The sequence below is a fragment of the Tamandua tetradactyla genome, chromosome 4 (genome assembly GCF_023851605.1).
Source record: "Tamandua tetradactyla isolate mTamTet1 chromosome 4, mTamTet1.pri, whole genome shotgun sequence".
Taxonomy (NCBI): Eukaryota; Metazoa; Chordata; class Mammalia; order Pilosa; family Myrmecophagidae; genus Tamandua; species Tamandua tetradactyla.
Genome location: NC_135330.1, coordinates 63,190,519 through 63,460,304, shown reverse-complemented (window position 1 = coordinate 63,460,304; position 269,786 = coordinate 63,190,519). Strand labels below are relative to the sequence as shown.

The 269,786-nt window shown below is 46.7% G+C and overlaps 4 protein-coding genes and 1 pseudogene across 17 annotated transcripts; 2 read left to right on the top strand and 3 right to left on the bottom strand.

Moving 5' to 3' along the window:
- Nucleotides 1-24,010: 24,010 nt before the first annotated feature.
- Nucleotides 24,011-26,636, bottom strand: LOC143679012 (pre-mRNA-processing factor 40 homolog A-like; annotated as a pseudogene).
- Nucleotides 26,637-40,769: 14,133 nt separating this feature from the next.
- SLC45A3 (solute carrier family 45 member 3) lies at nucleotides 40,770-62,004 on the top strand. 4 transcript variants are annotated; one of them, XM_077157572.1, is made up of 5 exons: nucleotides 40,770-41,092; nucleotides 54,256-54,657; nucleotides 55,515-56,300; nucleotides 57,852-58,117; nucleotides 60,255-62,004. In XM_077157572.1, the coding sequence occupies exons 2-5, from the start codon at nucleotides 54,486-54,488 to the stop codon at nucleotides 60,690-60,692; spliced, it is 1,662 nt and encodes a 553-aa protein (XP_077013687.1). In that variant the 5' UTR covers nucleotides 40,770-41,092; nucleotides 54,256-54,485; the 3' UTR covers nucleotides 60,693-62,004. The 4 variants fall into 4 exon arrangements, with proteins under 4 accessions (XP_077013687.1, XP_077013685.1, XP_077013686.1 ...); XM_077157570.1 differs by lacking the exon at nucleotides 40,770-41,092 and adding an exon at nucleotides 41,674-41,777; XM_077157571.1 differs by lacking the exon at nucleotides 40,770-41,092 and adding an exon at nucleotides 42,196-50,372.
- Nucleotides 62,005-71,978: 9,974 nt separating this feature from the next.
- ELK4 (ETS transcription factor ELK4) lies at nucleotides 71,979-98,335 on the top strand. Of its 3 annotated transcripts, none has more exons than XM_077157568.1 (5): nucleotides 71,979-72,311; nucleotides 88,248-88,463; nucleotides 89,557-90,432; nucleotides 91,311-91,427; nucleotides 92,765-98,335. In XM_077157568.1, exons 2-5 carry the CDS (start codon nucleotides 88,257-88,259, stop codon nucleotides 92,861-92,863), a joined length of 1,299 nt encoding a protein of 432 aa, XP_077013683.1. In that variant the 5' UTR covers nucleotides 71,979-72,311; nucleotides 88,248-88,256; the 3' UTR covers nucleotides 92,864-98,335. The 3 variants fall into 3 exon arrangements, with proteins under 3 accessions (XP_077013683.1, XP_077013684.1, XP_077013682.1); XM_077157569.1 differs by lacking the exon at nucleotides 71,979-72,311 and adding an exon at nucleotides 82,524-82,672; XM_077157567.1 differs by lacking the exon at nucleotides 71,979-72,311 and adding an exon at nucleotides 87,493-87,929.
- Nucleotides 98,336-106,684: 8,349 nt separating this feature from the next.
- On the bottom strand, nucleotides 106,685-167,822 carry SLC60A1 (solute carrier family 60 member 1). Of its 2 annotated transcripts, none has more exons than XM_077157566.1 (10): nucleotides 167,575-167,822; nucleotides 158,135-158,333; nucleotides 157,070-157,330; nucleotides 153,845-154,013; nucleotides 153,271-153,386; nucleotides 151,947-152,120; nucleotides 142,851-142,998; nucleotides 137,885-137,955; nucleotides 136,121-136,241; nucleotides 106,685-107,945 (listed from the first exon to the last, which is right to left on the bottom strand). In XM_077157566.1, the coding sequence occupies exons 1-10, from the start codon at nucleotides 167,802-167,804 to the stop codon at nucleotides 107,941-107,943; spliced, it is 1,494 nt and encodes a 497-aa protein (XP_077013681.1). In that variant the 5' UTR covers nucleotides 167,805-167,822; the 3' UTR covers nucleotides 106,685-107,940. The 2 variants fall into 2 exon arrangements, with proteins under 2 accessions (XP_077013681.1, XP_077013680.1); XM_077157565.1 differs by lacking the exon at nucleotides 106,685-107,945 and adding an exon at nucleotides 108,261-114,708.
- Nucleotides 167,823-203,872: 36,050 nt separating this feature from the next.
- CDK18 (cyclin dependent kinase 18) lies at nucleotides 203,873-225,655 on the bottom strand. Of its 8 annotated transcripts, none has more exons than XM_077157558.1 (17): nucleotides 220,642-221,654; nucleotides 219,293-219,383; nucleotides 212,828-212,978; nucleotides 212,482-212,621; nucleotides 211,826-211,951; nucleotides 210,993-211,049; nucleotides 210,051-210,165; nucleotides 209,765-209,859; nucleotides 209,528-209,590; nucleotides 208,806-208,929; nucleotides 208,578-208,698; nucleotides 207,732-207,829; nucleotides 207,398-207,503; nucleotides 207,229-207,271; nucleotides 206,292-206,382; nucleotides 205,898-205,952; nucleotides 203,873-205,283 (listed from the first exon to the last, which is right to left on the bottom strand). In XM_077157558.1, the coding sequence occupies exons 3-17, from the start codon at nucleotides 212,955-212,957 to the stop codon at nucleotides 204,980-204,982; spliced, it is 1,668 nt and encodes a 555-aa protein (XP_077013673.1). In that variant the 5' UTR covers nucleotides 212,958-212,978; nucleotides 219,293-219,383; nucleotides 220,642-221,654; the 3' UTR covers nucleotides 203,873-204,979. The 8 variants fall into 8 exon arrangements, with proteins under 8 accessions (XP_077013673.1, XP_077013674.1, XP_077013676.1 ...); XM_077157559.1 differs by lacking the exon at nucleotides 219,293-219,383 and adding an exon at nucleotides 216,218-216,393; XM_077157561.1 differs by lacking the exons at nucleotides 219,293-219,383; nucleotides 220,642-221,654 and adding an exon at nucleotides 224,617-225,655.
- Between the last annotated feature and the right edge of the window lie 44,131 nt (nucleotides 225,656-269,786).

Below are 269,786 nucleotides of genomic sequence, written 5' to 3'. Positions count from 1 at the left end.
CCGTCCCCACCCCCCCACCCCCCACTGCTTAGCACCTCTACTGTAGGACGTGATTTCTATTAGCTCTATGGATTTACTTCAGATCCTGTCCTTGAAGGGAGTGTTACTGCTGCCCCACATGACTCCATTTGTGCTTTTTACTTGGTCCCCATGCTTTCTGCTCATGTTGCTTAAAGCAGGTGTTGGGGCTCGGGAAGGCTGCAGAAATCATGCATTCAGGGGGCCTCCATGCACTTGAAAAGGAGCATTTCACCCACCTGATGAAAGTAGTCAGGAGATAGACCCATAGGTTTGAACCTCTACATCCTGATGACCATAAGCTAATGGGATCAGGGTTTAGGGGTCCTAGTAAGTTTAAAAAAACAGTGAAATTGAACCTCTGTCTTTGTCCTGCCTTTTTATCTGGATTCTCTTCATTGTCCTGCTTTTGTAGTTTTCTTTCTGTTTTTCAGGTTACAGCATTTTTTTTCTCTCAGACAATAAGGCTATTCCTAGGGCAAAAGGCTATTTAAGGAATATTTTCACTGATTTTTAAAAACACCCAATAGCTGAGAGTCATTTCACTATTACGCTATGTATTAAGAATGAGTTTGGAGTTTTAAGCTCAAGGCCAAAAAATGCAAGACTTGAACATAAGGAGCAGTGGACTATTCACTTTCATGTTGGTTAAATTTATTGTTGTAAACTTTGTAATGAGGGTAAAGATTATTTGCCTTAGTGGGTTTGTTCCAGTAACCATTTTTAACAAGAAGGTTTGTGTTCATATAGTAAAAGACCTATCAGTGTTTCCATCATGCACTTCTATTACTGGGGGTTTACTTGTATCAACCTTACATTCCTAATAACATTTGGGCTCTTTTCAGATTACGGTTCATGAAGATTGCAGCACGGGGAGTCTTAAAACTTCAGTTTTGATACTTCAAATATAAATTCTCTTTAATATATTAATCTGTACTAACATCTCTGATTATAATATATGTACATACTTTACAGGTAATCATGTCTTTTAGGTTACTTGGATATATTCACTTGGGCTTTTTGTTTGGAGTTCCTTTTTTAAAAAAAAAATCGCTCAGATGGAAAGATGTATTGCATATTTCTAATAGACTGGACAGAAGGATCTGTGTCCCCAAGTAAGAAAGTTTCTGAATGACCTTTGTTTTCACCACTTTTTATTGATTTAAAACACTCTAGTCTTCCCCTGATATCATGCATGCAAATAGGAGGACAGCTGTGGTGATTTAACTGGAAACAGGTGCTCAATAGGCTTGATAGTGATGTCAGTCCCCCTTATAAGCTGAAGTTGATAGTGACTGGCCATTGGCACCACCCTTGACTAAACGTTCTTTGTTTTCTAGTGTGCCTATGGCGAAATGGCGATTGCATTCGCTGTTATCCTCTGCAGTGCTCAGGAAGTGGGGCTTAAACTTTAAAGGTGCTTGTTTCTGTTAGTGAGTTCTCTATGTCAGCTCTACTAGGTTGACCTCTGTAACGTAGATTTCGGCAGCTATGCTGACACTACATTCTAGTTCTTAAGATAATGTTTTTCCAGACTCTCCTCCCCACCCCCACCCCCCACACCCCCAACCACAGATTCCCTCAGCCTGCTAGAAATGGGTAGCTCACATCTTATTAAGTGTATCTGTAACTTGCTGCTGCTTTTAGCCCTCTCTACCTTAGATTGGAATCAGTGGAATGGGCCCAAAGTATGAAATTTTATTTCAGTAATGGTAGGTTTGTCTTGCTTTCTAAAACATCTCCCCCTTTTTGTATCTCTATTCCATAAAGAAAATTAATGGTTGTTCCAACTCTTTTAGGGGAGGTAATGAGTGTACACTTTAATCTTGAAGAATAGCAGTTATTTTCCCAGAAAGGAGCATTGACATTGATTTTTTTTTTCCATAATAACTGGGTTGTCCCATGTTCAATCCTTAGTTCAATACTTATTTTTGGTATTCATTCAGACAGTATTTTCCTATAGATAACTAATCAAGAGTGGAATTTGTGGTTATAATCCAGTAGAGTTTTTCACACTTCTTGATATGGTCAGTTAAATTGAATTTGGCACTTTTCTTTTTTCCCCATGAACATTCAAATAAAGCTTTGTAAATGTTCATATGGTTGTCTTAGAGTTCAGGTTTCAGTAGTTCTGAGCCCTTATCACCAGTAGTTAGCTATACTGAGAAGGGAAAAAATGTCACCTTAGGAGTTTGGAGATAGAAGAGACGTGGGCTTTGTTTTTTATGGCAATCAGTTTTAATGCTTAAACACAGTAAGTAATATACATTTCTTTCTTGGGGGTAGGAAAAATAACAAGCTGAATGTTTTTGAGGTATAGAGAACTGTCCTTTTCACTGTGGATGAAGCTGGGTTTAATTTATTGTCTGAATATTATCTACACAAAGTTTCAGTCTGCAACCTATGTACCATTTATCTTGGGATAAACTTGATACAACACAATTTTTCTTGAATTCCCAAAATTACACATTTTTTTTCAAAGCCCACTCAAAATTCACAGTGGTGCTGACTGTATTAACCACTATTGGGAAAACTCCCATAAATCTGCCTGTTGCCATGCCAATGGAGAGACTGAACTGATGACATCTATTTGAGCATGCTGATGGGGTGCCACCATTGTGCATACACTTTGTACATCAGGATGAGGGAGGGTTTTCTAGTTTATGGGGGGAGGGAGAAGTTGGGATTTTTGTTCGTTTGTTTCTTTTTTGATGGGGTGGGGGTATAGTTCAGCTTATGCCCTAAATAAAATAATAACATGTACAACCCCCCCAAAGTATTGTGTGGGTGTGTGTGTGAGTGTGTGTTTGTACATGTCTGGCAATTAAACCTCTGTCTTCTGGAAATCAGTGAATTATTTCCTTTTTCCTCCAGAAGTATTTGTTACAAAATTTGTAAATAAGAGCTCTACTTAGTTTGTTTACCATGAACATGTTGCAGCAAACCTTATATACCTAATTCCTGCAAGATTTAAGTAAAGACTAAGACTTGTCAGGTTAAGCAGCAGCCAAGTTCTCAGTAATTGTTTGCCTTGAGAAGTCATCTTTCAGACTCTGTTTTGCTAACTCCAAAACTCCCAGTCTTCCTTCAGTTTATTCTAAAATTTTATGTTCTGAGCAGGAAGGGTAAAAGAGAGGAACCTGCTCAAATGTACTAATCAGTTCATGGGCTGCGATGGGGCGTCCCTGTATTCATACTGCACTGTTGCTAGATACGTGGTCAGATACCAGAGGATTGGGCATTCTTGCAATACCTTAATAATGCTGAAATCTGCAGCATGGTACTAAGGAAGTTAAAGTTTGAATGTAACCACTTTATTTAAAAGTTTGTTTTTTAATTTAAAATGGGGTTGAAGTGAACATGATTTTGTTGACCATGTTCGTGAATTATAGATGCAACATGCATTGGTAGAATTGTGTGATGGTCTTTTGTGATACTTAATTTTTACATATCCCAGTCTCTGTATGTATCTGCATAGACAAAAGAAAAAACAAACTCCTGCTTTGCTTTTCTTGAAGGGTTTCCAGGACTGCCTGTCTGCTCCTGAGCTCTGTTTTAAGTATGTGTATCCTTTGCTTGTATTTTGTATTAAAAATAAGAAAAAGAATCCTTTATTGTTGAGCATGTTGGCATTGTCCCCTTATTTTTTTCCTCTCTCTTTTTGGGACATATGAAGCAAGTTATTCTTTTTCTGTATCTTTTTCTTTTGTAAACTTTTGTTTTGTTTAAAAATGGCTTTATAAAAGGGCTTTTATAACCCAGATGTGTGATCTGTGTACTTCTTCTAATACTTTGAGGTAAATATACTGACTTATACAACTGATCAGTCAGTCACCTTGACCCCTTAGCTCCCATTCCAGCCTGGGGTGGGAGAAGGGTGATTTGTTACCTGAGCCTGTTCTTTAGAAACACTACCAGTGGCCATCACTGTTGGTAACAAGAAAAGCATGTCTTGTCTCAAAAGCCAAAGGAGTAATTAATACTTATTTCAGAGCGTGGAATCCAGAGGTAGTTAATCATTAATTTTTTGTATTCATTTATATTGTGTTAACCATCTTCGAAGTAATATTTAATCCTAAATTGCAGGGTAGTTTAGTGTGGTCCTCATGGATATTTAAAATTGATCACGAATTTCCATGTTTTTATAGTATAAACATTATCCTTTATTATATATGTGTGATTAATGAAATAGATTTTGCCCTTCACAATACTTTAAAAACCTTGGATATGAACGTGAGTGAAAATGCTAATTAGGAAGCTTTATTGACTCAGTCCAAATGAGCTCAACTGCGCTGTAGAGTTTTTAGGGTTTATGTTCAGCCTTTTCCCCTGTTGACATGCTTGCCTTGTCAGCCAAATACTGTAATGGACATGCGAATTTAGCATGGCTTTGAAATTGTTTTTTGCTACTTCTTATCCCTCAGTGACTAGCTAACTTTGCACTTATTTATTAATAGAGTTGTTTGTCCCAAGAAGTTGACTTTAGAAGAATGTTAACTATCTACTTTTCTTTATAATCTGGTGCTTTATGATTAACATACCAAATCTTCTGTTTCAGCACAGTGCTGAATACTAAAAAAAATTGTATTTTTTTATATAAATAAAATGGATGCGTAGAGGCTTGCTGGGGTAAAATGCATTTGGAATCAAACTGACTATCCATTAATGCTGTAATTGTATAGCACTTTGCGGTGCTTGGAGAGCTTTTATTTACATTTCACTTCATTCAACAATTGTGAGGTTGGACAGACCTGTTGCTTCAATTTTTAGAAAAGTAAACTGGTTTGACATGGGAGTATGTGGTACAGCAAGGATTTGAGTTGGGTCGCTAGTTCTGTGCTTTAAGCTAAATCAGAGGTGCTAGATCTAGAATCAACTACCAATTTCTATATAAATGGGCCCCTGGAGCTTCCTGATAGTGACCTTTTGAACATTTTAGCTGTTCTCTAGGCATCTCCAAGTACCAGTGATGCTTGAAATAGTCCAATGAGTTACATCAAAGAGTTAACAAGGAGGGGTGGGGGGAGATGGAAACTTTTCAACAAGACATGAAAATTTCTCATGAGATACTTCTAATTTACTTGAAATCCCATGGTCACTATGTATGAAACGTCAAATTATTTTAAAACTTTTTACTTTCTGATTATGTCTTGAGAGATGCTGATAGCATTGAGTCATTTGACTATATAGCAGTTACCCTCTGCCAGTAGAGGGCAGTGCTTGTCCTCCATATTCTTAACGAGACATTGTTCTCTGTGATCAGTTTGCCAGCTTAACATCCCAGTATAGGCAGCAGCAATCTTTTCTAGATTTTAAGTGGGAAACAGGATATCTTGATTCAGTGCACATGCACGTGTCCTCATAGTCCCATTTTCAAATTCCCAAAACTAATGTAGTTTACACCCCAAAATAAAAGTGTGTTGAGATTTCAAAGTGCTGCTGTGAACTCTTAATTCTGTTTTGAAACAGGTATTGCCTTTAGATATTGCCCTCAAAAGCCTGTCTCATGCAGAAGCAGCACTGGTATGTGTTCTCACACAATGAATACTGAGACTTGTTTTCAAGGCAATGTGGTAACTTCGTTTCCATTATCTTGATGACATGCTTCTCTTTCCCTCCATTGTCTTAATAGAATGAACAGATGCTCATTTTGACACAGCTTGGATGGGTTACCACAAGGAAAAATCGGTACTAATAGGTATACCCTGTTTCAATGAAGTCCTAGACATACATTGTGAAATAAATGCTTTGCTAATTCTGGAGGTGGGGAGCAAGAGGGTGCAGCCAGAGTTTTCTTCCTGCTAAAGCAAATAATTACTTAACAATATGATAACACAAGATGTTGGGAGTAACAGTTTGCCCAGCTTTAGCTCTAAGTTGACACGTAGACGTTATTTGTTTAGAAATCTAAGAAACAAGTAGGTCAAAGAGGAGAACACGTGTAAAAATGACAGTGCAAATCTTAGGATAACTGCCAACTTGGTAACCATAGCTGATTGGCTGTTTTGTGGTAAGAAGTGATTCTCATCAACTGAACATGTACAAAAAGTAGATTGTGAACATAGATCTTAACCAAAAGTGTTCAGAGACCATGGCGTACGATCATCACTTTGGGTCTGTGCATTGGTTTTCACATAATTCACTAACTCAGCCTAATGGAATAAAATACTAAGAATTTTTTTTAAGTATGGTTTTATTTTTAAAGTAGCTAACTAAGAATAATGACATAGTGAAACTCTTTTACAAAACAATGTCTAGGAGTCAAGGAAGACTCAATTGCCATCCTGTTTAGCTCTTGGAACATAATCTGGGGCTTCAGTAACCTAACTTCATGTCTAATGCATGCCACATCTCAGTTTCAGACTCCATGGTCCCCTGTTTTGTCTTTTTCTCCTGCCTCTGACCTAATTAACCAATATCTCTTCCTTTTCTTGTTTTTGTGAATGAACAGTTGTTTGCATTGGATTGGTATTTTTGAGGGAAATATATTGTTAATATATGAACCAGGTAGCCCTAAAGGTGGATAGGGAACCAGCTGTCCTGTAGAGAGCCACACAGTTGGCCCAAGTACAAGACAAATAGCATTTCCTGGTAAACCTGAAACAATGCAGAGCTTAGATTCCTAAACTCCATGGCAGGGAACTGCTGGTGTGACTTCAGATATACAGGATATACACAATATCTAGTTAGAGCAGGATTGTTGTCATAGGCTTTGCACAATGGACTAGTCTTGGGACAATAGGCAAAGCAGGTCGTTCCTTCTCTTGTCCTGCCTTCCTGCATTCTCTGCCCACACACTCAAGTGAAGCAACGAGAACAAATATTTAGTTCATAGGCCACTGACTTTTCTTAAGAAGTCAATACCATTCAACAGTCACTGAGAAGCAGGTACCTCTCTGGGAGATTTAAGTCTACCCGAGGACACACTAGAACCGCAGGCCCTAGAGATCAGAGTTCCTAGATACATGTCACTTCTAGAGTTCTGAATTAGCCAGCCGTATTTATTGACAATTGGAATTATAGTGACTATTATCCCAAGCTAAAAATTGGAGCCTGTGGTGTAATGGAGGGTTTTTACCCTACTTTTCAGTAAAAAAGGTAGTCGAAGGTACGGTTTGGCTCTCAGAATACTGGCGTTTCTGGAACATGTTTATGGTTTAAAGAAAGAAAGCGAGGCATGTGACTAGGTGAATGAAACTTGAGGACAGTATGCTGAATGAAATGTCAGAAATAAAAGGCAAATATTATCATTCCCCACTCATATGGACCAACTATAATATATAAACTCAGAGAATTGAAGTTGAGAGCATGGATTATCAGGTTAGGGCCTATTGTAAAGGTTCCTAGATTGTAAACTCTTACAGTAGTCACATCTATTCCAGAGTTGTAACTGTTATTTCTAAATTCTGAGATGCTGAGCTATTTGTCTATAACCTGGTCGTTCCCTGGAACTTTGGGTATTTGTATACCTGAGACTCAGAGTTAGCGCCCTAAAGCTATGAAAGTCAGCATTATCCTATAACAGCAACTGTTAAAAAAAATTGGAAAGTGGTAAGACTTTGACTAGAGATATGAATGAAGCTGATCTGGATAGGACTAAGATAAATCAGAATACAGGGTAAAGGATATTATGGTCTGTATTTTAAAACTTCAAATTTTGTGTGAGACCAAAGGAAGAGAAGTTTATTTGGTGCAAAATTTATATTTTGGGTAGCACATTATCTAATTTAACTTGTATGGTCAGTTAATTCAAACTGAAATCTTGAATAGGGAGTGAGATCTTATTGGTTTGTACAGGTTAGTGTGATGCCCCAATACATCACAGAGTTATTTGGGCAGAGAATAAAAAAGTATTTGCAAAGTCCCCTTGGAGGACTGGGAGAAAGGAGGAAATATTGAATTTCCCCATCTGAGGAATTCCTGATATTCTTGTAAGTAGTGGGAACAACCAATTCTATAGGCTGAGCCCTCGATCTTTTTTTTTTTTTAAGTTATATCTTTATACAATCATGTTCAAGAATCAAGGCTACTGGAACACAACTCAACAGTTTCAGGTACTTCCCCCCAGCCACTCCACTCCACCATAAACTAAAAAGGGATATCTATATAATACGTAAGAATTAACTTCCTTATGGATAAGGATAACCTCTCAACTCTGTTTGAAACTTTATTTTGTCTCATTTCTCTCTTCCCCATTTTGGTCAAGAAGTCTTTCTCAATCCCTTGATGCTGGGTCCCCGCTTATGCCGGGATTTCTGTCCATGTTGCCAGAGAGATTTACACCCCTGGGAGTCAGGACCGATGTAGTGGGGAGGGCAGTGGATTCACCTGCTGAATTGGCATAGAGAGAGAGGTCATATCTGAGTAACAAAAGAGGTTCTCTGGGGGTGACTCTTAGGCCTAATTTTAAGTAGGCTTAGCCTATCCTTTGAAGAAATAAGTTTTGTAGGGGCAACCCCCAAGATTGAGGGGTTGGCCTATTGATTTGGTTGTCCCCATTGCTTGTGAGCATATCAGAAATTCTCCAAACGGGGAAGTTGAATATTTCCTGCTTTCTCCCCAGTACCCTAAAGGGACCCTGCAGATAGTTCTTTATTCAGTGCCCAAATTACTCTGGTATTTATCGTGAGCCCTTGATCTTGGTGCTCACCCCTATGAAACTTATTCCAGCAAAGGAGATGTTGAGCCTACTTATAATTATGTCTAAGAGTCACTCCCCAGAGAACCTCTTGTTGCTCAGATGTGGCCTCTCTCCCTAAGCCAATTTAGCAGGTGAAATCACTGTCCCTCATCCACCACGTGGGACGTGACTCCCGGGGTAAATCTCCCTGGCAACCTGGGATCTGACTCCTGGTGATGAGCCCCGACCAGCATTATGGGATTGAGAAAGTCTTGACCAAAAGGGAGAAGAGAGAAATGAGACAAAATAAAGTTTCAGTGGCAAATGTTTTCAAACTGAATTGAGAGGTTATCCTGGAGGTTATTCTTATGCATTATATAGATATCCCCTTTTAGTTTATGGTGTATTGGAGTGGCTAGAGGAAAGTACCTGAAACTGTTGAACTGTATTCCAATAGCCTTGATTCTTCATTTATTTTTTATTTTAATTAATAAAACCAATCAACATACAACATCAATATTATTAATGTATAACATTCCATACTTGGTGTGCAATCAATGGCTCACAATATCATCACATAGTTGTATATCCATCATCATGATCATTTCTCAGAACATTTACATCACTCCAGAAAAAGAAACTAAAAGAAAAAACTCATACAAACCATACCCTTTACTCCTCTCTCATTGACCATCAGTATTTCCTTCTACCCAATTTATTTTAATATTTGTTACCCCATTATTTATTTTTAATCCATATTTTTTACTCATCTGTCCATATTGTAGATAAAAGGAGCATCAGACATAAGGTTTTCACAATCACGCAGTCACTTTGCGAAAGCTGTGTCATACAATCATCTCAATGAAACATGGTCCAGTAGCCTTGATTCTTGAAGATGATTGTATAACTATATAGCTTTTACAATGTGATCATGTGCTTGTGAAAACCTTGTGGCTGATGCTTCCTTTATCCAGGCTATAGATGGATGAGTAAAAAATTAAAGACAAAAATAAATAAATAATGGGGGGGCGTTTAAACAGTAAAAAATAATTGGGTAGATTGCAATACTGGCGATCAATGAGAGGGAGGGGTAAGGAGTATGGGATGTATGGTTTCTTTCTTTTTTCTTTTTATTTCTTTTTTCTGGGGTGATGCAAATGTTCTAAAAATGATCATGGTGATGAATACACAACTATGTGATGATATTGTGAGCCAGTGATTGTATACTTTGGATGGACTGTATGGTATGTGAAGATATCTCAAAAATATTAAAAAAAAAAAAAAAAAGAAAGCATGAAATATTTAAAATGAGATTATTCCAGGGAATTTATGTGAATAGTATAAAAAGGGCAACAAGTGCTTATGCAGCAGAGTTGAGAATTAATTCATTTAGCAGGAGCAGCTGTTTTACTGGAATTCTCAGTCACCTTTCCTTCTTGTGTCACCTGCTGTAGAGAAGCTTTGTAGCCGGTTGCGGACAAAGTGAGACCAATTTTCAGGGTGATCTTGGGCAAGTCTCCCAACCTCTCTTCTTCCCTCCTTCCACCCTTGCCCTGTTGGCGTGCCTGTTTCTCTTTTTTATACAATGGCTATACTAAGGGATTAATTCTCCTCTGTCTCAAAGGGACATTGTAAGAGTAAGAGAGGCTGCAGGCACCCACTGTTGGGAAAGCAGGTCCTCCGTGCACCCAAGCTATGGAAGGCATTGCAGACCAAGAGCCACAGACAAAAGCAGCAATGGACCTCTAGGTAGGCTCATGTGAGGAGTTCTCATCCTGCAGAATGGAAATCCTTCTAGCTTTGTTATCTCTAAAATACAACCACATTATTTATTAGTAAGACACTGTTGCAAAAGGGTAAACTTTAACCAGCAGGCAGTAGAGGGTGGTTACAGAGGGGTGGGGAGAGTGACAGTATTCCCAAGTCACCTGCACCATTCAAAGTTTTATTTTTCTAGTATAAATATGTGGAACTGGTGATTGGAGTTTGAATGTTCCTTCCGCTTCTCAGAAGGAAAACAATTTCATCAAATGGTTTCAAAGTCTATTCCTGGCTATGGCGCATCTATTTCAAACGAGTGAACACTCATCTGGACTGGAAAATTGATGAGAAATACTTATCAGCATATTTTTGGCATATGAAATCATCATATTTTCAAGTCCTCAGACTTTCATTTTTAAGCCACAAAACTATCTATTGGAGCTGTTATCAGGGACAGTACCCAGGGGCGCAGCTCAACTGTTCGACTCATGCAATGTGTTCTCACGACACTGGCGCCTCACTAAAAGGCCTTTTTATTTTTTTGGTGAAGGGCCACTTTCACAAGACCCTTTTAGAGAAGAATAGCATTTTGGGAACTGAACCCTACACCATGGAGTCTCCCCCCCACCCCACCTCTTTCTGCCAGCCCCCAACAAATTCTCGTCAATCTTCAGGGAAGAAATACCCAACTCAACAGATAGTGAAGAGGCCTTTTTATAAAAGTTTGATTTATGTAAGTTGAGTAATGTTCAGAGTGCATAAATACGGAAATTTTGGTCAGGAGCCTATTATCTTGAAAAACCCTCTTCCTTCAGATTCGTAACATCATTTGTGCCTCTTGGATAGATAAGATAAGTCCCAGAAGCAGAAAACGCCTCTTGTCATATAATCTTGCACAAGGAGATAGAGCTGTTCATTTTGTCCTTGGTAAAATTTTCACTTTTCTCAGCCCAGTTACCATTACTGAGTTCTGTTAATGTGCATGACTCATGCTTCTCCCTCATTAAGCATTTTAGGCAAGTATCGATATTTAAGGTCATGAGAACTGTTTTGTTGCAGTTCTTGTTTCCTCTTAAAAGGATGGTATTAAGAAAACTTAGCTTAATATTAGGATACATTCTTCCCTGGGCTGAGCACCCTGACTGTACAACTAGGGAAGTTGTTGGGTTACAGAACAATCCTGCAAAAAAATACAGAGTTCCCAAATACCACTGCCACACATAGTGTTCTCTATTTTTAACACCTTGTATTAGTGTAGTGCTTTTGTTACAGTTGATGAAATAATTTTATTACAATTATTGTATTAATGAATATTAACTGTAGCCCATATTTTATATTAGGATATATTTTTATACTAGTTATTTATATATAACTAAAATTTCCCCTTCTAACTATTTTGGATATATCATTCAGTGGTGTTAATTACATTCACAGTGTTTTGCTACAGATACCTCCATCCATTAGCAAAACTTTTCCATCACCCCAAACACTTACCAATTAAGCCCTCACCCTGGCCCCTGGTAATCTGTATTCTAGCTTTTAACTGGAATGAGAATTTGTTTGATATGCGCTCTCATATCAGTGAAATCATGCAATATTTGCCCTTTTGTGTACAGCTTATTTCACTCAACATGATGTCTTCAAAGTTCACCCATACTGTCACATGTATCAGAACTTCATTCCTTCTTACAGCTAAATAGCATCCCATTGCATGGATACACCACACTGTTCATCCATTCATGGGTTGCTTCCATCTTTTAGCAATTACGAATAATGCCACTATGAACAGGTATAAATACCTGTTTGAGCCCCTGCTTCCAGTTCTTTTGGGTATACACCTAGAAGTGAACATGTCAGACCATATAGTAAGTCTATACTTAACTTTAGGAGGAACTACCCTGGGCTGAGCTCTCACTACATTCTGGTTGGTTTTTTTTTTAAACATAACAACATACAAACACGAACATTCTGACCGTATGATCATTCCATTCTTGGTATATAGACAATAACTCACAATATTATCACATAATTGTATATTCATCACCACGATCACTTCTTAGAACATTTGCATCAATCCAGAAAAAGATATAAAAAGATAAAAATTCATACATACCATACCCCCTTCCCCTCCCCCTCACCAATCACCAGCATTTCAATCTACTAAATTTTATTTTAACATTTGTTCCCCCATTATTTATTTTTATTCCATATGTTTTACTCATCTGTTGATAAGGTAGATAAAAGGAGCATCAGACACAAGGTTTTCACAATCACACAGTCACATTGTGAAAGCTATATCATTATACAATCATCTTCAAGAAACATGGCTACTAGAACACAGCTCTATAGTTTCAAGTGGTTCCCTCCAGCCTCTCCTCTGTAACTTAACTAAAAAGGTGATATCTATATAATATGTAAGAATGACCTCCAGGATAACCTCTCGACTCTGGAATCTCTCAGCCATTGACACTTTATTTTGTCTCATTTCACTCTTCCCCCTTTAGGTCAAGAAGGTTTTCTCAATCCTTTGATGCTGAGTCTCAGCTCATTCTAGGATTTCTGTCCCACATTGCCAGTAAGGTCCACACCCCTGGGAGTCATGTCCCACGTAGACAGGGGGAGGACAGTGAATTTGGTTGTTGTGTTAGATGAGAAAGAGAGGTCACATCTGAGCAACAAAAGAGGTCCTCTGGGGGTGACTCTTCGGCCTAATTTTAAGTAGGTTTAGCCTATCCTTTGCGGGTATAAGTTTCATATGAACAAACCCACGATTGAGGGCTCGGCCTATTGCTTTGGTTGTCCCCATTGCTTGTGAGAATATCAGGAATTCTCCACTTGGGGAAGTTGAATTTTTCCCCTTTCTCGCCATTCACCCAAGGGGACTTTGCAAATACTTTTTTCTTCAGTATTCAAATCACTCTGGGATTTATCGGGGCATCACTCTGGACAAACCTACAAAATCTCATACCCTCCTCAAGGTTCCAAGTACTCAACGGTATTCAATTAAACTGTCCACATAAGTTATATTGGGAAATGTACTAGTCAAAATATAAATTTTGTACCAAATAAACATTTTTTGCTTTAGACTCACACATAAGTTATGGTTTTAAAACATGAATTACCATCTATTTTCAACACCCTGCAGTATTGACATTCCTTTGTTCTTCCTCATGCAAAAACATTTTTAAATTTGTACATTTAGTCACTATCATTATATACTCTAGGCATTCCTAGATTATACCATCTCAGTCTTTACCATTTATCTTTCCTTCTGATTTCATTTGTGCCCCCAGGCCTCCTCCTTCTATCATTCTCACATTCAGCTTCAGTCAGCGTTCTAACAGTATTATTAGTTAGGTAGTATTGTCTCACTACATTTTTGTAGACTCAGAACACTTGCTTGGTCAGAGATAGACACACAGGCAAATGCCAAAAATGGAAACATCCAGTGATGAAGAAATGGAGTGAGGAATAAGGAGCCCGCTTCTTGAGCTCCGTTTCTGTATTCACTTGACAGGCCACGTCAGTTTGATTTTACGTCAGTTGGATTTTCAAAAGAGATGTCTTTGTTTTTGTATTTTGGGTCTTTTTTTTACCCCTTGTTTTCAGCATAAAATTCTTAATTGTGAATCCACATCTTTGTGTTTTAATCAGCATAATGGAAGAGAGTAGAGAGGCTAATAGCAATGTAACTGCTATATGTACTAGAGAACAAGGGGACGTACAATTTGATATTCTTTGACTACCCATAGAAAGGTAGTGGTTCTCTGAGTTTGGCCCCCATCTCTCTCTAAGCCAACTCAGCAGCTGAACTCACTGCCCTCCCCTCCACGTGGGACATGACTCCCAGGGGTGTAAATCTCCCTGGCAATGTGGGACAGGACACCTGGGGATGAGTGGGACCTGGCATCATTGGAATGAGAAAGCCTTGACCAAAAGGGAGAAGAGAGAAATGAGACAAAACAAAGTTTCAGTGGCTTGAAAGATTTCAAATAAAGTCCAGAGGTCCTTCTGGAGTTTATTCTCATGCAATATATAGATATCTCCCTTTCAGTTTTTGATGTATCAGACTAGGTAGAGGGAAATACCTGAAATTGCTGAACTATACTCCAATAGCCTTGACTCTTAAAGACAACTGAATAACTATAGAGTTTTAAGGTCTGTCCATGAGATTGTGGAAACCTTGTGACTAATACTCCCGTTATCCAGTATAAGGAAAATGAATAAGAAAAAAAAAGACAAAAATAAACAAACAGACAATAGGGGGGTGGGGGATGGGATGTTTTGGGTGTTCTTTTTAACTCTCTCTTTTTTTTTTTTAGCACGGGCAGGCTCTGGGACTCGAACCTGGGCCTCCAGCATGGCTGCCTCTGCGCCACCATCTCACCACCCTGTACTATTTACTTATACTTTTATTTTCTTTAAAAAAATGGACAGAACTCCTATTTGGAATGATGGAAATGATTTGGTAATGAATGGTGGTGATGGTAGCATGATATTGTGAACATAATTAGCAACACTGAAATATATATCTGGATGTGGTTAAATGGGGAAATATTATACTGTATTTATGGTAATAGGGTAAAAATTTATTTAAAAATCCATGAGACTGCACTATACAAACAGCGAACTCCACGTTAAACCATGGACTAAAGTTAATAGTACAATGATAAAATTGTGCTTTCACGATTGTAACAAATGAACCACACCAAAGCAAGGTGTTAATAATAAGGTAGTAAATGGGAATCGTGTATTTTATACATGATTTTTCTGTCAATTCACAATTTCTCTAATAAAATTTTTTTCAAAGTGTGACCCCTGGTCCAGATGCCACAACATCAGCCGGGAACTGGTAAGAAATGCAAAATCTTGAGCCTCAGCCAAGACCTACAAAATCAGAAACACTGGGGGCAAGGTCCAGAGGTTTGGTTTTCACAAGCCCTCCAGGGGATTTTCTGATTAACGCCAAAATTTGAGAACTGCTGCTAATTTAAATCATGCCAAAGGGTCAACTTGGTCAAATCCTTATCCTTTTCCTCTTATTGGGAAAGGCGACTTGGCCTTGTTGATGTTTCTGACGCAGCCCACTTACCGCACCCACCAGGGCTGTTTGAAGCGCACCAAGTAAATCCTGTAATTTCATCCTCATGTGTCATTCCTGGAAATCATTTCTTTGCTCCTGGATGCATCATCATCCCTCTGTAGGCATCACCAGAGATAGGACTGACTGCCCTTTCTCTCTTCAGTGAAATCCCGCTGTCATAGGCCTCCTCTGCTCCTCTGCCCTTCAACTGAAGAATCCTACCTGCTATCGGACTTCCCATAGATTCAGGCTTTGGCCTGGTTTCTGTTGGCATGGTTGTTTTCAGTCTTTTTGCAGGACAAGCCTGGACGCTGAAAATATCTTTGACAAACCACAGATGCTCATGTTCAAGGTGGAGCAAAGAGAACATACACAGCAACACCCTAACAATCTACACCTCGCCCTGGAACACTCACTTTAGCCGTGACTTTTCTCTGCCACCCACCAGTCTTAGTAAGAACAGTATCTCCCTTTGTTGGGTACTTACTATGTTCGCGGTCTTAGCACTTGGCCCTGCCTTGAAGCCTCATAACAGTCCCATGGGGCCCAGGTAGCATTACATCCTCAAATTTTGGAGCAAGAAACTGACACCTAGCGATGGTTAAACTGTGCGTCGAGTCCTACAGCCTGCAAACGCCACACGCTGCGACCTTCCCATGCACCGAGGCCCAAACCCTTCTGTCGCACTTTGTTTGGTTCCCTTCCCTTGTTCCCAGCCCATTCTGCCTCTAGCAGATGCGGCAGGGAGCACGAGTTAACTAAAATTAGATGAAAAGAGAGAATAACGTGGAAGGACTCTAGGCAAAGAGTCTGCGCTTGATCTCTGACTCGCAGCTAACTGACTGTGATCTTGTGAAGACCACCTCCCTGAGTCTCGGGTTCTCAGACTGCTAAAGATGCTGGTGACGTCTCTTTCCCCGGGTGGCTGCACAGCTCACGGTGACATCTCTTTCCCCGGGTGGCTGCACGGCTCACAGAGAAGAGCCTCACAGTACCACTTCCTCCCGGAGGGATGAGCCGTGAATAATGCATCAACAGCACCAGCGAGGAGATGCCTAATTGCTGAACCACAGTGCCTTTCATTTTTGTTGCAAGGGGGTGTTACCTTTCCCCGGCAGTGTGTCCTCTAGAGGCTGGGCTGATTGCACAATCCCAGTAAATAAAGAGGAGGGAGGGAGGGCGGGAATCAGGCCTGGTTTGACCAACCTCTCCCAGCGCCCCTGGCTGCCTCCCTACGTGCGTGGCTTTACACACATCCTGTGAACTCGGTGGCTAACAGTGTGTCTCTTTATATTTTTTTTAAAAAGTATCTTTATGCTTTAAAAAGTTTCTGTTTTCTTTTTTGTTTGTTTGTTTGTGGGGGTGGTGGTTTGTTTATGTTTTCATTTTTTAAATTATTCTTATGCACAGTGTGATACCAGCGATGGAGCCCAGCAGGGGTCTGAGTGGAGATCCTCTAACATTCAGGAAGGAGCAGCCCCGGCCAGCCTCAGAAAGACGTCTTCCAGGCTGGTCGGGTCTCCCTGGTTCGGCAGTGGGGAGCAGCATATGAGGGAGACCATAAGGTAGCTAGCGCCCCTCATGAACTATTCAGCGTGGGAGACCTGCTCAGGAGCTAGGAGGCTAATGACGAGGGCATGTGGACTGGGGGAGGAGGACGGTTGGAAATGGTGGGAGCTTCCCTTTGTCCCTGCCTCTCTAGTGCTGCAGGGGATTCCCGTAAAGAAGACAGGGGGCAAGTGGTGGGCGCGTGCGATGCGGAGGCATCCCCAATCCTTCCTCGTTGCTCCTTCCTCACTACTCCATGCAGGGGACGCGGTCTGCCTGAGCCTTGGGGAGAGGAAGCCACAGAAGGCCACACTTAGGGTACTTGCCATCAGCTCAGCTTTTGGGGGGGCTTCCCCGCCCTGAAGAGGCTCAACTGAGTGTGGTCGGGAGGCCTGGGGTTTACACGGGGCCCAGGTGGACAGACCCCGAAACCAGCCTGGCGTGGATCTGTGGGGTCTTCATCTTGGGGGGAAGAGCTGACAGTGAGCAGAGAGTGAACATAAAACACGAAGCAGAGAGGAGGAGGGCAGGGTGGGACAGGCCTCTGGAGAGTCAGGTTGCCCAGGGCCCGGGGTGATTGCACTTGCCAGTTCTCAAAGGCTGGGGTGCTTCCCACGTGCCGGCCCGGGTGGCGGGTGGGGCCCAGAGCCTCGCCCCCCTGCCCACCTCCTGCAGCTCCAGCTCACTGCCTGCATAGCGCAAACTTTCAGGGTCAACAACACGGGACCTTTGTAGTGAACAGGTAAACAATGCTGCGCTCTCTACTTACAGGAAACAATCACTTTATTATTTGGCTTTATTTTTTCCTTTCTTTTTCAATGGAAAGCTGATGTACCTGCTAGTCAGAGTACTAATTTCTTGCTAGGAGGAGAGTTTTATTTATATATACAGGACAAAAAAATCTACCCAAAGCAATCAGGAAATATCTTTCTAAGTGGGGAGGTTTTTTTTTGTTTTGTGTATGTGTGTGTGTGTGTGATTTTTCCTTCTCATGGGCAAGGAGGGAGAAAAATTGATTCTAAACAGTTAAGAGAAATGTTGGCTCATCTGAATCAGGGATTCTTGACCTTGCCACTAACCAACAGTTTGGACCGCACCAGCCCTTGCTGTGGGATCTGTCCCGTGCCCCGTGCATCCCTGGCCTCTACCACTAGACAGCAGTACCACAACCAATCGCAACAATAAAAGATGTCACCAGACACTGCCAAATGTCCCCCTGGAATTGTCCCCAGTTCAGACAGAACCAGTAATGTAAATGTTTCCTGCTGATTTTATTTTCCCCTAGGGATTGGGTTTTAGCTTTTTTATTTATTTTTTGCTGTGGGTCTTATCTAATAGTCAGGGAGTAAAGCTGACTTCACCTGAGGGAGCCCAATCCCTGACCCCCACCTGCCCTGCCCAGCTCAGAGGAGCCCCAGGAAGGCATCCTGCTTTTTCATCTGGCCTGTAGCAGCCCCTTCAGCTCTCTCATGCTGGCCCAGAAGTGGGGGGAAAGGGATAGCAGGACAATTCAGCAATTCTAAGAACTGGACTTGCTCATGGCTTGGGCCACTCCTGCATCTGCCTGTCTCCCACCACTGTGGCTCCTAATTCCTTAAGATTTTACGGGTAGTCCATATATTTTCAGGCATCTAGTGCTTCTCTTTTGAGTGTGGAATATATGTGTGTCTGTGTGTGTACAAGAGAAATGGAGAGGCAGAGTATCAAGTGTTAGTGTGTTTTGGGGAGGTGGGAGGCCGGAAGGGGGGCTTCTCATCTCTCTGGAGCCCCACTCTTGCCAATGCAGCCAAAGGATGTGTTCACGCTCCTGGGGTCCACCCATTTCCCCAGGCTAATTACATGCCTGTTTAATGAAAGGAAATAGTTTCTCAGCTGAGCTGAGAATCCCAAGTCCCTGGTGCCCCCTCCCCGTGGGTATCATGGGAAAGACAAGAAAGGAAGCAGCTGCTCGTTCTCCTTGCCTACCCTGCCCTCTGCAGGAGTGCCCAGCCCTCACTGGAGACAGGGAGAGTGTCCTTCTTCCAGCAGAAGCTTCTGGATGGACTCCAGACCTGCCACCAGGCACAACCAGGACTGGGACGCGTTGAGAAAACCCAAGCGAAGATTGAGAGTCAGGTGGTGGGTACGGACTATGTATTAAAAGGCTTCCCGAGAAGTCATGTTTCAAATTCACAGCCCTTCAGCTGCTACCTGGGAGTGAGAGGGAGTGTGGCTGCCCACCCACCCCTGCTGTGTACAGCTGCCGGGGACAGAGCTTCAAGCTTGGCTGGGGGTGAGTGTGTGTGTGTGTGGGGGGCATACTGGGGAGGCGAGGGAGATTGGCTGAGGTCCCAGCACAGGGATTCAAGATTTTCCTCTCCCTCCAGGGCCTCCCTCAGTCAGCTCAGTCCTTGGGAGGTGGTTTTAGAAAATAATCCTATGTGGGACTATAGGTGAGGGGGGCGGGGCCAGGGGACAGTTATGGGAGTGGAAACAGCTGGGCTGCTGCTTCCTTAGAGAGGTTGCTCAGGAAGCTGATTCCAGGTGGTAAGGACTGGAGCACCTTTCCTCTTTCCGCTACTGGTGAGAGAGAGAGAATCCCACTGCGGTTCAGCAGTCTCTTCAATACAGCAAAAATGAAAGCGGCTCAGGTGCGGGCTGTAGGAGACAGGACGGGGGCAACCACACAGAAAACACCCAGCTGGCCTCCTCCCTTTCACCTTTCTCTGACTCCTGATTTCGGGGCTACCCAGAAGGTTCTTAATGTCTTCCTCCACCCCCATGAACTCTCCCTTAAAAAAAAAGAGAGGAAGCAAATTGAGAAGATTGGGTTTGGGAGACCAGGGAGAGGAGTAACGACTAACCTGGACTTATGGTCCTTCACCCACCGTTTGGCAACTGTTTGCCTAAGAAAAATGTGGTCACTATTATGTGTTAACTATACTCAGTCCCTCGAATGCAGAGGGGATTGTGAGCTCTCTGGGGGCAAGAGATCAAGTCTTTTCTCTTTTTTTAATTGAAGTATTTATTGAGATAATTGCAGATTCACAGGCAGTTATAGGATATAATACACATTGTGAATGTAATTAACCCCATGGACTGTATACTTAAAAGTGGTTAAAATAGAAGATATTATGTTTATATGTTACCAAAAAAAATTTTTTTTAAGTAAAAAAAAAATTAAAAGAAAAAGAACCAATAGCGATCCCTTGTACACTTTCCCGGTTTCCCCCAATAGTAACGTTTTGCCAAATTGATACAATCCACCCATCTTACCCAGAATTCCCAGCTGACGTGTACTCACATACGAATGTGGCTGTTTCATTCTATACACACTTTTACCCCGGGTGTAGGTTGGTGTCTGCAGCACCACATGGCCTGGGACCACCCCAGCTCCCTCAAGTTGCCCTTTTATATCCACACCCACCTCCCTTCTGCCCCTCTTAAATCCCTAACCTCTGGTGACCACTAATCTGGCCTCCATTTCTAACATTGTATTTCCTGAATGCCACAGATATAAATGGAATGGAATCATGTACGATGTGACTGTTGGGACTGGCTTTTTTCTTTCAGCCTAATTCTCTGAAGAGTCATCCGAGTCGTAGCTCGTGTTGGTGATCCATTCCTGTCGATTGCTGTGCAGTCTTCCACAGTAGGGGTGCTCCCTGGTTTGTTTAACCATTTCCACATTGAAGGACATTCGAGCTGATTCCAGTGTGGGGCAATTACAAATAAAGCTGCTGTTAACATTCATGTACAGGGCTTTAGGTAAACATTAGGTTTTCACTGCTCTGGGATAAGTGCCCAGGAGTGCATTTGCTCTCAAATCTGTGTGTATACAGCAACAGCCTTCGCTGGGCACGAAACCTCAGTCCACGTCCCTTACTAATGACCGAGGACAACCTGCTGTAGCACTTCAGTTCCAGTGGGGAGGAGGGACAAAGCAAGGATTGTGGCGGATGACAGTAAGAACTACAAGCAATGAACGAAAAATGAAGGCACAGTCTGAAGGGAGGATTGATCAAAAGACATACAGTCATCATTGGCATTAAACAGTTGACACTACAGGAGAGCAAGATAATATACAGGGAACAAAAGGTAGGATTCGATATACAGCTGAGGGAGGATGACAACAATTGGCAGGTAGAACATGACAGTGTGTGAAATGAAATGCAAAAAAAAAGCCCCAGGAATTCTGACTGATGATACAGCTCTGATTTTGAAGGGAATGTGGGCTTTGGAATCAGACCAGATTCAAACCCTGCCTGCATCACTTTTTAGCTATATGTCCTGGACAAGTCTTTGAGACTCCATTTCCTATTCTGTAAAAGGAAGATAATATCTTTCTCATGAGTCATAAGGAAGAAATAAAATAGCATATATAAAATTCTTGACACATGATAGTGCCTGAAAAAATGTCCGTTTCCTTCCTCTCTCCTTCTCTAAGGGGAAGTAAAGGAGTCATAGATCTCGGGGCAGGAATCGTCAGGAAAGACTTTCTGGAGAGGAGTTTCTTTTAAAGAAGCCCGTGGAGGGGCACAAGGGAGGAGCTGTGAAAATGGAGGGGGACTGGACTCAGCAGTAGGTGGGATGAGATGTGGGCTGCCTCTCTGGAAGGCCAGCATTCCCCAAAGCGGAGCCAAATGAGGGTCAGCCCCAAGGATTCACCAGCTCAGCTACCACTTGGCTGGGCACTCAGGTTTTTTTCCTCCTCCTTTCAAGGAGCACTTTTCCTTGTTTTCCTTTAAGTCCTGAGATGGACAGTGGGCCTCTCTCTTAGAACAGCTAGAGGACATGCTGGGAGGGAGGCTTCCCACAAGCACATGCAGTCTCTCCACCCACCCACCCATCCACCCACCCAGCCCTCCCTCCAGATTCCAAACCCCAAATTGGCAAAGTCCTTGATGCCTTAGTCGCCTTCCAGAAACTGCCTGGCCCCACCCAGCCCTCCTCCCAGCCAGCGCTGCCTCTGATCTCATGAGGATATTAACCTTTCGAAGGGACCAAGGAACTGCCCCCAGCCCCAGGCCACTGCAAAGGGAGAACTAGATCCCTCGTTTCCTTGCTCCCACTCTCACTTCTTTTGAGAAAGGATTTCCTCCCTTTTGGGGTCTCTCCTTCAGAAGAGAAGGGGTTCACAGGCTCTTTTTTTTTTTAATAGAAGTATTCATAAAGGCTTTATTCATTAACCATAGCAGGGACAACAAAAATTCTGGAAACAGGTCGAACGTCTGATAACAAGGGAATGGAAAAATGGTTGTGGCACCTCAGTAATTAAGTGGAACAGATTCTAATATATGTGACATTGTTGGACCGCAGCACTATAAAAACTGTGAGAAAGATGTCAACCACAAAAGTGTATGGTCTCTGTTATATTAAGTTCTAAGAAGGGAGAACTAATCTATAGTTGAAGAAAAGAGACTGTTTTTTTTCATGTTAGAAGAGAAATTTTAATAATTGATAAAATGTACAAAAATATTCAAATCAGAAATTCTTTAGGATGTGTACTACAACGAAAATGTTTTAGTCAGCACTGTTTTGTTTCTTTTAGACAGGGATAGTGCTGCTATTAAAATTTGGTGGCACATTCTTTAGTAGGTCCTTAAAGCAATACATTTAAACTAATTTACAATTTGATTTGATGGTAATTTTTTTTAAGCATCACCTCAAAATAGATGCTCAAAGGGGGTGCATGGGTAATTCAGTGGTAGAATGCCCACCTGCCATGCGGGAGACCCAGGTTTGATTCCCAGACCATGCACCCCACCCTCCAAAAACAGAAAAATAGATGCTGAAAATAAGTTCTTGCCTTCTATGCCGGAGATCCGGGTTTGGTTCTTTTTTTATTTTAAATAGTGCCCTCATAATAGCTTTTTTTTTTTTTTCTTTTTACAAGAGCAGGCACTGAGAATCGAACTCAGGTCCTCTGGCATGGCAATCAAGAACTGTGCCACCGAGCCACTGTAGCCCCTCGCAATAGCCTTTTAAAAATGTATTCAGGATTCTATGATGGTGGCTCAGTGGCAGAATTCTCACCTGCCATGCTGGAGACCTGGGTTAGAATCCCAGTACCTGCCTTTGTAAAAAAAAAAAAAAAAAGTATTCAGCTGTTTTGTAAAAAATAACAATGGCGGCTTTATCATAGTAGTGCTCATTAGCACGTCTATAGTTAAGGGTCTACCAGGTTTCCATTTAAAGAAAACACCTTTTTCTCAGGAGTTCACCATAAAAGATCACATCAGATTTATCCAGTTGGGTAGTACATGAAAAAGCATTTTTATCCAGTTGCTGGTACTTTTTTTTTTGTACTACTATACATCAGACAAATTTTCATTTTATCTTCAAAATCCAACTTCTAGAAGGTAAATCAAATCACCGCATAACTTAAGAACAAAGTAGAGACATCTGTAGTTATCAGTAAATCGCCACCTTTAACCCATCCTGAAGTGCCGTGTGAAAGGGCCACATAAAGATGGTTATGACCATATGAAAATATGATTCTTGATACAGAATCAAAGGTTATTTTCAATGGGTATTGCCCAGGGATCCCTGTAGATTGGGAGAGAGATCAGGATAGAAAGAGGAGATACAACAAAGAGAATAGGATTTAACAAACAAGTATGATTGCTAAATCACTATATTAATATTCCATCTAGCCTCCAGTGTTTAGAAACAGCTAGAAGGAAAAATCTGAGTTGGTGGAATAGTAGCCCATGAAAAGTTCTGGGATCTGTTCTGTAATTACTTATTGAAGTGTGCTTTGAAAATTACTGCTCTTCTCTTACTTTGCTTGGTATATATATTTTAAAATAAAAAATGTAAAAAAAAAAGTTATTTTCAATATCCTTTGCTTTTATAAAGTCCACAATAGCAATACTTAAATGTATTTTTTTCTATGATATAATTAAAACCCAGTGTTATTTCAGTTGAACTTGATTCAGTAAGAATCCCTGGTCTGAATTAGACTTTAAATCATCCAGTGAAGATATATTTGGCATAATTTATTGATCATCATCCAGTTGCTCCAAAAGGCTCCTACTGTGCTTCTCTAAATCTCTCTTTTTTTTTGCATGGGCAGGCACCGGGAATCGAACCGGGGTCTCTGGTATGGCAGGTGAGCACTCTGCCACTGAGCCACTGTGGCACCGCCCTCTAATTCGCTTTTCCTCAGTGCACTGCCGGAAACATCCCAATTACCAGAATTCTTCCCAGTCTTTTTCTTAGGTTACTTGTGTTTTAATTCTGATCTTTGTCTAGTTCTGTATTTTCCCAGTCTTTTTCTTTTCTTTCTTATCCTTCCCTGGCTCAGCATCTGGCGCTGGAGAACCAGATTTATATCTCCTCCTCTTGCTTTTCTTCTTATGATTTTTTGACGTCTTACATCTTCTTTCAGACTCCGCACCGGAAGACTGCTTGGAAGCAGAACAGGGTTCTGACCGCCATCTTTCTTTCTTTGAATGGCTGTTGTCATCATCTGAATCTGATCCCAACCGAGAGTGGGAATGTTTCCTATGATGCGTCTTAGACTCCTTACAGTGTTTCTTGTTCTTTGAATGATGATGATGACATTCATGCCCAGAAACATGCGCAAAATCTTTAAATATTCATTTTCTGCCAGACTCCAGAGTTATATTCTCAAATGCCGGCTTTTTTACAAATCTCTCCCAGATATCTTCCCAGACAGCATCCAATTTTATTGGAAGAGCAGCTGGCTTTAACACACTCTTAAATCTCTAGAGATCCCTTTTGTTTCATCTTCTCAGCCTCTTTTTCTCTTTCACGTTCAAGATCTTCTACCTTTTCTAGTAAACTATTGAAGGCCAACTTAATATTTCCAGCCTCTAACATTGCTAATCTTTTAGTTGAACTGATTATTGCCACAAAGTCTTCAAAAGTAGTATTTACTTCAACTACAAAGCCTTTTTCCTTTAGAATATCTTTTATCTTCTTATCATGATAATGTGCTTTAAGATCCTCAACATAAAACTTGAAAAGTTCAAGTGAAGTTGATCCAGCTTGACCAAGATATTAGTGAATCTAATGTCAGAACTAATTACTGGATACAATTACATCCAAGATAACATAGAATGCAGTTGTCCATGTTCATGCAATTCATCTAAAAATGTCTGAAAAGATTCCCTAATTTTACACCGCCATCTCCTTTTTCAGCAAACATTTCTGTTTTTCTTCTTCTCCTTCTTCCTTTTCTAATGCCTGCATATGTACTTCAAAGCAAATTAATGCATCTTCTTTGCCCATATTCTATAACTCCTCATCTGCAAAAGTTGGATTATCCATCAGACACTGCGGGGCTTCAGAACCTGTAGTAGAATATGTTACATTAGCCATGTGGTCAAGTATGTTTTTTAAGGTTTCCTAATTTCTCCTTCATAACTGTTTTGCATGTTCCTTTTCCATTTTTGAAGGAAAGAATAGAACATCTTCATAGACTTCAAGATGATCACATTCCACACTTCCATTTCTCCAAATAGCTGCTCTGGTTTTTTTTTTTTTTGTATCTGGTTGCGGAAGTCATTTCTTTCATGATTTTCAAGGAAACACTGAAAGGAGGACTCCATAGCTTCTTTGTATTTCAATCTTGCTTCTTCTTTTTCCAGTTTCTCTGTCTGGACCTTACAAGCATTAAAGACCCGCTTTTTTTTTTCACTCAACTTTGCCATCACACATCATTAATGATCATTTTCATAGTTTGCTCCCATGAGCACTGGATGGTACCTGCTTCTCTTTCAACAATTCTTTAAATGCTTGCTTTACTTCTTTTGTACTCCAAGTGTATGTTTTTTTGCTGGTGGATTTTCCTCCTCTTCTTTCTTGGGAGTAAAATCAGTTGCAGTTTCTTGCTTAGATGCATCCTCCCCTGTATTACTGGGTTCTTAAACATTTTGCTCCTGAACAGTAGGGGTCTTAGTTTGTTGTGCTTGATCCTCAGTTGAAATGGCTACTGTGTTTTCATTACCTACAGCAGTAGCAGCAATGGATGTGACTTCCAGCTTAGGCACAACTGCAACAGTCCCACTGATAGTATTAGAAGTAGAGGTGGAAGCACTGGGATTGGCTGCCGCAGCAACAACAGTAGTTGCTGCTTCTGCAGCCGCCATAGCGCTCATCGTATTTGGAATTTCTGTGGTAGGAAATGGGACTATAGATGTTGTGGCAGCCTCTTCCTGTTTACTGCTTTCTTCTTTGATCATTGCATGCAGGTTTGATTTTGTAATAAGACTTCCAACAACAGTGGTATTCTCGTATCCTTCAAGGTCCTCAAGTACTTTAGGTTTGGCCAGCGAGATTCTTTTGTTTGAGAATTATAATACTAAGGCTTTCCAGAGTCTGATTTGAACTCCTTTCAGAGGCGTTTAGGTAACAGTTGCTCAGTAGGTATCTTAAGATCATCTGGTTTCTCCCAGGTAGACCGTTTTGTTTCAGTATTTTAGTAATAAGTCCTTCCATCTGGTGATTTGTGTTCAGTCCACATTGATTTTGCACTGGATGCTGAACCTGCTGCTACATCCATATTATATATTCCTGGTGTTAAGGCAAGCTGCATGCAAGCCTGAGAAATATCAGATATCATCATTCCAGACATTATTAAGACATCAATCCAGGCATTTATTTGTCCCACTGGTGGCCCTCCTACAGAAGGCATCATTTGTGGCATCATTCCATGAGGCACAGGAGGAATATTGACTCTCTGACCCTTAGGGTGCACTCCTATTGGGGCATAATGCATACCAGAGTGTCCCATCAGGAGGCCTCCATGTTCAGCTCCTGTCCCTGGCCTCATCTTCGGGTATTAGACTCTTCCGCCAGTGGCCACTGCCACTACATATACCAACAAGAAGTGATCTGAGAAGAGAATGTTTTTTTGTCTGTTGATCTTGGTAAGAGTTGGACAGAGAGATGAGGAATGTGGACATGGTCCAAGTACTCCCTGAGCTATGGATCATAGGCTCTTAACATTCTGTTCCTGGTTCTCATCTACTCATCCGGTTCTCATCTACTCATCCGCCTCTGGCACCTCCCAGCTCTTGACTTCCTCTATGTCCAGGCTGGGCTGGAGACATGGTGGGTGAGAGCCCCTGAACTTTGAAGCCAGTGGTGGGGATAAAGGAGTAACAGACCCAGGCTGACGCCCCTCCCCACCCCACATGCCATGTCTTCTTGCTCTGCCAGTTCTCTCCCATATCCCTTTCCGCTTCCCCAGTCTTGTTTCCTAAAGTGTGGGGGAGGGGAGATGGAAGAATGAGGATGGAGGCAGAGCTCTCCTTGGATGCTACCAGTCAAAAGGAGCCTTCCCCATCCCATTTAGAGGCCTCCAAGAAAATTTCCTGTTCTGTTCCACACTTCACTGCCCCCATCATTTTTCAGTAGATTTATTGATGCTTCTCCCTGCCAAACTCCTACATTCCAAAGTGGTCTTTCAATAATGTGAATTAGAGTGCATCCCTTTTCTGCTTGACTCTTTCTAATGTCTTTCTGTTGCACTAGAATGAAATTTGCTCCATCTGGTTTCTGCCATCTCATCCAATCCCTTCTCTGTCTCTTTCTTACCCTGTCCTTTTGTAGTGCGAAACCAGGATCAAGGCTGCAAGAGCCTCCAGGAATGTTAACGCGGAAACAAAACGAACCACAGTGGAGGCTTCCAAGTTTAAGAAAGTAGGTTTTATTAGTTTATGGCCATAGGGCTCAGCCAGTAGCCTCTGAAAGTCTGAGCCCCAATTACGGGCTGATACAAGGTATTTATAGACAGAATGGCTGGTAGCATCTTCCTAATATGGCAATTGGTTACACTCCAGGGAGGTGATTGGCTGCTGGCAGCGGTTTCCTAATATGGTAACTGGCTACACTTGAGGAAAATGATTGGCTGCTCGGTGGTGGGAGGTGATTGGCCGCTCATCGGTGGTCAGGGCCAGGAAGCTTGTGAAAGTTGAGTTTACCGAAGGGGATGAGCGGTTATGGTGGGGAGGGTCCTGCTTGCTGCCGGGAGCTTGCTTGCTGCCAGGAGTTCGCTTGCTACACTTTCTCTTCCTGGCACTCGCCCACCTTGCAGGTTGGTCCTGCCTTAGGGCGTTTGCATTTGCTCATTCATCTTCCTAGTGCTTTCCTCTCGGGTCTCTCTTGGGCAGGCCTCTCCCTAATTTTAAGTATCCAGCTCAAATGTCACCTCCTCCAAGGCCTTTTCTTCCTTTACCTCTCTCCCCCACCCTCCCATAGGCCTTTTAGCTCATCATCTGAAACTATTTAGATTTGAGGCTGTGTGGTTTCCCTACTGGAATATATGTTCCAAGACAGTAGGGACCTTGACTGTCCTGTTCACCCATGTGTCCCCAGCATCCGAAGGTATTTAACAAATATTTTGTTGGATGCATAAACGAATCCCCATGAGGCTGACCTGAGGCTGGGAAAGGGTCATTCATATTCTAGGCAGAAGGCTGGCCTCGGAGACGAGGAAACCCAGCAGAGGTTCAAATCCCATTTTAGTCATTTATTAGCTGTGCAACCACAGCCAGCTTCCTTTATCTCTTTGAATTGAAGTTTCCTCACCTGTAAAATGAAAATGCTACCACTTGGCTTCATAAGATTGTGGTGAGGTTGAGAGAATTGTGTGAACGCACAGAATAGATATGGAATAAGTTTTGATTTAAAAATAAATCCACATGGTTATCCAAAGATGATGAAAAAGAGCCTAGGTGCTGTTACACACTAACCCCTACTCCATTCTTTAATCAGTTTTACAGCTGTGGCTGCCAAGAGTTAGGAAGAGAGGGTGATAAACAGGTGAAGTGCGGGGAGTTTTAAACTCATAGGACTGTACAACACAGAGTGAACCTTAATGTAAACTATGGACTTTAGTTAATAATAATGTATCAATAACGGTTAATCAATTGTACCAAAGGTACCACACTAATGCAATAAGCTAATAATAAGATATTATATACGTGTGTGGGGGGAGGTTATGGGAATTCTCTGTGCTGGCTGCTCATTTTTCTGTATCTATAAAGCTGTTGTGAAAAATAAAGACTATTAAAGTGAAATAAAATAAATTCATATAGTTACCCAAAGATAGCAAAAAAGAGACTGGTTGCTGTTACACACTAATTTCTTCTCCTTTAATCAACTCTGTAACCTTTTGGAAACAAAACAAAACAAAACAAAACGCTGAGACACAAAGCAACCCTGATGAAAGGATAGATTAAAAAACATCCCTTCCTTTATCCCACCCCATTCCACTCTGCTGCCAGCACTGCGGCTATTCCAGGGGTCAGCAAACCACGGGCTGCAGGCCAAATCCCAGCCCCCACCGTTTTTGTACAATCCAAGGATAAAGAATGATTTTAACATCTTTAAGTGGTTGAAAAAAATCGAAAGAAGAATATTTCATGACACATGAAAAGTTTATAGCATTCGAATTCAGTTTCCATAAATCAAGTATTATTAGAAAACAGCCACTCCCACTCATTTCTGTATTGTCTATGGGTGCTGGGGCTGGAAGAGTTAAACAGTTGTGACAGAGGCCATGCAGCCTCTAAAATATTTATTATCTGGCCCTTCACAGAAATAGTATAAGGACCCCTGGCTTGTTCTAAAAGGTAAAGGGGCTTGTCTAAGTCAGGACAGAGGCTCCCTGACGTTAAGGAGATGGCCGAGAGGACCTCTCGAGACTGTTCCTCTCCTGGAGGTTCCCACTGCTGGCTTTGGAAGACTCCATCTCACCTCTGGCTGCAGAAGCCGTGCCCATATCCCGGAGCCCAAAGGGAGCCTGGCATGGGAAACCACCTGAGGTTTGGGGGACAGGAACCCCACAGGAGACCCTCGCCCTGTTGCAGCTTCCATGACCTCCCTTTTCCCTGGGCTTAGTTTTCTTTCTGGATGGTAAGGGGCATCAGGAGGTTAGAGGGGATTTGACTTCCAGGGCCTTAGCTATCAAAGAATAAGACAACATACCCAAGGGAGAGCACGCGCCCTCCTCTCCCGTGAGCTGTTCTGAGGCAGGTTAGATAGGGGAGGATGGAGGGAAAGTGACCCTAAAAACTCATAGCAAAAAGTAACTTTTGGCGCGCACATACCTCCCTAGTCCCCTTGCACCTAGCCCTCACTCAGGCCGGCACCTGAAAAGAACCTATGAAAAGTGTGGCCCAGAAAAGAAGAAAAATTGATTGTGAGAATAAATGCACAGCTATATGATGATATTGTGAGTCACTGATTGTACACTTTGGATGATTACATGGTATGTTAATATATATATCAATTTTTTAAAAAGTGCAGCTCATCAATCCCTTATTAGCATAGCAAAGAGGGAAGAGCCTCTTCAAGTCCCTATAATGCAAGGACCTCTCTTTTGGAGAATTTCTGAGCTCCTCTACCTCTGAGCGTGTACTTTGGCTACACATTACAGTTTTGGGCTGTGCACACTGACTAGTCCTCGAGTTCTTCCCTGCGGCTGCGTTTCCTGCGGCTGAGTCAAGAACTCTGACGGGGTCAGCCCCTGGTCAGGGTCCAGACTTCTCTGAGAATTCCTGCGGCTCTCCAGCATCTGGCCGAGAACTCCTGGGGTTCTCCAGCATCGAGCTTATTAAACTATTTGGCTATACACCTGACTAGTCCTTGAATCCTTTCCTGTAACAGAGTCAAGACCCCTCGTGGCACCAGCCCTTGGTTGAGGGCTCGATTTCCCTGAGAACTCGCAAGGTTGTCTGGCTTCAGCCCCCAGTCTGCAGGATGGGAGCCTGTGAAAGCTCTAACAGATTCTTAGGAAAAACAGGAAAGCTGGCCACTTGGGGGAAGTGGAAAGCTTTGCTCTAATGACAGGCCTTTCTCTAGGGAGCTTATAAGCACTTTTGGAAGGCTCCACCTGTGGTAGAGACCCCAGGGCTGATGGAGCCCAGGAGATATTCAGAGGCTGCTGTGTGGCCTTGGGGTGGTGGTGGGGAGTGAGGGAGCGTGATGTCTGTGCACACTCACCAGGCTATGAAGGGAAGGGACAGGAATCAAATTGCAAATGCAAAGGCTCTGTCCTTGCAAAAGCCAGGAGTGCTGGGGATGAACAGGAAGCCCAGAGCAGTTGGGGCCACTGGCGGCCATCTTCCATGCAACTGGCAGAGGGCATGTTGGAGGTGTGTGGCTGTGCGACCATCTGTGCCATTGACTACCTCCTTCCTTCTAGTCCTTCCTCAACCATTTCCGTGAAGCCCGGAGGGCTTGGGCCAAGACCCACTACTGCCTGGCTCCCTCTAAGGGTTAGAAGGCCTGTTTTCCCACAAGCCTCTCTGGGAGCAGAGATGGAACACTGTCCTGTCTACCTGTCCTCGGTCCGAGCACGCAGCAGCCCCTATCTCCCTTGGATCACGTTCTTTAGAAGTGGACATGGTCAGAAGGCTAGAGGTCAAGACCAGGCTCCACCCCGTGGTGGCTGCGTGACTCTAGACAAGTAGCTTACTACCTCTGTAAGCTTAAATGCCCCTCCTATAATAACACCTGCCTCTCAAGGTCATCATGAGGTCCAGATGACACGCTACACATGGAACCACTCTAAAACCCATAAAGCCCCATAAGGAATCTTCATGGAGACAAGCTGAAATTGTGGCACCCACACCATCCAGGTGGAAAACGTGAACCTCCCCAATATCCTAATGGTGAAACAGGCCCAAAGCGGTGGTGATTTTTGAATAATCTAAGTCCAGCAGGCCCTGGGCAGAGTGGAAGGGGCCCTGCCTCTCATCACCGTGATACCTCATCTATGAGATGCGCGTGAGGGGAGGAAGGCCTCCCCCTGAGCTGGGAGACCTTGGAGATGCTATCACAGGCTCCTTGCGTCAGTTCACACCACAGTCAGCCCCCTTGCTTGTGGTCTGATCTCAGCATCTTCTGATAGGGGCCCAGCCTTCCTGTTCCAGTCCTGGCAGTTGGATCAAGATAGAGGTCTGCTTCCCGCCAACTTGAGCCCTATAGCTCTCCCGGTTCTCGGTTCCCCTCTGCTGCTCATCTGCAGGGCAGGTGGAGCAGAGGTTTTAAATGAGAGGATTTCAGATGGCAACTGCCTCTCCCATCTTTTATCCTTAGGAGGGGTTGGCAAAGTTATAGAAATCCCCATGTGACTCCTGGGGAAGCGTGGCACTAAGGGGATCAGGCCCCGGATTCTAGACCAGTGCTACCCCTCTGTAGCCATGTCACCCTTGGCAGATCACCCACTCCCCAGCGTGCACCATGCCCACATCCTATAAAATGCAGAATTGACCTCTTGCTCCTCCACCTCTCAGAACTGTGTGGAGCAAATTTGCAAAAATGCTTTAAAAATGGTGCCATTTGCATGCAAAGAATTGCTATTTTTATGGAACAGGTAAAGGAGAAGCAGGTATAAAGTGGTGGGATGATACAGCCAGCACCAGGCAGTGGTCCTAGGCCAGGCGTGGGGAAAAGGGTTTAGGGAAGCAATTATTTAGTCAGGCACCCAGTTAAGTACTCCCTAACCTCACACAACCTGTGGGGTTGAGTACTAAACTCCCCATTTTACAGAGGTAGCAGCCTAGGCTCAGCAACGATTTGACCAAAGTTTATCACTAGTAAGGGCCGAGGGCCGGCAAACCTGAGTCTGCCTGACTCCAGAGTCCATGATCCTGGTGCCCCACCAAGTCTCAGGAGAACCTGTTCTGAATGTGGGTATAAGATTAACATAGGAGTAGCAGAAGAAAAGCCAACTGGATTGGAGGGGTGAGAGACAGGGAGCATCCCTAAGCACCTGGCCAACAGAAGGTGCCAGGGCTACTGCCAGCCCACACAGTGCTTTAGTGCAATCTAGAAAAAGGTAGATGCCCATGAGAGTTGCCTAGTTGCCTAGTTGTCATTGTGAAGTGAATAATATACAATGGTACACAGCAGCCCTAAGAGGACCTCTGAAATTCCTTCCTTCCTTAATTAACTAGTTACTTAAAGAAGAAAAGAAAAACAAACAAAAAGTCTAGGGAAAGAGAGAAGTTTGGGGAACAATCCATAAATGAGAGGAGAGCCAAAGGGGTGTGCCATGTTAAGAGGGAAGGTAGCGGGAGAACTTCCCGTGATTCATCCAAACCCAGATGGGGTGCCTTTCTGTGTATCCTCTCATCTCTGTACCTCACTCTCGGTGCACCTGCTAAGTAACTACACCTGGATGCAACTGCCTGCTCACTTGCTGTTTTACTTGCTGGATCATTATCTCTGGACAGGCAGGGTATCAGATATTCTAGCATTCTCCTTATTTTCTTCTCTTCTCACCAAACAAAAGAGGCATCTTTTGGCCAAAATGACTGGATGGAGCTCAGTTCCTCCTTGTGGCTGTCCCCCTCCCTTTCCTGCCCTAGAGTCCAAAGTGGGGCTCCCCTGACCAACTCCTCCTGTTCCTCTGGAGCTCTAGGCTCTGGGAGCTCCTGTGTCTCCTGCCCAAACGCCTGGGCTCAGGTCTGTGCTTCCTCCCGCGGGCCTGGGGATGGATTGTGCAAAAGTAGTACCATGCCCTGAGGCAAGGGGTTAGTTCTCAATCTGCTTATTAATTACTCACTTGCTTATTATCTTGAGCATTGCATCAGGACCGTGAGAATGGCTTTATAAGCCACTTAAATTAGTATCAGCACCACAGACACACACACACACACACACACACACACACACACACACACACACCACATAGGTCCAGATCCTGTAGTAAATCTTGCCAAAGGTGACCCCAACCGGGACTGTCCCTACAATTCCTGGCACCTTCAGGGTGTCCTTGCAGAGTGGGAAAAGCTGCCTCGGCCAGCAGGATCCAACACCATCATCAGACCCTTGTGATGGGACCTGCCAAAAGCTCTCTTATCCATCCCTTCTCCTTGGACTCAGACTGGGACATTTAGGGGAGAAACGTTAGAGGTTTCTACACCTTCTCTTATGCCCAGGGAAGTCCCTTCTCTGACCCACTGCTCTTGCTGCAGTGTTAGTGCTTTCCCTCTTGTTTGGCCCTCTTTGCCACCGACTGAGTAAACACTGCGAGAGCACTTAATGGTGGGAGTAGCAGACTCCTCCTCCTTTTATCTCTGCCTTGCAGTCAGAGAGTCCATGCTACTGGGGAGAATGGGAGCAAGACCTCAGGGCCTTTCCCCTGGCGCCCTCCTGCCCCTCACTTGACCCCTCTATTTTCCCCACTCTGAAGACTGTGTGGAGTCACAGCCCAGTAGTCAAATCCCCTTTGAGCTCCTCAGCCTCCTGATCTGGGCTCTGCCCAGGCCTGCTCCCACTGCCGCTGCAGCAACCCTACACGGGGCGAGGTCTGGAACTGAATTTAGCTCAAGCCAAGTTTTCCTGTCTACCAACAGCTAGGGAAGGCAGGACTTCGTGCTTGCTCGAGTTGATGGGGCTTCAGGCTCTGACTCTCTTCTGCTCTGCCACCTTGGACAAGCTACTTGGCCTCAGTTTCCCCATTTGTAAAAGGAAGTGGCACTGCCCACCTTAAAGGTAGTTGTGAGAATCAAACCAGATGGTGTCTGCACAAGTGCTTTGTAATCCGTTAAGTATAGCCCCAAAACAAGTAATTATCATTCACTGCCAATGTACTAACCTTAAAACCCAGCTCAGAATTTGTCTGCTTTCCCCAGCTTCCCCAGATTTATCCCAAGAACCCTGGTCATTTTGACCACTGAGGTTGAGTTTTTGCACAGGGTAACGTGTTGCCAGATCATGTTTTTGAACTATTTTTTATTTCCCGGAGAAGACTGTTATTTCCATAAGGGCTGAGACAATCTTACATGTTCTTTTCCATCCTCCCACAGCACCACATTTAGGATCTTGTACAGAAGACAGGATGAATGAACATGCTTTGAGATCCTCCCCTAAGCACATAGCTTATGCAATAGTCTGTGTTCTTCCCAAGAAGATTTCTGCGTAAAAATCCAGGTTCACAGGCTAAATGACTTGCTTGCAGGCATAAAGCTACTAGATTCTAGCACCATGTCTGATAACTTAATTTTTACTTAATAAATGTTTGTTGAATGAGGAAATGAATGATTGGATGCATAATAAGAGGAGGTGGGCCTGATTCCAGAGGCCATACTTTTTCCACTATAGCAGATAACCACTCTGTGACTGTCGGAGAAAGATCTCTGTGGGAGTATGGAACTGGGGAGCTCTGTGGCTTCTGGCTGGCTGTCCCCATTCTCCAACCCCACTCTGGTAGTCAGCCTCTTAAGGAGCTTGAAACCCAGCGGAGAATTCTCGGCATTCACAGAGACATAATCACCTCCTTGCTCCAGGCATTTCAGCATCTAGCCCAAATAAGTTTTTTGGGAATAACTTTCCCATTTGGAGACTTAAAGGGTAGTTGGTTGTCTTATACACCCCTGAAGCCCTTAGGGGGAAGGAGACAGCATTCCCTTTTACACCTCTGCCTCATCACCCCGAACGAGTTCCATTAAGTGTGTAACCCTACTCCCAATCTGTCCTGTTGCTTCATTTTCTGAAAAGTGAGTCTTCGTGGTTCCAGTGCCTTCGTTCTCTAAGCAGTTTGCTGATGCCCCTAAAATGTGGAAGGCTAAAGGACTCAGTTCTGGTCTTTGAGAGGGAATTGGGATTGGTCATTGGACCCCAGAACTTGAAAGGACTGTCCTGATCATCTAGCCTCGCCCCGAACCTGGTGCCTGTATGTTACCAAACAAAGGTGGTGGATTCTTTTGCCTGATGCACTCAATGCCCAGTTCTGGAGACAACAGGGTTTCAAAGAGAGAAAGAGTTTACTGCTCAACGTGAAGCAGATCAGATGGCCTTTTGGCCCAAAAATCTGTCTCCCCAAACTTCTGATAGTTTTATAGCATCAAAAGAAGGGCAGGCTTTAGGATAATGAGCACGATGGTTCTAGATGATGTAATTAGAGGTGATCTAATTGTTGAGCATGCACTGATTGATTATATGCTTAGAGACCGTATGTTAAAAAATGGCAGCCTTAATATGATTATAGCATGATTTTTAGTATTATAATGAGGTATAGGTCGCCTATAAGACTAAGCTACTCTGAATGTCAGGGGGGCCCATTTTGGTGAGATCCATCTTGGGTTATCAAGATAACTTTGGACTTGGGGTCCGTTAGTTCTGGGCTGACCCTAATTAATAAACATTAGGGGCTGTCTTTAGTGATCACAAGACTTTAAAGTTAAAAAAAACTGGATAAATGGGTACATGTAAAGGTTAGTCACAAGGTTTTTACAAACAGAAGGGCAAAAGATAAACTATACAACCATTATCAGAGATCAAGGCAGTTGGATTACAGTTCAGGGAGCTCAGGTATTTCCCACTGTCTATTCTAATATACCAGAAAGATAAAAGGAATAGGTATATAATGATTCAGTAATCAAAATTATCCCTTAAATCCTAATTTCTCTCGCTTACACCGTAAACGTCCTCAGCTTCAACGTCCTTCTGCTTCAAACTGCTTGAAATTTCCTCTCATTGCAGCCCTTCCTTGTCTTGGACTCCACCTGCCTCCTGTGACCCCTCTGTTCTGGGTTTGTCCTCTGAAGCCACTTCCTTTCAAGGCCTGTAGAAGAGCCAATATTTTTCTACAACATTTTCCCATCCCTATTCTCTGTTCTCTGCCTGGTTGGATCCCTCTGCTTCGGAGGCAGTATTTATTGGTCAGAGACTCAGAAAAGAGAACTTTCCTTCTCTTTTTAGAATTTCTGCTTTTCACTGTCAGAAGGAATTCTGCTGAAGGAAGTGCCTTCAAGAGCTTCTTTGGTGCTGTGTTTTTGGGGGTGCATGGGCTGGGAATTGAATCCGGGTCTCCTGCACGGCAGGTGAGCATTCTACCACTGATTCACCTGCGCGCCCGGGTGCTGTTTCAAAATCCGCCCTGCATGGGGCGCCATTCGGTTGTGGTGCGACTCCCATCAGCTTCTCGTGCCTGGGTCCCCAACTGCACAGTGAGGGCGACTCCGCCGTCCATCCACGACACTCAGGGTGGAGCCCACGACCTCAAGGACGAGAGGCCATGATCATTCCTAAACTCCCAGTTTGAGGGGGAAGGGGCAGCGATTCAGTTTTTCTTTGGTGGTTTTAATCTCCTCCTCTTTTTCCCCCACCAAACATCCCAAAGCTGAGAGTGTTTGCTGAGAGCCAGAACACGGGCAAGCACATGGGGTGTGTGGGTTCTTCCTTGACCCTTTTCAGATTCTTCTTCACCCAAACTTTTCTAAGCCTTCCAGCTAAGGCGACCCTCAGGGATTGTTTCTCCTGCTGGGGTCCTTGATCTCCAACCCTCACTCTCTCCACCCCCTCACCCGACCCCCCACCTCCCCAGCCTCTTTGAACAGCAGTGGTGGGGGGGGGGGGTTCAGACTGGTGGTGATTTCTCTTCCTGCATCCTCCTTCCTTCTTTAATTTAAAAACAATTTTTTTAATTGTGAAAAATAGTATATATACAAAAGAGTAATACATTTCAAAGCACACCACGACAATTAGTTGTAGAACAGCTTTCAGAGTTTGGTATGGGTTACAGTTCCACAATTTTAGGTTTTTCCTTCTAGCTGGTCCAAAACCCTGGAGACTAAAAGAAACATCAGTATAATGATTCAGCAGTCACACTCATATGTTAAATCCTATCTTCTCTGTTATAACTCCACCTTCTCCTTTGATCTTTTTAAAAATTATTTATTTTAAATTGATATATATAATATATTCACATACCATGTAATCAAAGTATACAATCAATGGTTCACAATATCATTGTATAGCTGTGCATTTATCATCACAGTCGACTTTTTTTCTTTGTTGTGAAAAATAACATATATATATAAAAAAGCAATAAATTTCAACTAACATTGCAAAGAGCAGTTGCAGAACAGATTCCAGAGTTTGGTATGGGTTACAATTCCACAATTTTTGGTTTTTACTTCTAGCTGCTCTAAGATACTGGAGACTAAAAGAAACATCAATATAATGATTCAGCAATTATACTCATTTGTTAAACCCTGCCTTCTCTGTATAACTCCACCATCACCTTTGCTCTTTCTCCCACTCTTTAGGGGTATTTGGGCTATGCCCATTCTAACTTTTTCATGTCGGAAGGGGCTGTAGATAATATGGGATGAGGGATGGAAGTGGCTGATGTTCTGGAGAGGCTGGCCCCTCTGCATTTCAGGGCTTCCTTCTTCCATTTTTAAAAACTATTTCCCCCTAAAAAATAATATTGATTTTTGATTTCTATTAACAAAAGCAATTTGTGATCCATATAGAAAATCTGGAGAAACAAAAAAAGTTCCCATCTACCTCCTTAAAAAAAAATCAAAATCATCTTTCCCACTCTGGGAAAGCCAGTACTAACCTTTTGGATGTGTCTTGCTTATCATTTTTTTCTATATGGAATACTTTTAGATTTACAGAAAAGTTGGAGTCCCTACATACCCCTCGTTCAGGTTCCTCTAATGTTAAAATCTTGTATAATTATAGTATGATTATCAAAGATAAGAGATTAACATTGTGACAATATTATTAACAATAAACCACAGACGTTATTCAGATTTCACCAGTTTTTCTACCAATGTCCTTTTTTCTGTTCCAAGATCCAATTCAGTTTATTATGTTGCATTAGTATATACCTTTTTTTTCCCCCAAAAGTATATCTCACTCTGCTCCTATTCTGTTGCTGGTTTTTTTCACTTGGTACTATATGACAAACATTTTCCTAGTCAATTGAAATTCTTCGACATCATCATCATCATTTTTAATACAGTGTAGTGTTCCATTATATGGCTTTGCCATAGTTTATTTAGCCAATGTCTACATTTAGATCATTTCTAGTTTTTTACCATTATAAAGAATGATGAGATGAGCAACTTGTACTTCTGATAAGCATGTCTCTGATTATTTCCATCACAGAAATCACATAAATGGAATTACTGTGTCCAGGAGACTTGGCTCCTTCCCCCCTCCCCTTCCAAGTCCACAGCCAGAATTTAGCCCTGCTGATGTGCCTTATGTTAAAAGAGTCTCCTCACCACTGCCACCCCCTCCCCCCATTCTGAGGCAGGTGGGGAAAGAGGCAAAGAGACCTCATTATGGGAACCTGGACGAGGGGTATATAGGACTCCAACTTTTCTGTAAATCTAAAAGTTTTCCATACTGAAAAAAATGATTTTAAAAAAAGAGGCAAACAGCCCTTGGATGATGAAGATGGCAGGAGGAGATGGAAACATCAAGGGGACATCAGGTTTTGTATGACTTCTCAGCCTTCTTAGAGGCCGGCCTGCCCCAGCTGGGTATCTCTCTGGAGAGTAAGGAGGATGCTTGTGATGGGTTGTGGATATTGGGAAGGGGCTTTGGGTGGGGGGTGGGGTAGAAGCTGCTAATGCATCTGGCCAGCATCTTTGGTTTCTCCCATATCCAGCCAGACTATTAGCAGTTCTCCAGGGGATAGCCTTGCCCCTCACGTCATCCCCCATTTCCTATAAATGGGAAATGGCTAGGGAGTAGTTCGTATGTGAATATATCATAGGGGTGGTAGAGGAGAGAAAGGGAAATGGACATGGTTGTTTTACAGCTGACAGTAGAGAACAGTGAGGTTCAGAGAAGTCACTATTTGGACAGAGTGACACAGCATTTTGGGGTGTAATTTGGGTATTAAACTAGCCTTACGACTTTCTCTAGGCTTCTGAAGTCACTGGCCAGGCTAGATGAAGGGTTGCTTCCTCTGCCTTGTTTCTGGAGTCCAGAAATGAACTGGGGGCCAGGAAATGAACTGAGGAATTGCCTCAATTTCTTTTATTTTAAAATCTGAAAACAGTACCTATTGTTGGGTTGTCCTAAGGATTGAATGACTTAATACATGAAAAGTATCTAGAACAGTGCCTGTTATGAACAGTCATGGCTAACTCATTAAACAAGGCTACATCTGCAGAAAAGGGGAGGGGGCATCTTCAGAGCCTGGGACCTACAGCAGTAGCCTGTGCTGGGCGGGCCCTGGAGAACACATCCACCTGGCTTAGTGGGGAAGTGTCACCTGCACTGGGGGTGGGGGACAGGCAGCGGTGCACTTACTCAGGTGGCCAGGCTCCTGGAGGGGGTCTAGAACCTCATAACTCACCTGTCTGCTCATCTTCCTGAGGTCTCCTCCCATCTCCCTTCCCAGGTCACCAGGCATTAGGCATGTAGGCCCTTGGCAAGAAGCTGGGGGCTCCATACTCCCCTGCTGTGGGATAACTCTTCTACTCCCAGCGTTCTTTCCCTGAATCTGGAAAATACCCGACTCTGTAATTTTCCAACTGACCCAGGATTCCCCTTGGCTTCTGTCCTTTTTCCTGGGACAGAGGGGACACAAGCTCAGAGACCCAAGACCCAAGGCTTAGACTCTCTGCTGGCCACAAATGGCATGTCAAATACTTTGGAAAGTCACTGGGGTTCTGGTGGGTCACCTGCTGGAGTTTGTGTGTGCTTCCAGGGGGGCAATGCTGAGACAATTTTAAGTTAAATTAGTTAAGTGACTCAGAAGGCTGATTCTCAATTTTTCTCATCTCTGCTGTCACATGCATGCAATCTCTCTATCTTTCCCACAGTCACTGGGCTCCATTGTTTACCTCTCCCTTCTCTATTTTCTCATCTTGTCTGCCTCCCTTTGAGGCCCAGCTGGAGGTACTCTCAGAGATCCACTGACCAGCTCCCTCTGCCTACTGAGGCCCAGAACAGGGAAGGGGCTTGCCCTACATCACACACACACACACACACACACACACACACACACACACACACACACACACACACACACACACACACACACACACACACACACACACACACAGTGGGTTGGCAGCAGGGCATCTGAACCCAATGCCCCAATCCTCAGTCCAGGGCTGCCGGTCAACCAGCTCACCCCTTCAAAGACCTCTTCCTGGGATTTCGGAATGTTCAAGTAAACAATCTGCATAAATTAAATTTTTCTCCACCACCCCCAAAAAACTCTACGGAGTAAAAAAAGACACAACTGGGGCTCTTCCCTACTCCAAGGCCAGCCCGGGACTTCTGTTCTCTGCCTCCCTCCTGCATGGTTCTACTCTCGTCAGTCATCCTAGAAACAGGTATGTGTCGGGACTTTGCTTCAACAGTTGACACGAGGGGGGCATTTTACTGGCAATATATCATCCCCTCTTCCCCAAGCACACCTTTTAGGAGAATAAAATTGGGATTTGCCTTTTAGCTGCAAGAAGAGGGATTGGGTTCGCTACAAGAACGCTCTCTCTGCCTCGGAGAACAGCAAACAGTAGGAAGAGTAACTGGGAAAACGTGACCTCTCCTTTCCTAGGGATGGTCCTGGATGGGTGGGGAGCAACTCTACCTGGAGAAAGGAGTGCCAGAACGGCTCGTTTGGGTAATGGTCGCAGACTGGCTCCAGTGAGGGGCGGCGCCCCGCGGAGCAGGGACGCTTTTACCTAAATGTTTTGGTGGCGAGCGGCAGAGGGGGTGTTGCACCGTCCTAGGTATTGATAGGGCGCACTGGGAGCCACGCGGGGGCTGCCAGCCGCGGGCGCCGCTACAAAGACAGCTTCGAGACCTCCCGCTTTCTTCCCTTGGGTACCAGCCCCACCCCTCTATACCCCCTCCCAGCACCCCCCACCTCCGTCCCGCCTCGCCCCGCCCCCCTCCTGGCAGCCCCTGCGCGCATGCTCTCTCCCCCCGTGGAGTAACCTGGAGATTTAAAAGCTGCCGGCTGGCGCGCGTGAGGAGGGGTTAGAAAGGGAGGGCGAGCTGGCGGGCCTCGGCCAGGTAGGAGCGTGCCCTCTCCTCTCCCCGGGAAGAGGGGCCCGGCGCGGGGAGGGGAGGGGCTCGGGCCGGCTGGACTCCCGCGGCGTCGCGCGTTCGCCTCCCGGGGAGTTGGGGCCGCGCAGTGATGGTTCTGCGCGCCGAGCCCCGCGCGGATCTGAGAGGAGGTGGCGGGGCTGCCGGTGTCCCCTGGAGTTCTCCCGGGGCGGGGCGGGCAGTGTCGGGCCCCGCCGGGGTGCTCGCGGAGCTTTCCTTTATTCCGCGCAGGGCGGGCTGCGCTGGCGGCGCCCGGGTGTCCCGGCTGTCCCGGGCCGGGCGGCGGGCTGGGCGGGGAGCGGCCCCTCCCCGGAGCCCTGCGCGGGGCGGACGCCTGGCGGACCCGCCGCGCGCTCCTCGTGCAACCTCGCGCGTCAGAGTTTTCTTTGGAAAGTTGCATTTATTTTCTTCTCTTGTCTTGGCTTCACCGGAAAGGGGCAGGATGAGTCACCGCGGCGCGCACAGACTTGGGGGAGTCGAGAAAGGGGTTTGCGGCCGGGACCCCACGGGTCCTCAGGCCCTGACCAGTTTTCTTGGAGAGGAGAGGAGGATTACTAACGCAGGGAAAGAGGACTGAGCCCTTTCACCTGGGGCTAGACTCTAGGTAGAGAGTTGTAGCTCGTGTGTAGCTCGTGTGTGTGTGTGTGTGTGTGTGTGTGTGTGTGTGTGTGTGTGTGTGTGTGTGTGTGTGTAAATCACTGTCATCTGTTCGGCCTCTCTGGGAGGTGGTGGGGGAGTCTCCCGTTTTCTCTACCTCCCAGAGCTTATTTGCGGATGGTGATCAGCATCAGGTGATCACCTGATGATCAGCAAACAGGTGTGATGTGTTCTTTCTGGGCGTCCAGTTTCTCAGGACTCCAGGCTTAGGCAGCAGCAGAGCTCGTGAGAGAAGCTGCCAGAGACCTGCAGGGGTTTTTTGTGTAAGGGGCAGCTCTTCCTAAAGCCTCCTGTTCCCCTCAGGCCCTGGAGCCTACTGCTCTTGCTCTTGACCTCTGAATCAGCCTCCATCTTCCTGACAGTCACTCCTCCGGAGTTGCTCAGTTTTTCCCCTTCCCCTGAGCCTCCTGCCTGGTGCTTCCTCTTTTCCCAAGGGGGCGGAGTTGGGGGTGGAGAGGGTTTTGGCCTGGTGGGTACCTAGTGAGGGTTTGCCCTTCAGCTGTTAGGCCCCATCCTAGTAGAGCAAGGAGTGGGACTAGCCCAGCTACTGCTTGGCTGCCCTAGAGTGTGCAGCCAGGTGCTGCCAGTGGACTGGGGACCAGAGTGACCCTTGCTGAACTCTTGGAAAACTTTGCTCAGAAATGGAGGTGAGTCCTGAGGGCTTCTGGATGGCTCTTCTGATGTGATGAACAGATCTTTCAGAGCAGGGACAACCCTGATGTAGACTCACCTGCCCCCATTCTGATTCCCTAGGAACAAGCTGACATGTGGGGAGGGAGGTGGGGGGAGAGGACCCAGGATGTACAAGCTGGATGTTTCAGGAAGCCTAAAGAAACCCATAGAGCAAGTTATCCCAGAGAGTGAGTGGGATGTAATTTGAGGTCACAGCCCTTTCTGTTGGATCGGGCCCATTGCTCATTCCTCCCTTATCTCCCCCCGGCCTGTCCTGGAGCCAGGGCTCTGAGATCCTAAAAGAGAGGGTGCTAAGAAAATGGAACTTGAGTCAGCAGGATGAGCCTGAAGATAAAAATACAGCTGTGGACATACAGGCCTCAATTTAGTGTGTATTTGGAGGGGGGAAACATTTCCTTTTTCCTCATGGAGTGTATGGTAGGTTCTCTTTGCCCCTCCTGGTTCTCTGAGCAGCCCCTAGAGAGGAAGAGAAGCTGGGCAGTGATCCTTGGTGGCGGCACTGAGCCCCTTTCAGGCCACTGGGTGGTGGGGGGGGTGGTGTGAAGGCTCCTCTTAAGCTCTCCCTTGCTGGCCAGGGCTCAGGAGAGTAAAGAGGTGGTCTGAAGACTCCGGAAGGAGAATTAACTACCATCATCTGGACCATTAGAGTCTGATAACTCAATACATAAATAAAAACTAAGACTGTCAGAAAGAAGAGGTTTCAATCTTGACCCCTCCACTAGCTGTGAAACATTGGACAAACGACTTAATCCCCCCTAAGCTTCATTCTCTCCTGCTGCAAAATTGGGATGATAATTTCTACCTTATAGCTTTATTGTAAGGGCTAAATGCATAGAGAGCACTTAACTGTGTGCCTGATACATACTCAATAAAGGTTAGCTGTTAGTGTCTAAGTCCATCACCTGTGGCCAAGTGGACACCAGAGCCCAGCCTGGGATTTTTTTCTTGCTGTAAAACAAAACCCTGCTATCGACCTTATAGACATTGTAAATTGGGAGTAAGTTCTCCTGAACTTTTGGGAGCCAGACTCTGGAAGCAATTCCTCCTTGCACAAGTTTCTTTTTTTTTTTTTTTGCACAAGTTTCTTAACCTCTCTGTGTTTAAGCTTCCTCCTCTGAAAAATGAGGACAATCGTACCTACTTCGTTGTATTGCAAGGATTAGATGAGCTGGTATAGGTAGAGTCCTAAGCAGAGCAGTTGCATACAAAAAGAGCTTTGTAAATGTCAGGTGCTACTATTTGGTGACATTGGAGGCAATCATTGTGGTTTGCACATAGAAACCAGCATTTCTTAGCAAGGGAATTAAACCATATATAACTATATATAAATTTATATAAATGACACATTGTATGTTGACCTTATGGCCCGGTGCAAAGACTATACCAGGACCAGAAGTCCTAGTTTCTTCCCTGTCAATAACCTGTGTGACTGCTGCTTTTTAATGAGTTCAGAGGTCGCCGCCCTGCCTTCCTCCCGAGAATGTCCTCCTTAAGTTGGAAGAGGGTACTGTGAGGGATGGAGGCACATATACATTCTGCAGTGTTAAAGGCCTTCTGTGCAGAAAGGTTATTTGTTATTTTTAGAAAAACTGTATGTAAGGGAGAGGGTACCTCTGAAATGGGGTTCTGTTCTGTCTTTCCTCCCTCCCCACCCCTTTGAAATCTTTTTCACTGCTCACTGGTATCCAGAAGAAAAAGCCAGTCTGGCTTTCTTCGAACAGTCACTGGCCCTGTTTGCTGGACAGTGAGAGTAGAGGCTGGACCAGTTGGTACCAGCCTCAGTGTCTCGAATGCTGATGCCACTTGACTCCCAGCAATAGAGCTGGAGTGTTGAGCTTTGTCCAGTATATTAAATGTCCCTGATTGGAGGCGGGGGGTGGTGACAGCCATCACAGGATGGTCCTGATCCCTGGCCAGAACTTCCCATTCAATCCCCTCCTTGGGAAGAAGTCTACCATTTTACCCCCCACCCTGAATGAATTGTGGGGCTTCTTGCTTCTGATGTTGGGGATGGGTCTGCTTTACCTATTGGGCTTGGTTTCTTGGTCTGTAAAATGAAGGTGGCAGTATTCATCTTGCAAGGCAATGGAGAGGATGACTGTGATGTTGCATAGTTAGCAAAATGCCTGTGCAGATCAGAGCTCAAGGCATATGTGTTCTCTTCCCCTTCTTCTTCTTAAAGTATGGAGATCACTGTCTGGGGATCAGGTATGAGCCAAGAAGAAGGGAGATGGGTACCAACCCTGGTGCCACAGTCCCTCGGTCATCAAATTCAGGCCAAATACCATGTCCAGCAAGACAGGGTGCTTTTGGGGCAGCCAGCCTGCCATGAAAGTCCCTCTTTTTCTGATGCTTGCTGTCAGGCCCACCCTACCTTTCTTAGTTGAGTGTAATTTGAGCTGGCAAACAGTGCCCAAGCTCAGAGTGCCTGTTCCATCCCAGAGGATGAGGCAATCTATCAATCTATTTTCCCACTGTTGAGAGTACAAATCTTGAGTGTGGCCCTGCTTGAACCCTGGACACTGGTTAGTTTGCATCTGAGAGGCATTCTCCCTCACCCCTGAGGACATCTGCTATGTACCCACCCGTCTCCGGGGCCCTGGGAAGGGGCGGGGGGGGGTCTCTTTTGGTGAAGTAGGTCTGCAAACCAGAGACCATGAAAACCAGGTGCAGTATCCAACACTGGGGGGTGCCTGGTAAGCGCAGCTGGAATTTGGGAGAGGGCTGGGACCCTTGACAGATTGTGTTCCAGGGAACCCTTGGGGCAGTGTGGGATTTAAGCTCTCAGGGTACAGGTGAAAGGCAAGTGGGGAGTTGCTGGTGACCACTTTTTCAGAGGCAAAAATGAGCCCAGTGCTGATGAATTCCCCGCTCCTGTGCCCAGGAAGTTACGACCATTCATTTAAAGACACATAGATAGCTCAGCCAGATCTGAGATCAAAAGCCAGGCCCATGATTTGGGGTCTGGTATTCTTTTTCCCATACCTCACTGGGGAGGGGCGGAAAGGAGGGGTGGAGCATCTAGAAATCCCAGGACTGGAACCTTTTTTTACATAGCATCTTCCTGCTCATCTTCCAAGGCTCAACCTTAAGGCCACATCTTAAGGAAGCCCTGGAAGAATTGAACTTGCCTCACCCCTTTGCCCCCTTCTCTGCGGACTTCCGTTTTAGCACCTGTACCATCTCATTGCACTTTGATTGCATTTTATTTTTTCTACTGAAGGGAACTATATTCAACTATAGCTGTATCCCCAGCATCTTCGCAGTGGACTTGCATACACTTAGGGCTCAATACATACATGTTGGGTGGGTGGGTGGACGGCCGGATGGGTATGTAGTTAACTGTGCAAAGGTAGGTTGCAGTGCTCTTTGACATTTGTTTGTGGGAGGTTAGGTTGTGTACACTGAGAGTGTGCAAACTAGGGCTCGTGGGCAAAAGAAAAAGTCTCTTTGAGGCCCACTGTCACCTTGTTTGCCACCGAGTGACCGTTTTTGAGGATACATTTCTGTGAGGACTGAACCCTGATCCAGTGCCCACTGATTATAAAACACCAGGTTTTAAATGGGGCGGGTCACAGACCCTATAGTGTCAGGGCTGAAAGGGTGTCAGTGACCATCGAATTTGAGATCATTGGTAAGGGTGGGACATGGCAGAACTGAGACCAGCACCCTGGTCCTTTGACTCCCAGTCCAGAGCTCTGCTGATCTGCAGGTTTGCCCAGCTCTTCATCCCCTGTCCTCCATCCTGTATGCTTCACCTCCTAAGCAGGGCTGGGCTGCAGGGAGGGGACCAGGATTGGCTGTACGGGGAGGGGGAGTGCTGCCTGGTCTGGCCTGACTGACTGGCAAGGTTCAAGTTCACTAGGACAGAGGCTGGTCAGGTTTCACTGTGCAGGGGCTATAGAAAGAGATAGGAGGTGGGGGCAGGGACTTCCAATTGGCCTGGAGACTGCGCCCAGTTCCCCTGATCCCCTCCTGTGTTCCTCTTCTCCTACCTGGCACCAGGGGATTTCTTAGTACTGCTAGCCCACTTTGTAGGGCAGCATTTACTGTGACCCAAATCAAGAAAGAATTTAGTTACTAATTTTTGCAGAGTCCAACTCTGGGAGGAAGTGGGGAAGAGGGCAACTCTCCCCTCAGGTATCCTAGTTTCTCCGCTCAGTTTCAGGTTCCTGCTGCCCCTTGGCACTGTGTTGTTGCTTGACCAGTGTGTAGGCGGGTGAAGTGTGGAGTGAGTGCAGCTGGGGAGCCCTTCTCCACCTGGCCCCCCTCACTCTTGGTGGAAAGCTCTAACCCCTCCCCATGCCTTGTCAGTGAGCCTTTGGCAGGCATTTGCTGGGAGCAGGGGTAGGGGAGAGGAGTTGGTGTGAGACCACATGGTGGGATAGTAGTAAAGCATCTTAGATATGATCTCGTTTAGCTCTTGGTTTACAGGTGCTGAAACTGAGTCCTAGAGTGGTGAAATGTCTTGCCCAGGCCACACAGCTGTAAAGTTGCTGAAACAGGAGAGCACTCTCCAGGCTTCCGTTTTGGAGCACTTTCCAGAATTTTTGAATGGTCTAAATTTTCCATTCAGCCACATTTTATCAGTGCAACCTTGGGCGTGTTGATTTCTTGGCAACTTCATTTTCAAATTCATGAAATGGGAATAGTTAATGCCTAATTTGTAGGATGGGTACATTGATTAGAGAGGAGATATGTTGGATATCCATGTGTAGGACACCTGGGCGGTTAGTAAGGTCAGCGGCTGTGATTATTTTTCCCCGTGGAGGGAGACCACCCTGCTTCTCAGCTGTGGGACCTTTATCTCACCTTCTCCTTCCCTTCTCAGGCCTTACCGGGCAGGTCTGTTTCAGTGACCCCTCCTCACCGACTGGGGCCAGCACCTGGGGAGGCGTTTACATTCTTGGCATTCCTGCTACTGCTGGGGACTGAAAAAGGCACTCGTGCTGGGTGGGGAGGCACGTGGGTGAGAGGGCCAGAGGGGCATGGAAGCCGGGAAGGAAGACTTGGTTGTTCCCTCCTGATCTCTGCCGCTTGTTTGGGAACCAAAAGTCCCTTTTCCTAGACTTCCTCCATTCACCGCCTGCCCAGGCAACTGAGAAGTAGCCATCCGTAGCCCATCGGGGGACTCGCACATACTTTATCTGAAGCACACTACATGTCTGTGAAATTGGTGGTATTAATCTGAGTTTCTTCACCTGTCAGATGGGTCTACTAATTGTACTCACCTGAACAAGTGGTTGGAGGATTAAAACACTTGGAAGAGGGTCTGGCATGGAATAAACCTCAATGTCAGCTGCCCTTGTTAATTGCACACGAGGAAACCGAGTTACAATCAGGGGTGAGTTGGCATGCAGAGCCAGGTCAGGCTGACTCCCAAACCTGGGTCACCCTGCAGAACCTGCCAGGGTTTGGGCATGTCTGGGCTCAGAGGCCTGTGACCCCTGTGGTGCAAGAGGCCACCAGCTGGAAGAGTACTGGAGATGGGAAGGCCGGGATCTTTATCCTGGTTTGGAGGGCAGTGTGACCTCGCAGAGCAGCTGGTCTCAGAAATGAACTCTGCTTGAGAGGCCCAGGTGCCTGGAGCCAGAATGTTTAGTGTTGAGCATCGCCATGAGATTTCCAGGTAACCCTTGGGAAAGTTGCTTCAGCCACGACTGAGGCTGACCAGGGCTGCCTCTGGCCAAGGTGGGGGTCAGGTGGGCCCCAGAATCCCTGTCACTGGGTTGAAGAGGGGAGGGGAGCTCAGTGTCAGCCTCAGGAACTGCCTCCCTATCCTTTCCCCTCCCCTTCCCCCAGCCTTCTAGGCATTTGTTTCCTTTCAAAAGCTGGGCTGGGGCTATCCGACAGGGCAACAAAAGCAACTTTCCTCCAAGCCACTGCCACCTGTAGGGTTTTCACACATTGGGGGTGAGTGGAGGGAGGGAGCTGTTGCCCTTTTCCCAGTGTCTGTGGTGTGCTCCCTCCCCACCCTGGGCCTGGGATTCTCTTTACTGCCGATGTGACAGAGCTCAGGAGCTGGAGGGGGTGGGGGCCAGCAGCAGCTGGAAGAGGAATTGAGTGGGAAGGGGCCAGTGCTGGCAGCCGGGAGCAAGTTTGATGGATTACTCTGCAGGCCGAGAGGCTTCTCCCTAATCCCTTTTGTGTCCCAGCCCGCAGCCCCCTCGCTCTCTCTGACAAGCTGCTAAGCAGAAGGCTTCCAGTCTGAGTGAAGAAAAGACAGCTCAGCAGGGCGAACTCTAAATCCCTGGCCTCTGGGCCTTGGGGTAGGCCAGAGCTCGAGCTCGGGAGCATGTCTGGGGGTGGGGTGGGGTGTGCTGTCCTCCCCTCTGCACTGCCAGGCCCTTATCCTTTCTTACGATTTCCCTGTGGCAGAGAGGTTGCATTCTGAGACGTTGTTCTTCTCAGGTGTTCGTGAGAGCCCCAGCTATTTGTCCAACTTTCTGTTACAGAGCTGCCTTTTCTAGGGTAAGATTGGGGAAAGCAGACTTCGTTGCTTTGGAAGTGTTGGAACCCAAAGTCAAGGACTGCATGGGTTGGAAGGCATCAAAGCCTTGTGCATTTGAATCCTGTCCTCCCCTGATCCTAGCAGCCCAGAATTCCTACAACTTACCATCCCCAACAAGGGATCTAGATGATGGTGAGCTCATTGCCTTGCAGGGATGCTCCTTTTTAGGTCTCCTGGCTTGCCAGCACAGACCCCAGGGATTGGTATGTAGCTGCCCTGTGGGTAGAGCTCATTTTGGGAGTGAAATGTGCCAGGCATCTGTTCCCACGGCCTGAGAAAAAGGGATAGGAGAAAGAGGTGGTGGGCTGGTGCATCCCAGATCTGTGCAGTTCTTTCTTGTCTCCAACCTGGAGGGGCCAGGAGAGTTCAGCTGGGAGCCAGACAGCTGCGGTGCAGACTGGTTTGGATGACCAGGGGACCCCTTCCCCGCTGTCTTGCTGCCTGTGACCTGAGAATTGGCCTCCACCTGCAGCTCCTGGCCTGGGGCCTCAGAGTCTGCTGTGGGTGTGGGTGTGTGTTTGGGAGATCGGCCCACAGTGACCCCACCCCCTTCCTTCAGCTGAGTCATTATTCCTCGCGGCTAACCTACCCCATCCCCAGTTTCCTTTTCTTGGGGCGGGCCCTGCCTGGTGGCTGTGCAGGGTAGAGGAGCCTGTGGCCCCAGGAGGAGGAGGAGCGTGTGAGAAAGCAGTGCCGTCTTTGTGAGTGCCGAGGGAGGACAGCAGGGTCCCCGAGCCAGCGGGGTCAGGGGGGCTGCGTCTGTTTGATGTGCCTGGGCGGGGTGCAGGGACACCCAGCCTGCATAAAGGGGCCATAGAATTGCTGCCTGACAAGGGCTCTCTCTGGCCTCTGTCAGTCAGCAGAAGGAATTCGTGACTCCCCCCACTCCCACCCCCACCCCAGCTCCACCTCAGCCATGCAGGGTGGCAGGAGCCCCTTTGAAAGTTGTCAAAGGCCTCTTTATGTGTCCCTCTGACCTTTCCTTCCCTTAGGATGCCACCAGGGGGTGGGCTCGGGTCGCCTTCCCTCCCGCCTCTTCCACTCTGTCTTTTGAATTTTGGAAAGTTCAGGCCAAGTTTGTTCCTGCAGCTCGGTTTTTTGTTTCCTCATGCTCCGTACCCTGGGTCCAACTTCAAGTGGGAAAAAGAAGGCAGTAATTGGGAATTTCAGGTCGCGAGGGTGTATGTGATCCCCTCGCTCTTCAGACCCTTAAGAGTGATGGAGTATGGGGTTCGGGGCTGGAATTTCCTCGGGGGAGTGTGTGTGAGGGACCCAAGTCTTTCTCATGTTTGATGCCACCCCCCCATTCCCGCCCCCAGCATCCCCACCCAGATTCCAGTCTTTTATTCATTTGATAAATATTTCCTAGGTGGCTTCTTGTACTGGTGTGGGTACCAGAGGGGGCCCCCTGCCTCTCCCGGGGGTGCCAGTATTGGGACGGATGGGTGCAGATGTCTCTGGTACCTGGAGCAGATTCACTGAACTTACCCAGGCCCCTTGGCCTCTCTGGGCTGCGGTTCTGCCCTAGGGATGCGGGAAGGTGGCCTGGGACAGAGCTCCACAAAGGTTCCCGGAGGTCTGCAGTTTCCTCCGGTGTTCATCAACATCATGGGGTGGGGTGGGGGGTGCAGAGAAGAGGGGAGATGTTTGGAACTTGAGTGGGACTTGTTCTCCTAGAAGACGGCTCTCTCCTTTCCCCAGGTCAGCCTGGACTCCCCCTTTCTCTCCCTCCTCTTCCTACCCCCTCGCCAGGGGAGCACTCCCCTGGCTCTTTGATTGATCTTCTGTTTGCCAGACAGGTAGAGCCCTCCGGGAGCAGTGGGGCAGGCAGATTTGAGTCAAAGGATCTTTGAGATTGGAGAGTATAGAGGAGAATGAGACCCTGTCCCCCTTCTTTGTCCCTAAGGAGAGCCCCGAATGGGGGCCCCAGCAGTGACCTGTCACTTTGGGGTTTTGTCCAGATGTGTGCCCTGGGGCTGCACACAGGAATGATAGTGCTGAAGCATTTCTTTTCTGGATCACTCTAAGGTTGGTACCAGGCAGAGTCTGGGCTTCTCTTTTTGTACCCCAGGGTAGAAAGCCCTGGAGAGGATGGCTGGGCAACTGGAGTCCGTGGGAGTCCAGTGTAGTGTCTTCCACCCCAAGGACCCTAGAGTGGGGATGAAGCAGTAGGGCGCTAGGGGAAGAGGGGGAAGTATAAGGAGAAAAAGAGGAACTTTGGAGGAAGGACAGTTCTTATGGATTTTGAATTTCTCAGGCCCTTCTATAGCCGGGAAGAGCAAAATCTGGGGCTCGTAGAGTGTACTGGGTACCAGAGTGGAAACTAAAAGAGGAAGGACGGGCTCAGCAACCTAAGAACAGAGGGGTGCTGAGCCAGGCCTGAAGCCTGCCTGCTTCCTGCCCAACTCCCTTCAATGAAATCTTCACCTGGCTTAGCCCCTGGTAACCAGGTAGAGACTCTCCAGGGGCTGAGAGAGGCATTTCAGGGAGGGAGAGGCAGCTAATGACCCATCTGGGCTGTAAGAGGGTAGAGGGAAACTCCTCTCTTCACCCTTTTTTTTTTTTTGTCTTTCTCCCATGTGGGCTACGGAGAGTTCTGCTCATACCTGAAGGGGCTGGGGAGCTGGATTAGAGAAGGGAGGTAGGCAAGGTGATTAGTGGTTGCTAAAGAGCTGCAGTTTTATTTTAAACCGCAGGGAGCAACCATGGCTTGGGGAAGTTTTGGGTGAGGCGGGGTCTGATAAAATCTCTGTTTGCTCAGGGAGGACCTGGTCCCTTGAAAACCCAAGGAGGTGAGTGTCCAGGGCCTTCCCAGGGTGGCGAGTGGAAGCCTTTTGACCCAGAAGTGCTCCTTCCATGTGGATAGAACCACCCCTGGGTCTCTCCATGCAGCTTCTTGTTCTCCTTCTCAGGGGTGCGGTGGAAATATAGCAAGTGGAGAGAGGATTAAGTTGAACCCTCAACAGCCCAGCTAAGGCCGATGTTTGGTCCCCCCAGCTCCCTTTTGGGGCAGTGTGGTTTGGTATTTTACATTCCTCCCTTGGCTCTCATAGAAGTCCTGTGTCCCTTCCCAGAGTGGCTGGTTTGGGTCTGAGTGGGACTCTGGGAAGGAGGCTGATGGTTGTTCAGTCTTGTCTGAAGTCACTTCCTTCCTGGTCTACTAACTGCAAAGCCCCGGGAGGTGGTTATGGGATGGATAGATCTTACCCAGGAGTGGTGGCCGGCCCTCATTTCTCTGTGGCCCAGCAAAGAGAGCACCTGCAACATTCAGGGCCCAAGGAACTTCGAGATATTTGTAAAGATAAAAGAAGTTCAAGTGTCAAGTAATGAGATACTGAGATTGGATGAAGAAACAAGTGAGGGCTGGGGGTGCTCCAGGGAGGCTCTGAGACTGGTGGGGAGGGCCTTCACCACTGTGGACCTTCCTTGCATGGGGATAGCTGCTCTTCAGCAGCATTTGTCGGATGCAATCAGTGATATAAAGGAAGACATTCCAGCCAGGATGAGAGATGTGAACTCTGCCTTCTGCCCCCGTTTTGGGAAGGATGGCAGATTATGGGCCTCTTGTCTTTTGTCACTAAATACACCCTTGATGCCTGACTTGATGTCAGAGCAGACTTCCCTGGGTGCCATGGTCAGGAAGCAAAACCTGGAGGCTACCTGTTGGGAGAGGGGGGGTCCCTCCCCCAGTGGGACCACGGTAGTAGCAATTCCCTCTGCATAAGGGCAGGGCTGGCAGGAAAAGGTGTGGGGACTTCTGTCCTGAGAAGGGGGCTGTTGGAGCAGAGAAGGGCTGCCCAGGGACTGGTGGGAAACCCTGCCAGCTCAGGGAGGCCACCGGCATCGTCATGGGAGCTGCGCTTTCCTCCCCTGAGAGGCTGGCATCTGGGAAGGGTCCCACAGGCCTGTGACAGCTGGGTAACCGCTTGTGGGAATATTTTTCCCTCGTGAGCATTGAATGTGGGCGGAAACTCAAGGAGAGGTTTACAGGCCTAGCTTCTTCCAGGGAGCTCTCTTTAAGAGGTTTCAATGGCTTGTTAAAAACCCAACCAGACAAACCACAGCTTCTCCGCCCATTTCCAGTCTCACCCTTGCGGGTGTGGGCTATAGTACAACGTGGCCCATTACCAGGCAGTGGAAATAGGAAGTGATACTCTTAACAAAGGGGAATCGAACAGCCCAGCTTTGGGAAGTGGAGAGAGAAAGGCAATCAAATCAGTTCTTGCAGAGAGTCTCCAGGGCCACCTTGATAGCAGGGGCTGAGGACGGAATTCAGGTGGTTTGATTTCTGCCCCCCATATGAGCGGACAAGGGCAATTCCAAAGATATTCCAAAGCAGAGAATAACTCTGGCTCTGGAGTGTGCTGAGATTTAAAAATCATATTTACCTTATTACTTCTGTTGGCCTTAGGCTAATATTAACTTGCACTTCCTGACTGGGTAGCAAGGCGTGATGCCTAGATGGTAGGGTCACGCTGCTGGACTGAGAGTGAACGGGATTCGGAGAATTCACAGAGCAAATCCTGGAGGCCCAGTTCCCAAGGCTTAACACCATGTGTGCTGGTGCTTGTCCCGCTCTTTTAGGATCTGAGTGATGAAATGTGTCCCCACCGAGGTGCCCTAAAGCAGCAGGTGTTTGGCATGGGCTGAGAATCCGGACCTGGACCAGAGGGCCAGCAGACATGGGCTCCTGGCTGGGTCCTAGGCCCTTGGTGGTAGTGAGGAGGAGAGGCCTCTGCCTCTGCAGCAGCACGGGGACAGAGCAGGACTGGAGTGCCTGAACCAGTCCCTGGAGCTGACCTGCCTGGCCCACCATGGTCCAAAGGCTGTGGATGAGCTGCCTGCTGCAGCATCGGAAAGCCCAGCTCCTGCTGGTCAACCTGCTGACCTTCGGCCTGGAGGTGTGCCTGGCTGCAGGCATCACCTATGTGCCTCCCCTGCTGCTGGAGGTGGGGGTAGAAGAGAAATTCATGACCATGGTGCTGGGTGAGTCACTATATCCTCCTTCCCTCCTGTCCCAGATAAGTGCTTCCTGGGAGTTACTCAGAGATGTTTAGGAGAGGCAGTTGCCCTCTGTCCCTGAGCCTGGTGGGTGGGCATTGCTGGAGAGAGAGGGGTGACCCTGGGCCGAAGGGTCCCTAAGAAAAAGTCAAGAGTACAGGGATGTCCCCTAATTATCTGTCTCCCTGGTACCTATACCGTGCCAGGTTCATAGGAGATGCAGGAGAAATTACTTCTGACCCTCGTATAGCTCTTTATATTTATACCTGTTATCTCACTGAAGCCTTAAACTACCTTTGAGGTTATCCACTTGACAGAGAAGAAAACAGAGGCTTCTAAGAGGTTAGGTGATTTACCCCAGGCGGTACAGCTACTGGTTAGTCGAGCTGGAACTTGCTTGAGGTCCCCCAGCCAGGGCTCGTTCTTATCCTGAGGAAAAACAGTGGGCTTGTGACTCTGCAGTTGAGTTCTGCAAAAGCCACAAAAAGCAAGTCATCACCGTCTTGGGGACTCCCAGGAAGAGAATAGCGAGCTCCAGAGCCAGGCTGCCTATTTAAGCCCTGCCTCTAGTCTTCCCTGCTGCCTTTGTGTCAGTGTCTCTTATTAGTTGTTCCATGCCTCCGTTTCTCCACCTGGAAAGGGGGAAACTCCGTTTGGGAACACTCCTGTGCTGTGAGGAGTACATTAGAAAGGCCCTTGAAGTGCTTAGTATAGTAGCTAGTACATTGCCCTCCCACAAGGCATATTATCCTCACTGTTTCCATCCTTCTCCAGGAGTTTGGTTCCTCTTTCCCCCTGCCCCCACTCGGGCCACTGACTCTCACTCCTCACCCTCCCTGCAGGCATTGGTCCGGTGCTGGGCCTGGTCTCCGTCCCACTCCTAGGCTCAGCCAGTGACCAGTGGCGCGGGCGCTATGGCCGCCGGAGGCCCTTCATCTGGGTCCTGTCCCTGGGTGTCCTGCTGAGCCTCTTCCTCATCCCGAGAGCCGGCTGGCTGGCAGGGCTGCTGTGCCGGGAGGCCAGGCCCCTGGAGGTGGCCCTCCTGATCCTGGGTGTGGGGCTGCTGGACTTCTGCGGCCAGGTGTGCTTCACGCCTCTGGAGGCCCTGCTTTCTGATCTCTTCCGGGAGCCAGACCACTGTCGCCAGGCCTTCTCTGTCTACGCCTTCATGATCAGCCTTGGCGGCTGCCTGGGCTACCTCCTGCCCGCCATCGACTGGGACGCGAGTGCCCTGGCCCCCTACCTGGGCACCCAGGAGGAGTGCCTCTTTGGCCTGCTCGCGCTCATCTTCCTCGCTTGCATGGCAGCCACGCTGTTTGTGGCTGAGGAGGCGGCGCTGGGCCCCCCCGAGCCAGGCGAAGGGCTGTCGGCCCCCACCGTGCCGCCCCGCTGCTGCCCCTGCCGCGCCCGCCTGGCTCTCCGGAACCTGGGCGCCCTCTTTCCCTGGCTGCACCAGCTCTGCTGCCGTGTGCCGCGCACCCTGCGCCGACTGTTTGTGGCTGAGCTGTGCAGCTGGATGGCCGTCATGACCTTCACGCTGTTTTACACGGACTTTGTGGGCGAGGGCCTGTACCAAGGTGTGCCCAGAGCCGAGCCAGGCACTGAGGCCCGGAGACACTATGATGAAGGTAAGAGCTCAGCAGCCGGCGGAGGCTGTGGTGGGAATTGCTCTCCGGAGGAAATCTTGAGGGTAGGGAGATGTCACAGCATGTGCTGGGCTGGTTGCTTTGCTCCTTGGGGGTCCCAGTTTCCCCATCAGTAAAGGGGATTGGATGTGAGGACGCAGCTTCTCATGGGTGCAGGGCAGCCTGGCCTGTGAACTTGATAGAGTCTCCAGCTGCTCGTAGAGTTTGATCAGTCTTCATCCCTGTGTGTCAGGAGGAAAGGCTGTGCTTGTTCAAGCTCGGAGGGAGTGGAGGAATGAAGGCTGGGCCTCGGCTTCATGCAGCTCCAGCTTCAGCATGCCTCCTGCTCCCTGCCAGCTTTCTAAAGGACCTCTCCAGCACTGTCCTGCTTAGGCATTCTGGAACTCTGTCTGCGAGCCTAAGGCAAACTGCCCTTGCAATTATTCCTTCTCACCCTCCTGTCCCAAAAGCTGAGGCTCCCATTAAAACCCTAGAACATCATCCACATCTTCTGCCCTTAGCCAGAGGCATTAGCCAAATTCTCGGCTGGTCCATGCAAGAATCTAGACTCCCAGTGCTCCAGGTTGGGTGGGGAGAGTGCTGGGGAGTAGGTCTGGTCCCTGGCAGGTCTTGTACTGTGGGTCTCTAACCCCTTTCTGAGCTCCCTCCCATTGTATTGGCCCCTGCCCCACCTCACCCTTTTTTTTTTAATTTTTAATTTTGTTTTATTTCTTTAAATACCAAAAAACATCAAACAAATGCAAACATTCTTATTTTGATCGTTCTGTTCTACATATATAAGCAGTAATTCACAATATCATCACAAAGTTGCATATTCATCATTATGATCATTTCTTGGAACATTTGCATCTATTCAGAAAAAGAAATAAAGACGACAGAAAAAAATTCATACATACCATACCCCCCACCCCTCCCTAAATTGATCACTAGCGTTTCAAGCTAAATTTATTTTAACATTTGTTCCCCCTATTATGTATTTTTATTCCGTATGTTCTACTCATCTGTTGACAAGGTAGATAAAAGAAGCATCAGACACAAGGTTTTCACAATCACACAGTCACATTGTGACAGTTGTATCATTATTCAATCATCCTCAAGAAACATGGCTACTGGAACACAGCTCTACATTTTCAGGCATTTCCCTCCAGCCTCTCCATTAAATCTTGGATAACAAGGTGATATCTACTTAATGCATAAGAATAACTTCCAGGATAACCTCTCGACTCTGTTTGGAATCTCTCAGCCATTGACACTTTGTCTCATTTCACTCTTCCCCCTTTTGGTCCCTTGATGCTGAGTCTCAGCTCATTCTAGGATTTCTGGCCCACGTTGCCAGGAAGGTCCACACCCTTGGGAGTCATGTCCCACGTTAGACGGGGGAGGGTAGTGAGTTTGCTTGTTGTGTTGGCTGGAGAGAGAGGCCACATCTGAGCAACAAAAGAGGTGCTTTTGGGGATGACTCTTAGACCTAATTTTAAGTAGGCTTGACCTATCCTTTGCACCTCACCCTTTTCTGACCTCTTCCCCCTGCAGGGGTCCGGATGGGCAGCCTGGGGCTCTTCCTGCAGTGTGCCATCTCCCTGGTCTTCTCTCTGATCATGGACCGGCTGGTGCAGCGATTTGGCACCCGGACAGTGTATCTGGCCAGCGTGGTGGCTTTTCCTGTGGCTGCCGGTGCCACGTGCTTGTCCCGCAGCGTGGCTGTGGTGACTGCCTCGGCTGCCCTCACTGGGTTCACTTTCTCGGCCTTGCAGATCCTGCCCTACACGCTGGCATCCCTCTACCACCGCGAGAAGCAGGTACCTGTGTGGGCCGCTGGGTGGACTGGGCCGCGGTGGGGAGTTTGGGGGAGCCCCATATATGTCAAGGGACTTTGGAGAAGGCATGCTTGGGTCAGACAGGAAGCCCATCCTAGCCACAGAGCCAGACTTGGGCTGCAGAAAATGGGTTTAGTTTAGAGGCTGGGAATGACTTCCTGATGTTAGGGCTATAAAGTCCTTGAGAAGGACTGCAGGAAATGCAAATGCCTCCCCTGGGAATCCTGAAGAATCTCCCAAGATAACCCTTAGTCTGGGCTGGGTAAGGTGCTTTTCCACCTGGAGGGAGGGGGCTGGATCAGATGACCTTGGGGACACCTCAGTTCAGCCAGTGGCAAGTGGAAATGGTCTGGTGTTGATAACCATCTCCCTTATCACAGAGGGCAGAGAGGCAGGGTGACTAATGGTGCTTTGGTCTGAGGGAGGAAGGCTCCTTATTGCCCTCTTTCTTTCTGGGTTATCTTCCTTGTTTAATTCTCGTTTCTTTTCCTGCCTCACTCCTTTGCCTCCGTCCCCTTCCCCTGCTCCCACTGTGGATCTCTGGGCACCCACCTGGCTGACTCACCTGCCTGGCGCCACTCACCTGGGATCTGTGTGAGCTGGGGGTCTCCTTCCTGCTCAGCGTCACACTCACGAGCCCCTCCAGGGGTTCCCTTCCATGGGAAGCCTCCTGACCCAGGCAGCAGGGTCACCTGTGTCCCCTGCATCAGCCTCACTGAGCTACAACCCAGGGTTCGGAGCTCTACTCTGAGGGATGTGTGGCTGGAGGGTCCCGAGGGAAGAGGAGATGCAGGCCTGCCCTCAAGGAGCTTCCAGACTGTAGAGAAGACCTGTCTGTGCCCCTTGGAGGAGATGAGGGGGTCACAGATGAGTACGCCAGCATGGAGCAGTGGCAGGGCTGCCTAACTGAGTAGGTGGCTGTGGAGGAGGGACTAGCCTTTTGGTTGGAGGAACCTGGGCCCTTTATTAGCCTCTGCTCTGGCCTGGCTTGGGGGCCAGTGCCAAGTGGTACTGGAACACGTCATGCTGGCCCTCCCCTCTGTCCTGGGGAACATGTCTGTCCCCAGAGGCGTTGCAGGCTCCAGCCTCACTGCTCTTTCAGAGTATAGCAGGCAGGGAGGCTCCTTCCATCAGCAGGTGATAGCAGACTGGCCCTGTACACCATCTGACCATTCCATGGCCAACTTACCAAACCGCATGATGGGCCATAGGCTCCCTGGTGGTGTTTGAGCTCTGCTGAGACCCCCGTTTCTCTCATGCAGCCAACTTGAGAGCTCTTGTTTTATACACTGTGCCTCGTGCAGGGGGGCAGTGTCTGGTTAGACCTGGCCTTGTCCTCAAATAGGAGGCTTCAGGTTGCAGGGGGCAAGGGAGGGTTGAATCAGATGGAGGGCTCCTTGATGTAAGGCAGGCAGCGAGAAGAAAGGTTGAAGGGCTTTAGCGTTGAGCAGGTAGGGCTCTGGGAGTCAGGAAGAGGGTGATTCCTCCTGCTCCGAAAGACGGGGAGCAACCAAGCACCTCTCTTCTTCCAGGGGTGACCCTGCCAGATCTTCCCTGCCCCAAGGCTGGGCAAAGGACCTCATAGGATGGCAGCAACTCCAGCTAGGGCTTGGCAGCCTGGTGGGAGCAGAGCTTCTTTCTGCCCAGGGCGATGAGGATTTCTAGACGCCTGATGGCAGAGCGAGGTGCAGGAAGGAAAAAGTGTTAGGAAAGCCTGTTGGGGGTCGTGGTGGTTAGGGCCACTTTGGATTTTGTTCCTCTATTCTTATACATCTCTTCTCACTTGTCTTCATTCTTGTGACGTTTTCCTTCACCTTAGGCTTCTGTTCTTTTCCTAGCTGAGTTTGTCTGCCTCTTGCCTTCTCTAGGAGGGGCTGGAGGAAACGGAGACTTTGCCTCCCCTGCCCCTCCTCCCCCATTCCTGAGGACAGTCTTGACTAGATTCAGACGAAGCAGTGTCTGCTCTATTTTCTGATCTGCTGCCTAATTTTCATTAAGTCCCATTGCCTAGTTTCTTCCAGCTCTGACATGAAGGCTAAGATAGGTCCTCAGCAGCAGGGAATCCCAGTGCCAGGGTACACACCTATCTCTGTCCCCTCTTTCACCCCCCCCCCCCCAGGTGTTCCTGCCCAAATACCGAGGGGATGCTGGAGGTGGTGGCATTGAGGACAGCCGGACGACCAGCTTCCTGCCAGGCCCCAAGTCTGCAGCCCCCTTTTCCAATGGACACATGGGTGCTGGAGGCAGCGGCCTGCTCCCAGCTCCGCCCGCTGTCTGTGGGTCCTCAGCCTGTGACGTCTCCATGCGTGTGGTGGTGGGTGAGCCGGCAGAGGCCAGGGTTGTCCCAGGCCGGGGCATCTGCCTGGACCTCGCCATCCTGGACAGTGCTTTCCTGCTGTCCCAGGTGGCCCCGTCCCTGTTCATGGGCTCCATCGTCCAGCTCAGCCAGTCTGTCACTGCCTATATGGTGTCGGCCGTGGGCCTGGGTCTGGTTGCCATTTACTTTGCCACACAGGTAGTATTTGACAAGAGCGACTTGGCCAAATACTCAGTGTAAAGCACTTCTGTCCCATTGAGGGAGGGCCTGCCCTGCTGGGTCCCAAATCCCCCTATTCTAGTCTTAAGTTAGCCCCTTAGGGCTGCCGGGCTGGCCTTGCAGTTTCTGTTGCTGCCAAAGTGGCGTGGCTCTCTGCCGCCACCCCGTGGCAGTAAGGCGCATAGCTGCAGGATAGGGGACAGGGGTGTCCCTCTCCGCGCGCCGCAGTCTGACCGGCCGCTCTCCAAATGGGCTTCAATCTGGGCTCCTTTGGGGAGGCCCAAGGGGCAAGGCATTTGGCTGGCTCTGTGCACTGGAACGCAGGATGTCGCGGGGTGGGATTACCCAGGCTCAGGGCTAACAGCTATGTTCTTGTTCAAGTCATACACAGAGAAGGGATTTGGGGAGCTGAGTAAACTTGTCCACCTGGTCTCCCACCTCCAAGCCCCCTTTCTCCCTTAGGTTTCCCCAGTCGTTACTCTTGCCTGGAAGTTTCTCGTCTGGAACTCTCTCCTACAGGATTTGAAAGGAGAGAGGAGGGGTGGAATGTTCCATCATGCCCTTACCCACACAGCACTGCTTTTCTGCCCATGTCCCTTCCCCCACCCTGTCCTTTACCAGGATGTGGCTTTTTGGTCCCTGTGTTCCTATCATAGCAACAGGGCTTTAAATGTTTAACTTATTTATTTAACAAAGTAGAAGGAAGTCATTTCCCAGCTCTGCCATGCAGGGGTCTAACGGCTTTGGGTAGGATTAGGTTCTCAGAAACTGGGTTCTCTGGGAGAGTTTATCCTTGGGCCGAGCATTGCCAGAATCCCCTTTAGGCATGACTGCTCTGGCTCCCCAAACTGCCTAGCCCAGGAGCTTGGAAATTCTACTCATCCCAACTGATAACCCAAGGCAGAAGGAAGGGGGGCTGGTGGAGGATGGGGCTCCAGGTCCCAGCAGCTTCCCTAATCCCCTTCTCTCTTGGCCCAGCCCAGCTCACCCCCAGTCACCGCTGCTTTCTCTGACCAGTGAAGGAATGGCCCAGCCCGCCTTTCCCCATGGGCTCCACAGCCTTCTTTTTGGGGCTACTGTGGGACCAGAAGCACAGCGTGCTCATCCTCGCCTTTGTCTGTCTAAGCCCCTAGGGCATGTCTGTGCTTGGGGAATCCCACACAGGAACTCAGGAGCACCCCACCTGGGCTAAGGAGGTGTTATCTCGGGGTCTTAAGTGCCCTTTGCAATAACGTTATATCTTATTTATTTAGTGGAGTAAATATTTTATACTGTATGTGAACAATCAGAGTATAATGTTTATGGTGATGAAATTAAAGGCTTATATGTTTAATTGGTGTGTGCTTAGTTTTTCTGAGGGCGGAGGCACAGATCTCTTAAAAATTATCCTCAAATCCCTGTTCGTGGTGACCCTTCACTTTTGTTGGCCTCAGTTCCTAGCATCAACCAGCAGATGGAGCCATAGACCAGCATTGTACTGTTGGTCAGTGCTTAGGAGTGTCTGTGCAATACCCTGGATTTGGGGGTTTCTTTGGGAATGTGGGGTGGGGCAAGGGGAGGTGGGGAGGGGAAGGGTGCTGGAAAAATCCAGGATGTAGAAGAGTATGGATATTTTCCTTCTCAAAGAGTTCACACTGGCCAAGAAGATCGACTAAGCGCCCATTAACCACTGCAAGGGAACAGGGAGAACACCTGCGTTTGCATGGTGGGGGGTTGAGCCTGCCCGTGTGCCTGGGCTCACACTCCCCCTTCCACCCCGCTCACCCTTGTACGTCCCCTTCGCCCTTCCTCCCAGGGTCAGGTCGAAGTTCTGAGTCTTTCTGGCCCCTTCCAAACCTGACTGGCCTTCCTGTTCCTTAAATTCCAGTCTGGTCAGTGTAGTTAACATTTGTGTAGAGGCTAGCTTTATTATTTTTAAATTTTCTATATTTTAAGTTTTTCTTATAGAAACGTAAAATCCTGTATAAGTTGTGAGCCTGGTAAAATGAACCCACCTTCAATAATTATGAACATCCTGCCATTTTTGTTTCACCTATTGGACCTCCCCTCCCTTTGTTTTTTCTGGACTATTTTTTTTAGTTCGTTCATTCATAAATAATTATTGAGCACTTTAAAGTACGAAGCATTATGCCTTTTTTTAATTATTAGAGAAATTATGGGTTTACAGAAAAATCTTGCATAAAATACAGATTCCCATATTCTACCCTACTGTTAGCACTTTGCCTTGGAATGGTTCATTTGTGGCAAATGGTGAAAACACATTTTTTATGGTTGTACTGTTAACTATATGCATGGTTTAACTAAGGGTTCATCGTTCAGTGCAGTTTCATGGATTAAAAATGTTTTTTATCCTATTACCATGTATACAATATAACCTTTCCCCTTTTAACCGCATTCAAATATATAGTTTAGTGCTATTATGTTCACGATGTCATATTGCCAAAACATCTCAGGTATTTTTTTTCTTTTTTCCTTTTTTTCATTCGAAAAATAACATCTCAGGTATTTTTAAAACACATACCTGATACAATTTCAATTTATCCATAAATATCTCAGTACATCTCTTTAAGAAATGGGACTTTTAAAAAACTTGATCACAATACCATGAACATATTCAACAAAGTAAACAGTAATTCCTTATCTGTTTCCCAGTCCATGTACAATTTTCCCCAATTACCTTAAAAAATTTTTTTTTTTTGGCGGTTGGGTTCAAATCAGGATCCAATGGAGATAAACACATTGCACTTACTTGCTATGTCTCTTATACTTAATTGCTAACAGATTTTTAAGTGTCATTTATTTATGAAGAAGCAGTCATTTTCCCTACAGAATTGTTCGCGTTCTGTATTTGGCTGGCTGTGTTAAGACATTCTTTTCTCTCCCACCTTTTTTCCTATAAGCTGGTAATAAGATCTAGGGGCTTGATTAGATTTCAGATTTGATGTGCATGTGTGTTTTGGCAAAAATGTTTCATAGGGAGAGCTATGTCCTTCTCGTTGCATCATCTCGTGAGGCACATAATGTCTTGCCCCACATCTCCTGATGCTAATGCTGATCGGTGGGTTCAGTGGGTGGCAGCCTGATCCATCCATTATAAAGTTTCTCCTCAACTCCACCTAAGCTGTTGATGATCATTTCCTAGATAACTGTTACATTAAGAATTGCAAAAATGCTGAATTTCTAATTCTGTCATTCCTTCTGTATTAGGTATGATTTTTCTATAAAGAAACTTTTGTCGTCCTCCATGCGTTGGTAACCCTGAAATGTGTGCACAGGAAAAGCAGGATAAATGCTTGATTCTTTCTTTCACTTATCAACTGGCAGAACAATGAGTCGGTGCTTCAGCAACCACCAAAGTTGGCCAAAGAGGTGCTTGTTTTAAGAATCGCTATGAACTCATGGATTTTATATATTTGCATTTTAATCCATTGCAGTCAGGATTCTTTTTGAGGCTCAAGTTGTTCCATCTTTGGCCAGCAGCCTTTCAAGGTGTTTCCTGTGTTCTTTTGACACGACTCCAGCAGCCTTTGAAATTTCTTTGCTTTTAGGCATTACAAGATGGTTCAGGTTCACCCTGAATGTTTCCTGCTGCAGACATGGACTTGGCCAGTTCTCCAAGGATTCCTTGGTTGGTGTTAGTGATCACATGTGCTAGGGGTGTTTATTACTACGGCGTAGGCATTGTTTCTAGGTCTGTTCAGTGGGTGTAGCTAGGAAATGCATATTTTAAAGAAAGTTTGCAAAAATGGTAAATTCATGCTAATATTTCCAGGTCAAATTAAAGATCACAGAGCTTTTGTGTTTTTCATTTTATATTTGTATTGCTTATGCTGAAACTTTCAGTTCCTAACCATAGTAATATGATTATTATTTGCTTTATCTTTCAATCTACGTGATAGTTTCAAAAGTGATAATACCAACATCATTGCTAACGATAAGACCACTACATGCAACTTAGTATCTCTTGGTGCTTGGTTTTGTCCTTAGGATATATCCAATAAGGGATGTGCAATCAAAATGCTGTTTTAGACTTATAAAATATTTCATATATATCCAAAAGAAGAGCTACTGTAATGAATGCAGATGAGCCCATCACCCAACTTCAACAGTTCTCAGCTCACTGTTGTCCTTCTTTCCCCAATATTCCTGTCCCCTCCCCTGCCCTTCTCATGATTTTGAAGTAAATACCAGATATCATATTTTATTCATGAATATTTCAGTATATATCTCTAAAAGTTAAGGACTTCTAATAAAAGATAAAACCACATTACCATTATCACACCTAAAATTACTAATTCCTAATTATAATCAAATATCCAGTACTCACATTTCCCCATCTCATCAATTTTCTGTACAGTTTTTGTTTAAATAGGGATCTAAATAATTTCCATACACTACATTTGGTTGATACGTCTCCTAAATCTTATAATCCATCGTTATCTCCTCAGTCTTTATTTTTTCCCTTGCAATTTATTTAAGAAATTCATTGCTTGTCCTATAGATGGTCTCGTCATCTAGATTTTGCTTATTGCATTCCCAAGATGACATTTTATGTGTTTTTATGGCTCCTATATTTTCTAAATTGGTATTAAATTCAGAGACAAAATCGGATTTGGTTTGTTTTGCAAGAATACTTGATAGATTTGTATATTTTAATACTTCCATATTGGGGACATGTATTGTCTAGATGTCTTTCTTTTTTGATGTTAGTAGCTGTTGATATCTTTTCTTAGATCCATTATTTCATAGAGGTTATCAAGTGATAATCTAATTTTATGACTTCTTAATTAGCTGGACTACTAGAGATAGAAACTGTACTGAGATGCAGTCATATAGGCAGACAGGACAAATAATTCTTTCCTTGCATTTACCTGTTTTCAAAATAACACGTCAATTCTCCATCTTCTAATAATGACAGATTTTTTTTAGTATCATTATGTATTCATGGATTTAAACAGCTTTGATGTATTTCAAGCCATTGGGGTTGCCTCCTTATTCATGTTCAAACTGTACCCATCTTTGGCCAGTGGAAGCCTCTTCAAGTTGATTTCTGAGTCCTTTTGATCCTATTCTAAATGGTCTTTGGAAACCTCTTTGCTTTCTGGCATGACAGGATGACCTGACTCATTTGTTACATTTCTTGCCACTGACCTGAAATTAGCTACTTCCTCTAAGGGAATCTGATTCTTTTTTGTTGGAAATGGTATTTAGAAACCATAATATGCGTATTGAGAGTACTCATTGTTACTGGGTAGGCCACTGGTTTTAGACCTTTTCAGTGGACAAAGCTCAGAATTTTTTTTTTTCCACGTATATTATAGCAAGTAGCTATAGAACAGATTTCAAAGTTTGGTATAATCTACAGTTCTCCAGTTTCAGGTTTTTCCTTCTAGCTGCTCCAAGACACTGGAGAATAAAAGAAATATCAATATAATGATTTAGCAATCATAGTCATTTGTTAAATCCTATCTTCTCTATTACAACTCCTCCTTCTCCTTTGATCTTTCTCTCAGTCATTAGGGATATTTGGGTTATGCCCATTCTAATTTTTTCATGTTCAAAAGGGGTGTTGACAGTTTGGGGTAGGGGGTGGAACTAGTTGATGTTCTTGGACAGGCTGGCCCCTCTGGGTTTCAGGACTTATCTGGCCTAGGAACCATCTGCACATTGTAGGTTTCTGGAAGGTAATCTTAGTGCAAGAAACTTTTGTAGAATCTCAGATAGTGCCATAGGTTGTTGCTTCCTATTGAAACGGAGCTCGAAGGATATTAAGGAATGATGAGAAAAAAAGAAAGAAAGAAAGAAAGAAAGACACAGACGGGCTCAGGGGGTCTGAAGCTTGAGTTTACTTCAGACAGACTTCAGACAATTTTATTCTTAACCAGATCCTGGTTATATACCACAGGATGTCAATAGGCATGCATGCATTTCCTGAGGGAGCAAAGTTCTTATCTTTCAGTGTTCTTCATACTTAACATAACCATTTGGGGTAAACATTCTCTTCCTCCCAGACTGCTCTACATAACAGTCTCCACAGTTTACTGCCGCCATCCTGAGGCCAGCTGCTTCCAACAAATTCTGCAAGTCTTGTCTTATACCCTTGGCTCCTACAATAGGTGTTCTTTGGGGTTAACAGGAATGATGCTGGTTAGGGATTGGCAAACTGTGGAAATTAGCACTGTTTAGCTGAAGCTTGTGTAAGTGGCCTCCAGAATAGACTTTTGATTCTATTTGAAGTCTCTTAGCCACTGATACCTTATTTTATTGCGTTTCTTTTCCCATTTTTGGTCAGGAAGGTGTTGTTGATTCTACAATGCCAGGGCCAGACTCATCCCTAGCAGACATGTCCCACATTTACAGGAGACTTTCACTTCTGGGTGTCGTGTCTTGTGTGTATGGGGTAATGATTTTCTTTGCAGAATTGGGCTTAGAGAGAGAGAGAGAGAGAGAGGCCACATCTGAGCAATAAAAGAGGTTTTGTGGAATTAATTCTTAGGCATAGCTGTTGGTAGGCTTGACTTCTCCACTACTGAAATAAGTTTCATAAGAACAAGCCTCAAGATCAAGGATTTGGCCTATTGACTTGGGAGTCCCTAATGTTTGAGATACTATCAGGAGTTTCCACAGTGGGAAAGTTTAATAATTTCATATTATTATTTTTCTCTAATCCCTCAAGTGTCAAAGATAGGAATTTTTAAAGACATGAATACATTGTGAGTTTATATTGATATTTCCAGTTAAATTTCAGGGCTATAGGTTTTGTTTTTTGCGTGGTTTTTGTTTTTTAAGACAACTTTTTACTTTTTAAATATAACGTATATACAAAACAAAGAAAGAAAAAAGCAATAATTTTCAAAGCACACTTCAACAGGTAGTTGTGGAACAGACTCCAGAGTTTGTCATTGGCTACCATTCCAACATCTCAAATTTTTCCTTCTAGCTGCTCCAAAACACTGGAGGCTAGAAGGAATATTAATATAGTGATTCAGCAGCTGTGTTTGTTTGTTAAATCCCATTTTCTCTGTTATACCTCCTCCTTCCCCTTTAATCCATCTCCCAATCTATAGGGATCCTTGGGCAATGCCCACTCTGACCTTTTCATGTTGAGAAGGGGTATCCACACTAGAGGATAGGGGGGTGAAATTAATTGATAATCTTGGAGAGGCTGGTCCCTCTTAGTTTTAGGATTTATCTGACCTAGGAACCCTCTGGGAATTATATGTTCTAGGAGGGCAAACCTAGTGCATGGAACCTTTATCGAGTCTCAGTTTGAGCCCTAGGTGTTCTTAAGTGTCAACAGGGAGTGATGTTGATTGGGCTTTAGCAAACCATGGCAGTTAGTACTATCCAATTGAAGCTTGAATAAGAGTAGTCCCCAGAATGGCTTCTTAACCCCATCTTTTGGCACTGATTCCTTATTTTATTACACTTCTTTTTCCCCTTTTGGTCAGGAAGGTGCTGTTGATCCCATGGTGCCAGGGCAGACTTATCCCTGGGGGAGTCACACCCTACACTGCCTGGGAGATTTCCACTCCTGAATGGCCTGTACCACATGGGGGAGAGGACAGCAATCTTCCTTGCAGAGTTGAACTTAGAGATGGGCCACATCTGAGCAATAAAAGAGGTTTCCTGGTATAGCAAATCTTAGTTCTTGTTATGGTAGTCTTAGCTTCTCCCTACAGAAATAAGTTTGATAAGGGCACGCCTCAAAATCCAGGGGTTGGTCTATTGTCTTGGGAGTTCTCAATGGTTGAGAGGGTACTCAGGGTTTCCCAGATGAAATAGTTTAATATATATATTTAATATATGTTCCCTTCAAACCCTCAAGGGATTCTACCAATACTTTTTTTAATTAATTAAAAATTAAAAAAAAATATAACAAGCAAACACAAACATTATTAACTTATGATCATTCCATTCTACATATATAATCAGTGATTCACAATATCATCACATAGTTGCATATTCATCATGATCATTTCTTAGAACATTTGCATCAATTCAGAAAAAGATATAAAAAGACAACAGAAAAAATTTCATACATACCATGCCCCTTACCCCTCCCTTTCGTTGATCACTAGCATTTCAATCTAAATTTATTTTAACATTTGTTCCCCCTATTATTTATTTTTATTCCATATGTTTTACTTGTCTGTTGATAAGATAGATAAAAGGAGCATCAGACACAAGGTTTTCACAATCACACAGTCACATTGTGAAAGCTATATCATTATACAATCATCTTCAAGAAACATGACTACTGGAACACAACTCTACATTTTCAGGCAGTTCCCTCCAGCCTCTCCATTACATCTTGACTAACAAGGTGATATCTACTTAATGCATAAGAATAACCTCCAGGATACCCTCTCGACTCTGTTTGGAATCTCTCAGCTATTGACACTTTATCTTGTCTCATTTCACTCTTCCCCCTTTTGATCTAGAAGGTTTTCCCAATCCCTTTATTACTGAGGGATTTCCCAATCCCTCTCAGCTCATTCTAGGATTTCTGTCCCACATTGCCAGGAAGGTCCACACCCCTAGGAGTCATGTCCCACGTAGACAGGGGGAGGGTGGTGAGTTTGCTTGTTATTTTGGCTGGAGAGAGAGGCCACATCTGAGCAACAAAAGAGGTTCTCTTGGGGGTGACTCTTAGGCCTAATTTTAATAAACTTGACCTATCCTTTGTGAGGTTAAGTTTCATGTGAACAAACCCCAAGATTTCTACCAATACTTTTTAATTATCAGCCCACCATAGTCTGAGATGTATCCTTGTGTTATATTAAGCTATACAGAATTACAAGGTCTCATTCCTGTTCTGGACTCCAGGAGTTTGGATTATTTAAACAAGCTATCCAGAGAGGTTATTTAGATTATGCATTACAGAAAATTCAGGTTCTAGACATGACAAATCTCTTGCCTTTAGTTTCATATAGTAGCTGATGGTCTAGAGTACATACACCATTATTTTTTACTCTGCATTCTAATTTATCTTAGACCCAGCCAGACTGGCTTTGCTTTTGAGGCCGCTCTCTTTTTTGGTTGCTTTAACTGTTATATATAGCTGTGCTAATTTTCAGAGCTACAGCCTTCCATATCTGGTCTTAGGTGTCACAGAGTTACACAAAATTCCAGGGAAATACCAGCTGATACACATATAGCTCAGTGTCTCAGAATCTAGAAATGCATTTACAACTTCAGACTAAATGTGGCTTACAGTCTAGTTTCCCATTTTTTTTTGTTTTTGTTTTTAATATTTTTATTGATAAATCTTCACACATACATTCCACACATGGTGTACAATCAGTGACTCACAATATTATTACCTAGTTGTGCATTCATCACCATGATCATTTTTTAGAACATGTGCATCACTCCAGAAAAAGAAATAAAAAGAAATAACTCATACATAACACACCCCTTACACCTCCCTCTCATTGACCACTATAGGCTCCCATTTTCTTACAAGTGTTTTCCGAGAGAGACCTTAGCATATTTGTTCTATTGTTTCTGGCTTATTTTGTACAATGCATTGTCCCCAAGGTTTATTCAGTTCATTGTGTGCCTCTTGACGTCCTTCCTTCTTGCAGCTGCACCATATTCCATAATATAAATGTTTCACTGTTCACCATTCTGCTTCCCTGTCATTGTACCCTTCGGCTCCCTCCATCTATTGGGTATCATGGATAATGTCCAAAATAAACAAACCATATCTTACGGTATCCTCGCAGGACCATAGGGTTTTTGTTAACCTCATGTGTCTCACTTTTCCTCATTCCTCCCACATTGAAACAGAGCTGAAGGCCTGATCCAGGGGCTTTAAGCGCTGGCAGGTGTGTGTGTGTGTGTGTGCGTGTGCGCGTGCGTGTGCGTGTGTGTGTGTTTTGAGCTGGTCTGTGTTACCACAGCATAGAATCTGACCTACCAGGCTTGTTCATTTTTTTCCCTTCAGAACTGTAGCCTTCCACCTTGCTTGGGCAAAGATTTTTCAGGACTGAGAAACAGGTCCCGAAAAGGAGACAGGGACCTAGGAACAGAAAACTTGGGGCTCAGAGGGGCTTTCTAGCACAAGTTTTAAATATTTGGGACCAGCTAAACCAGCTCACGGTAATTGGTGTTTTGTGTTCCTTGTTCCTCGGGTTCCAAACCACATTCCTCCCAGCAGCACCAGCTTGCTAAGAAGTACAGACCGGAGGGAAGAGGGAAGCAGGAAGACTGGGGAGTCTGGAAAGGAGGGAGGAAATGGCAAGAAACCTCAAAGACATCACAGCTAATGTTAATTGAGTGCTCTCCTGGGGGGGCACAGATAAATGCAGTCTGCTCCTTGTCCTTAGGACTATTTAATTGGGGTAGAAAGGAAAAGCATGCATGGGTCAAATGTATGTAGCTGTACATGTAAATGGCAGGATGTAAATGGAAATACAGAACATGAATCACAGGTATTAATAGGATTTAGAGGAGGGATAATTATGACTTTTGTTTGTGGTAGAGAGAGGTAGCGGGGTCTGCCTGTCTCTTCTCATCATGCTGGTCCTCTCCATCTCCCAGAATGGGGATGAAGCCCTGGGTCCTGGCTTGTGTTTTGAGCCCAGGAGGCAGAGAGAGAGGGATTGTTGGGGTGTGGTTAGGTGGAGAGTGCCCCTTCCTTTATAGGTTCATGGGTTCTCCTTTCTGGCCTGGAGTTGTACTTCCCTGTAGGCCCAATTACATAGAGAAGGGAGAGCAGGAAGAGTGGGGATGAGGAGGTAGTAAGAGAGGGACATCAGGGCAGGGTACCTTGCCTCTTAGATCACTTCTGTGTGACTGGGAGAAAAACCCTTTTTAGGGTCAGATTTGAATTCGGCTGCCTGGCAGTTTTATCACCTTGAGAACTGCCTCAGTTTCCCAGTACTAAAACCTAGCTTAAACAATGGGAATTTATTGGCTGACGGTTTTGATGCTAAGAGAAGTCCAAAACTGAGGTGTCAGCAAGGTGATGCATTCTCCACAGACTGTGGTGTCCTGGGGCTGGCTGCCGGCAATCCTTGGGGTTCCTTGGCTTTTCTGTCCCACAGCCACGCACATGCTGGCATCTTCTCCTTTGTGGTCCTGGTTCCATTGACTTCCAGCTCTGCCCTGTCGTTTTCTCTCTTTATATCTGAATTTCATTCTGCTTACAAAGTTCTTCATTAATCCAGGAAAAGCCCCTACCAGACTGCCCCATACTACTATCTGACCTTTGGAAGTTTCCCTTCTTCCTCCTATGTGTACAACGAGAGGTTATTAGATCATTTCTACGGATTCCACTCTAGAATTCTATGACTCCGTGATTCTGTGCCACTCCCCACCCCCATTAACTATTTTGCAATTTCCAGTCCCCAGTTAAGGCTCTTTCCTTCCCTCCTTTTCATCAAACCATATTTGTCTACCTTCCTATATGCTGGACCCTATGTTAGACCCTGTGGCTACGGAAAGGAAAGACACAACCGCTGGCAGCTCAGATGGGGCTGAGGAGGCGGCCTAGTTGGTGAACATTCCCCCTGCCTGCTTAGGGGCTTAGACTCTGGAGAGGAAATGGGCTCAGACAGAGCAAGGCATGAGCAGTGATGAGAACAGCAGCCGCCCAGCCCTGAGGACACCACGCAGGCCAGCCTCTTCTCGGTGAGTCTATTACAGTGACCTGTGAATAGGATGTAGGTGGGGGACGCACCCATTATCCTTTCCCTGCTAACAGACAGGCCTGCCATCAGACGATGCCATTTCCCCAGGGGCCCAGTCAAGTGGCTTCACTCCTAGTTCAGGGCTATGTTTTGTCTTATGATTACCAATTTTAAAAAATGGAGGTATAGGGTATACAGGAAGTGTCTGCATTATGTTCACAGCTTTTCTGTAAATCAAATATTATTCGAAAACTTAAAAAGTTATTTTTTTTAAGTAGAAGACTTTTGAGCCCCCTCACTGCTTTCTGATATGTACCAACCTATCAATCAATCAACTATTACTGTTTATTGAATACCCGGTAGGTATAAAACAGTAGGGCACATAAAACCATCAGAAGGGAGATGAAGATATATAAAGCATGGTCAGTTCCCAGATTACTTGGGAAAAATAAGGCGTGTTCAAATGAAAAGTTATTTCTAACAGTACAAGGTAGTTTGGCAAGTGCCAAAAGTGCATAGGAGTGCAAAGTGGGGGGAAAAACTACTTCTGGGGGGATGTTTTAAAAATAGGGACAAAAGTTGTTTCCTTCTGTAATACAAGTTCAGAATATTTTTATTTAATGAATACTGGCAATACGTAAGCACTTAAATTGATTGTACATACATTTTCTCAGTCTTCATGCATTAGTCATGAAGAAAACCAAGCCTTATTGAGTCTGCACCCTAAATATCTCTCACATTGATTGTCTCATTGCCATCTTCAACACACCATCGTGATTCAGGGCCTTCTCAGCTTTCTCCTGGTTGACTGCATTCACTTTATCCGTCTTCCTTTCTCTCCTGGGTCTGCTCCTGTTAGTTCAGCCTGAATTATCTTCCCAAAGGACTGAGCTGATTGCACCATGCTCAGGTGAGGGTAGGAGTTTCTCAGGATGTCACACTTCTGCATATGGCAGGCCAGCTCCTTCACAGTGTGGTTCTCTTCCCCTGTTTGTCCCCTTTGCCCACCATCCTTTTCCCCATAGATTCCTGTCAGCCCCTCCAACTCTGCTTCAGCTACAATGAACTTCTTCCTGCTTTTCAGCCAAATTTTGCTCTTCTGAGCCTCAGTGCCTTTGCACTTGCTGCATTCTTTTCATAGAAAGCCTTTCCACTTCTACTCTGTCTACTGAAACTTTGCTTATTCTTCAACCCTTTGTTTGAACATCCCTTCTCTGACTCCCCCAAGTTAATCATTCCCTCCTTAGCCTTCACATGACTTAGACTTACTAAGTCCTCACATCTTAGTACTACTATGGTACTAAGTAGTTACATTGGGCAGAAGTTTATTATACTTGTTCATCTACTAATTCTTTCCATGAGCACTTATTGAGTGACCACCATGTATGTGCCAGGCCTATGATAGCGATATGGGGTGAAAATAAAGATGCATACTGTACCCCTCACTAGAGGTCCCAGATCAGCGAAGGGTTCAGAGATGTGCAGAAGCAATAACAGAACATGTGACGTTGCTGAGATGGGGAGCACAGAGGGCCAGGGGAGTACAGCAAGGGACCCAGCTCAGTCTGTGCTGGGGTCATGGGTGGGGCCAGAGAGGGCTTCTGGAGAAGTGATGCTAAAATGAGCTCTGAGACCAGAGCAGGAATTTGCCATTTGCTTTCCACCAAGCTCTTCCAGGGCAAAAGCTATATCTTATCCATTATTTTGTTGCCTCAAATTTATCTTTATATTGGCACATAGTATGTTCCAATAAATTTGCTTGCTTGATTAAAGGAATGATTGCACAAACAAAACAAATGGACAAATGAAAACCATACTACTTTGAATAAGTGGGCAACCTCACTCTAATTCTTCTGCTATCAGGTGGCTGAGCTGAAGATACAGGTTATGTTTTGCCTTTGAACATCACATGGTTTGTTGTAGTGTTTTCTTGCCTTTTGATTCAGATTTAGTAATATTGTGTGGGTAATGAATGGTTTCACTTTTTTTTTTTTTAACTTTTTGGGAGAGGTGTTTTTTTTTGTTGTTGTTAAATTTTTTTTATTAGAGAAGTTGTAGGTTTACAGAAAAATCATACACAAAATACAGAATTCCCATATATCCTCCCTCATATCCACAGTTTTCTCTGTTAACACATTGCATTAGTGTGTTGTCTTTGGTTACAACTGATGAAATAGTATTATAATTATGCTATTAACATAGTTTATATTAAGGTTCACTTTTTGTGTTATACAGTCTTGTAGATTTTTTTTAATTAGAGAATTTTTTGGTTTACAGAAAATGCATATAATACAGAGTTCCCATATAACACTATAACACCCTATTATTAACACCTTGCATTAACATAGTACATTTGTTAAAATTCATGGAAGAGCTCTTTTATAATTGTACTATTAACTGTAGTCCATTGTTTACAATATGGCTCACTATGTTGTAGAGTCCTACTAAGAAACAATTATATACAACCTAAAATTTTCCTTTTAACTACATTCAAATATATAAGTGCTGTTAATTATGTTCATGATGTTGTGTTACCATCACCACTATTACGAAAACTTTTCCATCACCCCAAACAGAAACTCTTTACCAATTAATCATTAACACCCATTCTGTATCCCCACCCTGGGTTACCGGTGTTTTATCACTGAGTCAGAAGATATGTGTATTTTTTCAGTTTAATGAATCGATTGGCCTCCAAAATCAACAACAGTTTCCGAGAGTGAGGGGATCAGAAGGATTTCAACAGCAGGAATGGGAGTAGACAGCAGGGAAGGTGGCAGGGACTTAAGGGTCAGGTATGTGGTGGTGGTTTTTTTTTTTTCATTTCTAAGTTGAAGGAACTGCAGGAGCAGTGTCAAGGAGGTAGGGGATTGTGATGGTTACGTTCAAGTGTCAATTTGGCCAGGTTAGGTCCAGTCCTCTGGTCAAGTGAGCCCTGGCCTGACTGTTATTGTGAGGATATTTCATGGATTTAAATGCATCTATGGCTGATACCATCTACAGTCAACGAAGAGATTACCTTCAACATTGAGAGAATTCTTATCCAATCAGCTGAATGCTTTCAAAGGAGACTGAAGATTTCAGCAGTCCGAAGAGAGAATTTCCATCTCTACTTCAGCCAGCCAGCTTTGCCTGGGCTTCATCAAACACCTTCATTGGAGTTCCCAGCTTGCAGCCTGCTCTATAGATTTTGTATTTGCCCATGACCACAGTTGTGTGAGACAGTTCTTATACAATCTCATAATATCTATATTATATACAGATATATCATATTATTTGCATTAACATAGCATATTTGTTACAATATTATAATATATTTACATTATGATATATATATATATATCATATATATCTCCTGTAGGTTCTATTTCCCCAGAGAACCCTGTACAGAGATCAACAGGCCCATCTGAAGAACTATGAGGATTTCACCCCTAAAACACTGAGAGTTAAACTCTAAAATTAGTACATAATGGATGAGCTCATAGAGTTCAAATTCTTTCAGGTTAGAACTAGGAAGAGGTGTCAGAGTTTGGCTGGAATGTAGGAGACAGTGTTAAGACAGCTAAAGAGAATGTGTCTGCAGAAGGGAGAAGGTGAGTAGGAAACAGAGGGGCCCGGACGAGGAAGGTGTTGGGAGCGGCCAGCCCGGCATTGCTCAGGAGAAGGGGCTTTCTTGCCTGTGGCACATATAGCTCTGTTGTGCAGCTGGTCCCTCTAGTTATCATGGAACAATGGACTCATCCAACCAACTTCTGCTCAGATGTCACGTTATCAATTAGCCTGATGGTCATGTTTCAGCTTTTTATGTTAATTTCTTTACAAGAAGGATGTGTGACAAAAGGACACCTATGATAGCACTTATCTCAGTGTTATAATTGTTTGCTTATCTGTCCATTACACGAGACTGAAATTTTCTTATATTATCTCTAAGCACAAGTCCCTACTTCAAAGCAGGAACTCACAAAATATTTGCAAAATGAGTGAAGACTGGCAGGAACAATCATATCTTATTTGCGTGGAAGTGGGCAGTGGCCAGGGAGAGCAGAGAAGAAAAAAACATTTACAAGCTGGGCCTTCCTTGAAATGGGAGTGCTTCAGAGAGATGTATTCCCTCAACGTTTGCTAGGTCCTTGTTATATGCTAGTCCCTAAGCTAGTAAACACTGGATGTACAAAGATGGTTGACACAAAATTTGCTTTCAGGAATTCCATGGCCTGGAGGGGACATTCCAGGCTGAGGGAGCTACATAAACAAAACGTTGGAGTCTTGGAGTTTCTTAATGTGCTTCAGGGCCTAGAACATAGCTGGTGAGGGTAGAGATTAGGCTGGAACAGGGCTAGACTGCAAAGGATCACTAACCAAAATAGGGAACATGGAACAGTGATATTATACCAATATAATGATTCAGCAATCATACTTGTTTGTTAAACCCTACCTTCTCTGTGTAACTCCACCATCACCTTTGATCTTTCTATCCCGCTTTTTAGGGGTATTTGGGCTATGGTCATTCTCACTTTTTCATGTTGGAAGGGGCTGTCAATAATATGGGATAGGGGAATGGAACTAGTTGATGTTCTGGAGAGGCTGGCCCCTCTGTATTTCAGGACTTTTCTGGTCCAGGGACCCATCTGGAGGTTGTAGGCTTCTGGAAAGTTGCCTTAGTGCATGGAACCTTTATAGAATTTTATAATGCCCTAGGTGTTCTTTAGGATTGGCAGGAATGGTTTTGTCTAACTGAAACTTGCATAAGAGTGATCTCCAGGATAGCCTTTGACTCTATTTGAAGTCTCTCAGCCTTTTCAATTAACTTTTTAGATCCCTAGAGCTTAGATTTGTTTTCAGTGGGCTGGTGGGTATTTGGCATTTCAATCAGAGACTAAAAGAGTGCCCTCTTCATATATAGAAACTCTTTTATTTAAAAACAATTTTTATTGACAAATCTTCACACACACCAAAATAGGGAACATGGGACCCTTAAACCTGTCCTTCATAGATCTGTCAAATTTCAGTTTGGACTTTATCCTGAAAGCAGCAGAGAAATCAGTCCTTGGATACTTTTAAACAGATGGGTGACATAATCAAATGTTTGTTTTGGGAAGTGGTGATGTGGGGGATGGACTGGCATACCTGCATACTGGGAGAGAAGTTAGAAGGCTACTGCAATAGTCCTAACAAGAAATGGTGAGAGCCTTAGGGAGGAGCTTGAGGAGGTTCTGAAGGTAGATGCACAGGCTGTTATGACCAGTCCTCTGTGGAGGGGGTGAAAAAGAAGTTGTCAAAGATGACTGAGGTATCTGGGTAATGTTTTCAACTGAAATTGGGAAGGAGAACCAGGTTTGGTATGGAAGGTACAGGTAATGGGTTCAAGTTGTATGTTCTTAATGGAGGTAACTTGGGACATGTGGGTGAGAAATCCTGCAGGTTACTGGAAACATGGATCCAGTGTTCAAGGGAGAAGTCAGAGATAAAGGTTATGGATTATTAGTATTTGGATGGTAAATGAATTCTTGGAGAGAAGCCCTGAGAGAAAGGGAGGAAAGAAGCCCACCGACCCAGCAACTTTCCCCAGAGCCCAGACAGAATTCAATTTTCCTTCCCTTGGGGGTCTAAAGGAGGGAGGCCAGTGGCTGTGTCACATTTCTGAAGTGGTGTACAACTCATAAGCTAAGTCCTCTAGCATAGCAAAAACTAAATTTGTTTTGCCACTGGATATTTAAAGTAAGGGGAAAAAAGGTGGTAATACACATTCTTGAATTAGCACCAAGGCTTTCAAACTCCACCTCTTTCAGGAAATGTTCCTTAATGTGTGGAAGGTGGTACTTTTCACTCTCCCAGTTGTTCACTTCCCTTCCCTTCCCACAACCCTAAGCCTTGTTTAGAGCCGTGTTTATCCATTCGTCTGCTTGATTTGGCCTCCCATATCATCTCTGCATCCATAGCTGAAATCTTTGTCTTTGTCAACAGGATCAAAAGAGACCTTGTAAAAGAATTCTGAAAACTATTAAGTTGTGGATGGTGATGATATTTTCTGACGGAGTCAGTGAAATCAGTCCAAGACTGAAAATTTCTAGAATAAAAAAAAAAGGATAAGGTCTCTTTGACTTTCTTCTATAGTCACCAGCACAGTATCATATGTTGGTGCTTTCAGAATTAATTTATTTGAAGACAAATTTTCCAGCCTGTGATCACAAAGTATATGAAGGAAACACACACACAAACTTCTGGCTTAAAATTCAAAGCAATATGTAGCCCATAAGTTATTGGTAAAACCATCCAGAATCTTAAGCAATTACCTAAGAGATAGATTTCCTGAGCTTTTGTCAATTAAGGAACATCTTTCCATTACAAAAGTAATCAGTTTCCTCCTCTATCTTGAATATATACTCCCTGTCAATTTTTATAAGCCCAGAAAAGTACAACTATCAAATAAAATTATTTTGGGTTAAAAATACTAGTGGAGAAGGAAAGAACTGGGTGTAGAGACTAAAGATGAAAATTATGTGAGGTTATTTCTGAGCTGTGTTTTTGGTGGGTCATTAAATGCATTAAATAGTTGTTATGCCCCAGGCACGTAACTGCAATAACTCATGTCTTGTCCTGTCCTCTCTTGGAAAGTCAGGTGTTGTGTGAAGATTACAGCTAGAGCTGAAAGATGTTGCCAGGAGCGTTTACCTTATAGTCTAAAGACCACTCTTTCATTGGTTTTTCTCCAGACTTTGAATAGCCTTTGATTATAAGTCTTATTGGGGATGAAACTTTTGTCCAGAATAATAGTCTCAGCATAAAGATACTTCAAATAATCATTTCCCTGGTTGTATTTGGTAAATATTAGGGCCTTGATTGGAGTGGGGTTACAAGTGCTACTAGATTCAACATACCCCTAGCTAGCGTTTAAAAGTTACTATTTTCATAGATGACTTTTACTCTAAGATTTCAACCTGCACAAATACTGTAACTATAAGATCATTTAACAAGAGCTCAAAGCGTAGTTTGATCAACCATTTTTCCCTACTTCTTTTATTCTATCCATCTCAGACAAGAAAAGTAAGGTATGAGTCTGTTTATTAAAGATGTTGAAAGTGAAGCCCAGAAAGCATGTCATAGGGATTTTCTCAGGAGGATCAAGCTGTGAATTTAGAGAGTTCCAAAGGCTACAACCCAAGACTCTCTTATTCTGATTCTTTCATCTTAGTCATGCTGCAACTTGTTACATACCCATCCCCAGTTGGGGTTGTTGGCGCTCTCATTGACTTAAAGGATAACTCTTTTTTGTTTCATGTATAGCAGGACATTGCCTGAAGGATAGAACAGCCATCCTTAAGGCAAGAATGCTTCCATTCTTGCTCAGTCAGCCAGAGTCCGTGAAATACTTCTTTAGGGAAAAAAAGGATGCTAACTGGGGGCAATGAGGAGGGAGTGAAATAGAAGAGAGGACACAGGAAGTTGCCTTGAGAAGAAATGGTGGAGGCTAGGTGTTATTGGAATAGGAAATGTAATTAAATGAGAATAGGTTGGGATAACTGTAGTAGTTAAGAAACACAATTTGGGGCAGGTCTGGCAGAAACATATATTTAACTATTTAAATAAAATCTGAAAATTTTATTTGGGCTATCCTCGAGAGGCCATCTACCTAGCAAAATGACTGAAAAGATAGTGAAAAAGCAACATCTTCATAGTTGACCAACATATCCACCACAGAGTTTGTAAAAACAGAACCATCTGTTGTGTGAGGAATCATGGAGAGATTCTGTATAGAATCCTGAGTGGGAAAACCAGGCACATTAATGAACTCCCCCCCCTCCAGTACACCAATCTGAAATTCACTTTTCTAGTTTCTCTGCTGTGAACATGTACCCTGTTTAAAAAAACACAACAAAACAAAACATGCTATTTGAAAGCAGACAGACGTGCTATGACTAATTTAAGAACTCCCAAAGCAGGCTCTTTTCCAAAAATACGTTGTAATTGACAACAGAGTAAGCTCAGTCTAAAGGGGTATGATACAACTAGTGACCCTGAGACTGCGTCAGATGTTTACTGCCAGTTTGGGCAGAGCAGGGTAGTCTGTAGAAGAACTCTACAGTCCTTACGTGTTCCTGATATGAGGTTTAAAATTAAACTTTCCTTTATACAACTGTTTTCAATAACTGAATATTGAACAGCCTACCTTAGCAATTCTTATCTTTTCTCCTTAGTTTCTAAAATTGAAGTTGTTGCAAAGGAAATTTATATTCAGGGCCAAAGTTGCTAGTGCTTTGCAGATATCATGTTCCCTTTTAAAAACATATTTAATGAAAACGTTTATACCCTTCGATAAAATTATTTTTGAAAAGCTAATCCCTTTTGGGAGGTTAGCTTTTACAGTAAATGCTATATCTCTATGTTTATAACTGCTCTCTGTTGCATGGAGGAAGCTGGAAATCAAAGGAAGCGATAATTCTCTTTTAAGAGCCTACAAAGGGATGATAGGATCCCGTTTTGCTCAGTGACTGCAATTGATTTTTCCCATGAATTCAGTTGTAGGAATGAGGGAGAGACATAAATAAATGACAGCCATTTACCAGGTGTCTACTATGTGCCAGGTACAATACTTAGCAGATAATGTGCTTTGTCTCATTGAACCTTCTCAGTAACACTGCACATTATCATCTCCATTTTATCAGAAGGAACTGAAGTTCAGAGAAGTTAAGCAATTCAGTGTAGGTCACTCAGCTAGTAAATGGAATACTCGACACAAGTCTGTCTTTGGTGTGTTAAATACACAACCTATTTCTCTGAGCTTTGCTCAGCAGTCACATCTTATTGACTCTAAATCCCTTTTGCTTCTTAATTATTCAAGTAGCCTCTCATACTAAGTGTGATCTGGTTCCTTAAGAACTGTATTTAGTGAGAACCTATGGACTAGAAACTGTGCTAAGTGGTTTATGTACCTTATGTCCTTAAATCACTGCAACTACAGGAGACTGGGTTCTCTCCGTTTTATAGATAATGAAAGTGTACCTGGGAGAGGTTAAAAAATTTGCTTAATTTTACAATGTGACTGTGTGATTGTGAAAACCTTATGTGTGGTTTCTTTTGTCCAGGGTGTGGACAGATGGGTAAAAAATATCGATAAAAAATAAACAAACAATAGGTGGGACAAAGGTTAAAATAAATTGGGTAGATAGAAATACTAGTAGTCAATGAGAGGGAGGGGTAAAGGATATGGCATGTATGAATTTTTTTTTTTTTCTGGAGTAATGCAAATGTTAAAAAATTATCATGGTGATGAATACACAACTATGTGATGACAGTGTGAACCAATGACTGTACACCATATATGAAATGTTTGTATGTTAAATTTTATAAATAAATAAAAAAAAGAAATTTGCCTAAGGTCGCTAAGTGAGGGGTAGAGCCCCGACTGCAGGTCTCTGACTCACATAGAAGAGTGGGTTTTTCCAAGGATACAAGCATTTCAATTTGTCAACCCCTGGGTTAGAAAGCCACAGTGCTAACATTTTTCGACTGTAGTGCACTGGGAAATGGCACTTCGATGAGAAAGCTGTAGCGACACTAACGTTTTCGTCCACCTAACGGGGGAAGGCAGGACGGGAAGGCAGGTCCGGGGGCACAGAAGAAGTCCTCATACTTAACAGAAACAGAAGTGGTACCCTAGGAAGGGCGAAGGGCGAAGGGCGAAGGGCGAAGGGCAAAGGGCAAAGGGCCCCAGGATCGAGAATACCCCGGGGAGTATGAGGTCGCCATATAGGTGCCAGCTTTGGTCCTGCGGGTTGCGGTCAGGGAAATAGAAGTAAGAAGAGCGTGTCCGGCAGGAAGTGACAAACGGGGAACTCCAAGTGAAGCTCTCGCTGCATGCACACCTGAGGCTCCGCGGTCCCCCAAACCTGGGTTTCGGGGCGGCGGTGGCTCGCAGGACCTCACGGGCTCGCAGCTCCTCCCCTCCCGCCCCCGGAAGTGACGCGCGGCGGCTACGGCGTCTGGGAGGGACCCACAGAGGGGCTTGAGAGTGGCGGCGCTCCCGGAGCGAGACAGGCCCCGATTCCTCGAGGAACGCCCCGAGCGCGCGCCCGACGGGTAGCGGCCGGACGACCAGCGCCGCAGCCGCCCGGCCGCCGCCGCGTGCGGAGGCGGGAAGCGGGAGGGCGGGGCGCCAGGACCGCGGTAACTGCGGCGGCGGCGGGAGATGCGGCGGGCTGCGGACACCCGGTGGGCTCGGCTCAGCCGGCGCCGCCTTCTGCTCGCTTGCGGGGCGTGCAGCGGCTGTGGCGCCGTCCTCGAGTTCTCCGTGTGAGCAGGCTGCTGAACGTCCTCGAGTTCTCCGTGTTCCAGACAGAGACCTAGAGGGAGCTCCGCAGCTCGGTGAGCGGCTAGCCCCGCGCGCCCGGTCGATCCCGGGCCCCTCGCCCCGCACGGGAAGTGGGGTGTCTCGCGGCTACAGCCCCCAGTGGCCGAGAGCGGGGGTGCGGCCCGGGGGGCTTCCAGCACAACAGGAAGTGAGCGCGCGGCGGGCGGGGGCGGGCGCGGCGGCGGGGGCTGCGTGCACGCGCACCCTGCGGGACCCGCCCCCGGCCGGCCGTGTCCGCTCGGCCCCCCCCGGCGCGCAGGTGGACGCGTGGGTACCTCGGTCGGCTCTCACTGCCCCTTATTTGCTCCGTGGACAAAAAGTGGCAGTGTTTTTTCCACGGGTGGGGAGGAGAGGAGCAGTTCTGACTTTATATGTAGTGACAGGAAGTTGGAAAATGAAAGTATAGTAATTCGATACTTACAGAGGCCCCAGTGAGGTTGCGGCTTTTCTCCCGGACTGTGATCTCCCCTGGGGCACGCGGTCATCCGTGTTTCTTCCTCACCCCAAGTGCTCTATTCATCCGGTGTCAAGTTTCATTTCTTTTTCTGCTACTCTCCAGCATCCTCCCCTACCCCCTTTACTTTCCGCTTTAATGTACAGCTGCAGCGAGGCTGGTGGCTTCTTCATTCCCTGGAAGAGCGATTGGAAACATCTTTTGGGGGCGGAATCTTAACTGGCATTAGTAGGAAATGAGGGGTGTTGTTGACTAAATTAGTCAAAAGATACAGTTGGCTTTTTTCCAGACTATTGCTATTTGAGGTTTAGAGCATGTAAATAAAGACTTTAGGGTTTGTTTGTTTGTTTGTTTTAATTCCTCACCAGAATGGTTCGCGCATTTGCCTCTTTGGTTGTTGAATCAGACCCCCATGCTGTGTGGAAGCTTGGTGCTTCGATATTAAAATGTATTATTATATTATGATTCAGTCCCCCCCCCCAGCTCGCTCTTAGATTTTATTTAAACATTAAACCTGCATAGTGGAGTCTCATCACATTCTTAGGGAAATGTCTTTAAGTATTATTGTAATGTAACAGCATACTTTTTAATATTTTCATAGGATCCTTTGATCCTATGCATCATTATTTGACAATGATTATTTTAATTCAGTATTTGGCTTGATACAGTTCATAATCTTGTTTTATTTAAGAAGTATGCTGAAGGATTTGGAGACCTAGTTTATTATTTTAGGTTTTACTGTTTCTGAAAAATAGTTGGGCTATGGATCACCACAGCAACAGGTTTGTGTTTTATAAACATGTTTAGGGTGGAAAAAGTTCATTTAATAGAGACTTCCTTTCCCTAATAAATTATTTGAGCATGCTCCAGCTTTCACATTAGCATAGGAATTAAACGACTACTATCTTTCAAGTGTTAAGGTTATAATCATTACCATGTTTTCAGCATTTAACCCCTCAAAAATCAAGCTTCATTTGGAATAAATATTTTCTTCATCGTACTAAAAAACTCTTCTAAAATTGTAATTCCAGAAGACTTGGGATTTTTGTGAAAAGGAAAAGAAACCCCCCCCTTTTTTTTTGATAGGTAGCAACAATGAAAGTATTTATATTTTTAAACTCTTCATTTCACCTCTGTAATTTTTAGTAACTACCTTCTGGAAAATTTTCCTTTTTGTTCTCTTTTTTTTTTTTTTTTTTTTTTTTAAAGGAAAGACAGAGAGAAGGAAGGAAGGATAGAAGGAAGGAAGAAAGGGAAACATCTTTTAAACATTTTCTTGTTTTATTGTATTTTGTTTCTCCGTTTTCGTTACATGGGCTGGGGCCGGGAATCGAACCGAGGTCCTCCGGCGTAGCAGGCAAGCACTTTGCCCGCTGAGCCACCGCGGCCCGCCCTTTTTGTTCTCTTTTATGGCTGAGGAAATTATTGAAGTTAATACTTAAAGCCACACTTGTAGGAACTAAAATGAAAAGGTTCACCAACTTTTCAAAGAATAACCGATAAAATTGAGTGAAAAAGACATTGCTTCAAAGTACCCACTTTGATATCCACTTTTATGTCTTTGTTAATATTTCTCACAAGAGTATTAATTTCTAATATTTAAGTTTAAAACTGCAATGCATGTTTTCTTTCTTTTAACAATGTTTTATCTCAGAAACATTGTAGTTTACTAAAGAAGCATCAGCATTTTTCACAACAGTTAGGTTCTGTCCGGAAGTATCCAGCAACTCAGCAGCATTTGACTCAATGCCTGCTACTCCACTAATAAGCAAGGGGAAGAATGGGAGAAACCTGTACCACTTTGGGGATACGCATATTTTTGTGAACCTCTTCTTTGCTTATTGTGGAGAGTGTTAAGTTATTCCTGCTTTTTGCATGTATAGTTTAGCCATTATAAATTTGTAGGGCTTAAGCATTACCTATCTACATGATATGTATTAAGTAAGATTCCAGGATTTGCCTTTTGGAATCTCAGAATTTTATCAAACAAATGGAATTCTACACACCAAATTTGTAGTAGTTCAGAGATTCCTGTTCTCTGCCTATCTTTTCCTTTCTTCACTTCTCATCTTTCTCACACACATATATATTCACACCTCTAGCCCTATAAGCATTCTTACTGTGAAGGGTGATGTTTGGAAATGTGGAGCTTGAGCTCTCTGGTTAAGCTAATATTTACCAGGGAGTAATTTTAACAGGCTTACACTAGCAAATATTTGTTTAAATGGAAAACTTATGTAGTAAAAAAGTAACTGGCCAAGAATAGGTATCAGAAGAAAGGCCTATCTAGTAGACTCAGCAAAATGACAAAGAATGCCCCCCCCCCAGCCAGTAACTAATGGATAGAATATAAAACCACTGTTTTAACCCAGTTTAAGTAAGGCTGTGGAAAACTGTGATTTCTAGTGGGCATAATTATTTAGCATTAAGGTAGCATTTATATTTGTAGATCATCTTTTAGCCATCTAGGGAGGTGGTTTCCCTAATGAATAGAGTACGTGACTGAGATTAAAGACACTTGATTCATGCTTCAGAGTCTCCATTAATTCTGTGTTTATAGAATGCGTCTCTTTCTATTCTTTAGAATTTTCCCATCTCTTTTTTTGGACAATAGTCTGTATAGAGTCAACTTCAAAGTTATACTATGAGGATTATTGGATAACATTCTAAGTATTTCAGAAAAGTTACAGAAACCCAGGTATTTTCCAGTCCTGTTGATTATCTCCATTGTTTTTGGAAGCAGATGTATGTGATCTTAGGGAGCCCATCCTCTCGGATTATACGTTATTAGAAGTAGGCTTCTTAGCCTAACTTGGACTGTTTGTAGTGTTAGGGTTTTTGTGGGGCTTTTTGTATGTTTTTTGAGATAGAATTCATGTACCATAAAATTCACCTATTTAAAGCACACGGTTCAGTGGTTATTGGTATATTGACAGAGTTATGCAACCCTTACCACAAACTAAGTATGGAACATTTTCATCATTCTTATAAGAAACATTGTATCCATTTTCAGTCACTCCTAGTTCCTTTCCCCACCCCACTCCTAACCTGAGGCAACACACTTTCTTTGTCTAATCTATAGACATACCTCTTTTGGACATTTCATTAAAATGGAATCATACAGTATGTGGTCTTTTATGACTGGCTTCTTTCACTTAGCATACTGTTTTTGAGGTTCACCCCTATTGTAGCATTCGTCATTTCTTCATTTCTTTTTATGGCTGAATAATATTCCATTGTATGGATGTAACACATTTTGTTTATGCAGCTGTCAGGTGGATGGACATTTAGGTTGTTCCTACTTTTCACTTTTATGAATAATACTTGTATGGAGTTATATGTTCAAGGTTTTTTGTGGACGTATTTTCAGTTCTCTTTAGCAGTGGAATTGTTGGGTCGTATGGTAATTTATGTTTAACATTTTGAGGAATTGCCAAACTGTTATCCAAAGCAACTGCAACATTTATCATTCCCTCCAGCAGTATTCTCAACATCCTCATCCACACTCCGTATTGTTTGTCTCTTTGATTATAACCATCCTGGTGGATGTGAAGTGGCATCTCATGTGATTTTGATTTCCATTTCTGTAATGACATGACACTGAACATCTTTTCATGTGTTATTGGCCATTTGTATGTCTTCTTTGCAGAAATGTTTTTGTAAATCCTTTGCCCATTTTTTCCATTGGTTATTTAGTTTTGTTTTTTTGAGTTCTAAGAGTGCTTTATATATTCTGGCTGTAAGTCTGTATGAGGTACATGATTTGAAGACATTTTCTCCCATTCTGTGGATTCTTTTCATTTGATGGTATCATTTGCATCATAGAAGTTTTCAATTTTGATGTAGTCCAGTTCATCTGTTTTTTTCCATCAGTTTTATAGTGTTAAATTTTAATGAAATTGATTGATTTTCAAGCCCTATTTTGACCCATTGAGATTTCATTTCTAGATAAAGAAAAGCTTTGTTTTGGGAAAGTGTTCAGGTATAGACTTCTTGGGAAGAGTTTCTATGTATTTGGCCAGAATTTCTGCCCTAAAGAATTCTTCATAATAGAGAAGGTATTTTGAAGTTTTACAAGGGAAAAAACTCTGAGAGCATCTCCTTGCTGCTCCACTACCTAAATCAGTTCTCAACAGGAGTGATTTTTTTTGTCCTTGTCTCCCCCCCCCCCGGGGGGGTGAAGGTGGGGGGAGGGCTTCTGTCAATGTCTTTAGACATTTTTGGTTGTCATAGCTAGGCTGGATGTGCTGTTGGCATCTAGTGGGTAGAGGCCAGGGATGCTATTTAACAAATACCAATACATAGGACAGCCCCCTAAACAAAGAATTATTTGGCTCAAAATGTCAATAGTGCTGAAGTTGAGAAATCCTGGCCTAAGAAGGAGATCCTAAACCTTGAGTTATTGAAAGATTTTTCTTCAGTTCATGTCTTGATAATCAAATGAAAGTTGCTAATCAGCTAAAGGGAGGATCCATTTGGATAGAATAGAATCTCTGGACAGAATGGTGACCGAACTTGTGAATTAAATTAAGGAACATTTTGCTGAATTGTCAGTGCTGCCAGTATGTGTAGAAATTACATTTATGATAATGGAAACTTATGGAAAGGAAATGCCAGTGAAGCAAAAATAGATTATTTATTACACCTCAGTTCCTCGGCCACTCTAAACCACATAAACACACATACATCCTGGCAAATAAACAAACTGGGTTGATTTAGATAGATGCTAAAACAATGGTCTCCTCAGTGAGTTTGATAATGTAAGATAAAATATAACAACAGTGATAGGCAACACCAGTCTGCCTCTATAATTTATGGTACCACCTTTATCCTCCTAGAAAGTTGTTTGTTGCCTAAGAAGGACTTTTCTTAAGCGGTGTGGCATGGTAGTTTTAAGAGCTTGGGCTCTGGATTCTTACAGCTGGTTTTGAATCTCAACTCCACCATTTATTGACTTCTATGACCTTAGACAAGTTATTTACTCCTTTTATGAGTCAGTTTTTTTCATATGTAAAATGGGAATGCAGTAGTATGTATATCTTACATTGAGAGCACTTAAATGGCCGTTCCTGCCATTTAGTGTTCTGTAAGTGTAGACTATTAATCCTATCCTATATCTTATCTATTCCTTTCAGCTCACTGCTATGGACAGTGCTATCACCCTGTGGCAGTTCCTTCTTCAGCTCCTACAGGAGCCTCAGAATAAGCACATGATCTGCTGGACCTCTGGTGATGGAGAGTTCAAGCTTTTGCAGGCAGAAGAAGTGGCTCGTCTCTGGGGGATTCGCAAGAACAAGCCTAACATGAATTATGACAAACTCAGCCGAGCCCTCAGATACTATTATGTAAAGGTAATGCACATCATGATCTTAATACTAGATAGAGGATCTCAAAACAAGAATTGTTCCTTCTCTTCTGTTGCGATTATAGGTAATTATGTCCTGGTTTATTTAAATGCAATTTCTTTCAAAGCTTCAGCAGCTTGGAATAAGAACAAAAGGTATAAATATCCAGCTGTATTTCTACAAACTCTTATTCAGTACCCATTGCCATTACACCCATTTTCTTACGATTGTCTTTAAAAAAGGTAAATACAGGGTTGGAATAAGATAAAGGAGATTCCATCCCTCCCCTCCCCCCCGCATGGCAGGCACTGGGAATTGAACCCGGGTCTCTGGCATGGCAGTTGAGAACTCTGCCACTGAGCCACGGTGGCCCTCCTGAATAAGATAAAGGAAACTTGAAATTCTTGAGGATAAATAATTATTCATGTGTATACCATAATTTACTTTAAAATTGTCATACATAAAAACTTGTGTTAATTTTAGTTTAAATTACAGAACACAAATCCAAACTTTAAAGAATAGTTGCTAATAGATGGAGTTGATTCTTAGCTAAAATTGGTCTTTTGTTTAGTTTCTAATTATATTTGGGCACTTATTCTAATCTCAAAAGAATAGAATTAGAATGAGAAGCTGAGATCTTAATTTCTTTAACTTTTAAGTGACAGCTTTCCTATATAGAAATGTTTGATAAGAAACAACTGAAATTTCTGAAAGAAATAGGACCTTTAGCAGATGTAATGTTCTAAATTCCTTTTTCCTTATTCAGGATAGTTGGCTTGTAGCTTTGCAATTATTTGAGATTATGCTTCAGTGATTTCTGATTTCATACAGATATTTGGTTGCAGGTGTTAAGCAATTAAAATCTCTCAGCTTTTATGTAACATTAATTTAGTTAAGTTCAAATTTGCTTGCCTTAATGTATGCTCAATAATGGTAGGGACTGTGTTTGGTATGGCTAGATAAATTTGGATTATTTTGAAGCTTCTAAGTAAACTAGCCTAATTCTCATATAGAGAACCTCATTAGGTTGGCTTTTTTATGTGCTATGGTGTATGAGTTTATAAGAAAGTATAAGAATGCCTATTTTAATTACCAACAGAATATCATCAAAAAGGTGAATGGTCAGAAGTTTGTGTACAAGTTTGTCTCGTACCCAGAGATTTTGAACATGGATCCAATGACAGTGGGCAGGATTGAGGGAGATTATGAAACTTTAAGCTTCAATGAAGTCAGCAGCAGTTGCAAAGATGTTGAGACTGGAGGGAAAGAGAAACCACCTCAGCCTGGTGCCAAGACCTCAAGTCGCAATGACTACATACACTCTGGCTTATATTCTTCGTTTACTCTGAACTCTTTGAACTCCTCCAATATGAAGCTTTTCAAATCTATAAAGATTGAAAATCCAGCTGAGAAATTGGCAGAGAAAAAATCTCCTCAGGAGCCAGCGCCATCTGTCATCAAATTTGTAACAACACCTTCCAAAAAGCCACCATTTGAACCTGTTGCCACCATCATTTCAACTAGCTCAAGTATTTCTCCATCTTCTGAAGAAACTCTCCAGGCATTGGAGACTTTGGTTTCCCCGAAACTGCCCTCCCTGGAAGCCCGGACCGCTGCATCCAATGTGTCTACCACCTTTGCCACCTCACCTCCTGTTTCGTCCATATCCCCTTCTTTGCAGGAGCCTCCTGGAACACCTTCACCACCGCTTAGTTCTAACCCAGACATTGACACAGACATTGATTCAGTGTCTTCTCAGCCTATGGAACTTCCGGAGAACTTGTCACTGGAGCCTAAAGACCAGGATTCAGCTTTGCCAGAAAAGGACAAAACAAATAATTCATCAAGATCCAAGAAACCAAAAGGGTTAGAACTGGCACCCACCCTTGTGATCACAGGCAGTGATCCAAGCCCCCTCGGTATATTAAGCCCATCTCTCCCTACAGCTTCTCTTACACCGGCACTTTTTTCACAGGTAGCTGTTTCTTTTTAGTGCCACTTTGGTTTGCATTTAATCACCTTTGGAAACAAATGTAGAATTTATACCCTCATGTTCTCATTCAGGTGCGCAGACTTGTCTTTAAAAGGTTATTAAGGGCAGTGCGACAGTGGCTCAGTGGCAGAATTCTCACCTGCCATGCTGGAGACCCGGGTTCATTTCCCAGTGCCTGCCCATGTTAAAAAAAAAAAGATTTTGTAAGACCACCCTGCAAAAAGTAATCCAATACCTCACCTCAACTAAGACTGCTAAAATAAAAGGTTTTTAGAGTATTATGTTAAACAAGTTTATTGCCCTCTAAATAAGCAAATATTTTGTTCCTTTCACTTCCATCTAAAGCAAATGAATATTGCTATTTCTTGGTCTTAGAAAACTGGATGATATGTTATTAGAAAAATACACACAATGATAATCTCAGGTTAGAAAATGGTGGGTCCCGAGAACCTTAAGAGAAATGGTGTGATGTTGAGTAACAAGTTTATACAGTTATAGTAGATATTCAGTAACTTTCTCATCTCTGTCTATAATATTTTGATAGATTACTCCCAGACCATCTCATTATTAAGTAAGAAACATGTCTGTGACTCACTGGCCCATTATTCCTCTGTATCTGAATTTAACTGAGTTCTCTTATTTGGAAAAGACCCTATAAAAGCCAGGTTAAAGAGTATCTTTATCTTTCTTAGGTTGTAAAAAACAGTTTCTGAGTTTTTCCTGATAAGTTTTCAGAGTTAGAAATATTTGGAGTGGAGAACAGGATATTATTTGGGTTCGGGGCTATTGTGTACTTGCATGGGGATAGAACATAATTCTTATAAGTCATTTGACAAATATTTTTGTTTTGTGTATTGCAGACGCCCATCATACTGACTCCTAGCCCCTTGCTCTCCAGTATCCACTTTTGGAGTACTCTCAGCCCTGTTGCTCCCCTAAGTCCCGCCAGACTCCAAGGTGCTAATACACTTTTCCAGGTAAATTGCGTAAAAGTCTGTCTTTTCTATTTGGGGCAGTTTAATCACCATGAAACTATATTTAATAAAAATTCTTTATAATTATTTTTGCATGTGCTAATTTTGTAGCCAGCCAAGTTGCTCAGATAAAATTTGCAGCAGTTTCCTTTTCATTGTTTAATATTATTTGAGTTAGACCAAGAATTGTTTAATACTGTAGTAGATATTGAGCCCACCAATTGTTTTCTGTCATTTTAAACACTAGAAATCCTCCATTTTTAGAAAATATTATTTTATATATACGTATATTTTTAATATATATTATATATATTTTTCAGAGCAATCGCTGCACATAGGTTCCTTCTTTTAATTGAAGATTTAAATAAATACAGAAAATTTTTATAATAGCATATCAAATACTCCCATTTCATCCTCAAAATTGATATTTATCAATATTTTAAAAAATGGATTAGCTCTTCATCAAGATGTCAGAAAAGGTCTTGCAGTTTTTAACCATTATTTTGTTGAAAACGTACAGTTTATAACTTGTATATATAGATTGCCTTTTTTTGGTTTAATTTATTTTGTTTGTTTAATTCGTTCACGTATTCAGGGGCAACTATCCTTACATTTAATAATTTAATTTTTCATTTTTTCTTTGGAAATGTTAAGGAAAAAGAAGAAAATGAAAATCTTTCTGCTTCTGCATTTGTTTGCAAAAAGTCCTAAATTTTTGAATAAAAAGAGTTGAAAATTTTTCCTATTTCATTTTTTATGTGTTTCTTTACTCCTTACCAACAGATAATTGGGTTGTAATGTGATCTGAGTCCTTAAGCAAAGTCATAGTGCTCGTATAGTTTTAGCTTGAAATTTCCCTGTGGAATTGAATTCAAAATGCATGATGGGGCATACTTTTCTAGGATGAGCACCAATATAACTATACTTGATAGTGGAGTTAACAGATTGGCATTTCCTTCTGAACCTTTCTGGAGAAGGACCTATGTTGATGACCATGATTTGCTCTAAAATTATACTCTAATGCATATTGCCATTGAATGAACTTTCTAAGACTTTGATTGGGAATGAAGTGGGAAGTAAATCTGTAAATCTTAGGGAATGAGGGAAGGTATAGATTTAATATAGATTAATGTTTATCATGTAGAAAAACAGATTTTTTTCTTTAAAGTTTTTGTTATATCATTGTTTTCTACTATGATAAACAATTACCCTTGAAAGGAACAAGTCCTGTGAGCCATTGCAGAAGTCTTTTGTATTCTACCTCAAGGAATGTAGTAGGGAAAGAAAGTAAGGGTTGAGATAAGTAACAAGATAATGATGTGGTTTATTTTCTTTCTTAGTTTCCTTCCGTACTGAACAGTCATGGGCCATTCACTCTGTCAAGCCTGGATGGACCTTCCACCCCTGGCCCATTTTCCCCAGACCTACAGAAAACATAACCTGTGCACTTGAGGAATGAGAGAACCATGGAACAAAGAAACAGACAATCATTGTGAATACATTTGAAGTGAGCAGTTGATTAATTCCACAAAGCTGATAATAGACTGTTGTGATGTTTGTTATTCCCCATTGAATAGGATTCCCTTTGAATAGGTTTCAACTTGGACTGTGTATAAAAATGCCTTAATTGGAGTCCACACTCCACCTTCTTTCCTCCCTCCTTGCTTTCCTCCCTTCCTCCTTCCCTCCCTTTCCTCCCTCCCTCCCTCCCTTTTTTAATATTTTGAGCTTTGTGTTAAATTTTTGGTGAGATTTTAGCCTCTGTGCTTTGTAAGAGCAAGTAAGAACAAAGTTACTCCTGGCTATTGGGACTCTTAGGCCAGAAAAAAAAAATTATGCTGAGTATATTAATTAAAGAAATATTAACTAAATGAAACTGGCCATATCTTTAGGACTAAGTGTGCTCTGTTGAACAACCAAAAGTGAGCTGTTTATAAGCAGTGGAGGAAAAAGAATCATTCCTATTCATACAGAGTAAGATTGGAGCAGTACTATTGGGAAGATTATAATTTTGCTGTGAACTGTGACAAACGTAAGCAACTCCACAGAAGGGCATCTTGTTTACATTTTTTCAGGGTGGGTGGGTCTCTTAGCCATATGTGTGATCTTGTCTGAACCTGTCAAGAGAGCTTAGAGCTAGTCTTCTTCAGTATAGGAAGATTTTTAAACCTGGGGTTTAAGGCTGTGTGTAGAACATTGGTGAGAATATGATCTAGCGTAGAAATGTCTGTTCTCTGTTCACAGTCAAGGACTACAGCACAGTAAATGATGGCTTTTATGAGAATGTACCTAGGTTTTTGAAAACTTAAGGCGTCTTTGAGTAAAGGATTCAGTTGACTAATTTGAAACAATATGAAGTGTTTTTCCGAGTTAGAAGACACCTCAGTAAAGAACTCTTCGGTTTTTTTTTTTATCTCATTTTCTACTGTATACTTAACTTCTTTCCTTTTAAATTTAAGGTTGTTAGAGGTTGCAGTGGTTTTAAAGATGCAATTAGGAAGATAAAATGCAAAGTTCAGTCCCCCGTATCAGTAGTGAAGTAAAGGTGTGCTTATTTCTTTGAAAAAAAATTTTTGTTTTAATTGGGGAACAGCAGTTTGTTTGGAAATGCTCATACATAGGGATCGAATTGTTTATAGTAACAGTGAACAATTTATATCTTTATCTCGAAATTACCACATTTATAGAATATTACTATGTAGTAATCAATGTCAGGTGTGGGCAGATTGTTGATCTCCCAGACGGAATTGAAATCATCACCATGCTGGAACATTTTGTTGATACATTGGGCCTTAAAGTCCAGGAGAAGATTATGTGCCACCACTGCCACTGCTAACCTTCCCATCAAACTGTTCTCTTTAAACTTAGAAACCATTGTGTCACATGAACCAAATGGAATGAGGGAGTAGGAACTTGAGGACCCAAAACTACAGTAGGACAAACAAACCAGCAACTTCCAGATGTGTCATAGTCATAGTCAGTTAAATTTGTTTAGTTACAGTATAGAGAAGCTCTTGAATCTGTGCTAGTTCAGAGGTAGTAGAGGGAAAATATTCAGGGAGCTACCTTTAATATGTGCAATGTTGGAGACTTGTTACTGGTTCATTTGTGGCTATCAGCTGAAAGTTCTGTCCCTGAGATGTGCAATAGTAGTGTTGAAAGGTAGTGTTCAGTAGTGATGGGGAACAGACATACTGAACTTTGTCCGCATTTTGAATTACCTAGTTTGCATGCTTGTTTGAAATTAAACCTCTCAGCAGCACTTTGCAATAGCTTTGTTAGGTTAATTAACATTTTGTACATTAAATGATGAGTAAATAACAGTGGCTTGAGTTAACTAGAAGTTTTAAATTTTGAAAGCACAAAAGTATTGTCTTTTTGAATTAAAGGAAAAAAGCCATTGGTCTGTTTTCAAAGATAATGTCTTTGATAATTCACTGTCTCAGCGCAAGGGTGCCTGGAAACCAAGGGCACCATTAAAACTTACAGCGCAGCTTCCTAGTTTACTGAGGCGACTTTCTGTGAACCTGCCCTTGCAATGTCTGAGAGGTGTGAGGCCTTGAGAGGTTGATGATGATCTGCCTTCTCTTTGAGATCAGGTAATATGGGGAACTTCTGTGTGTGTATCATATATATATATATATTTTTTTTTCCTTATTTTAAATGAAAGTTTACAATCTTGTCTCGAGTATGCAGCAGACTGTTCTATCTTTAGACTACCTCCTTCTTGGAAAATCTTTTGAACATCTACAGAGTTCTTCTAAGCATCAAAAGGTTGCATACCATATAAGATTAGTATTCCCTGGGGAGACATATATTTGGTAGCTGTAGCTGGTATTCATCACTGCCACTTTGCCAGCATGATGCTGTTGGGCAACAGTAGTCTAAGTTAAAGCAGGGGTGTAGGTTGAACGGGATTTTGGAACATCTGCTGTAGGTGATTATCTTAGCTTTTCTTCTGCCCTGGTCTCTATTCACTCACTGGTGTGCTGGAAAATGTTTGACAGACAGGCTCTTTGGGAGGAAAAAAGCTCTGAATTTGTTGTGTTTGCCAAATTACTCCCACCCTGACAAATTTCAAGCTACCACTGTGGCATTGAAAGAGATGCATACAGTTGGCTCAGCCAGTACCAGCAAACCAGTGCATTTACTCCACTCTAAAGTGGATTTTCACATAGTTTCTAAAATAACACTTTTTCATATGCTTATTTTTAAAAATACAAAATTCAAATCATTAAGTCTGACTTCAGTAATCTTTTTTTCTATATAATATTTTGTGATAGTACTTTTTTCCTTTTTAATTTTTAATTAATTAAAAAAAATTACAAGAAACACAAACATTCCCAACACATACACTCAGCAATTCACAATATCATTGTGATAGTACTTTTGTAGTGTTACATTCCTTGTGACATTTTGTGTTTTCAAAGATGGACACTTCCACTGAATTTTTTTTCTTGATACATAATTGAAGAAATCTGGAGGCCTTTAAAGGTGAACCTTAAACTTCTTAAAGTATAGGTTCAATTTTTTTCCCACATTTAACATTTTTAATAGGTTAAAAAAAATTTTTCCCTCACATTTTGATGGATAAAGTAAGCCCAAGAGCCTTTAAAAGGATAATAGATTTTTTAACTGGAAAATTTCCTTGAAGATTTATGTACGGTTTTCGAGATCGAAAAAGGCAGGACTGACTGTTGAATCACTTTCTCTAGCACAGTTTCTAGTTCTCTACATTACTTGTCAGTTAGGAACGGAGGGGAAAATAAATCAGAGGCTTGGAATTCTGGGATTGTAACTCAAGGCTATTGAAAAGAGTATGACTTCAGTTCCATTCACACCTGGCATTGTATGATGTCTAGTCTAACAATATTGTTTCATTCTGATCTCAAAATTTGTGTTGTGATTCTAAAGTTCCGAAATTAGCTTTGTGTGTTTCTAGTGATGCACTCATTATTTCAGAAAAACAGTCTCCAAACCTTTTGAACACACATCTGTATGAGTAAAGTTTTTAAATATAAATTTTTATTAAAAATGCATATGTATGTGTCAGATTATATAGGACTGTGTGCTAATTTACTTTGTACATTATAAAACATACAAACATAGAAATTAAGAGTAGCATAAAAAGTAAATATTGAGTAGAGGTTCTGTTATTTTCTTCCTGCCAGTTTCTTCAGATTCTCTTCTGGAAACACACACTCTCCTTTTAAGACCACTGAGTCACATTATTGCTTCTCAGTCTAATTTTGGGAAAAACTGTTGTGTATGATTTTGTTATGCTATAAAGAATTACACATTTTATTTTATTTTCATGTAAAATCTTTAGAAGGGATTTGGGATTTTTCAGGAGAGCTTGTCATCAATTTCAAATTAGTTCTTTTTTACAAGCTGCCAAATAACCCAGTACTAAAAGTTTCCTAGAACTTTATGCATATTATTTTTGACAGCCTGTTGTCTCTTTCCTCTTCATATTAGGTATAGCTCTATATTTTTATTTTATTAGTCTGTTGATAAATTATTTTAGCCTTTATGCTGTATTTTTAGCAATAAATTCAGAATTATTACAAGTTTCTTTATGTTAAAATATATAACTTCCATTTTCTTGCTGCATTAGAATATGTGGTTTGTGTGTGTATGTACGACATTTTAGCATCTGAAGGGATACTTTTCTTGCTCGGTCTTTTTTATCACTTCATTAACCATGTATATTTTACTTACACCATGCCAGAAATTTAAATTGTGCTTCAGTACCATTCTTAGATGTGTAATAAAGAATGGAGATGAGTGCAGATCTCTTTGTGTAGAAACCTGGAACTCTGGATAAACTTCCAAACCAACAGGAAAGTGGAAAGACTACCCATGATATAGTCTGTTATCTGAGGGTGTGACAGAATGTATTATTTCTGATAGGGGCTTGAGGAAGCTAATTGTCCACCCATAGTAGTTTGAGTGAAGTGGTGGAGGTCAACCATAATTGTCTTTCAGTAGATACTCTGACTGGAGAATGGGTAGCATAAAATTATTTTTTAATAGTCTGTTTTGTTTTGGGTCAAAAGTAAGTGTTCTGTATTGTTGTTAATGCTGCTGTCATTGACTGAAATCAGGTGCCCTGTTATTCCTCTTACTGTCATCAGAACTCTGTTTACTGAAGTTGAGGTTTATAATCTTAGAATCTAGAATTTTTGTGGGTGGTGGTGTATTAAGCAAGAAAAGAAGGTGGTTTGACTTCTTTTCTTGTACCTGGTGAAACCTGTTAGTCCAAAAGTCATGTTTTGACCCGTAAACTGAGCAAATCTGAACAGTGAGTTGACGTAGAATAAATGTTCGTTTGAAGCTGTCTGTTTCTTCAAGCTGCTTTTCTGAAAAAAATTTGTGATGAATCGACAACCTGCCAGAGAATAGCAGTTTCACACTTAACCATTGAAAAATGGAAATCCAGGCTGTCTTATTTGAGAGGATAAATATGGGCTTTATGCTTTCTACAGAAACTGGGAAATTCAAGCTGGTGTCAACATCAGTTTAACTGAAACCTTTAACAATAAAATATATCAGAGATAGAATGAAACATAGTAAGTACCCTGAACTTTACTCTTTTGGATGTAATCACACATATTAAGTGACTTGGACTCTAGTCTTTTGTGTATAATACACATCAGGAACTTTTCAGAGATTTAAGTTTTCCTTTGAAATATTTAATTGAGACTAGAAACTTTCTCTCCAAGTCATTCTGATGTATTGCCTGAGTATTTATATATTTGTGTATATACACTGATGTTTTGGCTGAGTGTAAATGTGTGCAGTCTCTGTGTGTGTGAATAAATCTATTTTTCAGAGAAAACCTATATTATTCATCCTCTAGACTAGGATGGCTCTTAGACTATTTTATACTAAAACTTAAAAAAAAAGAATTGCTGTACTTTGCAGTTGCCACTTTTTAAGAGTAATGCCTTGCACATTTCAATATTTTTAATACCTAGAATCATAGACCTTAAAGACTAATTGCTTGCCGAGGTTTTAGAAATAAAGTGCTCCATGAGACATTCTAAAATAGGATGTCCTTTCTTAAAAATTCTAAATTTACTTTTGCTTTTGTGTAAATCCTTATTAGTTTGGGTTGTACGTCCCTCAGAAAGGAGGTTTATACAAGAAGCAGTATTTCTGAGATTCAGAAATTTGGCAGTAAATTGATATAATAGTGGAGGAATTCTGGCACTGTGGCCTCATTTATCCTTTTAAACTGTACCTAAGAAGCATTACTGAAAATCTCAAGACTAGAATATCTTGGGCCCTACATTCTCAATTTTGCCTTGTTTCCCATCTCATATGGGCCCAGTCTTGTTCATGTCCCTTCCAAGGGTTATGACATGCTATGCGGCAGGCCTGGGATCTTCTGGACTGGGGGTGCCCCATGGCTGGGCCAGAGTGCTGGCCAATGGAGTCAATAAAATCTGTCTGTAGTTCAGGGGTGGGAATGCCATTTGCTGGTGTTAAATCACTTGGCACTTTCTTGGACATAATTATTAGCACTGCTTTGTTTTTGTTTTGTTTTGAATAACTGGAAGTACTTAATGATTATTTTGTTTGTTTAATTTCAGCTTAAGGATATTGAGGGTCAGGGAAGTAAGGCTTAGTTCTCATTTATTTTTTCAGAAAATTAAGACTGTTTGGAGAAGAGATAAATGGGTTACCTAATGAGCCATTCTTTTAGGCTCTGTAAGGTAAAATGCTCTTTTGGTTAGGATGTTTTAAAATAACTGAAAAGCTTTTAATATTATGCTTTCTATAAGTTTATAAATTTTTTTAATGTTTTGCAATTGATGGATTACACTCAACTTTTATGTGTCTTTTCTGTTTAATCATTGTTGCTTATTCTCTGTTGTTATGTAGGGGGCACATAGTCCCTTCTAAGACATTTCATATTTTTTTGTTTATTGGGGCAGTATTACCAATGGCCTTTATATGTACATTACAATGCTTATGTGATATAATAGCATATTTTATGAACTTCTCTGTCCAGTATGAGGGAAAGTAGCTAATATTACATGTATGTGAAATGGATGCCATTAATTCTTGATTACACGAGGCCCATTTATTCACTTTGGCTAGGAATCTTTTACTAATAACAATCAGATCTGTTTTTTCACTTCTACCTTTTAGCAGTTTTGTTTATCTTTGTGGGTAGGGAAGACTAAACATGAAACTTATTCCATTCATTTTGCTACTGGCTAGCATTTGGTTTGAGGAAAATAAAAATTTTGACTAAAATTAGTTTTTAGAACTGTGTGTATCTTTGCAATTTGAAGAACAAACTAATTATTTTCCATGAGCCATACTGGATCTCCTTCTGGAAAGAGACAACTAGGAATGAGTGTGATGAACGGGAGATAACTGTGGGTTAAATTTGAAATTCCGTTAGCCATGTTGTGTTGTCACAGTGGCATTAGCAGATTGTGAACTATTAAGTGTGAGCATCACTTAAAAATTAAATGACATTAATTAATAAACTCTTGATTTTTCTTTCACCCAATTGGTTATTCAGAAGGAAAGCATATGTCTGTCATAGGACTATAGCAGTGTATCTCCGTCAGCATTAACATGTGGGAGATATAGTATTTTACATCATGTCTCAGTCTGAAATAATGTGGTAATAAGAACTTACCCAGGTGCTTTCCTCTAACCCACATCAACTCAGCTAAGAAGGTGGTTGCTTCATTGTTTATTTTCTCCTTTGTTTATTTTATTGAAATCTGTATCTCATAATATGCAGTATCTACCATTTTTGTAGAGATAGAATATTTATGTATAATGCAAGTGCATACCTACCCAAAGGAATGAATAATTGTTAGTGTTATTAATGACTTGTCTTAATTTTGGTATAATTTAGAGAAATCTTTTAAATTTAAATTAAAGCGATCTCCAAAGTGTTAAAATCATCATTTTTAATTTTTAAGAAAACAAGTGAATGGTAAATGCTAACATTTATTAAAATTCACATTAATTGTTGATGCATCTGGAGAAAAACTGCCACATCTTCTAGCCTAAGTAGTTTGGATTTACCTGTTGGGAAATAAAGGGATGTTGTTGTTTTAAGATTGATTAGGATGATTATAGCTAGTCTTGAATTCTCCTATTTGTTTGCAGCAAAGAAACTTTTATACAGAGTCTAGAGTTGTGCTTGCACTTTGAGGGCTTTACAATATGCTGCTTTTAGAAGAAAAAAAGTATAGTTGATACTCAGTGCATCTCCAGACATAGTAAGGGGTTGCTCTGAATAACCAAGCAGGTGACTGTTTTTTCTATCGCTTCAAGTTTTATGCAAAAATTTTGTTAAATTCTATAATGGTGATATGTATCTTTTTAGAAAGATGATACATTTCAAAAAAGTTTTTTTATGTAAGAACTGACAAGAATTTGCTTTGTATAATGCAAGCTGGCTTTAAGAAAGCACTGTGGCAAATTTACTTAAGTCCAAAATTATACAGATATGTTAATAGATAAATGTACAACTAGATATGGACAATTGTATTTTTTTAAATAAATATTTTTAACAAAATGAATTTCTGAGTTGATTATTCATTTCCCTTCTCTTGCTCACATCCATTGAGATAGTCTCTGTGTATTATATTTTCATCCATGTTGAATGGGTAAGAAAAGAGTTGAATTTTCCTGAAGGTTATCATTAAAACCTGCCTTCAACTATCTGATCTGTTTTTATACTGAAATATTTAAAGTCTGGTTTGGGATAGGTGGTAAAGAGGTTATTTTGTAAAATGTTGATAAATAAAGGAATTAAGAGAATGGACTGGCTAGGCAAATTACTCATTATGTGAAATCTCTTTGTACTCTAATTTTAAATTTTATTTTTTAAAAGGGATTTTTTATAGTTAATATTTTTATTGTGAAATTAAACATGTACAAAAAAGTAATATATTTCAAGATATATTGTAATAGTTATAGATTTCAGAGTTTAGTACGGGTTACGGTTCCACAATTTCAGGTTTTTCCTTCTAGCTGCTCTAAGATACTGGACACTAAAAGAAATATCAATATAATGATTCAGCAGTCACACTCATTTGTTAAATCCTGCGTTCTCTGTTACAGCTCCTGCTTCTCCTTTCATCTTTCTCCCAAACTTTTTAAGTTGGAGAGGCTGGTCCCTCTGGATTTCAGGACTTATTTGGCCTAGGAACCCATTTAGAGGTTGTAGGTTTCTGGAAAGTAATCATAGTGCATGAAACTCTTGTAGAGTCTCAGATAGGACTCTAGGTGTTTTTTAGGGTTGACAGGAATGGTTTTGGTTGGGGTTTGACAAACCATGGTAAATAGAAATATCTAGTTGAAGCTTGTGTAAGAGTAGCCTCCAGAATAGCTTCTTGACTGTATTTGAACTTTCTCAGCCACTGATACCTTATTTTCTTACATTTTTTTTCCTCCTTTTGCTTAAGAAGGCATTGGCGATCCCACAGTGCCAGGGCCAGGCTCGTCTCTGGGATTCATGATTCACATTGCCAGGGAGACTTTCACCCCTGGATGTCATGTCCCACATAGTGGGGGAGGGTAATGATTTTACTTGCAGAGCTGGGCTTAGAGAAAAAGAAGCCAAATCTGAGCAACAAAAGAGGTCCTCTGAAAGTAACTCTTGGTGTAACTACAGGTAGGCTTAGCTTCTCTGCACATGAAAAAGCCTCACAAGGCAAGTCTCAAGATCAAGGGCTTAGCCTATTAACTTGGAAGTCCCTATTAATGTTTTGAGACAGTATCAGGGGTTTTTCTGGTGGTAAAGCTTTATAGTTCCATGTTTTTTCTCCCATTTCTCAAGGGACTTTGCTAATACCTTTTTTTTTTTTTTTACTTTTTTTACTTTTTTTTATTGTATAATATAACATATACAAAGAAAGAAATAAAAGAGCAATCGTTTTCAAAGCACTCTACAATGGGGTGTTTGGGCTATGTCAGTTCTAAATTTTTCATATTGGAACGGTCTGTCACTAGTATAGGATAGGGAAATGGAACTATCTGATGTTCTGGAGAGGCTGGGCTAGGTTTCAGGACTTATCTGAACCAGGAACCTATCTGGAAGTTGTAGGTTTCTGGAAAGTTACTCTAGTGCTTAGAACCCTTGTGGAATCTTGTAGATGTTCTTTCGGATTGTCTGGAATGGTCCTAGTTGGAGGTTGGCAAGTTATAATAGGTAGCAAGGTGCAACTGAAGCTTGCATAAGAGCAACCTCCAGAGTAGCCTCTCAACTCTATTTGAATTCTCTCTGCCACTGATACTTTATTAGTTATACTTCTTTTCCCCCTTTTGGTCAGGATGGAATTGTTGATCCTACAGTGCCAGGTCTGGATTCATCCCTGGGAGTCATCTCGCCAGGGAGACTTTCACCCCTGGATGTCATGTCCCACATAGGAGTGATGGCCCATCAATTTTATTGATTTTCTCAAAGAACCAACTTTTGGTTTTATTGACTCTTTCTATTGTTCTTTTGTTCTCCCATTCATTTATCTCTACTTTAATCTTTGTTATTTCTCTTCTATTTGCTTTGGGGTAGTTTGCTGTTCTTTCTCAAGTTCCTCCAGGTGAGCTGTTAACCCCTGGATTTTTCTCTTTCTTTTTTTTTTAATATGGGCATTTAGGGCAATAAATTTCCCTCTCAGCACAGCCTTTGCCACATCCCGTAAGTTCTGATAAGTTGGGTTCTCATTTTCATTCATCTCCAGATAGCTACTGATTTCTCTAGCAATTTCTTCTTTGACCCACTGGTTGTTTAAGAGTATATTGTTTAATCTCCATATATTTGTTATTGTTCTTTTTCTTTGGTGGTTTTTGAGATCCAGCTTCATCCCACTGTGATCAGAGAAAGTGCTTTGAATAATTTCAGTGTTTTTAAATTTATAAAGACCTGTTTTGTGCCCTAGCATGTGATCTATCCTGGGGAATGTTCATGTGCACTAGAGAAGAATGTATATCCTTGTGCTTTGGAGTGCAATGACTTGTATGTCTTTTAGGTCTAATTCATTTATCAAGTTTTTAACTTTTCTATTTCCTTGTTTATCTTCTGTCTGGTTGTTCTATCTATAGAAGAGAGTGGTGGATAGAAGTCTCCTGCTGTTATTGTTGAAACATCTATTGCTCCCTTCAGTTTTGCCAATGTCTGTCTCATGTACTTTGGAACTCCTCGAGAGCATAAACATTTATGATTGTTCTATCTTCTTGGTGAATTGACCCTTTAATTAGTATATAGTGTCCTTCTTTGTCACTTATGATGTCTTTATATTTAAAGTCTATTTTGTTTGATATTAGTATAGCTACTTCTGCTTTCTTTTGGTTACAACTTGTGTGGAAAATCTTTTTCCATCCTCTCACTTTCAATCTATTTGTATCCTGGTGTCTAAGATGAGTCTCTTGTAAACAGCATATAGCTGGATTATGTTTCTTAATCAATTCTGCCAATCTCTATCTTTTAATTGGTAAGTTCAGTCCATTAACATTCAAATTTATTACTGAAAAGGCGTTTCTTGAATCCACCATCTTATCTCTTTTATTTTATTTGTCAGATCTCTATATTCTTTTCCCTTTCTCTTTGTATTCTTTAAATTCCCCTTAGTGGTACTCTTCAATCTGTGCCCTCCTCCAGACCTCCTTCTCCTGTCTTTTTTTTTCAGCTGGCAGAATTCCTTTTAGTAATTTGTTATAGGTCCTATCTCTTGTTGACAATTTTTTTCAATATTTCTTTGTCTGTGAAAACTTTAATCTCTCCCTCAGTTTTGAAGAACAATTGGGCTGGGTACAAAATTCTTGGCTGGAAGTCTTTCTTTTTCAGAATCTTGAATATATCATACCACTGCCTTCTCACCTCCAGGGTGCTAGTTGAGTAGTCTGAACTCAGTCTTATTTGGTTTCCCTTGTATGTAGTAGATTGTTTTTCTCTTGTTGCTTCCAGGATTTTCTGCTTCTCTTCAACATTTGACAGACTGATTAGTATGTGCCTTGGGGAAGGCCTATTTGGATTTATTCTGTTTGGAGTTTGTTAGGGTTCTTTGACTTGTATTTTTATGTCCTTTATGAAGCTTTTATGTCCTTGGGAAGCTTTACTCCATCATATCCTCAACTACTCTTCCTAGCCCTTTACTCCTCTCTTCTCCTTCTGGGACACCAGTGATTCTTGCATTTGTGTGTTTTGTTTTGTCTATCATTTCCCTGAGTTCCCACTGAATTTATTCCATCTTTTTTGCCATTTGCTGTTTTGAGTCTTCAAAGTCAATTATCCTGTCCTCTGTATCACTTATTCTTTCTTCTGTCTCTTCACATCTCGTGTTGTGTGCCTCTAGTATGTTTTTTATTTGGTCAACAGTCTTTAATCTCTGTGACATCTGTTATTTTTCTATTTATTCTTTGAAATTCCTGTTTATGCTCTTGTATTGTCTTCTTGATCTCCTTTATGTCATTTGCTATCCCACTTATTTTATTAAGTAGAGTCATATGAACATCTTTGATTAGTTGTTCCAACGTCTGTGTCTCTTCTGGTGTTTTAATTTGGTCATTAGGCAGGGCTGTATTGTCTGCATTGTGAAATGCTTAGTGATCTGTTGTCTTCGTCGCATGTAAATATCTTGACTGATTTAATCAGGGAGTTGATTTCTTTCAGTAGTCTAAGGTCTTGTGTTTGCAGGATGGATACACAGCAGGGAACAGGGCACGGGGTGGGGTACTCAGTGCAGTGATTTGTTTCAGGGCAGATATGGTTGCAGGTTGGGGCTGTTACGCTGATGCTTATGAACGTGGGTGCCCAGCTGCCAGGGAGGATGTAGCTGTGCAGATGCACCAGTCTGGGGGGCGTAACCCTAGTGTGCTCTGGTCTAAGGCACGGGGTCCTTCGTGCACATGCATAGAGCTGTGGCAACAGGTCGGTGTTATGCCTTTGTGGGTTGGGGACAGATGTGATCTGACTGCGCAGGTCAGCACTTTCTCAGAGCTTGGAAGTGTGGCTGAAGGCGGTGCGCATGCGCAGTTCTAGGACTGCTGTAAACAGGCTTCCAGAGCTGAATGACATAATTGGGGGCCTGTGCACATGCATGGGTCTAGGAGTGCCATAAACTGAAGCGCAGAGGTCAGGGGGGGCGGGGTGAAGCTGTGTGACACAATGGGCAGGGGGGGCAGGGGTAGCCTGGGTATGGGGGTTAGTGCCCACAGCCTTTATGTGCTGGCAGCAGCCTGCAGGGAACAGGGAGGGGAGGTAGTGCTCTGGAGGGGTGCAGGAAAGGTGGGTTGGGCTGCACTTGGGGTGGGGGTGTGGGCAGGTACGTGCCCTGGGAGCTGGTGAGGTGGGGGCACCTGGGGCATGGGGAATGGGAGCGGGTGACAGGGTTTGGTGCATGGGGCGTGGGGAGAGTTGCTGGTCACAGGGCTACGCTGGTGAGGGTAGTGTGCCCAAGAAACACAGCCTGGCTTACTTCCTAGTCCCTGGCTCCCATACGTGCACTCCCGTGGGCTCTGTGCCTCTGCGCCTCCATGCCAGGCTCCAGCTTTCTGGTTCTCAGTTCCTCGGCCTCTGCAACCAGGGCTGCCCTATGTGGTGCAGAAGGCTCTCCCAGGTCAGCCACACTCCCAAATCGCTGCCTCAGTCGCCCTCCTGTCCCTTCTCTAACTTTTCCATGGAGCAGGGCTAATCTTGAGCTACTCTATTCGGCCATCTGCCCAGAAGTGCTCTAAAAGGGATATTTTTTATTTAGTCAGATCCTTTTATTTTAGCCTTTATAAAGAGCAGCTTTTGCTTATTTCCACTCTAAACATTATTTATTCATATAATTCTTGAGGTAAGACACTGGAGACTTCAGACCATTTCGCAAAATGAAATTAGGCCTTTTCAGAACTGGGTTGGTATAAAATACTTAGGGGAAAGTAGGACTGATAGGTGGCAAAATCACATCAGAGTGGTCTGTTTCATATCTGTAAGTGAAAATAATGAGGATAAAGTGACAGATTGGTCTGGGGTTGCAGCTCACTAACACTAGTGAAATGTCACTTAGATGGTGAGTTGGTAAACAGCATTCAGCACAGGTGGGTGGTAAGCAGTTGTGGGACTGAAAGATTTTCCTAACCTACTGTTCTCAAAGTGTATTTCCTGGAACAGTTGTCTCATGAGGTCAAATAAGTTTGGGAAATGGGATCTCCACCTCTTGGAGATTCAAAATGCATTTTAGAATGTTAAAAACCTCTAAGAAAGTTCTTCAGTAAAAAAGTTTGTTTCATCCACTCTTTTCTTTTTTGACTGTTGACACTTCCCCTTTTGAGAGGCATGATTCCTATTTTGTAAGTACTTTCTGTGTTTTATAGTAAAGATGCATCTGATGACAAACTAAAAAAGTTATGAATGCTCTAACATTAGATAATTTTCTAGGACTTGGCATTTTCAGGTAGAAGGCAATCATTAACAGCTTAAGATTTCACACTGATTGTCAATATCAAGCACTGTACTGACTGGAATATACCCCATAACTGGAAGGAGTCCATGAAGCTGGCTTAATTTGGAATAAGTAAAATAAGAGGACCATGTATATAATATTGAGAAGTGAACATGAAAGATAACCTCTAACAGCTGTGCAAGCAAGGTGGCAAAGCATTGGTGTCAAGGAAGTTGCTGGAGCATCAGAGTTGATTTTATGGTTACCTTGTTTTTGAATATATCATAATTAATGAAAACCATTCGCTATCAAAATTACCCTTCCATGTTTCCAAATCAGAGGCTGATGCTCGGTTCTCTTATTGGACCTCTTGACAGCACTGATTACTTCCTCCTTCTTTCTCTCCCAAATTTCATCCTACCTCGTTGGCTTCTCTCATTTTCTCTGCTGGTTCCTATTCTTTTTTTCCAAACCTCTAGCTATTGAGGAATCTGAGTTCAGTCTTTTGATCTCTCCTCTCTGTAGCTGTAGGTTTCACTGCCTAGGTGGTCTCCTTCTGCCCCACAGCTTTAAACACTGTGTTTATATGTGACCACAGAATTGGTATCTTCAGTCTTGACCTTTCTTTTAAGATATAGATGTATATATCCATCACTCTTCTTGACATCCAACATAGTGTCTCAAAATGAACATTGCAAAACAGAACTCTTGAGTTCCACTTCACCCCCAACACTCCTACCCACTGACTATCCTCCAGTATTAAATGGCCTCCTGATATACCCACTTACTCAGGTTAAATACCTTTTGGTCATTCTTGATTCCTGTCTTTCGCACCTGTTATCATTTGCTAAGCTGCTCAGAGCTGATACTATAAAATGGGTTGGCTTTTAGTAATGGGAATTTATTAGCTTACAGTTCTGAAGCTGTGAAAATATCCAAATCAAGGCATCATCAAGATGATGCTTTCTTTCTGATGACTGGCTGCCACCAATCCTGGCTCCTCTGTCACATGGCCAGGCACATGGTCGTTTCTGCTGGTATCTCCCTTCTCTTTTAGGTTGCCTTGCTTTCAGCTTCTTGCTTCCGTGGCTTTTCTCTTTGTCTGAGTGTCATTCTGTTTATAAAGGACTCCAGTTAAGACCTGTTCTGAATGAGGTATGTCACACATTAACTGAAGTAGCCTCATTAAAAGGTTCTACTTACCATGGGTGTAAACCCACAGGAATGGATTAGATTTAAGAACATGTTTCTCTGGGGTACATACAACTTCAAACCACCATAGGTTCTTATATAATTTATTTTAATTATTTTAAATACTTGAAAAAATTAATACAATTATTGATTTCCTGTGAATATATTATAGCTCTATAGCATTGGAACTTTTATATAATGTATTCAAGTATTATTAATACTTTTATAATATATATCTTTTTCAATTTGTGCCACGGTTATTCAAAAGAGATTTTTCTTTTCTCCTTCATTTTTGATTTTTAAATTGACTTTTCTATAATTGTAATCATTTTCTGTCTTTATTTCATTGTGGATAGAGTATGTTGCATATTCCATTAAAAAAAAATAAAACGTGGGTGCGTTTCTTTCATCCTGCTCTAGAAGCCATTTGTATGCAGGGTCCATATGAATTTTAAAGAGAGATTTTCATTTTCAGGATGTAGTACTTTCATTCATAAAACTCTAGAATAACTGTCCAGTATACAGTGGAGGGAGTGTCATAGGATAAACATTCCCATTGCCATAGGGAGAAATTGGAAGGAAACCAAGGATCATAATTCCCAAACAATTCTAAAACCCTGCAGGGCACGTTCCATTAGATTTCAAGGTCTTGAGAGTCATCTATAGAAAATGCCTTATCCTTAGGGCCTGACCAAGTGGCAGCACCACCCTTTTCAAGCACTTGCACAGCAGCCATGCTCTCCCCAAGCACTGGGGTGAAAGTTCAAACATCTTCAAGTATCGGGGAGCTGGCCAGGTTCTTGGCTCCACCCTTGTCAAGCACTGGAGTCATGGCCAGTCTCTTCACAATCCACTAGACAAAACCTGGGGTGCTGTGCTGATTTAAAACTATTAAATACTCCAGGAAAGCCATGTTCTAATCCTGATTCAATCTTATGGGGACAGCCATTTCTTTTAATCCTGATTTAATAGTGTAGGGTGGAAATGTGATTAGATTATCTCCAGGAGATGTAGTGCTCCCAGTTGTGGGTGTGGCCTTTTGGTTAGATGGAAATGGGACTCCTCCCATTCAAGGTGAGTCTTGATTAGTTTACTAGAGTACTTTAAAAGAGGAAGCATTTTGGAGAAAGCTTGGAGCTGATGTAGATGCTTGGAGATCAGTTGCTTCAGAGCTGACAGCCAACACATGACCCAGATGTTAGGAGATGCAGGGTTCAGCAGATGTCACCATGTGCCTTCCCATGAGATGCTAAGTAAGCCAGAACCCAGAGTTGTGTCCCAGAGGAGGTAAATGAAGGCCCACAGATGCCAAGTGAAGAACCCCCACAGGAAACAGGCTGAAAGCAACAGAGTCCAGGAGCAAGGGACCAGCAGATGCCAGCCACATGCCTTCTCGACAGACAGAGATGTTTCAGATGGCATCAGCCTTTCCTGAGTGAAGGTAACCTCTTGTTGATGTCTTGGTTTGAACATTTTCTCGGCACTAGAACTGTAAACTTGTAATTTATTAAATTCCCTTTTTAAATGCCATTCCATTTCTGGTATATTGCTTTCCAGCAGTACTAGCAAACTAATACAGGTGGTAACACTATTCTTGAACAACAGGGCAGAAGGCCTGCTGGGCATACTAAACCTTTCCACACACATGGGTAGGCATGCTGTTTTGGCCTAAGAAGATGTCTTTATTCCAAACCTCAGCTTTCATGGTTCTGCCTTTGAAGTCATTTTTCCTTCAATATGTCCCTTTTAGTCCAGGCTGGCAGTAGTTCTGTTTATACAGATCTCACAAAAAATTTGTCAGATTTATATGTAGTATACAAATCCTTTCTTGTAACTATATTTCCATTCCTGAGTTGCACTGAAATGGTTGACTGGTTCTGTGATCAAATAAGCCCTCATGTGGGGCACTATTCTCTGGGAACTCATTTTCCAGAAGCTCAAAATTTTCCAAACCATCCGTTTCTGGTTTCTTTGTACCCAGGAGTTCAGTTCTCAGCTTATCCCTTTCCTCTCACATTTTGCTATAAGCTGCAAGAAGCCAGGCAGCACCTTCCACATTTAGTTTGGAAATTTCAGCTAAACATCCAAGCTTTTCACTTTCAAATTCTGCCTTCCATCTGACATCAGGACTTACATTTGCCAAATTCTCTGCCACTTTAAAACAAGTATCACCTTTCTGACAGTTTGCAATGACACATTTATCAGTTCTAAGGACTTATTGGAAGAACCTTTAGCTTCCGTATTTCTACCAACAGTCTCTTCAGGGAAATCTAGGTCTTTTCTATTAAGCACCTCACAGTTCTTCCAGAATCTATCCCTTACCCATTTATAAAGCTTTCCCCACATTTTTGGTATTTGCAATAGCAGCATTCCACTCTAATGGTACCAAAATCTGTTCTATTTTGCTAGGCTGCCAAAAGCAGATACCATAAAGTCAGTTGGCTTTTAATAGTGGGAATTTATTAGCTTATAAGCCTACAGTTTCAAGGCTGAGAAAAATGTCCAAACTAAGGCATCCTCAGGCAATGCTTTCTCCCTGAAGACCAGCTGTCATCAATCCTGTCACATGGAAAGGCACATGGTGATGTCTCCTGGTCTCTTCCTTTTCTTCCAAGTTTCCTTGCTTTCAGCTTCTTGCTTCTGTGGCTTTCTCTGTCTGAATTTTATTCTCTTATAAAAGACTCCCATAAAAAGATTAAGATCCACCCTAAATGAGGTGGGTCACATATTAAGATCCTACACAACAAAAGATCCTACTTACAATGGGTTTACATCCACTGAAATGGATTAACTTTAAGAACATACTGTTTTGGGGCCCAGACATCTTCAAACCACCACACACCCATACCAAATCAGTGAATTCTGTCAGCTTGACCTTCAAGATCGAGCTGTAGTCTAATCACTGCCACCATTTCCACTGCTACAACATAATCCAAGCCACTCTCATCCCTTACATGTCTATTATGGTTTACCCTAACTTCTCTCCCCAACTCCATTCTTTTTTTTTTAAAAAAAAGTTTATGTTTGAGACAGCAAATTTCTAACACTGGTAAATCATTCCAGCTACTCCCAAGCCCAAGTTCTTGATAGCTTAGAAACACTTGTCAAAGACAACAAACGTTACCAGAACATCTCACAAAATAATGAAAATATAAAAGTAATATACTATAAGTAGGTGGTAACAAAGTAGTATGCACTTTCAAGAAATCACTGGGCCAAAGAACCTGATTCCTGGCTTCGGGCACAAGAAAAGAAGAAACTAAAATCAACCTATTTTTAAAATTTTTAAATGGAACTATATTTTCCATGTGAACCAATCTAAAAAAGAGAGGTCAGATGGAATAAATTAAATGCTACCAAAGAGACCTAGAACCGTGTGACCATAATTTTAGCTTGATAACATGGTGTCATGTGATTGGTCATCTGCAAGATTCAAGCCAAGTATTTGTAGTACTGTGAACCTGCCCAACTCCATTCTTGCCCCTCAGTCTCTTCTCCACACAACCACAGAGAGACTTTTAAATATGTAGATCAGATCCTGTCACCTGCTCACTATTCTCCCAATTATCTCTCATTACCCAAGAAAAAGAAAATCCAAATCACTACCGTGGCTTATATCATCTGGCCCCTAGCTACCACAACCATGTTTCCAGCTACCCTTCCCCTTCCTCACTGCAGGTAAGTCACACTGGCCTGAAGTTCTTCAGATACTTCAGGCATATTCTAGTCTGAGGCCCTTGCAATTATGTCTCCTGCCTGATAGGACCTTTTGGGTACTTGGATGGCTTGCTCCTGCATATCATTTAGGTTTCTGTGCAAATGGTGCCTCTGAAAGGCCTTCCACAGCATCTCTTGCCATATTATATCCCCAACTCCCTTCCCTGCTTTATTTTTCTTTACGGTGTTCAGCTCTCACCTGTGATGGGTTTATATATTTATCACTGTGTGTGTCTCCAACTACAGGGTACTCTTTGTGAGGGCGGAGACTTCTCTCTGATTCACTGCGGTATCCTTGCACCTTGATCAGTGCCTTGAATATAGCAGGAACTCAAAGAATCTTCTTGAAGGAATGAAAGAGTTCTCTGTAAAGGTCTTCTCTATGTCCTGTTCTTCCTTTTGTGAATCTGGTGTGTTGATGATTAGATTCTGGTGTCAAAGCAGCAGAGGGAGATCTGAGAACAGGATGATTCCACAGCACTTCAGGATGATGAAATTCTAAAAGGAAGGAGATGAGGAAACAAGCCCTACTTACTGCTCTGTAACTGATTTTGAAGTGTAGTATAGGAATTTAACTGCTTTCCTCTTATTCTGATTATATATGAGGGAATAGTGGCTCCCAGTCCATTTGTCTGTGAGAGTTTTGTTTTTTTTTCTTCCAGAAAGATCAGCCATGTGAACCTGTAGTATGAGAGAAACCTATCTTGAGAGAATATTAGATTTATTTGTTTCTGAGCTTATTAGATGACTAATTGTCCTTCATAATACAGAACACACTTATTATACTTAAAATATTTTATTTTAGGAAAGGTACGCTTAGACTTGTTTTAATCTTATTTTCTATATCCCCAGTTAATCATGATCTGCTTAAATAAATTCCTCTCTCTAACTCTATATAAAAAAGATGTTTTCTTGAAAAATCACAAGTCAAATACAGCTGTTTACTTTTTGCCAAGGTGAGTTAGTCACTACAATTAGATTGTACAAAGAAGTTTGGTGGGCACCTTGCATAGATATTATTTTTAAGTATGTACAGTCATAGTTAAAACTCTACCCTTTGGCCCACCAGCTTTCAAAAGAGGTTGGACCTGGTTGACTTATTAACTATATATCATACATATGCTAATGAGGAGATCTTAAAAATAAAATTTGCTAACATTTAGTACGTACTTTACATGAATTCTTTCAATCCTTTCAGAATTCCTTTGAGGTAGGGAAGCTACTTTAATTGATGCCACCTGACAGATAAAAAAAGTGAGGTTGGAAGAGCCTCAGAACCTTCCCAGGGCCACACAGCTAGAACAGGTGAAGCCAGTGCTTGAGCCAGGTCTCTCTCTATAACCAGTTTCTCATCACCACACCATATTGCTGGTGGATGAAGGTGGCTAACTTCATGATGCCTATAGGTTCAGAAAAAACCTTTTTTGGGTCAGGCATTTAACCACAGTACTGGGGAGAGGTTATTGAGAACCATCATCCATTTAATTTTTATATTTATACATGTACATTTGTATACACATGGAGAAAGTGCAGGTAAACCAGTATACAAGCAAACAGTCACTGTACTAGCCATTTCATTTCTTACAGAGATCTCAGTACTCTTATCCCTTTCTAAGAGAGTGTGTTTGCATTTCTTCATTGCATCACTACAGGATTTGTTATAGACAGGAGTTGTAACTCCTTGACAGGCACTGCTTTCAGTATTCTGCACAGCTTGAATTGTTCAGTAGTCTGTGCTTTTTTGTTAAAGAAAAAAAAAAAAGACCTTGGACTGGTATAAAGAGTTTTTTTCCCTTTATATAAGTTGTAACATTTAAATGAGATTTTTTTTAAAAAAATTCTTAATGCTGTTTCTACACCTTTTGTAAGCTAGTGAAACTCAGTAAAGAAAAACAGAATACCCAACTGATTATTAGCAATGATATGCTGGGAAATATTAACAGTTGGCTTTCCCGGGGTGGGGGGGAAGGCATGATTTGTAGCTTTCGCCAGTTTCTGTTGTGCAAATATTCCTACCATGGCTGATTTCAAGCTAGCAACATATCACTGAAAGCAGGGTTGGGAAGAGATGCAGAGGAACAGCTTTATATAACATTTCCGCCATACAGATATAGCAGACATAAACTTAAGAGAATCAATAACAGTAAATGTAATAAAATCATTAGGAAGCCATGAATTTGGAGTTTTTTCTACCTTTGTTTTTAATTTTCAATTGTAAGTTTATTTAGTTTAAATTTTAATAATGGCTGTGTTTAACAGCCGGTTCTCAAAGTGAAAATTTAACAATCAGCTTTTATAAACTGGAACAAAATAACTCCAATTGCCATGGATTACTGACTTGCAGATAGCAAGATTCAACTTTTTCTTCTGAGGCTTTAGAATGTAGATGAACTACCAATACTTGTGTCAGGAATTTGAGGGGCTTTGTATTGTTAATAAGTAAAAAGCATAGAAATCCTTTGAGCATGCTAGAGAATAAATTGGGAGTTGTTTTGATTCATTTAAAATATATCCTCACAGAGCAATGAGCTTTACAATTTCAACCTGTTTTTTTAAACTTCCACTAAGAGTGACTCCATCCATGGTATGGTCCATGTGTAAGCCAGCAGATGGAGTGAACTGTATGACTGTCTTCTTCCTTCCCATCTGCATATCCTGGGAAGCTCTTACCAAAATTCTGAACCAGGGAAGAAGAAAGTAACTAGAATAGTGAGGAAAACTTCTAATGATTTGTCTGAGGAGGATCCATGTCCTAGGATTCAATTTAATTTCTTCCACCAGATCAGGTATTAGTGAAGAGGATTTGAAAAAAGTCATCTGAGAAACTGCCTCTACTTCCACCCTCAACCTTCTTAAACAATGTAGTTGGTGTCCAAGAGGCTGGAAGTCTTCACTTATCTCCTTTACCCAGTTCTACCTCTGGTAGCATTCGGAATTTTCCATCCCAAGTGGTTTGTCTTGGTTAGGAACTACAAAAGAGAAAACAGCAAGTAGCATGTTTTAGCAGATCTGATGAATCTTGGCCATTATTCATTCCAAGAGTGTACCCAACCTTTTTGTCTCTCTGCCCTTCTGTGGCTCATTAGGAAGCAAAGTGAAAAGTCAAGCCTGCCAGTTCTGGCAAAATGGTGGTGAAGGCAGTTTGTTGAGACTATTGTCCAGGGCTTGGGGAATATGTATTTACTTTTGTCTCCTATGAGTAAGGAACTTCATTAAGTGTTTCTCATTTGATATTCAGCAAATATTTATTGAATGTGTGTCTTAAATGAAGGCCCTGTGCTGAGTGCTAGGCTAGAAAACAAACATTACCTGCTATCTCAGGCAGCAGGTTGTAGTTAGGTCTTTTCTCAGGCCTTTTTGGAACTTTAAGCTCGGTGTTTAGTGGGTGTGAATGTCTACCTACTGAGAGACAGGACTGTGGGTGTCTGCAGTGGGTGCCTTCAGTCTTTTTGCTTTTTATAGGGAGAATAAGAGCTGTCTGAGTACCTTCTTTTAAGAATGGGCCATGCTCTGGGCTGGGTACTGAAACCAGGTCTCCTGTGTGGCAGGCGGGCATTCTTCCACTGAACTACCTGTGCATCCCTGCCTAGCTTTTAATAGACCCTCAAGTAGAACTGTATCCTCTACATGAGATCCTGGCCTTGATTTGACAGGGAATTACAAACCAAGTGCAAAAGGGAACCTTCAGTGAAAATCAAAGTAAATACAAAACTTTAGATGAGTAAAGGAAATAAACTTGAAAAAGAACTATATTAAGATAACCAAATGCCCCAAACACAACTGAAAATCACAAAGCAAAGATTCTGGCAGAAACGGCCCAGCCAAATGACTAAATCAAAAGACCAAATCAAAAGACCAGAGGGGACACGGAATACAGAACAACTACTCAAGGATACTTAGAAAGAAGTAGAGGATATCAGGAAGGCACTAGAAGAGCATAAAGAAGAATTGGAGAGATTAAATAGAAAAATAACAGATCTCACAAAGATGAAAGATACACTAGACCAAAGTAGAAATATACTAGAGACACTCAACAGCAGATGTGAAAAAGCAGAAGGAGGAATGAGTAAGCTAGAAGACAGAACAATTGAACTAGAGTGCACAAAATAACAAATGGCAAGAAATATGGAAAAAATGAAACTGGATCTTAGGGAAATGATGGACAATAAAAGGTACACAAATATAAGAATCATTGGTGTCCCAGAAGGAGAAGAAAAAAAGTAAAGGGCTGGGAAAGTTGATTGAAGATAAAATCAGGCAAAACTTCCCAACTCTTACGAAAGACATAACTATGCAAATCAAAGAGGCCCAACAAACCCCAAATAGAATAAATCCAAATAGGCCTACTCCAAGACAAACTAATCAGACTGTCAAATGTTGAAAAGAAGCAGAAAGTCCTGGAAGTAGCACAAGAAAAGAGATCTACTACATACAAGGGAAAATGCATAAGACTGGGTCTAGACTACTCAACCATGGAGGTGAGAAGGCAGTGGTATGATATATTTAAGATCCTGAACAAGAAAGATTTCCAGACAAGAATTCTTTATCCAGCCAACCTGTCCTTCAAACTAAAGGAGAGATTAAAATTTTCAAAGACAACAACCAAGAGATGAGTCAACAAGATATCTGCCCTTCAAGAAATACTAGAGGGAGTCCTGTCATCTGAAAAAAGAGAGACAGAAAGGAGGTCTGGAGGAGGGAACAGAATTGAAGGGTATCAGTAAGGGTAATTTAAAGGATAAAAAGAGAGAGAGACGGAAAAGAATATGTAGATCTGACAAATAAAAACTAATGGATGGTGGGCAGGCCACGGTGGCTCAGCAGGCAAGAATGCTCGCCTGCCATGCCAGAGGACCCAGGTTCGATTTCCTGTGCCTGCCCATGTAAATAAAAAATAATAATAAATAAATAAATAAAATTAAAAATTAAAAAAAACTAATGGATGGGGAGGTGCAAATGGTGACTCAGTGGCAGAATTCTGGCCTTCCATGCCAGAGAGCCAGGTTCAATTTCCAAAGCCTGCCTAAGCCAAAAAAAACAAAAACAAAAAATAACAACTAATGGATAAGATGGTAGATTCAAGAACTGCTTTTACAGTAATTTCTTGGAATATCAGTGGACTAAATTCACCGATTAAAATATACAGATTGGCAGAATGGATTAAAAAATATAATCCATCTATATGCTGTTTACAAGAGACACATCTTAGACCCAAAGACAAAAATAGATTGAAGGTGAAAGGACAGAAAATGATGTTCTACACAAGCTATAACCAAAAGAAAACAGATGTAGCTATACTAATATCAGATAAAATAGACTTTAAATGTAAAGATGTCCTAAGAGACAAGTGACACTACATATTAATAAAAGGACAATTCATCAAAAAGAAATAACAATCATAAATGTCTATACTCCCAATCAAGGAGCTCCAAAGTACATCAGGCAAGCATTGGCAAAACGGAAGGGAGCTATAGATGTTTCAACAATAATAGTGGGAAACTTCAATACACCACTCTCCTCTATAGATAGAATAACCAGACAGAGGATCAGAGAACTTAAACAATGTAATAAATGAATTAGACCTAGTAAACATATATAGATCATTACACCCCCAGAATGCCAGGATATACACTCTTTTCTAGTGCACAATGGAACATTCTCCAGGATAGATCATATGCTGGCATACAAGAAAGCTTTTATAAATTTAATAAGATTGAAGCTATCCAAAGCACTTTCACTGATCACAATGGAATGAAGCAGGAAATTAATAATCACCAAAGAACCAGAACTTTCACAAATATATAGAGATTAAACAACACACTCTTAAATAATCAGTGGTTCAAGGAAGAAATTGCTAGAGAAATTGGTAAATATCTGGAAACTAATGGTAATGAGAATACACTTATGGGATGCAGAAAAGGCAGTGCTGAGAGGGAAATTTATTGCCCTAAAGGCCTATATTAAAAAACTAAAATGAGCAAAAATTGAGGACTTAACTGCTCACATGGAGAAATTAGAGAAAGAAACTAACTCCAAAGCAAATAAAAGAGGAGAAATAACAAAGATTAAAGCAGAAAAAAAAAAAAAAAAAACCAAACTGGAGAACAAGAAAACAATAGAAAGCATCAACAAAACCAAAATTTGGTTCTTTGAGAAAATCAATAAAACTGATCACACCTAGCTAGACTGACAAAGAAAAAAAGAGAGTGGACACAAATTAACAAAATCAGAAATGAGAGGAGGGTCATTACCATGGATCCTGAATGAATGTTAAAAATCATAAGAGAATACTATGAACAACTATACGCCAACAAACTAGACAACTTAGAACAACTATACGCCAACAAACTAGACAACTGAGATGAAATGTACAAATTCCTAGAAACAAATGAACTCCTGTACTGACTTAAGAAGAAATAGAAGATCTCAACAAAACATTTACAAGTAGAGAGATTCAATCACTCATCAAAAATCTTCCCACTGGGCGGTGTGATGGTGGCTCAGTGGCAGATATCTTGCCTGTGATACCGGAGACCCCAGTTCAATTCCTGGTGCCTGCCTATGAAAAAAAAAAAAAAAAAAAAAAATCTTCCCACAAAGAAAAGTCCAGGATCAGACGACTTCACAGGGGATTTTTATCAAACATTCCAAAAAGAACTAACACCAATCCTGCTCAAACTCTTCCAAAAAGTCGAGAGAAAAGGAACGCTACCTAACTCATTTTATGAAGCTAATATCACTCTAATGCCAAAACCAGATAAAGTTACTACAAGAAAGGAACATTACACACCAATTTCCCTAATGAACATAGATGCAAAATTGGGAAAACTACAGACCAATTGGGAAAATTGGGAAAACTACAGACCAATCTCCCTAATGAACGCAGATGCAAAAATTCTCAACAAAGTACTAGCAAATCAGGTCCAACAACACATTAAAAGAATTATACATCACAACCTAGTGGGGTTTACACCAGGAATGCAAAGGTGATACAACATAAGAAAATCAATCAACGTAATACAGCACATTAACAAATCAAAAGGGGAAAATCACATGATCATATTGATTGATGCTGAAAAGTATTTGACAAATTTCAGCACCCTTTCCTGATAAAAAACACTTCAAAAGGTAGGAATTGAAGGAATTCCTACCTCAATTCCTCAATATCGTTCCTCAATTCCTCAATATCATAAAGGGCATATAGGAAAAACCCATAGCCAGTATTGAAAGCATTCCCCCTAAGATCAGGAATGAGACAAGGATGCCCATTGTCACCACTATTATTCAAATTATACTAGAAGTCCTAGCTAGAGCAATTAGGCAGGAGAAAGAAATAAAAAGCATCCAAATAGGAAACAAAGAAGTAAAACTTTGACTATTTGCAGATGACATGATCCTATACTTAGAACTAACACTGAGAAATCAACAACAAAATTACTACAACTAATAAACAAATTCAGCAAAGTGGTGCAATACAAGATTAATGTATGAAAATCAGTAAAGTTTCTATACACAAGAATGAACTATCTGAGGAGACAATTAAGAAAAAATTCCATTCAAAATAGCAAGCCTAACCAGGGTTGTCAAGGTCTTGCACACAAGAAAACTATAAAATATTGCAAAAAGAAAGAAAAACTGACCTAAATAGATGGAAGACATTCCAAGCTCATGGATAGGAGGGTTGAATGTCATCAAGATGTCAGTTCTACCCAACTTGAGCTACAGATTCAATGCAATACCAATCAAAATCCCAACAACTTACTTTGAAGACTAGGAAAAGCTAGTTATCAAATTTATTTGGAAGAGAAAGAGACCCTGAATAGCTAAAGATATCCTAAAAAAGGAACAGTGAAGTGCAGGACTATCACTTCATGACTTTAAAGCTTACTATAAAGCCACAGTGGTCAAAACAGCCTGGTACTGGCACAGAGATAGAAGTATTGACCACTGGAATCAAATTGAGAGTGTGGAGATAGACCACCAAATCTATGGACAATTGATCTTCAATAAGGCCCCTGAACCTACTAAACCGGGACAGAATAGTCTTTTCAATAAATGGGCATGAGAGAATTGGATATCAATAGCCAAAAGAATAAAAAAAGGACCCCTACCTTACACCCTTTACAAAAATTAATTCAAAATGAATTAAAGACCTAAGTACAAGAGCCAGTACCATAAAACTTCTAGAAGAAAATAGAGGGAAATATCTTAAAGATCTAGTAATAGGAAGTAGCTTCTTAAACTTTACACCCAAAGCACAAGCAGTGAAAGAAAAAATACATTCATGTAAACTCCTTAAAATGAAAAGTTGCTGTGCCTCAAAGGATTTTGTCAAAAAGGTGAATGGTCAGCCAACTCACTGGGAGAAAATATTTGGAAACCACATATTGGATAAAAGCTTGATATCCTGTGTACATTAAGAAATTTAACAACTCAATGACAAAAGAACAAACAACCCAATTACAAAATGTGCAGAGGATATGAATAAATAGATACTTCTCTGAAGAGCAAATACAGGTGGCTAAAAAGTACATGAAGGGCAGCTCATCTTCATTGGCTATAAGGGAAATGCAAATTAAGACAAGAATGAGATATCACCTCACACGTATAAGAATGGCTGCTATTAAACACAAAGGAAACTTTAAATGTTGGAGAGGATGTGGAGAAATTGGGACACTTATTCATTGTTGATGGGAATGTAAAATGGTTCAGTCACTGTAGAAATCAGTTTGGTGATTCCTCAGAAAACTAAATATTGAGTTACCCTATGACCCAGCAATATCAAAACTCAGTATATGAAGTTTGAAGTATATGACCCAGAAGAGATGAAACCAGTGACACGAACAGACATTTGCACACCGATGTTCATAGTGACACTGTTCAGTTGCCAAAAGATGGAAGTAATCCAAGTGCCTGTTAACAGATGAGTGGATAAACAAAATGTGGTATATACATACAATGGAATGGTTATGCAGCAGTAGACGGAAAGGAGTTCCCAAAGCATATAACACCATTGGATGAACCTTAAGAACATAATGCTGAGAGGAGTAAATCAGATAAAAAGGATAGATATTACAGAGAGCAGAGAGATGAAACTAAGTGAAGGAAGGAGAGAGAGAGAAACGCCCAAAGATGCCAAGAGAAAACCCACAGGACACAGAGAGTTCTGAGAGGTGTCCGTGGAGGAGCAAGCAAGGACCTAAAACAACGGAACCCAGGAGCAAAGCACCAGCAGATGCTTTCCTAGGTGACAGGGGAACCCGGACCCATCGGACTTTCTTCAGGGATGTTTGCAGATAATGATAGGACCCATCTCAAAGACAAGTAAGGAATTAATGAAACAATAGCCCAACTCCACACCTGCTGGAAGGACTTGATAAACCATGGCTGATCCCAATCATATTCTCTTGGTAAGCTTTGACAACAACTCTAAGAGATTTTAGAGAGGTCAGCTCAGGATTTGAGCCAGTTCCGCAGGGTAAAACCCTGTCGTCATCCTTGACTCCTCTCTTTTACATGTGTGGGGACCCAGGGCCCGGCCCTCCCCTCCATGTGGGAGCAGGTGACTGCACGTAGCTGCGAACGTGACCTGGCAGACACTGAGTGTCCTCAGCCCACCTCCGGGGGGGAGAATGTACCAATGGTGTCGGAAACAAGGCACAGAGACTCCCCTCCCCTGATCACTGCTGATAACAAACTTCCAAACCCTGGTGTGTCCAGACCCTGCTGGAACTCTTGTTCTCACAGCCATGTCTAAACCCTTATAAGCCCTGGCACTGCCCCTTTGGCAAAGTGTGGACTTCAATTTCCCACCGCCACCATCGGAAGAAGCCTCCCCTGCTCACAATCCTAATAAAATGCACGTCTCACTTCATGCCCCATGTGTCCCTCAGTCTGCAGGCTGCCCCGACCTGAACCCCTGAGAGCACAGCTGCAACATGCCAGAGTCCACCAGCCCATGCTGCTAGTTATGCCTTCACGGTGCACCCGAGTCCAACCAGCAGCCTCTCCACCTCCACAGCACCCTAATCCAAATGACGGCCAGCTGTCACCTAGGTCACTTCAAAGGCCCCATACGGGCCTCAAGGCCCTCCACAGGCCATCAGGGAGATGCTGATAAAAGTGAGGTCACGGCACTCTGAAACCACTGGTGGCTTCCCAAAACCTAAAACTTATTAACGTATTTATTCAATAATTATTTCCTTAAAATTTTATTGTGGTAAAATATATATAACATGCAATTTATCATTTAACAATTCTTTAAATGGTATTAAATGCATTCACAGGGTTGTGCAGTCAATCACCACTATATTTCCAGCATTTTTTCGTCATCTCAAACAGAAAATCTGAATCCATTAAGCAATAGCTCCCCATTCTCTGCCCCCAACAGCCCCTTGTAACCTCTAATCTATTTTGTCTCTATACATTTGCCTATTCCAGGTATTTTATATAAGTACAATCATATGAGATTTGACCCTTTTCCTTTTGTGGCTGACTTACTTTACAGCAAAACATTTTCAAAGTTCATTCATGTTGTACCATGTATCTGAGTTTCATCCCTTTTTAAGGCTGAACAATATTCCATTGTACGCATATACAACATTTTGTTTACCCATTCATGTTGTTTCCACCTTTTGGTTCTTGTGAATTGTGCTGTGAACATTGGGGTACAAATTATCTGCTTGATCCTTGTTGTCAGTTCTCTTGGGTACACACCTAAAGTGCGATTGCTGGATCATATGGTAGGTAAGTCTAAGTGTAAGTGCTTGAGGAACTGTCAGACTTTTTCCCAGGGGGCTGCCCCAATTTACATTCCCATCAACAATGCACTCATTTCTTCACATCCTTGCCAACACCTGTTATCTGGATAATAGGCATCCCAGCTGGCATGAAGTAGAATTTTTTAATTGAGTTATTTGTCTTTTTGAATTCTAGGCATTCTTTATATGGTCTGGATATTATGCCCTTATGAAATAAATCTATCAAACAGATTTACCACTATTTTCTCCCCACCCCCCACCCCCCAAAAAAGAATAGATACTGTATGATTTCACCATTATTATTCTGGTAAAGGTAATCTCAGAGAATATAGTGGACCTAGAGGTACACAGAAGCTAGAGATAGGGGAAAGGTTATCCAGTGAGGTTGAACCTAAATGTAAGGGACCAGATAAAAGTGATGGTAAGTAATTAGTGGGGTTATAAGTAACGTCATATTGAAGGCCAATATGATTAAAAGGGGATGCATACTGCCACGTATCCCACTGATTAACTCTACAACTATAAATGAGTTCTCACATGAACTATTTCAAAGGTTTGATATTGTACAAAGAGTCAGTAATAGAGGGGTACAAGGGGGAAACTAAAATTGCATGCTATGGCCAGTAGTTAACAGGAAAACGTCAACAGTACCACGGCACTACCTAGGGCAACTAATGGAGGGGGAGGGACAAGAGATAAGGGTAGTTTTGACTTGATATTTAGTGAGGCTGTGTTTGTCTGTTTTTTTATCTCTATGGACCAATGAAGACTGTCTAAAATTGAAAGTGCTGCTGATTTGTACAACCAAGTGAGGATACTGTAAGACATCATATTGTTTATTTTGGACATTGACCATGATGTCCAATAGATGGAGGGAGCTGAAGGGTACAATGACTGAGAAACAGAATGGTAAACTGTGATACGTATTTATTATAGAATATTGTGCTACTACAAAAAGGAATGATGTTGAGTTATGGGAATATGGCAGAATAGGATAGATTGAGTTCACTCCTGCTCCAAGGAATAGCTAGAGAAGGGATGGAAAAGCTGCTGAGATGGCGATTCCAGGGTGTAAGTGACCTGAGAGGGTCTTCTACACTACTGGTTGCAAAAGCTGAAGAACTGAGAAGCTGAGAACAAAAGACCATCTGGCTGGTACAAATAGCCTAACATGCCCCTCTCCAAATGGAAGCCCGGAGCCCTCAGCAGTGCATGGACAAGGAGACAGGGGCTAGGAAATGAGCCAAGCTACGTTCCTTGAACACACTACCCTCACCGGGGCAACCCCACAACCCGCCACTCATCCCATACCCCACGTACCTGAACCCTGTCACCCACCCCACCCTCTCTGCCTTCCAAGCACTCCCCCAGCCCCACCCTGCCTGTAGGCGCCCCCAACTCCCACCCCAAGCATGTGTGCACACCTGCCCCAACCCAACCCACCTCTCCTGAACAAATGCAGTCTTGCCCCTCCTCCCCCTTCCTGCCCCCTGCAGGCAGTCACCAGCGCATAAAGGCTGCCAGCGCTTACCTTCATATCCAGGCAACACCCACCCCCAGCCCATAAAGTCATGCAACCCCACCCCGACCCCCTTGAGCTCTGTGTATGTGTACTTCAGTTTACAGCCCTCCAGGCCATATCTGCCCACGCAGGCACAACCCCGGCCTGCTGCCCTGAGCTCTGCACATGCGTATACAAGGGCCCTTACCCCCTAGACCAGCACACCAGGACCCCACCCCCGAGACCTGTGCACTCACACAGCCACATCCTCCCCTATGCTGGGCGCCTACGCATTCGTGCATTGACTTCTTGAACCTTGCACCCCAACCCCCTGCCCCACAAATGTGCACACTTGCTCCACCTCCTGTCACAAGCACCCTGTTCTCACACCTGGCAGGTGCTCATGGCCAAATATGTGCTACATAATCACCACCCTGCATACATGAACATACATGCTCCACCCGCCCCCCCCCCCACCTGCGCACCTGTGCCAGGGCACTGCCCACCCGGTGCTACCTCCCCCTGACCCACAGCCTGCAGCCCTGGTGACCTGGGCCTGCCCCTACACACTCCCACATCTGCATCCAGGGCCCTCTGGACCCCTCCCCCTGCACAAGGGCACACCTGCATCCTGCCCCTCCCTGTACCCCAATCTCTGTGCCACCTACTCTACACCTTGATACCCACAACCCCCATGTCCATGTGCCCACCCACATCCTACCTGCACACCAGCCCCCGTGCATCCACACAGCCTCCCCATCTGCCTCCCATCGTACTCTCTGTGTCCTCCACGCCGCACCCTGCTCCTGTGCTCCAAGTTCTGCCTGAGCTGCACCCCATACCCTTGGCTCCTGCACCCCATCTCCACAACCCCGCAACTTGCACCGCATGCTCACAGCCACCAGCATAGCATCCCCACCTGGGCCTATACCTGCACTGTAATGCACACCGCATTGTTGTGCCCGGCCCTGCACCCTGCATCCTGTATCCTGGTCCACATCCATCTCAAAAATACAAAGCTTTAGACTACTGAAGGAAATCAACATCCAAAGTAAACCTATCAAGATTTTTATATGTCTTAAAGACAACGGATGACTAAGCATATCCTGATGCAGACAGATAAAGCTCAGCCTAATGACCAAATTAAAACACCAGAGGAGATACAGATGCTGGTACAACTAATCAAAGATGCTCATATAACTCTACTAAATAAAATACATGGGATGGCTAATGGCATAAAGGACATCAAGAAGACACTAGAAGAGCATAAAGAGGAATGTGAAAGAATAAGTAGAAAAATAGCAGATATCATAGAGATTAACAATACTGTCGACCAAATAAAAAACATACCAGAGACACACAACAACAGATTTGAAGAGGCAGAAGAAAGAATAAGCGAACAAAAGGACAGGACAACTGATTTTGAACAGCAAATGGCAAAAAAGATGGAAAATTTTGAATTGGATGGACAAAACAAAACGCACAAATATAAGAATCATTGGTGTTATAGAAGGAGAAAAGAAGAGTCAAGGGCTAGGAAGATTAGTTGAGGATATAGTGGGGGAAACTTCCCAACCCTTATAAAGGGCATACATATTCATATCAAAGAAGCTCAGTGAAATCCAAACAGAATAAATCCTAATAGGTCTTCCCCAAGACAAATACTGATCAGTCTATCAAATGTTGAAGAGAAGTAGAAAATCCTGAAAGCGGCAAGAGAAAAACAATCTACTACATACAAGGGTAACCACATAAGACTGAGTTCAGACTACTCAACTGGCAAGAAGGCAGTGGCATGATATATTTAAGATCGTGAAAGAGAAAGACTTCCAGCCAAGAATTCTGTACCCAGTCAAACTGTCCTTCAAAACTGAGGGAGAGATTACAGTTTTCACAGACAAACAAACCCTGAAACTGTTTGTCAACAAGAGACCAGCCCTACAAGAAATACTAAAAGGAGTTCTGCCAGTTGAAAAAAAAAAGACAGGAAAGGGAGGGCTGGAGGAGGGCACAAAATTGAAGAGTACCACTAAGGGTAATTTAAAGAATACAAAGAGAAAGAGGGAAAAGAATATACAGATCTGACAAATAAAATAAAAGAGATAAGATGGTGGAGTCAAGAAACACCTTTTCAGTAATAACTTCGAATGTTAATGGACTAAACTTACCAATTAAAAGATATAGATTGGCCAAATGGATCAAGAAATATAATCTAGATAAATGCTAGTTACAAGAGACTCATCTTAGACACAAGGATACAAATAGATCGAAAGTGAAAGGATGGAAAAAGATGTTCCAAGCAAGTTGTAACCAAAAGAAAGCAGGAGTAGTTATACTAATATCGGACAAAATAGACTTTAAATGTAAAGACATCATAAGAGACAAAGAAGGACACTATATGTTAATAAAAGGGACAACTCACCAAGAAGAAGTAACAATCATAAGTGTTTTTGCTCCCAATCCAGGAGCTCCAAAGTACATGAGACAGACATTGGCAAAACTGAAGGGAGCAATAGATGTTTCAACAATAATAGTAGGAGACTTCAATACACCACTCTCCTCTATAGTTAGAATAACAGACACATTAGGTTATTACACCCCCAAACACCAGGCTATACATCCTTCTCTACTGCTCATGGAACATTCTCCGGGATAGATCATATGCTGGGGCACAAAACAGGTCTTTATACACTTAAAAGCATTGAAATTATTCAAAGCACTTTCTTTGATCACAATGGAATGAAACTGAATATCAATAACCACCAAAGAAAGAAAAGTTTCACAAATATATGGAGATTAAACAATGTACTCTTAACCAGTGGGTCAAAGAAGAAATTGCTAGAGAAATCAGTAGCTATCTGGAGATGAATGAAAATGAGAATACAACATATCAGAACTAATGGGATGTGGCAAAGGCTGTGCTGAGAGGGAAATTTATTGCCCTAAATGCCCATATTAAAAACAAGAAAGAGCAAAAATCGAGGACTTAATTGCTCACCTGGAGGAACTTGAGAAAGAACAGCAAACTAACCCCAAAGCAAATAGAAGAAGAGAAATAACAAAGATTAAAGCAGAGTTAAATGAATGGAAGAACAAAAGAATAATAGAAAGAATAAATAAAACCAAAAGTTGGTTCTTTGAGAAAATCAGGAAAATCAATGGGCTACTAGCAAGGCTGACAAAGAAAAAAAAAGAGAGGATGCAAATAAGCAAAATCAGAAATAAGAAGGGGTGCATCACCACAGATCCTGAAGAAATAAAAGAAATCATAAGACAATACTATGAACAACTATGTGCCAACAAACTAGACAACTCAGATGAAATGGACAAATTCCTGGAAACACACAAATAGCTACACTGACTCACAAAGAAATAGAAGATCTCCACAAACCAATCACAAGCAAAGAGATTAAATCAGTCATCAAAAATCTTCCTACAAAGAAAAGCCCATGACCAGATGGCTTCACTGGGGGAGTTTTATCAAACATTCCAAAAAGATCACCAATCTTGCTCAAACTTTTCCAAAAAACTGAGGGAAAAGGAACTTTACCTAACTCATTTTATGAAGCTAATATCATTTTAATACCAAAACCAGGTAACACCTGAATATAGGGACTAGTACCTTAAAGCTTCTAGAAGAAAATGTAGGGAAACATCTTCAAGACCTAGTAATAGGAGGTAGCTTCCTAAACTTTACACCCAAAGCACAAGCAACAAAAGAAAAAATAGATAAATTTAACTTCTCAAAATCAAATGATTCTGCACCTCAAAAGACTTTGTCAAAAAGGTGAAGAGGTAGCCAACTCAAAGGGAGAAAATATTTGGAAATCACACATTAGACAAAGGTTTGATACCCTGTATACATAAAGAAATCGTACAACTCAACAACAGAAGAACAAACAACCCAATTTTAAAATGGGTTAAAGATACGAATAGCCATTTTTCTGAAGAGCAAATACTGATGGCTCAAAAGCACATGAAGAGGGCAGGCCATGGTGGTGCAGCAGGTAGAGTTCTCGCCTGCCATGCCGGAGACCTGGGTTCGATTCCTGTTGCCTGCCCATGCGAAAAAAAAAAGCACATGAAGTGATGTGCATTTTCATTAGCTGTAAGGGAAATGTAAATCAAGACTACAATGAGATACCACCTCACACCTATAAGAATGCTTGCTATTAAAGAAACAGGAAACTACAAATATTGGAGAAGATATGGAGAAACTGGGACACTTATGCACTGGTGGTGAGAATGTATAATGATACAGCCACTATGGAAGACAGTTTGGCGGTTCCTGAGGAAACTAAATGTCGAGTTGCCCTATGACCCAGCAATAGCACTACTTGGTATATACTCAGAAGAGCTGAAAGCAGTGACACAAACAGACATTTGCACACCAATGTTCATAGCACCATTATTCACAATTGCCAAAAGATGGAAACAATTTAAATGCTCATCAACAGACAAGTGGATCAACAAAATGTGGTATATACATACAATGGAATATTAGGCAGCACTAAGAGGAAATGACATCCTGAAGCACATGACAAGATGGATGAGCCTGGAGGACATAATGCTGAGTGAAATAAGCCAGACACAAAAGGATAGATACTGTATGACTCTACTTTTATGACCAGGTTAATGGTAAAATCGGAGGCTTATAATAATGAATATAGGGGACTTCGAGATACATAGAGGCTAGAGATGGGTGAACATTTAACTAATGAGGTTGAACTCAAATGTAAGAGAATAGATAGAAGTGAGGGTGGTTCTCTAGTGGATCTATAAGTAAAAATACTGTATTGAAGGTGACCATTATTAAAAGGGGTTATATAGACCTGTGTGTCCCACTGATTAACATTACAAATATAAATAAGTTCTTCCATGAACTACTTCAAAGGTATGATTCTTGTACAAAGAGCATTTAAGTTCAGGGTACAGCAGAAATGCTATTGCCTGCTATGGGCTATGTTTAACCACAAAACATCAGCAGTACCAGAGCAACAGCAGGGGTATATAATGGGGGGAGGGACAAGAGTTAAGGAGGAGGTTTAGATTTCCTATTTGGTGTGGGTGTGTTTATTGATTATCTTTCTCTTGGGAACAATGAAATTATCTAAACTGAGAGTGTTGACGGACTGTGACTTTGGGCATTGCATTGTACATGATGCCTAATGAATGCAGGTGGCTGAAGGATGCAATGACTAAGAAGGACATTGGCAAACGAGGGTGTATACATATGATTGAATATTGTGCTGCCACATAAAGGAATGAAGTCATGAGGCATGCAACAATGAGAATGAATGTGTGGGACATTGGTGAGGTGAAATAAGCTAGAAATGAAAGAACAATTATGGTATGGTCTCCTTTAGAAAACCCTTATAAGAAAACAGGGGACTAGATTATAAGCTCATATACCAGTCACAGTTAGTCCAGTGTGGTAATTATTATTTCTGGATTTTGAGAGGCTGTTTTATATATGTATAACCTGGTATTTAGAGATAAGAACGAAGCCAATCAGGTTGAGATTAAGGTAATTCATAACATAGGGGTAAGGAAGACATTGTCCATATTTTAGAACCTCACCTACTGCTTGAGACCAAAGGAAGAAAGGTTTATTTAGTCCGGAACCTAAATTTTCTGTAGCATATAATCTAACTCAACCTGTCTGGGTTGCTCATTTAAACAATAAAAACACAGGGATCCCAGAAAAGAATGAGGGACTTTAATCCTCTCTAGTTTAATGTAATACCTAGATACATCCTAGAATATATGAAGCAGATAATCAAAAAGTATTGGCAAAGTACCTTGAGGGATAGGAGAAAAAATATGGAACTGTTAAACTTTATTATCAGGGGGAATCCCCTGATACTGTGTCAAACATTAGAGACATCCAAATCAATAGGCCAAGCCCTTGATCTTGAGGTTTACTCTTGTGAAGCTTATGTAGGTAGCAGAGAAGCTTAGCCTACCTATACATAGGCCTAAGAGTTACTTCTGGAGGACCTCTTTGATTGCTCAGATACGGTATCACTCTTTCTAAGCCCACCTCTGAAAGTGAAATCATTGCCCTCCCCACCATGTGACATGACATCCAGGGGTGAAAGTCTCCTGGCGGCATGGGAGATGACTCCTAGGGATGAGTTAGTGCTGGCACTGTGGGATCAACAATTCCATCCTGACCAAGAAGGGGAAAAGAAGTGTAATAAATAAGGTATCAGTGGCTGGGAGAGTTCAAATAGAGTTGAGAGGCTACTCTGGAGGTCATTCTTATACAAGCTTCAGTTAGACACTGCTACCTATCATAACTTGCCAAACCCCAGCCCGTCCTAAAGAACACCAAGGGCATTATATAAGATTCTACAAAAGTTCCATGCACTAGGGTAACTTTCCAGAAACTTACAACCTCCAGATGGGTCACTGGACCAGATAAGTCCTGAAATCTAGAGGGCCCACCATCTCCAGAACCTTAGCTAATTCCATCTCCCTACCCCATATTATTGACAGGCCCTTCCAACATGAAAAAGTTAGAGTGGGCATAGTCCAAATACCCCTAAAAGAATGGAATAGAAAGATCAAAAGTGGTGGTGGAGTTATACAGAGAAGGTCAGGTTTAACATACGAATATGATTGCTGAATCATATACTGATATTTCTTTTAGACTCCAGTATCTCAGAGCAACTAGAAGTAAAAACCTAAAATTGTGGAATTATATCCCATACCAAACTCCAAAATCTGTTCTACAACTAATTGTGCTGTGCTTTGAAATTTATTGCTTTTATATATATATGTTATTTTTCACAAAAAAAGAAAAAGAAAGTCGATTGTGATGATAAAAAAGTTTTTATTCCTTCTACCCTCCTATATTCTGGAGCAGCTAGAAGGAAAAATCTGATATGATAGTATGGTAGCCCATGACAAACTCTGCGATCTGTCCTGTAACTACTTGTTGAAAAGTGCTTTGAAAACTATTGCTTTTCTCTTTCTTTGCTCTGTATATATGTTATATTATACAATTTTAAAAGTTAAAAAAAAAAGGAATAATGATGTGAGGCACACAATGAACTGAATAAACCATGGGGACAATGCGTTCTGCAAAATAAGCCAGCAACAAAAGAACAAATATGGTGAGGTCTCTCTCAGAAATTACATATATGAAAATGGGAGCCTAGATTGTGAGGCCTTATAGAAGCCACACTTAGTCTGAAGTTGTAAATGTATTTCTAGATTCTGAGACACTGAGGTATATGCGTTACCAGCTGGTATTTCCTGGAACTTTGAGTAACTCTGTGGCACCTAAGACCTGGAAATGGAGGGCTGCAGTCCACAATAACAGTTAAAGTAACTGAAAAAGAGATCAGGCTTCAGTTAGAGATAAAAATGAAGCAGTCTAGCTTGGACTAAGGTAAATCAGAATAGAGATTAAAGATGATGGTGTATGTACTCTAGACCTTTACCTACTGTATGAGACCAAAGGCAGAGAGGCTGATTGTGTCTAGAACCTTCATTTTTTATGACACACAATCTACATCAACCTGTCTGGATAGCTCATTTAAACAAATGAAACTCCTGGAGTCCAGAATGGGAACAAGCCCCTGTAGTTCTGTATAGCTTAATGTAATACCTGGAGACATCCCAGGCTATGGCGAACCAATAATTTAAAAATATTGCTAGAGTCCCTTGAGGGTCTGAAGAAAAAAAATATATATATATAAAATAATATGGAACTATTAACTTTTCCCATCTTGGAAACCCTAGGTACCCTTCAACCATTGGGGACTCCCAAGAAAATAGGCAGGGCTCTTGACTTTGAGGCTTGCCCTTATGAAACTTGTTTCTGTAGTGGAGAAGCTAAGATCACCTATAATGAGGCCTAAGAATTTCTTCCAGGAAACCTCTGTTGTGGCTTAGATGTGGCCTCTCTCTCTGAGCCCAACTCTACAAGGAACATCGGTGTCCTCTCCCACATATGGTACAGGCCATTCAAGGGTGGAATCTCCCTGACAGTGTGGGGTGTGACTCTTGGGAATGAGTCTGGCCCTGGCATTGTGAGATCAACAATGCCTTCCTGACCAAAAGGGTGAAAGGAAATGTAATAAAATAAAGCGTCAGTGGCTAAGAGAAAAGAAATGTAACAAAATAAGGTAACAGTGGCTAAGAGAGTTGAGAGGCTATTCTGGAGACTACTCTTAATGCAAGCTTCAGCTAGATATTGCTAGTTGCCATGGTTTGGCAGACCCCAGCCAGCATTGTTCCTGTTGACTCCTGAAAACACCTAGAGCTCAGACTGGGGCTCTATAAAAGTTTCATGAACTTTGCCCTCCCCCTCTACATGGGGCATGACATCCGGGGTGAATGTCTGGTCCTGGTGCCATGGGATCAACAATGCCATCCTGACCAAAAGGGGGAAAAGAAGAGTAGCAAATAAGGTATCAGTGGATAAGAGAGTTCAAATAGAATCAAGAGGCTACTCTGGAGGTCACTCTTATGCAAGCTTCAGTTAGACATTGCTACTATCAGAACTTGCCAAACCCCAACCAAAACCAATCCAGCCAATCCTAAAGAATAACTAGGGCAATATATAAAATTCTACAAAGGGTCCATGTACTAGGGTACCTTTCCAGAAACTTACAACCTCCAAATGGGTTCCTGGACAAGATAAATCCTGAAACCTACAGGGCCCAGCCTCTCCAGAATATTAGCTTATTCCATCTGCCTACCCCACATTATTGACACCCCCTTCCAATATGAAGAAATTAGAATGGGCATAGCCCACATCCCCCTAAAGAATGGGATAGTGGGATAGAAAGATCAAAGGTGATGGTGGATTTATACAGAGAAGGTAGGGGTTAATAAACAGTTATGATTGCTGAATCATTATATTGATATTTCCTTTAGTCTCTGATGTCTTAGAGCAGCTCTACATTTTCAGGCACTTCCCTCCAGCCTATCCATTATACCTTAACTAAAAAGGTGACATCTATATAAGGTGTAAGAATAACATCCAGGATAACCTCTCAGCTTGTTTGAAATCTCTCAGCCATTCACACTTTATTTTGTCTCATTTCTCTCTTCCCCCTTTTGGCCAAGAAAAAATAATAATAAAAAATAAATAGAAAAAATTTCAAAGCACATTGCAACAATTAGTTGTAGAATACATTTCAGAGTTTGGTATAGCTTACAATTCCACAATTTTAGGTTTTTACTTCTAGCTGCTCTAAGATATCAGAGACTAAAGGAAATATCAATATAATTTCCTCCATTAGTTTTTCTCCTCCTTTCCCCTTCTCTTCTCCTTCTGGGAAACCCACAGCACGTATATTCATGTACTTTGTGTTGTCATTCAATTTCCTGAGTCCCTGCTCATATTTTTCCATTCTTTTCCCTGTATTTTTTTTTTGCTTGTTGGATTTCAGATGTCCCATCCTCCAGTTCACTAATCTTATTTGCCTCTTGAAATCAACATTGTACGTTTCCATTGTTCTTTTCATCTCTTTTACTGTGCCTTTCATTCCCATAAATTCTATGATTTGTTTTTTCAGACTTTTGATTTCTTCTTTTTGTTCATTCCTTACCTTCTTTATATCCTCCCTCAATTCATTGATTTGATTTTTGATGAGGTTTTCCATGTCTATGACTTTGTTGTCTGTCTGTTCTTTGACATTCAGTTCAGTTTATTCTAGACCTCTAGCTTAGGTTTTTTTACAGATCAAAATTGTTTCAGTTCTTGTTTCTTGCCCTGCCTGTATGGTGCCCTTTATTTTTCCTTTAGGAAGGTCTCTTAGGTATTATAGACCCCAGCCAGATATTCCCAGACCAGACTGGCCTTGTCTCAGGAGGAAAGAGTCACCTGCGTCACCTTTCCCTGAGTGTGAGACCCAGCAGGCTGAAAGACTTTCCTGTGAAGCCTCTGGACTCTGTGTTTTTCCTATCCTGCCCAGTATGTGGTGCTTGTCTGCCTGTAGGTCCCACCAGCATAAGGTGATGTGGTACTTTTAACTCCAGCAGACTCTCCCTGCTGGGGCTGTGGTGGAGACAGAGGAGAGGTTGTAGGCTGGCTTTAATTGCTTCATTTTTCCACACCCACACTGGGGTCTGAATTCCTTGAGGGAGGGATTCCACCTATGCTGGGCCCCACCCCTCTCCTGGGGAAGGAACAGGCTCCAGACAAACTCTCAAACAAGCTTAATTCTGCCTATGCCTGGGGCAGTTGGAGCCTGAGAAGCCTTGCAGCTGTATTAAAAAAATAGTTAAGCCATTGAAACACAACTACAAAAAAGAAAAAGAAAAATTCTTTTCAGAGCAGGACCCTGTCCTCAGGTTTGCCCCTCTCTGCGCCGGGGCAAAAACCAACAACCTCAGCTTTTAGTTGAGGTTCAGCTGAGCTGGGGCCTATTTTTAACAGTTAGAATTTGTGAATTAATTCCACAATTGGAGTTTGGTTGCACTCAGCCCCTGTTGCTGGTAAAGGCTCTTTCCTTCCCGCTCTGGGAAGCAGCCTGCGGGGGAGGGGCCCTGGCCACCAGGGGAACTCATGGTTCTAGGTGGGCTCACAGCCAGTCCAGCTGGTCCAGACTGTGTGTCTAGTCACTGATGTGGCCCCAACAGTTGTTCTGTACTGTTCCTGGCTATTTACTAGCTGCTCTGCAGGATGAACTAAATCCCACACCTCACTAAGCCACCATCTTGGCCCCCTTAAGTCTGCTTTGAAATTGATTGCTTTTTTGTACATATGTTATTTTTCATAAAAAAAGAAAAAAATGTCAGTTGTGGTGATAGAAAAATATTTATTCCTTCTAGCCTCCAATGTTCTAGGGCAAGTAGAAGGAAAAATCTGAGATGGATGGTATGTAGCCCATGACAAACTCTGGGATCCGTCCTGTAACTACCTATTGAAGAGTGCTTTGAAAACTAAAAAAAAAGAAAAAAAAAGTTTCATGAACTAATTTGCCTTCCTGAAACCTAGAATTTTCAGAGGGTTCCTGGGCCAGACAAGTCCTGAGGCCCAGAAGGACCAGCCTCTCCAAGATTATCAATTAGTTACATCCCCCTACTCTTAGTGTCAACATCCCTTCTCAATTTGGGGAAGTTGGGACGGGTATTGCCCTAGGATCCCTGTAGGTTGGGAAGGAGGTCAGAGCAGAGGGAGGAGTTATAACAGAGAAAACAGGATTTGGCAAATGAGTATGACTGCTAAATCACTATACTCACGTTTCTTTTGGCCTCCAGTGTTTTGGAGCAGCTGAAGGGAAAGATCTGAGATAGTGGGATAGTAGCCCATAACAAACAATGTAATCTGTTTGGTAACTACTTATTGAAGTGCATTTTGAAAATTATTGCTTTTTCTTTCTTTTCTTTGTATATATGTTATATTTCACAATTAAAAAAAAAAAACAAAAACATAGGGCCACGATGGTTCAGCAGGCAGAGTTCTCACCTGCCATACTGGAGACCCAGATGCTTTTCCTGGTGCCTGCCCATGAAAAAAAAAATCAAATAAAAAATAAAAAAAGAATGGCCATGCTCATGGCTGACATAGTCACTGGCACTTTGAAAACTCTGGGTGGAAGGGCAGGCCAGGGCTCAGGGTTATGGAAATATTTTTGGGACTCCCCCTGCCTAGGGTTCCTAAGAAGAAGACTATTCTTGGGAGGTATCTATGCCCTCAAGGAGCTTTTCTTTGCCACTTGAGTTGAAGAACTTCATTTTTAAAAAGAGATTTGGACTAGAGTCAAAATCCTGAACTGCAAAGAGAAGGCCAATTACGCTGCTGGGCCGAGTTCCAACCAAGGAGGCAAGCTTCGCATTTTGGTGCCCTGAACAAGCTGGAAAGAGATTCTGGGCCCATGGTGGCTTGGCATGGTGGATACAGGAGCCAAGTTCACAATCCCTGCCCCTGTCCTAATGGAGAAACCATGAGTCAGCCTATCCCGTTCCTGCCTGGCCAAAGAGTCCAGTGCAGACAAAACAGGGAGAGGGAAAAAGGAAGCTGCAGAAAAATAAACATTTCCTTGCATTTTACTTGGAACAGTGCATGATTTGTAGCGTGCTAAGATCCATAGCGTTTCCCCCAACCTCCCCCGCCTCGTTTTCCGACTCTTGTGTAGAAACGGATTCTTTCCTTACCTGATGATTGTCCAGGGTGCATCCTGTGGAAAAACAGGAGCAAGATATAAAAGGTGAAAGCCAAGCAACCAAAGATCACGCCACAGACCAGGAAACTATAGCTGCCCTGAGCCTGGAATATCTGCCAAAAGGGGAAACAGAGAGATACAGGCCATTAAATCCTCTAGTGCACAACACAGCGAACCTGAAGTTAAGCTAATAGTACAATGACAAAAATGTGCTTTCATCAGTCATAACAAATGTACCATCCCAATGCAAGGTGCTAGCAAAAGGGTGGTATACAGGAATCCTGTAATTTATGTATGATTGTTCTGTAAACTCACAACTTCTCTAATAAAATAATAATAATAATAACCCAAATTTAAAAACCTTATATGGAAGATGTATTGGAGGAAGCAGCCTTCTTGAGCCCTTGGCAGATTTTTCAATCAAGTTGAGGCCCATCACACCAATACATGGAAACACAGGTAAGAGGAAAGTCTTGGCCTTGTTTCAAGGTGATGTGTTTATGGAGGACGCCAACAATCCTCTCTAAGGCAGGGATTGGACCTGGTGACCCTCTGCAATTCCTTTCAGCTCTGTGTCCTGGAACCTTCTGAAATCTCCATATTATCACTGAAGCTCTTACATACTACGTGTTCCTATACCCACAAGGTCTAACAATCAATTTACAGAGAAGAGATATATACATTTAAAATGCATGCAAACCATGGACCCTTCACCCAGCTTTAATAATTAGCAACAATTTCTTCTATACCCCTCTGCATTCTGTATTTTCCTTGTACTGGATTATACTGAAGCAATGCAGAGGGTATACTAAGAAGTAGCTCTTCCACCTGTCCAGAGGGGCAAAAGATAATTATGTAGTGATGAGGGGATTTTAGAGACTAAAAAGCCTAGGTTTGAACTTTACCTCTGTCAGTTCTTTTTTTTTTTTGAGAGAGGGAGGAAAGGAAGGAAGGAAGGGAGGAAGAAAGGGAAACATTTTTTTTTTAAACATTTTCTTGTTTCATTATATTTCGTTTGTTTATTTTTTACATGGGCTGGGGCCGGGAATCGAACCGGGGTCCTCCGGCACGGCAGGCAAGCACTCTTGCCCGCTGAGCCACCGCGGCCCGCCCCCCTCTGTCAGTTCTTAGCAGTGTAACTGAGTGAGGGCAAGTTGTTTAATATATTGATTTTGGTACCATGTGTTGTACAAAAGGGAATAAGAATATCTATATCATAGTATCCAGTAAAAAGTAGATGCTAGTATTCACCCCCCCAACCCCGAGGGACAAATGAAACATGGATATGTTTGAAGAAACCACGGGATAGTACGCCCTTGATTAGGGCAGGAGTTGGGCAGAAAAGCTGTGCCCTTTGCAGGGTCTAAGGGCTGGGAGATGTGGCGTTGGGAGTCGCATGTTGAGAAGGGATGGAAAAAGAACCCTGAGTGCAGCTCAAATCCATCTCAGTCTCTGAGAACTAAACTACATTCCCGTGAGGCCCCTTGTGGCCCCACTCCCAGTCATGGCTTCTGTTTGCTTTGGACTTCACCACACGTCACTTCATACTCCAGAACCACATTTGGAAGCCCAGCTTTCAAGGCTGGCTCTGAAACGGAAACAGGTCACACAAGCACAGTGGGGCCCTCCCTGTCCTGTGGGAGATTCAGAGAAGGGACAGCCTGGGTTGAGAAGGTGGCTGGCTGGCAGTTTCTCACCTGTGCTGAGGAGTGCACCCCAACTGCTTCTCCCTCTCCCCTAGAGTTTCCCAACATACCGAACCAACCAGCATCTGAAGTACCATCTCGCCGATTCCTGCCCCCGTCACCAGCACTGTGGTTGCACAGCCTAAAACAAAGAGAAGGACTGAGTTTGGGAGAAGCAAGTTAAGGAGCCAGGAGTCAGCTGTCATCATTATTTCTCAGAACCTCTGGAAAATGGAATGAATGTTTAAGAGGACTGCTTTGGGTTCCTAAGGTTTCTTAGACTTTAGACTTTAACTTTGCTTTGGGAATTCTTATTAGATTTTATGGTTAGTAGTTTTTCCCTTAATCTGAAACTTTCACTTGCTCACAGCTGTCTTTGGGGCAAGTACCAATCTAGCTGCCATGTATGTTTCCAGAAAGATTTCCTGACATTTTCAGGCCAGTCCTCTCCTCTAGGCAGACCAGTGTCCCAGCTGCCCTGGCGTTGCACTGACCAGCCCAAATGCCTCTGACAAGTCTGAGAGCAAGTCACAGGCTTTCAGAACCCAAGCACTTGCTATTGGCACAGTGGCCAATACACAGTAGACATTTAATGTCCATTGTAATAAAACAATGATCATCATCCTCTATTCTGGGCCTGAAGTTCCTTTTAGCTCTTTTAGTTTCAATTAAGTCTGTGTCTGTCTCTGTCCCTTTGCTCTCACACTGTTCACTGCCCTGCCTGACCTTGCCCCACCCTGCCCATCCTGGAATGCCTTTCCTTTTCCTCTTTGTTTTCCAAATCCTGGGTCAGCTCACGTCCCATCTCCTCCATGAAGCTCTCTCTAGATTCCACACTGGTCATTCCCTTCTCTGAATTCTAAGAGCACCCACGATCTACTCCATTCATCCACTCAAAACATGCTGAGAGCCTTCAGTTGCCATCAGGTACTGTGCTCAATACTGGGACCACTCAGAGCAATAACAGTGAGTCAACATATATGGAGCACCCGTGAGCCGGGCATGCTGCTAAGTCAAGAGCTTTACATTCACGTGTAAAAATCATCCTAAAATAGATGGAAAGACTAGTGGTCAATGGGAGGGAGAGGTAAGGGGTTTGGTATGTATGAGTTTTTTCTTTTTACTTTTAATTTCTTTTTCTGGAGTGATATAAATGTAAACTCATTCTGAAAAGCGATCATGATGAATGATATACAACTACGTGATGATATTGTGAAGGCATTGATTGTACACCATGAATGGAATGTTTGTATGTTAAGAATGTATGTACTTGTACACTGTATCAATAAAAATTTACAAAAAGAAATCCTAAAATGTAGGTGCTTGCATATCTGTTTCACAGATGAGACAAACAGGGCTCAGAGAAGGGAAGAAAACCGTACAAGGTCATATACGATCAGTAAGAAGTACTGAGGCAGAATCTACACTGGGGTCTGCTGATGGCCTTCAAGTCCGCGCTCATTCCCTTGGCCCCTGCTGGCACCACAGGGAGAGCGCTGTCTAGGAGAGGAGGCAGGTAATTTAGGTTCAGAAGTCTTGAGATGGGTCGAGTAAGAAAGGCAGGTACCATGCATGTGCAATGGGGCAAAAGGAAGGGGGGTGGTCACCAGTCCAATGGGGCCCAGAAAGGTTTCCTGGAGAGATGGAAGGGGAGAGACTTAAATTGGGTGTGGAAGGATGGACAAGCGGATGAAGGCATGGGATTGGGCAGAGAGGGCATTCCAGGCAGACGGTTTAACATGTGCCAAAGAATGGAGGCCCAGAGAAGTTTTGTGCCATCAGGAAATAGCAAGGGATTCAACACAGTAGAATGCAGGTTATGAGGAGAAAGGGGAAGAGAGAAGGCTGGAGAAAGGAAGAGACATGGGAAGGTAAAGGGTTGTCATCAGTTTTGTGTTTTAAGAGGATCCTCTGGTGGTTCAGGGCTCACCTTCCATGTGGGAGACCGGGATTTAATTCCTGGACCATGCACCTCCCCACCCACCCCCCAAAAAAGGATCCCTCTGCAGCAGCATGGAGGATGGCTTAGTAAAGCACTGGGTTTTGTTAAATGTGCTCTACGTGATTTTAATGTTCAGCCAAGGATGAGAGCCACTAGAAGCAAGAATGAAGGCAGGGAGACAAGCCAAGATATAATTAAAATAGTCCAAGCAGGTAAATGATAAAGGCCCAAATGAATGCAGAGGTCATGGGAAATGAAGAGGATGGAGTTGAGGGATAATTTACAGGTGGAATCAATCAATAGAGCATTATTACTAAACTCAAACAGTTGTTGATCACTCAGAACTCCATATTTCATATAGTACCAGCATCATTTCACTATTTCTTTTACCCATGAAGTTTAGCGAGCAATTGAGGGACTGGGGAGGAAGCTGAGTGCATGCCCACCCCCGGGGGGCTGGGCGAATGGCCCGGGGTCGCCTCACAGCTGGAGGCACTATCTCTGGGACAGGTTGAGGGGGAGATTGTGCTTCTTTGGGCTTGACCTGCAGGACCCAGCTCTTGTGTCCTTAGAGCAGAAAGATGGATGAATGAAGGGTCAGATGGATGGGTGGTGACTGGCTGGAGGAGACCTCGTCATTTTGCATTAAGGCCAGGATTTCTTCAGAGTCATAATTCAATTAAATTGATATCAGGCCATTCCCTGATGTGGAGGTATCCCTCAGATCATGTGTGCCCCCATGCAGAGGAGCTGAAAGTCAAAGAAGCTCAAATGCATTTGATACTTTGATTCATTCTCTTGTACAAATTGTTTTTCTTCTAAATTGCAAATGTTAAACAAGGTGTAGGGTGCTCTCATTTGGATTTAAATATACATGTATATTTATATGCCCAAAATGGATCTGGGAGGAAACAAAGTGCTAAATGGCATTATTTTCGACTGCGTTCACTTACTGCTTTATATGCTTCGATTAAATTGAGGGTTTTGCAGTGAGCATATACTTCTTTTATAATTTAAAAAAAAATCCATTTTGAAACAAGAAACTTGCATGTTTACTGCAGAAATTTTTTGATTATTTTTTAATGACCCATGATGATGTTATGTGCTGTTCTAGTTTCACAGCTGTTAAAACATATACCATACAATAAGTTAGCTTAAACAGAGGGAATTTATTGGCTCACAGTTTTGAGGCTAGGAAAATCCCAAAATTGAGGCACCAGCAAGGTGATGTTTTCTCCCAGAAGAGCGAGGCTTTCGGGGCTGGTTGCCCGTGTCCTTGGACCCTGTTTTTCCATCACATGCAGTGCACATGCAGCCTCCCCTCTCTCTTCCAGGTTCCGCTGACTTCCAGCCTCTGGCTGCTCCCTACAGTGCCTCTCCATCTGACTCTCACTCTGCTCATGAAGGACTCCAGGGAGCTGGGTTCAAGTCCGACCTGATTCAGCTGGGCCGCAACTTAAGTGAAGTAGCATCTTGAAGAGATCTTATTTCCTGTGGGTCTATACCCACCAGAAAGCAGACCAAGACTCAAGCACTTGTCCAAACTGGGGCACACAATTCAATCACCACAGGTGCTATAATTATTGGGGTTAATCCTTTGGTTTCAAGGATCCAAACTGTCCTTGTCTCCCATTACTGTGGCTAATTGAGACCTGGATGTAACTCGAATTACTCCAACCCTCCCTACACAGCAATTTCCCCCACTCCTAAGAGGATGCTCATCTTAATGCCACTTTTCTAACACTCCAGGGCATCTCTATTTACTTCTAAGGATAACATTCCATCAAAACAGAATTAATTTTAATTAAGTTATTTAGAAACAAAAGATCTCTGCCATATGCAAGCTAGGGGATGGGCAGGAGATTAGTCAAGTGAATTAGAGTTTTCTGACATCAAAGGAGCTGTGTCACAACCACACACCAGGTGCAGAGTCACTCCTAACCCTCTATGCTTCAAGCAACATCCACAAAAATAAGGCAATGAGGTAGTCTGACTGATGATTACATTATAAAACACCTTTCCTAAGCCATAACTTTTCCTGTGCAACCTGACTTTACTTTTTTTCTCAACATGTCCCAAGAATGATTGGACGTGGCTTTTTCCCCCCCAGGTCTCATTTTTTAATTGATGTTTATCTTCTGATTAATTTGCAAGAGATAGTTATACAGTGCAGACTTTTAGTCTTTGATTTTTACGTGGTCTACATAAATCCTCCATTTGAAAACATCCCTTAATATGGTTCATGTCTTTTTCTTTTCTTCAGAGTACTTTTTCCTTTATTCAAATTCTAATTTATATTCCATAGTATTTTCTTCATTGTCTTAGTTCAAAGTTTAGGTACATCTGTACTCATACTTTGTCTAGTTTTTCTTTTTGATATAATTCATTTTTATATCAAAACACTTAATTTGAATATTTCCAGTGAAAATACAGGATCTAAAATTTATTCCTATCTAGCTACTAAATTTATTTTTCTTGTTATTTTTTAAAACTTTTTTATTGTATAGTATAACATATATACAAAGCAAAGAAATAAAAAAGCAATAGTTTTCAAAGCACTCTTCAACAAGTCGTTACAGGACAGATCCTAGAGTTTGTCATGGGCTACTATACGATCCTCTCAGATATTTCCTTCTAGCTGCTCCAGAATTCAGGAAGCTAGAAGGCTTAAATATTTTTTTATCATCGCAATCAACTTACCTTTTTCCATCTTTTTTTTTTTTGTGAAAAATAGCATATATACAAAAAAGCAATAAACTTCAAAGTTTGGGTTTTTCTTTTGAACTTGGAATGCATGTTAGCAAAACGTCAGCTATAGAGCAGTAGATATTACTCTGGGAAAAAAAGAAAAGTCTAATGCTTCTCTGTGACCTGAAATCCCATTGGCGCGAGTATAATTGTGAATGACGGGAGCCACGTGGGTGTACCTGTCCCCACCAAAGTCAGGAGGGGGCGCTCCTTTCCCGGAGGAGCTGGGCTATTGATCTAGCTGGAAGGAGGTGCTAGCCGGGAAATCACAGGAAGGGGGGCATGGGGCGCAGGAAGTGGCACCTAGCTAGAGCAGATGCCTCTTTGCCCTGCGCCCTGGCACTCACCTCTGTACTGGAGGATGTCCTCAGTGTAGGCCAGAATGCTAGGGAAGGTGCTACTGAGGAACAGGCCCAGGCTTGCCGTCCCCACAAACAGGAGGACCATGTTGTAAGCGAAAATGAGAAGCACCAGGAATGTCACCACCACGCCGACCTGTCACAACAGAGGTGGAGGCAATTAGAAACTGGGAGAAGCCAAGCATCCAGTAAGGAAGAGGAAAAAGCCAGAGTCAGAAAGACCTGCAGGCTTGGCAAGTTTCCTCTCCAGTGCCAGCAGTGCTGTGGCGCCAATGCACCACCCTGCGGTGACTCTGGGAACTGCGCCCCTCCTATCCTGGTATCTACGGGAGAAGCCCTGAGAGTACAAGGCAGCACAGGGAGGCGCGCCCACTTGCATATCTGTGCAATTAACCTATCACACAGGCATTCTAAGCTCTTAGTGAGTGGATACTGCTGGTTCCCAAGGTCTTATCTGTAACCATAGATAATTCCATCCCAGACACCAGCTCTCCCTGCTCTGCTGGCCAGGCTTATATAAGACTCCTCTGCTTTTCTGTTACTTCTCTTTCCCGTAGAGCTCTGAGCTCACCGGAGCCAAGAGTACTCAGAGAGGAAGCATTGGGTGGCAGGAGAGGAGAGTGATGACTGCAGTGTCCTCACCCTCAGGGAATCCAAGCACACCTCTCAGGGACAGGGTCAGTCGTGGGGCAACCAGCTTGGCTTCCTCCCAGATTTGCCTCAAGATTCTCAGGGGCAGAGTCCAATCTATGGTTAGGAGCTCCTGCGATGGGCTAAAGGGCTCAGAATCTTTCTAATTCAGTAAGCGTCTCTACCACTTAGGCACGTTTTTGCTACAATAGCCCTATTTCTAAGTTCTTTTAAATTGTTTTTTTCTTCTTCTCAATATTGGATACTTTCCATGCAAAACCCCAGTGGGGAGAAACTCCACACACCACAAGATTTAGAGACAGAAGGCCCCAGGTGTAAGTCCCAGCTCTGCTTTTCACCCGATGTGGGACCTTGACACAGTTGCACTCTCTGATCCTTAGTCTCCTTATCTGAAAAATGGGAATAGTTACAAAAGCTCCACTACAGGGTGGTGGCAAAGGAATACAAATGAAGGGGCTCTGGAAAGTGTGAACCTGTAGAGCGCTATTAGTCCTACTACTGGTGTGTGAGCTTTTCTTACTGTCTCAGGAGATGAGGATCTGCTGTAGATACTCTTAGCTTTAAGGCAAACCTTTACTGAGTGAGCACATCTCTTTCTAGAAAACATAAGATAGAGTATAGAGCTAGGAGGTGTGCAAGAGATCATATTTGATCCAGCTTCCATCCCTCTATACTTTACAGGTGAGATATTGAGATTGTAGAAAACCAGAGATTTTCATGAAGTTACAAAATAGATGCTTGGGAATTTGCTCCATACTAGAAAAATAGTCCGCGATCCCAACCCATGATCCCTCCCCCTTTAATTTCCTTAACCAGCCCCCCAGTCTCTGTACCACCAGATCTTCTAGGTGTGAGGTGTTCTCCTGGAATCATGCACTGAGTCTTAATGTCCTTACTGAGAAACACTTCTTGCCCCTGAGAAGGTTTAGCCACATTCTCTTCACAATCTAGAGGCAACATGGAAGACCTCTTCTGTGCAGTGAAAATACCAAAGCAATGGACACATCTATGATTCCAAAGATAATGTATTTATCTTGCACAGAAATTGGACCCATAACTCCATTTGCTCTTTCTTCCTCTGGTGCTCAATTTCTAAATGTTGGAGTGGTCTAGGATTATTCTAGCTCTTCTTTATCTACATTCCTGGACCCTTGTTCCAGCTGATTTCAAATATTTCTTTGCCAGGGATTCTTGAAGATGTCCTTGCAGCCATTACCTGTGTCCAGAACTCCAGACTTGCATATGAAATGGTCCCTTTGGCACAGTCACTGGATGACTAACTTAATGTGGCCAAAACAGAACTTTTAAGTTCTGCCACCAAACCCGCTCTTCCCCCTACTGCCCCCATCAATTAATAGCATCCCCATCCATCCAGTTTTTCCAGCCCTAATCTAAGAGTAGTCCTCAGTTCCTTGTTCCCTCACCTCCTATATTTAGGCCAATGGCAAGTCCTGTCAACTCTATCTTAAAGGCCATATTAAAAGAAGATACACAAATGGCTAACAGGCACATCACTGGCTCTTAGGAAAATGCAAGTCAAAACCACAATGAGATATCACTGCATACCCACTAGAATGGCCACTATTAAAAATACGGATAATACCAAGTGTTGGAGAAGACATGGAGAAGTAGGAATACTTGTTCACTGTTGGTGGGAATGTAAACTGGTGCAGCCACTGTGGAAGAAAGTTTGGCAGTTCTTCAGAAAGTTAAGTATAGAATTAACACATGACCCAGTGATCTCTCTTCTTGGTATATACCCAAAAGAACTGAAAGCAGGGATTCAAACAGACATTTGCACACTAATGTTCATAACAGTATTATTCACAATAGCTAAAAGATGGAAGCAACTTGTGTCTACCAAGAGATGAATAGACAAACAAAATGTGATATATTCATACAATGGAATATGGTTCAGCAACGAAAAGAATGCAGGTCTGATACATGCTTCAACATGGATGAACCTTGAAGACATCATGTTGCATGAAATAAGCAAGACACCAAAAGATACATCGTATGATGTTATATGAAATAATTAAAACATGCAAATTTATACAGTCGGAAACTAAATTACGGGTTACCAGGAGCCAGGGACAGGGTAGGGATGGAGAGTTCATGCTTAGTGGGTGCAGAGTTTCTGTCTGTGGTAATGGAAAGTTTTGGAATGGATGGTGGTGAAGACGGCAGCACAACATTGTAGATGTTACACCAGTGAATTGTATTTTCAAAAGTGGTTAAAATGAGAAATTGTAGGTTGTAAATACACTACCAGAAAAAAATGTGAACATACCATAGAACTATAGAGCACAAACAGTGAATCCTAATGCAAACTATGGTTTATAGTTAATCGTATAATTGTTCCATCAATTGTAACAAAAGTACCAAAGGAGAAAAAAAACCTTGTTAGAATCTTTGTATTTCCCTTTAATTCCACCATGGCCACCTCGCCCCAGCACCACCGCCCCCTGCCTGGTCTGCAGTAGTGGTCATTGCACCGGGCTCCCTGCTCTACGTTTGACCATCTACAATCCATTCTTCCACCCACCAACTAGAGTGAGCTTTTAAAATGCAGCGCAACTCATGTCCATTCCCTGTTTCAAACTTTCTAGGACTCTCCGGGCTCAGAGCTGTGGTCAGAATGGGCAGTAAACATGGGACCCGTTATGGCACCTCCCTCAGGAAAATGATGTAGAAAATTGAAATCAGCCAGCATGCCCAGTACACGTGCTCCTTCTATGGCAAAACCAAAATGGAGAGAAGAGCTGTTGGGATCTGGCACTGTGGTTCCTGCGTGAAAACAGTAGCTGGTGGTGCCTGGACATACGACACCACCTCTGCAGTCACAGTAAAGTGGCAGCCACCAGGAGACTGAAGGAATTGAGAGACCAGGAGAAGCTCCACAATGTGAAACATCTCTAGCCTAAAATAAATTTATGTTAAAAAAAAAAAACAAAACTGTCTAGGGGCTTCCACTTAACAGACTTAGCTTTTAATAAAGCCCTACAGGATTTAGGTTGCGTCTGCTTCCCAAACTTATCTCCCTCTGCTGCCCCCACCCCTGACCCCACCCGCTGCCCTCCAGCTCAGTCTCTTTACACTGGCAGTGCCCTCGAGGGGCGCTCAGCCCTCTGCTCTTTGTGTGCATGGCTGGTGCCGTCTTGATCCTCAGGTCTCAACGTAAGTCTCTTCAGTCTCAGCCCCTGGGTGGCCTCCTGAGTCCCGGCTCCACACTCGTACTTGAAGATGCTGCTACTGGCCCGCCCCTGCCATCCAGCTACCCCACTTTCAAACTACCCGTTTGTCCAGGCTAGCCTCGGGGACCGTCACCCAGCAAGAAAACTGGGATTTGGAGACATGTGAAAACCCTAACTCTCTTATTTTAGCCTTGGTGACAGAAGGCTGTGTATGCTTATGGCAAACTCTCAGCTCTACCAGCCAACTCTGCCCGCTCCAGGAGGCCCCTCTGCCGGGCCAGGTGACTGTCTCTCTCCCTGTGGGCCAGGGCTCCCTCTCCCTTCCCAGCCCAGCTCCGGTCCTGTCTCTCCCAAGCTTATTTCTCTCCAGTGCCGTTCCCATCATGGCTTCCTTCACTTCCTCCCGCCGCTCCTTCGTGGCGCCCTTCCCTCACCGCCCTGTTGATGAAGGCATGCTCCCCTCCTGACCCCAGAGACCCGTCGCTTGCTCTCCAGCATTGCTTCCTCCACCATTACTCTGTAGCATTTCTTCATTAACATTCTGACCCAGGTACTCCCACCGCCTCAGCGCTGTCACAGCCACGGCTCACCAATTTCAGGAACACTTTCCCGTTTGCCCCAGTGTCTTTAGAACCCAATGCTCATGGTTATTCCTGTGGTCCCATTTCCTGCCATTATGTTTTTATGTCTTCGCTGTGGATGGTTGTTGAGCATTAGTCCATAATGCTGCAGCATACCTTTGTTTACCCACCAACTCTCTACTGGAAGCAACGACCTTGCTTTTAGACAGCCTTCTAATTTTGAGGGGCTCCCTCATGGTGGGAACTTGAAGGGATTTGCTTCCCACAACAGAGGCCCAAGGTGCCACCCACCCACTCTCTCTCCACTCCCGGCGGGTATATTTAAGCGGTGGCCAGGTAGCCTCGGTGAAACCAATCGGATACTCCTGCCTGGGATTCTGGCTCTAAAGGGAATGAAACAAAGATGCAGGCATGATTGAGGGATTATTCACAGCAGCGGTGCTGAAAGTTCAGAGGTGTGAGTGTCCCGTGGTAAAGGGGTAAACTGAGGCATTCCTATCACACCATTCCTTTGGCCTTAGCAGTATAGTAGCTTCCTTTGGTTCCTGGCTATTTTCAGAGCCTGGTACTTTAGCCTTTCTATTAATTCTGTGGAATGCACAATAGCCTTCTAATAATCATTTTCTGATTAAATTAGCCAGGGTCCATTTCTGTTGCTTGCAGCCAAGAACCCTGTCTCATACACACCCTAGCCATCACATCAGCTCCAGCACTCACCCATCATGTAGTCACACTGTCCCAGAGGCACATCCCTACCCATGCCACGCTCCCCCTCTGCGAGGAGCATACTCAGTCTGCTGTCACCAATGCAGTTCGCATTTGTACATGGATTCTTAGAACCACCTCTTCCAACATCCTGAACTCAAAGCCTCCCTTCGCCGACCACAACCTTCTCACTCTTTACCCCTCCCACCACCTCCTTCATACCCACTTCTCACCTAACCAGAATCCTTGCTCTCCGTTTCCTCCTTCTCTCTCATCCACCTGCCCGATTAACCTCCTGAGGTCCTGCTACAATTGCATCACTCTCCTGTCCAACAACCTTCAACGCTCTTAGACCTGGGAAGGGAGGCTCCCTCCCTGGGCCTGAGCTCTAGCAGGCCTTGCTTCATCTGTGCTCTTTTAAGGGATCCTCAGGCATAAGGGGTATCCTGCATGTCCCCTTCTGCACCAAGCACCAGGGAATCTGCAATACTGGATTTCCCTGCTCTAATGGCTCTGAGTTGATGTTCCCAAGGCAGAACATGTCATTGGTGTGTGCCACCCCTAAGCCTGAGGGGTGGCCAAAGGATGGCTGGACAAGCAAGCTGAGGTGTCCACAAAGGTGCACCAGGCCCCCGTGGTGTGGAAAAGAGAAGCTGGGTGGGAAGAGAAGGGGGAAAGTCAAGGGTGAGGGCTCACTCCATCTGCCACATTCCAAGCAGAACTCCAAGGAGTTGAGAATTTTAAACGTAGACCCAGTTTTCCAGGTCAATACAAAGGTATATTTGTCAAGGTAGGAAGATAAAACATACTTTATTTAAAAGTTTGTTACCTTGATTTGTAAATATAAAATATTTATACATACAGTATGGGCACCTCCATTTGTACTCTTGCCAGGCCCTACAAGTGTAACTGCCAACTGATCAAAGTCCAAACTTTGGCATCCAAGGCATAACCCAAGGAGGTGAGTCTCCTAAATCAGCCAACACAAACTGATCGGCCCTGCGGTCTTTCTTTGATAAGGGTGTCCTCTCTACCTTTGCTCTTGCGTTCCCTTTGACAGAACCCTTCCTCACTTGCATCACCCACTCGCATCTCTCAGCCAGCTTCACCTTTTGGAAATTTCTCTCCATCCTTTAAACTCTGCAACTCTTCCTCTTCCTTCATGATGCCTCCCCAGACCGACCCAGGTGGAAGTGGTTCTACTCCCTGCAGGGACCTACCACACTTAGTAAGCTTCCCTCGTCTGACACTTAGGATATTCTGCCTTATTGAAGAGATCTGGGCATCCACCTTCTCTCCCTTAGTGGACTGTAAGCTCCCTGGAGGCAGAGATCTTCTTTTACAGAAATTGGCACCCTTGTGTACTCTTGAAGTCAGTAAGTGGTTGTTGAGACCAGGAGAATGTTGAGAAAGGGGTGACTCTTCATTTAACAGAGAGGACCACTTGGAGGTGGCTATAGTTAGAATGAGATAGTAGCTTTGCCAGCTGCAGCATAGGAGAGGCTCCCTCAGGGCTGTTCAACTCTAGCTCCTGAACAGGCTGCACGCTCCAGGTAGCAAAAAAGCTTTACAAGCAATTCAAATGCCCAGGCTCCTGTCCACAGCTCCTGAACCAGAGTTGCTGGGGTGGTGGCCCAAGAATCTGCATTTTCTAAAAGCATCTACGGGGAGTCTAATATATTTGGGAATCTCTTGTTCTAGGACAGTGCTTTCCCAAACTTGCTTGATAATATGACTCCATCAGGGTGGCTTGTTAAATATGTGGCTGGCACTTGAACAGATATCAATGTCTGCATGTTCACAGCAGCATTATTCACAATAGCCACGAGGAGGAAGCAACTCGAGTCCTTCAATGGATGAATGGACAAAATGTGGTATATCCATACAATGGAATACTATTTGTCGTGAAAGAGAAATGAAGTTCTGATGCATGCAACAACACGGATGAAACTTGAAGGTATCATGTTGTGCAAAATAAGCCAGACACAAAAAGACAAATCTTGTATGATCTCGCTTAAATGAAATATCTAGAAAAAACACATTCATACAGACAGATGGTGGTTTAAAGGTTACCAGGACCGGGGAGGGTGGGGTGGGAAGAAGGAATTATCGCCTAATGGGTGAATAGATTCTGTTTGAGTTGATGAAAAAGGAAGGGTAATGGATGTCAGTGATGCTGGCATCAGATTGTGAATATAATTAATACTACCAAATTGTACATTTGAATACGGTTAAAGTGGGACATTTGTTCTCTGTATTGGTTTCTGTGATAAAAAGTTAAGAAAGGGGACACAGGCGGGTCAGTGGTAGAATGCTCACTGTGCATATGGGAGACCCGGGTTGGAGTCCTAGACCATGTACCCGCTTCAAAAAAAAAAAAAGAAAGAAAGAAAATGGATTGCTAGGCCTCTCCACTGGATATACTAATTCCCTGAGTCTGGGTTGGGTCCAGGAATCTGATTTTCCTTTTTAAAAGGAACTCCCACACCAGTATTTCCACAGACTCCTCCTTAAGGCTTCCTCCCTTGCTCCTCTGCCGATCAGCAGGTGCAGATGACTCTTTCCTGTCAAACAAAACTCCCCTCAACTTAGAAATACCTGCAAAGAAAAACTCATACTCTTGCTTCCTTGTCTCTGCTCCTTCTCACCCTCACCCCCCACCGACCCCCTGAAGGGAACTGGAAATTCTTGAAGGTCATCAACTACAAGAAGGCCAAACCCAAGCTCTTCTTAGGGGGTCATGACTTTTGGTCTCTGTAGCCCCAACACTTTTTCCCAACCCTCTTTCTGCTAGAAATGCAACCCAAGCAAGTACTTTCTTACAGCGGATTGGGCTACCAGAAAAGGAGCGAGTTCCCTATCACTAAAGGTGTTTAAGCCGAGACTATGGACCCCGAGGAAGGGATGTTATATGGTGATTCAAGCCCTGGTGGGAGGTTGGACTAGATGATGAGCTCCAAGGGTCGTGTGGTAGATTGAGTTATGCCCCCCAATTCATGTGCCCACTCACTAATCTCAATCCTAATTCACATTCCTGCAGGAGATCATGCATTGTAAATAGGAACTCTTGAAGATGCTATTTTTAGTCAAGGTGTGGCACATTACTAGGGGCCTTACGGAGAGAAGAAACCAGGAGCCAGGAGTTGGAAAAGACCATAAGGGGAAGCCAGAAGTCAGTGGAAACTGAAGCGCAGACAAGGCTGAGGCCATTGCCATGTGATGGGAGGCAGAGATACAACCCTTTGCCAAAATCTTGATCTTGGACTTCTTGCCTCAAAACCATGAGCCAATAAATTCCTGTTGTTAAACCAAAATTAGTGAGTGGAATTTGTGACAGCTGCTCTGGAAAACTAAGATGGGTCTGTACTCTGAACCCCTTTCCAAGGGCTGGAAATGTGGACATACACTGGGACAAGAGTCTTAATCCACAGTTTGGGCCCAGATCTCCCAACTCAGCTAATGGATCCTAAATGCCAGTCTTGCTACTTAAGAATCACCTGGGAGATCTTCAAAATGCGGGTTCCTGGGCCCTAGTCCAGAGACACTGAGTCACAAATTTGAGGAATCCTGGCCTCTACCCCATCCTCTGGCTTGAACAGCTCTGGCTAGGTGGACGCTGATGTAAACTCAGGAGGACCAGGGCCAGCTCTGCTTTCCTTATACCCCTGCAGGCTAGCAGCTGAGATCCCCACCCACCTCCTGCAGAGCCTTCCTTTGATGGATATGAAATTAGGGGCCCAGAAAGGAGAAGGGATATTCCAATGTCACACAAACAGGCTCCACACACCTTAGATTACTAAGCATCTATTTCACTCTCCCCAGTGTCCACCTACATTCCAACCCTGTTGAGAGAGTACAGTCCCAAGCAAATGGCCTGGGGCACTGGGAGGGCCAGGAGTGAACTGAGTGAACTGATTCTCCGGGTCTCTGAGCAGTAAAAGGAGATCACTTACCATGTTGATGAAAACCATGGTAGCTGGCTTCATTCTGGAGGAGATGGGAATGGAGAAGAGCCGGCCCAGGGTGATGAAGCCCCAGAAGAGGCTGGGGAGGTATCCAGCCACCTTGTGTCCCATAGACAATGGTTTTGCCACTGCATAGCTGTACACGAAGGCAGAATATGCCCCCTGTGGAAAGAACCGGCCCCAATGAGCACACCTGCAACCTGGCCACAAGAGCCCTCACAGAAGAAGTCCAGGTGGGGGTGGAAAGGCCTGATGGAGGGCTGATTCTGCTCCCAGAGGCCCAGAGCAGGGCAGGCTTGGGACCAAGGCCAAGCAGTTCATGCAGGCCCAAGCTGAGAACAGACCCTGGGGTGCCAGATTACACTCCGCACCTGGGGAGGCCTTAGAGTGCCAGGGAGGTATCTCTGGATCTCCATAGGGAACCCCTGAGGGGACTGGGCAGGCAGATGCTGCTCCCCACTGCCAACCAGAGCAGAATCCTCAGTTTTTATTTATGAGTATTTCACAGGTTTTGGGGTGTCACAGCTTAAAAACAACAACAACATTAAAAAAAAAAAAAGGTGTGAAATCCATTGCCCTTGCACCAGCATCTCATTTTACAGATGAGAGAGCAGAGGGGAGGTAACCTGCTCAAGGTCACACTGAGAGTGGGAAGTCAACCAGCAGAGGAGAAGTGACTTACCCAAGGTCATGCTGAGAGTTGGACATCAGCAGTCATGAGAACTTTCCACTGGGTCACCTAAGTGTTTTAGGGCCTCTGCTCTGAAGAGTCCCCCCATGTAGCAATCGGTTAATCAGTCAGCAATTCAAAAAACCCCTCCTAATCTAATCCTAAGAGATTTCTGAAAAAAGGTACTAAATATAACAGAGGTCACCCTTGGAACGAGTAGCTGGGCCCAAATCCTTCCCACAGCTTGTTTATGACATTGGCTGCAGGAGTCTGGGCTTGTACTGTATTCCAGGAAGCAGTGTGCCCTAGTGTTGATGGTATGACCTTTAACTGAGAGAATAGAGTTCTACTCCCTTCAAAAAATGTGGATAGACTGCACTTGGTAACAAATGAAATGGGCCCACAGCCAAAGAGTTAAAAAAATAAATAAACAAAAATAAAAGCAACAGAAGCCCTTAGTACTAAGGGGCTGTGATACTGTCCTCTAGGAATTTCATTTAGTTTAGATTTTTGACTCAGCTATATTATAGGTGAGAGCCGTAGGAAACCTTGATGCCCCTTCCTTTCTCTTGCCACCCCCAGACTTAAGTCTCTGGGGAGGTGGGCCCACCAATAAGGGGCACCATCTGAGGGCAGGCTCACCGTCATCCCATCTGTCATGAACAGGACCAGGGCGGCCGTGATATGGACGCCAAAGAAGGAACAAGGGCGTCCTTTAAAGTTCTTCCTTTGACAGCAGCTGAACAGGTCCTCATGCCCTGGAGAAGATACAGGAGGAGCAGGGGGTGAGTCCCAGCTTCTGCTTCCCAGCTCTGCATGCCCTGGGGGAAGTGCCTGGCAGTCAGAAGAGCCCTGGCAAGGTGGGGGACCACCTTCTCCAGCTTTCAGTCACTTGTTGGGAACAGCCTCAGGGATAGTCAGCCCCCATTCATCTCACAGTCCTGGTGGGACCAAGGTTCAGAGAGGCTAAGTAACTCGCCCAAGGTCACACAGGAAGAGTTGGGTGGAATTGGAATGGAGGTTGGAGCCAGAAGTCTTGCTTCTTCATTCTCTTGGCCAAACTGCTCTCCCTCTTGCTTCACATGACCATACCAAAGTGAGGACCACGGGATTTTTCCAACCATTATCACCTGCGACCCAGGTCTCTAGGGGAATGGGGGTGGCAGGGAAGCCTTGATATAGGGCTATGAGCATGAAAGTTCATTAAAACCTCCACCTGGATTTGGCTGACGCTTTGGGGGCAGCGAGGCGGTATCTCTCTTCTCGGGAGGCTGTGTCTCCATGGCGAGCTCATCTGCAGGCAGGAGCAGGGGGCTCTTCCGGGAGCAGCAGAGCAGAAGTCGCTCCTTGGACAGCAGAAGCAGCACGGCCATGGGTACCGGAAGCTGGGAAGCAGGGGAGTGGATGGGCAGAAGGTCAGGACATCCCTTTCCCCAGCCGGCTCCCCCTCCCCACTCCTGGCCCATAGTACACAGCACCACATGGCAGTACTGCACCTACTGTCCCAGTCCCATACAATGCTGAGCACAGACAGCTCTGTGCCCAGGGTGCCTGCCTAAGAGCCATCTCCAGTTAATGCAGCCAGGTATCCCGACTGGGGGCAAGCTTAAAATATCCATTTCCCTAAAAAGACAGACATTTGCCAAAGGCAACAGAACCAGGCCTCTGCTGGCCCCAAGAGAGGTGCCAGAGGTAAACCTGTTTCTAACACCCTGACCCTGAAGAGTGCAGGGCTTAGCCCCTCATACCACTTTAGGCTGGTGGATCACGTGACATGTCACCAAGCAGTTTGGTCTTTGTTCATCACAACTCTGTCCAGTGTGCCAGCTGGAACTTATTATATCCATTTTCCAGAGGGGGCAACTGAAGCTCAAAGAAGTCATTACCTGGTCCTAACCTGTTAGATCTAGAAGAGACCTGAGGGGTACATGAGAGACCAGAGAACGGAAGCGCTCAGGTCCCACGGCTGTCTTGAGGCAGCGCCAGACCAGAACCCGGGCGTCCAGATTCTCCGTCCAGCGCAGTCTCCTGGTCAGGGGCTGTCTGTGTGACCCGACACCTGGGAGGGTGCAGAGGCTGTCCTCACGGGCTGGGTGTCTAAGCTGGCAAACGCAGACAGGGACCTCTTTCTATCAACACACGCGGGCTCCAGAGCACAAGCTCCGCCTTAAATTCACTGCTATGCACGTCACGCCCCTTGGAGGTTTACCTGGACTCCCCAGAGCAAGGGAGAAGGTGCCTCCTGCTGATGAGGTTGCCTGGAGAAACCTCTAACCACTCCCTCAGGGGCCCCTGCCTGTGTCTCACCGTCCCTGCCGCCAGGAAGCTCTTGATCCCATCTACTCTCTGCCCTTCCTGCTGCGGCTCCATCCCAGTTCCTTTTGCTTAGAGGAAGCCCAGGGAGCTGCGGAAGTTTCGCAGAGGCTGATGAGAGCTGCCAGCTAAGGGGCTCCACGTGGGGATGGGCAGCCCCTGGCCTAGTGCTCGGGGGAGGGGGAGGGGGGGGCCCACCCCGCACCCGGAGGCCGCTGACCCATGGGCATTCTGCCAAGTCCCCTGAAAGAGGGGAGGGCAACTGGGGACTCTCTCCATACTCAAGAATAACTCAAAGTCAGACACAGTCCCCTGGCAGCGTTCAAACCACAGATCAGAGCAGAGTGGGAGGAGACACCGCCCCTGCCCTCAGGGGGTCCCCAGTCTGATGGGGAGACACAGCCCTGCCTCCAGTCTGACTGATGCAGGAAACAGGAAAGCCACACAGAGGCCTCAAATGGCAGAATGCCGGGTAAAAGCCAAGGGGAAACAGCTGTAAACGAGGCAGCATCCCTCAGGTGGGGCCCTCCAGGGAGGTTGTGGTGAGGACTTTACAGCGGATTGGTTGGCTTTGCCGGCAGGAACACACATGATCTTTGCGATAAAAATCCCGTTCAGGGAAGGCAAGCTCCCGTTGAAGTCAGAGAATGCCAGGTGACAGCGTGTGTGTGTGCATGCGTGTGCCCACAAGCGTGCAAAGCCCCATTCTCTTCTGTGGTGGACTGTTTATTTTCAGAGACAAATCAGTGGAAAAAGTCCGGAAATTCTGCAACAAACAAAGGTCCCTCTAATCTGCACCTCACAGGGCAGGAGAGAACAGACCTCAGGCTTAAGCTGGACCTTGCAGCTTCCTGGTCCCACTGTCTCAGCCTTGAGCTTGTGATGACAGTTCTCTTTCCTCCTGCAGGTCCCCCCTTGCAAGGCGCAGGCCCAAAGTTGCATTGTTTGCAAAATAATGGATGGCCCAGGGTAGAGAAAGGAAAGAGCAGCATTGCGTTTCTGAGAAGCCCCCAGTGAAGATTCTGGAGAGTTCCAAAGGAGGAGAAAGGAAAAATAGATGGTGCCTGTGTGGGAGTACCAGGAGGTAGGCCTGCACTAGGAGTCTGGAGGCGGGTCTAAACAGTGATAGGAAAACACCCCCTCACCCCCTGCTCAGTGGCACTGGGCGGTCTCAAAGGCTCATTCCAGAACCATTTGCACAGCATCTCTCTGAGGCCCAGCAGCTGGGTGACTGCTCTGGTTCCTGAGTCCAGCCTCTGGAGGAGTGACAAATCTGCCTAGTGCAAGGGGAGGCTCTAAGTCAAGGGACAAGCAATGCAGTGCATCCATCCCACAGCTGGGCCAGTCGCCCCCTGGAACACTCCCCACCCCAGCTCCACGCTGGGGCCTCAGCCAAGAGCCAAGGCTAATCCCGGGATTCCCGATGATTCTCCCCCAGCCAGCTGGGGCCAGGGTGGGAGGATTCCTCTTCCTCTAGCCCCCTGCTGGGCTGACATATGGAGGGATTCGTTTTTGGTGGCAGAGCACCAGGAACAGTTTCCAGCCAAAGACCAGAGTAGGTGCTGACCTGGCAGGGAAAGATGAGTAGAAAGAGAGGTGCTGAGGGGTCTCAGGGTCTGGCCCATACAGAAGGAGCAGTCTCCACTCTGCTCTGCTCACACCACAGGCTGCCTGGACAGGCAGAGCCCCTCAGAGGCCACCTGCATGGCAGGACACAGGAGAATCACATCAGTGCCTCTGGACTCTGGGGCAGAACTGATTTCTCCTGCAGTGCCGCCTTCATCAGGCCTTGAAGGAAAAGAGATGGTTGCCCAGGGAGCCTCAGATGACTTGAAAATTGACCCTGATTTTCTTTGAGCTAAACCTGCTCACTGCTTTGCTCTTCCTTGAGAATTACAATTGCAGAATGCCACCACTAAAGGACCTTGGAGATGCTCTCTTTGGACCCCCTTTATGTTCAGATGAGTCCTGGGGGCCAGTTCTCCCAGCCTCCTGCCTCCACAACAGCTCGGTTCACCTGGAGCCCCAGCACACACATCTCACAATCAGAAGACTCTGCATGGGGTGGGTGTGTGCGTGTGGACTGTCCACTAACTCCCCCACCCAGCTCTGCCCCAGCGACACTCACATTGATGAGGCCCATGATCCAAAAGGCGTAGGACACACGGCTCCCTGTCCCATCCTGTGGGGGCAGCGCGGGGATCGTCTGGTTGTACCGAGGCAGGGCCTCTGAGTTTTGCTGGCCCAGGCCCCTGGAGACATGGAACAGGTGGCTGCTGGAGGTGGCGTTGGCTGTGCTGTTGGCAGGTGAGCAGTCACCCTCAGAGAGGAAGGGGTCGGCGATCAGGGGACTCAGTAGAGCTCCAAAACCCACAAAGAAATGGAGCACCTGCGGAAGGAGGCGTGGGGCAGGTGGGGCGTGGAGCAGCCTTTGGGCCAAGGAAGCTGTGGCCAGGCCTCCTGCCCAGAGCACCCACTGGGTGACAGCCTCCAGCCTCGCGCCTCCGGGAGCCCTTGCCTGGGCCCCAGCATGGGGAGCAATGGCGGGTGGGAAGCAGGGGAGAGGAGAAGAGGTTCCCCCGTCCCCTCATCGCCAGGGGATGAAGCTTCTCTCTTGACCATCTTCTTGGTGATAGCTGCCAATCCTCTCCCTCCCTCTCTCTCTTCTTTCCTAAACCTTAACCCCCAGCTTCAGGCTGTTCTCCAAGTTAGCAGCCACCAGCTAACACCCCAAAGGGAACCACGGACAATAAAGGAAAAAGCTGGACTAGAATCCTGGGTGACTGGGAGAAGGAAGGAAGAAAGATGTACTGAGCGATGTACAGAGAAAGGAAATAAAATTGCACTTCTTTTTTCCAGTTTATACAGAACTTTCTCGCATTAGCACTTAGATTCCCATGGCAATACTGCCGAGCAGGCAAATGTCATCACTCCTTTTGAGAGATGAGCTATGGAGTATCTCAATATCTACGTCTAGGGCTCTTTGATGGCAAAGCGGTCACGGTGGACGGAGACCCTGGGGCAATTCTGGAGCCACCCCGGCCCAGGGGGAAAGGTGGCGGGACCTGGGGAGAGGTCAGAAGGGAGGGACGTAAAGGAAAACGAGAGGTGGGAGGGGCTGGGAGGGATGGAGAGAGAGAGCCAAGGGCGCCCCCCTCTCCCCGCGCCGAGCCTGGGCCCCTGGCGGGCTCACCTGGAGGAAGACGGCCGAGTCCTTCTGGTACATCCGCACCAGCTGCATGTTGGCCACGGTGTCGATGCAGCCCATGGCTAGGCCCGCCAGTGCCATGACCAAGGCCAGTAACTTCACGTCGCGGCAGAAGGGGATGACCGCAAACACCAGCGAGATGGCCAGAGAAGAGGTGAAGAGGGCCCACAGCGACTGGGCCAGCCTGGGGGGCGGGGGGGGCGGGGGAGAGTCAATGGGCTGGGGACCCCGGACATCCTCTACTGCCTGAGCGACTTCAGTGAAGCTGCTGGTAGAAAGGGGAAGGGAGCTGTGGAAGAGGCTGTTGGTATCAACTTTGGGGCACGGGCAAGTTGCTGCATCTGCCTCAGCCCGAGATGACAATGCCCACCTCGTGGCGGGGCACGTGGTGGGCACCTACCAAGGGGTCACTGTTATTTTACTAATAAGCAATTAAATGCAAAAGTAACTCCTATGGCAGTTGGGGAACGCATGAGGGGGAGCTTTTCTGAGCATCTCAAAGGAACCCATGCCATGTGCTTGAAACTGGGGGCGGATCTGGGGCGGAACCTGAACCCAAAGCCCCTGGGCAGAGCACTTCCTCTCACCCTCTCTGCCTAGGGACGGTAAAGCCCCCAATCTTCTCCAGCAGGCCCCAGGCCTGAGCCCCACAGCCAGAGTCCACGGCTGAAGCATTTGGGTAATTTGGCAACCCCTCTAGTGGGCAGAGGTCTCAGGCGTGGCAAGTGTTTGGGAGGGAGGAGGAGGAGGCCCTGTGGCCGTCCCCACTGGGAGGGGTCGTGTGGTGACCCTGCTGACCGTCCCCCTTCTTCAGGGAATAGAGGAGGAGGTGGCAGAGCCGCAGGAAGGCAGGCGGAGGCCTTTTGCTCCATGAGTGAATGAAAATGAATGAATGAATGAATGAATGAGCGGGGTATCTAAGACTCTGTCAAGATCTTTTGGGGACACTGTGTCCAATAATCCGGTTCTCAGGGAAAGCGCTAAAGGCTTGTATCTCTGGGACCAGACAGAGAGGCTGTGGGGGTGGAGGAGGAAACGGGACAGCGAGGGGGACCTGCCAGGGAGAGGCTGCGGAAGAGCTTTGTCAGCTCATGAAGTGCTGGAGAGCCCCCAGTCGGTCTCCAGTCTGGCTGCTGAGAAGACCTGAGTTTCCAGCACCTCCAGGAAAAAAGGGAGGCCCCCAGTAAATGGCTCAGACGGTTTCTTCTCCTGGTGGCTTTGGCTTGCAGCAGTCTCATCTTGACCTATCTTTGATAAATCCTTTATCAGAACGGCCCTGCTGACAGCACCAGTTCGTTATTTTCTCTTTCCTTGTTCCAGGCTGATCTGATGGGGAGATTATTGACCATGGCTCCTGCTAGTTCCCAGCTCAGACCTCAGGGTGTAGAGGAGGTGGGGGGCTGGTTCCAACTGCAAGGCCAGTCATTAGGAGGGAAGCAAGGGAGGGTTGAACAGTGGGGAGACCCTCCTGGCTCCTCCTGTCCCCTGGTGTCCCTGCTCTGGCAGTTCCCAGCACCGACAGCCTGAGCCACATTGTACCCGTCTGGTTTCCTGTGTTTCCACCTCCCGCAACGTGACAGCTCAGTCTCATTTGCTTCTTCCTTGGCACCCAGTGCACAGGAGATGCCAAAACACACTATGGCTGATAAAGAACCATAGACCTCTTGTTACAGTTCCCTCTTTCTATTTCCCCTTCCTTTCCCTGGACAAGGTATCCCAACTCAGAGTAGGCAGCTTCCTGTGTGGCCTGACATCAGGAACAGCCAGAGCGTTCCCTATGTCCTTCCCTCCTTGGACCCAGTACACAGGACATGACATTTCTCCCCACTCACCACTTTATGGTGAAACGTGGAGACCCCAAGTCAAGTGCAAGTACTCTTTTGAAGAATGAACACATGTCCATTGTCCTGAAAAACTTGAATTCAAGTATTTACACAATCAGTCCTATAGCAACGTCTTAAGGGAACTGGACTTGGGATCAGTAAACAGAGATGAAAAAGAGCTGTGGGGTGGTGTTGGAAAGAAAATGATGACAGCTTCCGGCATCTGTTCACAGCTTACAGAACATCTGCTGCACACAACAACTTTGTGAGACAGGCTTTGCAATGACGCCCATTTGACCTATGGGTAAACTGAGGCTGAGAAAGCCTACAAAAGTAACTGACAGAGCCTGGACCCCAACCCAGGTCTTCTGACTTTTATATTTCCTGTACCATACTGCTTTTTCACGGTGTGCAATGGAGCAGTGTGTGTACGTGCATGTATGAGAGAAAGAGAGAGAGAAGGAAGAGCTGATGTTGGGCCAGGGACCAAGCCTAGAGGGAGGACAGACAGGAGGGAGCAGGAGGCCAGGGTCTGCAGAGCCTTGAATGGCAGGATTAGGAAGCAAAGGAGAACAGCTGTAGTCTCTAGAATATCTGTCCCCCAGCGGCCCTTCTGCTGTTATTATCGGAGCTCCAAATGTTTCATATTACAACTGCTGGCTCCAGCACGAGCTTCCCCGAGGCAGATGCTGAAGCCTATTCGCTGTACGGCCCCCAGGGCCTGGCCCTGAGAAGGGGCTTAGCACAGGGTGGCTGGACGTTGCCAGTGAAATGGAAACAGTGCTTGAGGAAGGATTGTCTTATCACTCCACACAGGAGGGCCTGGAGAAAGGAGGCCAGGAGGCTGAGGTAGGAACTGTGCTAAATTATCTGATGGGAGTGACAGAAAAAGGGAGGCAGACAGAATCAGAGAGATGGAACCAAGTTGGGACGGGTTGCCAAGAAGGTTCTGAGTGGAACACAGAGTGACATGGGATAAGGGGAAGGGACTGGGGAAGGGCTGGTGGCCACAGTGGGCTGCCGGTCAGGCCTCCCCTCATCCCACCTGTGCCCTCCCATCTTGTCATGCTTGAGAAGGACACTAGATGCCCACAGGAGGTTTTTTTGTTCCCAGGCCCAATGACAAGCAGAAAGGAAGGATACAAAGGGAATGCAGGCAGAAGAGAAGGGCTGAAGGGAAACCAGGCCTGGGAAGTCCCCTCCCTGCCACCCTGCCATTTCCTGATTTGAACTGGAAATGAAACCGGTCAGCTAAGGATGGGAAGGCCTGAGCTCAGGTTGATCCTGGGGTTCTTGGGAGCCAAGGGGATGGAGAACTGTGTCCAGCAAAGCGGGGCAGCTGCACCGCAGGAGGCCCTCGTGGTGGAGTCCCAGACTGACCGCCCTCCCGACTGCCTCAGCAGGGCTGTGCTCGCATATTCCAAAAATTAGCTGGAACAAATTTCTTTAGAATGGTATTGCTATTGCCAAGGAAAAAGAAGGCCCAGATATATCTCAGAGCCTGTTTTAAATGGCTTGTCAACAGGCCCCTCTAGGAATGTGGGTAAATTGAAAATTATGGAATAATATGTCAAAACAGCTTTGGTAGCGTGGGCAGTAGCAGGATTTGTAACCAGAAGACCTGGTTCTCGGGCCACCTCTGCTGCTTGGCAGTGGTGTGGCCTGGAAACCTCTTCCACTTTGCCCTCTGGGCCTCAGCGGCCTCTAATAGGATGGAGGTGGTAAGACCTGCCCCCCGAGGCTGTGGTGAGGGGTCCCTGTGATGATATGTTTGATCCTCCTTTCCTTGCTCACTGGGATCTTTGGCCACCCGCAGCCCCTCCCCATGCTCACACCCTCCCTGCCGGCCCTGGGCTCCCACAGAGAGCACTGCTGGACCCAGGGAACCCCACAGGAAGGGGACAAAGAGCAGCGCCAGCTCCTGTACCCTTTCCCTGGGCCTGTCGCTATTCCTGCAGCAACTCTCTCTGCGACAACTCCAGGGGGTTGGTCCAGGGATGGTTAGAGGAGGGGCTCCACGGCCCCCTCATCCCCCACCCCCAACCCACAGAATCCCAGCTAAAGTGTGGCAGCGAGAACCTAAGAGTCCTGCCCTCCATTCTACAGAGCAGGAAGGACAGACAGAAGAAGAGGCTGAGTAGGGCTGGGCCAGGACCCAGTTTCCTGACTCTCAGTCCAGGCACAGGCCTGCAGAAAATGAGCCATGGAGTGTCACTGACCTGCCCTCCCTGGTGCTGGGTGCAGAGGTCAATCCAGGTCAGTGAGAGGAGGGGTCCCACTGCCCCAAGGCCTGGAGAGGCCCGGGGGAGCAGCCTAGGCAGTCCGGGAGACCCTGCCATGCAGGAATCCAGGCCACGGCCAAGTTACGTACGAACGGCTCTGCATAGAAGGTGCAAAGTGGGGAGGGGAGGGACTGGGACTCCAAACCCAACTTCTGTCCGAGGCCCTCCCCAGTTTTGCTGTGGCTGTGCCTGGAAGTGCCCACCCTGCCCTACTCGCTGTGCGACCTCTCACTTCCAAGGCCTCCTTTCCTTGACCACCTTGACTAGGCAGGTGGCCCTGTCCCTATGCTCCTGCTCTTGCCCTCCAGGTACTGTGACAAGAGGGAAGGGCTCCAGCAGTGAGATGCCAGCCAGCCCGCTCCCTAGGGAAGGGGCCTGCCCGGCTCCACGCCAGCGCTGGGTGAACCCGGGGTCTGGCCACACTGGCTTTCTCCTCACATTTTTACCTAGGAAAGTCTGTCTGCCTGGCAGTGCAGCTCAAGACACCTTCCTTCCCTCCTTCCCCTGATCCCTCTTTCTGCTTCCTTCAAGGACCAGGAGAGAGGGGCAAAGAGCAGACTCAGAGGCATTCCCAGCTCCATTCCATCCCACAAGTTGCAGGCAACCCCTGAGCAGGCAGCCCTTGAGTGAGATGGGGTGGGTGCCTGGGATAAGAAATCAGGAGACAGAGGGCCCCTGCGAGCTGGGCAGGGAGTGACTGCCTCCCCGGAGAGGGTGATGGGAAAGGCAGGTTAGACTGAGGCAGGAGGCTGGGGAGAGGAGGCCCCCTCTCGCCTCTACACAGACACCCCTCCTTGTTCAGGGCCCTTTGCTAAGCCTGGGGTGTGGCAGGGGTAAAGGTGGGGTGTGGTCAAGTCTGCTTTTGCGGAGGTCCCCAGCTAAGGCAGGCGTCTGCCCTGGGATACTGCGCCCTACGCACAGTGGTGTCCCCGGCCTGGCGGGGTGTATCTCTCTCGCCTTTCAGGGCCAGCTCAAACGCTGCCTCCTTCAAGAGGTCTGCCCTGACCACCCAGCTAAAGTAGGCCCCCCACCCTCAACTCGGTCACTCTCTATCCTTCTCCAGCTTTAGTTTCTTCATTTTTCTACCAAAAATTGTCCCCCACAATGTCAGCTCCAAGAGAGTAGGGACATTGTCATATCACCCCTAAAATATGAGATGGTTGGTTCAAGAGATAGTTGTTGAATGAGTGAATCTATAGATGATATGAGTTTTGAGATTTTTGTTAAATATTTAAAAATTTGAAATTATACATTGCATCTCATAAAATTCACCTATTCAAAATGTACATTTCACTTTGTATACTCAGAGTGCTAAAAACGGTTACAATGTAAGTTTAGAGCATTTTCATCATCCCCCAAAAGAAGCCCTGCATGCATCAGCAGTCACTACCTTTTCCTGTCTCCACCCCCACCCCACCCCCAGTCCCTGACAATGACGAATCGACTTTCTGTATTTAAAGATTTGCCTATTTTGGATATGTCATATAAATGGAATCATAAAATATGGGGTCTTTCATGTCTGGCTTCTTTCACTTAGTATGTTGTTTTCAAGGCTCATCCATATTGTAGTATGTGTCAGTACTTCATTCCTTTTTATGGCTGAATAATATTCCATTGCATGGTGTAAGCATTTTGTTTATCCATCCATCAGCTGATGGGCATTTGGGTTGTTCCCACTTTTTGGTATTCCATTCTATGAATGTTTATGTACAAGTTGATGTGTGGATATACATTTTCAGTTCTCTTGGGGATATACCTAGGAGTGGGATTTCTGGTTTATATGTAAATACACACAGAGAAAGATTTTTAAAGCAAGAACCATGCTGGAGCAGGTACCCTGAAGGCTTTTGGTACAGGTTTATTGCATGCTGAAGGGTACACGCTGCTGGAGGGAGAGGCTGAGGTTTTCTAGATGAGGAGCCCAGCCAAAGCCCAGGTCAGGGGAGGGAACTAGCATTCCTGGGGCAGGTGCCTTGTGCCACTGCGGCCTGCCACGCCCCTGCTGAGGAGGAGCTTGGGGAGCACAGCTAGCATGGGCCTGGGGAGCAGCAGCGCAGGACACTGGATTTGATGCAAAGGGCAGAAGGGAGACATAGTTGGGGCTTGAACAGTGAGGGATTTGCAAGCTGGAAGGAATTTAATTTTTTAAAAAAAGTAGAGAAGGACATAGCGTATGGGGCAAAGAGAGGGAGCACTCAGCCAGCCTTCAATTAAGAAGGTACGGGCAGGGGAGAGGTCAACGTGAGGCAGGGAGAAGGCTGGGGCAGCTCAGAAAGTCATTTATCTACCCTGATGCCTCTGAGATAAAGGGGTCTCCCAACTGCCCGGGGTGGTTAGACAGGTCCCCAAGACACCAGGAAAAGAAAACTCACCTTTCTCTACATACCCCCTCCCCTTTCCTGTCATACCTATATACTCTGCCAGCCAGGTGACTTTTTGTTTTTCTCTGAGAGTTTCCTGGTCACGGTAAGCAAGATTTTCCTAAGGAAGGTCTAGTCCAAATGCTTCCTACTCTCATTGCACTCCTTTCCCTCTGGGGCTGCATGTGGTCTCCTTTAAGCTCTCTGGGCTGTATGCCTCAGAGCCAAACACACACACACAACGAGGGCTGTGGCGACACCGAGGGCTCAAGTCCTGCCCTGCACCCATCCCAACATCCAACCCATCCGAACATCCAACACTCTCGCTGCAATTTCTCCACACACAGCTCTCTAATGCACACGTCCTGTCCTTGTGGAGGCATCCTGAAGCCCCATGCAGCCCGGGGTCCCAGCCCAGGCCAAGCCGTAGGCAGGGCCCTAGCAGGGACCCTAGAGAAAGAGGCACTGCCTCGATTCTCCTCCCTGGTTTGTCATTCTGCACTCGCCTGCCTCCCCCACAACAGCTGGCCCTAGCAGATTTGTGCATCCAACCCCCCCCCACTCACAAGTACCAGCCGAGCACTAGCTGATAATCAGTTAAGCTGAAAGCACTTGCAGGGGTATTAGCGTTTTAATGGAGACATGGTGAGGGCCAAAGAATTGAGCTCTAGAGGCTGGTTTCAGGACTGGTGGGGGTTTTGTTTGTTTGGGGGTGGGGGACTGTGATGAGCTGCCCGGGGCTAGCTAGGTGAGTGGACTCTCTTATATAGGACCGCCCCTGGAAGGTCCCTCCATTGCCACCGGAAGTCTGCTCTACTCTTAACCACAGGGAAAGGATTCTTGATGACATTTGGGGGTGGCCTTTTCTTGGAAGTGGAGAGAAGAAGGTTCAGAATTCAAATCTGAGCCAATATTAGGACCTAGGGGGCCTCAGATCCCAGCAGGAAGCCCCAAAGGCCTACAGTTCCCTTCCCAGGAGTGCCAGAGCCCAGAGACATTCATTCCGTATCTGTGCCTGATGTGTGCGGTTGAAGCTGACCACTCATAAAAGCCAAAGGCATTTCCAAAGTAACTGGTTCAAATGACAAACACCTGAGTTCAAGTCCTGGCTAGGCCTCTTACTGGTTGTGTGACCTGGAGCAAGTTTCATAACTTCTCTGGGCCTCAGTTTCCTCCTGCATAAACCAGAGATGATAGCATGACCTCACAGGGTGTTGGGAAGATTAAATGAGTTGATAGATGAGGGGTACTGACAGCAGTGCCTGGCACAGAGTAAGCGCCCCAGTGCGGTCATTTTTGTTATCATTACTTTTTTTCGTGAACCTGTTTCCTGCCACAGGGCTGTCCCGCTGCTTGTTTAGAGCCCCTTGTTGAGTAAGAAGCCCTGAGGGAGGTACAGAGCAAGCAAGGAAGAGATGGCCCAGTTACGGGTGTGTACCTAAATCCAACATGCCAGCTTGCCATTTAACATCACCCCTCATTTCCCTTCCAGTTCCTTGCACTATGCATATCCCTAAAAAGTTCCAGGTGAGGGAGCTTTTGTAAGTCAAAATATTTTTAGAAAAAAAAAAAAAAGAAAACAACAAAACCCTGATATTCAGAGACACGTTATCTTCATTTCTAATCAAACCTCTAGGCAGAATGAATCTTGAGCTTTTCCTTAAGATTTTGTTAATCCCCCTGCACATTCAATCCTATACAAAACCCATAAGACACTGGTGTACTTGTTATTTAAAAAAAAAAAAAAAATTCTGTTTACAAGAGGGTTTTGGTAATGGGGATATGGAGATAATGACACCCTCCTTGATATTTTTTTGTAAGTTTGGGTGGCTTAAAGTGGGGTTCATCTGAATTGACACCTGAGCACCTCTTCACTAGCTCGGAAAGCCAGGGGGGGGTCAGAAAGCCCACCCTTAGGGAGACCTCTAGACGTGAACTAAAGGGTGGCAGTTCTTGGCCCAGAATGGCCCTGCAGAGGTTTCTCTGGGATAGTTGGACTGCAGCTTTGTTCCAAAGCTGTCTCCCCATCCAGGAAACCTCTAGGGGGATGAAGCTCTAGAGTGGCACCCCAAGAAGCAGTTCTGGGGGCCATGCCCAGAGAGAGTCCAGAGCCCCTCCCTGGAGCAGAGGCCAGCTTCAGAGGGGAGCAGAAAGGGAGCCCTGGCACCTGGGATGGAGAGCCGTGAACCCAGCTCTGAGTGAGACCCCCAGCACCTGCCTACCCGGGCCTCACAGGAAGGTCCTGTATGTCTCAGAGGCAGACGGCTCTGCTTCCAGGGGCCAAGGCAGGAAAGGTACCCTGGCTCTCTCAGGGGCAGGGCCATGCAGATTCTCCAGCCCCGTGGCCACTGGGAGTGGGGAGAAGTGCCAGCTTCTCTGGAGCTGATAGAGTGGAGCCTGTGCTCAGGGCACTCTGTGAAGCTGCAGGCCAGCTCTGGCCCCCCAGCACTGCCCCTGGCGGACACTCCCACTCTCCTTTCACTTCACTTCCAAATCTGCCCCTGGCAGCAGGGGGCTACCCACTAACCTCAGGCCAACTGGGCAAGGGGGGGACCCTGCCCATCTGTAAACTCCATCACCCCCTCTTCCCATGGGGTGATGGGGAGGGGAGTGAGAACCAGTTTTACCTCCTCAGGGTGACCAAAGGGGGAATTAAAAAAATCCAGAAGTCACCTTCAGTCTCAGGAGAGAGTTTTCTGGGGAAAGCAGGGGTGGGGGAGGGAAGGCAGCCCTTGGGCTAAGGCGCGGCACGGCTGGCACATCTAGAAGGGGTGGTCTGCAGGCCAGAAGGCAGGGGCGACTGGCAGCCCCCGCACAGCCCCGACAGAGACCCGAGCCGTGCTGGGAAGGGAAGGGTCGGCGCGGCAGTTCCGAGGAGCCGTGGGGGTGGGGGGCGCCGGGGAGGCGGGGGAGGGGACACGCGGGGCTGCGGGGCCGGGACGCGCGGGCCCGGCACTCACGTCCTCTTGAAGACGCCCCCGAGGGCGCTGCCCAGCAGGAGGCAGAGCTGCTGCGAGAAGAAGACCCAGGAGATCTGGGGCAGCGAGCTGTGCGTCTGGCAGCGCAGGTCCAGCAGCGTGGGCCCCAGGAAGGCGATGCACAGGCCGAAGCTGAAGAAGACGCTCCAGTAGGTGAGCGTGGGCTGCAGGTTGCTGCGGAGCAGCCCCGACACGCGGCCGTCGCAGCCCATGGCCCCGGCTCCCGGGCTCGCGGCTGCAGCCTCGGAGCGAGCGCGGGTGCCCGAGTGCCGCGCCGCCCGTGGGAGGGCCGGCAGGGCTGGGGAGGCCAGCGGCCGGGGAGGGAGGAAGGGAGGGGCGGGGAGGGGCCACCCCGCGAGGGGCCCCGCCCTCGGGCCCGGGCAGCGGCGGGAGCGCGGTGGGCACCGCGTCGGCCCCGTGCCTTCCCGGTGCCGCCGGGCCGGGCTCGGGCATCCCCCTCCTCCTTCCCAACACACACACGCTCACCCTCCCCCGGCTGGCTGCAGGAGACCAACCAGGAGCCGCTCTTCACCCCCCACCCCTTCTCCCACCCAGCCAACCGTCTCACGAGCCTCCTTATGCAGCGGCCCACCCTCGGAGGGCCCCAAGCGCCCATTTTAGAGCTGGGCAAACTGAGGAGCCGAGACGTCCTCTGTGTACACAGAGAAGTTAGAGAGCAGGCCCTTCCAGCGCTTCCCGTGGGCTCTGGAGAGCTGCAAGTCTTTGGTCCCCAGACACCAGCCTGGCCTGGGCTTCAGCAGTGGAGAAAACCCCTGGTCCTCTCCCATTAAACCCAGGGGCTTTGCAGATGGACCTCCGGAGTCTGGCAGAGCCCCACCTCTGCCTCGGGAATAAAATCTTGCTTGTACATTTTCTTTTTTCCTGGGGAGAGTATTTACGGCTTTCATCACAACCCACAGAGGTTCCGCACACTACCCTTTGGGTCTTCTTCCTTTCAAGCTCCCTGGGAGAGCCAGAGAGCTGATCCTCACCGACCTGACTCCTCTGAGCTCTGGATGTGTGCAGAGGGAGATGTGATTGTTCCCGGACCCCAGCTCTCTCCTTCCTAGCTGGGGGAGCCGGGACAGAAGGGTGGTGGCCTGGAGGAGTCCCAGGAGGGATTCTGAAATAACCTTCTGAGAAAAAAGGAGGATGTGTGTTGTTTGAACCTGCTCAAATTTGTGCTAATTCGATACTTAGCAGTAGATTAATAATAACACAACTGACACCCCGTCTGTTCCTTCCCTCTCTACTTCACCCCCCCAGAGGTGACCACTAACCTAAAAGTGTTCCTTACTTTCCCCATGGTGTCTTTATATGCTTACTCCTACCCTCACATGTTGTACATAAACCCTCACCTCATATAGTCTTACATGTTTTAAAGGTTTATATAAAAATATCACGTTGAATGGATTCCTTCTGCTATTTATTTTTCTCTTAATATTATGCTATGAGATTTATTCATGTTACGTGGGCAGATCTACGTCATTCATTCTTACGGCTGTATAGTATTCCGCTGTAGGGGATGCCCCCATGTATTCGTGTATTCTTCTATCGATGGACACTTTATTTGCTGTCAATTTGTTTTGCTTTTACGAACAGTATTGCTGGGGATCTTCTTGTGCATGTCTCTGTGCATAAATATGTGGGAACTTCTCTAGGGAGAGGAAAGCTCAGTCTAATCCTTTGGGTATTAAGTCTTCTTTTTTCCTGGAGTCCATAATAAAGTGGTTGTGATCTAAAAATAAAAGAAAGAAGGAAAGAAAGAAAAGAAAGAGGAATTCCAGGGAAAATTCCTTTTTCCACTAAAAAAAAAAAGCCGCACGTAGGGGGTGGGTGGGTGGTGCTTAGCCACCAGCCTGAGAGCCCTGTGGGAAGCAGGTCTGCTCTCAGACCACACCTCAGCCCTGGATTTTATTTCTATGTGGGGGCTGAATATTGCATTGGCCGTGGGGATCCTCACTTTATTTCATCTACTTTTTATTTTTATTGTTTTATTTGAAGTATAACATATACTTTGCAAAAAGCTTAAGTAAACAGCCCAGCGAATTTTAAAATACATTTACACCTGTGTATGCACCCCACCCCCCTCCCCCAAGCTATAGAACGCTTCACTCACTCCAGACGCTGTGGGGCGCCTCACTCTGCCAGGGCCATTGTCGCAGAGCCGGGGAAGCGGGACCAGTGCTGCGACTGAGCAGGGGTGCACTGTCTGGGGCAAGTATGAAGGAACTTGAGGCGTTTGGGCTAGAGCTGCAGAGCCCCTGGGCTAAGCCAGGGTCATTATGCATGTGAAGGATGAGATATTCAGAGCAGCTCCACTTGTCTTGTGTGAGCCAGTGGGGCAGCGGAGAGCAGTTAGGGGAGCAGCGTTTTCATTCAGTACAGGACCCAGAGCTGGCTCGCATGGGAAGAGGACCCCAGGAAATCATGAGTAAGTTCCCCATTAAACAGAGGTGTCGGTTGCAAACAGGACAAGCATTTATCTGTGATAATGGAGAGAGCATAGACCTCAGCCAGAGGCTGGTACCTTCCAGCTCTGAGCTTCCATGGTTTGAAATTCTGTCAAGTTGACAGAGAGGACTCAATCAAACGCGCGTGGTTAGGACTCGTTTTTTTTTTTCCAGAGAACAACTCTGGACTTCATTACAATCACAAGCGGTGTGCCAGCCTGCCCGGCCTGCCTTCATGAATAAGTAACTGTCACCTTTTATGACCAGCTGAGCCTAAGGCAGTCTGGGGCTCCCCTCCTTGGTGCGTACGGTCTAGGGAAGGAATGGACAAGTCCCAGGTGCCCCTGTGAGATGGGGCCAGCACCTGTGTGAGAAGTTGGCTCCTCCACCTCGTGTCAGGTTATCCTGGGGATACCCACCCAGCCGTGTCGGCAGGTAGTCACGATGCCGTGCTCCCGTCCCTGGTAGAACACCTGGGCAGAAGGGACGCTGCAGGACCTTGCTGCTCAAAGTGAGTGCTGTGGCCCAGCAGATCTGCACCATCGGGGAGCTTGTTGAGAATGCGGGGTCTCAGGGCTGCACAACAGACCGATGGAGTTAGAATCTGCATTTTAACAAGACCCCCAGGTGACTGATAAGTACACTTAAGTCTGAGAAGCTCTGGTAAAGGGAACGTTCACCTTGAAACTTAATCACCCTGGGCTTTTTTTTTTTTTCTGTCATGGGCAGGCTCCGGGAATCGAACCCGGGTCTCTGTCATGGCAGGCGAGAACTCTGCCACTGAGCTGCCGTTGCACCGCCCCACCCTGGGGTTTTTAACAAGGTGACAGTCACAGGCATTCTGGGTGCTGGGCAAGGCCCTTGGGTTGAGACAAACAGATAAAGAAGCAAGTCCCGCAATGAGGCACATTCTGTAATGGGGTGCTTTTAGGGTGGCGGGAGAAATGTCTAATTCAGTCTGTAAAGTCTTCACGGAAGAGGTGACTTCTGAGCTGGGTCTAGAAGGGTGAGTTTGTGAACAGATTTTACTGACTCCTGTCTTTCTTCATCTCTTTTCTCTGTCTATTTTCCAGTATAGCTCATTGTCCACCTCCTCCAGGAAACTTTCACAGATAAATCCTATCCAAACCCCAAATACCAGCAAACCCCATGATCCATTCTTTTACCTCCCCCCACCTCCCCAGTCTTCACAGTGTCAGTATTATATTCCACCAACTGTTATCTTCCTTCTCCTGCCACCTCCCCCACCCCCAGGGCCAGTTAAACTGTGCTTCTTAAGAGTGGGAACTTTATCACCAATATTTCTAACCCACCCCAAATGCCCCCCAGAATACCTCACAAATAGCAAGTCCTGGATAAAGAGCTAGCCACTGAATTATTTACACCATGCTTTTACAATTGCAGTTATCTTTACATTTACATCTTCTAACTGTAGCAAGTTTCTCAAGGGCAGAGGCTGCTTTATCCTTCCTTTGTGCTGTGCATTTGAGTGTCTACTCCTGGCTGGGCACCCCGTGGTTAATCTTAAATTTGAGAGACAAATAATACCTTGGATGGTCCCTTAACTGCTCTGACTCCTTATAAATTGGAATGGAAGTATCCATGCTCCTTACAAGCTCTGAAAAGCAATTTGAGAGTCCCAGATATGGAAAGACTACAGTTAGATTGGAAGAAAGGATATGTGGGAGTGAAGGTTTCTCAAGCTCCTGCAGACTGAGATCACTGTTTTGCTGCTGGTGTACTGAGTGATTTCTACTCCTTTGCCTCAGAGGTCACCCCCTCTGGAAAGCCTTGCACTCCCTCTTTGGGGATTCCAGCCTATTACACTGCCATCTATTCGCTGCTTCTCTTTTCTCACTCTTGGGCCCCAAGGGCATAGACCCTGGGATTTCCTCATCACCGGGTGCCCAGACTTTCTGACCTCTTGGTATGAGCTGTTTGCACTACGCTGTACAGGGCTAATAGTTGCAAGCTGATAAGAAATCAATCACCTGCTCAGCACAGACCACAGGTGAGCTACATCCTGGAAGTACACACAGAAGAAGTAAACAAGATAATGTAACACAGAATGAAATAAGATCTAGATACCCTCAACACTATCCTCTTACATGCATCAGAGCTGCCCAAATTCCTCAGTTTATAAATCCATGTTTACATTGTGTTTTTAATACTGTTTCTACTAGAACAGAAAACATCACTATAAAACAAATGTATGAAAGCCAAAGGTTTGATTCCTGGTAGCGTAAAGGGGCGTCCCTGGGATGGGCCTGGTTTCCTATTGGCAGCGTCCTTCAAGTGACTGCAGGCCTGTCCTTGGCCGCCAGCGTCCTCTGGCTTCTGCTTCCAAGCCTCTCAGGAGGCCAGGCTGGAGCAGTGCCGTGAAGGTCATCAGCACACCCTCCAGTCCCTCTGACCGGTCTGGGGTAGGAAGACAAACCCTCCTCCTCGGATTTTGTCTTCTCAGCCCCCGCACCATCAGTCTGCTGGCTGCAGCATGGGAGTAGGTTGGCAGGCTCTGTGGGACTGGCATGGGGCAGGTGGCAGTCAGCTTGGTGCCAAGGGCTACACCCGACGGCCCGAACACATGCATAATCACAAACATGGCAGAGGTGTGTGTGTGTACAGAGAGCCTCCTTGAACAAATATCCGGCTGAGTTCTCAGTGAAGGGGGTGGTCCCTGCAGTGCCAAGGGGAATAGGAGGGACAGGAGCAAGTGAGTCCACCCAGAAGCTTCTTAGACCAGTGGCCACACACACAGCCAGGAGAGGATGTGGCACGGTACCTGACACAGTAACACAGTAAGTTGGTGCTTAATGTGTTACTTAGTACTGAAAGGTGCTAGTTGAAGCTGACTCTGACTTTGAGAGTCGGAAGGACTCTGAAATTACCTAGTGCAACTTCCCACTCAAAACAATGGAATTTCATTTACGTACAGCACCCCTGCGGGTCGGCTCAGCCTCAGCGTGAGCACGCCAGTCCTTGGAGTCTCAGGAATCTGGGGTGACCTGTGAGGACTGAGCCTCAGGCACCTCCTCTGCAAAATGGCAAGAATAAAACCTGCCATATGGTGAGAAAATGTAGCAAAGCATGTAACACATGACCTGGCACACCAGGTGCTCTAACCATTTTCATTATGGTTATTGCTATTTACAGCACAAACTGCTGTACACATGTGAGATTATTTTTTTTCCATGGCTGGGCAGGTCTAAATTCTGAATCTGAACATTAGCAAGTTTTTCCCTTTCATGGACCCAAAATCTACCTCCCTTTTCAAAATCTGCACCCTTGAGCAGTGGCTCTCCGGGTACGTCCCTGCACCAGCAGGTCAGTGTCTCCTGAGGACTTGTTAGAAATGCAGATTTTCCCTCTGCCCCTGACCTGCTGAATCAGAAACTAAAGTTGAAGAATCACTGTTGTAGAGCCACAAAGGAAAAGGCTAAGTCCCATACTCCAGAGAGAGCCTTTCACTGGTTAAAGATGCTCTTTATGCTCTCCCTAAGTCTCAGTGTTCCCATCATCCTCCTTTCCAGTGCTTTCAACCATTCCTTGTTTACCTTGGATTCCAGAGCCTTCACATCCTTTTCTCCCTGCCACCATATCCTCTGATTGTCAGTGACTTTTTAAAAGGTGGCTTCCAGCCACTTGGGGGGGGGGGGCGGGGGTCTGATTAGCACAGAGCCAATGGGTCTGCTGCCTCCTCTTCTATAGAACTTCTATTTATCCAGTGCCCACTCTGGGCTGATCATATGACATACTGAAACTTACCTGTTTATTGAGCTTAAACTTGCGTTAAAGTGCATACACCTTTCTTAAAAAATTTTTATGGAGAAAACAACATACAAACACGAACATTTCGTATTTGGTGTGCAATCAATGCCTCGCAATATCATCATGAATATACACAGTTGTGTATTCATCACCATGATCATTTCTTAGAACATTTGCATCACTTCAGAAAAAGAATAAAAAGAAAAAAGAAGAAACTCATACATGGCATACCCCTTACCCTCCCCCTCATTGACCACTAGTATTTCCATCTACCCAATTTATTTTAACATTTGTTCCTCCTATTATTTATTTATTTTTAATCCATATTTGTTACTCGTCTGTCTATACCGTAGATAAAAAGGGCATCAGACACAAGGTTTTCATAATCACACAGTCATATTGAGAAAGCTATATCATTATACAATCATCTTTAAGAAACATGGCTACTGGAACACAGCTCTACAGTTTAGGGCAGTTCCCTCCAGCCTCTCTAATACACCTTAAACTAAAAAGGGGATATCTGTATAATGAGTAAGAATAACCTCCAGAATAACCTCTCAACTCTGTTTGAAATCTCTTAGCCACTGTCACTTTATTTTGTCTCATTTCTCTCTTCCCCCTTTTGGTTGAGAAGGCTTTCTCAATCCTTTGATGCTGAGTCCCAGCTCATTCTAGAATTTCTGTCCCACATTGCCAGGAAGGTTTACACACCTGGGAGTCATGTCCCACATAGAGGGGGGAGGGCAGTGAGTTGGTTTGCTGTGTTGGCTGAGAGAGAGAGGCCATATATGAACAACAAAAGAGGTTCTCTGGAGGTGACTCTTAGGCCTAATTTTTTTAAACTATTTTTATTGTGTAGTATAACATATATACAAAGCAAAGAAATAAAAAAGCAATAGTTTTCCAAGCACTCTTCAAAAAGTTGTTACAGGAAAAAAAAGTGGTTACAGGATAGATCCTAGAGTTTGTCATGGGTTACTATATGATCCTCTCATATTTTTTCTTCTAGCTGCTCTGGAAAATAGGCGGCTAGAGGGCTTAAATACTTTTTTATCATCACAATCGACTTTTTCCCCTTCTTTTTTGTGAACAATAACATATATACAAAAAAGCTATAAATTTCCAAGCACAGCACCACAATTAGTTGTAGAACATAATTCAGACTTTGACATGGGTTTCAGTTTCACAATTTTAGGTTTTTACTTCTAGCTGCTCTAAAATACTGGGGACTAACAGAGATATCAATTTAATGATTCAGCATTCATATTCATTTGTTAAGTCCTATCTCATATAATTCCACCATCACCTTTGATCTTTCCATCCCTCTCTTTAGGGGTGTTTGGGCTATGGTCATTCTAACATTTTCATATTGGAAGGGTCTGTCACTAATATGGGGTAGGGAAATGGAACTATCTGATGTTCTGGAGAGGCTGGGCTAGGTTTCAGGACTTATCTGGACCAGGGACCCATCTGGAGGTTGTAGGTTTCTGGAAACTTACTTTAGTGCAATGGAGCCCTTGCAGAATCTTATATGTTACCCTAGGTGTTCTTTAGGATTGGCTGATATGGTCCTGGTTGGGGGTTGGCAGGTTATCATAGGTAGCAAGGTCTAACTGAAGCTTGCATAAGAACAACCTCCAGAGTAGCCTCTTGACTTGATTTGAACTCTGTCTGCCACTAATACTTTATTAATTACACATCTTTTCCCCCATTTGGTCAGGATATAATTGTTGATCCCACAGTGCCAGGTCTGAATTAATCCATGGGAGTCCTCGCCCACGTCACCAGGGAGACTTTCACCCCTGGATGTCATGTCCCACGTACGGGGAAGGGCAATGATTTCACTTGCAGAGTTGGGCTTAGAGAGACTGAGGCCACATCTGAGCAACAACAGAGGTCCTCCAGAAGTAACTCTTAAACATGCCAATGAGATTCTCTGCTACCTATATAAGCTTCACAAGAGTAAACCTCATGATCAAGGGCCTGGCCTATTGATTTGGGTGTCCCTAAAGTTTGACACAGTATCAGGAGATTCCCTGATGGTAAGGTTTAATAGTTCCATAGTCTTTCTCCCCTCCCTCAGGGGACTTTGTTAGGTCTAATTTTAAGTAGGTTTAGCCTATCCTTTGTGGGGATGTTTCATATGAACAAACCCCAAGATTGAGGGCTCAGCCTATTGATTTGGTTGTCCCCACTGCTTGTGAGAATATCAGGAATTCTCCAAATGAGGAAGTTGAATTTTCCCCCTTTCTCACCAATTCCCCCAAGGGGACTTTGCAAATACTTCTTTATTCACTGTGCAAATCACTCTGGGATTATCAGGGCATCACACTGAACAAACCTACAAAATTGCATGCCCTATTCAAGGTTGCATGTATTTATGGTGTTCAATTGAACTGTCCATATAAATTATATTAGGAAATGCACTAGTCAAAATATAAATTTTGTACCAAGTAAACATTTTTTGCTTTAGTCTCACACAGAAGTTAAAGTTTTAAAGTATGAATGACCATCTATTTTCAACACCCTGCAATATTGACATGCCTTTATTCTTCCTCAGGCAAAACCATTTTTTAATTTGTATATTTAGTCTCTATCATTGCACACTCTAGGCATTCCTAGATTATACCATCTCAGTCTTTATCGTCTGTCTTCCCTTCTGGTTTCACATGTGCCCCCAGCCCTGCTCCCTCTATCATTCTCACGTTCAGCTTCATTCAGTGTACTTACGTTATTGTGCTACAATCAGGTAGTATTGTGCTATCCATTTCTGAATTTTCACAATCAGTCCTGTTGCAAGGTGCATACACTTTCAATGAACAGCTTCATAAAATTTTACGAGTGTGCACAGTCACATGTACACTTGCTACCCAGATTGAGATAGAAAACCTCATCAGCATGCCCCCAGAAGCAGTAGTGTGCTCACTGTGCGCTTTGTCGGTGAGTTTGAGCCCGTTGTCACGTATAGCATTGTTCGTTCTTTTTCATTGCTAGATAGTATTCCCTTATGCGGATACCCCACAATTTGTTTATCCCATTGACTATTAGTGGACATTTAGGTTGTTTTTAGTTAGCTGTTATAAATAAGGCTGTTCTAAACATTCCCATACTTGTCTTTTAGTGGACATAGACATTTATTTCTATTATATATACTCTCAGAAATGAAATTTCTAAGTCATGGGATAGGTGTATATTTAGCTTTCGTAGATGCTTCCAAACAGTTTTCCCAAGTGGTGATATCAGTGCACACTCCCACAATAGTTCTGGCTGGCCCGCCTCTTTGCCAACACTTGGCATTGTCAGTCATGTAAATTTTCACCATCCTGTTGGGGACATAGTAGCAAACATCCGGGACTTTAATTTGCATTTCCTCATGACTAATACTGCTCTGTATCTCATTTGCTTATTGACTACTTGCATATTCTCTTTTGTGAAATTCCTGTTCACGTCTTCTGCTTAGTTTTTAAAATTGGGTTGTCCATCTTTTTGAAATCTGTTTAAGAGTTCTCATATATCCTGCATATGAGTCCTGTGTCAATTACACATATCACAAATGTCTTCTCCTTGTCTGTACATACTTTTGCCTTAATCATCAGGACAATCCCTTGCAGTAAGTGTCATTGTCTCTATTTCATAGCTAGGGGGACTGAGGCTCAGGAAGGTAGAGTAATTTCCCAAGCCACCCAGCTGGTGAGTAGTGAAGCTGAGTTTTGAGCCCAGGTCTCCTGACCCCAAACTCTGGATTCTTCCCATGATGCTATCTGCCTCCCACATTCAGCCCTGAAAACTCTATGAGACCTTTATAGCTCTTAATGTTTCCCCCATGGAAAACTTTATCGAACCACGTCTTCCCATCTCACGTATGTGTAGCTGATTTTTTACTCTAAGTACAGGACTCGATACACATGGATTAATGGAGAGAACCTGATCCTGGGAAACAGGCAGGTCTGGAATTGACTTCTGGCCCCTCTACTTTGCCAACTCAGGGCAGCCTTCTCCACATCAGGAGCCGAATTTTCTTCAATTGTAAAATGTTAAATTCTGACTCTGTTGTTGTGGGACTAAATAGAAGGAAACGCAAAGCCACTACTGCTCATACATGTTCGTTGCCTTCCCCTGGACAAGAGTCTCATTTGTTTTGGTTTTGGGTTCCTCTTCTCTGCCAATGTGCTTTGGATCCAGACTCAGACTTCCGGCAGGGGACCGTACCTCCAATTGTTGCCGCGTAAGAGTGGTGCCACATGTTTGTATATGGTTACTCTGAGTCATCCAAATCATTAAGAACACACCACTTCTCCTATCTCTCTTTTACCTAATTAACCTTTCCTGCAGGCCCAGGTTAGTTCTTACTTCTGCTGGATGCTTCTTACCTGAGCAGGGCTGCCGAGGTGCTTGCTTTGTTTTCCCTCCATCTCTTCACTCACCACTGGCCCTTGTGATCCACCTGCTGAGCTGTCCATAACCCCGGCTCTTGAAGGATAGAGAGTGAGTCACATATTAAGCTCTGTTCCTAGGGGCATGGCACAGCACCGGCCTGGTACATAGCATGCATGCAGAAAAATATAAGCTGCAGAAATATGTTTAATTAGTATAACCTTTAACTTATGAGGCAAAAAATAATATTCATGGAGGATTTCATAAAGAATGTACGATTTAATCAGTAAGTCTCACGCTTGGCTATGCAGTTCACTAAAGAATTAATATACTTAAAACTTAAGTATAAAAACTTTAAAAATTCAGAATCTCTAGTGGTGGAGTCCTTCACTGGTATTTTACAAAAACTCCCCAGGGCTTTCTAATGTGCAGCCAAGGCTGGAAACCACTGTTCCCGAGAATCTACATTTACCAACGGAGAACTGCTTGCATATCCTGCACCATTTAAAGCCCCTCACTAAAGTGCCTTTGTTGAATAATACTTTGGCTTTATGCCTAGATTGAATGACCCTAGGATATAACTATGTGACCCCTGTTACTGAAATTATTGTGGGGATGTCGGTGCCAATTGGGCCTTTTAACGAAGACACACAGGAGAAATTCCTGTTGGGCATCAGCACCAGGGAAAGCTGTGATTCTCCTAAGCAACTAGCTCATGTTTATCTTACAGACCCTGGAAATCATTTAATTAACACTATTTACCAAGTTTGTAGTAGCTGCTGGAAAGCTCACAGCCAAAGTTGTGGTCCATCTTTATCAACTATAAAAAATTTCATGGAGTGTGTGTTGTGTACTGGTTTGGTTCCTCTTTATTTTCCATAATTTTCTCTTCACTGTCCTTTCCTCATTTTTTCATAACAATGCATTTTTTTTGAGATATGATTCACAACCATAAAATTCACCCTTTTTTTTCTTCACATGGGCAGGCACCAGGGATCGAGCCCGGGTCCTCGGGCATGGCAGGCAAGCACTCTTACCTGCTGAGCCACCGTGGCCCACCCAAAATTCACCCTTTTAAAGTATATAATCAAATTTAATATAGTCACAAGGTTGTGTTATGTAACACTCGCTACTATCTGATTACAAAATGTTTCCAATCACCCCCCAAAAAACTCCATGCCCATTAGCTGTCACTCCGCATTACCCTACACCCCACACCCCCAGTCCGTGGACACCTCTAATCTGCTCACTGTCCTTATGGATTTGCCTATTCTCACATATCATATAAATGGACATACAATATGTGGCCTTTTGTGTTTGTTTTCTTTCACATACCATAATGTTTTCAAGGTTCAGCTATATTATAGCATGTATCAGAACTTCATTCCTTTTTATGGTCAAATAATACTCCACTATACGGCTTTTCCACATTTTGTTTATCCATTCATCAGTTGATGGACGTTTCGGTCGTTTCCATTTTTTGGCTATTATCAATTTTGCAGCTATGAACATTCATGTACAAGTTTTTGTGTAAATATATGTTTCACTTCTCTTGGATATATAGCTAGGAACAGATTTGCTGGGTTAAGCAGTAATTCTGCTTTTAACTTTTTGAAGACCTTTCCTCATTAAAAAAATTTTTTTGCTTTGCATTGTATGTAGCTCTGTAATCCACTGCAAATCCCTCTTTTTTGCAGTGAGGAGGAGTATAAATAAATAAATCACAAAGAACTCCCAAGCCATCTGTTTAATAATCTGTTTTAGAATTTTGCCAGGATACTATATTGAGTCATTTGGTCTATAGTTTCCAGAAATAACTTCTCTTTGTGAGAATCAGAACATTTTCTCTTATCTAATGTCCTCATTATTTATTTGGGTTGTTTTGCAGTCTTACCTGAAGGATATTTCACAACTCTGGTGTCTAATTCATCTGAATCTGGCCTCCAGAACTCACTGACAGCCAAAAGAGCTCTCATCAACCTCCTTCTCATCTATCTCGTGATATACTTAATTATTTATCAAAATAATTCATGCACTTGGTTAAACACAAACTAGAAGAAAAGTGCCTACAGTAAATGGCTACCGCCCCCCCCCCTTACTCCTGCTCCCCTAGAGGCAATTGCTTCCGATTCGTCTTGCTTCTTATTCTGGGAGTTACTTCCATAACTGTAAATAATGTGCTTATGTTGCCATTCCTTGATTTCTCAACTTTAAACACTTGATTTCATCCAAACAACTTCCACCCTCAAATGTGGTTATAATGCTATTTTTATTTAATTCCTTTGTGATTAGGTTTGCTGCTTTAAGAAACACATTGAAGTCTTTATTCCTCATTCCATCAGCTAGTAATAATAGTTTTGATTGACTATTTTGTAGGGTAAGGATATCATCTTTACTTTAAATGCATTTACTTTAAATGCTCAATGATGATAACACTTATATTCTCATTCCCTAACCCTAATTAGGTCTTCCGACTCTAAAAGTTGAAATCCAATAAACCCTGTTTACATTTTGTTGCCATGCAAATATTGTTCTTTGCAGTCACACAATGTCCTATACTTACACTTCCTTTCTTTTATTTTTTTCTGTTTTAGAGTTGAATTATCTTTTTTTTTCTCCTCCTCCTATTTCTTTTCCTTCCTCTTCTTCCCCTTTCCCCACCCCCACATCTCCCCTTTCTCTTTATGACTGGCCATATCCGTTCCCCAAGTTTGTTCCCAAGTTTTCAGCATATCAGGTATTCTATCTTTTAGGTCCCCCTTGTCCCCAGGGACACCTCACACAGTCACACCCTCTGTCCCTTCTGCTCTGCTTTGGGCTTGTTGCTTTTCTCTACGTCGCGGCCAGCCAGCCTGCACCTGCTTCCCTCCACGGATGCCCTGGGTTGGTCCCACTGGTTCCTGGTTCTTTCCTTCCTTTCTTCCTTCTCTTTCTTTCTTTTATACTTACGCCTCATTTCGCTACACCACATCTTCAAGTAGTTTCTTAAGAAAACGTATGTGGTAGGTAGACTTTCTGAGTCCCTGTGTCTGAAAGTGGCAATGCTCTGCCCTCACACTCATATGGCAATTTGGATGGATATGGGATTCTTGGATAAAATTTGTTTTCACACATCATTGAAGGCACTGTTCTAGCCTTTGCAAAATGAGAATCCTGAAACCAGTCTGATGTTTTATTTTTTATAAGCGCCCTCTTTTTTTTCCCCCTCTAGGGAAATTTTTAGGAGCTTGTCTTTATCATCGCTATTCTAAAATTTCACAGAGATGGTGCCTGTATGTGGGTCTTTGATTCATTCATTGTGTTGGACTCTTGGTGTCCTCTTTGAATTTGGAAAATCTATCTTTTAGCTTTGGAGAATTATTTTGTACTTTTAATTTGAGCATTTCGGCCCCTCCATTTTCTCTGTAGTCTCTTTCTGGGTTGCTATTATTTGAATATTAGGATACTTCTCTAATTCTATTACTTTCCAACCCATCTACTGAAATTTTTATTTCCATAATCTTACCTTTAATTTTCTATAGTGCACATTTATTCCCCCATCACTCCTTTTCATTGCCTCCTGTCCTTAATGAGGGATGTAGCCCCTTTTGAAGTCTCTCTGGGGATACCAATTATTTCCTTAAAATTTTCTTCTGTCTTCTGTTTCTTATATTCTCTCTCCTTCTTAGGGAGAGTTTCCCTGCCATTTATTTCTCTTTGCCTCTTTTTCATGCTAAGGGCTTTTTTCAAATGTCTAGAGATCTTTGTCTTTTCCTATTTAAGAGGGAAGCTAGGCCAGAAAGCTGGGGGATTTCATTTCATTTCATTTAGACAGGGAGCCAGCGTCACATGGGGGACTCCAAACAGCAGAATGGATGGATCCCTGGCTGCCCTGAATGCTACGTGGGAATTGACTGTTGCATATATCACTGTGTTTTCAGCCATGTCTGGAACGCCTGCCCCTCTGTATTTTCCAACTCTGTGGCCCCTTGGAGGCCTAAGCCTCCCTGCAGCTCTGTTGGGGTAATGGAGCAACCTTCTCTGCTACCTGCCTCTGGGGGCTCCTGGTTCTCCAGCTGGGACTTCTCCCACCTGTTCTTCGGTGATTGCACCTCGCTCCGTTTCCCATCTCACCTGCTGCTAGCCTCCCTTCCGATTTGGTCAGTAGGGGACTTTGCTTTCTTATCATGTTAGCAGGGTCACAAAAGGAGAGACAACAAACGTATAGTCAATAGACTCTTTAAATGGAAATCTTCAATTTCCTCTTTTTTATTTTAATTGGAGAAGTTGCAGGTTTTCAGAAAAATCATGCAGAAAATAGAATTTCCAAGTTACCCTCCCCATTATTGGCACCTTATTCAATTTCTTTTTAATGTATCTGCTTTACCTTTTTCGGAATGAAGGCCCTTCTCCTTGAAATAGGAGAGTGGAACAAATTAAGAGTTTCATCATCATCATCATAAATAATTCTACACTTTGAAATGGAGGTTCCTGAAATCCATGGGGCTCCTTCTTTCACTGTTTCCTGTCTCACAGATTTCTTCACCTGTTTCCTCATTTCAGACAGGTATTCCCCACCCACCCAGGCGCCTGCATCAGAGACCTTTATACCCTCACGCCCTAATGCTAATTAGTGTCTCTGTCCTGTCAATTCTCAATCCAGCAGTTTCTTGAATTCAATCCTCCAGCTGCTTGCTTTTGTCCCGTACTTCTAACCCACACTTTAGGACAAGCTGTCCCTCCTGCACTAATTGCAGTAGCCTAACTGGCCCTGCCTATGGGCCACTACAGCATCAGTATTCCTCATGCACCTGCCCTTTGACCCAGCAATGGCACTTCTAGGAATTTACCCTGCATATAGACTTATATGTGTGCAAAATGATGTATGTACAAGGTTATTCTTTATTGCTGCCCTGTTCATAAAAGCAAATTATTGTAGTTGACCCAAATATCCATTAGTAGAGACTTGCTAAATAAATCATAATACATCTGTATGATGGGATATTATGTAGCTATAAAAACAATGAGAAAACTATGTTGCTAGGAAATAATATCTAAGATATGTTAAGTTAAAACTGGAGGATGCAGAGTAAGCGTTAGTGAGCTAGCATCTGTGTAGAAAGGCGAGAAAACAATTTTTAAAATATCTTCTTTTATGGATAAAACATTTGGAAGATTACAACAACATCGATTGAGTCCAGGGAGAGGTGCTTGATGGCTGGGGCACAGGGATGTAAGGGACATCTGCATTATAAACGCTCTTGTACCTTTTGAATTATGGAACACATGAAAGTGTTGTCTATTAAAAAAATAAATAAACCAAATTTAAAACTCCCCCTTTTATCTCAATTTAGTTTTTTTTAAAAGCACAAACTATTTTAAAATATTTTGTATGCCAATATACAGAATAGATTCTACTATAACAATCTTATAATATGAAACGTACATTTTGCTCCATTAATAGGAATATATATTACATATTGTATCTATAATATACATATTTTTAAAAAGCTTTCTGGATAAAAGAATCTGAAGGGAAAACTTTAAAATGATGCTTTCAATGGTTACTGCTGCATAGTTGACCTATGATGGTTTTAATTTTATTCTTTATCTTTTTTCTGTTTTCTCCTCCCAGTTTTTTTTTATGATGAACATATAGTGTTTCTAATAAACACTAAAAAATATGTCTCTTAAGCTACCCCCCCCCCCCCCACTGCCGCCAGGGCGGGGTTGGGTCTGCTCAGCGAGCCTGCCGAGGCCCTGCCAGGTTTCCATCCTCCTCTCCCATCCCCCGCCGCGCCCGGGAGGACTGGCGATCCCTGAGCAGGTCCCTTCATTGTTCTCCCCTGCAGAAATGGTACCCGGCCTTCGCCGTCCAGCTCCAATGCCACGCACGTTCGTGCAGGATCAGCAGCTCCCTCCTGGGTGCTGCGGATGACCGGCCGTCAACCTCCGGACCGATCGCGTCTCAGGAGCCCGCGGCCGCCAGGTGCAGCCCCCCGCCGACGCCCCGCCTCGGCCCCGCGCCAGAAGGCAGGGGCCGCGGGCCTCGCCGTCCCGGGTGTTCCTTTCTGTTGGTCAGAGTTCCTGCGTTGTGCTCTTGGTGTTCTGCCCGGCTTGGCTGCAGTGTTGGCTCCCCGTCCCTCCGCGCCGCCCCCCGCCCCGGGCCGGCCGTGAGCTCGGGGAGACTGCCCCTTCCGCCGGGGGGTGGCGGCGGCCCCTGGGACGCGTCCCCGAGGGAAGGTGCTCCCCCGAGAAGGACTTTCAGCAGACTGCTGCGGGACTCCGCCGGCGGAGGATCCCACCTCCTTCCCCGTTTCTCCGAGGGCAGAGTCTGGGATTCACAAACCTGCCCCCACCCTTGTCTTTCACCCAAGCCCTGCCCCCAATTCTCATGGAAGTTGAACCCAAAGGAAACGGAAGAGAGGAACAGATGGTAAAGTCCCTTCACATCCCAGAAAACAACAACAACAACATAAAAATGTACAGCACAGGAAGTGAACCCTGATGAAAAATATGGGCTAGAGTTGATAGTATAATTATAATAATAATTTTTTTATCATTGTAACCCCAACATACTAATGCAAAATGTGAATAATGGGGAAAATTGTGTGTGAGAGAGGAGGTATAGGGAACTTGTGCTTTCTACATAGTTTTTCTGTAAATCTACAACCGCTATAATAATAACAACAGAATAATAAGAATTCCTTTCGTGTCCATGTATGCGCTTTCTCTTAAACTCTGTTTTTAAGAGATGCTAACAGAGACTCTCCCCTAATCTGGCTTCTGTTGCTCTCATCCTTATCCCCACCCCCTAGAAGATTTATCAGGAGGATAAATGCCAGCCCCGAAAATTGGACACCTGGATGTGCTTTCAGGACACCCACCATCACCACCACCACCAAAATGAGGGCAGCCAGGGCCAAACTTGGGCACAAGCCCTTGGACTGGCCCAGACATTCACCTACAAAGTCAGGGTGCTAGTAAAAGTCTCCCTCGTGCTCCATTTATAAGCAGTGATGGTTAATACTTAACTGGGCACTTAGACTATGTGCTTTCTCTTTGTAAAGGAAGTAGATACATTTTATTATGTCTCTACTGTACACATAGAGGCACAGGGAAGTAAATAACTGGCCAAGGTTGCTTAGCTAGCGAGTCTAGCTAGGAATTGAACCCTCAGGGGTTCCTGGTTCTCCAAGGTCTGTTTGCTTCGGAATTAACTGGGGGTGATATTTAAAATGCAGACTCCTGGAGTTCAGCCCTCAGAGATTCTGACTATGGATACTGAGGTGGGGCCCAGGGCTTTGCTGTTTTAGCAAACCTCACATCCCCCGCCCCGCCCCGCCAGCCCCCTGAGATAATTCAAAGCAGGAGTTTCCAGATGCACCAGCTCTGAGAAGCCCTGCTCTGTAGGTGCCTGTCTCAGAGGTCTCCATCTCACGCCTGTACCCATGGCAGGGGGCCATAAGCATCTGAGGAATGAATGAATGAATGAATGCCCGTGTCCCTTGTTTGGTTGCTCATATTTCTCGCTTGTGAGTTTAAGATTTGCTAAAGGGCGACGGAAGACCTTTCCAGGCTGAAGGTCAGACCGTTGTCTTCTGAAACCTGGCAGCTCCCCCTGGGTTCACCTGCAAGCTGAGGTTGGAGTGAGGGGAGAAGGCCACCTCTTGTTTGCCACTCTGTTGGCCAAGGTCATGAAACGGAGCCCCTAAGGCAGTGTTTCTCAACCCGTGGCTCAACCCCTTCTGGCTCACCAGGGCCTTTTGGGGAAAACACAGATCTTTGCCTCCTTCCCGGATTTACTGAATTGGGGGAGGGAAGACAGGACTAACTGAAAACTCTACATTCTCAGCCAACACCTCAGACGGCTCATGTATTTGAATGTTTGAGAAGTTCTGCAGTAGAATGTGGGCTTTGAAGTCTCACAGGCCTGAGTTCAAATCCCAGCCCTGTCATAAGATGGCTGTGTGGTCTGCAACTAATTCCCAACCTCTGGGGCACAAAGTTTCCTCATCAGTAAAACAGTGGAACACTATATCTACCTACTGGAAATTATGAAGAGGATTGAATCAAACCATGAGATAATTTATTCAAAGCACCTGTCACCTGGTGCACCTTCTCAAGGCACCAGTGGAGTGGTAGAGAGAGAGAGAGGCTAAGGTACAGACCTTCTCGGAGAACTGTGAGAGAGTTAAGAACACAGAGCATTACTCACCCCGGGGCAAACATGCACTGCTGCAAAACAATTCTCACTTTCCGTTTCCTCTGGGGTGAACTCAATGAGGCTTTTAAAGATGACTAGTTCTTTTCACATCATCAGGTATATTAAGCCACCCCAAATTGGAGTCATGTAGGCTTATAAACAAAATATAACACAATTTTGGCTCGACATCCCCCAACCAAGCCCTCCATCCACCCCGCACCCCATGGCCTCCAGCTCACATTCTCAAACCCTCACACCACCATGGCCATCTCTGTCTGCCAGGCCCACTTGGCAAATGGCAGGTCTGCCAAGGTCCCTGGGACCTTTTGCCTTGAAGCTGGCTTCCAAGGAGCGGGGAGTCTCCAAGCTCTTCCTTCTCCTCTCTAGTCTGGCTGATCCAACGAAATTTCTAAGCTTTTGAAAAGCTTCAGCCATTCATTACTGGTCAGTCCTGTCCGGAAACGTTCCCCGGCTTGCTGAAAGCCTGCCAGCTGCCGGGAGACTGGGACACTTCCAGCTCTCGGCCCACACAATGGGCATGGGCAAAACAATGCTGAATAGGAAAAACATCCCTGCCCCGCCCCCGCCATCCACAGACTCACATAGTGCTGGGACTCAGAGGCTGGGTGGGCAGAGGGAGGGGAGGTGGGGATGGGCCAGGGAATGGGAGCACGGGGAGTGCAGGGGGGTGGCGAAGGACTGGGAGCACAACCAAATTTCCCCTGCTTGGCTGGATTCTGAACCAGCTGGGTGAGTCAGATTAGAAGTCAAATCTGCTTATTCTGGCTCCCCTACCCAGCCCGGGGCTACTGCTCACAGCTCTGACTCTGGACCGAATTAAAACCTGACCTGGCAAACGAAGCAGTTAGGAGCCAGTGACCTACGGAGCCCAGGTGGAGAGGCAGGTAGACCTACCTGGCGGGAGGCCTTGCTTTGCCACTTATTGAACCACGTACAGGATGTTAAACCCTTTGGTCCTTCTCCCCATCCATCAAATGGGGTAACTGAACATGCCCTGCCTATTTTATAGGATGTTTTCAAAGTAGGAACAGGCTGCAGTGCCTGAAAGCACTTCAGCAATTATAAAGCTTTAAGGAATGACTTGGTCACCAGTGGTGTCGTCACCCTCACAAAGCACGAGGAGAGTGGGGGAGAGACAGGCCTGGGAGGTCACAGTGAAGAATCAGAAACAGGGCCCAGACGGTTTACAACCTAAACCTGAGAAAGACATAGCAGACGTTGAAAACCTGAATCAATGAGTGCAGAGGAGGGGTAATTAGAATTTCTAGATGGTCCGTGAGAGGGTAGATTTGGCTGGGGGGAATGGGGAGCTGGAGGGTGGTTTGGAGGACTCATCTAGAAGTTCATTTCCATAGTGAGCTCTTTGTTTTTGCTCAAGTTGTGTCTGTTTGGCTGGTTTTTCAGGCGATAGAGATTATGAGGGGTTAAGGCCCCATGAACCCCTTGGCACTAGCCCTGGTTGGCCAAGAGAGCTGAGCACATAAGATATATTCATGGGGTTGACCAAGGAAGGCTTCCTGGAGAAGGGGAGTTTGAGGCATGTTTAGAAGGAGGAGAGGGGAAAATGGCTCATACAGAGCACTAAAGTGGGAACAGACAGGTCAATGTAAAATCCTGGAGCTGGAAGATTATGCTGAGGGCATGGAGGACTCCCCTTCATTACAGGGAGCACTGAGTCCCAGCAAAGGGGAAGGGCTTGCTGGAGTCACATAGTAAGTCGTGACTGAGCTGGGAGCTGGTGTTGCAGGGCGGTGGAAGGTCGAGGACGGGGGGCGGTGGTCCAGGCAGAGTGAACAGTGACTCAAGAGGTGCAGAGGCTTGAGGGAGGAGGGACCTTCGAGGAAAGGTGGGTCCCTAATCTTGTGGCAAGAGCATGGGATGTGCAGTGGGTTGTTGGACACAGGGTTGGAGAGAGAGGAGGGTCAGGACTGGACACAAAGGGCTTGGACACCTTGCAGGGGGGTGGGCACAGTCCTTTACAGATGCAGGACAGGTCACCGATCGCATGGCCTGAAACCTCTCCTGGAGCCCCTGCGTAGCCAGGGCACATTTTTTTTGTATCCTGCGGGTGGAAGGGAAAGTTCTCATGCTTTGAGATCCGAGCTTGGAAACACCTAGAAACAAGGCTGGCTTTAGTATATGACTTTTAATGGACACATATTCAAAGGGTTGGCAAAGTAGCAGGGGCAGCCTGTGAGTGCTCACCGCTGCTTGGAGGGGAAGGGAAGAAACTGGGCACAGACGGGTTCCAGTAGGTTTCTAATGTACCAGATGTTTCATTGTTATATTAATTCGTTGGTATTTTCATTCATAACTATGAACCGAGAGGATAGAAATTTTACTCAGTTTATGGAGCTTGCAAAACAAGCAGGTACTGAGGAGGCTGAGAACAGGGAGGAAAAGGAGATGGAAAGGAGTATATCTCCTGGGCAGGCTGCTTACACCCCCTGGGATTATCCCTAGAGTATCTGTGAAATGCAGATGACAGAAGCCTCTTCGCAGCCCCTATTGTTATTATTTCTGTAATCGGCTTCTCTCTCCCTGACCGGATTGTGAGATCCTTGAGCATGGAACCCTCTTTGCTTATTTGTGAATCCCTAGTGTTTCTCAGTGATTTGAGCCAAGGAGATTTTTTTTTTTTTTTGTATACTAGGTCTTTTTTATTTATTTGTTTATTTTTTTTTATTAATTAACGGAAAAAAAGAAATTAACCCAACATTTAGAAATCATACCATTCTACATATGCAATCAGCAATTCTTAACATCATCACATAGATGCATGATCATCGTTTCTTAGTACATTTGCATCGGTTTAGAAGAACTAGCAACACAACCGAAAAAGATATAGAATGTTACTATAGAGAAAAAAATAAAAGTAATAATAGTAAAAAAAAAAAAAAACCCTATAGCTCAGATGCAGCTTCATTCAGTGTTTTAACGTGATTACTTTACAATTAGGTATTACTGTGCTGTCCATTTTTGAGTTTTTGTATCTAGTCCTGTTGCGCCGTCTGTATCCCTTCAGCTCCAATTACCCACCATCTTACCCTGTTTCTAACTCCTGCTGGACTCTGTTACCAATGACATATTCCAAGTTTATTCTCGAATATCGGTTCACATCAGTGGGACCATACAGTATTTGTCCTTGAGTTTTTGGCTAGACTCACTCAGCATAATGTTCTCTAGGTCCATCCATGTTATTACATGCTTCATAAGTTTATCCTGTCTTAAAGCTGCATAATATTCCATCGTATGTATATACCACAGTTTGTTTAGCCACTCGTCTGTTGATGGACATTTTGGCTGTTTCCATCTCTTTGCAATTGTAAATAACGCTGCTATAAACATTGGTGTGCAAATGTCCGTTTGAGTTTTTGCCCTTAATTCCTTCGAGTAGATTCCCAGCAATGGTATTGCTGGGTCATATGGCAATTCTATATTCAGCTTTTTGAGGAACCGCCAAACTGCCCTCCACAGTGGTTGCACCATTTGACATTCCCACCAACAGTGGATAAGTATGCCTCTTTCACCGCATCCTCTCCAGCACTTGTCATTTTCTGTTTTGTTGATAATGGCCATTCTGGTGGGTGTGAGATGATATCTCATTGTGGTTTTGATTTGCATTTCTCTAATGGCCAGGGCCATTGAGCATCTCTTCATGTGCCTCTTGGCCATCCGTATTTCCTCTTCTGGTAGGTGTCTGTTCAAGTCTTTTTCCCATTTTGTAATTGGGTTGGCTGTCTTTTTGTTGTTGAGTTGAACAATCTCTTTATAAATTCTGGATACTAGACCTTTATCTGATATGTCATTTCCAAATATTGTCTCCCATTGTTTAGGCTGTCTTTCTACTTTCTTGATGAAGTTCTTTGATGCACAAAAGTGTTTAATTTTGAGGAGTTCCCATTTATTTATTTCCTTCTTCAGTGCTCTTGCTTTAGGTTTAAGGTCCATAAAACCGCCTCCAATTGTAAGATTCATAAGATATCTCCCTACATTTTCCTCTAACTGTTTTATGGTCTTAGACCTAATGTTTAGATCTTTGATCCATTTTGAGTTAACTTTTGTATAGGGTGTGAGATATGGGTCTTCTTTCATTCTTTTGCATATGGATATCCAGTTCTCTAGGCACCATTTATTGAAGAGACTGTTCTGTCCCAGGTGAGTTGGCTTGACTGCCTTATCAAAGATCAAATGTCCATAGATGAGAGGGTCTATATCTGAGCACTCTATTCGATTCCATTGGTCGATATATCTATCTTTATGCCAATACCATGCTGTTTTGACCACTGTGGCTTCATAATATGCCTTAAAGTCAGGCAGTGCAAGACCTCCAGCTTCGTTTTTTTTCCTCAAGATGTTTTTAGCAATTTGGGACACCCTGCCCTTCCAGATAAATTTGCTTATTGGTTTTTCTATTTCTGAAAAATAAGTTGTTGGGATTTTGATTGGTATTGCATTGAATCTGTAAATCAATTTAGGTAGGACTGACATCTTAACTATATTTAGTCTTCCAATCCATGAACACGGTATGCCCTTCCATCTATTAGGTCTTCTGTGATTTATTTAACAGTTTTTTGTAGTTTTCTTTATATATGTTTTTTTGTCTCTTTAGTTAAATTTATTCCTAGGTATTACATTCTTTTAGTTGCATTTGTAAATGGGATTCATTTCTTGATTTCCCCCTCAGCTTGTTCATTACTAGTGTATAGAAATGCTACAGATTTTTGAATGTTGATCTTGTAACCTGCTACTTTGCTGTACTCATTTATTAGCTCTAGTAATTTTGTTGTGGATTTTTCTGGGTTTTCGACGTATAGTATCATATCGTCTGCAAACAGTGATAGTTTTACTTCTTCCTTTCCAATTTTGATGCCTTGTATTTCTTTTTCTTGTCTAATTGCTCTGGCTAGAACCTCCAACACAATGTTGAATAATAGTGGTGATAGTGGGCATCCTTGTCTTGTTCCTGATCTTAGGGGGAAAGTTTTCAATTTTTCCCCATTGAGGATGATATTAGCTGTGGGTTTTTCATATATTCCCTCTATCATTTTAAGGAAGTTCCCTTGTATTCCTATCTTTTGAAGAGTTTTCAACAGGAAAGGATGTTGAATCTTGTCAAATGCCTTCTCTGCATCAATTGAGATGATCATGTGATTTTTCTGCTTTGATTTGTTGATATGGTGTATTACATTAATTGATTTTCTTATGTTGAACCATCCTTGCATACCTGGGATGAATCCTACTTGGTCATGATGTATAATTCTTTTAATGTGTTGTTGGATACAATTTGCTAGAATTTTATTGAGGATTTTTGCATCTATATTCATTAGAGAGATTGGCCTGTAGTTTTCTTTTTTTGTAATATCTTTGCCTGGTTTTGGTATGAGGGTGATGTTGGCGTCATAGAATGAATTAGGTAGTTTTCCCTCCACTTCGATTTTTTTGAAGAGTTTGAGGAGAGTTGGTACTAATTCCTTCTGGAATGTTTGATAGAATTCAGATGTGAAGCCGTCTGGTCCTGGACTTTTCTTTTTAGGAAGCTTCTGAATGACTAATTCAATTTCTTTACTTGTGGTTGGTTTGTTGAGGTCATCTATGTCTTCTTGAGTCAAAGTTGGTTGTTCATGTCTTTCCAGGAACCCGTCCATTTCCTCTAAATTGTTGTATTTATTAGCGTAAAGTTGTTCATAGTATCCTGTTATTACCTCCTTTATTTCTGTGAGGTCAGTAGTTATGTCTCCTCTTCCATTTCTGATCTTATTTATTTGCATCCTCTCTCTTCTTCTTTTTATCAATCTTGCTAAGGGCCCATCAATCTTATTGATTTTCTCATAGAACCAACTTCTGGTCTTATTGATTTTCTCTATTGTTTTCATGTTTTCAGTTTCATTTATTTCTGCTCTAATCTTTGTTATTTATTTCCTTTTGCTTGCTTTGGGATTAGTTTGCTGTTCTTTCTCCAGTTCTTCCAAGTGGACAGTTAATTCCTGCATTTTTGCCTTTTCTTCTTTTCTGATATAGGCATTTAGGGCAATAAATTTCCCTCTTAGCACTGCCTTTGCTGCGTCCCATAAGTTTTGATATGTTGTGTTTTCATTTTCATTCGCCTCGAGGTATTTGCTAATTTCTCTTGCAATTTCTTCTTTGACCCACTCGTTGTTTAAGAGTGTGTTGTTGAGCCTCCATGTATTTGTGAATTTTCTGGCACTCCGCCTATTATTGATTTCCAACTTTATTCCTTTATGATCTGAGAAAGTGTTGTGTATGATTTCAATCTTTTTAAATTTGTTAAGACTTGCTTTGTGACCCAGCATATGGTCTATCTTTGAGAATGATCCATGAGCACTTGAGAAAAAGGTGTATCCTGCTGTTGTGGGATGTAATGTCCTATAAATGTCTGTTAAGTCTAGCTCATTTATAGTAATATTCAGATTCTCTATTTCTTTATTGATCCTCTGTCTAGATGTTCTGTCCATTGATGAGAGTGGTGAATTGAAGTCTCCAACTATTATGGTATATGAGTCTATTTCCCTTTTCAGTGTTTGCAGTGTATTCCTCACATATTTTGGGGCATTCTGGTTCGGTGCGTAAATATTTATGATTGTTATGTCTTCTTGTTTAATTGTTCCTTTTATTAGTATATAGTGTCCTTCTTTGTGTCTTTTAACTGCTTTACATTTGAAGTCTAATTTGTTGGATATTAGTGTAGCCACTCCTGCTCTTTTCTGGTTGTTATTTGCATGAAATATCTTTTCCCAACCTTTCACTTTCCACCTATTTTATCTTTGGGTCTAAGATGTGTTTCCTGTAGACAGCATATAGAAGGATCCTGTTTTTTAATCCATTCTGCCAATCTATGTCTTTTGATTGGGGAATTCAGTCCATTAACATTTAGTGTTATTACTGTTTGGATAATATTTTCCTCTAACATTTTGCCTTTTGTATTATATATATCATATCTGATTTTCCTTCTTTCTACACTCTTCTCCATACCTCTCTCTTTTGTCTTTTTGTATCTGACTCTAGTGCTCCCTTTAGTATTTCTTGCAGAGCTGGTCTCTTGGTCACAAATTCTCTCAGTGACTTTTTGTCTGAGAATGTTTTAATTTCTCCCTCATTTTTGAAGGACAATTTTGCTGGATATAGGAGTCTTGGTTGGCAGTTTTTCTCTTTTAGTAATTTAAATATATCATCCCACTGTCTTCTAGCTTCCATGGTTTCTGCGGAGACATCTACACATAGTCTTACTGGGTTTCCCTTGTATGTGATGGATTGTTTTTCTCTTGCTGCTTTCAAGATCCTCTCTTTCTCTTTGACCTCTGACATTCTAACTAGTAAGTGTCTTGGAGAACGCCTATTTGGGTCTAATCTCTTTGGGGTGCGCTGCACTTCTTGGATCTGTAATTTTAGGTCTTTCATAAGAGTTGGGAAATTTTCAGTGATAAGTTCTTCCATTAGTTTTTCTCCTCCTTTTCCCTTCTCTTCTCCTTCTGGGACACCCACAACACGTATATTTGTGCGGTTCATATTGTCGTTGAGTTCCCTGATACCCTGTTCAAATTTTTCCATTCTTTTCCCGATAGTTTCTGTTTCTTTTTGGAATTCAGATGTTCCATCCTCCAAATCACTAATTCTATCTTCTGTCTCTTTAAATCTATCATTGTAGGTATCCATTGTTTTTTCCATCTTTTCTACTTTATCCTTCACTTCCATAAGTTCTGTGATTTGTTTTTTCAGTTTTTCTATTTCTTGTTTTTGTTCAGCCCACGTCTTCTTCATGTCCTCCCTCAATTTATCGATTTCGTTTTTGAAGAGGTTTTCCATTTCTGTTCATATATTCAGCATTAGTTGTCTCAGCTCCTGTATCTCATTTGAACTATTGGTTTGTTCCTTTGACTTGGCCATATTCTCAATCTTCTGAGCGTGGACCGTTATCTTCTGCTGCTGGCGTCTGGGCATTTAGTCAGATTTCCCTGGGTGTCAGACCCAACAGGTTGTAAGATTTTTCTGTGAAATCTCTGGGTTCTGTTTTTCTTATCCTGCCCAGTAGGTGGCGCTCGTGGCACACGTTTGTCTCACGTGTTTGGAAGGGATCCCCCTGGTCACCGTTCTCCGTGGCCTGGGGATTTCCGATCCAATTCTCTCAGTTGGTCCAGGGGGCCGCGTGTGGTGGGGGCGTCAGCCGCCGCGGCTTGAGGGGACCCTGTGGCTCCTTTATTAATTCCCCTATTGGTGTTTGGTTGGACCCAGTCCCTGCCACAGTCGGAAATTCCCTCCTCTCCCTGGAGGGGTTCTGGTCCGGCCGCCGCAGCCTGGGGAACTCGCCACCGGACCAGGAAGCCGCCCGCGGGCGAGGGGCGCCGGTTGCTGGCCACCGCGGCTTGGGTAGCCCTCTGATCCGAGACTCGTAGCCGGTCCAGGAAGCCGCCCGCAAAAGAGGGTCGCCGGCCGCTGCGGCTTGGGAAACTTGCCTCTCCGAGACTCTCAGCCGTCCTGGGAAGGAGGGAGGGAGGAGCTCCGGCCGCCACAGCTGCTGCGGCTCGGGGAATTGCGCGCCGCTCGGGAATCTCACCGCAGCAGAGTCTCGCAGTCAGTCTAGCCAGTCCAGACTGGGGTACGCTGTGTGTCCATTCCCTGCCGTGGCCCCGGGAGCTGTTCTGCACTGTTTCTGTTCACCTAGTAGTTGCTCTGGAGGAGGAACTAAGACGCGCGTATCTTACTAAGCCGCCATCTTGGCCCCCTATCCCAACGAGATTTTTGATAAAATATCTGTTAAATTAAAAAAAATATTTTTTGTTTTCAGTTTTGAAAATGTTTCTTAGGTTCATAGTACTTGCCTAATACATAGTAAGTGTTCAGTAGCTGTTAGGATAAGGGACAGCAAAACATTCTAATTCTGGTGAGTTTGGGAGCATGGACAGAGGGGTTTTATTGACTCCTACCCTTTCAACTTCCTGTAAGGAATCTTTGGTCAGGGTACTTACTGTGAAATGGGGGGGGGGGGTGGATCTGCCCCTACTCTGGGGGACACATAACATAACAACAGCTCACTCTTACCTAGTGCTTTCCGTGTGCTTAGTAAATCCTGAGTGCTTCCCATACATTAACTTACCACACCAATCCTATGGTAGAAATACTGTGATTACCCCATTTAAAAGATGGGGAAACTGAGGCACTGAGCTGACCTCTTATTTGGCTAAGGTCACACAACTGGGAAGTGGTGGAACCAGGATTCAGGTCAGAGCTCCGCCCTGGACCTCCACACTATATTGCCTGTAATGTTTGTTAATCCCAGTCTTCCCCTTTCCTCTTGTGCTGAGAAGCAGGGCAGTCAGTTCCATTACCAAGAGGAATTATTGACCTGGGATGTCTCAATCACAGGGAGGTTGAAGACAACCAAGTGTGGTGTCTGCCCAAGACAGGAGGGGGTCCTGGGCCCTAACCCCTGGCCCTTTCCCCTCTTTCCCGAGGGGGACCCATCCCGCCCTTATCTAGCTTCCGTTTAGTTCGTTCTCATACCCCAGAGTCGCCCTAGATCGGGAAAGGCTGAGGCCGTCTGGCCTCAAGGTGAGTGGCCCGTCTGCGAGATGACCCAGGAATCCTGGAACCCAGGGTAAGGGTGTCTGCCAGCCCAGAGCCTTGGTGTGCCGCATTCCTCTCGGCCTCTCAGGAATGTGACTCTCCAGCAGACCGTCCCTCTCTGGCCACTTGTTTGGCAAAGGGAGAGACCCAATGAATAGGGTCAGAGCAGGGGCAGATGTGGCCAACCCCAAGGCAGCCCCTTCCTCTGGAACCCGGGAAGGCTGACCAGATGCCTGGGCACCCCTGGAATTCCCAACGAGTGGTCTACCCGCCTCTGCCTGAACGCTTCTAAGCAAAGGGCGCTCAGTGTCTCTGGAGACAGCCATTCCACGTGTTTGGGGTTTTTTTTAGTTTGATGTGATTTTATTAATATAATATGTTCACATACCATGTAATCATCGAAAGTGTACAATCGGTGGTTCACAATATCATCATATAGCTGTGCATTTATCATCACAATCAACGTTTGCTTTTTTGTGAAAAATAACATATATACAAAAAAGAAATAAATTTCAAAGACAGTGCAACAACTAGTTGTAGAACAGACTTCAGAGTTTGGTATGGATTACAGTTCCACAATTTTAGATTTTTACTTCTACCTGTTCTAAGACACTGGAGACTAAAGAAAATATCAACTTAATGGTTCAGCCATCATATTCATTTGTTAAACCCTACCTTCTCTGTATAACTCCACCATCACCTTTGAGCTTTCTATCCTGCTCTTTAGGGATATTTGGGCTATGGCCATTCTAACTTTTTCATGTTGGAAGGGGCTGCTGATACTATGGAATGGGGGATGGAACTAGCTGATGTTCTGGAGAGGCTGGTCCCTCTGCATTTCAGGGCCCATGGGGACTAAGGACCCATCTGGAGGTTGCAGGTTTCTGGAAAGTTACTCTAGTGTGTGGAACTTTTGCAGACTCTCATATAACACCCTAGGTGTTTTTTAGGCTTGGCTGGAATGGTTTTGGTTGGGGTTTGGCAAGTTATGGTAAGTAGCAATGTCTAACTGAAGCTTGCGTAAGAGTGACCTCCAGTGTAGCCTCGTGATTCTATTTGAACTCTCTCAGCCACTGATACCTTATTTATCACACTTCTTCTCCCCCTTTTGGTCAGGATGGAATTGTCGATCCCACGGTGCCAGGGCCAGGCTCATCCTTGGGAGTCCTCTCACATGATACCAGGGAGACTTTCACCCCTGGATGGCAGGTCACATGTAGGGGGGTGGGCAATGATTTCAGTCGCAGAGTTGGGCTTAGAGAGAGAGAGAGAGAGGCAGCCATTCCACTTTGAGAGTGATACCTGTCACTCCATGCCTTTTACTATAAGTGCTCTTTGCAGGTTCACTTCCCCAGCTACATTTAAAGTCCTTTGGAGACAAAACTCTGGGCTGAGGTCATCGTTTGAAAGTCTTGCAAAATCTTTTAGGTAGAATGCACTTAATGCATTCCCGCTGACTAAGATTGTATGGAGGGTGAAGACTGTGATCTCTAAGGTGAGCTCAGGTAATTCCAGGGGTTGGAGCCCTGCAGGAGGGAGGGAACTGGGAGTTCCTGCCGGTGGAGAACAGTGCTGGCTCGCGGAGCGCTATGAATGCCCCCAGTCTGTTTCAAGCCCCTGGAAGCGTCCTCTCATGGATCCTCGTGGCCCTGTGTGAAAGCCCTTCTCACCACCCCCATTCTACAGAGAAGGAAACTGAGGCACGGAGAGATTAAGTAACATGCCCAGGGTGACACAGCCTGCAGCAGTAGTGTTGGGATTTGACTGCAGGTCCTTGTGATTCTGTAGCCTGTGTGCGGTGGCTGCATGCGAAAAGCCTCCCCAGACACCGGCACCTGGTCAGCCCCTTCCCCAGGGAAAACAAGGTGGGATCAACACTTTGTTTTAGGCATAAACAAGGTGGTTTTTGTTGCGTCTGAAAGGAAAAGGATTAACTAATGGACACCTCCTCTCTCCACGGCAGCTGGGACCACAGGGGAAGTCCACCCTCTCCCCCGCTGAGATGGGTCCTGGGAACATGGTCTCAGTCAGGGTCAAGACTTAGCACCTGTGAAGAGAACCTGGCATATAGTCCGGAACCACCTGTGGGTTAGAGAGTGAATGAGGGAGGGGGGAGCTCAGGAGGACGCGGGAGGGTGAGGAGCCAGGCTAGAAGCTGCTAAGGGCTATTCCAGAGATGTGGCGGGGTGGAGCTATATGTACCTCCGAGAAACATGTTCTTACACCTAACCCATTCCTATGGGCGCGAACACATTGCGAGTAAGGCCTTTTGATGAGGTTACTTCGGTTAAGGTATGACCACAGCCCATTCAAAGTGGGTCATAATCCTGCTACTAGAATCCTTTCTAAGCAGAATGAAATTCAGACAAGAGCGAAAGTCACGGGGAGAGCAGACAAGAGAGAAGAGCGAGATGAGAAAGGCCGTGATGAGCACTGCAAGGGACAGAGGACCCAACAACCAAGGGTCACCGGCAGCAGCCCCAGAGTGCCCCGGTCTTCAAGAAGAAAGCATCACCTTGAAAACGCCTGCACTTGGACTTGTCCTGGTGTCAAAACTGTGAGCTAGTAAGTTCCTATTGTTGCAAACCTATTGCATGATATTTGCTTGAGCAGCCAAGGAAACTAAAACAAGAAAGGAGGAGGGCAGGAGTGGTGACACTGTCCAGGAGGGCAGGAGTGGTGACACCGTCCAGGAGGGCAGGAGTGGTGACACCGTCCAGGAGGGCAGGAGTGGTGACACCGTCCAGGAGGGCAGACTGATTACATCTGCTGCGCTCTGGCCAAGCCCCCTCCACCCCACCCAGCCGCTGCCACAGCCACCCCCACACCCTGTGTAGCCATCACTAGGAGATGGATGAGGGCACAGCTGGAGGAGGGCAATCGGAGAGACTTCTCAGGGATTCAAGGCCTTGGTGTGGACAGTGAGGAGAGGCCTCCTCAGGGACTAGGCCGGGCCAGTACATTGTCTCTGGGGTTTATGTGTCTCTCAGGGCCACCCACCAGCTAGACCTGAAGGCCCAGAGGGGAAGAATGGGGAGAGAGAGGTGGAAAGAGGGAGGAAGGCGGGAGGGAGAGAGAGGAGGAAAGGATGGCGAGAAGGGAAGCAAGTAGTCAAGTGGGGAAGCCCATCAGAGCTGTCCCTGCCCACTCCCGTCTGCGGGGAGCTGGGTGCACTGGTGGCTGGAGCTGGGCTGGGCCAGGCAGAAGCAATGCCCGCTGCAGTGCTGAGCACACGCTGGGGTCCCCAGTGCCCAACGATGCCCGTTTGGTTGGTGGACCTCGGGGAGGTCCAGAGGTTCCAGAGGATGGGCTGGGGTGATGGCAGGGGACACTTGGTAGGGAGGGGGATGGTGGCTTTTTGCCAGCCCTCTGGTGCCTATAGGGGGCCCCCCTATGTCCATCCCTTACTTCCAATATGGCGTGGGAGGCATCCCCTAAGGCCCCGAGGCCCCAAGAGCCCTCCCGTGCCAGCTGCCCATACCTATGCAGGTGGCAGGGTCCAGTAGCAGCGAGCACAGTGCCTCGCAGGTAAGCAGACCTGGGTCCGAATTCTGACAATCTCCCTTACTCTCTGAGTGGCTGGGCAAGTTCCCTGACCTGGGAGCCTCTGTGGCCTCACTTGGCAGGTAGCACCGTTGTGCGTGAGAGGAGGAGCTTCTTTCTTCCTTCCCGGCTGTGCCTGCTCTACAGCTGTCACCATGAGGGGCACTCCTTCCCACAGCACCTGCCTCCTGGGGACTGACATCCTGGGCTGGCCTCTGTGAGCCTTTCAAAACAGAGGTCAGTGGCTTCCATCTCACGGTAAAATCCAGAGCCTTTACCGTGACCCCCAAAGCCCCATGTCAGTGGTTCTCGATCCTGGCTGCACATTAGGATCATCTGCGGAGCTTAAAAAAAAGACACTGATGCCCGAATCCACCACCAGAAAATGTGATTTCCTGGGTCTGAGCTGCCGCCGGGCATCTGTACCCTCTAAAGGCTCCCCGGCTGGGCCTAACGTGCAGAACCTCTGCTCCATGTGCCCCCCTCCTGCCACATGCCCTGCCCAGCCTCTCCCCCACCCCCTCCCCCCGGCACACTCTGTCCCCCCAGAGCTTCTGCTGGAAGACTGTCCCCAGGCATCCCCAGGCCCCTCCACCAAAGTCACGGCTCACTCTGGATCTTGTCAGAGGCCCCAGCCAAGCTGCATGGTCAGCCCCGACCCCTGCCATGCCATCCCGCCCTCCCCTCCCCCTGCTGTATTTTGCTTCATCACACTCAGGACCTATCCATGTGTGGGTGTTTGTTTGGTTATGTCTTTCTCCCGCTCTAGACTATAAGCTCTATGAGAGCTGGGGCTTGTCTGTCTTGTTCACTATTGAACCCTCGGTGCCTGCAACGGTGCCTGCACACGATAGGTGCTTGATCATTTTGTTGAGAGAGTGACCATGTCCGTGGCAGGCCTGCGCTCCTGGAAGGGGGGGTCATCATTCACCGCCGAGTCCTGGAGCCCAGCACAGGACCGGGTGCAAGGCTGTGACCAGTTCACGGCGCTGACTGAATGCGGAGAGAAAGGGGTTTGTGGGGTGTTGTGGAGTGTCAAGGATGGAAGCAAAGGTGGAGGTGGAAAATATGGGCTGAGGTGCCTAAGAAGGGAGGGAAGGGGCAGGCCTGGCAACAGTGTCCTATACCCAGCGCTGGGCTGGCCAGGCCGCCAAGCAGGGAGAAAGGGAGTGGCAGCCTGGTGGGCACCAGCTGCCCTGGCCATTGGATCCAGATGACAGGGGCAGGGGTGATGGGAGCTCAACGGAGGGATGGGAGCAGGGGCGGGGCAGGGCATGAGCTGGTGTCGCCCAATAGGGCCTATTGTCTGCAAATACCAATGTTCCTGAAGAGTGGACAGAGTGGAAGGGGAGGCCAGTGGGGGCCCCAGGGGCTCCTGAGCCGTCCCTGAGCAGTGGGCAGAAGGGAGGCCGGAGCGGGAAATGTTGTGCTAGAGTGTGCCTTTGGCCAGGGATCCCCAACAGGCTGGGATAGCGCCCCGGTTGTGAGACATGAGGGAATGATGGAGGGGTGCCCAGCAAGCAGCGGGCTCAGGGATACGGGCCTGGGCTGTGGCTCATTCTGGTCACTAGGGAGTCCAGTGGCAGCTTCTGCAGCCCCTTCCGCCCTGGCAGCTCATGGCCAGCATCACTCGGGCCTCTTCTGCTCTCAAATCCAGCTTCTTTCTCTGAGCCATTATTTTTCCTTTAAAAGCCCTTGTGTGTCAACTACATACAAGGCCTGGTATGACCTGCCATTATCCTATTTTTTATTTTTTTTAAACAATTGTCTGTACCCTACTAGACAAACAGGAGCTATCCTTCTCCCCTCCCCATGCCCGAGGTTTGACGCCTCCACTGCAGGACCAGTCAGTTGTTGCCACCTCCCCAGGAAGGCTGTTAAAAGGCCAGAAGCCCCGCTGAGCTGATGGGCAAAAACATGGCTTCCGAGGTGCTCTAGCAAAGCAGCGTCTGCCCAGAGGTCCTTCCCTGTGGTCTATTCTCCTGGCTCCTGAGGCTCTGCAGAGTCTATACCTCCCCTCTGTGTGTTCACTCTTTGCCTCTTGAAAACCAAGGACTGTTAAGTGTTACTTCCAGAAAGCCTCTTTTGTTGCTCAGATGTGACCTCTCTCTCAACCCAACTCTACAAGTGAAATCATTGTGCCTCCCACCCGCCACCCAACGTGGGACATGACATCCAGGGATGAAAGTCTCCCTGGCAACGTAGTAAATGACTCCCAGGAATGAGCCTGACCCTGGCACCGTGGATCAACAATGCCTTCCTGAACAAAAAGGGGGAATGATTTTTAAGAAATAAGATATCAGTGGCTAGGAGACTTCAAACAGAGACGAGAGGCTACTCTGGAGGCTGCTCTTACACAAGCTTCAGCTAGATATGCTATTTATCATGGTTTGCCAACCCTAAAGAACACCGGGGGCTTTATCTGAGATTCTACAATGGTTTCATGCACTATGATTACTTTCCAGAAACCTACAACCTCTAGATGGATTCCTAGGTCAGATAAGTTCTGAAACCCAGAGGGGCTAGTCTCTCTAGAACATCAACTAGTTCCATCCCACCATCCTATATCACTGACAGCCCTTTCCAACATGAAAAAGTTAGAATGGGCATAACCCAAACACCCCTAAAGATTGGGAGAAGGATCAAAGGAGAAAGTGGAGTTATAATAGAGAAGATAAGATTTAACAAATGAGTCTGATGTCTGATTCGTTATATTGATATTTCTTTTAGTCTCCAGTGTCTTGGAGCAGCTAGAAGGAGAAACCTAAAATTGTGGAACTGTAACCCATACCAAACTCTGAAATCTGTTCTATAATTAATTGTTGTGGTGTGCTTTGAAATGTCTTGCTTTTTGTATACATGTTATTTTTCACAATAAAAAATAGAGAAAGAAAGAGCAGTAAAAAGATAATGACACTTAAATGCAATACAAGATCCTGGATAGGATCTAATAATGGAGGCAAAAAGGCTCAAAAAGACACCACTGTGACATGAAAAGCTGGAATATAGACTGTAAGCTTTTTATCAATGGTAAATTTCTTGAACTTCCTAACTTCACATAAGGTGGCTTCATAAGCGAAGAGTGTTGAAGGAGCCTGAAGGATACAGCCTACTCTCAGGCAAATGGACAGATTGATGGAGATAGAATGATATGGCCAAGGAGGGGAAATGTTGAAATTGGTGGACGGGTATGGGTATTTTGGCAGGTGTGGGGTACATGCGAGTGTTCTCTCTATAGGGTTTGTATTATTTTTGCAACTATCTATAAGTCTGAAATTACTTCAAGAAGTAAATGTTTAAAGAAAGAATAAAAACAAAAGAGAAAACCAAGGGCTGGGGTAGTGGACAGACCTGGAATTCTAATTTGCTGTGTGACCCTGGGGAAGCCACTTACTCACTGGGAGCCTCATTTTCCTCATCTGCAAAGTGGGGAGAAACGGGGCGACCGTGAGGATTAAACGAGACGATGCTCCTAAGGCCATGCCTGGCACACAGGAGGGGGCTTAGTAAACGTCAGCCTGAAAGGCATGACTCTGAGTGCCACCTCTGTGACTCCTGCTGTCTCCCCTCCCACCAGTACTCTTGGCTTGTCCGAGTTATGGTCCTAAAGTTTGGTGCGAGGTTTAGTCTGGCGGGGTGCTGGAGGGCGGGTGGGCCCCTTACTTCCTGTAAGGCCTTGGAGGCCATCACCCAACTTCTCAACATTGGCTCCAAGGGCGGGAAGCAGCCACGCCCTCATATGTGTCAGCAAATGGGAAGTTGTTAAGGCCAGAAACGAGGCCACTGGACAGGCAGGGGCCAGGAGACACAGCTTGGGGCGGGGCATTCTCAGGGTGGGCAGAACTGAAAAACGGAGCCGAGAACTCTGGGAGAAGTGAGTTGTGTACAGAAGAAAGGCCGGAGGTGGTCTGGGGAGCAGGAGGGGGAGGATTCAAGGTTTGCAGGAGACAACGCTGGGCCAGGGCTACAGTGAGCCTTGTAAGCCAGGTTGGCTGCCTTGGCCTTGGCCTCCCCCCACCCCAACCCCCACACTGGCCCCTCCCCCCGGGACCTCCCTCCCTCCCATTTGGGTAGGGGGAGCGCTGGGGCCAGCAGCGGCATGCCAGACCCCAGACCCTTCCGCAGGACTCCTCTGGGCTCTTCTGGTCAGCCCCACGGCGCAGGCAGCAACCTGGGCCAGGACACAGGACGCAGACCCTGAGCCCCCGCCAACTCCGCTCCGCCTGGCCCCACGGCCCCCTCCCCCATTGGCGGCTCCAGACCCATTCACCGCAGGCTCTGAACTCAGGAGCATCCAGATCTATCAGAGGAGGGGGCAGGGCAGCCAGGGTGGGTTCCAGAGACACACACAAAATTAACTCTCTCTTCACTTTATATATAAGCCAGCCCCACCCATGCTCTACAGGCCTCAGAAATGCCTTGGGTCCTCCGTCTTTGGCATCGATCTGTCAAAATCAGCTTTTCTGCAAGACTGCTCGCTCCTATCTGTACAACATGAATTAAATATATTATCTGTCTTTGTGCCGAGTCATAGGACGTTCGCGGTACAGTGGAGGAGTGGAGGGAGGCTTTCTCCAGGGGGAAAAGCGGGGCAGCGGTTGGGGAGCTCGGAGACCTCCAGGGCTTCTCCTCACGCTGGCCAGGGGTTGCTGAGGGGGTGCCTTCTCTAGGGGGCTCAGCCCCTCCAACTCCTGGCACCCTGGGGCTGGACTCTCAGGATCAGAGTCTGCTCCCAGCCCACCTTTCTCCACCTGAGACACCGGTGTTCACTGCCCCTCAGGGAGGCCTGGGGCCTGGGGAGGCTGTGGTGGGACCAGGTGCAGCAAGGACAGGGCCCACCTGGGAAGGAAGGGGCCGGGGAGGCTGTGCCAGCCCCGAAGAGCTGATGCCAGCTTGGCACGGGGGTCAGGGTGACCCCGCCTATCTGGGTGCCGTTGCCAGGCCCCTGACCCAAGGGAGCTTATCAGAGCTCGGGGTGATAAGTGGGATCGCTCTGGGGGAGGGGTGCACAGGGAGGAGCTTGGGTCGCAGCTCCAAGGGCAGCGAGTCCTCTACCACCTGCCACTTTAAGGCAATTCCATTCAGAATGGTAAAATGGTGTGGGGGCTGGGGGAGGAGAGCGGGAGCACAGCTGGCAGTCCCAGGCTCCTCTGGGCCCAGCAGGGCAGGGGTCAGCATCCCGTCAAGTCTGTGGGCATACAGGTGAAGAGAGGGCCAGGGGACACGGGCCAGGGGCGGCGAGAAGAGGTGGCCCCGGGGACACAGGCCCCTCAGGTGAGGGACGGGCTTTGGCACACATGTTGGCAGCCAGCATTCCAGGATCCCCAAGGAGGTGCTAGGTCCTTTCCTGCTCTCTTAGAGGAAGAAGATGAAAGATGGTGGCTCTGAGGAGCCTGAAGGGGGCTGTGTCAAACCACCAAGGCAGGCCGCGAGGGGGGTGCCCACGCCCAGGGCAGGGCCCTCAGCCTGGCACTGGGGCTCCCCTGTCCGCGCGGGTCCCACGCCGCGCCCAAGCACTCCGGGGTAGGCATCGGCCTGAGGGCAGGTGATGGTGCAGACCACCGGGGAGGTGTGTGGGAAGCAAAGGGAGGAAACAGCCATGGCCAGCAGGGCTACCAGCTGCCTTCCAGACACTTTCCTGAGTCCTCAGAGGGCGGTGCAGGCCCGTCCGACCCGCGGTTCGCCTGGCATCACCACTCGGCCCTGGGCCGCAGCCGGGAGGGCCACAGCTCAGAAGATGCTCTGCCGCCGGCTCTTCCCTCGACCTGGAGGACAGAAGGGGAGGAGGTGGGACTGAAGGAGGAGGTGGGCCACAGGGTGCCCGGGATCAGGAGGACATGCATGAGCTAGGGCTGTGGCCTGGAGCCGACCCATCCTGGGTTCGGAGCCCCTCTCTGCGACTCACTGTGTGAAATGGTGACAACCTCACAGAGCCTTGCTTTCATTGCGTGAAATGGGGAACTCTGATGGAACCCACTTCGAAAGGGTGTTATAAGGATAGGAAACACTTGCCACGGGCAATCTGCTGTTCTAGAGACAAGGGAGGCTGTTTAGAGGGCTCAGGCTTTGCAGAGAGAGAATACACCATGGGAGTGGGCGCCCCCATCCGGCCTGTCAGGTGCAGGCTTTATCTGCAGTGGGGGCTGAGGACGGGGAGATGGGAGAAGAAGTCTGGCAGGAGGGAGGTAAACCAGAGCTTCCTTACTCCTCGAGGGCCCCCATCACAGGAGGGGACTGCTGGGCCCCACCTCTGGGGATCCCTCTGCTCCTTGAAAGGGCATCCCCACAGGGGGCCGGGCCCCCAGAAACCCCAGGAGGGGTGGTCTGCCGCTGCCTCCTCTAATAGGGGAGGGAGGGTGGGAGGGGGACAAGCCCCTACCTGGCTGCTGAAAGGTCAAGCCCCGGTAGCCCAGGTCCTTCTGGAGCTGAATCTCCTTCAGGGAGAAGATGGAGGCAGCTAGGGTGAGGGCAGGAGAGAGGTAGGGAGAAAGCTGGGTGGGGCTGGCCCCGCGCTGGAAGCTGCTGCTCGCCTGCCCGCTGAGCACATGCAGCTGGGGGCAGCCTCTTCAGGCAGGACCGGCCCAGGGAAACCTTTCTGGGCTTTTCAGGCCAGCGTCTTAGATCCAGACTCCAGCCTCCCTGTCTATAAATGCAAACCCGAGGAGGGGAGGGTGAGGCTGCTCAGCTGGACCCAGGGGCTCTGGCCTCTTTTTCCTAGCTCTATTGCCCAAGCCTGCTGCCCCCTTCCTCCCCGGCCTCCACAGCTCACTTACTGTCTTCAAGCTGGTGCACGTGTTCTCCCAGTGTCCGGAAGTAGGGGTGGCTCAGGGCTGCCTCTGCTGACAGACGGCTCTTGGATTCATACTGAAAGACACAGGGTGGGCTACTGGGCCCTGGCTGAGGGGGACTTGCAGGCCCATCTGGGCAGTGCCACTCCTATGCTAAACTGATGGCCAAGATGGGAGGGTCCTGAGATAACCCGAGAAGCTGCTGGGGTCAGCCACTGGCCACCCCCGCCTCCTACCTATGACCAGGCAGTCTCAGGGCCCACACTCCCAGGCCTTCAACTCTTAAGAGAGAGCCAGAAATGGAACTTCAGGAGAATGGTCTACTCTTGGGATGGAAATTCAGATGTGAAAGTGGCCATGATGATGGCATAATTTCAATACTATTAATATAAAATATATGCTATTATAATATATATTAATGTATAATATCTAACACTAACAACTGCCTTTTATGACTTCAAAAAGGTGGCACACTAAATCTGTTCCATGACCTCAATTTATCCTCACAAAAATTTTATAAAATATGCATTATTAATTCCATGTTTTTTTGGGGGGGTGCATGGTCCGGGAATCAAACCCGGGTCTCCTACATGGAAGGTGGGCATTCTACCACTGAACCACCCGTGCAGCCTAATTCCATCTTATGATGGGGGAAACCAAGTCATGGAAGGTATCTGACTAGCCCATAGCTACACCATCGGTAAACAGGTTTGAACCGGGGTTTGAGTTGAGAGAGAGCTGACTTCGAAGTCTGGAGCCCAGCACTCTCTTGGGCCTTACTGATGAGAGAGAGAAGCAGGGATGTTGCAAGTTTTAGGGGCATGAGAGCCACGTAAGTTGGGGCATAGGGCCCAGGGAGGGGTCTGGGAGCTTCAGCTCTTGCTGGCTGCCCTCCCCCGGGGCCCTGGGGGAGGACACTCACCAGGAGGAGGCTGGTGAGGAGGTGGATGCCGTCAGTATCCAACCTGCAAGAGGAGGGAGCTGACAGGCCTTGCCTGTGTGGGGCTGGGGGAAGGTGGGGTGTATCCCCCCCAATACAGGAAGAGCCAGGGCTGGGAGTTGGAGGGACAGTGTGGGGAAGAAGGGGCTACCTGGGAGCGTGGCTGATGAGCGGCTGGGGGGGATACCGGGGGAAGTTGTAGGCTTGGAATTCAGAGATGGCCGTCACGCCTGGCCATGTGGCTTCTGTAGGGGTCCCTGAGGAGGGAGAGGAAGTGGGGAGAGCATGGGTGAGGGGTCAGGGCCCTGGCCGACTTGGAGGGGTTGCAATGTGGGAGACGGGAGCAGAGAATGGCCAAGGGTACAGGGGTCCCCACCCAATTCAAAGATGGCCAGAGCCACTCTTGCCTGTCCCTTTACGGGCCTGGGCTGGACAGAGGTCTGGCGCCCCCTTGTGGTGGAGGCAGGGAGCGGCAGGGGACTGACCCAGGAGGCGGAAGATGAGGTGCAGCTCCTCCTTCACTGTGGAGCCCGGGAAGAGGGGTCTCCCGGTGGCCATCTCGTAGTGGATGCAGCCTACACCCCTGCGGGCAGCAGTGGCAGGGACGCTGTCAGACTCAGTCTCCTTGCGCCCACCCTTCCTGGGGCTGCACCCCTAGGGTAGCAACAGTGCCCTTCTAGGGGTGGCCGGGAGGTGGGGGTGGGGGTAGGACCCCGGGGTGAGGGCACTGGCTGCTCCCGGCAGAGCACGGCCCCCGCCCCCTGCAGGGGCCCTGGGCTCTGGGAAGCCCTGCCCTCTCCCCATCCACTCTCAGATCTGAGTCTGTAAGGCCAGCACCTGTGTGGCCGTCCAAACAGTGCTGTCCTAAACTGTGTAGCCCAACTGGAAGAGAACTGTACATAAATTAGGCACAGTAGCTCTTCATTCGAAACCCGTGTTTGAGCTTTAACATTGGACTGATTTTTCATCCTACACCAAGCAGCCCACATGCTAATTTTGACATAAAAGCATTGTATCCCTTCCTAACCTTTCTGCAGAATTGATGCTCTGGAAAGATGCCTCATATTTACTGCAGGGCCCCCTACAACCCTCTGTTGACCCTGCCCCTGCCCCCCCTCTGGGGGACATTCCAGAAGCCCAGCCTTGGAGGTGTGCCTAGTCAGGAGAACCCCAACCCACGTCAGACTTAAGTTTTAAACATGCAGTTCAGCAGGATACCACATGGTTATGGTCAAAGGAGGAGAGGTGACTCTTCCCAGAGGCCCACGGGGTAGCAGAAGGGCGCTGGGGGGACACAGACCCCTCCCCCCGCCCCTACGGCACCCACTCACCACATGTCGATGGGGGTGGAGTACTCTGTGGAGCCCAGCAGCACGTCGGGGGGCCGGTACCACAGGGTCACCACCTCGTTGGAGTAGGTCTTTGTGGGTACTGACTTGGCCCGGGCCAGTCCTAGGACAGATGTGCCCACAGGTGCCTCCAGACCGACCACCGTGAACCGCCCCTCTACACCCACATTCCGGGGAGACTGTGCACCCCCATGGGGTCAGAGCCCTCACCAAAGTCGGCCAACTTCAGCTCGCCCTTCTCGTTGATGAGCAGGTTCTGAGGTTTCAGGTCCCGGTGCAGGATCTTACGGCGGTGGCAGTAGGCGAGGCCCCGAAGCAGCTGGAACATGAAAATCTGGGAGAATGGGGAAGAGGAACGTGAGTCCTGGGAGGTGGGGGCGTGTCCCCTCTGGGATCGGGGAGGGTGTGAAGTCAGTGCAGAAGCCACCTGGTTCCCTGCCCACCCTGCAGGCCCAGGCCCCCACCCCCACCCCCGAGAGTTCCAGGCCCAGGTGAGGGCACTGGGCGAGCTCTGCAGCCAGGGAGCTGTGGCGGAGGCAGTCTGGAAGCCTGCCCACGTGAGGAGCATGTGCTCGATTCTCTAATAAACACCGGAAACATCATTCTTCCCTCTGCACCTCCCTGGCAGCCTCCTTTCATTCCGGCAGGTAGCTCATGAGGCATGTGCAACAGAGATAGAGGTGGGGAAGGTTTACACCAGCAGCGCAAGGTGGCAGGGGGTGTGCAGGTGTGTGTGTGGGTGCTGCGTGCAGCACAGCTGGCACCCACTACACGGCAGTGGCCCTGCCTTCCCTCCTATGCTTAGAGTACGAGCAGTCACAGCAACTGGGGGCTGGGAGGTGAGAGGGGGTTCCCGTGTTGGGCTTCAGGCCGGTGGATGCCAAGATGGGTGGGGCCCAGAGGGCGCAGGTCCGTGGCACGGAGGCCCTCACCTTGACGTTGTGCATGCTCATGAGGCTGCCGCAGTGGTCCAGGTACTGCTTTAGGTCACTGTCCTGGAACACAGAGCCGGCTCAGTTCCACCCACCCGGAACCCTGGGCAGAAGTGCAGACAACCTGAGGGGGGGAAGCCCGTCCCCACCCGTCCCCACCCGTCGAGCTTCTGAGAACCCGACTCCGGAAGAGGCCTGGGCCCTCCCCGAGAAGCCACCGACCCCAGCCCAACTCACCAGGTACTCGAACACCAGGGTGAGGGAGCGCTCCGTGTGGATGAGGTCGTGCAAGGTCACGATGTTGGCGTGCTTCAGGTTCCTCAGCAGAGACACTGTGGGCAGACGGGGCCCGGCGCCTCACACCTCTCGTCCTGGGATCTGCCCCAGGAGTCCTACTTCACCAGCGGCTCTCATTCCCGGGCCCCCGCGGGGGCTCAGGCCCAGGAACCCCTCCTCCCCAGTGCGCAGGGCAGGATGTTCCCAGAAGGCCCCCGGGCGGGGCGCAGGGCCCCAGGACGCGTACCCTCTCGGATGGCAGTGCAGGGCGCCCCCTCCTCGTGCTCCAGCCGGATCTCCTTCAAGGCCACCAGGTTCTCCGTCAGTTTGCTGCGCCCCTTGAAGACTGTGGCATACGTGCCCTGGGAAGGGGGACCCCCACGGTGTCGGACACAGTCAGGGCCCACCCTCCGCTGTCCGGTGCCGTCCCCCGCTCTGTGCCTGTGCGCGGGCTGTGACTTCAGCCTGAGCACCTACCCTCTAAAGATTCTATCTTTCCTCCAAAGCCCACTTCCTCTGTGAAACAGACCCCAGGCTCTCCACGGCCACCATGGATTGCTCCTTCCTCCGAGCCCCCAGCTCTAACACCAGCTCTGCTCTTCCTTATATTATGCTGAGGTTTCCATGTCGGCCCCTCTATAGGTTCCCAATGGGAGAGGGCTGCGCCCCCTCCCCTCCATACCTCCCTGCCCCCTGCCGGCCTCCAACACAAAGCCTGACTCAGCGGGCACAGTAACTGCAGACGGCTGTGCAGTGCCGCTAAGGGCTGCACACAAACTTACTTAACCCCCCAGCACCCTGTGAGTACAGCAGTTTTGATCTCCATTTGATAGAGGAAAAACCTGAGGGCCCAGAGAAAGGTCACGCGACTGGTCCAAGGCCACAGAGACAGTAAATGGTGGCACAGGGATTTGAACCCAGATACGAAGTACTTGCAGGTGGTAAAAAAAAAAAAAAGTCTGGATTCGGCCCAGAACCCAGGATGGCTGCACCCTCGCACCCGGGTCCCAGCCCTGGGTTTGCCTCCACAGCCTCCGGAGGCCGGGCCAGACTGCGCGGTGCCAAGGGCGCACCTCCCACAGGCCAGGGGCCGCCAGTGGGAGATGAGGGGGGCCGGGAAAGGCCGTGTGCCTCCTCCCAGCCGTTCTGCCCGGCTGCCCCGAGAAGACCACCAAAGCCGGCCTCTTACCTCCCCCAGCTTGTCCAGTTTCACGTAGGTTTCCAGCTTCCCGAAGCCAATGTCTGACTGAGGGGAAGATGGAGGGCCCTGTCAGGAAGGCTCCAGCAGCAACCCTGCTCCCCTCCTCCAGCCCGGGAAGGAAGGAATGGGTCCCCACCACGAGGACAGAGCAGCCCAGGCTAGCAGGGGAAGGCAGCCACAAGTCCTTCTCCTCCTCCCTTTATCCCTGTGCTAAATGAAGGCGCTCCTGGGAGAGGGAGTTTAAGCCCCTCCCAACCCTGAGTTTCTTCCTCCAATGACAGCTGAGGGTGGCGACGCAGAGCTGTAGCTCCAGGGACAGCTGTACACCTGCCTGTCTGTCTGTCTTCCCCAGCATACAAGCTCCTCCAGGCAGGCACTGTGTCTTTTTCTCCATCGTATCTTCTGTCTGGTTCAGAACCCACCTCCCCAGCAGTCTCTCTCATGGGCACAGTTCCTCTAGCTCAGTAGTACCCAGCCCTCAGCAATACAGATTCCTGGGCCCCCCACCCAGAGAGCTGGATTCTGTAGGTATCTGGAGTGAGGCCCAGAAGTCTGTGTTTATAAGGTGCTCCCAGGCAGATGTGACAGGCAGCCAGGACTGGGACGTGCATACCAGCTGGTGCACACTGATCTTACCCCGGGAAGACCCTGGGGGCCGGAGGTCCTGGAGCTCAGCCATCTAGGGCATGGGTGGCGAGCTAGGAGGTCGGCCAGTTGGAATCGACTGTGGCCAGCAGGTGGCGCCAGAGACCAGAGCCCTCAGTGTCCATGCTGGGGAGAGGGTGTCCCACCCTGGTGGCCCCTGACCCTCTGGGACTCACCAGGGAAGCACGGCGAGACATGCGGCTGAGCGGCTTGGGCAGGTCTGGGTTCTCTAGCTGTAGCTTCTGCAGGAACTCTTGCGGCAGGCGGATGTCCATGGGCAGAGAGAGCCTCTTGCTGATGTCCTACAGTGGCCAGGATGAGACGGGGTCACAGCGCTTGCTCCTAGGTGGCTTGGACTGTGGGGCCCTTGCCTCCCACCCAGGGCCTGCTTTTCCCTGCAGGGGAACCATAGCAGGGCCAGGACTCAGGCTGGGACCCAGGCTCACAGCTGCTTCACAGATGTGCCTCAGGGGCTGCCGGGTGGGCCCGGGGATGTCCCCTCCCGTCTCCAGGCCTCAGCATCCCCTCCATTAAATGAGTTTCCTGTGGTTCTGTAAACATACTTTTCATATACCTGGGCACATGCATATGGGTAATAAAAATAATAGTGACCGTCAAGTAGTCAAGTCCTTGCAATGTGCCAGGAATGTTCTAAGCACTTGGCAGATATTAACTCATTCTGTCCTCATGATGAGAAAACTAGTACACAAAGGTTAGTCACTTGCTCAAGGTCACAAAGCTAGTCAATGTCAGAGCTGGGATTTGAACCATGACGTTTGGCTCCAAGGCAACTCCCCTCACGTGCGCCCGTGGCAGGGCGGAGGCCCCTCACCTCCATGGAGAAGCGGCGCTGGCCGTGCCTCCGGTACAGCAGGCTGGGGGACGACTGCCCGGGGTCCTCCCTGCTCTCGGTTGGGGAGAAGGCGCTGGACTCGGGCTGCGGGTCTCTGCCAAGAGGACCGAGCTGCAGGCCTGCGAGGGAGAGGCATCAGCTCCCCTCCCTGCTTCTCTGCCCCCGAGGGCGGGGGGATTCCGCTCCCCCACTTCCATCCTTCCCCCTCAGCCGCCAGGAGCCCCTGAAGGGAGAGTGGTGGCGGCACCATCAGGACAGCGAGGAGGGCAGGAGGCGCTTCTGGAGAAGGCCGGGGACAGAGAGGCGGCCTGGGGCGACCCCTCACCCTCATTCCGTTGGTTGTGGAGCTGGTTGAACTGCTCAGTGAACTCAGCCAAGGATTCCTCGATGGTCTCGGTGCGAGGTACCGACAAGGAGAAACGGCGCTTGAAGTTCTTCATCTTGTTCATTATCATCAGGGACCAGGCTGCTGGGTCCTAAGGTGGGAGACGTGGGAGCAGGTGAGAACGAGGCTCTCCGCACAGTGGGAGCGCAGGGCGTGGGTCTCTTGTCTTCCCACTGAGCTGGGGACATAGAAGGCAGAGGCGCCATGGTCCTCCCTGCCGGGGCCGGGATGGCGTCTCCACCTGATGCTGAGCTCCCTGAGGCTGGGCCCTGACTCTCTTCCTTCCCCCAAAGCTCTGCCCTATGGGCGCCCTTCCTCTGGGAGGTATCTGCAGTATCCATTAGCCGGTACAGCACCAGGGTGCACAGGCGAAGAAGTTGGCCTTCTAGCTGCTGGGGATCCAGAAAGCTCTGGGCTGGGGTGGCAGGGAGGCTCCCGAACAGAATGGCTTACTGGTGCTGTAAGCTGAATAGCAGCCCAGTCTGCACCCTCAAAACACAACCTGCTCCAAACCCCACTGCGCACTGACACTGAGATCTGAAGGGCCCCTCTTCGGCTTGTCCTGGTACCAGGAGACAGGAAAAGAGAGGAAAGGGATGAGAGAGGGAAGTGTGGGTCTGAGCTGGCCCTGCCCCATCACCTCTCCAGCTAAAATAAGGGAGGTCAGAAGGTCAATTGAAGGTCTCCGGGGAAACACAGAGGTTTGCTGGAAACAGAGGGGGCCCCAGGGAAAGGGAGGCTGAGCCCCGCAGGCCCCTCCCACTGCAGAGCCCCGCCAGCAGCACTCGTCCCCTTGCAGGCCATGAAGGAGAACAGCTCCTCTTCCCTCTGCCCGGGGGCGCACTCTGCTGGCCTCCTAATGAGACTTGTGCCACTGCTTCTTTCCGCAGACCCTCCCTTCTTCCTCTCGCCATGAAAACCTAGAGCTGGACTGCCCCGTCTCCTCTGCCCTCCATGGTTTCATAAGCGCCCACTGCAGACACCCGCCTCCTCATGCTCTGCTTATACCTCCCTCAAAGGTAGCGGGCCTGAACGGAGAGGCAGAGCCCCCACGCCCACCTGCCAGAAAAGAACCAGGAACCAGTCCTGTGATGGGAAGGGGCCACCCGGGACCCCCTCCCAGCTTTTGCCCACGCACCAGGCACAGCCCACTCCCGGAGGATGCTTTCAATCCTGCCACTGGCCAGCATCTCGTTGCCAAGGCAACGAGGCCCCTCCTGGATCCTCCTGATTTAAGGGATTATGGGTCAGTAATATGTTTGCTTTGCTTAATGTTCATATGAGTCTGTCCTCAGCCAGCCTGGGGAGGGGCCCTCCCTGGGCCTGGAGGCTACTGGCTGCTCCCTAACGCAGCTAAGTTATGGCCCTCTGGCCCCCTAGAGCCCAGAGTAGGGGAAGGGTCAGTGGGTCATCCTTAGGGTCATCTAATCTAATGCCGCTCAGATGAGAGGCCCTCTATCCGCACTGCCAGCCGAGCCCCAGCTGGCAGGGGGCCCTGTTATCGCACTCGGTTCAGCTCAGCAAACATGGGTTGGGCACCTACCATGTGCCTGGCATTGTGTTAGCCACACACAATGAGATGGCCCTGCTGTATAGATCAATTATTTTCAAAGTTAGTTGAATATCAGAATCACCAGGGAGTATTGTAAAATAATGATAATAATAAAAATTCCAAAAATCAGACTCTGAATGGCACCTGGCAAACTGTATTTTAAAAAGCATTCTGACTGATTTGGACATGGAACCAGGTGGGGAAGCATCTGAGGCCCAGGTAGGATGGCAACCTGCCCAGGTTTCCAGATTGCTAGTGCCAACCTGGGGAATCCTCAGGGCTGGGGAGGGGGCAGGAGGGTGGGGGGCATGCCCAGCGGAGCAGAGGGGAAGAAAACGTCTCTGCTTTGGAAACAGGCACATCTATGCTGCACTGACGGGTGCCCCGGGCTTGGTTATGGTCACTCTGTAGGCAGGGCTGGAGGGGGCAGGGCTGGAGGGCGCAGCAGGGAGGGAGGCGCTTGGCTCCCGGGAGACCCGAGCTCTGCCCAGCAGGGACCAGCCACGCCCCCTTCTAAAAACAGGGCTTCCCCCGTAAAGCTGTCGGGCAGTCTGGGATTTATAGGATGGCGGGTTGAGTTTGTGGCTCAGGAATCTACCAGAAGCCACCATAAATCTCACACCCTGGCTTTCGCCTGTGGGGTAGGGGAAAGGCAAACTCTTTATAAATCTTCCAGGAGGGAGGGCCCCATTTCTGGGAGACAAAGGAGAACCAGTAACGATCGCTTCTGCTCTCCCCACGGATTCCAGTTCCTTTAGGAGTGAGGAGCCACCAGCTTATGCCTGAGATGGGCTGGAGGGTGGGACGGGAAGCCAGAGGGAGGGTAAAACTGGTTGCAGCTGACCACAGAGGAATGTGGAGTCAGGAGATGCAGGAGGGATGGGGCTCCCCTGCCTCCAGGAACAGATCAGGAGGAAGTGGCTGTCATGGTAGCAGGAAGGATGGAGGTCAGATGTAGGGATGGACTTCCCCATGGGTGCAGGGGAGCAGGCAGCTGGGGGTGGTGACCACAGGGAGTGGACGCCTCGCTCCACTGGGGACAATCAGGCATTGAACCCGGCAGGGTCTTGGGTGTGACAGGGCAGACTGGGCAGTGAATGGTCTGTTGTTCCCTAGCTCAAGACACAGGGTGCCTTCTGTCACTTTTCCCTTGGGAGAGTCAGCTCCTCAGATTTAGGGGTCGCGGGGGGAAGGGAGACAGGAAAGAGCCCTGTCACCTTGGTGCTGTCTGCCCCTCACCCCCAACTGGGAACAGAAGGGCTCAGTGTGACCCAGGCTGAAGCCAGTTCAGGGTCGGGCACAGTTCGGCCTTTGTCCCCCGGCCAGGAACCATCTGGGGCTGTCCTCGTGCCACTGGTGCCAGGGGGAGAGGGAGATGGGCGCCCAGGGATGCTGGGCTGGTCAGGGCCCTGGGTGGGGGCCTGGTGAAGAAGCAGAGGCTGCCTCGGGAGCTGGGGTCGAGGCAGGCACTCCTACCTGCTCTCCTCCCGCCCAGGCCGGCCGGCGTTGAGCTCTTGCCCCACCTCCCCTCACTTCCTCCTGGGCACATACCAGCCGGCCCAGCGCTTCCTGCTGGTGCCAGAGAAGCGGGTGGCCCAGAAGAGGGAGGAGGAGCCAGACCAGGAGGCCTGCAGGAGACCAAGCCCTGCCTGGAGGCCGCTGTGCATCCAGCTGTGCTCCGGAGTGAAAGGGCCAGAAAGGGGAGACGCGCACAGACCCTCTGTTCCACTCCCTCCCCTTTCCCAGGAGGGCCCTGCGGCTTCCAGCGGGGAACTGACTTGCTCAGAATCGCGCAGCAATTTCCTGGCTGTTGCCCAGTAGCCGCCACATCGCTCCCTTCTTCTCCGGACTGGAACCCTCTTCACTCCTGCCCCTTCCTGTTGCTTGGGGCGATGAGCCCTGTTTTTTCCTCCAGGTCTCCTCCCCTCCTGGGCTGCTTTCCTTCACCCCTCTGCTGAATTAAAAGCCAGACAAACCCAGGTTCGAATTCTGGTGCTCCCACTAACAGATGTGTGCTCTTAATTAAGTTATATGATCTCTCCTAGGCTTGGTTTTGTTCATTTAATAATTATTTATTGAACACTTACAATACACCAGGCACTGTTTTAGGCCCTGAAAGTTCACTGGTAAATGAAACTGACATCAGTCCCTGCCCTTCTGGTGCTTGCGTTCTGATAAAAGGGAGGTAACAGACAACGAGCACGATAAATCCATAAAATATACAGGATGTTTGATAGTGATAAGCACAATGGACGAAAGTAAAGCAGGAAAGAGGGATGGGGTGCGAGAGGTGGGGTGTTGTGATTTTAAGTGATCAAGAAGGCCTGTCTGAGAGGGTGACATCTGTGGAAAGATCCCAAGTAGGTGAGGGAGCTAGTCATGCGGAACCTGGGGAAAGCAGGTGCAAAGGTCCTGAGGCAGAAGTGAATCTGGTGAGTTCCAGAAATAGCAAGAAGTTAGCATGGCTGCAGAGGAGGTCAGAGGGGAACAGAGAGCCACACTGGGTGGGGCCTTGTGGGATACCAGAGGGTTTGAACAGAGGAGTCACATGATCCCATTTGGGTTTCAATAGCTCACTCCAGGTGCTGTGCTGAGAATGGACTGGATATGTTAAAGGGGAGAAGGCTCCAGCCGGGAGGCTACGGCAGTGATCCAGGGAGAGAGGGCAGTGGCTGGACCCAGAGTGGGCCCAGGGGGGTGGGGAGAGTGAGAAGTAGGTAGTTTCTATATTACTTCAAAGGCGGAGTCAAAGGGATTGTGTGTGTGTGTGTGTGTGAGGAAGGAGACAAGACTGACTCTCAAAGAACAAAGGAATATCAATAATGCAGGGTGTTGAAAATAGATGGTAATTAATATTTTAAAACTTTAACTTGTATGTGAGACTAAAGCAAAAAACATTTATTTGGTACAAAACTTATATTTCGACTAGTGCATTTTCCAATATAACTTATGTGGACAGCTTAACTGAACACCATAAGTACATGGAACCTTAAGTAGGGAATGAGATTTTGTAGGTTTGTCCAGAGTGATGCCTCGATAAATCCCAGAGGATTGGAACAGGGAATAAAAAAGTATTTGCACAGTCCCCTTGGGGGAATGATGAGAAAGGGGGAAAATTCAACTTCCCGAGTGGAGAATTCTTGATATTCTCACAAGCAGTGGGGACAACAAAAGCAATAGGCTGAGCCCTCAATCTTGAGGTTGTTTATATGAATTCAATCCCACAAAGGATAGGTCAAGCCTACTTAAAATTAGGCCTAAGAGTCACCCCCAAGAGAACCTCTTTTGTTGCTCAGATGTGGCCTCTCTCTCTCTCAGTCAACACAACAAGCATACTACCCTCCCCCTCTCTATGTGGGATGTGACTCCCAGGGGTGTGGACCTTCCTGGCAACATGGGACAGAAATCCTAGAATGAGCTGGGACTCAGCGCTAAGGGATTGAGAAAACCTTCCTAACTGAAAGGGGGAAGAGAGAAATGAGACAAAATAAAGTATCAATGGCTTAGAGATTCCAAACAGAGTTGAGAGGTTATCCTGGAGGTTATTCTTATGCATTAAATAGATACCACCTTTTTCGTTAAGGTGTAACAGAGAGGCTGTAGGGAACTGCCTGAAAATATAGAGCTGTGTTCCAGTAGCCATGTTTCTTGAAGATGATTGTATAATGATATAACTTTTGTAATGTGACTGTGTGATTATGAAAACCTTGTGTCTTATGCTTCTTTTATCTACCTTATGGACAGATGAGTAAAACATACGGATTAAAATTAAATAAATAATAGGGGGAACACATGTAAAATAAATATAGTAGATTGAAATGCTAGTGATCAATGAAAGGGAGGGGTAAGGGGTATGGTATGTATGAATTTTTTTCTGTTTTCTTATTTCTTTTTCTGAATTGATGCAAATGTTCTAAGAAATGATCATGATGATGAATATACAACTATGTGATGAAAAAAGTATGTTCATCAAAAGTATGTAAAGAAAAAAAAAGAAATAGATTACCTGTAATTATATCATCTGAGGCCACGTTACTTATTATCCTTAAACCTGCCCATCTTTTAATTCTATAAAACTATCAGAATTACTGCAGTTTGGGGAGACAGATTTGGGGGCTGAGAGGTCATCTGATCTCCTGCTTCATGTCTTACCAATAAGCTCTTTCTTCTCTTTGGAAAAAAAAAAAAAAAGACTCTCAAGATTTTTAGCCTGAGCAACTGGAAGGCCATTCGTGGAGATGAGGAATGCTGGGGGTGGAGGTTTAGGGGAGCAGATCAGGAGTTGGTTTTGAGCAGGTGGTTTGCAATGTCCCATGGACATCTGAGTAGAGACACTGAATGAGAAAACATGATACGCGCTGACCCGATAGAGGTTAGTTCTCTCCTCTCTTTTTCTTCTCTAGAGCACCTGCTCAAACGTATATGCCAGAAAAGAGTCCCCATATAAACTTCATCGAGGGTATCCCTCGCCAACTTCCTTTTGGTGCATAAGGTGCTTTGAGACCCCTGGATGGAAGCAGGGCGCGTGGGCCTTTTCAGAGAACTACCAGACTGGGAGGGAAAGACCAGGGAGGCAGCATCGCCCCCACTTATTGTACCCTCCACCAACACGAGAATGGCCTGGTGCAATTCAGCAAGATGTAGAGTGGGACCAGCGCAGGGCGGGGACCTGTCTTCCCACTCATCACCGGTCCCAGCAGGCTCTGCAGAGCAGGCCAGGCCGGCCCCAAGGGCCCAGCTCAGGTGGAGCGAGGGCAGAGGCTCAGCATGCTCCACCCTACCCCCGGGACAACCCCTTCCTGGGCCCAAGCCCAACACCTGCCCTGGGGCTGGAATGCCTGGGAGACCCTGACCTTGCGGCCCTGGAGGCGGAGAAGGAGGCTTGGCAGAGCATCCAGGGTATCTGAGAAGCAGCCTCCATCATAGACCAGTTCTGACTGGACACTGGTGGGGAAGGAGGCAGGGGGTCAGTTTCACTTCTTAACCTTCAGGGAACCAGGTTTTGAGTTGTCTCTGAGCAAATCCTTGAGCGACAACCCCTTGCCTTCCCACTGAGCAAATGCACCCTTCAACATTTGGTACCTGCCTTCCTCTCTGGCTCCGCCTCTCTCCTCTCCCCACCACTGGCTCTGCTTCAGGCACCACCCCCTGCGTGCTACTCAGGTCTCGTGGGCCTTTGAGCGCTTCCCCGACCCCCAGGCCTGTCGGGCATCCCTCTGCCATGACGGCACATTCAGGACCCCCAAAACCTAGCAGAGAAGGTGTTGACCTGTCACCCCCCTCCCTCTGGGATCTCTGATCCCCATTCCCGGTGCTGGCCCAATCTACACCAGGCCTGTCTGTCTCACAAACACGTATGAGCACCTACTGTGTTCTCAGCACAGACCATGTGCTGGCTCTAAGTCCTTGTTTCCGTTTTGATTTTTTCCCCCCTTTTCGACCTCAGTCTCTCTGGGCCAGGCAGAGGGCTTGAAGGATATAAACCTCCAGTTGCCCACTTTCTGAAGCCCAAAGGTTCTGCCCTTCAGTCTTAAAGGCTGGCCACCAGCCAGGATCCTTATGACACCCTCTGCCTCCCTTCCTCTCCCTGTCCCCCCAGACCCCTTGGCCACTCGGCCATTTGGGGCCTTTGGGCAAGCTTCGAAAGAACTGGAGACCAAGGCTGCCCAGGTGTGCATGCGCCACGAGCTGAGACGGGAGGCACCACCGCCTCCCAGGGTCACTTAGCCTGCAGCGGGTCAGAGCCGATACCATCTCTTCCTTCACCCTTTCGCTGACCCTGCACTGCATATTGGGAAGCTGTAGTTTTCCCCAGCCCGTGAGAGACCTCAGGGGAAGCCAGTCACCCTTTGGCTGCCTGGTCCAACCCTCTGGCTATGGCTGCAGCAGAAGCAAAAGCTCCGGAGCCCTCATCCCTGACCTTTCTCCCTGCCCTGGCTCCGGCCTGGATGGGAGGGGCTGCGAATCTGAGGCCATGAGGGCAGCCAGAACCAAGGAGGACATCGCAGGCCTCAGTCGCCCTCTCAGTGAACAGACGGTCTGGGCAGGGACACAGCACAGGGGAGACCCCCACAACCTCTGCATGGAACCCAGAAAGCAGGTGGGAAAGGCCTGCTGGGGGCAGAGGGACAAATGTGCAGGATGCCCGGTTGGGAGGCTGGTGGCTGGGGCTCGGGGTCTCCCTAGCTCTGGACAAACTCACTATTGTCCCTGTAGTGTCCGACTCTGGCCACAAACATCCTACAGCGAGGGCCACATGCTGTCTAGCCCAGGGCTCTAAAATTGCCTGACGTTTGATGTCACAGAAGACATTCCGTGTCCTAGCCCCCCGCTGCTGGCCCTAACCTTCCAAGCTGCTCCCTGACGAAGCCACTTCCTGTCTAAAACCCTTCAGGGCTAACCCTGCCCTCAGGAACAGTCCAAACTCCAGGGCCCAGCGGACCGGGCCTGCGTTCCCATCTCTGCCTCATTCGTGAGTCCAGGCTCTCTCGCCCCAGTTGCACCAAACACACTTGGTGTTCCCAGCTAATCGTGTCCACACCCCACGGCTCTGCACACACACGTCTGTTTGGTCGCGGACGCCCTTCCTCATTTCTCTCTTCGTGAAATTGCTTCAAAACTCAACTCCAGTGCTGCTTCCCCTGGGAAGCTGTGCCTGGCCACACCGCCTTCCTCTAGGTAAAATTAGTTACTTCCTCCTTGTTGCTTCCATAGCAGCCTGTGTACACTCCTAACTGGACTGTGAATCGTCAGGACAAAAATAGTATCTTAATCATTTCTGTTTCCCTAGTGCCTTAAATAGAGTAAGGAACCTACCAGGAGCTCAGTGAGTGTTTGCGGAATGAAGGAATAAATGACGGACTTAGACTATCCATCTATCCACTTGGTCATAATTACTTGTTGAAGCCTCTTTCCTCTATCATGTCATATTGTTATATGAACATTAGGCCCCTCGAGGACAAAGATTAAATCTTAGTCACCTTTACATCTGCAGGACACATTCTCTGAGTATAATAAAAGCTAGTTTCCTCCCTTTTACTTTCAGGTAGGCCAGGGACCTGTTTCTACCCTTCTCTTCCCCTCCTCAGGCCAGCTCCGCTCGTACTAGTTCGGACTTGAGCACAAGGGGGGCTGGTTTTACTCTTGCCCTCTCTCTCGGCATTCTAGAGCAAGCCCGGGCTGTCCAGTCCGCCAGCCCTGGACTCACGAGGACATCTTTCCTCTTCAGTTCTCTTGGGTCTCAGAGAGAGAGAACCAAAAGAGAGGGGTCGGTGCAAAAGGCAAGGGGGGTAGGGGCTAGGAGACAGCCAGCAGACGGCTCAGCCGGGGCTCTGCACCTAGGCTCAGGGAATGCAGGCCCACAGATCATCTCCCGGGATTTTCCTTCTGACACTTTTTGGGGACCCGGTTAAGGCTGGTCTGCAATCAAGAGGCTGTGGGCTTCTGGGTGATGAGATGGGACAAGGAGCCTTTCTGTCAACTCTGGCTGGCCATCTGAACATCCCAGACCAGGGGCAGGAGCCAGGGGCCAGGGGCCAGTGCAGGTGAGGCCCCCACCTCACAACCTGCCTTCCAGATAAGCCCTCCCCACCCTCCCAGGGAGAGGAGATCCTTCCTGGCTGCTTTTAACTGCCCCTGTTAAAGACCCTCAAGGAAGGTCCCTCACCTGCCTGGCTCAGTGTTATCAAAACCTCCAAATCTGGAAGCCCTGATGTCTTACTTAAATACCAAAGGAAACAGCCTGTGTCTATTTCCTCTCCATTTGCTTTAGGGCAGATGACGGTACCCAACATCTTTATACAATCAGTAGAAGAAAGAAAGAGCATCATGTTCACCCACCCTTGAGTCTTCCTTCCTCCAGAGGGATACAACACCGTTCTCTCGGTGGCCTGTCACGGGATCTTTATTAGTGTCCTGTGGTTTTCTCCCCGTGCCCAACTTTAGCAATGGAACTGAAGGGGCCTTTAAGCCCTGCGCATCCCTGGGGACTTTCCGGTCTTATGATCCAGAGGGGAGGAGGGGAGCATTTCCCAGCATCTCAAGATCATATGCCTATTTATACTCCATTCTCAGCCCCCACACCCACCAGTTTGGCCCACACTGCCCCAGGCCCTCATTCTGACATCCGCTTTCCTCCTTTCCATCTGAGCGATAAATCTAAGAGAGCAGCTACGCGTCACCCCCAAAGCCAACTCCAGCCAACTCCAGCAGGCCCCAGGCTCTGGTCAGCTAGATTTCCCTATCCGTGGAGTACCTTGGCCTGGATGGCCCTCTGGCACCTCCCTGCCTCTTCTCCAGCTATTCCAGCCCTCTCTGCCTCCAAACCCCCCTCAGAAAAGCCTCTGAAGGTCTCAGAGTTGCTCAACTGCTCTCAAATTGTCCCCTGGGTCAGGGCCACCCATGCAGCCAGAGCTCAGGCCCCTCGCAGGAGGAACTGGCTTATTCCAGTCACGTGGTCATTTCACAGGCACCTGCCCCATGGCAAGGCCTCCGCCTCATACTCCCCTCTCTGGCCTCCTTGTCCTTCTCCTACTTCTTTCTCCCTGCAGGGCCTTGTGAACTCGCCTTCTCTGTCTGTCCCCTGTCTCGTGGGCCTCTTGGCCCTTTGCTCTTCCCCATCTACACACTTTTCCTGGGTAACCTCATCCTCACCCCTGGGAAACCACCACCCACAGGCTCACGCCCCCCAGATCCACAGCCCTGGCCTCCCCCAGCCCCCCGAGCCTGGGCCTAGAGACAGTCCTGGAGACAGCAAACAGCTTGACCGAGATGCACTTCCAGGTGAACAGGGCACGTGCATGCAACTGGCAAAAGTTGTATTTGTGATATATATACACGCCGCGTCACATACAAACAACATACAACCCAGGACAGAAGTCAAACATTCACAGCAGCTACATGTGGGTGGTGGGATTACGGGCAACTTCAATGTCTTCCTTTTGCATATGTGCATTTTCTAGGCTTTTTCATCATGAACATAGACTGCTCATGTAATAAGAAAACATTAACACTTGTTTTTAAATGAAAAGGAAGTACCTTTATATTGCTATTCCAGAACTGTTTAGAGTGAGGCTTAGGGAGAACCATGATTATCTTGAATGGGGGTCAGTAAACTTTTTCTGCAAAGGGCCAGATGGTAAAAACTACAGGCTCTGCAGGCCACACAGTTTCTGTCACAACCTCTCAATTCTGCCAAAGTGGCACAGACAGCCACAGACAACACGTAGACGAGTGAGCATGACGGCCTCCTAAGAGGACTTTACACTAAAATTTTAATTTTATATAATTTTTAAGTCTCACGAAATATTCTTCTTTTGATTTTTTTTTTAAATGCTCAAAACATATAAAAGCCATTCTTAACTCATGGGCCATACAAAAACACGTGGTAGGTTGAATTTGGCCACACGCCATGATTTGCCAAACCCTGCCCTTGAGCATTCAATATCAGTGTGGTGGTTTGGAGCCAGCATCCACTTCTTTGGAAGGTACTCCTTCTCTGCTCTCAGACTGAGGGTGAGGCCTTCTAGGGTTTCCTTGCACGTGTGAATTGTGGCAAGGACTAGGTATACGAGCCTCAGCTGGGGAAGCCCCTGCAAGTTTGAGGAGCAGAAGGTTTGAGTGCCTTCTGGAATCTCAGAGCACAGCTCACCTTGTTAGCAGGGCTGGAAAAAGTTGGTACTGTAAACCAGCAGTCCTGGCTGGGGCTTTAGAAATCCCTTGGTCTGTGCCCTCAATTTTCAGGTGATGATGTGAAGACTTAGTGACCTACCCAAGGCCACCCAGATTGATAGGGGAGACGTGAGATTAAACTGAAGGCTTGTGACTTTAAATACAATGTCCTTTCTGCACCCCTGGGGCCACGAGTGATGGCAAGGGTTGCACTGCAAGGGCCTATCCAGAGATGGCATTCCCTCCACTGGGCACCATTGCCAGGGAAGTCAGCAGCCGCTCATGGGCCACCTTGCATAGGAAGAAGATGTGGCATGTGGCACTGCACAGAATGTGGTGACCAGTCCAGCCTGGGGTGGGAGTGCCGGCTTGGTTCTATGCCAGCAGCAGGGAGGGGCTGTGACCCCTCTGCTAGCCTCACCCTGCTCCCTGCTGGGAGAGTAGGTCTGGGCCCCCAGCATAGCTTACATGATGGACACTGTCCACCAGCACAGCGTCTTCCACCTACCTGCTTCCAGGCGGTGGGTTCTGCCAGGACATAGGGAAGGACAGCTTTGTCCCCCACAGGGCCTGGTCACCTAGCAATGGGCTCCTTTTCTGGGTGGCAGGGGACCAGAGGAGAGAAGATGCCCTGGTTCCTGAGGGAGGAAAAGACAGGCTTCTTTAGGGGAGAAAAGGTGTGTGGAGCTTTTCTGGAACTTCCCAAGGAGATGATAAATGGAGAGGGCATGAGGGAGGGTGGAGACGTTTTAAAAATAGAGCCCCCTTTCCAATTTGGGACCTAAGACGTGGTTTTTACAGAAAAATACTGGGCAGAGGCCAGGGTACTGAGGCCTGCCAGATGTAGCACACTGATTCCATTTGCCCTCATTGGTAATGCTGTTAGGTCAGACCAAAAGCTAGAGGTATCGCGAACATTCTCCCACTTGGGTCCTCTCAACCACACGTGGTAATGCTACTATTCTTTCCATTTCACAAAGCAGGAAACTGAAAGTAGGATGAGCAAATTACTCCACCTAAAGTAACCAGTTACTAAGTAGCAACGGCAGGATTTGAACTGACCCTAAAGTCCATCAATTACCTCCACCTATGGTGGAAAAGAGACGCATACTAGGCACATCAGTAATGAATGAATGCATCAACACATCAGTAATGAATGAATGCATCAACCAGCCCTATTGGGTCACCTTGTCTATACCCAATCCCTCCGCCAGGGGAGATGTTACTTAACGTCAGGGGGTGAGGGGTGGCATGGTTGGCAGGGGGCGGGGACCCGTCATCAAGAGTTCTAGGAAGGAGGCTCTCACCACTGTCTCTTTGAAAGTTCTGGCCAATGTTTCCCAGACCAGGGTGCCCTCACCTCGATCTCACCAGAGATACTCATGCTGCCAGGGAGTTTCAAGACCCCTTCCAGGTCAAAGCCAAACCACGCAATGTCCTTATCCCCCATCCCTCCCCATTTTCCTCAGACAGAAGCATGGAGATTTCAGGAACATATGGGTTCTCCTTCAGACAGCAGGGCTGGCTTAGATGCACCTACACTTTTCCCTCTTCCTGCTCTGCTGCTGTGCCCCTGGCCCGCTCCGCCAGCCCCAGCCACCAGCTCTGCAGCAATCCCGAGGCCCCAGACCCTCCACCTGAGCTGCCCTGGGTTCTGCGGGCACACGTGTGTGTGCATGCATGCAGCTGTGCTGGCCAGGACAAGCCTCACCGTGGTCTGTTCCCACCTCCTGGAGATGGGAAAGAGCCCATTCAGCAGCTGATGCCTACAGAGTGAAGGCGAAGGGTCCAGGGTGGAGGGAAGGGGCACGACAGGACACAGAGTCAGGAGAGAGAAATGTGACTCGTTCCCAAAGAGGTGAAGCTAACCAGGTGGGTCTGGATCCAGGCCAGCCACTCCCTCATGGTCACAGAGCAGAGGAGGGACCTCAGACCGGGCAGAGGGTCTTTTACTCCCGGGGAAGGAGGCCTGCCCGAGGCTCCTCAGAGCAGGAGGCTGTGGATTCGTCAGGCCCCAGTGCTTGCCTCACTCACATGCTGGAAACTAGAGGGCAGAGCCCACCAGGTCACGATTCCTGGTCCCCTCCTGGCAGGTTCTATCCTCCCTGGTCCTCTTTCACACGGCTCCCCCTTACCCTGGAAGAGCAGGTTGAGGGCTGAGCCTAACATGGGAGAAAAACCAGCCTCTGTCTCTCCCCCAGAACTGGGCACTGTACAATGGCCAGGGAAATCCCTTTTAAATAGCCACCACCACCACTATAGCTTCTGGCTACTTAGCATCTGCCATGTGCCAGTTTGGTCTGTGCTGGTGCTAGAGTCCAACAAGATCCCGGGTTTTCTCTTCCCTTGGGGTCTCAAGTTCAGTTAAGGAAGAGGGAATCATGGGAGGGGGCAAGTGGAGGTGCTGCTGACATACAGGGTGGCCCCAGAAAGGCGAGCCCCAGGTGGAGCTGAGAGGAGCCAAGCCAGGCTCTGCCCTACACTGTAGGGCCCGTTGCCCCGCACACAGGGAGGCCCAAGTAGTCAGAGAACCAAGGCTGCGTCTGTAGGAGGAACAAATGCAGCCTTAAAGGCCGGATGGAGAGGCTGCTAAGACAGGCAGGGTGATCCCATGAGATCTCAGATTAGCAACCCACTTTTTTTCTCAGATCTGGTGCCCTCTTTCCTGTGACCCACGGAGAAGTCTGGCTCTGCCTGGCACAGGACAAAGGGAGCTTCATTACTCAGAGCACGGGCCCCCTTCATTCTCCCAAGGAGTGATGCAGAACTAGAGAATCCCAGAGCAGGCCAGGATCACCCCGGATTGAGCTGGGATAGAGAGCAGGGGCTTGGGGTCACGTGGAGAAGGGCTGGACCTCGCTTCTGTGCGACCTCGGAAAGGCTGATCTCTGAGTCTCAGTCTCCTTACTTGTAAAGTAAGGGTAATAATATGTACTCTAAAAGTTGTTGTGACACTTACGGTGTTTAGTATGCAGTAGGTAATCAATAAATGGTAGCCACTGAGACATGCAGAGAGCAGATAAAACTCATTGAAATATACTCTGGCTTCTGGAAACGCCAGGATATTTGGGAAGAATGAACAGGGAGAATCCTAGGATCCTAATGGTCAGTGAAGTCCCAACACCCCCAGAGGCGATGGAGTTGTCAGCCCTACAGGCTCATCGGCTGCACAGAAGGTGGCTGGCCTGGGGCAGGGTAACCCTGAGACAGGGGCTTTCCTGTGGCAAAGTGACCTTCTGCAGAACGCCTTTAGGATGCCGACCTCCACCCCGCAGCCAGCGTTGCTTGGGGATGGTGCCTGGCCTTCCCTAGCTCCACCGCAAAGCCAGGCTAAATAAGGATGATTTCTGCAGGCCCGCTGCCAGCCAGCCAGCCGACTGTCTTCCTCGAAGATTCTGCTCTCTCAGGCCAGTGTCCAGGAACGTGGCAGCGGCTTGACACAGGAGGGGCAAGCAGTGTCAGTGAGTCCCAGGGCCCAGGCTGCAGGTGGGGGTGAGGGCAAGACAGCGGAAGCCGGGGGACAAGGTTCTGGGGAGCTGACCCCCACCCCTCACAACCCTAACTCGTCTACCTCTGCTGCCAGGAAGGGGCTCAGACAGAATTAGAAAGAGGCCACAGGTGCCTAGGAAGGTGTTGACAACTGCCCCCCCACCCCCACCCCCAGCACAGAAAAATCAGTTACCGTCTCCACAGCCTGACTCCTACCAGAAGCCTAGGGACAGTTCCAGGGAACACCCCCCCACCCCCACCCCAACAAAACAAAATAGGGAGACAACGAGGCCTCCAGCCATACCCGATTTCAGATTTCTAATGGTCTCCCCCAAGATAGTAAGAGCAGAGTCCTCAAGCCACGTTTCTTTAGTCCTTGCGTGACCCCCAACCCACCCCCACCTTCCCACCACAGTAGTAACCCCTTGTCTACCGCTGCTGGGCTGGGGCCGATCAGGGACTGCCCCTTTGGTCTTCCCGAGGGGGCACAGTGAAAAGGCAGCACGCTCCACAGGCCTGTCCCTCCTCCTCCCCACTCCCCGTCCCCGTCCCCCCAGGTCTGGGACCAGCAGGGATTTATGCGCCCTCCCCATTCATCCCAGGGCTCTGCCCCCCACCCCCCACACACTCCTAAGCCCCTCCAAGGCGGCTACCTGCCCCCACACTCCTGGGACCTCTCTTTCCCGAGCCTCCTGACCCTTGCCCTTCCCAGAAGGAAAAGCTCTTACATAGCGCCTGGTTTGAGGACTCGGTGGAGAACTTTGCTTTGTAGGATTTGGGCGGGAGCCCGGGGGCCAAAACGGGGTCCTAAATGCAGACTCCCTGGGGAGAGGGGGGTGGATCTGAGAATGAAAAACAGCTCTCCCTCCCTCTCTCCTAAGCACCTGGAACTTGGGAGTGTCCTTTTACGGGGCGTCGCCCACCCCGTCACACACGCGCGACCTGCGATCTCGGGATCTCCCACGTCCCTCCGGTATTTCCCTCCAACCCCTCGCCCCAGGGCGAAAGCAGAACTGCGCCTTTAAGAAGCTGTCCGCTTACCTTCTCTCGTTCACACGGCGCCGCGGAGCCCCCTCCTCCTCCGACCTCCCTGCCCCTTCCCGGGCGAGCCCCCCGCAGAGCCAGCCGGACACACGGCGCAGCCCGCGGGACTCACCGCGCGTGTCCTGGGGGCCGCGGCGCGCCGGCTCCCGCCCACGACGGCAGGGGCGCAGCCAGACTGGGCGCCGTACCCTGCGCCCTGCGCCCTGCCGAGGTCCCTGCCCGCGCTCGGGGCTGCTTCCCCTGCTCCAGAAAGGTGAGCGGCTCCCCAGAGAAGCTGCAACCTGAGCTAGAGGAGGAGGAGGAGGAGGAGGAGGGAGGAGGGGAGGGGAGGAGGGGGTGGAGGAAGGTGGGGAAGAGGAGGGAAGAGGAGGAGGAAGGGAAGAGCCCGGTCCCCGTCAGAGTTTTTCACACGTACAAGTTGACTCCTCCCTCGTCCCTCCGGCCCTGCCCACAGCCGCTGCCAATCCCTAGGGCTCCCTCTGCCCCGGTGCCCACCCCTTTCTCCCACTCTGGGAACCAGGGTCCAAATGCCTCTTCCTGTTTGGTTCCTAGGCCAGGCTCCACCAGCCTTGGGGGACTGGCCCTGAGAGGTCTGAGCAGGGGATGAAGCCCTCTGGACTGGATGACCCCGGGTTTGGGGCTAGAAGACCAGAAGGCTTTGCTGAGCTCCTTTCTCTAAGCACCCTTCTCTCACCTTCTGGGCGGGATCCTGGACCCGCACCTCTGGAGCTCACCTAGGGAGGCAGGTTCTGTTGGTAAATTTTCACCTTTAGAACTCTTGACAGCAGTAGCCCTGGAACTCTCCCTCTGACCTGCCCAGTGGAACTTGTCACTTACCTTTAGGGACAAAGTCCCCACCCTTGTTGGCTCCGCCTCTTGAGTGCTTGAATGAAGCCCTGTCAGCTGGCCGTTCTGACCCTGAACGGTAATCCCTTTTGTCCTTTTGGAAGCAAACCCCAGGGGCCAGCTGAGAATCATCCAAGAAGCCCTACAAAATAAAAAAGTGCTAGTCCAGCTCTCATTTTACCAAAGGGAATATTGAGACCCCCCCAAAAAAAAGGAGATTGGACTGGCCCACAGTGCCACAAGGAGTTGGCCGAGAACTAGAATTAGAACCCCAGGCCAATGGCTGCTCCACTCATACCATTTGCTTACAGGGATTGAAGCAAAACTGGAGGAGCAATTGCACCCCCATCTGGACCCCTTCTAGTCCTGCTTCCCCCTGAAGGCTTTGAGAAGAGGAAGTTAAGCTTTAGCTCCAATGAGCACCAAATCAAGGAAGTCTGCCTGGAGGCATGGCATCTTCAGCCTGGGAGCCCTGGCCGGGCGGGTCTTTGGAGGGGGTGGTCCACCTTATGGATAGGTGTCTGCTTGAAGCCTTTATCCACTGCTGATATGACCTGACTGTCACCTTGCAGGTCCCAAGCTTTGAGCCTGGTGGGATTGCTCGGGGAAGACATCAGCCCGAGTCCCACCCTCAGGCCAGCCTCTGGTCCTGCAACATCACCCTGCATCGAGCCCACAGTATAAGGGAAGGCCCAGATTCCTCAGGAACTGGAGAGGGGAGAAGGAAGGGAGCATTGGACCCATGAGTGAGAGGAATTTTTAGGTGTTTGGCATGGGGCATCCTCCAAGGGCCTCCCGACTCTTTGCTACCCTTGTTTTCTCTGCGAGGGCAGGTGGTTTTCCTAGACACAGAACTTTATGAAATAAAACTGAGAACAACACTGTGAATGTAATTAACACCGCTGAATGGTATACTTGAAAGTGGTTAAATGAGAAACTTTTCGTTGTATATACGTTAGCAGAATATAAATTAGAAAAAAAAAATAACACAAAGAGTAGACCCTAATGTGGACTATAATTAATAATATAATTAGTAATATTGTTTCTTGAATTATAACAAAGTTACCATACTGATGCAAAAATGTTAATAATAGGGAAAGCTGTGTATGGGGGCAGGGGGCATGGGAACTCCGTACTTTCTAAGTGAATTTTCTGTAAACCTACAACTGCAGGCATGCATAAAAAAATAAGTAAGAAAAAAATAAAACTTCCAAGTGTTGAACGAATGCAAAGAGTGGCTGGATCCAGAGTCTCCAGGCTTTGGGGAGAGGAGGCGACCTGCTTAGCTCCGTAATTCCTGTTGTGTGATAGGAATACTGGAGAGCAGGGAGGCTGTCCAGAGGCAGAGAAGGGGCAGGTGGAGAGGGAGAGAGAGACTAAGCAGCTGGGTGTGCTAGAGGATGAGAGAGAATGGGGCCAAAGTATAGAGTTTCAAGGAATCAGAGGGATGAGGCCAAGAGGTCTCAACAAACATTTTCTGATCATCACTATAGACCAAATAATAGACAGGGCTCTGGGCACAGAAGATGAATAAAACACAGTCCCTTTCCTCCAGGGCTTCACAGCCCAGCGGGGCAGGTAAGTCCATGGTTACGATGCTGTAGAACAGAGGACGGTGCCGTGGCTGCCCTGAAGAGCTGTTCTGGTGCTTGAGCTCAGGGTTAAGGGATGAGATGACAGCGGGAAGGGGTGTTACAGTTTGTCTGGTAAGACAGGCACCATGTACAAGGTGTGGCCCCAGGGTTCCATGAGGCCAGAGCTTTAGGTTCTGGTGGGGGACTAGAGGTGATGCTCTAGAGGAAGGCAGGGACCGGATCCCGAGGGCCCTTCTCCATGGCTAAGAAGCCAGTGCTTATCCTGAAAAGGTGGGGCAGCACAGAGCATTTCAGAGGAAAGAGACATCACCGTATCTGTGCTTTAGCATTACCCCTCTGACAACCCAGTACAGAATGGCGGGGGGCAAACCTGGAGACAGTAACCCGGATTTGAAGACTAATCCTGCTGAGGAATGATGGAAGCCGTGAGGAGAGGAAAAATCAGTTTGAGGGATGGGAGACAGACTCACAGGACTTTTGGCCTGTTTGAATCTGGATGATATGGAGTAGAGCGTGTCAAGGTTGGAGCCACTGATGTGGTGGGGAGCGGGCCTTGGAGCTTCTTAGGTGTGCTTTAATTCCCAGCATCTCCTTTCATTGGCTGTGTGACCATGGACAAGTGACTAAACCTTTCTGAGACTAGTTCTACTGTCTGTAAAACAAAGACACTGAAATCAATCTTGAATTGTATTTGTGCGTATTAGAGATAAGGCATGCTAAGCGCCCACCACAAGGCTTGGTTCATAACAGAAACTCAATAAGAAGTATATGTAATTGCCATTGCTTGTCTATTCAACAGACATTTATTGAGCATCTGCTCCATGCCAGTGACTGTTCTGGATCCTTGAGATACAGGGATGATTTTTAAGTCTCAGTCCCTATTTTTATGCAGCTCACCATCCAAATGGTGATGTGCAAAGAAGCAGTCACAAATGGACTCTACCCAAGAGATCAGGGACAACTTTACAGAAAGAGAGGTAACAGCTTAAATGCTGTAGGTACACCCACCTGCTCAGAGACTGTGACCTTGCTCCCCTGATGTGGGATCATATTTCATTCCCTGAAATTTTCAGTTTAGGGGCATCTTACTCCCCAGGGTTGGATGAGAGCTGTAGACAGATGTCTATATGTAATATGCCCCTCCAGGCCAGAGAAAAGACATGGGGGACTTAGCAGGCCCAGGGAAGGGCATGAGCAGATGGGCAGGTAGAAGTGTGGAAGCAGGGGAGAGTGTGCATGGGCAGTGCTGGCTGGCTGGAGAGGGAGTGCATGCATGTGGGCCTACTGTGTGTGCGTGGTGGGCCTACTGTGTGCACGTGCTGGTTGGGCCATCCTCATTTGTTCTGCTTCCTGTCTGTACTTTTCCAAAAGTTCTTTCCAGGGTGGGCCACGGTGGCTCAGCAGGTAAGAATGCTTGCCTGCCATGCCTGAGGACCCGGGTTCGATTCCCAGTGCTTGCCCATGTAAAAAAAAAAAAAAAAAAAAGAGTTCTCTCCAAATCCTTTGGTGTTCCTGCCCTCCTCCCATGCCAGTTTTTTCTTTCCATGCATCTCTCAATAAGCCCAGCTCAGTAAATGCAGCACAACCTGATTCTTCCACCAAGAAGGAATTCCTATCCTGTCACCCCACAAGTAAAAATCCTGAGCTTTAAAGCCACATAGACACAGCTAATCACATCTCTGAGTTCATATTCCTACCTGTTACATGGATGCGGCCTCTCTCTCAGGAGACTGATGTGAGGGTTCAAAGAGTTAACAGACGTAAACTCGGTGCCCACTCAATGCTTGTTTCCCTCCTCAGCAGCCCATAACTCCCTCCTTGCAGCGGGTCAGACAAGAGGCTCTCAGCTGGGTGTTTCCCCTCCATTCCAGCTCCTGGGACCCCTCCGTTGCAGGCCCTGCAGTCCCTTTCCTCTCTGCTAGCCTGGAGGGTCTGTAGCATGGCGAGGAGGCCCTGTGCCCTAGCAGTGTGAGGCCTGAGGAGCATGACAATGGGGGCCCCAGCAGCCATCCAACCTGGAGCCGGGGCTGCTCAGCAACTCACTCTCCTCGCCGCCACCAATGACACGCCACTACTCTACAGATAGGACAGGCATCCCTGGGCGCCCGAGGGCTGAGTGGGGAAGCTGGAAACAGCTCTCCCTCACAGACTGTGTGGGCAGCGCATTCAAATAGCTTCAGAAAAACCAAAGTTCAAGTCCGCCCCCCTCTCCCCTGAGAGGCGCAGCATCCAGACATGAGAGTTCAGCCAGCAGAGCCTCTCCTTTCAGCACGCTGTGCTGCTGCAGACTCGCCTCCCCGCCGGCCCTATCCACCCCCACGCAGGCACGGGCTCCAAAACGGGGATGGCAGGGAGGCCAGGAGCCCAGACTACGCCTCAGTTTTCCTCTTCAGCAAAATGGAAATAATGGGAGTGCCTCCCTCTCAAAGCGTGAGACTTAAATGAGACTGAGTGTTGAAAGTGCTTTGTAAACTGTAAAAAAAAAAAAAAAATCTGCAAGTACTTGAGATCATTAGTGCTTGGCCAAAGAGCCCTGCTCCAGGTTCTAGGAGACAAGGGAAGACAAGAGAAATCGGAAACTGAGTAAGAGCAGAGTAAACTCTCCCCAAGAGCTTGCATGGCTTTGGCAGGAAGGGGGAGGGGTGACAGCAGAGCCCCAAGCCCATGGACCAACCCCTGAGGCCTCATCGTAGGTAGGGACAGCAGGACTTGCTGGCTCAGCCAATTCTTAATCCTCCTTTCCCTAAACCCAGGCCATTGTTTTCCAGTGATTTATGAAGCTGAAGATGATCAGGAGAAACAATACAATTTACCTGGTTCCAGTGTGATTCCAATAGAGAGCCAGGGAGTTTCTGCTTTATCACTGCACAAGCATCGCATTCTCTGCTCTGCACATGGTGCTAGATGTATAGGCATGTATGCACTGGTGTGTGTGTGTGTGTGTGTGTGTGTGTGTGTGTGCACAACTGTGTACAATATAGATGGGGAAACAGCTGCATCCCCAGAGGGTCCCAGGAGAGGGTGGGCACGGAAACAGCCAGCCAGTCACCAATCTGTTGACCCTAGCAACCAGCCAACCAGTTAGAACCCCACCCCAGCGATCAGCAATGCCTCTTGAACACACCACGCACGTACATACACACATGCAACCAAAGCCTTCAGGTGGCTGTATTGTCATAGCAATGAAACTGTGACACAGAGCTGAAGAAAATGGAAAAGTGGCCATTAGAAACATGGCTGGGCCAGTCACTGGGGTGAGGATGCAGGCAGCACTGGCGGGGGTAAGGCACCAAGAGAGTTCCTGGGCTTTCTAAGCCTATTTATTTTTAGCCCTGGACCTCAATTTGCTCATCTTTGGAATGGGTCTAAGAATCCTATTTGCCTTCATAGAACATGTTCAGAGTATGCAATTATTTCTCCATTAATTTCAAACTGAGGCTATAGATTTTCCTTTAGCAAAACCTTGAGGATTTGAAACCTGTGGGTAAAAGGGAGTTGATCTCCGGAAAGACCAAAATCAAATCCTAAAATCCAGCTGATAAGTTTGTTGTGAAGTCAGACCTCAATTCAATTTGAAAATATTTATTCAGTTACTCCTCTGTGCCAGGATCCCCCCTCAGTGCCAGGGGTACAAAGATGAGTACGAAGCTCGATACTTACCTGGAGAGAGAAATGCCAACATAGACTCATGCCCCAATGTGCCACGTGTTATCATAGAGGGATGCACAAAGTGCTATGGGAATGGAACTTTTTCTCTGGGGGAGAGTGAGAGGGCAGGTGTGGAGGTGAGGGGAACGCACGGATAGGAGATGGTATTTAAGCTGAGCCTTCAAGGATGGACAGAATCCCCTCAGCTAAATGACGGGTTGGAAGTGGATGTCAGGGAGCGGGAAAACCTGAATGAAGGCGCGGGGGGGCAGGGGTTCTGTAGGCAGTCCTGGCATGCCTGGAGGCCCGGTGACTCTGAGACAGGAGAAAGGCCTTTTCTTGGTTTCCTAGGATGCCGTACCAAAGCACTGCAAACTGGGTGGCTTTACACAGCAGAGATTCATCCCCTGGCACTTTTGGAGGCTAGAAGGCTGAAACCAAGGTGTGGGCAGGGCTGTGCCCCCTCTGAAGGCTCTAGGGAAGACGTCTTCCTTGACTCTGCGGGCCTCTGGTGGCCCCAGGCGTTCCTTGGTTTGTGGCAGCGTCACTCTGATCTCTGCCTCCATCTCTGCGTAGTTGTCTTTTCTCTGTGTCTGTGTATCCATGTCCGAATTTCCCCTCTTTTTAGGAGAATACCGGTCATATTGGATTTAGGGCCTGTCCTACGACCTCATAGTGACAAATTACATGTACAAAGACCCTATTTCCAAATAAGGTACCAGAGGTGCAAAGTAGAGCATCTTTACGGGGGGTGTAATTCCAATCACAGCAAGTCTGTAAAGTTGGCAAGAGTAGGCTGCTGGGGGGCTTGGCCAAGAGGTCTTTGGCCTTGACTTTGCAGGTGATGGGGCCGCTGAGGGCTGGGAGCAGGGCAGTGACACTGTCTGCTCTGGCAGTGGACAGAAGCCAGGGAGGCAAGAGGCCACTGCAGCTGAGGTGGGAAAGCGAGCCCCGGCCTGGGATGAGGAGGGTCTGGGACAGGGCCGTGAGGTGGCAGGTGGGGGAGACTTCGGGACTAGAATTGACAGGTTGTCACCTGACTAGTCCTGATGTTGGACGAGAGCTGCTGGGCGGTGCCCCATGACGATGGGGGCTGGGGAGGGGCACAGGGCTGGCCAAGAGGCCTGAGGTGCCGGTCTCAGCTCTGGCCAGGGAGACCCTGAGGGACCCGTGGAACCTCTTGGTGGAGACATCTGTGGCTATTCAGGGAGGCCTGTCGGATTGCCTGGGGGCAGGTGTTTATGGGGTGGCAGGTCCCCTTGGGGAGACCTTAACCCGGGAAACGAAGAGGGCTGAGCATCACGCCTGTGACCCTCACTGGTAAACTGGTGTCCAGCTTCCACACCTCATAATCTTCCCTGGTCAGCCACCAAGGAGATCTTAATGAAAAATGCAAACCTGACCATAAGGTTCCTCTGCCCAGTTGCCTCCACTAGCTCCCCAACCAGTGGGCCTTTGGGGCCTCAAGAGCCCCTTCAGAATCTGATGAAACCTGAGGAACACAGATGCACAATATCTTCCGTTCAATTTCAGGAGCTGTGGGCCTCTCTGAGCCCACTCCAAGAGTCCCTCGTGGAGGCACAGCAAAGGAGGTGCCTTGTGGCCTAAACTTACTGCCTCCCTCATAGGTTCGTCTTGATGTTCTCCCCTCACGTGCAGGTCTATCTGTGTCCAGTTATGTGCACTTCCCTTGCACACGCAAGCCACAGTGTTTCACTGCTCATGCATTTACACATAGTTCCACCAACTGGAGAGGCTTCCTCCCTCTCCTGTCACTTTAGTGAACTCCTATTCATTCTTCAAAACCCAGTTCAGGAGCCACCACCTCCTTGACACTGTCCTTGATGCTGTGCAGACGACTTAATCACTCCCCCTTTTGAAGCACTCTGTTCCATCAATGTACTTCTCCTGTTGCATGTCTCCCTATGCCCTGGACTCCGTGCCCATCTTTCACTGGATTGCTAGCTTCCTAAGGCCAGATAGCACATCTTCAGCCATGGTCTCCTCGATACCTAGAATATAACATGTTCAGCAGGGTCTGGAGAACCAAAATAATCAGAACGGAGTTGGCACATGGAAGTGGAAGGAGCTGACCGGAAGTTAGGACAGGAGCCAGGAGAGGGGCCTTCAGAAGGAAAGGAGGCGTCAGAAGGAGGGTGGAGGTCAAGGTGATAGGACTGGAAGGGGCACTGAATTTGGCCACAAGGAAACCATAGGTAGGTGACCAGCCATCCCTCAGGCTTTAGCAGGGAGGGTCCCGAGGAAAATTAGACAGTTGGTCACCCTAGATGGGTGCCCTGGTCATAGGAGGGCAGGGGTGGAAGGGGGTCTGGGGGGCAATGGAAGGCGAGGGAAGGGAGCCGGTTGGGGGTTGCAGGGGGTGCGGGCAGGAGGCTGAGTGCTGCGCCAGCCTCCGGGGCCCTGAGAGAAAGCAAACAAAACCGGCATCAGGAGTGCGGCATCCACCCTTGGTGACTCCTTCCTGAAGGGCTCCAGGCCCACCACCGCTGTCACAGGCCAGAGTGACACCCCCCCCCCCCCCCCGCCCGGGCCCACAGCTCCAGGTCCCTCCGTCCTCCCACCTCCAGGCTCCTCCGTCCTCCCACCTCTGGCTGGTGGCAGGGAGCTGTGCGCTTTGCCCAGTCGGCATGGTGGATCCCGCCTGGACTGGGATGGCTCTTTTCTTCTTTTGAAGTGTCATTTAAAAGTCGTATTTACCTTCATATACCTTGTTCCCCTAATTAGATTCTGAGCTCGTTCCTTCAGTAAACATTAATTAAGACTGTGCATCCTGTAGTCAAAACGAGGGGCACATCCTGCCTTCAGGTCTCCCTGTGTGAGTTCTGGCCTCCCCACGCGGGGGGCTTACACCCCTGAGCAGGGAGGGGTCCATGCAGGGCTTCAGGTTGTATGCAAAGACAGATTGTGAGTGCGTGAGCCTGTGAGAGAGACAGACAGAGACACAGAAAGACAGACAGATGCACACACAGCGAGGCAGGGTGACAGAGAGACTGCAGATTTCTGAAGAAAGAGTTTACAAATTAACATGTTAAAGTAGTTAGACTCCCATCTCTATAATGTGGATACATTATTCATCACTCTGTGCCTCAATCTCCTACTCTGTAAAATGGGGCTAATATAGCACCTTTCTCATAGGGTTGTCGTGTAGGTTAAATGGGGCATGCATATAAATAACCTAGCACAGTTCTTGCAACATAGCAGTTCATGTTAGCTATTATTCTCATTGAGAGAGAGAGGAGTAGGGAGAGGGGAAGATTTTGTGTGGCCCAGAAAAGCTTAGGGGCCCTGGTGCAGTGGGTGAGGCTGGCCAATCCGCTGTGCGGGGCGCCCGCTGTAGCGGCAGCTTGCGGGGAGCTCATCTGAGGTGCCCTTGGGAACCCTGAATTCCTCTCTGCGTCTCTCACTGTCCCAAGGTGCTTGAGACCCTGCTCTCCACAGTAGCTCAGGAGTAAAGACTGCGGGAATGGGCCCCCAGCTCGGCTGAGTAATAAGGACCAGATCGGAACAATGTGATGGGGGAGACCAGAGCTCCATTTCCCTGAATTGGACAGGCTTTTTTTTTTTTTTTTAAAGTCCTTTGCTCTTGGTGACATTAGAAGCAGCGGCCTCCACAGCAATCAGGCAGCAGTAAATTACAGAGCCTGACCCTGTCAGCTGGCTCGGCGCTATCTCATTAGCCAGGGTGCCGAGAGACACTGCACGCCCTGCTGGGAGCCGTCTCATTGCCAAGTTCCTGCTCCATAATTAAACACAAAATCCCTACCTCGTCCGGGCACCTGGCTGCCATTCCCGCGAGGGGCTAGGAGGCTGCAGGGAGGGGCCGAGGGGGCTGCCCTGCTCAGGAGCCGGGAAACGAGAGCTGTGAGCTGTGAGCTGTGGGTGGCCAGCGTCCGGCCTCCCGCGACCTGAGGGGACATTTGAGTAGCCCAGGAGAAAGGGAGTGAAAGGGTGTGGGTTGAGAGGAGGGAACCCTGTCTTCTCCCCATCTGGGCACTGAGGACCAAACGAGGCCAAGCGGGTCTGATTGGATTCTGTACATTTCGAGGTTGGTTGGACTTGAGAAAATGGAGTCCTAGAGAGAAAGAGGTTGGATAGTCCTTTGCTCCAGGCTCACCTGAGAACATCAAACTCCCCTTCTGTCCACCTTTCACCCCCTTGGTTTGGAACTGGACAAGGGTTGACTGGGCTGGATGCTGTGGGACAGACGGGGGGCTGGACAGCACGCTCCCCCAGAGGTCCGTGTAGCCAGGACTGGATGAAGAGGTGGGTCAGCAAGGCAGGTGCCCAGAACATCTCGGAAGTGTAGCAGACGTGTGGTGGCAGGAATGGGGTGACAAGCCTCTCAGGGTAGGGGTGAGCGCCCTCTAACTGCTCTCGTGACAGAGGGCAGGGCTGGCTACCAGCAGGCCCTTGCTTTGCTGAGCGCGAACACAACGAGATTGAAAGACAAGAGGAGCCAAGGCTGACCCTGCAAAGCCCTCAGCTGCTCTCCTAAACCCAGTCGGGACACATGTTTTAAAGGCGTCTATGAAGAGGCACCGAGTGAGTGGCCTGCCCTGGACCCCTAGCCGGAGAGAAGATGCTCCAGGCTTCTCAAGCCTACCCGGGCGCAGACGGGAGGAGGAGGAGGGTTAAGGGCAGATGTCAGGGCCCTGGGGAGGGGAGCACCCCCTCCCTCGCAGAGCATTCCGGCCTCCCTGCCGGAGCAGTCGGGTCAGGACAAGGCCGTGCTCGGTGCCCGATGCCTCAGTCCCAGCAGCTGGATGAGGGTGGCAAAGGACAGGGCCACTGAGAAAATCACTCCATGCAGGCAAGAAGGCAAGCTGGACCAGAGTTTCTGAAACCGGAGCACAAAGTCAATGCTGTTAGGCATCTAGTTGATTAACATTTTATGTCAAAAATGGAGTGGCTGGATTGGTGGCCAGCTCTCAGCTGGAGCCCAGGGAACTCTGCTGATAGAGTCAGAACAGTGCACTGAAGCCCCTGCCCCTCTCCCCCGGTGGTCACCTGGCTCTGACTGGCCCAATCCTACTCTCCCCTTTCCCCTCCCCCAATCTGGGGAGGGCGGGTGGGGCCAGCCTTGCAGCGGTGACTCACCGTGCTGTCCTCTGAGGTTAGCACAGCCTGGAGAAATGCCTGGGCGGCCGTGCTCCTCCATCCACTCCCTCAAAACCCCAGGTCCTCGGCAGCCCGTGGCTGGGCTTGGGGCATCTGCCCAGGTGGAGGAAGAGCCGACGTTCTGCCCCCACCTCGACCTGGCAGAGGCCCCAGCCCCCGGGCTGCAGCCGGTGCCAGCAGGGAACGCTGCCACACCGTGTGAACCCAACCCTGGGGACCATTGTTTCCTGGAGTCAGAGCTCATTTCCCTGGGGGCTCCTCCCAGACCAGTTTCCCCTTTTCCTGGGGCTGGAGAGCAGCCAGGTGTGGCCTGAGGGATGGGAGCGGGGCTTGGAAGAGGCGGAGGGGGTCGGGAGAGGGCAGCAAGGGGGAGCAGTGGAGACAGGCCCAGAGTGGGGGTCACATCTGAAGTGGTGAGGAAAGAGTAGGGGCTACTCTCGTAACACTTTTTCCTCTGACCTGAGCCCTTTTACCAGAAATGTGTGGGTTACCAGGGCCTCCCAGGAACACACCCTGATTGAGAGATGGAGCTTGGACTTAGCTAGGCCCAGGGAACCTACACCCAAATGGACAGATATGTCCAATCAAAATACAGTCGAATGTGCCAATTGCCACCATGTGAAACGCACCTGAATGTTCAGCCCGTGCTAGTAAGTCTACCCGAGTAAACAGGTGTGACCAGGTACAGTACCTGAATATACCAGGCTGCTCCAAAATAGACCTGTGCCAAATGGCCAGGCAAGAACGGCCAGTTCCGGGGGACGAGGTACCCCAAGGATTCAGCCAAGCCTCACAGGTGGGTGTCGGCCAGTGTCAGCGGAGCCGAGTCTCTGTACCTGCCGGGGCCCATTGTCTGCCCCAGGGAGCCCACCCACAGTTCCCACGGGGATATTAATATCTCTCAGCATTTCTTCCCCAGAATCGCAGTTGTTTATAAACCTACAGCTTCTCTCTTAGTTCAACAGCTGGTGACTGAACCTGATCCAATATTTACTCCTGGAGCAAGGGCAAAGGGGCATGCGTCACCCCCGGCAGTCCCGAGCCGCAATTGGCTGGGGTCTGGAGGGGTGGAGGGGGTAGAGCTGGCTCTCCTTTCTCGGGTCCCAGGTGGTTTCTCAGACCTCAAGTCCCCCCACCCCCAACACCCACCCATCTACCTCCTCTTCCTGGCATGGGCCAGGGAGGGGACTGAGGAGGATGAGGAGGAAACCTACTGTGGGGACCGCCCTGAGAGGGGCGAGGGCCATGTAGATGAGGGGGTCGGAAACCCCAACCACCCCCCTGAGACAAGAAGGGGCCTGGCCCTGCCCGGGTGGCCCAACATGAGGCTTCCCGGGGGATGAAGACACACCTGCTTTTCCCTGAAAGGGCTATGGGAAGAGGGAAGAAGGGGCTTAAGTGAGACCCCCCCCCCCCACCGAGGAATGAAATGGGTAATGCATGAGCCTCAGGGCTGGCCGCTGCCACCTCGGAAGGGAGCCAGGGCCTTGGGGATTCTGTAAGAATCCAGAAACTTGGTAATTTTCCGTCATTCAGCATTTTCGTTCTCCCTGAAGTGATTAGATATAAACCTGGAAAGCTAGTGGACCCTGCCAGGTTACTTAAGGGGGAGACAGCCGAGGAGATGCCCCTCTCGAAAGCTGGTCCCAAAAGAGAAGAAGCCCTAGGGATAGAGTGGGTTTGGGCTGCTTCAAAGAGGGGCAGAGAGCAGGCAGAGACTTGAGCTTGACAATGAGTTGAAAAGGGGAGGGTGGGACCTGGCCAATGTGTTTTCTTGACCAGAACTGACTATTATATGCAGGTGTGCTTTATATACCAGACCACAGCTAATCCTCATGATAACATGAGCTAGATATTGTTATCCCATTTTACAGGCAAGGAAACTGAGGCTCAAAGTGGTTAGGTGACTTTTCTTATCACTTTGTGTGAGGCACAGCTAAGTACAAACCCAGGTGTGTCTAACTCCCGGACATACATGCCACTTGCAAGGCCTTCCCGTAAGCCAGGCCCTAGGGCCCTCCAGATACCGCCAGCTAGCCCAGCACGGGGCACCTGGGGGGCGGGTCTCTGCCACCACCTCAAGGTGCCCCCACTCAGAGACCTGTGCTTTCTGGCAGGATCAGAGGCAGCACCACGCAATGGGTGAGCCCGGTTCTGCCTCAGAAGGATCTAGATTCAGATGCCACTTGCCAGCTGTGTGATCTTGAGCAAGTGCTCTAGATTCTCAGAGTCTAAGTTTCATCCATACGGAGAATCTGTTGTATGAGAATTAAATGAGATCATGTATACAAAGTGCTTAATAAATGACAGTTAGTGGCAGGGCTGGCTTCTTAGGCATGCAACCCCTTCAGTTGCACAGGATCCAGTGCTCAGAAGGGCCCCTACACTTGGATTAATGCGCTATTGTTGCCTTCCTGAAATTCTTAATTTTTAAACTCCAGGCCCTGCAAATTATATAACCTGTCCTTGTTATTGGTTTGGATTCAGTTCCCTGAATCCAGAAAGGATTAACTGTGCCCTACACTCTGGAACAGCCCACCGTTTTATCATTTCATGAATTCTGTGCCCAGGAAATGTCTTTCTGTTTCTCCTTCCCGCATCTTGCTGTCGCCCGCAAGCACTGAGAGAGAGCCAGAACCACGCCTCTCTGCCAGCATCCAGCAGCTCCAGGGCGGCTGTAGTAGGTTCTGAGGAAAGGGACTTCTTGGGAAGTCCTTGAGCCCTGGATCCTTCCAAGCCCCGATACTAATGGCCCAGTTAAGTATTGCGCGCCCTTCAAGATTGGGAGCCTGCATTTCCCCCCCTTGCTTCCTGTACCGGGGTCCAGCCGTATTGTCCAGCTCCATTCCCCACCCACTGCAGGCTGCAGGCCAGGCAGAGCCAGCGCTCAGAGCTGCAAGGTCAGGGGGTGATTGCCAGGGCAGGCTCCCAGGACGCTGCACGGCCCAGGACTGGAACCAGAGGAGGAGCCGAAGCTCAACCCATCCACCCGCCCTCCTACTCAGCCTGCTCGGAAGTATCTGACCTCCACTGTGTCTGCCCTTAGCTGTTTTTAGACTCCTGTTTCCAGGGGCCCAGCTGTTTGCTAAATTGGCAGTCTGGGTCCACCTACCGACCCCAGCGAAGCATTGCTGCAGGTGAAAATGGAAATAAGCTGAGAGACTTTCTCTCTCTCTCTCTCTTTCTCTTTGTCACACACACACACACACACACACACACACAAGCACACACACACACACACACACGAAGACAATCCATTTTTAGAACCTGGGAACTCCCTTACAGGGACACGGGAGGGTGTGGGGGATGGGGATGGGGAAAAGAAGGCAGAGGAAGAAGAGTCTGGGCTGGAGCTATCAGGACGGGGGAGAAGACTCCTGAGACTGCTTGAAGATGATGATCTCTCAGAGCTAGAAGGGACCTTTGAGTCAGATCAGAGAGGGAAAGTAAGCTGTCCAAAGTCACAGAGCCAGGCCTGGAGCCCAGGTCACCTAATACCCAGCCCAGGGAGACAGCCTCCCCACAATCAGCCCTTAAACACATATAGGCACACACACACACACACACACGCGCACACACACACACACACACACACACACGAAGGCACACCTGGGCTTATTCTAGCCCTAATTCCTCCTGGAGACTGGTGAAGGGCGGTGCTAGACCCTGTTCAGATGGAAAGGCATCGGGCCAGGGAGATACGTGCCCTCTGAGCCTTTTGTTGGCGTGACCTCCAGAATCTCAGGCTCTTGGGGTGGTGTGAGGGGGACAGCTACCAGGACCCTTTCTCAGCGGCTGCTCTGATATGGCTACTACCTTTCCAAGCCCCAGGCTTAGATCTCAGGGATCTTCTCATGGGAAGGAGAGACCAGGAGGCTTTTTCACTCAGTGTGGGATTCTGAAAATGATAATAATTGTTAATATTTATTAAGCATTTTCTATGTGCCAAGCACTGTTCTAAGAGATTTTTGTGTAGCAACTCACCTACTGCTCACACTACCCTATGGAGATAGAGACTATTCTTTTCCTAGAAGAAAGTGAGTCACAGAAAGGTTAAGTGAGTTCCCAAGGTCACACAGCTAGTGAAGAGCTGGGATTTGAGCCCAGGAAGGCTGTGCTCCTTTCCCCTTCCCAAATAAGTGCTACCCTTTGGACTCCAAGTCAAATGCTCTTGGCAACATTACACGTGCTTGATCCCCATCTGGTAAATTTTTAGTCGGAAACTTTTAGTTAAAAAATACATGTATTCCTACTTCCCCCTGATTTAGCTTCCCCACATCTCACAACGGGGTGCCAGGCACCTTTGCCCAACCAGGAGGTAAATCTAAATTTGGGGGAAGTGGGAGGGATCTGCTCCTCTCTCCCAGCTCCTTTCCTGCCTCAGATCACCCCTTAATGGCCTGAACTGCCACCCCCTGGCCACAGAGGGTGGAAGCTGGCCCTGGGAGTGCTTTCACAGCTGTCGCTCTCCATGCCGGCTAGTGGGGGTGCATACCACACTCAGGACAGCCTGGCCATCTAGTCCCCGTTCACTCCCAGACCTTCATCTCTTCTGGGATCCAGGTCTGGGTACCCTGACACAAACGGCTCTACCATGCTAGCACTCGTAACTTCCCTCAAGTCGCAGCTACTAACTGCAGGGCTGTAACTAGAACCCCACGTTTCCTGGGTCCTAACTCAGTGCTCACGGCATCGCCAACAGTGTAAAAAAACATATATGGACAAAATGATCGCTCAGAGAGGGGCGAGATGAAGACCACACGCTGCCTAGTGGAGGAGCCCAGAGTTAAATCCAAGACAGGGTGGTGGGAAAAGCAGTCTGCTTTCCCTCCCATGCCGCATCATTGCTGCAGGTTTGGAGACGGGAACGGCTTGTAAGACTGCACAGGCATGGAAGGGTGAGGCGAGAAGAAGGGTGGTCTGGGGGCGCGCGACAAAGGCTTTGTGGCTGGGGAGCGGCGGGAAAAGGTGTGCTCGGACTCCCCTCAACTGGGACAGACACCATGGGGCAGTGAGTGTCCAGGCAAGACAAGGTGAAGAGAAGAAGGCTGAGGGTAGGACCTTAAGTCCTCTTGTCACTGGAGGGACCAGAGGACGAAAGGGAGCAAGGGAAAGGGACAAAGGAGAAGCAATCAGCTGGAGGGGCTTGCAGCGTGAATACCTTTTTTAAAAAATTTTTTATTAATTAAAAAAAAATTACAAGAAACAAACATTCCCAACACATACACTCAGCAATTCACAATATCATCACATAGTTGCATATTCATCATCATGATCATTTCCCAGGACATTAGCATCGATTCAGAAAAAGAAATAAAAAGAAAACAGAAAAATATAACGAACAGAAAAAAAAAATTTACAGGCCATACCCCTTACTGATCACTTTCACTGATCACTAGCATTTCAAACTAAATCTATTTTAACATTTGTTTCCCCTATTATTTATTTTTATTCCATATGTTCCTGTCATCTGTTGACAAGGTAGATAAAAGGAGCATCAGACACAAGGTTTTCACAATCACACAGTCACATTGTGAAAGCTTTATCATTATACAATCATCATCAAGAAACATGGCTACCGGAACACAGCTCTACATTTTCAGGCAGTTCCCTCCAGCCTCTCCATTACATCTTGGATAACAAGGTGATATCTACTTAATGCATAAGAATAACCTCCAGGATAATCTCTGGACTCTGTTTAGAATCTCTCAGCCATTGACACTTTGTCTCATTTCACTCTTCCCCCTTTTGGTCGAGAAGGTTTTCTTAATTCCTTGATGCTGGGTCTCAGCTCATTCTAGAGTTTTTCTCAATCCCTTGATGCTGAATCTCAGCTCATTCTGGGATTTCTGTCCCACGCTGCCAGGAAGATCCACACCCCTGGTAGTCATGTCCCACGTAGACAGGGGGAGGGTGGTGAGTCTGCTTGCTGTGTTGGCTGGAGAGGGAGGCCACATCTGAGCAATGAAAGAGGTTCTCTTGGGGGTGACTCTTAGGCTTAATTTTAAGTAGGCTTGAACCTATCCCCTGTGGGGTTAAGTTTCATATGAACAAACCCCAAGACTGGGGCTCAGCCTATAGCTTTGGTTGTCCACACTGCTTGTGAGAATATCAAGAATTCAACTTGGGGAAGTTGCGTTTCCCCCGTTCTCACCATTTCCCGAAGGGGACTTTGCAAATACTTTTCCACTCACTGATCAAATCACTCTGGGATTCATCAGGGCATCACCTGGACAAACCAACAAAATCTCATGTCCTATACAAAGTTCCATGTACTTAAGGTGTTCAATCAACTATCTACATAAGTTTTATTAGGAGATGCACTAGTCAAAGTATAGATTTGTACCAAATAAACATTTTTTGCTTTAGTCTCACACATTAGTTGAAATTTTTAAATATTAAGTACCATCTATTTTCAGCACACTGCAGTAATGACATTCTTTTGTTCTTCCTCATGCAAAAACATTTTTTTAATTTGTACATTTAGTCACTATCATTATACACTCTAGGCATTCCTAGATTACAGCATCTCTATCTTTATCATCTCTCTTTCTTTGTGATTTCATTTATGCCCCAGCCCTCCTCCCTCTATCATTCTCATATGCAGCTTCATTCAGTGTTTTAACATAATTGTATTACAGTTAGGTAATATTGTGCTGTCCATTTCTGGGTTTTTATATTCAGTCCTGTTGCACAATCTGTATCCCTTCAGCTCCAAAGCATGAATACTTTGAAGACAGACTCCAACATCCTAGGCCTGGGGTCAGGGTATTACATCCCGGGGCCCAAATCTGTGCCAATGTCAGCTCTTGTATCGCTTGTGAGCTAACAATGGTTTTAAAATTTTTAAACGGTTGAAAAAAATCGAAAGAAGAATAATGTTTCATGACACATGAAAACGATATGAAATTCAAATTTCAGTGTCTATAAACAAAGTTTTATGGGAGCATATGCACACGTATTTTATGTGTCATCTCTGGCTGCTTTCTTGCTTCAGTGGCAAGGTTGAGATTTTGTGACAGAGATCTTTAGCTTACAAAGCCTAAAACATTAACTCTCTGGTCCTTTACAGAAAATAGTTGCAGTCCCCTATCTTGGAGGAAAAAGACTACAGACCACAGATCTGTCTTCCATGTTAGAGGGGAAGTTTAGCCTGCAGAGGGGTGACAAAGGAACTGAAGGAGGGCATGGGTGGGTTTTGGGGAACCCTTGCCAGCTGCCCTAATTTTCCCATTAAAATCTCTCCCCGACGGTGCGCCCACATCCTTCCAGTCCCTGGCTCCTTAGAACCTGCCCTAGCTCCCCAGTGGAGATCCTCAAAAGACCCACATCCCTCCAACCTATGACTTGGAAAAGAATCGCACCATTATGAACTGTGTAACCTTGGACAATCCCATCACCTCTGAGTCTCAGAATCGCCGCTGTAAGATGCGGATACCAATGCATCTCTTGAAGGACTCTTGAGAGCATCGTATAGCAAAGTGCGGTGCTTGGTGCACAGTGGCATTCTGCAATCCACGGACCGATAGTCGCTGTGAGGGTGGAGAGCTGAGCCTGCGGCCGGGCTCTGGCTGTGGGTGCACCTCTGAAATGCGACCACTAGAGGGCAGGAAGGCCCTGCTGGAGGCCGGGTGGTGTCAGGTGGAGCCCGTCTGCAGGGTCTCCCGCCTGGGGAGAGGTGTCCCCTCTGCTGTTTACAACTCTGGCCTTTGATCGGTTCCTGCTTTCCCCATGGCCTGCTGAGGGCCGGACTGGTGCTGAGCTTCCTGTTGGGTGCAGGCCAGGTTCCCTTCTTGCCCTTTCTCCATCCCCCAGGAACTGGCTAGGCTGAGGCCAGGTGACTGGGTAAACATTCCTTGTCCAGTCTACTTACAGTTTTGCAAAGCCCTTTCCTCTATATCATCTCAGATGACCCCCCAACAACTCTGGAATGCAGGCAATGCAGGTGGGCTAAGAGCCCCTTGCCCAGGCTGAGGAAATGAAGCTCAGAGAAGTGAAATCGCTGGTCCGAGTTCCCGCAGCTGTGAGCAGCACAGCCAGGATTGTAACTCATATCTTCTTCTTTTAAAACATTTTTACTAACATTTTCCCTACCCCCTCTGCCTCTTCTGATAACCTCTAATCTGCTTTCCAACTCTGAAAATTTGCTATTACTAGTCACCTCTTAGAAGCAATTTCATACATTTTTTTGGCCTTACATGCCTTGCTTAATTTCACTAAGCATAATGCTTTCAAGGTTTTTCCGTGTTGCAGCATGTGTTATAACTTCACTCTTTCTCATAGCTGAATGACATTGCATTGTGCCTATGTCCTAGGCTTTGTCTACCCATTCACTTATTGGTGGGCACTTGGGCTGTTTCCAGCTTTGGGATATTGTGAATAACACTTCTGTAAACACTGAGGTACACGTATCTGTTTGAGACCCTGTTTTCACTCTCTTCGGGATATACGTAGAAGCGGAATTGCTGGGTCGTATGGTAATTTCTAGCTCTTACCTTCCGACGCCAGGTTGTGACTCTTTTCGTTATGACAGGCCCTAACAAACGCCTCACCCCGAGGCTTGGCCTTTTGCAGCTTCTTCCAGCGCTCCTGCTCCTGCCCTCCTCGTTGGGAAAACACCGCTCACCTCTCCTACCCCCGCGGAACTCTTGGGCTGTTTCGTGTTTCTTCCACACCCATGAGCTCATCTGTGCCGAGAACAGGTCCCCCAGGGGACTTGAGGACAGTGACCGTGTGTGCAGAGGGCTTTTGATGCAGTTGAGAAAACAAAGCACGTAGATGCACGTTCACTCTCTCTCTCTCCTACACACACACACACACACACACAAATCTTGCAGCCAGGCTGTGGGTGTGAGGACTCACCCCGTTTGCGGCAGAGCAGTTGTGGGGAGGACTGGGGAGGTCGGGGAGGTGCCAGGGGATGGGGCTGCAGAGGGGTGCAGAGGCAGGGGTGTGCCCCACCTTTCAGGGCACAAAGGAACCGCAAGGCGCAGCGGAGGAGCCCTGGAAGTCAGAGGGTGCCGCTGGTTTGCAAAAACCTCGAATGCCAGGCTCAAGGAGGCAGACTTGATTTCGTGGACAAAGGGGAGATACTGCGGGCTTCTGAGGGAGCAATGGTGCATCGGGAAGGCTGATGTGAAAGTGGCGAGGGGACCGATGCATCTGGAAGGCAGTGGAGGAGGGTATTTTCTGCGGCCCAGGCTGGAGGCACTCACCCAGGCGATGGGGGGCGCGGCTCCCAGAAGAAGCGCCATCATGGTGTGCCTGATGTGATGTGGGGGGTGAAGGAGAAAGAATAAATAGTTGGAAAAGGTGATTGGCTCTCTTTATGTGAAGGTGAATTTGAGGACACCAAGTAGAAATGCTCTGTGACTAGATGTTGCAAAAGGGGGCTCAAGACATGGAAGCGATGTCTGAAGCTGTGAGAGGGATGCCACGTGCCAGTGAAGCAGGGTGGAGGAGAAAGGCCCCCGCCAGCAGGAAGAGTGACAGGAGGCAGGAGTTCCAGCTGGAGGGGGTCTGTTGGTGCCCCCCAGCAGCTGATCCTCTTCCCCATCTCAACAGCTCCCATTTCCGCTGGGGGTCCGGGTGACTTCAGGTGACCCCAGACACTAAGGGCACCTCCAGCAGCTTAGTAGAGCACCTGGCCTTGGCCAAGCCGGTCAATGCTTTCCACTGCTGGCAACTGTGGTTGGTTTAGGTGAGGGGTGGGGACGTCGCTCCTACGTAAGTCAGAGAATTACAGGACCCTTGATAGAAATACTGGGACAAAGGTCTTTCTGGTGGGGCATGAGCAAAGAAGCAGGTGCCTCCAAGAGCAGCTGCCTTCCCCTGTCCCCATCCGGAAACACAAGTAGAGTCCAGGCTGAGAAAGACAGAGGGGAGAGAAGCAAAGGAACTTGGCCCTTGGTGACAGCTCCCAGTTGCTCCAACAGTCCTTGCCTGAACCATTTGTGAGTGAATAAATGTCCTGTATTGTTTAAGCCTGTTGGGTAGAGATTTCTGGGTCCTGCCAATGAATGATTCCTAGTTCATACTGAGGGAGGAGGAGAACCTGAATGATGTCGCTTTTCAGAGGTTGAGGGAGAAAAGATTTCAAATGGAGAAATAGAATCAAATGCTGAGGGCAGTGTGATGGTGGCTCAGTGGCAGAGTTCTCGCCTGCCATGTCAGAGACCCAGGTTTGATTCTAGGTGCCTGCCCATGCAAAAAAAAAATCAAATACTGAACATGTCAGCCCAGGGATGTTTTATTGTCCCAAAACTCTGTGTTAAAGAAAACTGTGAGTCAGAGAGGTGTCCGTAGTCAGGCAGCCCATGCACCCAGGACTCAGCACCCACATCAAATCCATTACTTCAAGGGGGCAGGAAAGAGGAGCTGCGTCTTGGGAAGCTGTTCCTGGGAGTCTTTCTTGCCCAGTTCCCACTCAGCTCCTCTCCATTTCTCTGCAGGCTCAATGGCCACCCCCCTTGCCTCAGCCAAACCTCCACTCACCTTTCTACCTCGGACAACAAAATAGGCAGAGAACCCACGTTTCTTCCTGTGCAGCCTTCTCCCTGGTGTCTACCGGGGTTCCCTTCAATGGAGAGAGGCCCATCAGCCCTTCTGCTGAGCTGACCTTATTGGTGGGCCTGTAGGGTTTCTGCAGGTGACAGGCTGGGCGAGGGGACAGAGGAAGGCACACGGCTATGAGCTGCTGCAGGGCCGATGGACACCCTGCCTCAAACACGGCCCCCTGGGCTCTTCGAGGGCCAGGCTCTTCCTGAGCGGATTACCGTTGTGTTCTAAGTCGCCTGGAGCTGCGGAGAATGCTATTGTAGCAAGAGGCTTACCGAGAGGCCGACGCCCAGCCCTGGCACAAATGGGAAACTAAGCAGAATAAGCTCCCAGCGCTAAACCGCTCCGTTGTCCTGCTTGTTGCAAAAACACCTTGCTGAGATTTCTGCCAAGGGTCTCCTCCCCACTTTGGAACCCTAACCCGTGACCCTATGGGCTTCCTCCATCCTAATAGGGAGAGGGCTGCCCTTCAAGGGGTGTTAGAAGGGGGTGGTGAGAGCCAAAGCGCACAGCAGAAAGGTTACGTGGCTCAGCCTGAGTATTACAGGAGAGGCCCGTGCAAGCGAATGAACTGTCCAAGGGTAGCAGGACCCGGGTTGGCATCCAGGACTTCTGATGCCCAGGGAGAGCTTGCTCCCAAACACCTCGGGTCCCATCCCATCCCAAGTTCTGCCTGGCACATGCCCCCCCATCCTCCCCTATGCCTACACACCTTCCTCCCCCCTCCCACCACGGGCATGGGGGCTGCCCTTGGGGCATGGGTCTCCTTCAGATGGGTGCTAGTCCGCTTCTTGGGGTGAAGTCCCAGGTCCTGTTCATGGCACGTGGAGGGAGATCACATCCCGCAGCTGCCAGGGGAAACCAGAGTGGAAAAGCCCCATCCCCCCCAACCAAGGACCTCAGGGGCAGGCAGGAAATGGGGGAGGGTCTGGAGGACACCCCCCACAGGAGGCAGACAGCTGCTCAGGGAGGGGCCCTGGCTCCACAGGAGATGACGGGTTGGAACAACAGAGCTTCTGGAAATCTCCAGTAAGCGCTGGGGCTTTCCAGGATGCTTTCTGGGATGGAGGCCCGAGGGGGATGTGGAGGCTGAGCCGGGAAGGGGCGGGGAGGGGGGGGAGGGGCTCGCGGGCAGCAGGCTGTAGGGCTGCTTAAGCAACCGCTCTGCCTCTCCCCCCCCATGCCCACAGGCCCCTCGAAGGCAGCAAGTCCCAACCCGAGCTCATCATGGCACCCCACAAACTTTCTCCTGGCTTCTGTAAACCACAGCCACCCAGCCAGGAACCGGGGCAACCCTCTTCCCACCTCTCCCTTCCCAGTTGTTCACTTCAGGCCGGTTATCAGTTCTACCAAGTTTACCTTCCGTGTTTTTCTAATCTGCTTCCTCCTCTCTAAACAATTCCCTCCAGCCTCTTCTCACTGAGCTTTAGCCACAGCTACCTACCAGCCCTCTCTGACTTGCCGCCAAAACCCAACCTCCACATGGTCTCCAGAATCATCCATCTAAGGGCCCATCTGACCAGCTGTCTTGTGTTGAAATCTCCAGGGTTCACTGTCTTCTGTAGGATCATTTTGGGCTCCTTAGCATGACTTAAAGCGCATCCGTGTCTCCACCCTGCTCGCCAGGGCAGTGCAGCCTGATGGTTAGAGCACACTTGTCGGAGCCAGACTTCCTGGGACCTCCAGCGCTGCCTCTGGCCATACGGTGGTACCAGGTGCCGAAGATGCATAGAAAGGTATGGAGTCTTGTGGTCACAGATTCCTGGTGTCACAACCCTACTCCTTTCCTGCCCTTCCTCTCCCACCACGCCCAGGACCAAAATTGCTGCTTAGTACATGGAAGAACTTTAAGCCATTAAGAGCTTCACATTGTAGGGTGCACTAGTGGTTCAGTGGTAGAAAGCTCACCTGCCGTGCAGGAGTCCCGGTTCGATTCCCGGCCTATGCACCCCCTACCCGCCTCCCCCAAAAAAAGAGTAGCATCATATTGTGAGACTCCAAGTCCCCTGTCTGTTCCTTGTACCAGAGTAATGTTTAAGTTAGTGCATGGTCTCTGGGCAAAGACGGTAGACGACCCAACTATCCCTCGCCCAGCCCTCCACACTGCTGAGATGCCCTGGCCTCTGCCCTTCTGTTTGTTGCATCCAACTGGAAGCCAATCTAACACTGTTTGAATGTTACCCTCGACCCTTACTAGCTGAATGACCTTGGGCAAGTTACCTAACTGCTCTGAGCCTCAGCTTCTATATTTGTAAAGTGGGAATGGTTAAAAATAGCCACACAATGGGCTGTTGTGAGAAATTAAATGACTTAATACATGTCCTTAGAGCAGAGCTTGCACAGGGCACTCTCTCTGCATTTCATTAATACTACCCTTGCTCTTAGCACCTTGTGTTATGTGTTACTTACACATCTCTCCCAAGATTCTTGGGCACAGGAACCCTCCAACTTCCTCATTCATCTTGATATCCCCAGGGCCTGGTTCAGTGCCTGGATTAGAGCAGCCAAGCCAAAAATATCTGCGTGACAAACTGATTGGATGGTCCGTACACATACTGGGATGGGCTGAGGCAGACAGCCAATGCTGCACCAGGGGTAAGCAAGACTCTCAGTTTCGGGAAGCGTCCAATGGAAGATGCTAGGGTCACAGGAAGCAAAGTCAGAGGACGCCGGGTCCAGGTGCCACGCTCCTTCCTTTCCTGCTCGCAGCTCCCACAGGCCCTGTGGCCATCTGCTGGGGCGGGAAAGGCAGACTTCTCCTCCAAGGTAGGTAGTGCCCAGGGAGGTAGAGGCCGGAGCCAGCCTGGAGGATTTACTCTTCTGCCACTGAGCTCCTGGACCAGGGACAGCTAGAGGGACAGTCCACATGGCCCTGTGGAATGGGTGGGGCAGCTGGCCAAGCCAGGGGAGGGGCAGAGCACACCCCTGGGACTGCTGGGTGCCAGCAAGGAGGGAGAAGTCCTGGTCACTGCCAGGAGTGGGGCGGGGGGTGGAGGAGGGCTGTCCCATGTCAGACAGGAAACGGAATGTCAGCAGACGCCCAGCCCATGCCCTCACTGCACTATGAGGAAGCTGAGAACTGAGATGGGAAATGGGACAGTTTAGCACTTTACAGGAGTCAGTAAGCAGCAGAGTTCACACTCTGGTCCCAGGTCTGCTTCCACCCCCCTCACTGCTTCTCTCAACACAGTGGGCCACCTGAACGGAGTGCCCTGGGGTGGGTCGGGGCTGGGCTGAGATCTCTCTCAGGTGAGTGGGATGATGAGTCACAAAGAATTGGAAGTGCATCCTGATGGCAACTGGGCTGTAAGTCAGTTAAGAACTGGTTTTAGTCCTAATGGAGGAATAAGGAAAAGGAGCTGTAAATGCAGGATATGGCTGAAGGGACATCTCTCTGCTCTCTACACTGGCTCACAGGTTGGGCAGAGATCCTTTCCCTCCCCCCAGCCCTTGATCCCCTTTAGATTGAACCAGACAAGCAACAAGCAGTGTGAGAATGTCGGCCAAGCACTTGGTGGGGTCGTCCTGCAGAAGAGATGGTGACCTGCTGCAGGGACCCTAATGGACAGAAGACAAACATCTGGGAGGCGTGTCCTGGGCCACCAGGAGACATGAGCGGGCTGGAAGGGGGCTGCTTGTCTCTAAGACATCAGGTGGGTTTCTGTGCTCAGAGACTTCCCTTACCACCCACTGACAGTTCTATTGTCAGACTTGTGCACCACCATACCACACTATACCACACCCTACACCCCACACACGCCAAGCTGCACACACTGCATCACACACACACCCCACACACCAAATACACCCTCCACAGTTGCCATGTGCCCCTCCCCCCTTTCATATCCCTTTTGAACCGTTTACAGTCTAATTGTCAGCCGGCCTGGCCCGGCCTCCCTCACGCACAAACTTAAACATGCCCAAGCACGCACACTTTACCTGCGACCCCCGCCGTCTCACCGATGCACACGCGCGCACCACTCTGCTCCCTCACTAGCTAAGGCAGTTCTGCACAGGCGTGCCTGTCAGAGCTGTACTGTGTTTCCAGTGGGGAATGAAGTAATGGCCGTGGCTGAGGATGAGCGTGCAGGAGTGCTGCTGCCCCTAGTTCTGCTGGACATCGTTTCTGTGGCGATCACCGAGCCCATGTCTGCAGTTGTTTTCCATTCATTCGTCGTTCACTGTGTCTTTCCACATTGACCGCGTGCCTCCTATGTGTCAAGATTTTGGCAAGGTTAATTTGGGCTCTGTAAGCGGTAGACCCTGAGATGAGGGGTTGAAAACCAGCTTTATTGAGATATAATTCACATACCATGCGATTCATCGCTTTAAAGTACATAATTCAATGATTTTTAGTATGTTCATGCTGTTGTGTAACTATCACCACAATCGATTTTAGAACATTTTTGTCGCCCCATGAAGAAACCCTGCTCCCACTGGCAGTCCCATCCTGTTTCCTTCTTCCTCCAGCCCTAGCCCCAGGCAACCACGAATCTGCTTCTTATCTTTATGGATTTACCTATTCTGGACATTTCATACAGAAATGGAACCGTATCATATGTGCCTTTTCTTCGTTCCCTTAGCATGATATTTTCAAAGTTCAATCATGTTTCAGCATGTCTCAGCACTGCATTCCTTTTTCTGGCCAAATAATATTCCATTGTGTGGATGTGCCACATATTATGTAGTCACTGCTTAGACTCCCAGAAGCGGCTAGCCCCTCGCTGTTGGGTGACCCCTTCCTGCCCCCTTCAGCATTCATTCTTTCCACGTATTATGTTCCAGGCACCGTTCTAAGCATTGGTGTGCGGCAGTGAACACAGCTGGCATGGGCCCCTGCCCGTGTGGAGCTTACACTTTAATAGGAGGAGACAGGGTAAGTAACATAAATATGTACGGTAGGCCATAACTATATTAGAAAACCACCGAGGCTTTAGACTAGAGAAAATGCAGCACATGTGGGGTATTTGGAGGGCTGGGCCCAGGGTGTTTGCAATTTTAAATAAGGGGTCAGGGATAGCCTCACCGAGGGGCTGACCACACAGAGACGCACCTCTCAGCCTGGCTGGCTCCCGGGGCGCTCCTCCCTACCTCCAGGGAATTGTGCTTCCTCCCTTGCAAGGGCCCTGCTGAGGCCCAGAGAGGAGGCTGTGGTGTGCCCATCAGCCGCCCCCGGGCACACAGCTGAGGGGGAGGAGCTGGAGGTGAGGCCGGGTGAGGAGGGGGGCCGGGCCTGCCAAGCCACAGGGGAATATTGATGAGTCTCTTGGCAAGAAGTGACGGAGCTGGTGGGGATGGTGTAATGAAGACGGATGATCCCAGGCCGGCTCTGCTCATCTTCCTGCTGGAAGAGGGAGAGTTACAGCCCGGGGCGCGGGTGAGGGAAGGAGGGCTTGCTAAGTGCCCGGCGTGCCCTCTCCTCTGGCACCTTAGCTCTCCAGCTGCCCCTGGCATCCCCGTCCGCTCTCCTCTCCCCTGCCACCCTCCACCTCTCACCTGGGTCCTTCCTCCTCCCTCCTGCCCCCATTCTGCTTTCTCTTGGGTCAGGCCCTTTCCCCCCTTCTCTGGTCTTCTTTCTTCTTTCTTTTCTCTTCCCTGTTTCTCCCCTTTGCCTCTCCTTTCTCATTTCTCTCTGCTTTGCCCACCCTCACCCCCAGGCCTCCTTACTGGGACCTGCGGAGCAGCACAGGGGCACTTTCCCTGGGGATTTCCTGCCCTCTGGCAACTCTCTAAGCACCCACACGGGCCTACCACTCTGTCAACACTTTATTGTGTGCCCACTGGACCACAGGGACTTGCTGTGCCAGGCCTGTAGGCTGTGGCTGCAACAGTGCCCGGGAGGAAAAGGCACGGAATTTTTTTTTCTGATTGTAGCTTTATTTTATTTACTTACTTTATTATTTTAAATTGTGGTCAAAGACACATAGCCGAACATTTACCATTAGTCTCAGTACATTCGCAATGTCGGGCAGCATCGTCACTCGTTCCAGAACATTTCATCACCCCAAAAAAGAGCCCCATGCCTGTTAGCAGGCAGCTCCCATCCCCCCATCTCCATAGCTCCTGGCAACCACGGAGCTCCTTTCTGTCTCTATGGATTTACCTATTCTGGATAATTCATATATAAATGAAATCATACAATATATGACCTTTTGTGTCTGGCTTCTATCACTTAATATAATGTCTCCAAGGTTCATCCGTGATGGGGCATGTATCAGAAATTCATTCTTTTTTATGGCTGAATAGTATTTCATCGAATGGGTAGACCACATTTTGTTTTCCATCCATCCATTGATGGCCATTTGGCATCTTTAGGACACTGAATTTAGAAACAGGTGCCATAGAATTAAGTCCCACATCACCTCCCAGGTCCGTGGCCTTGAGCAGCCAGGTAACGTCCTTGAGACTTGACAGTTTCACCTGTAAAATGGAATTGTAAAATTTTAAATCTCTAGTGCCCTTTCAGAGCCTAGGAAAAATGAGCGCTGGTCCTCATAGCTTGATAAATTGGAAACGGCTTCTTATTTCTTGCTTTCTGTTCCGTCTTCCCATTTGCTATTGAATTTGGGACCAACGCTCAATAAAAGGATTCACGTGGGCTGACGTCTGCCGTTGTGCTCTCAATACCATTTCATCGATTTTAACATCTTCCAATCGATGGTTGTGTAGCAATTGGCTGTGCTCTTTATTTACTTAGGAAAAGAATTGTGCTTCTTACAATCAATGGCCCATGGTTTGTGTAGCATGCCAGGGAGGTTAGTAAATATCACTATGAACAACCAATGAGAGAAACAAAAACTGACTCCTTAATGAAACATTTTTGATGCTGGGGTCGTGTAAGTTAACCCATCTCCTGGCAGGCGAAATCCTAGCTAAATGAGTTGATTAAGATGGAAATACTGATTTACTTGAGCTGACATAATGTCAACATCATTTTAAAAACCACACAGGCACACCTTGCCAACACAAATGATTCTGAAACACACTGCCACCCCAATAGGGCAGCAGATTCAATGAGAAAATATATGTACACTGGCTTGCTGAACTGAGACTCTTGTTCTCCCAAAGCGCTGCCTCCCTGCCCTGCCCCCTCTCCAACAAGGATGAGGCCACGCACAAATACTGAATATTTTCGCCTTCATTGAAACAGGCCTGATATTGTAATTGTGTCCTCGGGACCAGGAGGTTCCATGTGAAGGAGGAAAGAGGAGGCGGATGAAGGTCAGTGAGATGTGCAGAATTCATGAGTTTGGCTAACTGAGCATCTCCTCTATGGAGCATATCTTAGTTGCTTGGGGAAGAAAAACTGTACCCGGTTGTGCTATCCCTGCTCAAACCCTGCCCCCCACCCCCACCCCCCAGGAGACTTTTCAGATGGGGCCAGCCCCTCTCTAAACTCCCACAGGACATGCCATCCTCAGCCAAGACCTGAGTGCTTAACTGAGCCTGGGAACGTCCTCTCTCTCCAGCTGGACTGTGAACTCTGGGAGGGCAGGGACGTTGTCGTAAGCGCCGTATAGTTGCTCTGTAAGTCCAAGCACACAGCGGCACTCGAGAGAGGAGTCACGGATCAGAGCAGTGTTTCTCAAAGAGTCCAGCCAGACACTTGGCGTGACATGGGGTGACCTGCCGGAGCTTGTTACCAATGAGATTACAAATGAGGAACCCAGCCAAGTGACTCTGGTTCAGTAGGTCTGGGGAGGGGACCGGGGGGGTCTGCATTTTAACAAGTTCCCGGGGTAACTCTATGCTCAGTTAACTTAGAAAACCACTGAGGCTAAGGGTTAAACTAGATGATCTCTTAGGTGCTTTCTGTTTCTGACAGCCTCTGATATACTTTCCTGTCTTCTAAGAGTTCAGCACCCGTCTCCCCCGCTGCTCCACCCCCGTACCTAGTATCATTGCCCCTGCTCCCGTCAAGTAAATGGGAGGGTGCAGGTGAGGGAGAGGTGGGGCAGTGGGTAGGGGTGGGCTGGGGAGGGGGAGAGTGGCAAGCAGGAGATGACCTTAGACCTCAGCAGCCACTGGGTGCCCTTCTGTCCCTCTGCCTCCCACTGCCCCGACCACCTGGCCAGCTTTCCTAGGAAGGAGGGAGCTCTGCCAGCTGGACACCGCTCTGCTTTGATTACCAGTTACCAACAGGTTTACAGGACTAATGTCAGGGAATGAGGAGCAAGACCGAGGGCCTCCAGGTGCCCTTAATCCCTAGAGTTAAGGGCTCAGACAAAGGTCCGTGGACGTCTTTAACCCTCCCGGTCGTGTCTGTGGTGGCTCCCCTTGTCTGAGTTGAGCACGCCCAGTTTTTAATAACAGCTGCTGCCGCTAAGTTTTATTGTGTCAAGCCCAGGTTCAGCCCTTTACATGCATTATCTCATTGAATCTTTATGCCAACCCTGCTGCTACATCCCCTTTATAGGTGAGTGAACTGAGGCTGTGATGTATTGTGTAACTTGCACAAGTCCACTCGGCCTCTTCAAGTGATGAGCGTTTCACCGCTTCCTCGGACATCCAGCTCTGTCCCAGTGGCTCTCCTCTGCATCCTCTCCAGCCCAGCCCTGCCCCTCCAGTACCAAGGGGCCTGGGAACTCAACCCAGCAGGGTGCGCCACAGACGTCTCACCTCCCTGGCTTGGGACATTCCCCTTCTGGTGATTCAACCCTGTGTTGGGCTTTTCTGGACGTCCCACCACACTAGCAACTCAACTTGAACTTGCTGTCAGGTGAAACCCCTAAATTAATGCTACTCGGTCCTAACTCCCCAGTCTATTCTTACATAATGGGGATTCTTTGTCCATAAATTTGCATTCACTCCTATTGAATATTTCCATCTATGTGATTCAGGGTTCTACCTGCCACATCTCCTACAGACAGACAGGCAGACACACACACACACACTCCTCTCCTCTGGTAGACAAGTATACATTTTGGACAATCTACTGCTTAGGAACTATCTCCCCTCCTCTCCTTTGAAGTGGAGAAATAAGAGCTGTGGGCATGCTTTCCCTGTGTTCTCCTGATCATGTTGCAGACTCAGGCAAGACCATTTTGTGGTCAACACAGCAGGCTCTCTGGGTCAGGTTGCCTGGGTGAGCAGCCTGAGCACCTAACTCTGTGACCTTGGGAAATTAACTTACCCTCCACGCCTGAGTTTTCTTCTCCGTAAAATGGGACTAACTGTATCTACCTTATTTATTATTTTGAGGATTAAGCAAGATAGTAATTGGTTGATAAATGTCTCCTCCTCCCTTCTGCCTCCTACTAGCTTCTCTGCATCCCCCACTCTGGTTTCCTGTCTTCCACATCTGCTTGATTGTGCTTGACCTTGCTTGCAAAGTAGAGCCCAGCATGTCAGAATGAAAGGGCTTCAGATGCCACCTAATCCAGGCCCTTTGTTGTACAGATGGGGAGACCACAGCCCCTCCTGCCATCCCTCTGTGGCTTCATTTTGTTCCAAAGTAGTGTATTTCCAGCCCTCCAGTCACTGCCTTTACTCTCTCCATCTCACGTAGCAATCAGATCTGGCTGGTTTCTCCCCAGCGCAATCAGTGAGCTCCTGGCCTCCACCTGATGGGATTTATGGCTCTCTGCCGCCTTGTGCAGTCCTGAGGGGTCTGTGCAGCTCAGGAGTTATGGGAGAGCAGAGACAGGGCTTTCAGTGCACTTGGCCCAACTTGTCAGTCACCTCCTGGGGCTGGTTGCATGGAAAAAAGAACATGAAATGGCAGGGCCAATATGCTGACCACATTTTTATGCTTCTCACTCAAATTCAAAATTTTTCCCATGGGACTTGCTAGCAACTATTCAGGGGTAAAAGAGCTGAGACCATTCTAGACCTGGCCGGCGGGGGGGTGGGGGGGTGGGGGGAGGCCACAGGGAGGACGCAGAGGATCCAAGCTTCCTTCTCAGAAGAGGCTGTGCCTGTGTGCTAGGGGATAGCAACACCAGGGGGTGGCTGGGGCTGGGGGCTCCAATTTCTTCGTAATCTACATTAATCCCATAAAAGAAGGTTAATAGTTATGCAACCAGCTTCAAGACCATCTCTCAACCCCCTCCTTCCAGCCAAACTGTCACTTTCAGCCCCTCTGATACAAAGATTCTGGGGCGAGTCCTGTGCCAGAAGGACCTGGGGGCAGCTTATATGGGACATACGAGGCAGCCCTGTGGCAGTGGGACTAGTTCTCATACCACAACCATTTCCTAAAAGAAAGGACATTCTAGTACCAAAAAGAGAAAGAAAGTGAGTAGACATAGACGTATTCTCAGACAAAAGGATGATCTCTTAAATTGAATTAAATGGGAATTTATTGAAAAATCTTAGTGTTTGCTTGTTGCTGGAGACCACGCGGGTGGGTTTGGCAGCCACGGTGGCAGCAGTGCAAGACCCGGGCCTGGAGTTTGAGCTCCAGGATTTTGTGTGTGTGTGCGTGTGTGCGTGTGTGTGTGTGCCTTAAAACAACAGAAAGTTATTGTCTCAAAGTTCTGGAAAAGAGAAGTCCAAAATTCAGTGTTAACAGAGGGGTGTGCCCTGTCCAAAGACTCTAGGGGGAGGTCCTTGCCTCTTCCAATTTCTGGTGGCTCCAGGTATTCCTTGGCTTGTGGTTGAGCTTCAGGATTTAAGGCAGGGTCTGCCACAGAGCCGAGAGTGGCTTTAGATAAATTAATCGGCTTGAACATCAGTAGACGTGGTTTCAGTTTCTCCATTTTAAAAACAAGGGAATGATAACCCATATGACATAAGTGATGGGGGAGAAATGAGGAAAGAGAACAAAGCATTGACTGAGAATTTGTGAAAAGCCAAGCACTTTCCAGGGGATGTTTTGTTTAATTCTCAGAACAACTTCATGAGGTGTGTATTGTTATGACCAATTACAGATGAAGAAACTGAGGGTCAGAGAGGTGAAGTAATTTGTCAAAAGGCTCTCACAGACCCGGGGTTGGCACCCATATCTGCCTGGATGCAAAGCTCACACTCTTTCCACAAGTGCAGGCAGAAAGGAGGAGAGCAAAGGAAACAGGAGGTTGAGGCAGGAGTTTCTGGTCCTAGCTTTAGTTTCCTCCGAAATAGAAAGTAAGTGCATCTCCTGAGATGGGGAATCAGGGAAGTGTCAGGACTGGTGTGGGTTATCTCATCAGAAGGAGAGGTGGTGTCTAACTTATGCAGAAGGAACAGATTTTGTTTTGCAGTCACCGCTAAATCCCCAGATCCTAGCACAGTGCCTGTCACATAGCAGTAAATTTATTTATCCAATAAATATTTATGGAGCATCTATATGCTGACTCTGCTGTAGGTGCTGGAGATTCAACAGTGACAAAGGTAGATAAAACCCCTACCCTCATGACACTTTCTAATAGGAGCAGCCAGACAGTAAACAGAAACCAACAAATAAACAACCTCATAGAGTGAAATAGCTATTATTTATTAAAATAAAGTAAAGTAATGAGGTAGAGAGTACCTATTGCAGTGGCAGGCTTCTCTGAGAAGATGACTTTTGAGATGTGACTGAAATAATGTGAAGAGGTTACTCATGCCAAGATGGGGGAAGGGTGTTCCAAGCAGAAGGAACAGCAAGTGCAAAGCCCTGAGGCAGGAGCATTTAAGGGTGACAAAGGGAAGTCTCTGTGGTTGGAGAGGAGGTGAGTGAGGGCAACAGTTGTAGGAGATGAGAGAAGAGGACTTAGACCAGGTAAAGCCTCATAAGCCAAGTTAAGAAGCTTGGATTTCATTCTAATTCCAGTGAGAATTCTTTGGAAGGTTTTAAGCAGTGGGAGGGATGTGATCTGATGTATAGCTTTAAAACACGCCCTCTGGCTTTCAGACAGAAAGTGGACTGCAGTGGAGGGATGAGTGGGATCAAGGACAGCAGTTAGGAGGCTGGTACAGTGGTCCAGGAGAGAGATGAGGTAACTGGATTCAGGTGGCAGCGGGGAGAAGGTAAACAGGGATCAGATTTGGACAATAGAGCTTGCTGAGAAAGTAGATGTAGAAGAAGAAAAGAGAGAAATTGGCATGTCCCCTTGGATTTGGGGCAGAGTTGGTGGTGCTGTAAACCGAGATGGGGATAACTGGGGGAGAAACAGGTTGAGGCCAGGAGGTATAGAAGTCAAGAGTCTCATTATGGGCATAGTAAGTTTGAAATATCTATTAGATATCCAAGGGAGGGGTCAGGTGGACATTTGGAGATGCAAGCCTGGGACTAAGGCGAGAAGTTGATTTTAAGTTCATAGGACTGGATGAGATTTCTTAGAGTGAGTTAGAAAAAGATGAGAAGAGAAAAGAGCCAAGGGAGAGATGAGGGAACGGCCAGTGAGGCGGGACGGTGGGGTGTCCCAGAAGCCAAGGGAAGAGAGTGTTTAAGGAGAGACTCGTCATTTGTGTCAATCACTAATGGTTGGTCAAGTCAGACTGGCTTTGGCCTTTGGGTTTGGCAAAATGAAGGTTGTTGCTGACCTTGATCAGAGAGATGTCAGCCAGGTGGTGGGGAGAGAAGCCAAACTGGACTGAACTGAGGAGAGAAGGTGGGTAAGAACATGCAGAGTAATTACAGAGAAGCCTTTTGAGGAGTTTTGTTGTAAAATGGTAGAGAAATGGGGCCTTACCTGGAAAGATGTGAGAATCAAGGGGAAGCTGTTTCCTTTTTTAAGATGGGCAATACTAAGACATATTTTTACATAAGTGGATATGATCTAGTGTTGAAGGAGAGACTGAAGATTCAGGAAGGGGAGAGGATAATTGAAGGAGTAAAATCATAGAAGAAGCAAGAGTAGATGGAACCCAGTGCACACACATGGGGGAATTGGTCCTAGACAAGAACAGAAATTCTTCATCTATTATAACTGTAGGGAAGGCAGAAAATATGATTAGAGAGATGGAGACGGGTTGGTAGATTTGGTGGTGAAATACGAAGTAGTTCTCATGTGCTTGTATTTATTTGTATTTCTTATGTCAGTGAAGTAGGGGTAGAGGCATGCGGAATGGTGCTGGGGGTTGAGGAGAGAGAGAGAAAGTATGAAATGGTCTTTTGAGAAGGGAAGAAAAATACATCAGGGAAGAGTGGACAGTCTGCTTGGCAGCATTGAGTCCTCTTTTGAGATTTAAAATTGTAAGTTTAGAGTGAGTTCAGTTAATAAGTATGATTGTGTGATTTTCTTTGGCAATGTTCAGCTGCTTGGGTGCAGGTGAAGGGTAAGTAGTTAGCTGGGTTGAACTAGGATTGGTGGTTTTTCCAGATGAGAGCAATGAAATAAATGAGAGGCAAGGAAAATGAGAGCATTTGAAAAGGGAAGCTTGTAGTAATGAACCATGGAAAATAGGCTGGATAAGGAGAGAAGCCGGAATGTCTAGAGTATGATAAAAACATGCTCAGTAGATTAGGTTCCTATGAGAATCGTCAGAGTGGGCATTCTAAAGGAAGTTAGTTGGAAGGACAGGGGACATCAGTAACTGAGACGCCTGAAAATGACATTTTAGAGGTGTAAATATGTAAATGGGTAATGAAGACAGCAACAAGGTAACATGTGCTAGGAATATGTCTAACCACACACACATCAAGGATGCTGGAGTTTTTATAGAAGGAAGAAAGGGGTCTTTGGAAGCTTCTCTATACACTCTGAGATATGTGGGGTATGAGAGTTAAAAAACAGCCTTCCCTTGAGAAGGGGGCAGCCGGGTATCAATAGAGCAAGACAGTGAAGGGGATGTTCAGGGAAGGCTTTAAATAGAGAAGCTAGTGGCAGACTGAGTACCAGAGAAACCACAGAGGGAAGGTTTGGGAGGGTGGGGAGGGATGGGAGATGGCATGCAATTAGTAGCTGTACAGGGTGACTCTGGAATTATGGATTATGGATGTCATGGGAAGCTAGGACTGGTGATGCCAGGAGTGATGGGATATGACCTGGCACTGCCATTGAAAAGGGTAGATGGTCAATTAGCACTAGAGTATAGAGTATTTATCTGGCAAGTATGAGGACTTTACTGAAGAAAAGAATGAATGAAATGAATTCTTTTATCCCCAAGGTGTCTCATGCTGTACGGGGCATATAGCATGTTTACTGATTAAAACTATGCATGGCGATATATATATATATATATCTCCAATATATATTTTTTGAAAATTTTTAAAATTGTATAATATAAAATATATACAAGGTAAAGAAAGAAAGAAAGAAAAAACAATAGTTTTCAAAACACTCTTCAACAAGTAGTTACAGGACAGATCCCAGAGTTTGTCATGGGCTACCATACCATCATCTCAGATTTTTCCTTCCAGTTGCCCCAGAATTATATATATATATATATCCTACATGTGATGCTCTGATAACTATACTAGGAACAAGCCCTAACCCAGCACCTGTGTACAATGAGTTCTCAAGATCATGCAGTTGATTATAATCTGATGATCTCTGGGTAACTTCGATTACATAATGTGGAAAATACTTCATAGCTTGTCCTTACTGATGAAAATCAGGACTGTGCTTAAGACGGACCAGAACCTGGGTTGTAGTTGTGTTTTGCTGTAATTAGGAGGAGGGGAGAGGAGGGAAAGGTAGGGAATCAGGAAGGTGACCAGCCGTGCGTGGAGCTGCAGGACATCTCTGTCATGCCCCTGCCCCCTAGCCCCTGCCCCAGCCTAAAGCAGGTTCTTCTTTGGAAAGTCAAAGCAGAAAAAGGAGCAGCTGCCTCCTTTCCTCGGACTGAAAGAGAGCCATTCCAAACCTGGGCCTTTGGTTTTCCTCACCACCCCCACCCCCCACCCCAACCACTTCTTCTCCAGAAAAAATTATTTCCATCTCTTTTAGATCCTATTTTCCAGCCTTTCTGATCCCATTTGCCCTTCACTTGGCTCCATGGAAGCTGGAGGCACTATTTCTATATACTCTGCCCCAGGATCTCCAACAAAATGCTTTCTCCCTGTCCCAGCCCCTCCCCAATACCACTAGGTGTGAAAATCCAACCCAGGCTTTTTTTCTTCTTTTAAAGAGGCCTCTGATGTTCCTGCTGATGTAGAGCCGCAGTGTGTGAGGTGACCTGGCCTGGGCTCCTTGTGGCTGAGAGAGTGTCCCTTTGTGCTGGCTGATGAATGGCCACCCTGTCCTGTCCCAGGACCTCAATACCTGGAGGGTAACGGGAGAAAGCCCAGTCCCCTCCTTAGGCTCTGCACCTGCTGCTCTCAGCTTTCCTCGGGGGCCATGGGGGCACTGGGCAGGTAGCTGGCTCACTGAGCCGTAGAAGAGCCGCGCTAAGGAAGCAGATCCAGGAGATCCTTTCTGTGCAGAGTGGAGCTTGCCAAGGGGCTGTCCAGATCCCATGGCCTCTCCTCTCCATCACCCCTTCTCTATCCCTGCCCAATCTCCTGTTACCTCCCAGGATTCTGGTCTCTCAACAGAACAGTGAGCCTGCTGGGATGATGTTTCCCTCTGTGACAAAGGGTTTGAACCGTAGAACTGTAGGGCTGGAAAATACCTCACCTGGTTAGCCACTGTCACCCTCACCTGTAGACAGGGCAGTGTGCAAACCTCCAGGCCAGAGTCAATTTCAAGTGAAGACTCTATGATTTTCCTGATAACATACCCTGTTGTTTCAAACTACAAGACAGTTCAACAAATGGGTCTGGGGTGCCTATTAATTAAACCATTTTTTTGTTGCTGCCTTATATATTACCTCATTAAAATATTTCACTATTCATTTTAAACAGGTAAATCAGGGCACATGGCTCAACGGTATAAGTACAAATGGGTAAACCATGAAAAGTAGGTTTCTCCTGTGCCCCATGCACCTCGTTCCCCTTCCCAGAAGTCTTATGTACTATTTCATAGCTATTTCACACATCTGTACTTTCATTTAATCTTCACAACAGCCTTCTCAGATGTGTATCATTAATCCCTAGTATATTAGTAACTAAGTGGCAATTCCAGTCAAGGTTTGTGTAAGTCCAAAGCCCACACAGACCCTGCTATTTCCTGTTCCCAGGCACAGTGCTGGGCGATCACCCTGCCTGCCCTTCCCTCACAGCTCACTCAGCAGTACGGTCGGCTTGAGAGCCCTGGTCTTTGAAGGGCCCTGTCCTAGGTGCTGAAGGCTGTCCCCGAAGCAGGGGATCACTCAGCCGCCACCCTCACGGGGCACTCCAGTGATCTAGGAAGGCAGGCAAATTCCTGATGCCAACTAGAGAGAAGGCAGGGAGCCACAAGCTCTGGTTTGGCTGCTGACTTGATGCATGGAAGTAGGCGGGCCACCACCTCTTCCCGCTTCCCCGTCTGTGTGGTGGGGATAAACCTGCCTCACGGGGCTGTTACAAGGTTCTAGGAAGCGCTTGGGAAGTACACAGCCCAGCCCAGTCTACGCCAGTGCCAGTTGTGTGGACACTGAGTGAGGAGGACCAAGGACCATGGGATGGCGAAGTAACAGTGGTGCAAGCTGCTGGGGAGTGTTAAGGCAGAGAAGAGGTATGGTCATCCATGTTCTTCATTTTAGGATTGCCCTCAGAAAAAGCACACAGGTGGTCCAGTCACATCAGACCAGCCTACAGAAGGAAAATAGGGGCAGAGTCCAGGGTTGGCCTAGAAGGAGAGACAATAAATACACAAGCGAGACTCTTCTAACATATCAGACTGTGGGACCTGGAGACATTCATCCTGGGCTACTCCTATAAATACTCCGCTGGGCAGCTCTCCCAGTTCCTCAAGATAGGGAGGGCCTGGGCCAGCCCCAGCGCTTCACCTCCCTTTCTGCACTCCCTCTGCAAGCTGAGGTTTAATTGCTTCTAATGAGTTACCAGCATCTCAAGAGTCTTCCTATAAGTTCCTTTTGCTCAGTACCCTACCCCTGCTCCCTCCCTACCCATCTTCACCTAACTATTCTCCGTTAAGCCTCCACTTAGATCTTATTTCTTTAAATTCTGGGCCCTCCAGAGTGGATTAGGAGCCCCTATTATTTATTACCACCACCACGCCCCGCAAATGTCTCCTGATTATCTCATGCCACACCAGTCAGTGTCCATGCCCTCCATCAGACTGTCTGCTCCCGGGGAGAGGACACCACACCCACCTGTTCACCTACGCAACCCCAGTGCCCAGCACAGAGCCTGGCACTTAAGACAGGCTAAATCATTTGTCAAATGAATGACTGAAGTTAGTCACTCCCATCTCTGGGCTCAAACCTTGTCTGTATGTTGCACAGCTATAGTTTTGTTTTTTACACCACTGTCTCATCTGAATCTTTTCCCTTTGTATTCCTGGTGCCTAGTTTATGTGTTACCTCGGGGGACGTTTTGCATATTTCTTGCTGAGTGAATGAATGAATGAATGAATTCTTGGCAGGAAATTGCTTTGAACCGGAGAGCATTTCCTTGGCAGGCAGTTAATGAGCTGTCTTCCCAGGTGGGCCAAGGAAAGGCCCAGACATGGGGAGCCAGATTGGGCTGGAGCTGACGGGGCTGGAGAGAGAAGAAAAGCAAAGATCCTTGATGCCATCTCTTTGTTATTGCTGCTATGTTGGTGGGGAAGAAATTGTTCAGAGGGAGTAGCCTTCGTCACCCAAGGGATCCCCTCAAAGCCCTCACTGACCGAGGTGGGTTCGGCTCAGGTGACTGACCCTAGAGATCCCCGCCGTTCTCCTTCTTGGGGAAGGCGTAAGGTAGAAAGAGGGGGGGCCTCTGAGACCTCCATCCTCTGGGCGCCTCTTTCCCAGCCTCCTCGTCCCCGAACCAGCAGCGAGAATTGGGAGGAGGGGTCGGGCCAAGCCGGGCGGCGGGGGCGGGGCGGGGCGGGGCGGCCAGCCCGCGGGTGTCCCCTGGTGTCTGGAGCCGAGGCCCCGCGCTCTCTGCACCCGCGAAGCGAGGCGAGCCGGAGCTGTGCGGTGAATGCAAAGAATCGGTGAGCTCCCAGCCCGGCGCCGCCGACGGCGTCCTCGGCCGTAGCCCAATGAGAAGAGAGCAGATAATTTATTCTCTAATCCTGGTTCGGGTGCCCTGCGCCGGCGAGCGGCGGGGATGGGGGCGGGGGTCTCCTCTTTTCTCCCCCTCCCCCCGGCCGCCCCCTCCCCCGCCCCTGCGGGCTCCCGGCTGCGCACACACACATTTCCTGACAATTAGCGAGCACACCTTGGCCGCACGGCCTCCGGCGCCGCAGCTTTTGTCTCCCGCCCGCCGGGCTGCGGGGCGCGGGCGCGGGCGCGGGCGCCTCGGCGCGAAGTTGCCGCCCCGACGCGCTGCTCCGGAATGCTGGTCGCCCTTTGCCGTCGGGGGGTGGGGTGCGCCGAGGGTGGGGTGGGGCCGGGCACGCGGGCCCCGGGGCTGGGATGCTGCAAAAGCGAGAGAAGAGAAAGAAAAGTAAGGCAGCGCTGACCCCTTTTCCTTTGTTATAACCTCGAGTGTATGCGGGCGTGAGCGCGCGCGGGAGTGTCTGTGCGCGCGTGTGTGCATAGATGTGCGTGCATGTGTGTGTCTGTGTGCGCGTGAGTACAAATGCGTGTGTTTGTGTGCAGGTCGTTCCCGGCTTTGCCAGAATGGGAACGGAATCGCGTCCCGGGTCTTTGGCTTTGCCGGGAACTCGGGCGCGCGGGCAGGTAGCCGTCCGGCTCTCGCGTTCCTCTAAGGACTGAGCTCGGAGTTTGTTCACAGTGGACCGGGCAGGAAGCGTGGCGGCGGGGACCTGGCCTCCGGGGGTGGGGAGGTGGGATCTCCGGCTGAAGGTCTGTCCCGACCGCAGGGGGCGCGGGAGGGGGGGGTCTCCCGGCACCCAGCGCAGCGCCCACGCCGCCCCGGAGACCCCTGAAGCCCGGGTAGGAGCTTCACTGCGAGCCCCGGGAAGGCGCGAGGTGGCCGTGGAGGCTGCTGGAGGGACGATGGGGGACTGGGAGACGGCGCGACAAGTCTGTCTAAATGCCAATTCCCTGAAGTTCAGCGCATCGGTTGTCATTTCATACCTTAATGCATATTTATGCTGCGCCGAAATAGGCTTCATAATTAACTCCCGGAGTCATCCGCAGAGGTTAAAGGGACCCCGAAGATTTGTGCATTGATTGGGCACCACGGCGGTGTGTGTGCGCGCGCGCGCGTGTGTGCGTGCGCCCCGTGCGAACCCATTGAGAAGAATAATTATTTTTCTCCGCTGGAAGCTTCAGCAGAGAATCAGACAAGGAGGGAAGACAGATTGGAGAGGGAGAGAAAGCGAGAGACAAAGGAAGTGAGTGCAAGAGAGGAGACGGTTTAACATCCGAACTGTGAGTACTGAGCTAAAGCAAATAGACAGAAAGTGCTGCGAGTCGGGGACCCCTCGGCAGGGTTAGGGGGCCGGGAGCGGCTGAGGGGGACTCGCTTCCCCGCCGGGGGTCTGCCTGGGCGGTGAGGGGGGTCCCTGAGGGA

What these genes read in the sequence shown, in the direction of transcription:
- SLC60A1 (XM_077157565.1), bottom strand. Translation starts at nt 167,804, where the DNA reads ATGGGCTGCGACGGCCGCGTGTCGGGGCTGCTCCGCAGCAACCTGCAG. An exon ending in GGGGGCGTCTTCAAGAGGAC is followed by an intron (nt 158,334 to 167,574) that starts GTGAGTGCCGGG and finishes CCCGCCCCCCAG; the next exon opens with GCTGGCCCAGTCGCTGTGGG. An exon ending in GGACATCCTCCAGTACAGAG is followed by an intron (nt 137,956 to 142,850) that starts GTGAGTGCCAGG and finishes TCTTTGTTTTAG; the next exon opens with GCTGTGCAACCACAGTGCTG.
- SLC45A3 (XM_077157572.1), top strand. Translation starts at nt 54,486, where the DNA reads ATGGTCCAAAGGCTGTGGATGAGCTGCCTGCTGCAGCATCGGAAAGCC. An exon ending in CCGGAGACACTATGATGAAG is followed by an intron (nt 56,301 to 57,851) that starts GTAAGAGCTCAG and finishes TTCCCCCTGCAG; the next exon opens with GGGTCCGGATGGGCAGCCTG. An exon ending in TCTACCACCGCGAGAAGCAG is followed by an intron (nt 58,118 to 60,254) that starts GTACCTGTGTGG and finishes CCCCCCCCCCAG; the next exon opens with GTGTTCCTGCCCAAATACCG.
- ELK4 (XM_077157567.1), top strand. An exon ending in TCAGATACTATTATGTAAAG is followed by an intron (nt 88,464 to 89,556) that starts GTAATGCACATC and finishes AATTACCAACAG; the next exon opens with AATATCATCAAAAAGGTGAA. An exon ending in CACCGGCACTTTTTTCACAG is followed by an intron (nt 90,433 to 91,310) that starts GTAGCTGTTTCT and finishes TGTGTATTGCAG; the next exon opens with ACGCCCATCATACTGACTCC.
- CDK18 (XM_077157561.1), bottom strand. Translation starts at nt 212,957, where the DNA reads ATGATAATGAACAAGATGAAGAACTTCAAGCGCCGTTTCTCCTTGTCG. An exon ending in TGAGCATGCACAACGTCAAG is followed by an intron (nt 208,930 to 209,527) that starts GTGAGGGCCTCC and finishes CCATTCTCCCAG; the next exon opens with ATTTTCATGTTCCAGCTGCT. An exon ending in CTTGACCTTTCAGCAGCCAG is followed by an intron (nt 205,284 to 205,897) that starts GTAGGGGCTTGT and finishes TCTGTCCTCCAG; the next exon opens with GTCGAGGGAAGAGCCGGCGG.